This window comes from Telmatherina bonti, assembly GCF_933228915.1.
Source record: "Telmatherina bonti genome assembly, chromosome: 10".
NCBI classification, from domain to species: Eukaryota; Metazoa; Chordata; class Actinopteri; order Atheriniformes; family Telmatherinidae; genus Telmatherina; species Telmatherina bonti.
The window spans coordinates 634456-922813 of NC_136628.1; the positions used below are offsets into that span (position 1 = coordinate 634456).

Consider the following 288358-nt stretch of genomic DNA (forward strand, 5'->3'; position numbering starts at 1 on the left):
AGCTGAAGCTCAAGTTCATTGTTTTATTTTAAAAGATCAGTCATTTCTGATTAGTATGAGCAGTAATAAAGTGTACTAATGTAGATTGGTTTCACCTGGATCCCAGTCACCTGGTGTTAACAGATTATGTCCACTTTCAGACGACTTTGTACTGAATTGACATTTTACAAATAAAGCTAAATCAATAGAATTTATTTGAAATGAACAATGTGTGTTTATGCATGTGTTCTTTATTTTCAACATCTGAAAATTTCCTGGAAAAATGAAATCTTTAATGGGTCTGTGGTTACCTGCTGCTCCTCCTCCAGACTCCAACATGACGACTACCATGGTGATCACGCAGCCGCAGCCAGTCATGGTGTCCCAGGACTCGGACGAATGGAGTTCTGGGACGTTTGACTGCCTTGAAGACCTGCCGCGCTGTAAGTGACGTTGTGTTATACTTGGTTTGTAGGACACATCGGATTAGTTCTTTGATTTTGTAAACGATTCAGATTATTCGACCTAAACTTGACCTGAAACCTCATAATCATCTGAAAAGGATTTTAGTAAAAGAAAAAAGTTGAAAAAACTTGGATTTATTGAACAACTTCCTGGTTTCTTTAATCTTGGAACAGGATGTTTACCTTTCCTGTTCTGGTTTGTCTGAAGGTTGCTTTGCTTTCTGGTGCTGCCCCTGCTTCGCCTGTATGACCGCCAGAGACTACGGAGAACCTCTCTGTCTCCCCCTGCTGGACATCTTTGGTGGTGTTATCCCTCCCATCACCATGGCCATGAGGGTCTCCATGCGCGAACGTTACGGCATCAGAGTAAAACACATTTAGAAAACAATGGAACTTTGTGTGTATCATGTCTAATCAGTTTCATCACTTTTTGGTAAAAACTTTGCTGAAAACCATGGAAACAATCTGGTACTACATGTTTACACAGTTGCAGAAAAAAATACTAAAAAATACTTGTATTTCAGCTACATGTAACTTTATTTGTAGCTGGTATTAAAAATAAACAGGACATTTTGGTAAACAAGCATGGTCTAATATAAGATATGAAGTCTGATGGACTGCAGACAAAGCTCCAGTCCTCCCAGTGAACTGGAATCGTTGGAATGGTCATAAACCAGTGGATTATGTTGACCCATTTATACAGTATATATATATAGATGTGTATGTTTGTGTGTGTGTGTGTGTGTGTGTGTGTGTGTGTGTGTGTGTGTGTGTGTGTGTGTGTGTGCGTGTAGGGGTGTCCAATTCGCCTTCCACATCCAGCAGAATCTGGTCCCCAATGGGTCGGACCAGTACAACAACAGGATAACAACCTGTAAATAATGAAAACTCCACATTTTGAATCCATTATAATACATTTATCCAATGTCTCATTATGATCAGAGTATTTTTTTTAATCTATAAGTTTTTTACATGTGCACATTTCCACATGCGAATAGTAATCATGACCGCCTGCCTGTATGTTGGGTCAGAAAGGTAAAAATGTGAACATTTAAACATCACCGTGCTGTGGAGGCTGACACACATGCAAACACACCAATGCTCCTGCTTCCGGCCAGATGGCTTCTCGCTGTGAGGCAAGACCCTCGGGTTAGGGTTAAGCGAACGCGAAACAAACTCCATGCAACACACTTCATAAACACCAGAATAACACACAGATAAATCAATCTGCACATGAACTGCTAAATAATCACTGTCTATACCAAGGTGAAGGTGAATCTATACCTGCAGACCCCCTGTGTGGTTAACAGTAAGACCATCATGACATGTGGAGCCAACATTTCTGCGTGGTTAACAGTAACGCCGTGTTGACGTGTGGAGCCAACATGTCTGCGTGGTTAACAGTAACACAGTCACAACGTGTGGAGCTATCATGTCTGCATGGTTAACAGTAACACAGTCACAACGTGTGGAGCTATCATGTCTGCATGGTTAACAGTAACACAGTCACATCGTGTGGAGCTAACATGTCTGCGTGGTTAACAGTAACACAGTCACAACGTGTGGAGCTATCATGTCTGCATGGTTAACAGTAACACAGTCACAACGTGTGGAGCTATCATGTCTGCATGGTTAACAGTAACACAGTCACAACGTGTGGAGCTATCATGTCTGCATGGTTAACAGTAACACAGTCACAACGTGTGGAGCTATCATGTCTGCATGGTTAACAGTAACACAGTCACATCGTGTGGAGCTAACATGTCTGCGTGGTTAACAGTAACACAGTCACAACGTGTGGAGCTATCATGTCTGCATGGTTAACAGTAACACAGTCACAACGTGTGGAGCTATCATGTCTGCATGGTTAACAGTAACACAGTCACAACGTGTGGAGCTATCATGTCTGCATGGTTAACAGTAACACAGTCACAACGTGTGGAGCTATCATGTCTGCATGGTTAACAGTAACACAGTCACAACGTGTGGAGCTAACATGTCTGCGTGGTTAACAGTAACACAGTCACAACGTGTGGAGCTAACATGTCTGCATGGTTAACAGTAACGCAGTCACAACGTGTGGAGCTATCATGTCTGCATGGTTAACAGTAACACAGTCACAACGTGTGGAGCTAACATGTCTGCGTGGTTAACAGTAACACAGTCACAACGTGTGGAGCTATCATGTCTGCATGGTTAACAGTAACACAGTCACAACGTGTGGAGCTAACATGTCTGCGTGGTTAACAGTAACACAGTCACAACGTGTGGAGCTAACATGTCTGCATGGTTAACAGTAACACAGTCACAACGTGTGGAGCTATCATGTCTGCATGGTTAACAGTAACACAGTCACAACGTGTGGAGCTAACATGTCTGCGTGGTTAACAGTAACACAGTCACAACGTGTGGAGCTATCATGTCTGCATGGTTAACAGTAACACAGTCACAACGTGTGGAGCTAACATGTCTGCGTGGTTAACAGTAACGCCGTGTTGACGTGTGGAGCCAACATGTCTGCGTGGTTAACAGTAACACAGTCACAACGTGTGGAGCTAACATGTCTGCATGGTTAACAGTAACACAGTCACAACGTGTGGAGCTAACATGTCTGCATGGTTAACAGTAACACAGTCACAACGTGTGGAGCTAACATGTCTGCGTGGTTAACAGTAACACAGTCACAACGTGTGGAGCTATCATGTCTGCATGGTTAACAGTAACACAGTCACAACGTGTGGAGCTAACATGTCTGCGAGGTTAACAGTAACACAGTCACAACGTGTGGAGCTAACATGTCTGCGTGGTTAACAGTAACACAGTCACAACGTGTGGAGCTAACATGTCTGCGTGGTTAACAGTAACACAGTCACAACGTGTGGAGCTAACATGTCTGCATGGTTAACAGTAACACAGTCACAACGTGTGGAGCTAACATGTCTGCGTGGTTAACAGTAACACAGTCACAACGTGTGGAGCTAACATGTCTGCGTGGTTAACAGTAACACAGTCACAACGTGTGGAGCTAACATGTCTGCATGGTTAACAGTAACGCAGTCACAACGTGTGGAGCTAACATGTCTGCATGGTTAACAGTAACGCAGTCACAACGTGTGGAGCTAACATGTCTGCATGGTTAACAGTAACGCAGTCACAACGTGTGGAGCTAACATGTCTGCATGGTTAACAGTAACGCAGTCACAACGTGTGGAGCTAACATGTCTGCATGGTTAACAGTAACGCAGTCACAACGTGTGGAGCTAACATGTCTGCATGGTTAACAGTAACGCAGTCACAACGTGTGGAGCTAACATGTCTGCATGGTTAACAGTAACGCAGTCACAACGTGTGGAGCTAACATGTCTGCATGGTTAACAGTAACACAGTCACAACGTGTGGAGCTAACATGTCTGCATGGTTAACAGTAACACAGTCACAACGTGTGGAGCTAACATGTCTGCGTGGTTAACAGTAACACAGTCACAACGTGTGGAGCTAACATGTCTGCGTGGTTAACAGTAACGCAGTCACAACGTGTGGAGCTAACATGTCTGCATGGTTAACAGTAACACAGTCACAACGTGTGGAGCTATCATGTCTGCATGGTTAACAGTAACACAGTCACAACGTGTGGAGCTATCATGTCTGCATGGTTAACAGTAACGCAGTCACAACGTCTGGAGCTAACATGTCTGCGTGGTTAACAGTAACGCAGTCACAACGTCTGGAGCTAACATGTCTGCGTGGTTAACAGTAACACAGTCACAACGTGTGGAGGTAACATGTCTGCGTGGTTAACAGTAACACAGTCACAACGTGTGGAGCTAACATGTCTGCGTGGTTAACAGTAACACAGTCACAACGTCTGGAGCTAACATGTCTGCGTGGTTAACAGTAACGCAGTCACAACGTGTGGAGCTAACATGTCTGCATGGTTAACAGTAACACAGTCACAACGTGTGGAGCTATCATGTCTGCATGGTTAACAGTAACACAGTCACAACGTGTGGAGCTAACATGTCTGCATGGTTAACAGTAACGCAGTCACAACGTGTGGAGCTATCATGTCTGCATGGTTAACAGTAACACAGTCACAACGTGTGGAGCCAACATGTCTGCATGGTTAACAGTAACACAGTCACAACGTGTGGAGCTATCATGTCTGCATGGTTAACAGTAACACAGTCACAACGTGTGGAGCTAACATGTCTGCGTGGTTAACAGTAACACAGTCATAACGTGTGGAGCTAACATGTCTGCATGGTTAACAGTAACACAGTCACAACGTGTGGAGCTAACATGTCTGCGTGGTTAACAGTAACACAGTCACAACGTGTGGAGCTATCATGTCTGCGTGGTTAACAGTCACAACGTGTGGAGCTAACATGTCTGCGTGGTTAACAGTAACGCAGTCACAACGTGTGGAGCTAACATGTCTGCGTGGTTAACAGTCACAACGTGTGGAGCTAACATGTCTGCATGGTTAACATTAACACAGTCACAACGTGTGGAGCTATCATGTCTGCGTGGTTAACAGTAACGCAGTCACAACGTGTGGAGCTAACATGTCTGCGTGGTTAACAGTAACACAGTCACAACGTGTGGAGCTAACATGTCTGCATGTTTAACAGTAACACAGTCACAACGTGTGGAGCTATCATGTCTGCATGGTTAACATTAACACAGTCACAACGTGTGGAGCTATCATGTCTGCATGGTTAACAGTAACGCAGTCACAACGTGTGGAGCTAACATGTCTGCGTGGTTAACAGTAACACAGTCACAACGTGTGGAGATAACATGTCTGCGTGGTTAACAGTAACACAGTCACAACGTGTGGAGCTAACATGTCTGCGTGGTTAACAGTAACACAGTCACAACGTGTAGAGCTATCATGTCTGCGTGGTTAACAGTAACGCAGTCACAACGTGTGGAGCTATCATGTCTGCGTGGTTAACAGTAACGCAGTCACAACGTGTGGAGCTAACATGTCTGCATGGTTAACAGTAACGCAGTCACAACGTGTGGAGCTAACATGTCTGCGTGGTTAACAGTAACGCAGTCACAACGTGTGGAGCTAACATGTCTGCGTGGTTAACAGTAACGCAGTCACAACGTGTGGAGCTAACATGTCTGCATGGTTAACAGTAACACAGTCACAACGTGTGGAGCTAACATGTCTGCGTGGTTAACAGTAACGCAGTCACAACGTGTGGAGCTATCATGTCTGCGTGGTTAACAGTAACGCAGTCACAACGTGTAGAGCTATCATGTCTGCGTGGTTAACAGTAATGCAGTCACAACGTGTGGAGCTATCATGTCTGCATGGTTAACAGTAACGCATTCAGAACGTGTGGAGCTATCATGTCTGCGTGGTTAACAGTAACACAGTCACAACGTGTGGAGCTAACATGTCTGCATGGTTAACAGTAACGCATTCAGAACGTGTGGAGCTATCATGTCTGCGTGGTTAACAGTAACACAGTCACAACGTGTGGAGCTAACATGTCTGCGTGGTTAACAGTAACACAGTCACAACGTGTGGAGCTAACATGTCTGCATGGTTAACAGTAACGCAGTCACAACGTGTGGAGCTAACATGTCTGCATGGTTAACAGTAACGCAGTCACAACGTGTGGAGCTAACATGTCTGCATGGTTAACAGTAACGCAGTCACAACGTGTGGAGCTAACATGTCTGCATGGTTAACAGTAACACAGTCACAACGTGTGGAGCTAACATGTCTGCGTGGTTAACAGTAACACAGTCACAACGTGTGGAGCTAACATGTCTGCGTGGTTAACAGTAACACAGTCACAACGTGTGGAGCTAACATGTCTGCATGGTTAACAGTAACACAGTCACAACGTGTGGAGCTAACATGTCTGCATAGTTAACAGTAACGCAGTCACAACGTGTGGAGCTAACATGTCTGCATGGTTAACAGTCACAACGTGTAGAGCTAACATGTCTGCGTGGTTAACAGTCACAACGTGTGGAGCTAACATGTCTGCGTGGTTAACAGTAACGCAGTCACAACGTGTAGAGCTATCATGTCTGTGTGGTTAACAGTAACGCAGTCACAACGTGTGGAGCTATCATGTCTGTGTGGTTAACAGTAATGCAGTCACAACGTGTGGAGCTAACATGTCTGCATGGTTAACAGTAACGCAGTCACAACGTGTGGAGCTAACATGTCTGCGTGGTTAACAGTCACAACGTGTAGAGCTAACATGTCTGTGTGGTTAACAGTAACACAGTCACAACGTGTGGAGCTAACATGTCTGCATGGTTAACAGTAACACAGTCACAACGTGTGGAGCTAACATGTCTGCATGGTTAACAGTAACACAGTCACAACGTGTGGAGCTAACATGTCTGCATGGTTAACAGTAACGCAGTCACAACGTGTGGAGCTAACATGTCTGCGTGGTTAACAGTAACGCAGTCACAACGTGTAGAGCTATCATGTCTGTGTGGTTAACAGTAATGCAGTCACAACGTGTGGAGCTATCATGTCTGCATGGTTAACAGTAATGCAGTCACAACGTGTGGAGCTATCATGTCTGCATGGTTAACAGTCACAACGTGTGGAGCTAACATGTCAGCAAGGTTAACAGTAACACAGTCACAACGTGTGGAGCTAACATGTCTGCATGGTTAACAGTAACGCAGACACAACGTGTGGAGCTAACATGTCTGCGTGGTTAACAGTCACAACGTGTAGAGCTAACATGTCTGCGTGGTTAACAGTAACACAGTCACAACGTGTGGAGCTAACATGTCTGCGTGGTTAACAGTAACACAGTCACAACGTGTAGAGCTATCATGTCTGCGTGGTTAACAGTAACGCAGTCACAACGTGTGGAGCTATCATGTCTGCATGGTTAACAGTAATGCAGTCACAACGTGTAGAGCTAACAAGTCTGCGTGGTTAACAGTCACAACGTGTAGAGCTAACATGTCTGCGTGGTTAACAGTAACACAGTCACAACGTGTGGAGCTAACATGTCTGCGTGGTTAACAGTAACGCAGTCACAACGTGTGGAGCTATCATGTCTGCATGGTTAACAGTAATGCAGTCACAACGTGTAGAGCTATCATGTCTGCGTGGTTAACAGTAACGCAGTCACAACGTGTGGAGCTATCATGTCTGCATGGTTAACAGTAATGCAGTCACAACGTGTAGAGCTATCATGTCTGCGTGGTAAACAGTAATGCAGTCACAACGTGTGGAGCTAACATGTCTGCGTGGTAAACAGTAATGCAGTCACAACGTGTGGAGCTAACATGTCTGCGTGGTTAACAGTAACACAGTCACAACGTGTAGAGCTATCATGTCTGCGTGGTTAACAGTAACGCAGTCACAACGTGTGGAGCTATCATGTCTGCATGGTTAACAGTAATGCAGTCACAACGTGTAGAGCTATCATGTCTGCGTGGTAAACAGTAATGCAGTCACAACGTGTGGAGCTAACATGTCTGCGTGGTTAACAGTAACGCAGTCAGAACGTGTGGAGCTAACATGTCTGCGTGGTTAACAGTAACACAGTCACATTGTGTGGAGCTAAAATGTCTGCATGGTTAACAGTAACGCAGTCACAACGTGTGGAGCTAACATGTCTGCGTGGTTAACAGTAACACAGTCACAACGTGTAGAGCTATCATGTCTGCGTGGTTAACAGTAATGCAGTCACACCGTGTGGAGCTAACATGTCTGCGTGGTTAACAGTAACGCAGTCACAACGTGTGGAGCTAACATGTCTGCATGGTTAACAGTAACGCAGTCACAACGTGTGGAGCTAACATGTCTGCGTGGTTAACAGTAACACAGTCACAACGTGTGGAGCTAACATGTCTGCATGGTTAACAGTAACACAGTCACAACGTGTGGAGCTAACATGTCTGCATGGTTAACAGTAACGCAGTCACAACGTCTGGAGCTAACATGTCTGTGTGGTTAACAGTAACACAGTCACAACGTGTGGAGCTAACATGTCTGCGTGGTTAACAGTAACGCAGTCACAACGTCTGGAGCTAACATGTCTGCGTGGTTAACAGTAACGCAGTCACAACGTGTGGAGCTATCATGTCTGCGTGGTTAACAGTAACACAGTCACAACGTGTGGAGCTAACATGTCTGCATGGTTAACAGTAACACAGTCACAACGTGTGGAGCTAACATGTCTGCATGGTTAACAGTAACACAGTCACAACGTGTGGAGCTAACATGTCTGCATGGTTAACAGTAACGCAGTCACAACGTGTGGCGCTAACATGTCTGCGTGGTTAACAGTAACACAGTCACAACGTGTGGAGCTATCATGTCTGCGTGGTTAACAGTAACAGTCACAACGTGTGGAGCTAACATGTCTGCGTGGTTAACAGTAACACAGTCACAACGTGTGGAGCTAACATGTCTGCATGGTTAACAGTAACACAGTCACAACATGTGGAGCTAACATGTCTGCATGGTTAACAGTAACACAGTCACAACGTGTGGAGCTAACATGTCTGCGTGGTTAACAGTAACACAGTCACAACGTGTGGAGCTAACATGTCTGCGTGGTTAACAGTAACGCAGTCACAACGTGTGGAGCTAACATGTCTGCATGGTTAACAGTAACAGTCACAACGTGTGGAGCTAACATGTCTGCATGGTTAACAGTAACGCAGTCACAACGTGTGGAGCTAACATGTCTGCATGGTTAACAGTAACGCAGTCACAACGTGTGGAGCTAACATGTCTGCATGGTTAACAGTAACAGTCACAACGTGTGGAGCTAACATGTCTGCGTGGTTAACAGTAACAGTCACAACGTGTGGAGCTATCATGTCTGCGTGGTTAACAGTAACGCAGTCACAACGTGTGGAGCTAACATGTCTGCATGGTTAACAGTAACACAGTCACAACGTGTGGAGCTAACATGTCTGCGTGGTTAACAGTAACACAGTCACAACGTGTGGAGCTAACATGTCTGCGTGGTTAACAGTAACACAGTCACAACGTGTGGAGCTAACATGTCTGCATGGTTAACAGTAACGCAGTCACAACGTGTGGAGCTATCATGTCTGCATGGTTAACAGTAACAGTCACAACGTGTGGAGCTATCATGTCTGCATGGTTAACAGTAACACAGTCACAACGTGTGGAGCTAACATGTCTGCGTGGTTAACAGTAACGCAGTCACAACATGTGGAGCTATCATGTCTGCGTGGTTAACAGTAACACAGTCACAACGTGTGGAGCTATCATGTCTGCGTGGTTAACAGTAACGCAGTCACAACGTGTGGAGCTAACATGTCTGCGTGGTTAACAGTAACGCAGTCACATCGTGTGGAGCTAACATGTCCGCGTGGTTAACAGTAACGCAGTCACATCGTGTGGAGCTAACATGTCTGCGTGGTTAACAGTAACACAGTCACAACGTGTGGAGCTATCATGTCTGCGTGGTTAACAGTAACACAGTCACAACGTGTGGAGCTAACATGTCTGCGTGGTTAACAGTAACGCAGTCACAACGTGTGGAGCTATCATGTCTGCGTGGTTAACAGTAACACAGTCACAACGTGTGGAGCTATCATGTCTGCATGGTTATCAGTAACGCAGTCACAACGTGTGGAGCTAACATGTCTGCATGGTTAACAGTAACGCAGTCACAACGTGTGGAGCTAACATGTCTGCATGGTTATCAGTAACGCAGTCACAACGTGTGGAGCTATCATGTCTGCATGGTTAACAGTAACGCAGTCACAACGTGTGGAGCTAACATGTCTGCGTGGTTAACAGTAACGCAGTCACAACGTGTGGAGCTATCATGTCTGCATGGTTAACAGTAACGCAGTCACAACATGTGGAGCTAACATGTCTGCGTGGTTAACAGTAACGCAGTCACAACGTGTGGAGCTATCATGTCTGCATGGTTAACAGTAACACAGTCCCAACGTGTGGAGCTAACATGTCTGCGTGGTTAACAGTAACGCAGTCACAACGTGTGGAGCTATCATGTCTGCATGGTTAACAGTAACACAGTCACAACGTGTGGAGCTAACATGTCTGCGTGGTTAACAGTAACACAGTCCCAACGTGTGGAGCTAACATGTCTGCGTGGTTAACAGTAACGCAGTCACAACGTGTGGAGCTATCATGTCTGCATGGTTAACAGTAACACAGTCACAACGTGTGGAGCTAACATGTCTGCGTGGTTAACAGTAATGCAGTCACAACGTGTGGAGCTAACATGTCTGCATGGTTAACAGTAACGCAGTCACAACGTGTGGAGCTAACATGTCTGCGTGGTTAACAGTCACAACGTGTAGAGCTAACATGTCTGCGTGGTTAACAGTAACGCAGTCACAACGTGTGGAGCTATCATGTCTGCATGGTTAACAGTAACACAGTCCCAACGTGTGGAGCTAACATGTCTGCGTGGTTAACAGTAACGCAGTCACAACGTGTGGAGCTATCATGTCTGCATGGTTAACAGTAACACAGTCACAACGTGTGGAGCTAACATGTCTGCGTGGTTAACAGTAACACAGTCCCAACGTGTGGAGCTAACATGTCTGCGTGGTTAACAGTAACGCAGTCACAACGTGTGGAGCTATCATGTCTGCATGGTTAACAGTAACACAGTCACAACGTGTGGAGCTAACATGTCTGCGTGGTTAACAGTAACGCAGTCACAACGTGTGGAGCTAACATGTCTGCGTGGTTAACAGTAACGCAGTCACAACGTGTGGAGCTATCATGTCTGCGTGGTTAACAGTAACACAGTCACATTGTGTGGAGCTAACATGTCTGCATGGTTAACAGTAACGCAGTCACAACGTGTGGAGCTAACATGTCTGCATGGTTAACAGTAACGCAGTCACAACGTGTGGAGCTAACATGTCTGCGTGGTTAACAGTAACGCAGTCACAACGTGTGGAGCTAACATGTCTGCATGGTTAACAGTAACACAGTAACAACGTGTGGAGCTATCATGTCTGCGTGGTTAACAGTAACGCAGTCACAACGTGTGGAGCTAACATGTCTGCATGGTTAACAGTAACGCAGTCACAACGTGTGGAGCTATCATGTCTGCATGGTTAACAGTAACACAGTAACAACGTGTGGAGCTATCATGTCTGCGTGGTTAACAGTAACGCAGTCACAACGTGTGGAGCTATCATGTCTGCATGGTTAACAGTAACACAGTCATAACGTGTGGAGCTAACATGTCTGCATGGTTAACAGTAACACAGTCACAACGTGTGGAGCTAACATGTCTGCGTGGTTAACAGTAACACAGTCACAACGTGTGGAGCTATCATGTCTGCTTGGTTAACAGTAACACAGTCACAACGTGTGGAGCTATCATGTCTGCATGGTTAACAGTAACACAGTCACAACGTGTGGAGCTAACATGTCTGCGTGGTTAACAGTAACGCAGTCACAACGTGTGGAGCTATCATGTCTGCATGGTTAACAGTAACACAGTCACAACGTGTGGAGCTAACATGTCTGCGTGGTTAACAGTAACACAGTCACAACGTGTGGAGCTAACATGTCTGCGTGGTTAACAGTAACACAGTCACAACGTGTGGAGCTAACATGTCTGCGTGGTTAACAGTAACGCAGTCACAACGTGTGGAGCTAACATGTCTGCGTGGTTAACAGTAACACAGTCACAACGTGTGGAGCTAACATGTCTGCGTGGTTAACAGTAACACAGTCACAACGTCTGGAGCTATCATGTCTGCATGGTTAACAGTAACACAGTCACAACGTGTGGAGCTAACATGTCTGCGTGGTTAACAGTAACACAGTCACAACGTGTGGAGCTAACATGTCTGCATGGTTAACAGTAACACAGTCACAACGTGTGGAGCTATCATGTCTGCATGGTTAACAGTAACACAGTCACAACGTGTGGAGCTAACATGTCTGCATGGTTAACAGTAACACAGTCACAACGTGTGGAGCTAACATGTCTGCGTGGTTAACAGTAACACAGTCACAACGTGTGGAGCTAACATGTCTGCATGGTTAACAGTAACACAGTCACAACGTGTGGAGCTAACATGTCTGCATGGTTAACAGTAACACAGTCACAACGTGTGGAGCTAACATGTCTGCGTGGTTAACAGTAACACAGTCACAACGTGTGGAGCTAACATGTCTGCGTGGTTAACAGTAACACAGTCACAACGTGTGGAGCTATCATGTCTGCATGGTTAACAGTAACGCAGTCACAACGTGTGGAGCTATCATGTCTGCATGGTTAACAGTAACACAGTCACAACGTGTGGAGCTAACATGTCTGCGTGGTTAACAGTAACACAGTCACAACGTGTGGAGCTAACATGTCTGCATGGTTAACAGTAACACAGTCACAACGTGTGGAGCTAACATGTCTGCGTGGTTAACAGTAACACAGTCACAACGTGTGGAGCTAACATGTCTGCGTGGTTAACAGTAACACAGTCACAACGTGTGGAGCTAACATGTCTGCGTGGTTAACAGTAACGCAGTCACAACGTGTGGAGCTATCATGTCTGCATGGTTAACAGTAACACAGTCACAACGTGTGGAGCTAACATGTCTGCGTGGTTAACAGTAACACAGTCACAACGTGTGGAGCTATCATGTCTGCATGGTTAACAGTAACACAGTCACAACGTGTGGAGCTAACATGTCTGCGTGGTTAACAGTAACGCAGTCACAACGTGTGGAGCTAACATGTCTGCGTGGTTAACAGTAACGCAGTCACAACGTGTGGAGCTAACATGTCTGCGTGGTTAACAGTAACACAAGTCACAACGTGTGGAGATAACATGTCTGCATGGTTAACAGTAACGCAGTCACATAGTGTGGAGCTAACATGTCTGCATGGTTAACAGTAACACAGTCACAACGTGTGGAGCTAACATGTCTGCGTGGTTAACAGTAACACAGTCACAACGTGTGGAGCTAACATGTCTGCGTGGTTAACAGTAACACAGTCACAACATGTGGAGCTAACATGTCTGCATGGTTAACAGTAACGCAGTCACAACGTGTGGAGCTATCATGTCTGCATGGTTAACAGTAACACAGTCACAACGTGTGGAGCTAACATGTCTGCATGGTTAACAGTAACGCAGTCACAACGTGTGGAGCTATCATGTCTGCATGGTTAACAGTAACGCAGTCACAACGTGTGGAGCTAACATGTCTGCATGGTTAACAGTAACACAGTCACAACGTGTGGAGCTAACATGTCTACATGGTTAACAGTAACGCAGTCACAACGTGTGGAGCTATCATGTCTGCGTGGTTAACAGTAACGCAGTCACAACGTGTGGAGCTAACATGTCTGCGTGGTTAACAGTAACACAGTCACAACGTGTGGAGCTAACATGTCTGCGTGGTTAACAGTAACACAGTCACAACGTGTGGAGCTAACATGTCTGCATGGTTAACAGTAACACAGTCACATAGTGTGGAGCTAACATGTCTGCGTGGTAAACAGTAACGCAGTCACAACGTGTGGAGCTATCATGTCTGCGTGGTTAACAGTAACGCAGTCACAACGTGTGGAGCTAACATGTCTGCATGGTTAACAGTAACACAGTCTCAACGTGTGGAGCTATCATGTCTGCATGGTTAACAGTAACGCAGTCACAACGTGTGGAGCTAACATGTCTGCATGGTTAACAGTAACGCAGTCACAACGTGTGGAGCTAACATGTCTGCATGGTTAACAGTAACGCAGTCACAACGTGTGGAGCTAACATGTCTGCATGGTTAACAGTAACACAGTCACAACGTGTGGAGCTAACATGTCTGCGTGGTTAACAGTAACACAGTCACAACGTGTGGAGCTAACATGTCTGCGTGGTTAACAGTAACACAGTCACAACGTGTGGAGCTAACATGTCTGCATGGTTAACAGTAACACAGTCACAACGTGTGGAGCTAACATGTCTGCATAGTTAACAGTAACGCAGTCACAACGTGTGGAGCTAACATGTCTGCATGGTTAACAGTCACAACGTGTAGAGCTAACATGTCTGCGTGGTTAACAGTCACAACGTGTGGAGCTAACATGTCTGCGTGGTTAACAGTAACGCAGTCACAACGTGTAGAGCTATCATGTCTGTGTGGTTAACAGTAATGCAGTCACAACGTGTGGAGCTAACATGTCTGCATGGTTAACAGTAACGCAGTCACAACGTGTGGAGCTAACATGTCTGCGTGGTTAACAGTCACAACGTGTAGAGCTAACATGTCTGTGTGGTTAACAGTAACACAGTCACAACGTGTGGAGCTAACATGTCTGCATGGTTAACAGTAACACAGTCACAACGTGTGGAGCTAACATGTCTGCATGGTTAACAGTAACACAGTCACAACGTGTGGAGCTAACATGTCTGCATGGTTAACAGTAACGCAGTCACAACGTGTGGAGCTAACATGTCTGCGTGGTTAACAGTAACGCAGTCACAACGTGTAGAGCTATCATGTCTGTGTGGTTAACAGTAATGCAGTCACAACGTGTGGAGCTATCATGTCTGCATGGTTAACAGTAATGCAGTCACAACGTGTGGAGCTATCATGTCTGCATGGTTAACAGTCACAACGTGTGGAGCTAACATGTCAGCAAGGTTAACAGTAACACAGTCACAACGTGTGGAGCTAACATGTCTGCATGGTTAACAGTAACGCAGACACAACGTGTGGAGCTAACATGTCTGCGTGGTTAACAGTCACAACGTGTAGAGCTAACATGTCTGCGTGGTTAACAGTAACACAGTCACAACGTGTGGAGCTAACATGTCTGCGTGGTTAACAGTAACACAGTCACAACGTGTAGAGCTATCATGTCTGCGTGGTTAACAGTAACGCAGTCACAACGTGTGGAGCTATCATGTCTGCATGGTTAACAGTAATGCAGTCACAACGTGTAGAGCTAACAAGTCTGCGTGGTTAACAGTCACAACGTGTAGAGCTAACATGTCTGCGTGGTTAACAGTAACACAGTCACAACGTGTGGAGCTAACATGTCTGCGTGGTTAACAGTAACACAGTCACAACGTGTAGAGCTATCATGTCTGCGTGGTTAACAGTAACGCAGTCACAACGTGTGGAGCTATCATGTCTGCATGGTTAACAGTAATGCAGTCACAACGTGTAGAGCTATCATGTCTGCGTGGTAAACAGTAATGCAGTCACAACGTGTGGAGCTAACATGTCTGCGTGGTTAACAGTAACGCAGTCAGAACGTGTGGAGCTATCATGTCTGCGTGGTTAACAGTAACACAGTCACATTGTGTGGAGCTAAAATGTCTGCATGGTTAACAGTAACGCAGTCACAACGTGTGGAGCTAACATGTCTGCGTGGTTAACAGTAACACAGTCACAACGTGTAGAGCTATCATGTCTGCGTGGTTAACAGTAATGCAGTCACACCGTGTGGAGCTAACATGTCTGCGTGGTTAACAGTAACGCAGTCACAACGTGTGGAGCTAACATGTCTGCATGGTTAACAGTAACGCAGTCACAACGTGTGGAGCTAACATGTCTGCGTGGTTAACAGTAACACAGTCACAACGTGTGGAGCTAACATGTCTGCATGGTTAACAGTAACACAGTCACAACGTGTGGAGCTAACATGTCTGCATGGTTAACAGTAACGCAGTCACAACGTCTGGAGCTAACATGTCTGTGTGGTTAACAGTAACACAGTCACAACGTGTGGAGCTAACATGTCTGCGTGGTTAACAGTAACGCAGTCACAACGTCTGGAGCTAACATGTCTGCGTGGTTAACAGTAACGCAGTCACAACGTGTGGAGCTATCATGTCTGCGTGGTTAACAGTAACACAGTCACAACGTGTGGAGCTAACATGTCTGCATGGTTAACAGTAACACAGTCACAACGTGTGGAGCTAACATGTCTGCATGGTTAACAGTAACACAGTCACAACGTGTGGAGCTAACATGTCTGCATGGTTAACAGTAACGCAGTCACAACGTGTGGCGCTAACATGTCTGCGTGGTTAACAGTAACACAGTCACAACGTGTGGAGCTATCATGTCTGCGTGGTTAACAGTAACAGTCACAACGTGTGGAGCTAACATGTCTGCGTGGTTAACAGTAACACAGTCACAACGTGTGGAGCTAACATGTCTGCGTGGTTAACAGTAACACAGTCACAACGTGTGGAGCTAACATGTCTGCGTGGTTAACAGTAACACAGTCACAACGTGTGGAGCTAACATGTCTGCATGGTTAACAGTAACACAGTCACAACATGTGGAGCTAACATGTCTGCATGGTTAACAGTAACACAGTCACAACGTGTGGAGCTAACATGTCTGCGTGGTTAACAGTAACACAGTCACAACGTGTGGAGCTAACATGTCTGCGTGGTTAACAGTAACGCAGTCACAACGTGTGGAGCTAACATGTCTGCATGGTTAACAGTAACAGTCACAACGTGTGGAGCTAACATGTCTGCATGGTTAACAGTAACGCAGTCACAACGTGTGGAGCTAACATGTCTGCATGGTTAACAGTAACGCAGTCACAACGTGTGGAGCTAACATGTCTGCATGGTTAACAGTAACAGTCACAACGTGTGGAGCTAACATGTCTGCGTGGTTAACAGTAACAGTCACAACGTGTGGAGCTATCATGTCTGCGTGGTTAACAGTAACGCAGTCACAACGTGTGGAGCTAACATGTCTGCATGGTTAACAGTAACACAGTCACAACGTGTGGAGCTAACATGTCTGCGTGGTTAACAGTAACACAGTCACAACGTGTGGAGCTAACATGTCTGCGTGGTTAACAGTAACACAGTCACAACGTGTGGAGCTAACATGTCTGCATGGTTAACAGTAACGCAGTCACAACGTGTGGAGCTATCATGTCTGCATGGTTAACAGTAACAGTCACAACGTGTGGAGCTATCATGTCTGCATGGTTAACAGTAACACAGTCACAACGTGTGGAGCTAACATGTCTGCGTGGTTAACAGTAACGCAGTCACAACATGTGGAGCTAACATGTCTGCGTGGTTAACAGTAACACAGTCACAACGTGTGGAGCTAACATGTCTGCATGGTTAACAGTAACGCAGTCACAACGTGTGGAGCTAACATGTCTGCGTGGTTAACAGTAACACAGTCACAACGTGTGGAGCTATCATGTCTGCGTGGTTAACAGTAACACAGTCACAACGTGTGGAGCTAACATGTCTGCGTGGTTAACAGTAACGCAGTCACAACGTGTGGAGCTATCATGTCTGCGTGGTTAACAGTAACACAGTCACAACGTGTGGAGCTATCATGTCTGCATGGTTATCAGTAACGCAGTCACGTGTGGAGCTATCATGTCTGCATGGTTAACAGTAACGCAGTCACAACGTGTGGAGCTAACATGTCTGCATGGTTATCAGTAACGCAGTCACAACGTGTGGAGCTATCATGTCTGCATGGTTAACAGTAACGCAGTCACAACGTGTGGAGCTAACATGTCTGCGTGGTTAACAGTAACGCAGTCACAACGTGTGGAGCTAACATGTCTGCGTGGTTAACAGTAACGCAGTCACAACGTGTGGAGCTATCATGTCTGCATGGTTAACAGTAACACAGTCACAACGTGTGGAGCTAACATGTCTGCGTGGTTAACAGTAACGCAGTCACAACGTGTGGAGCTAACATGTCTGCGTGGTTAACAGTAACGCAGTCACAACGTGTGGAGCTATCATGTCTGCGTGGTTAACAGTAACACAGTCACATTGTGTGGAGCTAACATGTCTGCATGGTTAACAGTAACGCAGTCACAACGTGTGGAGCTAACATGTCTGCATGGTTAACAGTAACGCAGTCACAACGTGTGGAGCTAACATGTCTGCGTGGTTAACAGTAACGCAGTCACAACGTGTGGAGCTAACATGTCTGCATGGTTAACAGTAACGCAGTCACAACGTGTGGAGCTAACATGTCTGCATGGTTAACAGTAACACAGTAACAACGTGTGGAGCTATCATGTCTGCGTGGTTAACAGTAACGCAGTCACAACGTGTGGAGCTATCATGTCTGCATGGTTAACAGTAACACAGTCACAACGTGTGGAGCTAACATGTCTGCGTGGTTAACAGTAACGCAGTCACAACGTGTGGAGCTAACATGTCTGCGTGGTTAACAGTAACACAGTCACAACGTGTGGAGCTATCATGTCTGCATGGTTAACAGTAACACAGTCACAACGTGTGGAGCTATCATGTCTGCATGGTTAACAGTAACACAGTCACAACGTGTGGAGCTAACATGTCTGCGTGGTTAACAGTAACGCAGTCACAACGTGTGGAGCTATCATGTCTGCATGGTTAACAGTAACACAGTCACAACGTGTGGAGCTATCATGTCTGCGTGGTTAACAGTAACGCAGTCACAACGTGTGGAGCTAACATGTCTGCGTGGTTAACAGTAACACAGTCACAACGTGTGGAGCTAACATGTCTGCGTGGTTAACAGTAACACAGTCACAACGTGTGGAGCTAACATATCTGCGTGGTTAACAGTAACACAGTCACAACGTCTGGAGCTATCATGTCTGCATGGTTAACAGTAACACAGTCACAACGTGTGGAGCTAACATGTCTGCGTGGTTAACAGTAACACAGTCACAACGTGTGGAGCTAACATGTCTGCATGGTTAACAGTAACACAGTCACAACGTGTGGAGCTATCATGTCTGCATGGTTAACAGTAACACAGTCACAACGTGTGGAGCTAACATGTCTGCATGGTTAACAGTAACACAGTCACAACGTGTGGAGCTAACATGTCTGCGTGGTTAACAGTAACACAGTCACAACGTGTGGAGCTAACATGTCTGCATGGTTAACAGTAACACAGTCACAACGTGTGGAGCTAACATGTCTGCATGGTTAACAGTAACACAGTCACAACGTGTGGAGCTAACATGTCTGCGTGGTTAACAGTAACACAGTCACAACGTGTGGAGCTAACATGTCTGCGTGGTTAACAGTAACACAGTCACAACGTGTGGAGCTATCATGTCTGCATGGTTAACAGTAACGCAGTCACAACGTGTGGAGCTATCATGTCTGCGTGGTTAACAGTAACACAGTCACAACGTGTGGAGCTAACATGTCTGCGTGGTTAACAGTAACACAGTCACAACGTGTGGAGCTAACATGTCTGCATGGTTAACAGTAACACAGTCACAACGTGTGGAGCTAACATGTCTGCGTGGTTAACAGTAACACAGTCACAACGTGTGGAGCTAACATGTCTGCGTGGTTAACAGTAACACAGTCACAACGTGTGGAGCTAACATGTCTGCGTGGTTAACAGTAACGCAGTCACAACGTGTGGAGCTATCATGTCTGCATGGTTAACAGTAAAACAGTGACAACGTGTGGAGCTAACATGTCTGCGTGGTTAACAGTAACACAGTCACAACGTGTGGAGCTATCATGTCTGCATGGTTAACAGTAACACAGTCACAACGTGTGGAGCTAACATGTCTGCGTGGTTAACAGTAACGCAGTCACAACGTGTGGAGCTAACATGTCTGCGTGGTTAACAGTAACACAGTCACAACGTGTGGAGCTAACATGTCTGCGTGGTTAACAGTAACGCAGTCACAACGTGTGGAGCTAACATGTCTGCGTGGTTAACAGTAACACAGTCACAACGTGTGGAGCTAACATGTCTGCATGGTTAACAGTAACGCAGTCACATAGTGTGGAGCTAACATGTCTGCATGGTTAACAGTAACACAGTCACAACGTGTGGAGCTAACATGTCTGCATGGTTAACAGTAACACAGTCACAACGTGTGGAGCTAACATGTCTGCGTGGTTAACAGTAACACAGTCACAACGTGTGGAGCTAACATGTCTGCATGGTTAACAGTAACACAGTCACAACGTGTGGAGCTAACATGTCTGCGTGGTTAACAGTAACACAGTCACAACGTGTGGAGCTAACATGTCTGCATGGTTAACAGTAACACAGTCACAACGTGTGGAGCTAACATGTCTGCGTGGTAAACAGTAACGCAGTCACAACGTGTGGAGCTATCATGTCTGCGTGGTTAACAGTAACGCAGTCACAACGTGTGGAGCTAACATGTCTGCGTGGTTAACAGTAACGCAGTCACAACGTGTGGAGCTAACATGTCTGCATGGTTAACAGTAACACAGTCACAACGTGTGGAGCTAACATGTCTACATGGTTAACAGTAACGCAGTCACAACGTGTGGAGCTATCATGTCTGCGTGGTTAACAGTAACGCAGTCACAACGTGTGGAGCTAACATGTCTGCGTGGTTAACAGTAACACAGTCACAACGTGTGGAGCTAACATGTCTGCGTGGTTAACAGTAACACAGTCACAACGTGTGGAGCTAACATGTCTGCGTGGTTAACAGTAACACAGTCACAACGTGTGGAACTAACATGTCTGCGTGGTTAACAGTAACGCAGTCACAACGTGTGGAGCTAACATGTCTGCGTGGTTAACAGTAACACAGTCACAACGTGTGGAGATAACATGTCTGCATGGTTAACAGTAACGCAGTCACATAGTGTGGAGCTAACATGTCTGCATGGTTAACAGTAACACAGTCACAACGTGTGGAGCTAACATGTCTGCGTGGTTAACAGTAACACAGTCACAACGTGTGGAGCTAACATGTCTGCGTGGTAAACAGTAACGCAGTCACAACGTGTGGAGCTATCATGTCTGCGTGGTTAACAGTAACGCAGTCACAACGTGTGGAGCTAACATGTCTGCATGGTTAACAGTAACACAGTCACAACGTGTGGAGCTATCATGTCTGCATGGTTAACAGTAACGCAGTCACAACGTGTGGAGCTATCATGTCTGCGTGGTTAACAGTAACGCAGTCACAACGTGTGGAGCTAACATGTCTGCGTGGTTAACAGTAACACAGTCACAACGTGTGGAGCTAACATGTCTGCGTGGTTAACAGTAACACAGTCACAACGTGTGGAGCTATCATGTCTGCGTGGTTAACAGTAACGCAGTCACAACGTGTGGAGCTAACATGTCTGCGTGGTTAACAGTAACACAGTCACAACGTGTGGAGCTAACATGTCTGCGTGGTTAACAGTAACGCAGTCACAACGTGTGGAGCTAACATGTCTGCATGGTTAACAGTAACACAGTCACAACGTGTGGAGCTAACATGTCTGCGTGGTTAACAGTAACACAGTCACAACGTGTGGAGCTAACATGTCTGCGTGGTTAACAGTAACACAGTCACAACGTGTGGAGCTAACATGTCTGCGTGGTTAACAGTAACACAGTCACAACGTGTGGAGCTAACATGTCTGCATGGTTAACAGTAACACAGTCACAACGTGTGGAGCTATCATGTCTGCGTGGTTAACAGTAACGCAGTCACAACGTGTGGAGCTAACATGTCTGCGTGGTTAACAGTAACACAGTCACAACGTGTGGAGCTAACATGTCTGCGTGGTTAACAGTAACGCAGTCACAACGTGTGGAGATAAAATGTCTGCATGGTTAACAGTAACACAGTCACAACGTGTGGAGCTATCATGTCTGCGTGGTTAACAGTAACACAGTCACAACGTGTGGAGCTATCATGTCTGCATGGTTAACAGTAACGCAGTCACAACGTGTGGAGCTAACATGTCTGCATGGTTAACAGTAACGCAGTCACAACGTGTGGAGCTAACATGTCTGCATGGTTAACAGTAACGCAGTCACAACGTGTGGAGCTAACATGTCTGCGTGGTTAACAGTAACACAGTCACAACGTGTGGAGCTATCATGTCTGCGTGGTTAACAGTAACACAGTCACAACGTGTGGAGCTAACATGTCTGCGTGGTTAACAGTAACACAGTCACAACGTGTGGAGCTAACATGTCTGCGTGGTTAACAGTAACGCAGTCACAACGTGTGGAGCTAACATGTCTGCATGGTTAACAGTAACACAGTCACAACGTGTGGAGCTAACATGTCTGCATGGTTAACAGTAACACAGTCACAACGTGTGGAGCTAACATGTCTGCATGGTTAACAGTAACACAGTCACAACGTGTAGAGCTAACATGTCTGCATGGTTAACAGTAACAGTCACAACGTGTGGAGCTAACATGTCTGCATGGTTAACAGTAACACAGTCACAACGTGTGGAGCTAACATGTCTGCGTGGTTAACAGTAACACAGTCACAACGTGTGGAGCTATCATGTCTGCATGGTTAACAGTAACAGTCACAACGTGTGGAGCTAACATGTCTGCGTGGTTAACAGTAACGCAGTCACAACGTGTGGAGCTAACATGTCTGCGTGGTTAACAGTAACGCAGTCACAACGTGTGGAGCTAACATGTCTGCGTGGTTAACAGTAACGCAGTCACAACGTGTGGAGCTATCATGTCTGCATGGTTAACAGTAACAGTCACAACGTGTGGAGCTAACATGTCTGCGTGGTTAACAGTAACACAGTCACAACGTGTGGAGCTATCATGTCTGCATGGTTAACAGTAACACAGTCACAACGTGTGGAGCTATCATGTCTGCATGGTTAACAGTAACACAGTCACAACGTGTGGAGCTAACATGTCTGCGTGGTTAACAGTAACACAGTCACAACGTGTGGAGCTATCATGTCTGCATGGTTAACAGTAACAGTCACAACGTGTGGAGCTAACATGTCTGCGTGGTTAACAGTAACACAGTCACAACGTGTGGAGCTAACATGTCTGCGTGGTTAACAGTAACACAGTCACAACGTGTGGAGCTATCATGTCTGCATGGTTAACAGTAACACAGTCACAACGTGTGGAGCTAACATGTCTGCATGGTTAACAGTAACACAGTCACAACGTGTGGAGCTAACATGTCTGCGTGGTTAACAGTAACACAGTCACAACGTGTGGAGCTAACATGTCTGCATGGTTAACAGTAACGCAGTCACATCGTGTGGAGCTAACATGTCTGCGTGGTTAACAGTAACGCAGTCACAACGTGTGGAGCTAACATGTCTGCATGGTTAACAGTAACACAGTCACAACGTGTGGAGCTATCATGTCTGCATGGTTAACAAAAACACAGTCACAACGTGTGGAGCTAACATGTCTGCATGGTTAACAGTAACACAGTCACAACGTGTGGAGCTAACATGTCTGCATGGTTAACAGTAACGCAGTCACAACGTGTGGAGCTATCATGTCTGCGTGGTTAACAGTAACGCAGTCACATCGTGTGGAGCTAACATGTCTGCATGGTTAACAGTAACGCAGTCACATCGTGTGGAGCTAACATGTCTGCATGGTTAACAGTAATGCAGTCACAACGTGTGGAGCTATCATGTCTGCATGGTTAACAGTAACACAGTCACAACGTGTGGAGCTAACATGTCTGCATGGTTAACAGTAACGCAGTCACAACGTGTGGAGCTAACATGTCTGCGTGGTTAACAGTAACACAGTCACAACGTGTGGAGCTAACATGTCTGCATGGTTAACAGTAACGCAGTCACAACGTGTGGAGCTAACATGTCTGCATGGTTAACAGTAACACAGTCACAACGTGTGGAGCTAACATGTCTGCGTGGTTAACAGTAACGCAGTCACAACGTGTGGAGCTAACATGTCTGCATGGTTAACAGTAACGCAGTCACAACGTGTGGAGCTATCATGTCTGCATGGTTAACAGTAACACAGTCACAACGTGTGGAGCTAACATGTCTGCATGGTTAACAGTAACACAGTCACAACGTGTGGAGCTATCATGTCTGCATGGTTAACAGTAACGCAGTCACAACGTGTGGAGCTATCATGTCTGCATGGTTAACAGTAACGCAGTCACAACGTGTGGAGCTATCATGTCTGCATGGTTAACAGTAACGCAGTCACAACGTGTGGAGCTAACATGTCTGCATGGTTAACAGTAACACAGTCACAACGTGTGGAGCTAACATGTCTGCGTGGTTAACAGTAACACAGTCACAACGTGTGGAGCTATCATGTCTGCGTGGTTAACAGTAACAAAGTCACAACGTGTGGAGCTAACATGTCTGCGTGGTTAACAGTAACACAGTCACAACGTGTGGAGCTAACATGTCTGCGTGGTTAACAGTAACGCAGTCACAACGTGTGGAGCTAACATGTCTGCATGGTTAACAGTAACAGTCACAACGTGTGGAGCTAACATGTCTGCATGGTTAACAGTAACAGTCACAACGTGTGGAGCTAACATGTCTGCATGGTTAACAGTAACACAGTCACAACGTGTGGAGCTAACATGTCTGCGTGGTTAACAGTAACACAGTCACAACGTGTGGAGCTAACATGTCTGCGTGGTTAACAGTAACACAGTCACAACGTGTGGAGCTAACATGTCTGCGTGGTTAACAGTAACGCAGTCACAACGTGTGGAGCTAACATGTCTGCATGGTTAACAGTAACAGTCACAACGTGTGGAGCTAACATGTCTGCATGGTTAACAGTAACGCAGTCACAACGTGTGGAGCTAACATGTCTGCATGGTTAACAGTAACGCAGTCACAACGTGTGGAGCTAACATGTCTGCGTGGTTAACAGTAACGCAGTCACAACGTGTGGAGCTAACATGTCTGCGTGGTTAACAGTAACGCAGTCACAACGTGTGGAGCTATCATGTCTGCGTGGTTAACAGTAACACAGTCACAACGTGTGGAGCTAACATGTCTGCATGGTTAACAGTAACACAGTCACAACGTGTGGAGCTATCATGTCTGCGTGGTTAACAGTAACACAGTCACAACGTGTGGAGCTAACATGTCTGCATGGTTAACAGTAACGCAGTCACAACGTGTGGAGCTAACATGTCTGCGTGGTTAACAGTAACACAGTCACAACGTGTGGAGCTATCATGTCTGCGTGGTTAACAGTAACACAGTCACAACGTGTGGAGCTAACATGTCTGCGTGGTTAACAGTAACACAGTCACAACGTGTGGAGCTAACATGTCTGCGTGGTTAACAGTAACGCAGTCACAACGTGTGGAGCTAACATGTCTGCATGGTTAACAGTAACAGTCACAACGTGTGGAGCTAACATGTCTGCATGGTTAACAGTAACACAGTCACAACGTGTGGAGCTAACATGTCTGCATGGTTAACAGTAACACAGTCACAACGTGTGGAGCTATCATGTCTGCATGGTTAACAGTAACACAGTCACAACGTGTGGAGCTAACATGTCCGCGTGGTTAACAGTAACACAGTCACAACGTGTGGAGCTAACATGTCTGCATGGTTAACAGTAACACAGTCACAACGTGTGGAGCTATCATGTCTGCATGGTTAACAGTAACACAGTCACAACGTGTGGAGCTAACATGTCTGCGTGGTTAACAGTAACGCAGTCACAACGTGTGGAGCTAACATGTCTGCGTGGTTAACAGTAACACAGTCACAACGTGTGGAGCTAACATGTCTGCGTGGTTAACAGTAACGCAGTCACAACGTGTGGAGCTATCATGTCTGCGTGGTTAACAGTAACGCAGTCACAACGTGTGGAGCTAACATATCTGCGTGGTTAACAGTAACTCAGTCACAACGTGTGGAGCTATCATGTCTGCGTGGTTAACAGTAACGCAGTCACATCGTGTGGAGCTATCATGTCTGCATGGTTAACAGTAACGCAGTCACATCGTGTGGAGCTAACATGTCTGCATGGTTAACAGTAACACAGTCACAACGTGTGGAGCTAACATGTCTGCATGGTTAACAGTAACACAGTCACAACGTGTGGAGTTATCATGTCTGCATGGTTAACAGTAACACAGTCACAACGTGTGGAGCTATCATGTCTGCATGGTTAACAGTAACACAGTCACAACGTGTGGAGCTAACATGTCTGCGTGGTTAACAGTAACACAGTCACAACGTGTGGAGCTAACATGTCTGCGTGGTTAACAGTAACGCAGTCACAACGTGTGGAGCTATCATGTCTGCGTGGTTAACAGTAACGCAGTCACAACGTGTGGAGCTAACATGTCTGCGTGGTTAACAGTAACACAGTCACAACGTGTGGAGCTAACATGTCTGCATGTTTAACAGTAATGCAGTCACAACGTGTGGAGCTAACATGTCTGCATGGTTAACAGTAACACAGTCACAACATGTTGAGCTAACATGTCTGCGTGGTTAACAGTAACGCAGTCACAACGTGTGGAGCTAACATGTCTGCGTGGTTAACAGTAACACAGTCACAACGTGTGGAGCTAACATGTCTGCGTGGTTAACAGTAACGCAGTCACAACGTGTGGAGCTAACATGTCTGCGTGGTTAACAGTAACGCAGTCACAACGTGTGGAGCTAACATGTCTGCGTGGTTAACAGTAACACAGTCACAACGTGTGGAGCTAACATGTCTGCATGTTTAACAGTAACACAGTCACAACGTGTGGAGCTAACATGTCTGCATGTTTAACAGTAACACAGTCACAACGTGTGGAGCTAACATGTCTGCATGGTTAACAGTAACACAGTCACAACGTGTGGAGCTAACATGTCTGCATGGTTAACAGTAACACAGTCACAACGTGTGGAGTTATCATGTCTGCATGGTTAACAGTAACACAGTCACAACGTGTGGAGTTATCATGTCTGCATGGTTAACAGTAACACAGTCACAACGTGTGGAGCTATCATGTCTGCATGGTTAACAGTAACACAGTCACAACGTGTGGAGCTAACATGTCTGCGTGGTTAACAGTAACACAGTCACAACGTGTGGAGCTAACATGTCTGCGTGGTTAACAGTAACGCAGTCACAACGTGTGGAGCTATCATGTCTGCGTGGTTAACAGTAACGCAGTCACAACGTGTGGAGCTAACATGTCTGCGTGGTTAACAGTAACACAGTCACAACGTGTGGAGCTAACATGTCTGCATGTTTAACAGTAATGCAGTCACAACGTGTGGAGCTAACATGTCTGCATGGTTAACAGTAACACAGTCACAACATGTTGAGCTAACATGTCTGCGTGGTTAACAGTAACGCAGTCACAACGTGTGGAGCTAACATGTCTGCGTGGTTAACAGTAACACAGTCACAACGTGTGGAGCTAACATGTCTGCGTGGTTAACAGTAACGCAGTCACAACGTGTGGAGCTAACATGTCTGCGTGGTTAACAGTAACGCAGTCACAACGTGTGGAGCTAACATGTCTGCGTGGTTAACAGTAACACAGTCACAACGTGTGGAGCTAACATGTCTGCATGTTTAACAGTAACACAGTCACAACGTGTGGAGCTAACATGTCTGCGTGGTTAACAGTAACACAGTCACAACGTGTGGAGCTAACATGTCTGCATGTTTAACAGTAACACAGTCACAACGTGTGGAGCTAACATGTCTACGTGGTTAACAGTAACGCAGTCACAACGTGTGGAGCTAACATGTCTGCATGTTTAACAGTAATGCAGTCACAACGTGTGGACCTAACATGTCTGCGTGGTTAACAGTAACACAGTCACAACGTGTGGAGCTAACATGTCTGCATGGTTAACAGTAACACAGTCACAACGTGTGGAGCTATCATGTCTGCGTGGTTAACAGTAACACAGTCACAACGTGTGGAGCTAACATGTCTGCATGGTTAACAGTAACACAGTCACAACGTGTGGAGCTATCATGTCTGCATGGTTAACAGTAACACAGTCACAACGTGTGGAGCTAACATGTCTGCGTGGTTAACAGTAACACAGTCACAACGTGTGGAGCTATCATGTCTGCATGGTTAACAGTAACACAGTCACAACGTGTGGAGCTAACATGTCTGCATGGTTAACAGTAACACAGTCACAACGTGTGGAGCTAACATGTCTGCATGGTTAACAGTAACACAGTCACAACGTGTGGAGCTATCATGTCTGCATGGTTAACAGTAACACAGTCACAACGTGTGGAGCTAACATGTCTGCATGGTTAACAGTAACGCAGTAACAAACTGTGGAGCTAACATGCCTGCATGGTTAACAGTAACACAGTCACAACGTGTGGAGCTATCATGTCTGCGTGGTTAACAGTAACACAGTCACAACGTGTGGAGCTAACATGTCTGCGTGGTTAACAGTAACACAGTCACAACGTGTGGAGCTAACATGTCTGCATGGTTAACAGTAACACAGTCACAACGTGTGGAGCTAACATGTCTGCGTGGTTAACAGTAACACAGTCACAACGTGTGGAGCTAACATGTCTGCGTGGTTAACAGTAACACAGTCACAACGTGTGGAGCTAACATGTCTGCATGGTTAACAGTAACACAGTCACAACGTGTGGAGCTAACATGTCTGCGTGGTTAACAGTAACACAGTCACAACGTGTGGAGCTAACATGTCTGCGTGGTTAACAGTAACACAGTCACAACGTGTGGAGCTATCATGTCTGCGTGGTTAACAGTAACACAGTCACAACGTGTGGAGCTAACATGTCTGCGTGGTTAACAGTAACACAGTCACAACGTGTGGAGCTAACATGTCTGCGTGGTTAACAGTAACGCAGTCACAACGTGTGGAGCTATCATGTCTGCATGGTTAACAGTAACGCAGTAACAAACTGTGGAGCTAACATGTCTGCGTGGTTAACAGTAACGCAGTAACAAACTGTGGAGCTAACATGTCTGCATGTTTAACAGTAACACAGTCACAACGTGTGGAGCTAACATGTCTGCGTGGTTAACAGTAACACAGTCACAACGTGTGGAGCTAACATGTCTGCATGTTTAACAGTAACACAGTCACAACGTGTGGAGCTAACATGTCTGCATGTTTAACAGTAACACAGTCACAACGTGTGGAGCTATCATGTCTGCGTGGTTAACAGTAACACAGTCACAACGTGTGGAGCTAACATGTCTGCGTGGTTAACAGTAACACAGTCACAACGTGTGGAGCTATCATGTCTGCGTGGTTAACAGTAACACAGTCACAACGTGTGGAGCTATCATGTCTGCGTGGTTAACAGTAACACAGTCACAACGTGTGGAGCTATCATGTCTGCATGGTTAACAGTAACACAGTCACAACGTGTGGAGCTAACATGTCTGCATGGTTAACAGTAACGCAGTAACAAACTGTGGAGCTAACATGCCTGCATGGTTAACAGTAACACAGTCACAACGTGTGGAGCTATCATGTCTGCGTGGTTAACAGTAACACAGTCACAACGTGTGGAGCTATCATGTCTGCGTGGTTAACAGTAACACAGTCACAACGTGTGGAGCTAACATGTCTGCGTGGTTAACAGTAACGCAGTCACAACGTGTGGAGCTAACATGTCTGCGTGGTTAACAGTAACACAGTCACAACGTGTGGAGCTATCATGTCTGCGTGGTTAACAGTAACACAGTCACAACGTGTGGAGCTAACATGTCTGCATGGTTAACAGTAACACAGTCACAACGTGTGGAGCTATCATGTCTGCGTGGTTAACAGTAACACAGTCACAACGTGTGGAGCTAACATGTCTGCATGGTTAACAGTAACACAGTCACAACGTGTGGAGCTATCATGTCTGCGTGGTTAACAGTAACACAGTCACAACGTGTGGAGCTAACATGTCTGCGTGGTTAACAGTAACACAGTCACAACGTGTGGAGCTAACATGTCTGCGTGGTTAACAGTAACGCAGTCACAACGTGTGGAGCTATCATGTCTGCATGGTTAACAGTAACGCAGTCACAACGTGTGGAGCTAACATGTCTGCGTGGTTAACAGTAACGCAGTCACAACGTGTGGAGCTATCATGTCTGCATGGTTAACAGTAACGCAGTCACAACGTGTGGAGCTAACATGTCTGCATGGTTAACAGTAACACAGTCACAACGTGTGGAGCTAACATGTCTGCGTGGTTAACAGTAACGCAGTCACAACGTGTGGAGCTAACATGTCTGCGTGGTTAACAGTAACACAGTCACAACGTGTGGAGCTAACATGTCTGCGTGGTTAACAGTAACGCAGTCACAACGTGTGGAGCTATCATGTCTGCATGGTTAACAGTAACGCAGTCACAACGTGTGGAGCTAACATGTCTGCGTGGTTAACAGTAACACAGTCACAACGTGTGGAGCTAACATGTCTGCATGGTTAACAGTAACACAGTCACAACGTGTGCAGCTAACATGTCTGCGTGGTTAACAGTAACGCAGTCACAACGTGTGGAGCTAACATGTCCGCGTGGTTAACAGTAACGCAGTCACAACGTGTGGAACTAACATGTCCGTGTGGTTAACAGTAACGCAGTCACAACGTGTGGAGCTAACATGTCTGCGTGGTTAACAGTAACACAGTCACAACGTGTGGAGCTAACATGTCTGCATGGTTAACAGTAACACAGTCACAACGTGTGGAGCTATCATGTCTGCGTGGTTAACAGTAACACAGTCACAACGTGTGGAGCTAACATGTCTGCATGGTTAACAGTAACACAGTCACAACGTGTGGAGCTATCATGTCTGCGTGGTTAACAGTAACACAGTCACAACGTGTGGAGCTAACATGTCTGCGTGGTTAACAGTAACACAGTCACAACGTGTGGAGCTAACATGTCTGCATGGTTAACAGTAACGCAGTCACAACGTGTGGAGCTAACATGTCTGCATGGTTAACAGTAACGCAGTCACAACGTGTGGAGCTAACATGTCTGCATGGTTAACAGTAACGCAGTCACAACGTGTGGAGCTAACATGTCTGCGTGGTTAACAGTAACGCAGTCACAACGTGTGGAGCTATCATGTCTGCATGGTTAACAGTAACGCAGTCACAACGTGTGGAGCTAACATGTCTGCGTGGTTAACAGTAACGCAGTCACAACGTGTGGAGCTATCATGTCTGCATGGTTAACAGTAACGCAGTCACAACGTGTGGAGCTAACATGTCTGCATGGTTAACAGTAACACAGTCACAACGTGTGGAGCTAACATGTCTGCGTGGTTAACAGTAACGCAGTCACAACGTGTGGAGCTAACATGTCTGCGTGGTTAACAGTAACACAGTCACAACGTGTGGAGCTAACATGTCTGCGTGGTTAACAGTAACGCAGTCACAACGTGTGGAGCTATCATGTCTGCATGGTTAACAGTAACGCAGTCACAACGTGTGGAGCTAACATGTCTGCGTGGTTAACAGTAACACAGTCACAACGTGTGGAGCTAACATGTCTGCATGGTTAACAGTAACACAGTCACAACGTGTGCAGCTAACATGTCTGCGTGGTTAACAGTAACGCAGTCACAACGTGTGGAGCTAACATGTCTGCGTGGTTAACAGTAACACAGTCACAACGTGTGGAGCTAACATGTCTGCATGGTTAACAGTAACACAGTCACAACGTGTGGAGCTAACATGTCTGCGTGGTTAACAGTAACGCAGTCACAACGTGTGGAGCTAACATGTCTGCATGGTTAACAGTAACGCAGTCACAACGTGTGGAGCTAACATGTCTGCGTGGTTATCAGTAACGCAGTCACAACGTGTGGAGCTAACATGTCCGCGTGGTTAACAGTAACACAGTCACAACGTGTGGAGCTAACATGTCTGCATGGTTAACAGTAACACAGTCACAACGTGTGGAGCTAACATGTCTGCATGGTTAACAGTAACGCAGTCACAACGTGTGGAGCTAACATGTCTGCATGGTTAACAGTAACGCAGTCACAACGTGTGGAGCTATCATGTCTGCATGGTTAACAGTAACAGTCACAACGTGTGGAGCTATCATGTCTGCATGGTTAACAGTAACACAGTCACAACGTGTGGAGCTAACATGTCTGCATGGTTAACAGTAACACAGTCACAACGTGTGGAGCTAACATGTCTGCATGGTTAACAGTAACGCAGTCACAACGTGTGGAGCTAACATGTCTGCATGGTTAACAGTAACACAGTCACAACGTGTGGAGCTATCATGTCTGCATGGTTAACAGTAACGCAGTCACAACGTGTGGAGCTATCATGTCTGCGTGGTTAACAGTAACGCAGTCACAACGTGTGGAGCTATCATGTCTGCATGGTTAACAGTAACAGTCACAACGTGTGGAGCTATCATGTCTGCATGGTTAACAGTAACAGTCACAACGTGTGGAGCTATCATGTCTGCATGGTTAACAGTAACACAGTCACAACGTGTGGAGCTAACATGTCTGCATGGTTAACAGTAACGCAGTCACAACGTGTGGAGCTAACATGTCTGCGTGGTTAACAGTAACGCAGTCACAACGTGTGGAGCTATCATGTCTGCATGGTTAACAGTAACAGTCACAACGTGTGGAGCTATCATGTCTGCATGGTTAACAGTAACACAGTCACAACGTGTGGTTAACAGTAACGCAGTCACAACGTGTGGAGCTAACATGTCTGCGTGGTTAACAGTAACACAGTCACAACGTGTGGAGCTAACATGTCTGCGTGGTTAACAGTAACGCAGTCACAACGTGTGGAGCTATCATGTCTGCATGGTTAACAGTAACACAGTCACAACGTGTGGAGCTAACATGTCTGCGTGGTTAACAGTAACACAGTCACAACGTCTGGAGCTATCATGTCTGCATGGTTAACAGTAACACAGTCACAACGTGTGGAGCTAACATGTCTGCATGGTTAACAGTAACGCAGTCACAACGTGTGGAGCTAACATGTCTGCGTGGTTATCAGTAACGCAGTCACAACGTGTGGAGCTAACATGTCCGCGTGGTTAACAGTAACACAGTCACAACGTGTGGAGCTAACATGTCTGCATGGTTAACAGTAACGCAGTCCCAACGTGTGGAGCTAACATGTCTGCGTGGTTAACAGTAACGCAGTCACAACGTGTGGAGCTATCATGTCTGCATGGTTAACAGTAACAGTCACAACGTGTGGAGCTAACATGTCTGCATGGTTAACAGTAACACAGTCACAACGTGTGGAGCTATCATGTCTGCATGGTTAACAGTAACAGTCACAACGTGTGGAGCTATCATGTCTGCATGGTTAACAGTAACACAGTCACAACGTGTGGAGCTAACATGTCTGCATGGTTAACAGTAACACAGTCACAACGTGTGGAGCTAACATGTCTGCATGGTTAACAGTAACGCAGTCACAACGTGTGGAGCCAACATGTCTGCGTGGTTAACAGTAACACAGTCACAACGTGTGGAGCTATCATGTCTGCATGGTTAACAGTAACAGTCACAACGTGTGGAGCTATCATGTCTGCATGGTTAACAGTAACACAGTCACAACGTGTGGAGCTAACATGTCTGCATGGTTAACAGTAACACAGTCACAACGTGTGGAGCTAACATGTCTGCATGGTTAACAGTAACGCAGTCACAACGTGTGGAGCCAACATGTCTGCGTGGTTAACAGTAACACAGTCACAACGTGTGGAGCTATCATGTCTGCATGGTTAACAGTAACGCAGTCACAACGTGTGGAGCTATCATGTCTGCGTGGTTAACAGTAACGCAGTCACAACGTGTGGAGCTAACATGTCTGCATGGTTAACAGTAACAGTCACAACATGTGGAGCTATCATGTCTGCATGGTTAACAGTAACGCAGTCACAACGTGTGGAGCTATCATGTCTGCATGGTTAACAGTAACAGTCACAACATGTGGAGCTATCATGTCTGCATGGTTAACAGTAACACAGTCACAACGTGTGGAGCTAACATGTCTGCATGGTTAACAGTAACACAGTCACAACGTGTGGAGCTAACATGTCTGCGTGGTTAACAGTAACGCAGTCATAACGTGTGGAGCTAACATGTCTGCATGGTTAACAGTAACACAGTCACAACGTGTGGAGCTAACATGTCTGCATGGTTAACAGTAACACAGTCACAACGTGTGGAGCTAACATGTCTGCGTGGTTAACAGTAACGCAGTCATAACGTGTGGAGCTAACATGTCTGCATGGTTAACAGTAACACAGTCACAACGTGTGGAGCTAACATGTCTGCATGGTTAACAGTAACGCAGTCACAACGTGTGGAGCTAACATGTCTGCATGGTTAACAGTAACACAGTCCCAACGTGTGGAGCTAACATGTCTGCGTGGTTAACAGTAACGCAGTCACAACGTCTGGAGCTAACATGTCTGCGTGGTTAACAGTAACGCAGTCACGTCTGGAGCTAACATGTCTGCATGGTTAACAGTAACACAGTCACAACGTCTGGAGCTATCATGTCTGCGTGGTTAACAGTAACACAGTCACAACGTGTGGAGCTAACATGTCTGCGTGGTTAACAGTAACGCAGTCACAACGTGTGGAGCTATCATGTCTGCGTGGTTAACAGTAACACAGTCACAACGTGTGGAGCTAACATGTCTGCGTGGTTAACAGTAACACAGTCACAACGTGTGGAGCTAACATGTCTGCATGGTTAACAGTAACACAGTCACAACGTGTGGAGCTAACATGTCTGCGTGGTTAACAGTAACGCAGTCACAACGTGTGGAGCTAACATGTCTGCATGGTTAACAGTAACACAGTCACAACGTGTGGAGCTAACATGTCTGCGTGGTTAACAGTAACACAGTCACAACGTGTGGAGCTAACATGTCTGCGTGGTTAACAGTAACACAGTCACAACGTGTGGAGCTAACATGTCTGCATGGTTAACAGTAACACAGTCACAACGTGTGGAGCTAACATGTCTGCGTGGTTAACAGTAACACAGTCACAACGTGTGGAGCTAACATGTCTGCATGGTTAACAGTAACACAGTCACAACGTGTGGAGCTAACATGTCTGCGTGGTTAACAGTAACGCAGTCACAACGTGTGGAGCTAACATGTCTGCGTCGTTAACAGTAACACAGTCACAACGTGTGGAGCTAACATGTCTGCGTGGTTAACAGTAACACAGTCACAACGTGTGGAGCTAACATGTCTGCATGGTTAACAGTAACGCAGTCACAACGTGTGGAGCTATCATGTCTGCATGGTTAACAGTAACACAGTCACAACGTGTGGAGCTAACATGTCTGCGTGGTTGACTGTAACGCAGTCACAACGTGTGGAGCTAACATGTCTGCATGGTTAACAGTAACGCAGTCACAACGTGTGGAGCTAACATGTCTGCGTGGTTAACAGTAACGCAGTCACAACGTCTGGAGCTAACATGTCTGCGTGGTTAACAGTAACGCAGTCACAACGTGTGGAGCTAACATGTCTGCGTGGTTAACAGTAACACAGTCACAACGTGTGGAGCTAACATGTCTGCATGGTTAACAGTAACGCAGTCACAACGTGTGGAGCTAACATGTCTGCGTGGTTAACAGTAACACAGTCACAACGTGTGGAGCTATCATGTCTGCATGGTTAACAGTAACGCAGTCACAACGTGTGGAGCTAACATGTCCGCGTGGTTAACAGTAACGCAGTCACAACGTGTGGAGCTATCATGTCTGCATGGTTAACAGTAACGCAGTCACAACGTGTGGAGCTAACATGTCTGCGTGGTTAACAGTAACACAGTCACAACGTGTGGAGCTAACATGTCTGCGTGGTTAACAGTAACACAGTCACAACGTGTGGAGCTAACATGTCTGCATGGTTAACAGTAACACAGTCACAACGTGTGGAGCTAACATGTCTGCGTGGTTAACAGTAACGCAGTCACAACGTGTGGAGCTAACATGTCTGCATGGTTAACAGTAACGCAGTCACAACGTGTGGAGCTAACATGTCTGCGTGGTTATCAGTAACGCAGTCACAACGTGTGGAGCTAACATGTCCGCGTGGTTAACAGTAACACAGTCACAACGTGTGGAGCTAACATGTCTGCGTGGTTAACAGTAACGCAGTCCCAACGTGTGGAGCTAACATGTCTGCGTGGTTAACAGTAACGCAGTCACAACGTGTGGAGCTATCATGTCTGCATGGTTAACAGTAACAGTCACAACGTGTGGAGCTAACATGTCTGCATGGTTAACAGTAACACAGTCACAACGTGTGGAGCTATCATGTCTGCATGGTTAACAGTAACAGTCACAACGTGTGGAGCTATCATGTCTGCATGGTTAACAGTAACACAGTCACAACGTGTGGAGCTAACATGTCTGCATGGTTAACAGTAACGCAGTCACAACGTGTGGAGCCAACATGTCTGCGTGGTTAACAGTAACACAGTCACAACGTGTGGAGCTATCATGTCTGCATGGTTAACAGTAACAGTCACAACGTGTGGAGCTATCATGTCTGCATGGTTAACAGTAACACAGTCACAACGTGTGGAGCTAACATGTCTGCATGGTTAACAGTAACACAGTCACAACGTGTGGAGCTAACATGTCTGCATGGTTAACAGTAACGCAGTCACAACGTGTGGAGCCAACATGTCTGCGTGGTTAACAGTAACACAGTCACAACGTGTGGAGCTATCATGTCTGCATGGTTAACAGTAACGCAGTCACAACGTGTGGAGCTATCATGTCTGCGTGGTTAACAGTAACGCAGTCACAACGTGTGGAGCTATCATGTCTGCATGGTTAACAGTAACAGTCACAACATGTGGAGCTATCATGTCTGCATGGTTAACAGTAACACAGTCACAACGTGTGGAGCTAACATGTCTGCATGGTTAACAGTAACGCAGTCATAACGTGTGGAGCTAACATGTCTGCATGGTTAACAGTAACAGTCACAACATGTGGAGCTATCATGTCTGCATGGTTAACAGTAACGCAGTCACAACGTGTGGAGCTATCATGTCTGCATGGTTAACAGTAACAGTCACAACATGTGGAGCTATCATGTCTGCATGGTTAACAGTAACACAGTCACAACGTGTGGAGCTAACATGTCTGCATGGTTAACAGTAACACAGTCACAACGTGTGGAGCTAACATGTCTGCATGGTTAACAGTAACAGTCACAACATGTGGAGCTATCATGTCTGCATGGTTAACAGTAACGCAGTCACAACGTGTGGAGCTATCATGTCTGCATGGTTAACAGTAACAGTCACAACATGTGGAGCTATCATGTCTGCATGGTTAACAGTAACACAGTCACAACGTGTGGAGCTAACATGTCTGCATGGTTAACAGTAACACAGTCACAACGTGTGGAGCTAACATGTCTGCATGGTTAACAGTAACGCAGTCATAACGTGTGGAGCTAACATGTCTGCGTGGTTAACAGTAACGCAGTCACAACGTCTGGAGCTAACATGTCTGCATGGTTAACAGTAACGCAGTCACAACGTGTGGAGCTAACATGTCTGCATGGTTAACAGTAACGCAGTCACAACGTGTGGAGCTAACATGTCTGCGTGGTTAACAGTAACACAGTCACAACGTGTGGAGCTAACATGTCTGCGTGGTTAACAGTAACGCAGTCACAACGTCTGGAGCTAACATGTCTGCGTGGTTAACAGTAACGCAGTCACGTCTGGAGCTAACATGTCTGCATGGTTAACAGTAACACAGTCACAACGTCTGGAGCTATCATGTCTGCGTGGTTAACAGTAACACAGTCACAACGTGTGGAGCTAACATGTCTGCGTGGTTAACAGTAACGCAGTCACAACGTGTGGAGCTATCATGTCTGCGTGGTTAACAGTAACACAGTCACAACGTGTGGAGCTAACATGTCTGCGTGGTTAACAGTAACACAGTCACAACGTGTGGAGCTAACATGTCTGCATGGTTAACAGTAACACAGTCACAACGTGTGGAGCTAACATGTCTGCGTGGTTAACAGTAACGCAGTCACAACGTGTGGAGCTAACATGTCTGCATGGTTAACAGTAACACAGTCACAACGTGTGGAGCTAACATGTCTGCATGGTTAACAGTAACACAGTCACAACGTGTGGAGCTAACATGTCTGCGTGGTTAACAGTAACACAGTCACAACGTGTGGAGCTAACATGTCTGCGTGGTTAACAGTAACACAGTCACAACGTGTGGAGCTAACATGTCTGCATGGTTAACAGTAACACAGTCACAACGTGTGGAGCTAACATGTCTGCGTGGTTAACAGTAACGCAGTCACAACGTGTGGAGCTAACATGTCTGCGTCGTTAACAGTAACACAGTCACAACGTGTGGAGCTAACATGTCTGCGTGGTTAACAGTAACACAGTCACAACGTGTGGAGCTAACATGTCTGCGTGGTTAACAGTAACGCAGTCACAACGTGTGGAGCTATCATGTCTGCATGGTTAACAGTAACACAGTCACAACGTGTGGAGCTAACATGTCTGCGTGGTTAACAGTAACACAGTCACAACGTCTGGAGCTATCATGTCTGCATGGTTAACAGTAACACAGTCACAACGTGTGGAGCTAACATGTCTGCGTGGTTAACAGTAACGCAGTCACAACGTGTGGAGCTAACATGTCTGCGTGGTTAACAGTAACGCAGTCACAACGTGTGGAGCTAACATGTCTGCGTGGTTAACAGTAACACAGTCACAACGTCTGGAGCTAACATGTCTGCATGGTTAACAGTAACACAGTCACAACGTGTGGAGCTAACATGTCTGCGTGGTTAACAGTAACGCAGTCACAATGTGTGGAGCTAACATGTCTGCGTGTTTAACAGTAACGCAGTCACAACGTGTGGAGCTAACATGTCTGCGTGGTTGACTGTAACGCAGTCACAACGTGTGGAGCTAACATGTCTGCATGGTTAACAGTAACGCAGTCACAACGTGTGGAGCTAACATGTCTGCGTGGTTAACAGTAACGCAGTCACAACGTGTGGAGCTATCATGTCTGCATGGTTAACAGTAACACAGTCACAACGTGTGGAGCTAACATGTCTGCATGGTTAACAGTAACACAGTCACAACGTGTGGAGCTAACATGTCTGCGTGGTTAACAGTAACGCAGTCATAACGTGTGGAGCTATCATGTCTGCATGGTTAACAGTAACACAGTCACAACGTGTGGAGCTAACATGTCTGCGTGGTTAACAGTAACACAGTCACAACGTGTGGAGCTAACATGTCTGCGTGGTTAACAGTAACACAGTCACAACGTGTGGAGCTAACATGTCTGCGTGGTTAACAGTAACACAGTCACAACGTGTGCAGCTAACATGCTGCGTGGTTAACAGTAACGCAGTCACAACGTGTGGAGCTAACATGTCCGCGTGGTTAACAGTAACGCAGTCACAATGTGTGGAACTAACATGTCTGCGTGGTTAACAGTAACACAGTCACAACGTGTGGAGCTAACATGTCTGCGTGGTTAACAGTAACACAGTCACAACGTGTGCAGCTAACATGCTGCGTGGTTAACAGTAACGCAGTCACAACGTGTGGAGCTAACATGTCTGCGTGGTTAACAGTAACGCAGTCACAACGTGTGGAGCTAACATGTCTGCATGGTTAAGAGTAACGCAGTCACAACGTGTGGAGCTAACATGTCTGCATGGTTAACAGTAACGCAGTCACAACGTGTGGAACTAACATGTCTGCGTGGTTAACAGTAACACAGTCACAACGTGTGGAACTAACATGTCTGCATGGTTAACAGTAACGCAGTCACAACGTGTGGAGCTAACATGTCTGCGTGGTTAACAGTAACACAGTCACAACGTGTGGAGCTAACATGTCTGCGTGGTTAACAGTAACACAGTCACAACGTGTGGAGCTAACATGTCTGCATGGTTAACAGTAACACAGTCACAACGTGTGGAGCTAACATGTCTGCATGGTTAACAGTGACACAGTCACAACGTGTGGAGCTAACATGTCTGCGTGGTTAACAGTAACACAGTCACAACGTGTGGAGCTAACATGTCTGCATGGTTAACAGTAACACAGTCACAACGTGTGGAGCTAACATGTCTGCATGGTTAACAGTAACACAGTCACAACGTGTGGAGCTAACATGTCTGCGTGGTTAACAGTAACGCAGTCACAACGTGTGGAGCTAACATGTCTGCGTGGTTAACAGTAACACAGTCACAACGTGTGGAGCTAACATGTCTGCATGGTTAACAGTAACACAGTCACAACGTGTGGAGCTAACATGTCTGCGTGGTTAACAGTAACACAGTCACAACGTGTGGAGCTAACATGTCTGCGTGGTTAACAGTAACACAGTCACAACGTGTGGAGCTAACATGTCTGCGTGGTTAACAGTAACACAGTCACAACGTGTGGAGCTATCATGTCTGCATGGTTAACAGTAACACAGTCACAACGTGTGGAGCTAACATGTCTGCGTGGTTAACAGTAACACAGTCACAACGTGTGGAGCTAACATGTCTGCATGGTTAACAGTAACACAGTCACAACGTGTGGAGCTAACATGTCTGCATGGTTAACAGTAACACAGTCACAACATGTGGAGCTAACATGTCTGCGTGGTTAACAGTAACACAGTCACAACGTGTGGAGCTAACATGTCTGCGTGGTTAACAGTAACACAGTCACAACGTGTGGAGCTAACATGTCTGCATGGTTAACAGTAACACAGTCACAACGTGTGGAGCTAACATGTCTGCGTGGTTAACAGTAACACAGTCACAACGTGTGGAGCTATCATGTCTGCATGGTTAACAGTAACACAGTCACAACGTGTGGAGCTAACATGTCTGCGTGGTTAACAGTAACACAGTCACAACGTGTGGAGCTAACATGTCTGCATGGTTAACAGTAACACAGTCACAACGTGTGGAGCTAACATGTCTGCATGGTTAACAGTAACACAGTCACAACGTGTGGAGCTAACATGTCTGCATGGTTAACAGTAACACAGTCACAACGTGTGGAGCTAACATGTCTGCGTGGTTAACAGTAACACAGTCACAACGTGTGGAGCTAACATGTCTGCATGGTTAACAGTAACACAGTCACAACATGTGGAGCTAACATGTCTGCATGGTTAACAGTAACACAGTCACAACGTGTGGAGCTAACATGTCTGCATGGTTAACAGTAACACAGTCACAACGTGTGGAGCTAACATGTCTGCATGGTTAACAGTAACACAGTCACAACGTGTGGAGCTAACATGTCTGCGTGGTTAACAGTAACACAGTCACAACGTGTGGAGCTAACATGTCTGCGTGGTTAACAGTAACACAGTCACAACGTGTGCAGCTAACATGTCTGCGTGGTTAACAGTAACACAGTCACAACGTGTGGAGCTAACATGTCCGCGTGGTTAACAGTAACGCAGTAACAACGTGTGGAGCTATCATGTCTGCGTGGTTAACAGTAACGCAGTCACAACGTGTGGAGCTAACATGTCTGCGTGGTTAACAGTAACACAGTCACAACGTGTGGAGCTAACATGTCTGCGTGGTTAACAGTAACACAGTCACAACGTGTGGAGCTAACATGTCTGCGTGGTTAACAGTAACACAGTCACAACGTGTGGAGCTAACATGTCTGCGTGGTTAACAGTAACGCAGTCACAACGTGTGGAGCTAACATGTCTGCATGGTTAACAGTAACGCAGTCACAACGTGTGGAGCTAACATGTGTGCGTGGTTAACAGTAACACAGTCACAACGTGTGGAGCTATCATGTCTGCGTGGTTAACAGTAACGCAGTCACAACGTGTGGAGCTAACATGTCTGCGTGGTTAACAGTAACACAGTCACAACGTGTGGAGCTAACATGTCTGCGTGGTTAACAGTAACGCAGTCCCAACGTGTGGAGCTAACATGTCTGCGTGGTTAACAGTAACGCAGTCACAACGTGTGGAGCTATCATGTCTGCATGGTTAACAGTAACAGTCACAACGTGTGGAGCTATCATGTCTGCATGGTTAACAGTAACACAGTCACAACGTGTGGAGCTAACATGTCTGCATGGTTAACAGTAACACAGTCACAACGTGTGGAGCTAACATGTCCGCGTGGTTAACAGTAACACAGTCACAACGTGTGGAGCTAACATGTCTGCGTGGTTAACAGTAACACAGTCACAACGTGTGGAGCTAACATGTCTGCGTGGTTAACAGTAACACAGTCACAACGTGTGGAGCTATCATGTCTGCATGGTTAACAGTAACGCAGTCACAACGTGTGGAGCTAACATGTCTGCGTGGTTAACAGTAACGCAGTCACAACGTGTGGAGCTAACATGTCTGCGTGGTTAACAGTAACACAGTCACAACGTGTGGAGCTAACATGTCTGCATGGTTAACAGTAACACAGTCACAACGTGTGGAGCTATCATGTCTGCATGGTTAACAGTAACGCAGTCACAACGTGTGGAGCTAACATGTCTGCATGGTTAACAGTAACACAGTCACAACGTGTGGAGCTAACATGTCTGCGTGGTTAACAGTAACACAGTCACAACGTGTGGAGCTAACATGTCTGCGTGGTTAACAGTAACACAGTCACAACGTGTGGAGCTAACATGTCTGCGTGGTTAACAGTAACACAGTCACAACGTGTGGAGCTATCATGTCTGCATGGTTAACAGTAACACAGTCACAACGTGTGGAGCTATCATGTCTGCATGGTTAACAGTAACGCAGTCACAACGTGTGGAGCTATCATGTCTGCATGGTTAACAGTAACGCAGTCACAACGTGTGGAGCTAACATGTCTGCATGGTTAACAGTAACACAGTCACAACGTGTGGAGCTATCATGTCTGCATGGTTAACAGTAACACAGTCACAACGTGTGGAGCTATCATGTCTGCATGGTTAACAGTAACACAGTCACAACGTGTGGAGCTATCATGTCTGCATGGTTAACAGTAACACAGTCACAACGTGTGGAGATAACATGTCTGCATGGTTAAAAGTAACACAGTCACAACGTGTGGAGCTAACATGTCTGCATGGTTAACAGTAACACAGTCACAACGTGTGGAGGTAACATGTCTGCATGGTTAACAGTAACGCAGTCACAACGTGTGGAGCTAACATGTCTGCATGGTTAACAGTAACACAGTCACAACGTGTGGAGGTAACATGTCTGCATGGTTAACAGTAACACAGTCACAACGTGTGGAGCTATCATGTCTGCATGGTTAACAGTAACGCAGTCACAACGTGTGGAGCTATCATGTCTGCATGGTTAACAGTAACACAGTCACAACGTGTGGAGATAAGATGTCTGCATGGTTAACAGTAACACAGTCACAACGTGTGGAGCTAACATGTCTGCATGGTTAACAGTAACACAGTCACAACGTGTGGAGCTATCATGTCTGCGTGGTTAACAGTAACACAGTCACAACGTGTGGAGCTAACATGTCTGCATGGTTAACAGTAACGCAGTCACAACGTGTGGAGCTATCATGTCTGCGTGGTTAACAGTAACACAGTCACAACGTGTGGAGCTAACATGTCTGCATGGTTAACAGTAACGCAGTCAAAACGTGTGGAGCTAACATGTCTGCGTGGTTAACAGTAACACAGTCACAACGTGTGGAGCTATCATGTCTGCATGGTTAACAGTAACGCAGTCACAACGTGTGGAGCTAACATGTCTGCATGGTTAACAGTAACGCAGTCACAACGTGTGGAGCTAACATGTCTGCGTGGTTAACAGTAACACAGTCACAACGTGTGGAGCTATCATGTCTGCATGGTTAACAGTAACACAGTCACAACGTGTGGAGCTATCATGTCTGCGTGGTTAACAGTAACACAGTCACAACGTGTGGAGCTAACATGTCTGCGTGGTTAACAGTAACACAGTCACAACGTGTGGAGCTAACATGTCTGCATGGTTAACAGTAACGCAGTCAAAACGTGTGGAGCTAACATGTCTGCGTGGTTAACAGTAACACAGTCACAACGTGTGGAGCTATCATGTCTGCATGGTTAACAGTAACGCAGTCACAACGTGTGGAGCTAACATGTCTGCATGGTTAACAGTAACGCAGTCACAACGTGTGGAGCTAACATGTCTGCATGGTTAACAGTAACGCAGTCACAACGTGTGGAGCTAACATGTCTGCATGGTTAACAGTAACACAGTCACAACGTGTGGAGCTAACATGTCTGAGTGGTTAACAGTAACGCAGTCACAACGTGTGGAGCTAACATGTCTGCATGGTTAACAGTAACGCAGTCACAACGTGTGGAGCTAACATGTCTGCATGGTTAACAGTAACACAGTCACAACGTGTGGAGCTATCATGTCTGCGTGGTTAACAGTAATGCAGTCACAACGTGTGGAGCTAACATGTCTGCGTGGTTAACAGTAACGCAGTCCCAACGTGTGGAGCTAACATGTCTGCGTGGTTAACAGTAACGCAGTCCCAACGTGTGGAGCTAACATGTCTGCGTGGTTAACAGTAACGCAGTCACAACATGTGGAGCTATCATGTCTGCGTGGTTAACAGTAACACAGTCACAACGTGTGGAGCTATCATGTCTGCGTGGTTAACAGTAATGCAGTCACAACGTGTGGAGCTAACATGTCTGCGTGGTTAACAGTAACGCAGTCCCAACGTGTGGAGCTAACATGTCTGCGTGGTTAACAGTAACGCAGTCCCAACGTGTGGAGCTAACATGTCTGCATGGTTAACAGTAACGCAGTCACAACGTGTGGAGCTAACATGTCTGCATGGTTAACAGTAACGCAGTCACAACGTGTGGAGCTAACATGTCTGCATGGTTAACAGTAACGCAGTCACAACGTGTGGAGCTATCATGTCCGCGTGGTTAACAGTAACACAGTCACAACGTGTGGAGCTATCATATCTGCATGGTTAACAGTAACGCAGTCACAACGTGTGGAGCTATCATGTCCGCGTGGTTAACAGTAACGCAGTCACAATGTGTGGAGCAAACATGTCTGCGTGGTTAACAGTAACGCAGTCACAACGTGTGGAGCTAACATGTCTGCGTGGTTAACAGTAACGCAGTCACAACGTGTGGAGCTAACATGTCTGCATGGTTAACAGTAACGCAGTCACAACGTGTGGAGCTAACATGTCTGCGTGGTTAACAGTAACACAGTCACAATGTGTGGAGCTAACATGTCTGCGTGGTTAACAGTAACACAGTCACAACGTGTGGAGCTAACATGTCTGCGTGGTTAACAGTAACACAGTCACAACGTGTGGAGCTAACATGTCTGCGTGGTTAACAGTAACGCAGTCACAACGTGTGGAGCTAACATGTCTGCGTGGTTAACAGTAACACAGTCACAACGTGTGGAGCTAACATGTCTGCGTGGTTAACAGTAACGCAGTCACAACGTGTGGAGCTAACATGTCTGCGTGGTTAACAGTAACGCAGTCACAACGTGTGGAGCTAACATGTCTGCGTGGTTAACAGTAACGCAGTCACAACGTGTGGAACTAACATGTCTGCGTGGTTAACAGTAACACAGTCACAACGTGTGGAGCTAACATGTCTGCGTGGTTAACAGTAACAGTCACAACGTGTGGAGCTAACATGTCTGCATGGTTAACAGTAACGCAGTCACAACGTGTGGAGCTAACATGTCTGCGTGGTTAACAGTAACACAGTCACAACGTGTGGAGCTATCATGTCTGCATGGTTAACAGTAACGCAGTCACACCGTGTGGAGCTAACATGTCTGCGTGGTTAACAGTAACACAGTCACATTGTGTGGAGCTAACATGTCTGCATGGTTAACAGTAACACAGTCACAACGTGTGGAGCTAACATGTCTGCATGGTTAACAGTAACGCAGTCACAACGTCTGGAGCTAACATGTCTGCATGGTTAACAGTAACACAGTCACAACGTGTGGAGCTAACATGTCTGCATGGTTAACAGTAACGCAGTCACAACGTGTGGAGCTATCATGTCTGCATGGTTAACAGTAACGCAGTCACAACGTGTGGAGCTAACATGTCTGCGTGATTAACAGTAACGCAGTCACAACGTGTGGAGCTAACATGTCTGCATGGTTAACAGTAACGCAGTCACAACGTGTGGAGCTATCATGTCTGCATGGTTAACAGTAACGCAGTCACAACGTGTGGAGCTAACATGTCTGCGTGGTTAACAGTAACGCAGTCACAACGTGTGGAGCTAACATGTCTGCGTGGTTAACAGTAACGCAGTCACAACGTGTGGAGCTAACATGTCTGCATGGTTAACAGTAACACAGTCACAACGTGTGGAGCTAACATGTCTGCATGGTTAACAGTAACGCAGTCACAACGTGTGGAGCTATCATGTCTGCATGGTTAACAGTAACGCAGTCACGTGTGGAGCTATCATGTCTGCATGGTTAACAGTAACGCAGTCACAACGTGTGGAGCTAACATGTCTGCGTGGTTAACAGTAACGCAGTCACAACGTGTGGAGCTAACATGTCTGCATGGTTAACAGTAACACAGTCACAACGTGTGGAGCTATCATGTCTGCATGGTTAACAGTAACAGTCACAACGTGTGGAGCTATCATGTCTGCGTGGTTAACAGTAACACAGTCACAACGTGTGGAGCAAACATGTCTGCGTGGTTAACAGTAACACAGTCACAACGTGTGGAGCTAACATGTCTGCATGGTTAACAGTAACACAGTCACAACGTGTGGAGCTAACATGTCTGCGTGGTTAACAGTAACACAGTCACAACGTGTGGAGCTATCATGTCTGCATGGTTAACAGTAACACAGTCACAACGTGTGGAGCTAACATGTCTGCATGGTTAACAGTAACGCAGTCACAACGTGTGGAGCTATCATGTCTGCGTGGTTAACAGTAACGGAGTCACAACGTGTGGAGCTAACATGTCTGCATGGTTAACAATAACACAGTCACAACGTGTGGAGCTAACATGTCTGCATGGTTAACAGTAACACAGTCACAACGTGTGGAGCTAACATGTCTGCGTGGTTAACAGTAACGGAGTCACAACGTGTGGAGCTAACATGTCTGCATGGTTAACAGTAACGCAGTCATAACGTGTGGAGCTAACATGTCTGCATGGTTAACAGTAACACAGTCACAACGTGTGGAGCTAACATGTCTGCATGGTTAACAGTAACAGTCACAACATGTGGAGCTAACATGTCTGCATGGTTAACAGTAACGCAGTCACAACGTGTGGAGCTAACATGTCTGCGTGGTTAACAGTAACACAGTCACAACGTGTGGAGCTAACATGTCTGCATGGTTAACAGTAACGCAGTCATAACGTGTGGAGCTAACATGTCTGCATGGTTAACAGTAACACAGTCACAACGTGTGGAGCTAACATGTCTGCATGGTTAACAGTAACAGTCACAACATGTGGAGCTAACATGTCTGCATGGTTAACAGTAACGCAGTCACAACGTGTGGAGCTAACATGTCTGCGTGGTTAACAGTAACACAGTCACAACGTGTGGAGCTATCATGTCTGCGTGGTTAACAGTAACACAGTCACAACGTGTGGAGATAACATGTCTGCGTGGTTAACAGTAACGCAGTCACAACGTGTGGAGCTAACATGTCTGCGTGGTTAACAGTAACGCAGTCACAACGTGTGGAGCTAACATGTCTGCGTGGTTAACAGTAACACAGTCACAACGTGTGGAGCTAACATGTCTGCGTGGTTAAAAGTAACACAGTCACAACGTGTGGAGCTAACATGTCTGCGTGGTTAACAGTAACACAGTCACAACGTGTGGAGCTATCATGTCTGCATGGTTAACAAAAACACAGTCACAACGTGTGGAGCTAACATGTCTGCGTGGTTAACAGTAACACAGTCACAACGTGTGGAGCTATCATGTCTGCGTGGTTAACAGTAACACAGTCACAACGTGTGGAGCTAACATGTCTGCGTGGTTAACAGTAACACAGTCACAACGTGTGGAGCTATCATGTCTGCATGGTTAACAGTAACACAGTCACAACGTGTGGAGCTAACATGTCTGCATGGTTAACAGTAACGCAGTCACAACGTGTGGAGCTAACATGTCTGCATGGTTAACAGTAACACAGTCACAACGTGTGGAGCTAACATGTCTGCATGGTTAACAGTAACGCAGTCACAACGTGTGGAGCTAACATGTCTGCATGGTTAACAGTAACACAGTCACAACGTGTGGAGCTATCATGTCTGCGTGGTTAACAGTAACACAGTCACAACGTGTGGAGCTAACATGTCTGCATGGTTAACAGTAACACAGTCACAACGTGTGGAGCTATCATGTCTGCATGGTTAACAGTAACACAGTTACAACGTGTGGAGCTATCATGTCTGCATGGTTAACAGTAACGCAGTCACAACGTGTGGAGCTAACATGTCTGCATGGTTAACAGTAACGCAGTCACAACGTGTGGAGCTAACATGTCTGCATGGTTAACAGTAACGCAGTCACAACGTGTGGAGCTAACATGTCTGCATGTTTAACAATAATGCAGTCACAACGTGTGGAGCTAACATGTCTGCGTGGTTAACAGTAACACAGTCACAACGTGTGGAGCTAACATGTCTGAGTGGTTAACAGTAACACAGTCACAACGTGTGGAGCTAACATGTCTGCGTGGTTAACAGTAACGCAGTCACAACGTGTGGAGCTAACATGTCTGCATGGTTAACAGTAACAAAGTCACAACGTGTGGAGCTAACATGTCTGCATGGTTAACAGTAACACAGTCACAACGTGTGGAGCTATCATGTCTGCATGGTTAACAGTAACACAGTCACAACGTGTGGAGCTAACATGTCTGCGTGGTTAACAGTAACAGTCACAACGTGTGGAGATAACATGTCTGCGTGGTTAACAGTAACACAGTCACAACGTGTGGAGCTAACATGTCTGAGTGGTTAACAGTAACACAGTCACAACGTGTGGAGCTAACATGTCTGCGTGGTTAACAGTAACGCAGTCACAACGTGTGGAGCTAACATGTCTGCATGGTTAACAGTAACACAGTCACAACGTGTGGAGCTAACATGTCTGCATGGTTAACAGTAACACAGTCACAACGTGTGGAGCTAACATGTCTGCATGGTTAACAGTAACACAGTCACAACGTGTGGAGCTAACATGTCTGCGTGGTTAACAGTAACAGTCACAACGTGTGGAGCTAACATGTCTGCATGGTTAACAGTAACGCAGTCACAACGTGTGGAGCTAACATGTCTGCGTGGTTAACAGTAACACAGTCACAACGTGTGGAGCTATCATGTCTGCATGGTTAACAGTAACACAGTCACAACGTGTGGAGCTAACATGTCTGCATGGTTAACAGTAACGCAGTCACAACGTCTGGAGCTAACATGTCTGCATGGTTAACAGTAACACAGTCACAACGTGTGGAGCTAACATGTCTGCATGGTTAACAGTAACGCAGTCACAACGTGTGGAGCTATCATGTCTGCATGGTTAACAGTAACGCAGTCACAACGTGTGGAGCTAACATGTCTGCATGGTTAACAGTAACGCAGTCATAACGTGTGGAGCTAACATGTCTGCATGGTTAACAGTAACACAGTCACAACGTGTGGAGCTAACATGTCTGCATGGTTAACAGTAACAGTCACAACATGTGGAGCTAACATGTCTGCATGGTTAACAGTAACGCAGTCACAACGTGTGGAGCTAACATGTCTGCGTGGTTAACAGTAACACAGTCACAACGTGTGGAGCTATCATGTCTGCGTGGTTAACAGTAACACAGTCACAACGTGTGGAGATAACATGTCTGCGTGGTTAACAGTAACGCAGTCACAACGTGTGGAGCTAACATGTCTGCGTGGTTAACAGTAACGCAGTCACAACGTGTGGAGCTAACATGTCTGCGTGGTTAACAGTAACACAGTCACAACGTGTGGAGCTAACATGTCTGCGTGGTTAAAAGTAACACAGTCACAACGTGTGGAGCTAACATGTCTGCGTGGTTAACAGTAACACAGTCACAACGTGTGGAGCTATCATGTCTGCATGGTTAACAAAAACACAGTCACAACGTGTGGAGCTAACATGTCTGCGTGGTTAACAGTAACACAGTCACAACGTGTGGAGCTATCATGTCTGCGTGGTTAACAGTAACACAGTCACAACGTGTGGAGCTAACATGTCTGCGTGGTTAACAGTAACACAGTCACAACGTGTGGAGCTATCATGTCTGCGTGGTTAACAGTAACACAGTCACAACGTGTGGAGCTATCATGTCTGCGTGGTTAACAGTAACACAGTCACAACGTGTGGCGCTATCATGTCTGCATGGTTAACAGTAACACAGTCACAACGTGTGGAGCTAACATGTCTGCATGGTTAACAGTAACGCAGTCACAACGTGTGGAGCTAACATGTCTGCATGGTTAACAGTAACACAGTCACAACGTGTGGAGCTAACATGTCTGCATGGTTAACAGTAACGCAGTCACAACGTGTGGAGCTAACATGTCTGCATGGTTAACAGTAACGCAGTCACATCGTGTGGAGCTAACATGTCTGCATGGTTAACAGTAACACAGTCACAACGTGTGGAGCTAACATGTCTGCATGGTTAACAGTAACACAGTCACAACGTGTGGAGCTATCATGTCTGCATGGTTAACAGTAACACAGTTACAACGTGTGGAGCTAACATGTCTGCATGGTTAACAGTAACGCAGTCACAACGTGTGGAGCTAACATGTCTGCATGGTTAACAGTAACGCAGTCACAACGTGTGGAGCTAACATGTCTGCATGGTTAACAGTAATGCAGTCACAACGTGTGGAGCTAACATGTCTGCATGTTTAACAATAATGCAGTCACAACGTGTGGAGCTAACATGTCTGCGTGGTTAACAGTAACACAGTCACAACGTGTGGAGCTAACATGTCTGAGTGGTTAACAGTAACACAGTCACAACGTGTGGAGCTAACATGTCTGCGTGGTTAACAGTAACGCAGTCACAACGTGTGGAGCTAACATGTCTGCATGGTTAACAGTAACACAGTCACAACGTGTGGAGCTAACATGTCTGCATGGTTAACAGTAACACAGTCACAACGTGTGGAGCTATCATGTCTGCATGGTTAACAGTAACACAGTCACAACGTGTGGAGCTAACATGTCTGAGTGGTTAACAGTAACACAGTCACAACGTGTGGAGCTAACATGTCTGCGTGGTTAACAGTAACGCAGTCACAACGTGTGGAGCTAACATGTCTGGGTGGTTAACAGTAACGCAGTCACAACGTGTGGAGCTATCATGTCTGCATGGTTAACAGTAACGCAGTCACAACGTGTGGAGCTATCATGTCTGCATGGTTAACAGTAACACAGTCACAACGTGTGGAGCTAACATGTCTGCGTGGTTAACAGTAACGCAGTCACAACGTGTGGAGCTAACATGTCTGCATGGTTAACAGTAACGCAGTCACAATGTGTGGAGCTAACATGTCTGCATGGTTAACAGTAACGCAGTCACATCGTGTGGAGCTATCATGTCTGCATGGTTAACAGTAACGCAGTCACAACGTGTGGAGCTAACATGTCTGCGTGGTTAACAGTAACACAGTCACAACGTGTGGAGCTAACATGTCTGCATGGTTAACAGTAACGCAGTCACACCGTGTGGAGCTATCATGTCTGCATGGTTAACAGTAACACAGTCACAACGTGTGGAGCTATCATGTCTGCATGGTTAACAGTAACACAGTCACAACGTGTGGAGCTAACATGTCTGCATGGTTAACAGTAACACAGTCACAACGTGTGGAGCTAACATGTCTGCGTGGTTAACAGTAACACAGTCACAACGTGTGGAGCTAACATGTCTGCATGGTTAACAGTAACGCAGTCACAACGTGTGGAGCTAACATGTCTGCATGGTTAACAGTAACACAGTCACAACGTGTGGAGCTATCATGTCTGCATGGTTAACAGTAACGCAGTCACAACGTGTGGAGCTATCATGTCTGCATGGTTAACAGTAATGCAGTCACAACGTGTGGAGCTAACATGTCTGCATGGTTAACAGTAACACAGTCACAACGTGTGGAGCTAACATGTCTGCATGGTTAACAGTAACACAGTCACAACGTGTGGAGCTATCATGTCTGCATGGTTAACAGTAACACAGTCACAACGTGTGGAGCTAACATGTCTGCGTGGTTAACAGTAACACAGTCACAACGTGTGGAGCTAACATGTCTGCATGGTTAACAGTAACACAGTCACAACGTGTGGAGCTATCATGTCTGCATGGTTAACAGTAACAGTCACAACGTGTGGAGCTAACATGTCTGCATGGTTAACAGTAACACAGTCACAACGTGTGGAGCTAACATGTCTGCGTGGTTAACAGTAACGCAGTCACAACGTGTGGAGCTAACATGTCTGCGTGGTTAACAGTAACACAGTCACAACGTGTGGAGCTAACATGTCTGCATGGTTAACAGTAACACAGTCACAACGTGTGGAGCTAACATGTCTGCGTGGTTAACAGTAACGCAGTCACAGCGTGTGGAGCTAACATGTCGGCGTGGTTAACAGTAACGCAGTCACAACGTGTGGAGCTATCATGTCTGCATGGTTAACAGTAACGCAGTCACAACGTGTGGAGCTATCATGTCTGCATGGTTGACAGTAACACAGTCACAACGTGTGGAGCTAACATGTCTGCATGGTTAACAGTAACACAGTCACAACGTGTGGAGCTAACATGTCTGCATGGTTAACAGTAACACAGTCACAACGTGTGGAGCTATCATGTCTGCATGGTTAACAGTAACAGTCACAACGTGTGGAGCTAACATGTCTGCATGGTTAACAGTAACACAGTCACAACGTGTGGAGCTAACATGTCCGCGTGGTTAACAGTAACGCAGTCACAACGTGTGGAGCTAACATGTCTGCGTGGTTAACAGTAACACAGTCACAACGTGTGGAGCTAACATGTCTGCGTGGTTAACAGTAACACAGTCACAACGTGTGGAGCTAACATGTCTGCATGGTTAACAGTAACGCAGTCACACCGTGTGGAGCTATCATGTCTGCATGGTTAACAGTAACACAGTCACAACGTGTGGAGCTATCATGTCTGCATGGTTAACAGTAACACAGTCACAACGTGTGGAGCTAACATGTCTGCATGGGTAACAGTAACACAGTCACAACGTGTGGAGCTAACATGTCTGCGTGGTTAACAGTAACACAGTCCCAACGTGTGGAGCTAACATGTCTGCATGGTTAACAGTAACGCAGTCACAACGTGTGGAGCTAACATGTCTGCATGGTTAACAGTAACGCAGTCACAACGTGTGGAGCTATCATGTCTGCATGGTTAACAGTAACGCAGTCACAACGTGTGGAGCTATCATGTCTGCATGGTTAACAGTAATGCAGTCACAACGTGTGGAGCTAACATGTCTGCATGGTTAACAGTAACACAGTCACAACGTGTGGAGCTATCATGTCTGCATGGTTAACAGTAACACAGTCACAACGTGTGGAGCTAACATGTCTGCGTGGTTAACAGTAACACAGTCACAACGTGTGGAGCTAACATGTCTGCATGGTTAACAGTAACACAGTCACAACGTGTGGAGCTATCATGTCTGCGTGGTTAACAGTAACGCAGTCACAACGTGTGGAGCTAACATGTCGGCGTGGTTAACAGTAACGCAGTCACAACGTGTGGAGCTATCATGTCTGCATGGTTAACAGTAACGCAGTCACAACGTGTGGAGCTAACATGTCTGCATGGTTAACAGTAACACAGTCACAACGTGTGGAGCTATCATGTCTGCATGGTTAACAGTAACAGTCACAGCGTGTGGAGCTAACATGTCCGCGTGGTTAACAGTAACGCAGTCACAGCGTGTGGAGCTAACATGTCTGCGTGGTTAACAGTAACGCAGTCACAACGTGTGGAGCTAACATGTCCGCGTGGTTAACAGTAACGCAGTCACAGCGTGTGGAGCTAACATGTCTGCGTGGTTAACAGTAACGCAGTCACAACGTGTGGAGCTATCATGTCTGCATGGTTAACAGTAACGCAGTCACAACGTGTGGAGCTATCATGTCTGCATGGTTGACAGTAACACAGTCACAACGTGTGGAGCTAACATGTCTGCATGGTTAACAGTAACACAGTCACAACGTGTGGAGCTAACATGTCTGCATGGTTAACAGTAACACAGTCACAACGTGTGGAGCTATCATGTCTGCATGGTTAACAGTAACAGTCACAACGTGTGGAGCTAACATGTCTGCATGGTTAACAGTAACACAGTCACAACGTGTGGAGCTAACATGTCCGCGTGGTTAACAGTAACGCAGTCACAACGTGTGGAGCTAACATGTCTGCGTGGTTAACAGTAACACAGTCACAACGTGTGGAGCTAACATGTCTGCGTGGTTAACAGTAACACAGTCACAACGTGTGGAGCTAACATGTCTGCATGTTTAACAGTAACACAGTCACAACGTGTGGAGCTAACATGTCTGCGTGGTTAACAGTAACACAGTCACAACGTTTGGAGCTAACATGTCTGCGTGGTTAACAGTAACACAGTCACAACGTGTGGAGCTAACATGTCTGCGTGGTTAACAGTAACACAGTCACAACGTGTGGAGCTATCATGTCTGCGTGGTTAACAGTAACACAGTCACAACGTGTGGAGCTATCATGTCTGCGTGGTTAACAGTAACACAGTCACAACGTGTGGAGCTAACATGTCTGCGTGGTTAACAGTAACACAGTCACAACGTGTGGAGCTATCATGTCTGCGTGGTTAACAGTAACACAGTCACAACGTGTGGAGCTATCATGTCTGCGTGGTTAACAGTAACACAGTCACAACGTGTGGAGCTATCATGTCTGCATGGTTAACAGTAACACAGTCACAACGTGTGGAGATAACATGTCTGCATGGTTAACAGTAACACAGTCACAACGTGTGGAGCTAACATGTCTGCATGGTTAACAGTAACACAGTCACAACGTGTGGAGCTAACATGTCTGCGTGGTTAACAGTAACACAGTCACAACGTGTGGAGCTATCATGTCTGCATGGTTAACAGTAACACAGTCACAACGTGTGGAGCTATCATGTCTGCATGGTTAACAGTAACAGTCACAACGTGTGGAGCTAACATGTCTGCATGGTTAACAGTAACACAGTCACAACGTGTAGAGCTATCATGTCTGCATGGTTAACAGTAACACAGTCACAACGTGTGGAGCTAACATGTCTGCGTGGTTAACAGTAACACAGTCACAACGTGTGGAGCTAACATGTCTGCATGGTTAACAGTAACGCAGTCACAACGTGTGGAGCTAACATGTCTGCTTGGTTAACAGTAACGCAGTCACAACGTGTGGAGCTAACATGTCTGCGTGGTTAACAGTAACACAGTCACAACGTGTGGAGCTAACATGTCTGCGTGGTTAACAGTAACGCAGTCACAACGTGTGGAGCTAACATGTCCGCGTGGTTAACAGTAACACAGTCACAACGTGTGGAGCTAACATGTCTGCGTGGTTAACAGTAACACAGTCACAACGTGTGGAGCTATCATGTCTGCGTGGTTAACAGTAACACAGTCACAACGTGTGGAGCTATCATGTCTGCGTGGTTAACAGTAACACAGTCACAACGTGTGGAGCTAACATGTCTGCGTGGTTAACAGTAACGCAGTCACAACGTGTGGAGCTAACATGTCCGCGTGGTTAACAGTAACACAGTCACAACGTGTGGAGCTAACATGTCTGCGTGGTTAACAGTAACACAGTCACAACGTGTGGAGCTATCATGTCTGCGTGGTTAACAGTAACACAGTCACAACGTGTGGAGCTATCATGTCTGCGTGGTCAACAGTAACGCAGTCACAACGTGTGGAGCTATCATGTCTGCATGATCAACAGTAACGCAGTCACAACGTGTGGAGCTAACATGTCCGCGTGGTTAACAGTAACACAGTCACAACGTGTGGAGCTAACATGTCTGCGTGGTTAACAGTAACACAGTCACAACGTGTGGAGCTAACATGTCTGCGTGGTTAACAGTAACACAGTCACAACGTGTGGAGCTATCATGTCTGCATGATCAACAGTAACGCAGTCACAACGTGTGGAGCTAACATGTCCGCGTGGTTAACAGTAACACAGTCACAACGTGTGGAGCTATCATGTCTGCGTGGTTAACAGTAACACAGTCACAACGTGTGGAGCTATCATGTCTGCGTGGTTAACAGTAACACAGTAACAACGTGTGGAGCTAACATGTCTGCGTGGTTAACAGTAACACAGTCACAACGTGTGGAGCTATCATGTCTGCGTGGTTAACAGTAACACAGTCACAACGTGTGGAGCTATCATGTCTGCATGGTTAACAGTAACGCAGTCACAACGTGTGGAGCTAACATGTCTGCGTGGTTAACAGTAACGCAGTCACAACGTGGGGAGCTAACATGTCTGCGTGGTTAACAGTAACACAGTCACAACGTGTGGAGCTAACATGTCTGCATGGTTAACAGTAACGCAGTCACAACGTGTGGAGCTAACATGTCTGCATGGTTAACAGTAACGCAGTCACAACGTGTGGAGCTAACATGTCTGCATGGTTAACAGTAATGCATGGTTAACAGTAACGCAGTCACAACGTGTGGAGCTATCATGTCTGCATGGTTAACAGTAACGCAGTCACAACGTGTGGAGCTAACATGTCTGCGTGGTTAACAGTAACACAGTCACAACGTGTGGAGCTATCATGTCTGCGTGGTTAACAGTAACACAGTCACAACGTGTGGAGCTAACATGTCTGCATGGTTAACAAAAACACAGTCACAACGTGTGGAGCTATCATGTCCGCGTGGTTAACAGTAACGCAGTCACAACGTGTGGAGCTAACATGTCTGCGTGGTTAACAGTAACGCAGTCACAACGTGTGGAGCTATCATGTCCGCATGGTTAACAGTAATGCATGGTTAACAGTAACGCAGTCACAACGTGTGGAGCTATCATGTCTGCATGGTTAACAGTAACGCAGTCACAACGTGTGGAGCTAACATGTCTGCGTGGTTAACAGTAACACAGTCACAACGTGTGGAGCTATCATGTCTGCGTGGTTAACAGTAACGCAGTCACAACGTGTGGAGCTAACATGTCTGCATGGTTAACAAAAACACAGTCACAACGTGTGGAGCTAACATGTCTGCGTGGTTAACAGTAACACAGTCACAACGTGTGGAGCTAACATGTCTGCATGGTTAACAGTAACACAGTCACAACGTGTGGAGCTAACATGTCTGCGTGGTTAACAGTAACACAGTCACAACGTGTGGAGCTAACATGTCTGCGTGGTTAACAGTAACACAGTCACAACGTGTGGAGCTAACATGTCTGCGTGGTTAACAGTAACACAGTCACAACGTGTGGAGCTAACATGTCTGCATGGTTAACAGTAACGCAGTCACAACGTGTGGAGCTATCATGTCTGCATGGTTAACAGTAACACAGTCACAACGTGTGGAGCTATCATGTCTGCATGGTTAACAGTAACACAGTCACAACGTGTGGAGCTATCATGTCTGCATGGTTAACAGTAACACAGTCACAACGTGTGGAGCTAACATGTCTGCATGGTTAACAGTAACACAGTCACAACGTGTGGAGCTATCATGTCTGCGTGGTTAACAGTAACACAGTCACAACGTGTGGAGCTATCATGTCTGCGTGGTTAACAGTAACGCAGTCACAGCGTGTGGAGCTAACATGTCCGCGTGGTTAACAGTAACGCAGTCACAACGTGTGGAGCTATCATGTCTGCATGGTTAACAGTAACGCAGTCACAACGTGTGGAGCTAACATGTCTGCATGGTTAACAGTAACACAGTCACAACGTGTGGAGCTATCATGTCTGCATGGTTAACAGTAACACAGTCACAACGTGTGGAGCTATCATGTCTGCATGGTTAACAGTAACAGTCACAGCGTGTGGAGCTAACATGTCCGCGTGGTTAACAGTAACGCAGTCACAGCGTGTGGAGCTAACATGTCTGCGTGGTTAACAGTAACGCAGTCACAACGTGTGGAGCTAACATGTCCGCGTGGTTAACAGTAACGCAGTCACAGCGTGTGGAGCTAACATGTCCGCGTGGTTAACAGTAACACAGTCACAACGTGTGGAGCTATCATGTCTGCATGGTTAACAGTAACGCAGTCACAACGTGTGGAGCTATCATGTCTGCATGGTTGACAGTAACACAGTCACAACGTGTGGAGCTAACATGTCTGCATGGTTAACAGTAACACAGTCACAACGTGTGGAGCTATCATGTCTGCATGGTTAACAGTAACAGTCACAACGTGTGGAGCTAACATGTCTGCATGGTTAACAGTAACACAGTCACAACGTGTGGAGCTAACATGTCTGCGTGGTTAACAGTAACACAGTCACAACGTGTGGAGCTAACATGTCCGCGTGGTTAACAGTAACGCAGTCACAACGTGTGGAGCTAACATGTCTGCGTGGTTAACAGTAACACAGTCACAACGTGTGGAGCTAACATGTCTGCGTGGTTAACAGTAACACAGTCACAACGTGTGGAGCTAACATGTCTGCATGTTTAACAGTAACACAGTCACAACGTGTGGAGCTAACATGTCTGCGTGGTTAACAGTAACACAGTCACAACGTGTGGAGCTAACATGTCTGCGTGGTTAACAGTAACACAGTCACAACGTGTGGAGCTAACATGTCTGCGTGGTTAACAGTAACACAGTCACAACGTGTGGAGCTATCATGTCTGCGTGGTTAACAGTAACACAGTCACAACGTGTGGAGCTATCATGTCTGCGTGGTTAACAGTAACACAGTCACAACGTGTGGAGCTATCATGTCTGCGTGGTTAACAGTAACACAGTCACAACGTGTGGAGCTAACATGTCTGCATGGTTAACAGTAACACAGTCACAACGTGTGGAGCTAACATGTCTGCATGGTTAACAGTAACGCAGTCACATCGTGTGGAGCTATCATGTCTGCATGGTTAACAGTAACACAGTCACAACGTGTGGAGCTATCATGTCTGCGTGGTTAACAGTAACACAGTCACAACGTGTGGAGCTATCATGTCTGCATGGTTAACAGTAACGCAGTCACAACGTGTGGAGCTAACATGTCTGCATGGTTAACAGTAACACAGTCACAACGTGTGGAGCTAACATGTCTGCATGGTTAACAGTAACACAGTCACAACGTGTGGAGCTAACATGTCTGCGTGGTTAACAGTAACACAGTCACAACGTGTGGAGCTAACATGTCTGCGTGGTTAACAGTAACACAGTCACAACGTGTGGAGCTATCATGTCTGCATGGTTAACAGTAACACAGTCACAACGTGTGGAGCTATCATGTCTGCATGGTTAACAGTAACAGTCACAACGTGTGGAGCTATCATGTCTGCATGGTTAACAGTAACACAGTCACAACGTGTGGAGCTATCATGTCTGCATGGTTAACAGTAACACAGTCACAACGTGTGGAGCTAACATGTCTGCATGGTTAACAGTAACACAGTCACAACGTGTGGAGCTAACATGTCTGCATGGTTAACAGTAACGCAGTCACAACGTGTGGAGCTAACATGTCTGCTTGGTTAACAGTAACGCAGTCACAACGTGTGGAGCTAACATGTCTGCGTGGTTAACAGTAACACAGTCACAACGTGTGGAGCTAACATGTCTGCGTGGTTAACAGTAACGCAGTCACAACGTGTGGAGCTAACATGTCTGCATGGTTAACAGTAACACAGTCACAACGTGTGGAGCTAACATGTCTGCGTGGTTAACAGTAACACAGTCACAACGTGTGGAGCTATCATGTCTGCGTGGTTAACAGTAACACAGTCACAACGTGTGGAGCTATCATGTCTGCGTGGTTAACAGTAACACAGTCACAACGTGTGGAGCTATCATGTCTGCATGGTCAACAGTAACGCAGTCACAACGTGTGGAGCTAACATGTCCGCGTGGTTAACAGTAACGCAGTCACAACGTGTGGAGCTAACATGTCTGCGTGGTTAACAGTAACACAGTCACAACGTGTGGAGCTAACATGTCTGCGTGGTTAACAGTAACGCAGTCACAACGTGTGGAGCTATCATGTCTGCATGGTTAACAGTAACGCAGTCACAACGTGTGGAGCTAACATGTCTGCGTGGTTAACAGTAACACAGTCACAACGTGTGGAGCTATCATGTCTGCATGGTTAACAGTAACGCAGTCACAACGTGTGGAGCTAACATGTCTGCATGGTTAACAAAAACACAGTCACAACGTGTGGAGCTATCATGTCCGCGTGGTTAACAGTAACGCAGTCACAACGTGTGGAGCTAACATGTCTGCGTGGTTAACAGTAACGCAGTCACAACGTGTGGAGCTAACATGTCTGCATGGTTAACAGTAACACAGTCACAACGTGTGGAGCCAACATGTCTGCATGGTTAACAGTAACGCAGTCACAACGTGTGGAGCTAACATGTCTGCATGGTTAACAGTAACACAGTCACAACGTGTGGAGCTAACATGTCTGCGTGGTTAACAGTAACACAGTCATAACGTGTGGAGCTAACATGTCTGCATGGTTAACAGTAACACAGTCACAACGTGTGGAGCTAACATGTCTGCATGGTTAACAGTAACACAGTCACAACGTGTGGAGCTAACATGTCTGCGTGGTTAACAGTAACACAGTCACAACGTGTGGAGCTAACATGTCTGCGTGGTTAACAGTAACACAGTCACAACGTGTGGAGCTAACATGTCTGCATGGTTAACAGTAACACAGTCACAACGTGTGGAGCTATCATGTCTGCATGGTTAACAGTAACGCAGTCACAACGTGTGGAGCTATCATGTCTGCGTGGTTAACAGTAACGCAGTCACAACGTGTGGAGCTAACATGTCTGCGTGGTTAACAGTAACGCAGTCACAACGTGTGGAGCTATCATGTCTGCGTGGTTAACAGTAACGCAGTCACAACGTGTGGAGCTAACATGTCTGCATGGTTAACAGTAACGCAGTCACAACGTGTGGAGCTAACATGTCTGCATGGTTAACAGTAACGCAGTCACAACGTGTGGAGCTAACATGTCTGCATGGTTAACAGTAACACAGTCACAACGTGTGGAGCTATCATGTCTGCATGGTTAACAGTAACGCAGTCACAACGTGTGGAGCTAACATGTCTGCATGGTTAACAAAAACACAGTCACAACGTGTGGAGCTATCATGTCTGCATGGTTAACAGTAACACAGTCACAACGTGTGGAGCTATCATGTCTGCGTGGTTAACAGTAACACAGTCACAACGTGTGGAGCTATCATGTCTGCATGGTTAACAGTAACGCAGTCACAACGTGTGGAGCTAACATGTCTGCGTGGTTAACAGTAACACAGTCACAACGTGTGGAGCTATCATGTCTGCATGGTTAACAGTAACGCAGTCACAACGTGTGGAGCTATCATGTCTGCGTGGTTAACAGTAACGCAGTCACAACGTGTGGAGCTAACATGTCTGCGTGGTTAACAGTAACGCAGTCACAACGTGTGGAGCTAACATATCTGCGTGGTTAACAGTAACACAGTCACAACGTGTGGAGCTATCATGTCCGCGTGGTTAACAGTAACACAGTCACAACGTGTGGAGCTATCATGTCTGCGTGGTTAACAGTAACGCAGTCACAACGTGTGGAGCTAACATGTCTGCATGGTTAACAAAAACACAGTCACAACGTGTGGAGCTAACATGTCTGCATGGTTAACAGTAACACAGTCACAACGTGTGGAGCCAACATGTCTGCATGGTTAACAGTAACGCAGTCACAACGTGTGGAGCTAACATGTCTGCATGGTTAACAGTAACACAGTCACAACGTGTGGAGCTAACATGTCTGCATGGTTAACAGTAACACAGTCACAACGTGTGGAGCTAACATGTCTGCGTGGTTAACAGTAACACAGTCATAACGTGTGGAGCTAACATGTCTGCATGGTTAACAGTAACACAGTCACAACGTGTGGAGCTAACATGTCTGCATGGTTAACAGTAACGCAGTCACAACGTGTGGAGCTAACATGTCTGCATGGTTAACAGTAACGCAGTCACAACGTGTGGAGCTATCATGTCTGCGTGGTTAACAGTAACGCAGTCACAACGTGTGGAGCTAACATGTCTGCGTGGTTAACAGTAACACAGTCACAACGTGTGGAGCTAACATGTCTGCATGGTTAACAGTAACACAGTCACAACGTGTGGAGCTAACATGTCTGCATGGTTAACAGTAACACAGTCACAACGTGTGGAGCTATCATGTCTGCATGGTTAACAGTAACGCAGTCACAACGTGTGGAGCTATCATGTCTGCGTGGTTAACAGTAACGCAGTCACAACGTGTGGAGCTATCATGTCTGCGTGGTTAACAGTAACACAGTCACAACGTGTGGAGCTAAAATGTCTGCGTGGTTAACAGTAACGCAGTCACAACGTGTGGAGCTAACATGTCTGCGTGGTTAACAGTAACGCAGTCACAACGTGTGGAGCTAACATGTCTGCGTGGTTAACAGTAACACAGTCACAACGTGTGGAGCTATCATGTCTGCGTGGTTAACAGTAACGCAGTCACAACGTGTGGAGCTAACATGTCTGCGTGGTTAACAGTAACGCAGTCACAACGTGTGGAGCTATCATGTCTGCGTGGTTAACAGTAACACAGTCACAACGTGTGGAGCTAACATGTCTGCGTGGTTAACAGTAACGCAGTCACAACGTGTGGAGCTATCATGTCTGCGTGGTTAACAGTAACACAGTCACAACGTGTGGAGCTAACATGTCTGCGTGGTTAACAGTAACGCAGTCCCAACGTGTGGAGCTAACATGTCTGCGTGGTTAACAGTAACACAGTCACAACGTGTGGAGCTATCATGTCTGCGTGGTTAACAGTAACACAGTCACAACGTGTGGAGCTAACATGTCTGCATGGTTAACAGTAACACAGTCACAACGTGTGGAGCTAACATGTCTGCGTGGTTAACAGTAACACAGTCACAACGTGTGGAGCTAACATGTCTGCGTGGTTAACAGTAACACAGTCACAACGTGTGGAGCTAACATGTCTGCATGGTTAACAGTAACACAGTCACAACGTGTGGAGCTAACATGTCTGCGTGGTTAACAGTAACACAGTCACAACGTGTGGAGCTAACATGTCTGCATGGTTAACAGTAACACAGTCACAACGTGTGGAGCTAACATGTCTGCGTGGTTAACAGTAACACAGTCACAACGTGTGGAGCTAACATGTCTGCGTGGTTAACAGTAACGCAGTCACAACGTGTGGAGCTAACATGTCTGCATGGTTAACAGTAACGCAGTCACAACGTGTGGAGCTAACATGTCTGCGTGGTTAACAGTAACGCAGTCACAACGTGTGGAGCTAACATGTCTGCGTGGTTAACAGTAACACAGTCACAACGTGTGGAGCTAACATGTCTGCGTGGTTAACAGTAACGCAGTCACAACGTGTGGAGCTAACATGTCTGCGTGGTTAACAGTAACACAGTCACAACGTGTGGAGCTAACATGTCTGCATGGTTAACAGTAACACAGTCACAACGTGTGGAGCTAACATGTCTGCATGGTTAACAGTAACGCAGTCACAACGTGTGGAGCTATCATGTCTGCATGGTTAACAGTAACGCAGTCACAACGTGTGGAGCTATCATGTCTGCATGGTTAACAGTAACGCAGTCACAACGTGTGGAGCTATCATGTCCGCGTGGTTAACAGTAACAGTCACAACGTGTGGAGCTATCATGTCCGCGTGGTTAACAGTAACAGTCACAACGTGTGGAGCTATCATGTCTGCATGGTTAACAGTAACGCAGTCACAACGTGTGGAGCTAACATGTCTGCATGGTTAACAGTAACACAGTCACAACGTGTGGAGCTAACATGTCTGCATGGTTAACAGTAACGCAGTCACAACGTGTGGAGCTATCATGTCTGCGTGGTTAACAGTAACGCAGTCACAACGTGTGGAGCTAACATGTCTGCGTGGTTAACAGTAACACAGTCACAACGTGTGGAGCTAACATGTCTGCATGGTTAACAGTAACGCAGTCACAACGTGTGGAGCTATCATGTCTGCGTGGTTAACAGTAACGCAGTCACAACGTGTGGAGCTAACATGTCTGCGTGGTTAACAGTAACACAGTCACAACGTGTGGAGCTAACATGTCTGCATGGTTAACAGTAACACAGTCACAACGTGTGGAGCTAACATGTCTGCATGGTTAACAGTAACGCAGTCACAACGTGTGGAGCTATCATGTCTGCGTGGTTAACAGTAACGCAGTCACAACGTGTGGAGCTAACATGTCTGCGTGGTTAATAGTAACGCAGTCACAACGTGTGGAGCTAACATGTCTGTGTGGTTAACAGTAACACAGTCACAACGTGTGGAGCTAACATGTCTGCGTGGTTAACAGTAACACAGTCACAACGTGTGGAGCTATCATGTCTGCGTGGTTAACAGTAACAGTCACAACGTGTGGAGCTATCATGTCTGCGTGGTTAACAGTAACACAGTCACAACGTGTGGAGCTAACATGTCTGCGTGGTTAACAGTAACACAGTCACAACGTGTGGAGCTAACATGTCTGCATGGTTAACAGTAACGCAGTCACAACGTGTGGAGCTATCATGTCTGCGTGGTTAATAGTAACACAGTCACAACGTGTGGAGCTAACATGTCTGCATGGTTAACAGTAACGCAGTCACAACGTGTGGAGCTAACATGTCTGCGTGGTTAATAGTAACGCAGTCACAACGTGTGGAGCTATCATGTCTGCGTGGTTAACAGTAACACAGTCACAACGTGTGGAGCTAACATGTCTGCGTGGTTAACAGTAACGCAGTCACAACGTGTGGAGCTAACATGTCTGCGTGGTTAACAGTAACGCAGTCACAACGTGTGGAGCTATCATGTCTGCGTGGTTAACAGTAACGCAGTCACAACGTGTGGAGCTAACATGTCTGCGTGGTTAACAGTAACGCAGTCACAACGTGTGGAGCTAACATGTCTGCGTGGTTAACAGTAACGCAGTCACAACGTGTGGAGCTATCATGTCTGCGTGGTTAACAGTAACACAGTCACAACGTGTGGAGCTAACATGTCTGCGTGGTTAACAGTAACGCAGTCACAACGTGTGGAGCTAACATGTCTGCGTGGTTAACAGTAACACAGTCACAGCGTGTGGAGCTAACATGTCTGCATGGTTAACAGTAACGCAGTCACAACGTGTGGAGCTATCATGTCTGCATGGTTAACAGTAACACAGTCCAAACGTGTGGAGCTAACATGTCTGCATGGTTAACAGTAACGCAGTCACAACGTGTGGAGCTAACATGTCTGCATGGTTAACAGTAACGCAGTCACAACGTGTGGAGCTAACATGTCTGCATGGTTAAAAGTAACACAGTCACAACGTGTGGAGCTAACATGTCTGCATGTTTAATAGTAACGCAGTCACAACGTGTGGAGCTAACATGTCTGCATGGTTAACAGTAACGCAGTCACAACGTGTGGAGCTAACATGTCTGCGTGGTTAACAGTAACACAGTCACAACGTGTGGAGCTATCATGTCTGCATGGTTAACAGTAACACAGTCCAAACGTGTGGAGCTAACATGTCTGCATGGTTAACAGTAACACAGTCACAACGTGTGGAGCTAACATGTCTGCATGGTTAATAGTAACGTAGTCACAACGTGTGGAGCTAACATGTCTGCATGGTTAACAGTAACGCAGTCACAACGTGTGGAGCTAACATGTCTGCGTCGTTAACAGTAACACAGTCACAACGTGTGGAGCTATCATGTCTGCATGGTTAACAGTCACAACGTGTGGAGCTAACATGTCTGCATGGTTAACAGTAACACAGTCCAAACGTGTGGAGCTATCATGTCTGCATGGTTAACAGTAACGCAGTCACAACGTGTGGAGCTAACATGTCTGCATGGTTAACAGTAACGCAGTCACAACGTGTGGAGCTAACATGTCTGCGTGGTTAACAGTAACACAGTCACAACGTGTGGAGCTATCATGTCTGCGTGGTTAACAGTAACACAGTCACAACGTGTGGAGCTAACATGTCTGCATGGTTAACAGTAACGCAGTCACAACGTGTGGAGCCAACATGTCTGCATGGTTAACAGTAACACAGTCACAACGTGTGGAGCTATCATGTCTGCATGGTTAACAGTAACACAGTCACAACGTGTGGAGCTATCATGTCTGCATGGTTAACAGTAACACAGTCCAAACGTGTGGAGCTAACATGTCTGCATGGTTAACAGTAACGCAGTCACAACGTGTGGAGCTAACATGTCTGCATGGTTAATAGTAACGTAGTCACAACGTGTGGAGCTAACATGTCTGCATGGTTAACAGTAACGCAGTCACAACGTGTGGAGCTAACATGTCTGCGTGGTTAACAGTAACACAGTCACAACGTGTGGAGCTAACATGTCTGCATGGTTAACAGTAACACAGTCACAACGTGTGGAGCTAACATGTCTGCATGGTTAACAGTAACACAGTCACAACGTGTGGAGCTAACATGTCTGCGTGGTTAACAGTAACACAGTCACAACGTGTGGAGCTAACATGTCTGCATGGTTAACAGTAACACAGTCACAACGTGTGGAGCTAACATGTCTGCATGGTTAACAGTAACGCAGTCACAACGTGTGGAGCTAACATGTCTGCATGGTTAACAGTAACACAGTCACATCGTGTGGAGCTAACATGTCTGCATGGTTAACAGTAACACAGTCACAACGTGTGGAGCTATCATGTCTGCATGGTTAACAGTAACGCAGTCACAACGTGTGGAGCTAACATGTCTACATGGTTAACAGTAACACAGTCACAACGTGTGGAGCTAACATGTCTGCATGGTTAACAGTAACGCAGTCACAACGTGTGGAGCTATCATGTCTGCGTGGTTAACAGTAACGCAGTCACAACGTGTGGAGCTAACATGTCTGCATGGTTAACAGTAACACAGTCACAACGTGTGGAGCTAACGTGTCTGCGTGGTTAACAGTAACGCAGTCACAACGTGTGGAGCTAACATGTCTGCGTGGTTAACAGTAACGCAGTCACAACGTGTGGAGCTATCATGTCTGCGTGGTTAACAGTAACACAGTCACAACGTGTGGAGCTATCATGTCTGCGTGGTTAACAGTAACGCAGTCACAACGTGTGGAGCTAACATGTCTGCATGGTTAACAGTAACACAGTCACAACGTGTGGAGCTAACATGTCTGCGTGGTTAACAGTAACACAGTCACAACGTGTGGAGCTAACATGTCTGCATGGTTAACAGTAACACAGTCACAACGTGTGGAGCTATCATGTCTGCGTGGTTAACAGTAACGCAGTCACAACGTGTGGAGCTAACATGTCTGCATGGTTAACAGTAACACAGTCACAACGTGTGGAGCTAACATGTCTGCGTGGTTAACAGTAACACAGTCACAACGTGTGGAGCTAACATGTCTGCGTGGTTAACAGTAACACAGTCACAACGTGTGGAGCTAACATGTCTGCATGGTTAACAGTAACGCAGTCACAACGTGTGGAGCTATCATGTCTGCGTGGTTAACAGTAACGCAGTCACAACGTGTGGAGCTAACATGTCTGCGTGGTTAACAGTAACGCAGTCACAACGTGTGGAGCTATCATGTCTGCATGGTTAACAGTAACGCAGTCACAACGTGTGGAGCTAACATGTCTGCGTGGTTAACAGTAACGCAGTCACAACGTGTGGAGCTAACATGTCTGCGTGGTTAACAGTAACGCAGTCACAACGTGTGGAGCCAACATGTCTGCATGGTTAACAGTAACGCAGTCACAACGTGTGGAGCCAACATGTCTGCATGGTTAACAGTAACGCAGTCACAACGTGTGGAGCTAACATGTCTGCATGGTTAACAGTAACACAGTCACAACGTGTGGAGCTAACATGTCTGCGTGGTTAACAGTAACGCAGTCACAACGTGTGGAGCTAACATGTCTGCATGGTTAACAGTAACGCAGTCACAACGTGTGGAGCTAACATGTCTGCGTGGTTAACAGTAACGCAGTCACAACGTGTGGAGCTAACATGTCTGCATGGTTAACAGTAACGCAGTCACAACGTGTGGAGCTATCATGTCTGCGTGGTTAACAGTAACACAGTCACAACGTGTGGAGCTATCATGTCTGCGTGGTTAACAGTAACACAGTCACAACGTGTGGAGCTAACATGTCTGCATGGTTAACAGTAACGCAGTCACAACGTGTGGAGCTATCATGTCTGCATGGTTAACAGTAACACAGTCACAACGTGTGGAGCTAACATGTCTGCATGGTTAACAGTAACGCAGTCACAACGTGTGGAGCTAACATGTCTGCATGGTTAACAGTAACACAGTCACAACGTGTGGAGCTATCATGTCTGCGTGGTTAACAGTAACGCAGTCACAACGTGTGGAGCTAACATGTCTGCGTGGTTAACAGTAACGCAGTCACAACGTGTGGAGCTAACATGTCTGTGTTTGCTTTGCAGGGAAGCATGTGTATTGACTGTCTGTGTGCAAGCTGCTGCACATCCTGCACCTGGTGTCAGATGTCGAGAGAGATAAAGAAGAGAAAGCTTCCCATTGTTATGGTTAGTGCCAAGAACACATGACCTGGACGTCTTCAGCAGGACCCCCACATAATTCAGCCAGCCATGATGGAACTTCCAGACCGGAGACGTTTCATACTGCTGAATGGTTATTCTGTTGTCTTTGAAGGAAATCTTTAAATGAGGCTTATTCTCTTTTTAAACATGTTTATGACTTAAAATCTGATTTTTGTTTGGGAACTTTCTTTTCACCATTACACAGTAACTTAGTACTGGTTTATAATGGTATACACACATATATAGTGACTATCATACGAAGATCATAATAAATCATTTGTCTTTCATGAAGTAATGATTTGTTGTCAATAAAATAATTTATAAATAATCTAAAGAGGGTTTTCCATTTCATTCTAAACCACTTTATTCCAGCTATACTGGTCTATTCTACATTCGTTCAGTTTATAACTGGGTTCATTGAGCAAAGCAAACCAGTGGATTTGGTCAAATCCTCTCACTGGTTTGGCAAGAAGACAGGAGCACCTGCATCAGGACAAGAACCAGGAAGGTAAACCTCCATCAGGAGCAGAACCAGGAAAGAAAACCTCCATCAGGACAAGAAACAGGAAGGAAAACCTCCATCGGGACAAGAAACAGGAAGGAAAACCTCCATCAGAACCAGAACCAGGAAGGAAAACCTCCATCAGAACCAGAACCAGGAAGGAAAACCTCCACAAGGACCAGAACCAGGAAGGAAAACCTCCATCAGAACCAGAACCAGGAAGGAAAACCTCCATCAGAACCAGAACCAGGAAGGAAAACCTCCATCAGAACCAGAACCAGGAAGGAAAACCTCCACAAGGACCAGAAATAGGAAGGAAAACCTCCATCAGAACCAGAACCAGGAAGGAAAACCTCCATCAGGACAAGAACCAGAAAAGAAAACCTTGATCGGGACCAGAACCAGGAAGGAAAACCTCCATCGGGACCAGGACCAGGAAGGAAAACCTCCATCGGGACAAGGACCAGGAAGGAAAACCTCCATCAATACCAGGACCTGACCCAACAAGGTAAAACCTCCATCAGAACCAGGGCCAGAACCTGGAAGGAACACCTCCATCGGGACCAGAACCAGGAAGGAAAACCTCCACCAGGACCAGAACCAGGAAGGAAAACCTCCACCAGGACCAGAACCAGGAAGGAAAACCTCCACCAGGACCAGAACCAGGAAAAAACCTCCATCAGGACCAGAAACAGGAAGGAAAACCTCCATCAGGACAAGAACCAAGAAGGAAAACCTCCATCAAGACCAGGACCAGGAAGGAAAACCTCCATCAGGACCAGGACCAGGAAGGAAATCCTCCATCGGGACCAAGACCAGAAGGAAAACCTCCGTCAGAACCAGAGCCAGGAAGGAAAACCTCCATCGGGACCAAGACCAGAAGGAAAACCTCCGTCAGAACCAGAACCCGGATCAGGAGAGAAAACCTCCACCAGGACCAGAACCAGGAAGGAAAACCTCCGTCAGAACCAGGACCAGGAAGGAAAACCTCCATCGGGACCAGAACCAGGAAGGAAAACCTCCATCGGGACCAAGACCAGAAGGAAAACCTCCGTCAGAACCAGAACCAGGAAGGAAAACCTCCATCGGGACCAAGACCAGAAGGAAAACCTCCGTCAGAACCAGAACCCGGATCAGGAGAGAAAACCTCCACCAGGACCAGAACCAGGAAGGAAAACCTCCGTCAGAACCAGGACCAGGAAGGAAAACCTCCATCGGGACCAGAACCAGGAAGGAAAACCTCCATCGGGACCAGGACCAGGAAGGAAAACCTCCATCGGGACCAAGACCAGAAGGAAAACTTCCGTCAGAACCAGAACCAGGAAGGAAAACCTCCATCGGGACCATGAACCAGGAAGGAAAACCTCCGTCGGGACCAAGACCAGAAGGAAAACCTCCATCGGGACCATGAACAGGAAGGAAAACCTCCATCGGGACCAAGACCAGAAGGAAAACCTCCATCGGGACCATGAACAGGAAGGAAAACCTCCATCGGGACCAAGACCAGAACCAGGAAGGAAAACCTCCATCAGAACCAGAACCAGGAAGGAAAACCTCCATCAGGACAAGAAACAGGAAGGAAAACCTCCATCAGAACCAGAACCAGGAAGGAAAACCTCCATCAGAACCAGAACCAGGAAGGAAAACCTCCACAAGGACCAGAACCAGGAAGGAAAACCTCCATCAGAACCAGAACCAGGAAGGAAAACCTCCATCAGAACCAGAACCAGGAAGGAAAACCTCCATCAGAACCAGAACCAGGAAGGAAAACCTCCACAAGGACCAGAACAAGGAAGGAAAACCTCCATCAGAACCAGAACCAGGAAGGAAAACCTCCATCAGGACAAGAACCAGAAAAGAAAACCTTGATCGGGACCAGAACCAGGAAGGAAAACCTCCATCGGGACCAGGACCAGGAAGGAAAACCTCCATCGGGACAAGGACCAGGAAGGAAAACCTCCATCAATACCAGGACCTGACCCAACAAGGTAAAACCTCCATCAGAACCAGGGCCAGAACCTGGAAGGAACACCTCCATCGGGACCAGAACCAGGAAGGAAAACCTCCACCAGGACCAGAACCAGGAAGGAAAACCTCCACCAGGACCAGAACCAGGAAGGAAAACCTCCACCAGGACCAGAACCAGGAAAAAACCTCCATCAGGACCAGAAACAGGAAGGAAAACCTCCATCAGGACAAGAACCAAGAAGGAAAACCTCCATCAAGACCAGGACCAGGAAGGAAAACCTCCATCGGGACCAGGACCAGAAGGAAAACCTCCGTCAGAACCAGAGCCAGGAAGGAAAACCTCCATCGGGACCATGAACAGGAAGGAAAACCTCCGTCGGGACCAAGACCAGAAGGAAAACCTCCATCGGGACCATGAACAGGAAGGAAAACCTCCATCGGGACCAAGACCAGAAGGAAAACCTCCATCGGGACCATGAACAGGAAGGAAAACCTCCATCGGGACCAAGACCAGAACCAGGAAGGAAAACCTCCATCAGAACCAGAACCAGGAAGGAAAACCTCCATCAGGACAAGAAACAGGAAGGAAAACCTCCATCAGGACCAGAACAAGGAAGGAAAACCTCCATCAGGACCAGAACCAGGAAGGAAAACCTCCCTCTGAACCGGAACCAGAAAGGAAAACCTCCATCAGAACCGGAACCAGAAAGGAAAACCTCCATCAGGATTAGAACCCGGAAGGAAAACCTCCATCAAAACCAGGACCAGAACCAGAACCAGGAAGGAAAACCTCCATCAGAACCAGAACCAGGAAGGAAAACCTCCATCGGAACCAGAACCAGGAAGGAAAACCTCCATCAGGATCAGAACCCGGATGGAAAACCTCCATCAGGACCAGAACCAGGAAGGGAAACCTCCATTGGGACCATGAAAAGGAAGGAAAACCTCCATCAGGATCAGAACCCGGATGGAAAACCTCCATCAGGACCAGAACCAGGAAGAAACCTCCATTGGGACCATGAAAAGGAAGGAAAACCTCCATCAGAACCAGAACCAGGAAGGAAAACCTCCATCAGAACCAGAACCAGGAAGGAAAACCTCCACAAGGACCAGAACAAGGAAGGAAAACCTCCATCAGAACCAGAACCAGGAAGGAAAACCTCCATCAGGACAAGAACCAGAAAAGAAAACCTTGATCGGGACCAGAACCAGGAAGGAAAACCTCCATCGGGACCAGGACCAGGAAGGAAAACCTCCATCGGGACAAGGACCAGGAAGGAAAACCTCCATCAATACCAGGACCTGACCCAACAAGGTAAAACCTCCATCAGAACCATGGCCAGAACCTGGAAGGAACACCTCCATCGGGACCAGAACCAGGAAGGAAAACCTCCACCAGGACCAGAACCAGGAAGGAAAACCTCCACCAGGACCAGAACCAGGAAGGAAAACCTCCACCAGGACCAGAACCAGGAAAAAACCTCCATCAGGACCAGAAACAGGAAGGAAAACCTCCATCAGGACAAGAACCAAGAAGGAAAACCTCCATCAAGACCAGGACCAGGAAGGAAAACCTCCATCGGGACCAAGACCAGAAGGAAAACCTCCGTCAGAACCAGAGCCAGGAAGGAAAACCTCCATCGGGACCATGAACAGGAAGGAAAACCTCCGTCGGGACCAAGACCAGAAGGAAAACCTCCATCGGGACCATGAACAGGAAGGAAAACCTCCATCGGGACCAAGACCAGAAGGAAAACCTCCATCGGGACCATGAACAGGAAGGAAAACCTCCATCGGGACCAAGACCAGAACCAGGAAGGAAAACCTCCATCAGAACCAGAACCAGGAAGGAAAACCTCCATCAGGACAAGAAACAGGAAGGAAAACCTCCATCAGGACCAGAACAAGGAAGGAAAACCTCCATCAGGACCAGAACCAGGAAGGAAAACCTCCCTCTGAACCGGAACCAGAAAGGAAAACCTCCATCAGAACCGGAACCAGAAAGGAAAACCTCCATCAGGATTAGAACCCGGAAGGAAAACCTCCATCAAAACCAGGACCAGAACCAGAACCAGGAAGGAAAACCTCCATCAGAACCAGAACCAGGAAGGAAAACCTCCATCGGAACCAGAACCAGGAAGGAAAACCTCCATCAGGATCAGAACCCGGATGGAAAACCTCCATCAGGACCAGAACCAGGAAGGAAAACCTCCATTGGGACCATGAAAAGGAAGGAAAACCTCCATCAGGATCAGAACCCGGATGGAAAACCTCCATCAGGACCAGAACCAGGAAGAAACCTCCATTGGGACCATGAAAAGGAAGGAAAACCTCCATCAGGACCAGAACCAGGAAGGAAAACCTCCATCAGAACCAGAACCAGGAAGGAAAACCTCCATCAGAACCGGAACCAGAAAGGAAAACCTCCATCAGGATCAGAACCCGGAAGGAAAACCTCCATCAAAACCAGGACCAGAACCAGGAAGGAAAACCTCCATCAGGACCAGAACCAGGAAGGAACACCTCCATCAGGATCAGAACCCGGATGGAAAACCTCCATCAGGACGAGAACCAGGAAGGAAAACCTCCATCGGAACCAGAACCAGGAAGGAATACCTCCATCAGGATCAGAACCCGGATGGAAAACCTCCATCAGGACGAGAACCAGAACCAGGGAGGAAAACCTCCATCGGGACCAGGACCGGGAAGGAAAACCTCCATCAGGACGAGAACCAGAACCAGGAAGGAAAACCTCCATCAGGACAAGAAGCCGGAAGTAAAACCTCCATCAGGACCAGAACCAGGAAGGAACACCTCCATCAGAACCAGAACCAGGAAGGAAAACCTCCGTCAGAACCAGAACCAGGAAGGAAAACCTCCATCGGGACCAGAACCAGGAAGGAAAACCTCCATCGGGACCAGGACCAGGAAGGAAAACCTCCATCGGGACCAAGACCAGAAGGAAAACCTCCGTCAGAACCAGAACCCGGATCAGGAGAGAAAACCTCCACCAGGACCAGAACCAGGAAGGAAAACCTCCGTCAGAACCAGGACCAGGAAGGAAAACCTCCATCGGGACCAGAACCAGGAAGGAAAACCTCCATCGGGACCAGGACCAGGAAGGAAAACCTCCATCGGGACCAAGACCAGAAGGAAAACTTCCGTCAGAACCAGAACCAGGAAGGAAAACCTCCATCGGGACCATGAACCAGGAAGGAAAACCTCCGTCGGGACCAAGACCAGAAGGAAAACCTCCATCGGGACCATGAACAGGAAGGAAAACCTCCATCGGGACCAAGACCAGAAGGAAAACCTCCATCGGGACCATGAACAGGAAGGAAAACCTCCATCGGGACCAAGACCAGAACCAGGAAGGAAAACCTCCATCAGAACCAGAACCCGGAAGGAAAACCTCCATCAGGACCAGGACCAGGAAGGAAAACCACCATCAGGATCAGAACCAGGAAGGAAAACCTCCATCGGGACCAAGACCAGGAAGGAAAACCTCCATTGGGACCAAGACCAGGAAGGAAAACTTCCGTCAGAACCAGAACCAGGAAGGAAAACCTCCATCAGGACCAGAACCAGGAAGGAAAACCTCCATCAGGACCAGAACCAGGAAGGAAAAACTCCATCAGGACCAGAACAAGGAAGGAAAACCTCCATCAGGACCAGAACCAGGAAGGAAAACCTCCCTCTGAACCGGAACCAGAAAGGAAAACCTCCATCAGAACCGGAACCAGAAAGGAAAACCTCCATCAGGATTAGAACCCGGAAGGAAAACCTCCATCAAAACCAGGACCAGAACCAGAACCAGGAAGGAAAACCTCCATCAGAACCAGAACCAGGAAGGAAAACCTCCATCGGAACCAGAACCAGGAAGGAAAACCTCCATCAGGATCAGAACCCGGATGGAAAACCTCCATCAGGACCAGAACCAGGAAGGAAAACCTCCATTGGGACCATGAAAAGGAAGGAAAACCTCCATCAGGATCAGAACCCGGATGGAAAACCTCCATCAGGACCAGAACCAGGAAGAAACCTCCATTGGGACCATGAAAAGGAAGGAAAACCTCCATCAGGACCAGAACCAGGAAGGAAAACCTCCATCAGAACCAGAACCAGGAAGGAAAACCTCCATCAGAACCGGAACCAGAAAGGAAAACCTCCATCAGGATCAGAACCCGGAAGGAAAACCTCCATCAAAACCAGGACCAGAACCAGGAAGGAAAACCTCCATCAGGACCAGAACCAGGAAGGAACACCTCCATCAGGATCAGAACCCGGATGGAAAACCTCCATCAGGACGAGAACCAGGAAGGAAAACCTCCATTGGAACCAGAACCAGGAAGGAAAACCTCCATCAGGATCAGAACCCGGATGGAAAACCTCCATCAGGACGAGAACCAGAACCAGGGAGGAAAACCTCCATCGGGACCAGGACCGGGAAGGAAAACCTCCATCAGGACGAGAACCAGAACCAGGAAGGAAAACCTCCATCAGGACAAGAAGCCGGAAGTAAAACCTCCATCAGGACCAGAACCAGGAAGGAACACCTCCATCAGAACCAGAACCAGGAAGGAAAACCTCCATCGGGACCAGGACCAGGAAGGAAAACCTCCACTGGGACAAAGACCAGGAAGGAAAACCTCCATCAGAACCGGAACCAGAAAGGAAAACCTCCATCAAAACCAGGACCAGAACCAGGAAGGAAAACCTCCATCAGGACCAGAACCAGGAAGGAACACCTCCATCAGAACCAGAACCAGGAAGGAAAACCTCCATCGGAACCAGAACCAGGAAGGAAAACCTCCATCAGGATCAGAACCAGGATGGAAAACCTCCATCAAAACCAGGACCAGAACCAGGAAGGAAAACCTCCATCAGGACCAGAACCAGGATCAGGAAGGAAAAACCTCCACCAGGACCAGAACCAGGAAGGAAAACCTCCATCGGGACCAGGACCAGGAAGGAAAACCTCCGTCAGAACCAGAACCAGGAAGGAAAACCTCCATCAGAACCAGAACCAGAAAGGAAAACCTCCATCAGAACCAGGACCAGAACCAGGAAGGAAAACCTCCATCAGAACCAGGACCAGGAAGGAAAACCTCCATCGGGACCAGGACCAGGAAGGAAAACCTCCTTCAGAACCAGAACCAGGAAGGAAAACCTCCATCGGGACCAGGACCAGGAAGGAAAACCTCCGTCGGGACCAAGACCAGAATGAAAACCTCCATCGGGACCATGAACAGGAAGGAAAACCTCCATCGGGACCAAGACCAGAAGGAAAACCTCCATCGGGACCAGGACCAGAAGGAAAACCTCCGTCAGAACCAGAACCCGGATCAGGAGAGAAAACCACCATCAGGATCAGAACCAGGAAGGAAAACCTCCATCAGAACCAGAACCAGGAAGGAAAACCTCCATCAGAACCAGAACCAGGAAGGAAAACCTCCATCGGGACAAAGACCAGGAAGGAAAACCTCCATCGGGACCAGAACCAGGAAGGAAAACCTCCATCAGAACCAGAACCAGGAAGGAAAAAACTCCATCAGAACCAGGACCAGAACCAGGAAGAAAAAAACTCCATCAGAACCAGGACCAGAACCAGGAAGGAAAAACCTCCATCAGAACCAGAACCAGAAAGGAAAACCTCCATCGGGACCAGGAAGGAAAGCCTCCATCGGGACCAAGACCAGAAGGAAAACATCCGTCAGAACCAGAACCCGGATCAGGAAAGAAAACCTCAACCAGGACCAGAACCCGGAAGGAAAACCTCCATCAGGACCAGGACCAGGAAGGAAAACCACCATCAGGATCAGAACCAGGAAGGAAAACCTCCATCGGGACCAAGACCAGGAAGGAAAACCTCCATTGGGACCAAGACCAGGAAGGAAAACTTCCGTCAGAACCAGAACCAGGAAGGAAAACCTCCATCAGGACCAGAACCAGGAAGGAAAACCTCCATCAGGACCAGAACCAGGAAGGAAAAACTCCATCAGGACCAGAACAAGGAAGGAAAACCTCCATCAGGACCAGAACCAGGAAGGAAAACCTCCCTCTGAACCGGAACCAGAAAGGAAAACCTCCATCAGAACCGGAACCAGAAAGGAAAACCTCCATCAGGATTAGAACCCGGAAGGAAAACCTCCATCAAAACCAGGACCAGAACCAGAACCAGGAAGGAAAACCTCCATCAGAACCAGAACCAGGAAGGAAAACCTCCATCGGAACCAGAACCAGGAAGGAAAACCTCCATCAGGATCAGAACCCGGATGGAAAACCTCCATCAGGACCAGAACCAGGAAGAAACCTCCATTGGGACCATGAAAAGGAAGGAAAACCTCCATCAGGACCAGAACCAGGAAGGAAAACCTCCATCAGAACCAGAACCAGGAAGGAAAACCTCCATCAGAACCGGAACCAGAAAGGAAAACCTCCATCAGGATCAGAACCCGGAAGGAAAACCTCCATCAAAACCAGGACCAGAACCAGGAAGGAAAACCTCCATCAGGACCAGAACCAGGAAGGAACACCTCCATCAGGATCAGAACCCGGATGGAAAACCTCCATCAGGACGAGAACCAGGAAGGAAAACCTCCATCGGAACCAGAACCAGGAAGGAATACCTCCATCAGGATCAGAACCCGGATGGAAAACCTCCATCAGGACGAGAACCAGAACCAGGGAGGAAAACCTCCATCGGGACCAGGACCGGGAAGGAAAACCTCCATCAGGACGAGAACCAGAACCAGGAAGGAAAACCTCCATCAGGACAAGAAGCCGGAAGTAAAACCTCCATCAGGACCAGAACCAGGAAGGAACACCTCCATCAGAACCAGAACCAGGAAGGAAAACCTCCATCGGGACCAGGACCAGGAAGGAAAACCTCCACTGGGACAAAGACCAGGAAGGAAAACCTCCATCAGAACCGGAACCAGAAAGGAAAACCTCCATCAAAACCAGGACCAGAACCAGGAAGGAAAACCTCCATCAGGACCAGAACCAGGAAGGAACACCTCCATCAGAACCAGAACCAGGAAGGAAAACCTCCATCGGAACCAGAACCAGGAAGGAAAACCTCCATCAGGATCAGAACCCGGATGGAAAACCTCCATCAAAACCAGGACCAGAACCAGGAAGGAAAACCTCCATCAGGACCAGAACCAGGATCAGGAAGGAAAAACCTCCACCAGGACCAGAACCAGGAAGGAAAACCTCCATCGGGACCAGGACCAGGAAGGAAAACCTCCGTCAGAACCAGAACCAGGAAGGAAAACCTCCATCAGAACCAGAACCAGAAAGGAAAACCTCCATCAGAACCAGGACCAGAACCAGGAAGGAAAACCTCCATCAGAACCAGGACCAGGAAGGAAAACCTCCATCGGGACCAGGACCAGGAAGGAAAACCTCCGTCAGAACCAGAACCAGGAAGGAAAACCTCCATCGGGACCAGGACCAGGAAGGAAAACCTCCGTCGGGACCGAGACCAGAATGAAAACCTCCATCGGGACCATGAACAGGAAGGAAAACCTCCATCGGGACCAAGACCAGAAGGAAAACCTCCATCGGGACCAAGACCAGGAAGGAAAACCTCCATCGGGACCAAGACCAGAAGGAAAACCTCCATCGGGACCATGAACAGGAAGGAAAACCTCCATCGGGACCAAGACCAGAAGGAAAACCTCCGTCAGAACCAGAACCCGGATCAGGAGAGAAAACCACCATCAGGATCAGAACCAGGAAGGAAAACCTCCATCAGAACCAGAACCAGGAAGGAAAACCTCCATCAGAACCAGAACCAGGAAGGAAAACCTCCATCGGGACAAAGACCAGGAAGGAAAACCTCCATCGGGACCAGAACCAGGAAGGAAAACCTCCATCAGAACCAGAACCAGGAAGGAAAAAACTCCATCAGAACCAGGACCAGAACCAGGAAGAAAAAAACTCCATCAGAACCAGGACCAGAACCAGGAAGGAAAAACCTCCATCAGAACCAGAACCAGAAAGGAAAACCTCCATCGGGACCAGGAAGGAAAGCCTCCATCGGGACCAAGACCAGAAGGAAAACATCCGTCAGAACCAGAACCCGGATCAGGAAAGAAAACCTCAACCAGGACCAGAACCCGGAAGGAAAACCTCCATCAGGACCAGGACCAGGAAGGAAAACCACCATCAGGATCAGAACCAGGAAGGAAAACCTCCATCGGGACCAAGACCAGGAAGGAAAACCTCCATTGGGACCAAGACCAGGAAGGAAAACTTCCGTCAGAACCAGAACCAGGAAGGAAAACCTCCATCAGGACCAGAACCAGGAAGGAAAACCTCCGTCAGAACCAGAACCAGGAAGGAAAACCTCCATCAGGACCAGAACCAGGAAGGAAAACCTCCATCAGGACCAGAACCAGGAAGGAAAACCTCCATCAGGACCAGAACCAGGAAGGAAAACCTCCATCAGGACCAGAACCAGGAAGGAAAACCTCCGTCAGAACCAGAACCAGGAAGCAAAACCTCCACCAGGACCAGAACCAGGAAGGATAACCTCCACCAGGACCAGAACCAGGAAGGAAAACCTCCATCAGGACGAGAACCAGAACCAGGAAGGAAAACCTCCATCAGGACCAGGACCAGGAAGGAAAACCTCCATCGGGACCAAGACCAGGAAGGAAAACCTCCATCAGGACCAGAACCAGGAAGGAAAACCTCCATCAGGACCAGAACCAGGAAGAAAAAAACTCCATCAGAACCAGGACCAGAACCAGGAAGAAAAAAACTCCATCAGAACCAGGACCAGAACCAGGAAGAAAAAAACTCCATCAGGACCAGAACCAGGAAGGATAACCTCCACCAGGACCAGAACCAGGAAGGATAACCTCCACCAGGACCAGAACCAGGAAGGATAACCTCCATCAGGACCAGAACCAGGAAGAAAAAAACTCCATCAGAACCAGGACCGGAACCAGGAAGGAAAACCTGCATCAGGACCAGAACCAGGAAGAAAAAAACTCCATCAGAACCAGGACCGGAACCAGGAAGGATAACCTCCACCAGGACCAGAACCAGGAAGGAAAACCTCCATCGGGACCAGGACCAGGAAGGAAAACCTCCATCGGGACCAGGACCAGGAAGGAAAACCTCCACCAGAACCAGAACCAGGAAGGAAAAACCTCCATCAGAACCAGAACCAGGAAGGAAAACCTCCATCGGGACCAGGACCAGGAAGGAAAACCTCCATCGGGACCAGGATCAGGAAGGAAAACTTCAACCAGGACCAGAACCAGGAAGGAAAAACCTCCATCAGAACCAGAACCAGAAAGGAAAACCTCCATCGGGACCAAGACCAGAACCAGGAAGGAAAACCTCCATCGGGACCATGAACAGGAAGGAAAACCTCCATCGGGACCATGAACAGGAAGGAAAGCCTCCATCGGGACCAGGAAGGAAAGCCTCCATCGGGACCAAGACCAGAAGGAAAACATCCGTCAGAACCAGAACCCGGATCAGGAAAGAAAACCTCAACCAGGACCAGAACCCGGAAGGAAAACCTCCATCAGGACCAGGACCAGGAAGGAAAACCACCATCAGGATCAGAACCAGGAAGGAAAACCTCCATCGGGACCAAGACCAGGAAGGAAAACCTCCATTGGGACCAAGACCAGGAAGGAAAACCTCCATCAGGACCAGAACCAGGAAGGAAAACCTCCATCAGGACCAGAACCAGGATCAGGAAGGAAAAACTTCCACCAGGACCAGAACCAGGAAGGAAAACCTCCATCAGGACCAGAACCAGGAAGGAAAACCTCCATCAGGACCAGAACCAGGAAGGAAAACCTCCATCAGGACCAGAACCAGGAAGGAAAACCTCCATCAGGACCAGAACCAGGAAGGAAAACCTCCATCAGGACCAGAACCAGGAAGGAAAACCTCCCTCTGAACCGGAACCAGAAAGGAAAACCTCCATCAGAACCGGAACCAGAAAGGAAAACCTCCATCAGGATCAGAACCCGGAAGGAAAACCTCCATCAAAACCAGAACCAGGAAGGAAAACCTCCATCGGAACCAGAACCAGGAAGGAAAACCTCCATCAGAACCAGAACCAGGAAGGAAAACCTCCATCGGAACCAGAACCAGGAAGGAAAACCTCCATCAGGATCAGAACCCGGATGGAAAACCTCCATCAGAACCAGGACCAGAACCAGGAAGGAAAACCTCCATCAGGATCAGAACCCGGATGGAAAACCTCCATCAGGACGAGAACCAGAACCAGGACGGAAAACCTCCATCAGGATCAGAACCCGGAAGGAAAACCTCCATCAAAACCAGGACCAGAACCAGGAAGGAAAACCTCCATCAGAACCAGAACCAGGAAGGAAAACCTCCATCGGAACCAGAACCAGGAAGGAAAACCTCCATCTGGACCAGGACCAGGAAGGAAAACCTCCATCTGGATCAGGACCAGGAAGGAAAACCTCCATGAGGACCAGGACCAGGAAGGAAAACCTCCATCAGGACCAGAACCAGGAAGGAAAACCTCCATCTGGACCAGGACCAGGAAGGAAAACCTCCATCTGGACCAGGACCAGGAAGGAAAACCTCCATCAGGACCAGGACCAGGAAGGAAAACCTCCATCTGGACCAGGACCAGGAAGGAAAACCTCCATCTGGACCAGGACCAGGAAGGAAAACCTCCATCTGGACCAGGACCAGGAAGGAAAACCTCCATCTGGACCAGGACCAGGAAGGAAAACCTCCATCCGGACCAGGACCAGGAAGGAAAACCTCCATCTGGACCAGGACCAGGAAGGAAAACCTCCATCAGGACCAGAACCAGGAAGGAAAACCTCCATCTGGACCAGGACCAGGAAGGAAAACCTCCATCAGGACGAGAACCAGAACCAGGGAGGAAAACCTCCATCGGGACCAGGACCAGGAAGGAAAACCTCCATCAGGACGAGAACCAGAACCAGGGAGGAAAACCTCCATCGGGACCAGGACCAGGAAGGAAAACCTCCATCAGGACGAGAACCAGAACCTGGAAGGAAAACCTCCATCAGGACCAGAACCAGGAAGGAAAACCTCCATCAGAACCAGAACCAGAAAGGAAAACCTCCATCAGAACCACGACCAGAACCAGGAAGGAAAACCTCCATCAGAACCAGAACCAGGAAGGAAAACCTCCATTGGGACCAGGACCAGGAAGGAAAACCTCCACTGGGACAAAGACCAGGAAGGAAAACCTCCGTCAGAACCAGGACCAGGAAGGAAAACCTCCATCGGGACCGGGACCAGGACCAGGAAGGAAAACCTCCGTCAGAACCAGAACCAGGAAGGAAAACCTCCATCAGAACCAGAACCAGAAAGGAAAACCTCCATCAGAACCACGACCAGAACCAGGAAGGAAAACCTCCATCAGAACCAGGACCAGGAAGGAAAACCTCCATCGGGACCAGGACCAGGAAGGAAAACCTCCGTCAGAACCAGAACCAGGAAGGAAAACCTCCATCGGGACCAGGACCAGGAAGGAAAACCTCCGTCGGGACCAAGACCAGAATGAAAACCTCCATCGGGACCATGAACAGGAAGGAAAACCTCCATCGGGACCAAGACCAGAAGGAAAACCTCCATCGGGACCAAGACCAGAAGGAAAACCTCCATCGGGACCATGAACAGGAAGGAAAACCTCCATCGGGACCAAGACCAGAAGGAAAACCTCCGTCAGAACCAGAACCCGGATCAGGAGAGAAAACCACCATCAGGATCAGAACCAGGAAGGAAAACCTCCATCAGAACCAGAACCAGGAAGGAAAACCTCCATCAGAACCAGAACCAGGAAGGAAAACCTCCATCGGGACAAAGACCAGGAAGGAAAACCTCCATCGGGACCAGAACCAGGAAGGAAAACCTCCATCAGAACCAGAACCAGGAAGGAAAAAACTCCATCAGAACCAGGACCAGAACCAGGAAGGAAAAACCTCCATCAGAATCAGAACCAGAAAGGAAAACCTCCATCGGGACCAGGAAGGAAAGCCTCCATCTGGACCAAGACCAGAAGGAAAACATCCGTCAGAACCAGAACCCGGATCAGGAAAGAAAACCTCAACCAGGACCAGAACCCGGAAGGAAAACCTCCATCAGGACCAGGACCAGGAAGGAAAACCACCATCAGGATCAGAACCAGGAAGGAAAACCTCCATCGGGACCAAGACCAGGAAGGAAAACCTCCATTGGGACCAAGACCAGGAAGGAAAACTTCCGTCAGAACCAGAACCAGGAAGGAAAACCTCCATCAGGACCAGAACCAGGAAGGAAAACCTCCGTCAGAACCAGAACCAGGAAGGAAAACCTCCATCAGGACCAGAACCAGGAAGGAAAACCTCCATCAGGACCAGAACCAGGAAGGAAAACCTCCATCAGGACCAGAACCAGGAAGGAAAACCTCCATCAGGACCAGAACCAGGAAGGAAAACCTCCGTCAGAACCAGAACCAGGAAGGAAAACCTCCATCAGGACCAGAACCAGGAAGGAAAACCTCCGTCAGAACGAGAACCAGGAAGGAAAACCTCCATCAGGACCAGAACCAGGAAGGAAAACCTCCATCAGGACCAGAACCAGGAAGGAAAACCTCCATCAGGACCAGAACCAGGAAGGAAAACCTCCATCAGGACCAGAACCAGGAAGGAAAACCTCCGTCAGAACCAGAACCAGGAAGGAAAACCTCCATCAAGACCAGGACCAGGAAGGAAAACCTCCATCAGGACCAGAACCAGGAAGGAAAACCTCCGTCAGAACCAGAACCAGGAAGGAAAACCTCCATCAGGACCAGAACCAGGAAGGAAAACCTCCATCAGGACCAGAACCAGGAAGGAAAACCTCCATCAAGACCAGGACCAGGAAGGAAAACCTCCATCAAGACCAGGACCTGACCCAACAACGAAAAACCTCCATCAGAACCAGGGCCAGAACCAGAAAGGAAAACCTCCATCAGGACCAGGACCAATTCAATTCAATTCAATACTTTATTAGGTCCCCGTAGGGCAATTTGTGTGCAGCCAGTAGCATAAAAGTGCAATCAGTCAACAACAACAAACAATAAAAATAATAAAATAATAAAAGGCAAGTTAAATAACAGTGGAAACACGGTAAGATGAGAACATCACAGCACATGAAGCGACGCCAAAAGTAGCAAATTAACAACTATGATTCATTTAAAAATCCAATGGCTCTTGGGATGAAGGAGTTTCTGACTCTATTGGTTTTAAACTTAGGCACGCAATATCTCCTGCCTGAGCGCAATGGCTGAAACTGCCTGTGCAGAGGATGGGCAGGATCTGCAAGGATTTTCTTTGCCTTGCATACAGCCCTGCATTTGTAAAGATCCCACAAATCACTTAAACGACAGCCAGTAATTTTACTGCACTCTTTAACTATGCTTTGTAAACGGTTTCGATTTTTAAGATTTAACATGCCAAACCAGCAAAGAAAAGCAAAGGTAAGAGTTGACTCCACAAAACAGGAATAAAACATTTTCATAAAAACATTGTCGACGTTAAAAAATCTCAATTTACGAAGGAAGTGCATTTTCTGGTGAGCTTTACTACAGACAGCATCAACCTGGGTGTCGAATGTTAATTTACTGTCCAGTACTGTTCCCAAGTACTTGTACTGATGCACCACCTCAACTACCTGTCCATTTATCAGGGCAGGAGTGGATTTCCTAACATCTATCAACAATTCTTTTGTCTTTGACACATTTATGTGCAGGAAAGAAGACTGACACCACTCAAGAAAGTCAGTCAGGAAGGAAAACCTCCATCTGGACCAGGACCAGGAAGGAAAACCTCCATCTGGACCAGGACCAGGAAGGAAAACCTCCATCTGGACCAGGACCAGGAAGGAAAACCTCCATCTGGACCAGGACCAGGAAGGAAAACCTCCATCTGGACCAGGACCAGGAAGGAAAACCTCCATCCGGACCAGGACCAGGAAGGAAAACCTCCATCTGGACCAGGACCAGGAAGGAAAACCTCCATCTGGACCAGGACCAGGAAGGAAAACCTCCATCAGGACCATGACCAGGAAGGAAAACCTCCATCTGGACCAGGACCAGGAAGGAAAACCTCCATCTGGACCAGGACCAGGAAGGAAAACCTCCATCTGGACCAGGACCAGGAAGGAAAACCTCCATCTGGACCAGGACCAGGAAGGAAAACCTCCATCAGGACCATGACCAGGAAGGAAAACCTCCATCTGGACCAGGACCAGGAAGGAAAACCTCCATCTGGACCAGGACCAGGAAGGAAAACCACCATCAGGATCAGAACCAGGAAGGAAAACCTTCATCAATACCAGGACCTGACCCAACAAGGAAATACCTCCATCAGGACCAGGGCCAGAACCTGGAAGGAACACCTCCATCGGGACCATGAACAGGAAGGAACACCTCCATCGGGACCAGGAAGGAAAGCCTCCATCGGGACCAAGACCAGAAGGAAAACATCCGTCAGAACCAGAACCCGGATCAGGAAAGAAAACCTCAACCAGGACCAGAACCCGGAAGGAAAACCTCCATCAGGACCAGGACCAGGAAGGAAAACCACCATCAGGATCAGAACCAGGAAGGAAAACCTCCATCGGGACCAAGACCAGGAAGGAAAACCTCCATTGGGACCAAGACCAGGAAGGAAAACCTCCATCAGGACCAGAACCAGGAAGGAAAACCTCCATCAGGACCAGAACCAGGATCAGGAAGGAAAAACCTCCACCAGGACCAGAACCAGGAAGGAAAACCTCCATCAGGACCAGAACCAGGAAGGAAAACCTCCATCAGGACCAGAACCAGGAAGGAAAACCTCCATCAGGACCAGAACCGGGAAGGAAAACCTCCATCAGGACCAGAACCAGGAAGGAAAACCTCCATCAGGACCAGAACCAGGAAGGAAAACCTCCCTCTGAACCGGAACCAGAAAGGAAAACCTCCATCAGAACCGGAACCAGAAAGGAAAACCTCCATCAGGATCAGAACCCGGAAGGAAAACCTCCATCAAAACCAGGACCAGAACCAGGAAGGAAAACCTCCATCAGAACCAGAACCAGGAAGGAAAACCTCCATCGGAACCAGAACCAGGAAGGAAAACCTCCATCAGGATCAGAACCCGGATGGAAAACCTCCATCAGAACCAGGACCAGAACCAGGAAGGAAAACCTCCATCAGGATCAGAACCCGGATGGAAAACCTCCATCAGGACGAGAACCAGAACCAGGACGGAAAACCTCCATCAGGATCAGAACCCGGAAGGAAAACCTCCATCAAAACCAGGACCAGAACCAGGAAGGAAAACCTCCATCAGAACCAGAACCAGGAAGGAAAACCTCCATCGGAACCAGAACCAGGAAGGAAAACCTCCATCTGGACCAGGACCAGGAAGGAAAACCTCCATCTGGACCAGGACCAGGAAGGAAAACCTCCATGAGGACCAGGACCAGGAAGGAAAACCTCCATCAGGACCAGAACCAGGAAGGAAAACCTCCATCTGGACCAGGACCAGGAAGGAAAACCTCCATCTGGACCAGGACAAGGAAGGAAAACCTCCATCTGGACCAGGACCAGGAAGGAAAACCTCCATCCGGACCAGGACCAGGAAGGAAAACCTCCATCTGGACCAGGACCAGGAAGGAAAACCTCCATCAGGACCAGAACCAGGAAGGAAAACCTCCATCTGGACCAGGACCAGGAAGGAAAACCTCCATCAGGACGAGAACCAGAACCAGGGAGGAAAACCTCCATCGGGACCAGGACCAGGAAGGAAAACCTCCATCAGGACGAGAACCAGAACCAGGGAGGAAAACCTCCATCGGGACCAGGACCAGGAAGGAAAACCTCCATCAGGACGAGAACCAGAACCTGGAAGGAAAACCTCCATCAGGACAAGAAGCCGGAAGGAAAACCTCCATCAGAACCACGACCAGAACCAGGAAGGAAAACCTCCATCAGAACCAGAACCAGAAAGGAAAACCTCCATCAGAACCACGACCAGAACCAGGAAGGAAAACCTCCATTGGGACCAGGACCAGGAAGGAAAACCTCCATCAGGACGAGAACCAGAACCAGGGAGGAAAACCTCCATCGGGACCAGGACCAGGAAGGAAAACCTCCATCAGGACGAGAACCAGAACCTGGAAGGAAAACCTCCATCAGGACAAGAAGCCGGAAGGAAAACCTCCATCAGAACCACGACCAGAACCAGGAAGGAAAACCTCCATCAGAACCAGAACCAGAAAGGAAAACCTCCATCAGAACCACGACCAGAACCAGGAAGGAAAACCTCCATTGGGACCAGGACCAGGAAGGAAAACCTCCACTGGGACAAAGACCAGGAAGGAAAACCTCCGTCAGAACCAGGACCAGGAAGGAAAACCTCCATCGGGACCGGGACCAGGACCAGGAAGGAAAACCTCCGTCAGAACCAGAACCAGGAAGGAAAACCTCCATCAGAACCAGGACCAGGAAGGAAAACCTCCATCGGGACCAGGACCAGGAAGGAAAACCTCCGTCAGAACCAGAACCAGGAAGGAAAACCTCCATCGGGACCAGGACCAGGAAGGAAAACCTCCGTCGGGACCAAGACCAGAATGAAAACCTCCATCGGGACCAAGACCAGAAGGAAAACCTCCATCGGGACCAAGACCAGAAGGAAAACCTCCATCGGGACCATGAACAGGAAGGAAAACCTCCATCGGGACCAAGACCAGAAGGAAAACCTCCGTCAGAACCAGAACCCGGATCAGGAGAGAAAACCACCATCAGGATCAGAACCAGGAAGGAAAACCTCCATCAGAACCAGAACCAGGAAGGAAAACCTCCATCAGAACCAGAACCAGGAAGGAAAACCTCCATCGGGACAAAGACCAGGAAGGAAAACCTCCATCGGGACCAGAACCAGGAAGGAAAACCTCCATCAGAACCAGAACCAGGAAGGAAAAAACTCCATCAGAACCAGTACCAGAACCAGGAAGGAAAAACCTCCATCAGAATCAGAACCAGAAAGGAAAACCTCCATCGGGACCAGGAAGGAAAGCCTCCATCGGGACCAGGAAGGAAAGCCTCCATCGGGACCAGGAAGGAAAGCCTCCATCGGGACCAAGACCAGAAGGAAAACATCCGTCAGAACCAGAACCCGGATCAGGAAAGAAAACCTCAACCAGGACCAGAACCCGGAAGGAAAACCTCCATCAGGACCAGGACCAGGAAGGAAAACCACCATCAGGATCAGAACCAGGAAGGAAAACCTCCATCGGGACCAAGACCAGGAAGGAAAACCTCCATTGGGACCAAGACCAGGAAGGAAAACTTCCGTCAGAACCAGAACCAGGAAGGAAAACCTCCATCAGGACCAGAACCAGGAAGGAAAACCTCCGTCAGAACCAGAACCAGGAAGGAAAACCTCCATCAGGACCAGAACCAGGAAGGAAAACCTCCATCAGGACCAGAACCAGGAAGGAAAACCTCCATCAGGACCAGAACCAGGAAGGAAAACCTCCATCAGGACCAGAACCAGGAAGGAAAACCTCCATCAGGACCAGAACCAGGAAGGAAAACCTCCGTCAGAACCAGAACCAGGAAGGAAAACCTCCATCAGGACCAGAACCAGGAAGGAAAACCTCCGTCAGAACCAGAACCAGGAAGGAAAACCTCCATCAGGACCAGAACCAGGAAGGAAAACCTCCATCAGGACCAGAACCAGGAAGGAAAACCTCCATCAGGACCAGAACCAGGAAGGAAAACCTCCATCAGGACCAGAACCAGGAAGGAAAACCTCCGTCAGAACCAGAACCAGGAAGGAAAACCTCCATCAGGACCAGAACCAGGAAGGAAAACCTCCATCAGGACCAGAACCAGGAAGGAAAACCTCCATCAAGACCAGGACCAGGAAGGAAAACCTCCATCAAGACCAGGACCTGACCCAACAACGAAAAACCTCCATCAGAACCAGGGCCAGAACCAGAAAGGAAAACCTCCATCAGGACCAGGACCAATTCAATTCAATACTTTATTAGGTCCCCGTAGGGCAATTTGTGTGCAGCCAGTAGCATAAAAGTGCAATCAGTCAACAACAACAAACAATAAAAATAATAAAATAATAAAAGGCAAGTTAAATAACAGTGGAAACACGGTAAGATGAGAACATCACAGCACATGAAGCGACGCCAAAAGTAGCAAATTAACAACTATGATTCATTTAAAAATCCAATGGCTCTTGGGATGAAGGAGTTTCTGACTCTATTGGTTTTAAACTTAGGCACGCAATATCTCCTGCCTGAGCGCAATGGCTGAAACTGCCTGTGCAGAGGATGGGCAGGATCTGCAAGGATTTTCTTTGCCTTGCATACAGCCCTGCATTTGTAAAGATCCCACAAATCACTTAAACGACAGCCAGTAATTTTACTGCACTCTTTAACTATGCTTTGTAAACGGTTTCGATTTTTAAGATTTAACATGCCAAACCAGCAAAGAAAAGCAAAGGTAAGAGTTGACTCCACAAAACAGGAATAAAACATTTTCATAAAAACATTGTCGACGTTAAAAAATCTCAATTTACGAAGGAAGTGCATTTTCTGGTGAGCTTTACTACAGACAGCATCAACCTGGGTGTCGAATGTTAATTTACTGTCCAGTACTGTTCCCAAGTACTTGTACTGATGCACCACCTCAACTACCTGTCCATTTATCAGGGCAGGAGTGGATTTCCTAACATCTATCAACAATTCTTTTGTCTTTGACACATTTATGTGCAGGAAAGAAGACTGACACCACTCAAGAAAGTCAGTCAGGAAGGAAAACCTCCATCTGGACCAGGACCAGGAAGGAAAACCTCCATCTGGACCAGGACCAGGAAGGAAAACCTCCATCAGGACCAGGACCAGGAAGGAAAACCTCCATCTGGACACGGACCAGGAAGGAAAACCTCCATCTGGACCAGGACCAGGAAGGAAAACCTCCATCTGGACCAGGACCAGGAAGGAAAACCTCCATCTGGACCAGGACCAGGAAGGAAAACCTCCATCTGGACCAGGACCAGGAAGGAAAACCTCCATCAGGACCAGGACCAGGAAGGAAAACCTCCATCTGGACCAGGACCAGGAAGGAAAACCTCCATCTGGACCAGGACCAGGAAGGAAAACCTCCATCTGGACCAGGACCAGGAAGGAAAACCTCCATCAGGACCAGGACCAGGAAGGAAAACCTCCATCTGGACCAGGACCAGGAAGGAAAACCTCCATCGGGACCAGGACCAGGAAGGAAAACCTCCATCTGGACCAGGACCAGGAAGGAAAACCTCCATCTGGACCAGGACCAGGAAGGAAAACCTCCATCTGGACCAGGACCAGGAAGGAAAACCTCCATCTGGACCAGGACCAGGAAGGAAAACCTCCATCCGGACCAGGACCAGGAAGGAAAACCTCCATCTGGACCAGGACCAGGAAGGAAAACCTCCACTGGGACAAAGACCAGGAAGGAAAACCTCCGTCAGAACCAGGACCAGGAAGGAAAACCTCCATCGGGACCAGAACCAGGAAGGAAAACCTCCATCGGGACCAGGACCAGGAAGGAATACCTCCATCGGGACCAGAACCAGGAAGGAAAACCTCCATCGGGACCAGGACCAGGAAGGAAAACCTCCATCGGGACCAGGACCAGGAAGGAAAACCTCCATCTGGACCAGGACCAGGAAGGAAAACCTCCATTGGGACAAAGACCAGGAAGGAAAACCTCTGTCAGAACCAGAACCCGGATCAGGAAAGAAAACCTCCACCAGGACCAGAACCCGGAAGGAAAACCTTCATAAGAAACCAGGACAAGAACCAGGAAGGAAAACCTCCATCAGGACCAGGACCAGGAAGGAAAACCTTCATCAATACCAGGACCTGACCCAACAAGGAAAAACCTCCATCAGGACCAGGGCCAGAACCTGGAAGGAACACCTCCATCGGGACCAGAACCAGGAAGGAAAACCTCCACCAGGACCAGAACCAGGAAAAAAACCTCCATCAGGACTAGAATTAGGAAGGAAAACCTCCATCAGAACCACGACCAGAACCAGGAAAAAAACCTCCACCAGGACCAGAAACAGGAAGGAAAACCTCCATCAGAACCACGACCAGAACCAGGAAAAAAACCTCCACCAGGACCAGAAACAGGAAGGAAAACCTCCATCGGGACCAGGACCAGGAAGGAAAACCTCCATCGGGACCAGGACCAGGAAGGAAAACCTCCATCGGGACCAGGACCAGGAAGGAAAACCTCCATCGGGACCAGGACCAGGAAGGAAAAACCTCCATCGGGACCAGGACCAGGAAGGAAAACCTCCATCGGGACCAGGACCAGGAAGGAAAACCTCCACCAGAACCAGGATCAGGAAGGAAAACCTCCATCGGGACCATGAACAGGAAGGAAAACCTCCATCGGGACCAGGAAGGAAAGCCTCCATCGGGACCAAGACCAGAAGGAAAACATCCGTCAGAACCAGAACCCGGATCAGGAAAGAAAACCTCAACCAGGACCAGAACCCGGAAGGAAAACCTTCATAATAAACCAGGACAAGAACCAGGAAGGAAAACCTCCATCGGGACCAAGACCAGGAAGGAAAACCTCCACCGAAACCAGGATCAGGAAGGATAACCTCCACCAGGAAGGATAACCTCCACCAGGACCAGAACCAGGAAGGATAACCTCCACCAGGACCAGAACCAGGAAGGATAACCTCCATCAGGACCAGAACCAGGAAGGATAACCTCCACCAGGACCAGAACCAGGAAGGATAACCTCCACCAGGACCAGAACCAGGAAGGATAACCTCCACCAGGACCAGAACCAGGAAGGATAACCTCCACCAGGACCAGAACCAGGAAGGATAACCTCCACCAGGACCGGAACCAGGAAGGATAACCTCCATCAGGACCAGAACCAGGAAGGATAACCTCCATCGGGAAAAGGACCAGGAAGGAAAACCCTCCGTCAGAACCAGGACCAGAACCTTTAGAACCTGCTGCAGCATGAGAATGCAGTTCTGATGGGAGGCTCAGCGCAGATCCAGATGTTGGTCTCGGGGCTGCAGCTGCATGTTTAGAGAAAGCATTTATGGATGTAACGATGAAGAGGAGATGAATCTGTGAGGATCCTCCTCAGCAGAACCGACGCTGCAGCATTGAGGCCAGAACTTCTCTGGACCAGAACAAGCAGCATGTGACGGATTAGAAGACGTTAAACATCAGGAGAAGCCAGACGAGAATCTTCATGTCCTTCAGACGTCATGTAGACCACCTATCCTACTGTCAATTCAACAAGTGTTGCACTCAACACACCAAGACAAGAGGAGAGCCATAGACATCATATATACGTAGACGCCTGAATGAGCACTGGAGAACCAGCGTCGCCGAAGTATTGGATGGGTCTCTGCCATATTGGATGGGTCTCTGCCATATTGGATGGGTCTCTGCTTTCGAGTCTTGCTGCAGAGTAAACGTAGTTTCCCCACATAACTGTTTTCTGTGGAACAACACGTATATATTACACACAAAACACTCTTCTACATAACTGGTTTATAAATAATGTTACAGTGAATAATCTACTAAATGATAAATTTTACTCCTATGACATGTTTATGGAAAAATATGATATTGATGCTTCACAAAGAGAGTTTTACATGGTAGCATAATTACCTCCGCCAAGGAGGTTATGTTTTTACCGCTTTATCTGTTTGTTCAATTCAATTAAATTCAATTCAACTTTATTTATATAGCGTCAAATCACGGCAATGCCATCTCAAGACGCTTTACAGACAGAGGGGAAAACATAATGAAAGCCAATTCATAACAGCCTATATAAGGAAACCAACAGATTGAGTTGAGTCCAACTCAATCTCCAATCCTGAGCAAGCACACTGGCAACAGTGGGAAGGAAAAAACTCCCTTTTAACAGGAAGGAAACCTCCGGCAGAACCCGGCTCAGGACAGGCAGCCATCTGCCTCTGCTGTGTGGGGGGAAGAGGACAGAAAGACAACAGACAACAGGAACTGCTACTCCCGGCCAGGGAGACCTGCTGAGACAGGAGACATACATGTTAATGATGCAACACTGTTATGGGGGGGGGGGGGGGGGGTAAAAGAGAGAGATAAAGAGAAAGAAGCTCAGTGTATCAGGAAATGTCCCTCAGCAGTCTAAACCTAGAAGGAAAATTTAGCTCTGAGTTTTTCAGATCCAACGAGAATTAATTCATTCTTATCTGAGTTTAAGAGGAGAAAATTTCTAGACATCCAAGTCTTTATGTCTATGAGACAATTTTGTAGGCTATTGGGCTGATTTGTTTCATCTGGTTTAAAGGATAAGTATATCTGAGTATCATCTGCATAACAATGAAAGTTTATTCCATGCTGTCTAATAATTTTGCCTAAAGGGAGCATATATAGCGTGAAGAGTACTGGTCCAAGTACAGAACCTTGAGAAACTCCATGACTTACTGTAGTTTGGGAGGAGGACTTGTCATTTACATGAACAAACTGAAGTCTATCAGATAAATATGATTTAAACCAGCTTAACGCTGTACCTGTAATTCCAACCACCTGTTCTAGTCTCTGTAACAGAATGTTATGATCGACTGTATCAAATGCAGCACTAAGATCAAGCAAGATAAGTACGGACACAAGTCCTTTGTCTGAGGCCATAAGAAGGTCATTAGTAACTTTCACCAATGCTGTCTCAGTGCTATGATGAGCTCTAAATCCTGACTGAAACTCCTCGCATAAATTATTTCTGCTCAGGTGGGCATGTAGCTGAGCTGAAACTATTTGTGTTCAATATAACTTACAAAGTTATGGACGGATTTTCATGAAATTTTCAGGACTTGTTGGAAATGTGAAAAAGAACTGATTTAACTTTGGTGGTGATCCTGTCATGGTTGTTTCCCAGCAGTACCTGAAGGCATCCTCAATGGCTGATTTGCTGATGCATTCCACCTGTGCCTCTCCCTACTGAAGCAGCAAGCTCAGGACTGCTGATTGTCAGAGTTCCTCTGTCTGTCTCCAACCTCTATTATCAAGCACCTGCTCTCCTTACCTTTCTCCTTAGTCCAGAGTACCTGCCTGCCCCAGCATTTTCCCTTTTCCTTGTGAGTCTTCCTGGAAAATTGGAACTTCCTCTCGGACTTGAACTGTCCTCAGAGTCTCAGTCTGTGTGCCACTCAACTAACCTCCCCTGTCGTCTTCAGCCGCACCCGGTTTGGAAAAACCTTACAGGAAGATTCTTCAACTGGAATCGGTGTTTCAGCCTCTAGCTATTGTAAATAAAATCTTGAACCAGATCCTGAGGTTTTGTGATTCTTTTGGGTCCCATTTTCTGAGTCGTCACAGATCCGGATCACCGTTTGGATCCAGGAACTTTTTAAAGGCCATGGCAGAGGTCTGCCCTTTGTAACAAACCAAAGTGAGAAAAATCAAGTAAAAATTAAGTTATTGTGGTTGGGCCTACATTTTACAAATGCATTGGAGGCACATGGAGACCCATCCAAGATGGCGACGCGATGAGACAGCTTGTAGCAGCAGCGTGATACTACGCGGTGTCTCTGTATTGTAGTGTTTGGAGCAAACATAGCCGCAAAGGCTCATGGGTATTGAGTTGGTAACAATAGTTCTCTAATCATTGTTACCAAGTAAGTTCAAGTACTGTTAATGAATTACTTTCATTCATGGTTAGGTTCATGTTAGGTTTGGCTGTTTAGTCATGGTTTCACTTTTGGCACATGAGTCTTGGAGGTTGTAGCTGGACACACCTCCCCTCCCCTCTTGTGTGTGTGTGGTGGGAAACAAATGACTTGAAGCTAGAATCATTACTTGTGTTTTGGCTGTTCATTACAGTATATATGATGCCTATAAGGAGAGCCGCTTTAAAGAAAGCCACGCTACGTATCCTGCTACGTTGCCAAATCAGTAACATTCAGCTTCTTAGCAAGGAATGGTTATCCTAAATATTACACGAAGTAACGGCATTCTTATACAACAGTATGTGGTGAAAATACAATAATACCTCCAGAATGTGGGCATTTCTTTTTCATTATATATACGGAGCTACCGACGGAGCAGCTCTGTGGTGGAGTTCACTGCAGCTGAAATCAGCCAGAACTGGCAACTCTGACAGGGTCAGTTAGGGCCGTTAGGACAGCAGAGTTTCTGCAAGCAGCCTGCAGCTCTTGTTGTGGAGAGAACTGCAGCGTTGAGGATCATTATGACTTGTTTACATGCATTTTCAGAAAGCCAGAGGCTGCTTCACGAGCCGCATACAGGTGCTGGAAGGACGAGCCAACAGCAGATATGTGGACGTCCACCGTGTGCAGCAGCGTCATCGGCAGGAAATCATGCAATGAGAAATGGTCCACAAAGCTATATTTCTTTTACAATGCATTACTTTTTTATGTAATTAACATAAAGTCCGATGTCTGAAAAACATCCAGACTGCTGCTTTCATATTTAGCGTCCATTTTCCTTCCACTGTAACGCTGTTCCTGGTTCCTCATCAGGCGTAACTTCTCTCATTCCCAGTACTAGTTTACCAGTTACTGATCCAGCTGACTGGTATGAACCCAGCTGGCCTCCTGATCCAGATTTACACTCTTCTGCAGGGACCTCACGCGTAGTTCTGCTGTTGGACTTCATGCGTTTGGGTTCATCTCAGCAGGCAGAAGCAAACATCTTGGCAATAACAACTTAATATTTTAATCTGATTTAGTTCCAGACATTTTAAAAGAGAATATTTATTGTTACATGAATATATAGAAATAAATGTTTAACACTGAGGTTACAGAGGAAACCGCTGTCGCTTCCTCACATCTAAAGGTTAAATGAACCTGCAGAAAGGGTGAGGTAACCGTCTGGAAGCTGCTTCAGGGCAGCAGGCGGACGTGGCCCCTCCCATCCAGCGCCACCAGCCCAAGGTGCTGCAGGACCTTCAGCTTGGCGTCGCTCACGCTGACCTTCAGCTGCTTCATCCTCTGCAGGCTGAGCGACCCGCTGCACCCAGGAAAAGCAGAACAAAGTCCTGATGGGAACGATCCACGTGAGCAGGAATGGTCCGTTTCTGGACCGGCTTCCACCAACCTGCTCAGATGCTGCTGCAGCTGCTGGTAGGAAGCTCTCAGCTCGGCCAGCTTCACGTTGCAGCGAATGTCCAGGGGAACCGCTTCCAACATGGCGGCACTCAGCTCGCCGTCCTCGGCTCTTCCTGTGGGAGGGAAACTCATCAGGCTGACGTTGGCTCAGAATCTGACCCGGTTCCGTCCGATCTGATCCGGTTCCACGCAGACCACATCACACACTCACTTTCTGGTTGCTGCTGGTCAGCTGCCGTCGTCCCTGGAGACGTCTGAAAGACAAGATGGCCACCGCAGAGATCAGCTGACTGCGATCAGTTTTAGCTTTTACAGCTCAGGCGATGATGATGATGAAGAGACATGAAAGAACATCAAACCAAGAATTCTACCATTCAGTGGGATCCCAGTATGAGCTGGTACAGACCTCCTCTGTCTCCAGAGACCTCCTCTGTCTCCTCCTCTAACCTGTCTGTCTCCAGAGACCTCCTCTGTCTCCTCCTCTATCCTGTCTGTCTCCAGAGACCTCCTCTGTCTCCTCCTCTATCCTGTCTGTCTCCAGAGACCTCCTCTGTCTCCTCCTCTATCCTGTCTGTCTCCAGAGACCTCCTCTGTCTCCTCCTCTATCCTGTCTGTCTCCAGAGACCTCCTCTGTCTCCTCCTCTATCCTGTCTGTCTCCAGAGACCTCCTCTGTCTCCTCCTCTATCCTGTCTGTCTCCAGAGACCTCCTCTGTCTCCTCCTCTATCCTGTCTGTCTCCAGAGACCTCCTCTGTCTCCTCCTCTAACCTGTCTGTCTCCAGAGACCTCCTCTGTCTCCTCCTCTATCCTGTCTGTCTCCAGAGACCTCCTCTGTCTCCTCCTCTATCCTGTCTGTCTCCAGAGACCTCCTCTGTCTCCTCCTCTAACCTGTCTGTCTCCAGAGACCTCCTCTGTCTCCAGAGACCTCTGTAGCAGAGACCTCCTCTGTCTCCTCCTCTAACCTGTCTGTCTCCAGAGACCTCCTCTGTCTCCTCCTCTATCCTGTCTGTCTCCAGAGACCTCCTCTGTCTCCTCCTCTAACCTGTCTGTCTCCAGACCTCCTCTGTCTCCTCCTCTATCCTGTCTGTCTCCAGAGACCTCCTCTGTCTCCTCCTCTATCCTGTCTGTCTCCAGAGACCTCCTCTGTCTCCTCCTCTATCCTGTCTGTCTCCAGAGACCTCCTCTGTCTCCTCCTCTAACCTGTCTGTCTCCAGAGACCTCCTCTGTCTCCTCCTCTATCCTGTCTGTCTCCAGAGACCTCCTCTGTCTCCTCCTCTATCCTGTCTGTCTCCAGAGACCTCCTCTGTCTCCTCCTCTATCCTGTCTGTCTCCAGAGACCTCCTCTGTCTCCTCCTCTATCCTGTCTGTCTCCAGAGACCTCCTCTGTCTCCTCCTCTATCCTGTCTGTCTCCAGAGACCTCCTCTGTCTCCTCCTCTATCCTGTCTGTCTCCAGAGACCTCCTCTGTCTCCACCTCTATCCTGTCTGTCTCCAGAGACCTCCTCTGTCTCCTCCTCTATCCTGTCTGTCTCCAGAGACCTCCTCTGTCTCCTCCTCTAACCTGTCTGTCTCCAGACCTCCTCTGTCTCCTCCTCTATCCTGTCTGTCTCCAGAGACCTCCTCTGTCTCCTCCTCTATCCTGTCTGTCTCCAGAGACCTCCTCTGTCTCCTCCTCTATCCTGTCTGTCTCCAGAGACCTCCTCTGTCTCCTCCTCTAACCTGTCTGTCTCCAGAGACCTCCTCTGTCTCCTCCTCTATCCTGTCTGTCTCCAGAGACCTCCTCTGTCTCCACCTCTATCCTGTCTGTCTCCAGAGACCTCCTCTGTCTCCTCCTCTATCCTGTCTGTCTCCAGAGACCTCCTCTGTCTCCACCTCTATCCTGTCTGTCTCCAGAGACCTCCTCTGTCTCCTCCTCTATCCTGTCTGTCTCCAGAGACCTCCTCTGTCTCCAGAGACCTCCTCTGTCTCCAGAGACCTCCTCTGTCTCCTCCTCTAACCTGTCTGTCTCCAGAGACCTCCTCTGTCTCCTCCTCTAACCTGTCTGTCTCCAGAGACCTCCTCTGTCTCCTCCTCTATCCTGTCTGTCTCCAGAGACCTCCTCTGTCTCCTCCTCTATCCTGTCTGTCTCCAGAGACCTCCTCTGTCTCCTCCTCTAACCTGTCTGTCTCCAGAGACCTCCTCTGTCTCCTCCTCTATCCTGTCTGTCTCCAGAGACCTCCTCTGTCTCCTCCTCTAACCTGTCTGTCTCCAGAGACCTCCTCTGTCTCCTGCAGTCAGGTGAAGAAACAGCAGGAGAAGCTGAACAAGGTTGCAGATGGTGTCAGCCTGCTGAGACCAGTTTTCTCAGATTCTTCAGCACCTTTCTAACACCAGCTCGACTCAGAAGAGTTCCTGTGTTGTGGGAAACATCCTGCCTCATTCCAGCACCAAAAACATCCCAACCTTCTGAACCCAAATACTACAGACCAGCCAACATCTCACGTCATCAGAGTCTTTAAGAGACTGGATCTAAATAAGCAGGTGAGCACCGTTCAGGACACATTACAGTGGTTTTCTTCTAACAATCAAACAAACGAGGCAGAACGCTGTCAGAACATTTCATTTCAGTCAGCAGGTCCAGGGTTCTTCAGCAGGTCCAGGGTTCTTCAGCAGGACCAGGGTTCTTCAGCAGGTCCAGGGTTCTTCAGCAGGACCAGGGTTCTTCAGCAGGACCAGGGTTCTTCAGCAGGTCCAGGGTTCTTCAGCAGGACCAGGGTTCTTCAGCAGGTCCAGGTTTCTTCAGCAGGTCCAGGGTTCTTCAGCAGGTCCAGGGTTCTTCAGCAGGACCAGGGTTCTTCAGCAGGTCCAGGGTTCTTCAGCAGGACCAGGGTTCTTCAGCAGGACCAGGGTTCTTCAGCAGGTCCAGGGTTCTTCAGCAGGACCAGGGTTCTTCAGCAGGTCCAGGTTTCTTCAGCAGGTCCAGGGTTCTTCAGCAGGTCCAGGTTTCTTCAGCAGGACCAGGGTTCTTCAGCAGGTCCAGGGTTCTTCAGCAGGTCCAGGGTTCTTCAGCAGGTCCAGGGTTCTTCAGCAGGTCCAGGTTTCTTCAGCAGGTCCAGGGTTCTTCAGCAGGTCCAGGGTTCTTCAGCAGGACCAGGGTTCTTCAGCAGGTCCAGGGTTCTTCAGCAGGACCAGGGTTCTTCAGCAGGACCAGGGTTCTTCAGCAGGTCCAGGGTTCTTCAGCAGGACCAGGGTTCTTCAGCAGGACCAGGGTTCTTCAGCAGGTCCAGGGTTCTTCAGCAGGTCCAGGGTTCTTCAGCAGGTCCAGGGTTCTTCAGCAGGTCCAGGGTTCTTCAGCAGGACCAGGGTTCTTCAGCAGGTCCAGGGTTCTTCAGCAGGTCCAGGGTTCTTCAGCAGGACCAGGGTTCTTCAGCAGGACCAGGGTTCTTCAGCAGGTCCAGGGTTCTTCAGCAGGACCAGGGTTCTTCAGCAGGACCAGGGTTCTTCAGCAGGACCAGGGTTCTTCAGCAGGTCCAGGTTTCTTCAGCAGGTCCAGGGTTCTTCAGCAGGTCCAGGGTTCTTCAGCAGGACCAGGGTTCTTCAGCAGGTCCAGGGTTCTTCAGCAGGACCAGGGTTCTTCAGCAGGACCAGGGTTCTTCAGCAGATGCAGGTTTCTTCAGCAGGTCCAGGGTTCTTCAGCAGGACCAGGGTTCTTCAGCAGGTCCAGGTTTCTTCAGCAGGTCCAGGGTTCTTCAGCAGGTCCAGGTTTCTTCAGCAGGACCAGGGTTCTTCAGCAGGACCAGGGTTCTTCAGCAGGTCCAGGGTTCTTCAGCAGGTCCAGGGTTCTTCAGCAGGTCCAGGTTCTTCAGCAGGTCCAGGGTTCTTCAGCAGAAACCTGGACCTGAGTCTGGATAAAAAGATGTGGGGATGAAGGCGTCTCACCTCTGAACCCAGCAGCGCAGCAGCCTCCTGCTCCGACTCGGTCAGGGAAGCAGCCTGGAAACAGAGTGGAGAGTTTACAGAGACGGAACATGCAGGATGTCTAACATGTTCACAACAACGTCTCCGTTTAAACATCAGAGATGCACTTTATGTTGGGAATGAAATACATGTTGGTTTATTTATATTTACAGTCCTGACTTTTCTGGAACCGAGGTTGGATGTTCTGTTTACTTCCCTCCCAGTCCCTCCCAGATTCCTCCCAGATCCCTCCCAGATTCCTCCCAGATCCCTCCCAGATCCCTCCCAGTCCCTCCCAGATCCCTCCCAGATCCTCCCAGATCCTCCCAGTCCCTCCCAGATCCCTCCCAGATCCTCCCAGTCCCTCCCAGATCCCTCCCAGATCCTCCCAGATCCTCCCAGTCCCTCCCAGATCCCTCCCAGTCCCTCCCAGATCCTCCCAGTCCCTCCCAGATCCCTCCCAGATCCTCCCAGTCCCTCCCAGATCCCTCCCAGTCCCTCCCAGATCCTCCCAGTCCCTCCCAGATCCCTCCCAGTCCCTCCCAGATCCTCCCAGTCCCTCCCAGATCCCTCCCAGATCCCTCCCAGTCCCTCCCAGATCCCTCCCAGATCCTCCCAGTCCCTCCCAGATCCTCCCAGTCCCTCCCAGATCCCTCCCAGATCCTCCCAGTCCCTCCCAGATCCCTCCCAGATCCTCCCAGATCCTCCCAGTCCCTCCCAGATCCCTCCCAGTCCCTCCCAGATCCTCCCAGTCCCTCCCAGATCCCTCCCAGTCCCTCCCAGATCCCTCCCAGTCCCTCCCAGATCCTCCCAGTCCCTCCCAGATCCCTCCCAGTCCCTCCCAGATCCTCCCAGTCCCTCCCAGATCCCTCCCAGTCTGTGTGTGTGTGTGTGTGTGTGTAGGTGTGTGTGTAGGTGTGTGTAGGTGTGTGTGTGTGTGTGTGTGTGTTCAGGCGGAAACCTAACAGACTGCTACCTCCACACCAGAAGTGTCATGGCAGACTCTGACCACATCCGTGACGTTTCTGATGTGGTTCAGGATGGTATCCATGGAAACGTTGTGTGCGGTGGCGATCTCCTTCACCTCAGTACACAACGTGGAGTGTTTGGACTTGATTGCCTTCAGGTTTTCCAGCATTACTGCAACGTTCTCCTGCAGGGAAACATGCAGATTACCTCAGTCTGGGATCCAGTCAGTCTGGGATCCAGTCAGTCTGAGGTCCAGTCAGTCTGGGATCCAGTCAGTCTGGGATCCAGTCAGTCTGGGATCCAGTCAGTCTGAGGTCCAGTCAGTCTGAGGTCCAGTCAGTCTGGGATCCAGTCAGTCTGGGATCCAGTCCGTCTGAGGTCCAGTCAGTCTGAGATCCAGTCAGTCTGGGATCCAGTCAGTCTGAGGTCCAGTCAGTCTGGGATCCAGTCAGTCTGGGATCCAGTCAGTCTGAGGTCCAGTCAGTCTGAGGTCCAGTCAGTCTGAGATCCAGTCAGTCTGGGATCCAGTCAGTCTGAGGTCCAGTCAGTCTGGGATCCAGTCAGTCTGGGATCCAGTCAGTCTGAGGTCCAGTCAGTCTGAGGTCCAGTCAGTCTGGGGTCCAGTCAGTCTGAGGTCCAGTCAGTCTGGGATCCAGTCAGTCTGGGATCCAGTCAGTCTGGGATCCAGTCAGTCTAGGATCCAGTCAGTCTGGGATCCAGTCAGTCTGAGGTCCAGTCAGTCTAGGATCCAGTCAGTCTGGGATCCAGTCAGTCTGGGATCCAGTCAGTCTGAGGTCCAGTCAGTCTGGGATCCAGTCAGTCTGGGATCCAGTCAGTCTGAGGTCCAGTCAGTCTGGGATCCAGTCAGTCTGAGGTCCAGTCAGTCTGAGGTCCAGTCAGTCTAGGATCCAGTCAGTCTGGGATCCAGTCAGTCTAGGATCCAGTCAGTCTGGGATCCAGTCAGTCTAGGATCCAGTCAGTCTGGAATCCAGTCAGTCTGAGGTCCAGTCAGTCTGGGATCCAGTCAGTCTGAGGTCCAGTCAGTCTGAGGTCCAGTCAGTCTAGGATCCAGTCAGTCTGGGATCCAGTCAGTCTGAGGTCCAGTCAGTCTAGGATCCAGTCAGTCTGGGATCCAGTCAGTCTGGGATCCAGTCAGTCTGAGGTCCAGTCAGTCTGGGATCCAGTCAGTCTGAGGTCCAGTCAGTCTGGGATCCAGTCAGTCTGAGGTCCAGTCAGTCTAGGATCCAGTCAGTCTGAGGTCCAGTCAGTCTGGGATCCAGTCAGTCTGAGGTCCAGTCAGTCTGGGATCCAGTCAGTCTGGGATCCAGTCAGTCTGGGATCCAGTCAGTCTGGGATCCAGTCAGTCTGAGGTCCAGTCAGTCTGAGGTCCAGTCAGTCTGGGATCCAGTCAGTCTGAGGTCCAGTCAGTCTGAGGTCCAGTCAGTCTGGGATCCAGTCAGTCTGAGGTCCAGTCAGTCTGGGATCCAGTCAGTCTGAGGTCCAGTCAGTCTAGGATCCAGTCAGTCTGGGATCCAGTCAGTCTGAGGTCCAGTCAGTCTGGGATCCAGTCAGTCTGAGGTCCAGTCAGTCTGGGATCCAGTCAGTCTGGGATCCAGTCAGTCTGAGGTCCAGTCAGTCTGAGGTCCAGTCAGTCTGGGATCCAGTCAGTCTGAGGTCCAGTCAGTCTGAGGTCCAGTCAGTCTGAGGTCCAGTCAGTCTGGGATCCAGTCAGTCTGGGATCCAGTCAGTCTGAGGTCCAGTCAGTCTGAGGTCCAGTCAGTCTGGGATCCAGTCAGTCTGAGGTCCAGTCAGTCTGGGATCCAGTCAGTCTGGGATCCAGTCAGTCTGAGGTCCAGTCAGTCTGAGGTCCAGTCAGTCTGAGGTCCAGTCAGTCTGGGATCCAGTCAGTCTGGGATCCAGTCAGTCTGAGGTCCAGTCAGTCTGGGATCCAGTCAGTCTGGGATCCAGTCAGTCTGAGATCCAGTCAGTCTGGGATCCAGTCAGTCTGAGGTCCAGTCAGTCTGAGGTCCAGTCAGTCTGGGATCCAGTCAGTCTGAGGTCCAGTCAGTCTGGGATCCAGTCAGTCTGGGATCCAGTCAGTCTGGGATCCAGTCAGTCTGAGGTCCAGTCAGTCTGGGATCCAGTCAGTCTGAGGTCCAGTCAGTCTGAGGTCCAGTCAGTCTGGGATCCAGTCAGTCTGGGATCCAGTCAGTCTGAGATCCAGTCAGTCTAGGATCCAGTCAGTCTGAGGTCCAGTCAGTCTGGGATCCAGTCAGTCTGAGGTCCAGTCAGTCTGGGATCAAGTCAGTCTGAGGTCCAGTCAGTCTGAGGTCCAGTCAGTCTGAGGTCCAGTCAGTCTGAGGTCCAGTCAGTCTGAGGTCCAGTCAGTCTAGGATCCAGTCAGTCTGAGGTCCAGTCAGTCTGGGATCCAGTCAGTCTGAGGTCCAGTCAGTCTGGGATCCAGTCAGTCTGAGGTCCAGTCAGTCTAGGATCCAGTCAGTCTGAGGTCCAGTCAGTCTAGGATCCAGTCAGTCTGAGGTCCAGTCAGTCTGGGATCCAGTCAGTCTGAGGTCCAGTCAGTCTGGGATCCAGTCAGTCTGAGGTCCAGTCAGTCTGGGATCCAGTCAGTCTGAGGTCCAGTCAGTCTGGGATCCAGTCAGTCTGAGGTCCAGTCAGTCTGAGGTCCAGTCAGTCTAGGATCCAGTCAGTCTAGGATCCAGTCAGTCTGAGGTCCAGTCAGTCTGGGATCCAGTCAGTCTGAGGTCCAGTCAGTCTAGGATCCAGTCAGTCTGAGGTCCAGTCAGTCTGGGATCCAGTCAGTCTGAGGTCCAGTCAGTCTGGGATCCAGTCAGTCTGAGGTCCAGTCAGTCTGAGGTCCAGTCAGTCTGAGGTCCAGTCAGTCTGGGATCCAGTCAGTCTGAGGTCCAGTCAGTCTGGGATCCAGTCAGTCTGGGATCCAGTCAGTCTGAGGTCCAGTCAGTCTGAGGTCCAGTCAGTCTGGGATCCAGTCAGTCTGAGGTCCAGTCAGTCTGAGGTCCAGTCAGTCTGGGATCCAGTCAGTCTGGGATCCAGTCAGTCTGAGGTCCAGTCAGTCTGGGATCCAGTCAGTCTGGGATCCAGTCAGTCTGGGATCCAGTCAGTCTGAGGTCCAGTCAGTCTGAGGTCCAGTCAGTCTGAGGTCCAGTCAGTCTGGGATCCAGTCAGTCTGAGGTCCAGTCAGTCTGGGATCCAGTCAGTCTGAGGTCCAGTCAGTCTGAGGTCCAGTCAGTCTGAGGTCCAGTCAGTCTGAGGTCCAGTCAGTCTGGGATCCAGTCAGTCTGAGGTCCAGTCAGTCTGGGATCCAGTCAGTCTGGGATCCAGTCAGTCTGAGGTCCAGTCAGTCTAGGATCCAGTCAGTCTGAGGTCCAGTCAGTCTGGGATCCAGTCAGTCTGAGGTCCAGTCAGTCTGGGATCCAGTCAGTCTGAGGTCCAGTCAGTCTGAGGTCCAGTCAGTCTGAGGTCCAGTCAGTCTGAGGTCCAGTCAGTCTAGGATCCAGTCAGTCTAGGATCCAGTCAGTCTAGGATCCAGTCAGTCTGAGGTCCAGTCAGTCTAGGATCCAGTCAGTCTGAGGTCCAGTCAGTCTAGGATCCAGTCAGTCTGAGGTCCAGTCAGTCTGGGATCCAGTCAGTCTGAGGTCCAGTCAGTCTGGGATCCAGTCAGTCTGAGGTCCAGTCAGTCTGGGATCCAGTCAGTCTGAGGTCCAGTCAGTCTGGGATCCAGTCAGTCTGAGGTCCAGTCAGTCTGAGGTCCAGTCAGTCTAGGATCCAGTCAGTCTGAGGTCCAGTCAGTCTGGGATCCAGTCAGTCTGAGGTCCAGTCAGTCTAGGATCCAGTCAGTCTGAGGTCCAGTCAGTCTGGGATCCAGTCAGTCTGAGGTCCAGTCAGTCTGAGGTCCAGTCAGTCTAGGATCCAGTCAGTCTGAGGTCCAGTCAGTCTGGGATCCAGTCAGTCTGAGGTCCAGTCAGTCTGAGGTCCAGTCAGTCTGGGATCCAGTCAGTCTGAGGTCCAGTCAGTCTAGGATCCAGTCAGTCTGGGATCCAGTCAGTCTGAGGTCCAGTCAGTCTGGGATCCAGTCAGTCTGAGGTCCAGTCAGTCTGGGATCCAGTCAGTCTTAGGTCCAGTCAGTCTGAGGTCCAGTCAGTCTGGGATCCAGTCAGTCTGAGGTCCAGTCAGTCTGGGATCCAGTCAGTCTGAGGTCCAGTCAGTCTGGGATCCAGTCAGTCTGAGGTCCAGTCAGTCTGGGATCCAGTCAGTCTGAGGTCCAGTCAGTCTGAGGTCCAGTCAGTCTGGGATCCAGTCAGTCTGAGGTCCAGTCAGTCTGGGATCCAGTCAGTCTGAGGTCCAGTCAGTCTGGGATCCAGTCAGTCTGGGATCCAGTCAGTCTGAGGTCCAGTCAGTCTGGGATCCAGTCAGTCTGAGGTCCAGTCAGTCTAGGATCCAGTCAGTCTAGGATCCAGTCAGTCTGAGGTCCAGTCAGTCTGGGATCCAGTCAGTCTAGGATCCAGTCAGTCTGAGGTCCAGTCAGTCTGGGATCCAGTCAGTCTGAGGTCCAGTCAGTCTGAGGTCCAGTCAGTCTGGGATCCAGTCAGTCTGAGGTCCAGTCAGTCTGGGATCCAGTCAGTCTGAGGTCCAGTCAGTCTGGGATCCAGTCAGTCTGAGGTCCAGTCAGTCTAGGATCCAGTCAGTCTGGGATCCAGTCAGTCTGAGGTCCAGTCAGTCTGAGGTCCAGTCAGTCTAGGGTCCAGTCAGTCTGAGGTCCAGTCAGTCTGGGATCCAGTCAGTCTGAGGTCCAGTCAGTCTGAGGTCCAGTCAGTCTGAGGTCCAGTCAGTCTGGGATCCAGTCAGTCTGAGGTCCAGTCAGTCTGAGGTCCAGTCAGTCTGGGATCCAGTCAGTCTGAGGTCCAGTCAGTCTGAGGTCCAGTCAGTCTAGGATCCAGTCAGTCTGAGGTCCAGTCAGTCTGGGATCCAGTCAGTCTGAGGTCCAGTCAGTCTGAGGTCCAGTCAGTCTGGGATCCAGTCAGTCTGAGGTCCAGTCAGTCTGAGGTCCAGTCAGTCTAGGATCCAGTCAGTCTGAGGTCCAGTCAGTCTGGGATCCAGTCAGTCTGGGATCCAGTCAGTCTGAGGTCCAGTCAGTCTGAGGTCCAGTCAGTCTGGGATCCAGTCAGTTTGGGATCCAGTCAGTCTGAGGTCCAGTCAGTCTGGGATCCAGTCAGTCTGGGATCCAGTCAGTCTGAGGTCCAGTCAGTCTAGGATCCAGTCAGTCTGGGATCCAGTCAGTCAGGTCCAGTCAGTCTGGGATCCAGTCAGTCTGGGATCCAGTCAGTCTGGGGTCCAGTCAGTCTGAGGTCCAGTCAGTCTGGGATCCAGTCAGTCTGGGATCCAGTCAGTCTGGGATCCAGTCAGTCTGAGGTCCAGTCAGTCTGAGGTCCAGTCAGTCTGGGATCCAGTCAGTCTAGGATCCAGTCAGTCTGAGGTCCAGTCAGTCTGGGATCCAGTCAGTCCGGGATCCAGTCAGTCTGAGGTCCAGTCAGTCTGAGGTCCAGTCAGTCTGAGGTCCAGTCAGTCTGAGGACCAGTCAGTCTGGGATCCAGTCAGTCTGGGATCCAGTCAGTCTGGGATCCAGTCAGTCTGAGGTCCAGTCAGTCTGGGATCCAGTCAGTCTGGGATCCAGTCAGTCTGAGGTCCAGTCAGTCTGGGATCCAGTCAGTCTGGGATCCAGTCAGTCTGAGGTCCAGTCAGTCTGGGATCCAGTCAGTCTGAGGTCCAGTCAGTCTGAGGTCCAGTCAGTCTGAGGTCCAGTCAGTCTGGGATCCAGTCAGTCTGAGGTCCAGTCAGTCTGAGGTCCAGTCAGTCTGAGGTCCAGTCAGTCTGGGATCCAGTCAGTCTGGGATCCAGTCAGTCTGAGGTCCAGTCAGTCTGAGGTCCAGTCAGTCTGGGATCCAGTCAGTCTGAGGTCCAGTCAGTCTGGGATCCAGTCAGTCTGGGATCCAGTCAGTCTGAGGTCCAGTCAGTCTGAGGTCCAGTCAGTCTGAGGTCCAGTCAGTCTGGGATCCAGTCAGTCTGGGATCCAGTCAGTCTGAGGTCCAGTCAGTCTGGGATCCAGTCAGTCTGGGATCCAGTCAGTCTGAGATCCAGTCAGTCTGGGATCCAGTCAGTCTGAGGTCCAGTCAGTCTGAGGTCCAGTCAGTCTGGGATCCAGTCAGTCTGAGGTCCAGTCAGTCTGGGATCCAGTCAGTCTGGGATCCAGTCAGTCTGGGATCCAGTCAGTCTGAGGTCCAGTCAGTCTGGGATCCAGTCAGTCTGAGGTCCAGTCAGTCTGAGGTCCAGTCAGTCTGGGATCCAGTCAGTCTGGGATCCAGTCAGTCTGAGATCCAGTCAGTCTAGGATCCAGTCAGTCTGAGGTCCAGTCAGTCTGGGATCCAGTCAGTCTGAGGTCCAGTCAGTCTGGGATCAAGTCAGTCTGAGGTCCAGTCAGTCTGAGGTCCAGTCAGTCTGAGGTCCAGTCAGTCTGAGGTCCAGTCAGTCTAGGATCCAGTCAGTCTGAGGTCCAGTCAGTCTAGGATCCAGTCAGTCTGAGGTCCAGTCAGTCTAGGATCCAGTCAGTCTGAGGTCCAGTCAGTCTGGGATCCAGTCAGTCTGAGGTCCAGTCAGTCTGGGATCCAGTCAGTCTGAGGTCCAGTCAGTCTGGGATCCAGTCAGTCTGAGGTCCAGTCAGTCTGGGATCCAGTCAGTCTGAGGTCCAGTCAGTCTGAGGTCCAGTCAGTCTAGGATCCAGTCAGTCTGAGGTCCAGTCAGTCTGGGATCCAGTCAGTCTGAGGTCCAGTCAGTCTAGGATCCAGTCAGTCTGAGGTCCAGTCAGTCTGGGATCCAGTCAGTCTGAGGTCCAGTCAGTCTGGGGTCCAGTCAGTCTGAGGTCCAGTCAGTCTGAGGTCCAGTCAGTCTGAGGTCCAGTCAGTCTGAGGTCCAGTCAGTCTGGGATCCAGTCAGTCTGGGATCCAGTCAGTCTGAGGTCCAGTCAGTCTGAGGTCCAGTCAGTCTGAGGTCCAGTCAGTCTGGGATCCAGTCAGTCTGAGGTCCAGTCAGTCTGAGGTCCAGTCAGTCTGAGGTCCAGTCAGTCTGGGATCCAGTCAGTCTGAGGTCCAGTCAGTCTGGGATCCAGTCAGTCTGGGATCCAGTCAGTCTGGGATCCAGTCAGTCTGAGGTCCAGTCAGTCTGAGGTCCAGTCAGTCTGAGGTCCAGTCAGTCTGGGATCCAGTCAGTCTGAGGTCCAGTCAGTCTGGGATCCAGTCAGTCTGAGGTCCAGTCAGTCTGAGGTCCAGCCAGTCTGAGGTCCAGTCAGTCTGAGGTCCAGTCAGTCTGGGATCCAGTCAGTCTGAGGTCCAGTCAGTCTGGGATCCAGTCAGTCTGGGATCCAGTCAGTCTGAGGTCCAGTCAGTCTAGGATCCAGTCAGTCTGAGGTCCAGTCAGTCTGGGATCCAGTCAGTCTGAGGTCCAGTCAGTCTGGGATCCAGTCAGTCTGAGGTCCAGTCAGTCTGAGGTCCAGTCAGTCTGAGGTCCAGTCAGTCTGAGGTCCAGTCAGTCTAGGATCCAGTCAGTCTGAGGTCCAGTCAGTCTAGGATCCAGTCAGTCTGAGGTCCAGTCAGTCTAGGATCCAGTCAGTCTGAGGTCCAGTCAGTCTGGGATCCAGTCAGTCTGAGGTCCAGTCAGTCTGGGATCCAGTCAGTCTGAGGTCCAGTCAGTCTGGGATCCAGTCAGTCTGAGGTCCAGTCAGTCTGGGATCCAGTCAGTCTGAGGTCCAGTCAGTCTGAGGTCCAGTCAGTCTAGGATCCAGTCAGTCTGAGGTCCAGTCAGTCTGGGATCCAGTCAGTCTGAGGTCCAGTCAGTCTAGGATCCAGTCAGTCTGAGGTCCAGTCAGTCTGGGATCCAGTCAGTCTGAGGTCCAGTCAGTCTGAGGTCCAGTCAGTCTAGGATCCAGTCAGTCTGAGGTCCAGTCAGTCTGGGATCCAGTCAGTCTGAGGTCCAGTCAGTCTGAGGTCCAGTCAGTCTGGGATCCAGTCAGTCTGAGGTCCAGTCAGTCTTAGGTCCAGTCAGTCTGAGGTCCAGTCAGTCTGGGATCCAGTCAGTCTGAGGTCCAGTCAGTCTGGGATCCAGTCAGTCTGAGGTCCAGTCAGTCTGGGATCCAGTCAGTCTGAGGTCCAGTCAGTCTGGGATCCAGTCAGTCTGAGGTCCAGTCAGTCTGAGGTCCAGTCAGTCTGGGATCCAGTCAGTCTGAGGTCCAGTCAGTCTGGGATCCAGTCAGTCTGAGGTCCAGTCAGTCTGGGATCCAGTCAGTCTGAGGTCCAGTCAGTCTGGGATCCAGTCAGTCTGAGGTCCAGTCAGTCTAGGATCCAGTCAGTCTAGGATCCAGTCAGTCTGAGATCCAGTCAGTCTGGGATCCAGTCAGTCTGAGGTCCAGTCAGTCTAGGATCCAGTCAGTCTGAGGTCCAGTCAGTCTGGGATCCAGTCAGTCTGAGGTCCAGTCAGTCTGAGGTCCAGTCAGTCTGGGATCCAGTCAGTCTGAGGTCCAGTCAGTCTGGGATCCAGTCAGTCTGAGGTCCAGTCAGTCTGGGATCCAGTCAGTCTGAGGTCCAGTCAGTCTAGGATCCAGTCAGTCTGGGATCCAGTCAGTCTGAGGTCCAGTCAGTCTGAGGTCCAGTCAGTCTAGGGTCCAGTCAGTCTGAGGTCCAGTCAGTCTGGGATCCAGTCAGTCTGAGGTCCAGTCAGTCTGAGGTCCAGTCAGTCTGAGGTCCAGTCAGTCTGGGATCCAGTCAGTCTGAGGTCCAGTCAGTCTGAGGTCCAGTCAGTCTGGGATCCAGTCAGTCTGAGGTCCAGTCAGTCTGAGGTCCAGTCAGTCTGAGGTCCAGTCAGTCTAGGATCCAGTCAGTCTGAGGTCCAGTCAGTCTGGGATCCAGTCAGTCTGAGGTCCAGTCAGTCTGAGGTCCAGTCAGTCTGGGATCCAGTCAGTCTGAGGTCCAGTCAGTCTGAGGTCCAGTCAGTCTAGGATCCAGTCAGTCTGAGGTCCAGTCAGTCTGGGATCCAGTCAGTCTGGGATCCAGTCAGTCTGAGGTCCAGTCAGTCTGAGGTCCAGTCAGTCTGAGGTCCAGTCAGTCTGGGATCCAGTCAGTTTGGGATCCAGTCAGTCTGAGGTCCAGTCAGTCTGGGATCCAGTCAGTCTGGGATCCAGTCAGTCTGAGGTCCAGTCAGTCTGGGATCCAGTCAGTCTGGGATCCAGTCAGTCTGAGGTCCAGTCAGTCTGGGATCCAGTCAGTCTGGGATCCAGTCAGTCTGGGGTCCAGTCAGTCTGAGGTCCAGTCAGTCTGGGATCCAGTCAGTCTGGGATCCAGTCAGTCTGGGATCCAGTCAGTCTGAGGTCCAGTCAGTCTGAGGTCCAGTCAGTCTGGGATCCAGTCAGTCTAGGATCCAGTCAGTCTGAGGTCCAGTCAGTCTGGGATCCAGTCAGTCTGGGATCCAGTCAGTCTGAGGTCCAGTCAGTCTGAGGTCCAGTCAGTCTGAGGACCAGTCAGTCTGGGATCCAGTCAGTCTGGGATCCAGTCAGTCTGGGATCCAGTCAGTCTGAGGTCCAGTCAGTCTGGGATCCAGTCAGTCTGGGATCCAGTCAGTCTGAGGTCCAGTCAGTCTGGGATCCAGTCAGTCTGGGATCCAGTCAGTCTGAGGTCCAGTCAGTCTGGGATCCAGTCAGTCTGAGGTCCAGTCAGTCTGAGGTCCAGTCAGTCTGAGGTCCAGTCAGTCTGGGATCCAGTCAGTCTGAGGTCCAGTCAGTCTGAGGTCCAGTCAGTCTGAGGTCCAGTCAGTCTGGGATCCAGTCAGTCTGGGATCCAGTCAGTCTGAGGTCAAGTCAGTCTGAGGTCCAGTCAGTCTGGGATCCAGTCAGTCTGAGGTCCAGTCAGTCTGGGATCCAGTCAGTCTGGGATCCAGTCAGTCTGAGGTCCAGTCAGTCTGAGGTCCAGTCAGTCTGAGGTCCAGTCAGTCTGAGGTCCAGTCAGTCTGGGATCCAGTCAGTCTGGGATCCAGTCAGTCTGAGGTCCAGTCAGTCTGGGATCCAGTCAGTCTGGGATCCAGTCAGTCTGAGATCCAGTCAGTCTGGGATCCAGTCAGTCTGAGGTCCAGTCAGTCTGAGGTCCAGTCAGTCTGGGATCCAGTCAGTCTGAGGTCCAGTCAGTCTGGGATCCAGTCAGTCTGGGATCCAGTCAGTCTGGGATCCAGTCAGTCTGAGGTCCAGTCAGTCTGGGATCCAGTCAGTCTGAGGTCCAGTCAGTCTGAGGTCCAGTCAGTCTGGGATCCAGTCAGTCTGGGATCCAGTCAGTCTGAGATCCAGTCAGTCTAGGATCCAGTCAGTCTGAGGTCCAGTCAGTCTGGGATCCAGTCAGTCTGAGGTCCAGTCAGTCTGGGATCAAGTCAGTCTGAGGTCCAGTCAGTCTGGGATCAAGTCAGTCTGAGGTCCAGTCAGTCTGAGGTCCAGTCAGTCTGAGGTCCAGTCAGTCTGAGGTCCAGTCAGTCTAGGATCCAGTCAGTCTGAGGTCCAGTCAGTCTAGGATCCAGTCAGTCTGAGGTCCAGTCAGTCTAGGATCCAGTCAGTCTGAGGTCCAGTCAGTCTGGGATCCAGTCAGTCTGAGGTCCAGTCAGTCTGGGATCCAGTCAGTCTGAGGTCCAGTCAGTCTGGGATCCAGTCAGTCTGAGGTCCAGTCAGTCTGGGATCCAGTCAGTCTGAGGTCCAGTCAGTCTGAGGTCCAGTCAGTCTAGGATCCAGTCAGTCTGAGGTCCAGTCAGTCTGGGATCCAGTCAGTCTGAGGTCCAGTCAGTCTAGGATCCAGTCAGTCTGAGGTCCAGTCAGTCTGGGATCCAGTCAGTCTGAGGTCCAGTCAGTCTGGGATCCAGTCAGTCTGAGGTCCAGTCAGTCTGAGGTCCAGTCAGTCTGAGGTCCAGTCAGTCTGGGATCCAGTCAGTCTGAGGTCCAGTCAGTCTGGGATCCAGTCAGTCTGGGATCCAGTCAGTCTGAGGTCCAGTCAGTCTGAGGTCCAGTCAGTCTGGGATCCAGTCAGTCTGAGGTCCAGTCAGTCTGAGGTCCAGTCAGTCTGGGATCCAGTCAGTCTGGGATCCAGTCAGTCTGAGGTCCAGTCAGTCTGGGATCCAGTCAGTCTGGGATCCAGTCAGTCTGGGATCCAGTCAGTCTGAGGTCCAGTCAGTCTGAGGTCCAGTCAGTCTGAGGTCCAGTCAGTCTGAGGTCCAGTCAGTCTGGGATCCAGTCAGTCTGAGGTCCAGTCAGTCTGGGATCCAGTCAGTCTGAGGTCCAGTCAGTCTGAGGTCCAGTCAGTCTGAGGTCCAGTCAGTCTGAGGTCCAGTCAGTCTGGGATCCAGTCAGTCTGAGGTCCAGTCAGTCTGGGATCCAGTCAGTCTGGGATCCAGTCAGTCTGAGGTCCAGTCAGTCTAGGATCCAGTCAGTCTGAGGTCCAGTCAGTCTGGGATCCAGTCAGTCTGAGGTCCAGTCAGTCTGGGATCCAGTCAGTCTGAGGTCCAGTCAGTCTGAGGTCCAGTCAGTCTGAGGTCCAGTCAGTCTGAGGTCCAGTCAGTCTAGGATCCAGTCAGTCTGAGGTCCAGTCAGTCTAGGATCCAGTCAGTCTGAGGTCCAGTCAGTCTAGGATCCAGTCAGTCTGAGGTCCAGTCAGTCTGGGATCCAGTCAGTCTGAGGTCCAGTCAGTCTGGGATCCAGTCAGTCTGAGGTCCAGTCAGTCTGGGATCCAGTCAGTCTGAGGTCCAGTCAGTCTGGGATCCAGTCAGTCTGAGGTCCAGTCAGTCTGAGGTCCAGTCAGTCTAGGATCCAGTCAGTCTGAGGTCCAGTCAGTCTGGGATCCAGTCAGTCTGAGGTCCAGTCAGTCTAGGATCCAGTCAGTCTGAGGTCCAGTCAGTCTGGGATCCAGTCAGTCTGAGGTCCAGTCAGTCTGAGGTCCAGTCAGTCTAGGATCCAGTCAGTCTGAGGTCCAGTCAGTCTGGGATCCAGTCAGTCTGAGGTCCAGTCAGTCTGAGGTCCAGTCAGTCTGGGATCCAGTCAGTCTGAGGTCCAGTCAGTCTAGGATCCAGTCAGTCTGGGATCCAGTCAGTCTGAGGTCCAGTCAGTCTGGGATCCAGTCAGTCTGAGGTCCAGTCAGTCTGGGATCCAGTCAGTCTTAGGTCCAGTCAGTCTGAGGTCCAGTCAGTCTGGGATCCAGTCAGTCTGAGGTCCAGTCAGTCTGGGATCCAGTCAGTCTGAGGTCCAGTCAGTCTGGGATCCAGTCAGTCTGAGGTCCAGTCAGTCTGGGATCCAGTCAGTCTGAGGTCCAGTCAGTCTGAGGTCCAGTCAGTCTGGGATCCAGTCAGTCTGAGGTCCAGTCAGTCTGGGATCCAGTCAGTCTGAGGTCCAGTCAGTCTGGGATCCAGTCAGTCTGAGGTCCAGTCAGTCTGGGATCCAGTCAGTCTGAGGTCCAGTCAGTCTGGGATCCAGTCAGTCTGAGGTCCAGTCAGTCTGGGATCCAGTCAGTCTGAGGTCCAGTCAGTCTAGGATCCAGTCAGTCTGAGGTCCAGTCAGTCTGGGATCCAGTCAGTCTGAGGTCCAGTCAGTCTGAGGTCCAGTCAGTCTGGGATCCAGTCAGTCTGAGGTCCAGTCAGTCTGGGATCCAGTCAGTCTGAGGTCCAGTCAGTCTGGGATCCAGTCAGTCTGAGGTCCAGTCAGTCTAGGATCCAGTCAGTCTGGGATCCAGTCAGTCTGAGGTCCAGTCAGTCTGAGGTCCAGTCAGTCTAGGGTCCAGTCAGTCTGAGGTCCAGTCAGTCTGGGATCCAGTCAGTCTGAGGTCCAGTCAGTCTGAGGTCCAGTCAGTCTGAGGTCCAGTCAGTCTGGGATCCAGTCAGTCTGAGGTCCAGTCAGTCTGAGGTCCAGTCAGTCTGGGATCCAGTCAGTCTGAGGTCCAGTCAGTCTGAGGTCCAGTCAGTCTAGGATCCAGTCAGTCTGAGGTCCAGTCAGTCTGGGATCCAGTCAGTCTGAGGTCCAGTCAGTCTGAGGTCCAGTCAGTCTGGGATCCAGTCAGTCTGAGGTCCAGTCAGTCTGAGGTCCAGTCAGTCTAGGATCCAGTCAGTCTGAGGTCCAGTCAGTCTGGGATCCAGTCAGTCTGGGATCCAGTCAGTCTGAGGTCCAGTCAGTCTGAGGTCCAGTCAGTCTGAGGTCCAGTCAGTCTGGGATCCAGTCAGTTTGGGATCCAGTCAGTCTGAGGTCCAGTCAGTCTGGGATCCAGTCAGTCTGGGATCCAGTCAGTCTGAGGTCCAGTCAGTCTGGGATCCAGTCAGTCTGGGATCCAGTCAGTCTGAGGTCCAGTCAGTCTGGGATCCAGTCAGTCTGGGATCCAGTCAGTCTGGGGTCCAGTCAGTCTGGGATCCAGTCAGTCTGGGATCCAGTCAGTCTGGGATCCAGTCAGTCTGAGGTCCAGTCAGTCTGAGGTCCAGTCAGTCTGGGATCCAGTCAGTCTGGGATCCAGTCAGTCTGAGGTCCAGTCAGTCTGGGATCCAGTCAGTCTGGGATCCAGTCAGTCTGAGGTCCAGTCAGTCTGAGGTCCAGTCAGTCTGAGGTCCAGTCAGTCTGAGGACCAGTCAGTCTGGGATCCAGTCAGTCTGGGATCCAGTCAGTCTGGGATCCAGTCAGTCTGAGGTCCAGTCAGTCTGGGATCCAGTCAGTCTGGGATCCAGTCAGTCTGAGGTCCAGTCAGTCTGGGATCCAGTCAGTCTGGGATCCAGTCAGTCTGAGGTCCAGTCAGTCTGGGATCCAGTCAGTCTGGGATCCAGTCAGTCTGAGGTCCAGTCAGTCTGAGGTCCAGTCAGTCTGGGATCCAGTCAGTCTGGGATCCAGTCAGTCTGGGATCCAGTCAGTCTGAGGTCCAGTCAGTCTGAGGTCCAGTCAGTCTGGGATCCAGTCAGTCTGAGGTCCAGTCAGTCTGGGATCCAGTCAGTCTGAGGTCCAGTCAGTCTGGGATCCAGTCAGTCTGGGATCCAGTCAGTCTGGGATCCAGTCAGTCTGAGGTCCAGTCAGTCTGGGATCCAGTCAGTCTGGGATCCAGTCAGTCTGGGATCCAGTCAGTCTGGGATCCAGTCAGTCTGGGATCCAGTCAGTCTGAGGTCCAGTCAGTCTGAGGTCCAGTCAGTCTGGGATCCAGTCAGTCTGAGGTCCAGTCAGTCTAGGATCCAGTCAGTCTGAGGTCCAGTCAGTCTGGGATCCAGTCAGTCTGAGGTCCAGTCAGTCTGAGGACCAGTCAGTCTGGGATCCAGTCAGTCTGGGATCCAGTCAGTCTGGGATCCAGTCAGTCTGAGGTCCAGTCAGTCTGGGATCCAGTCAGTCTGGGATCCAGTCAGTCTGAGGTCCAGTCAGTCTGGGATCCAGTCAGTCTGGGATCCAGTCAGTCTGAGGTCCAGTCAGTCTGGGATCCAGTCAGTCTGGGATCCAGTCAGTCTGAGGTCCAGTCAGTCTGAGGTCCAGTCAGTCTGGGATCCAGTCAGTCTGGGATCCAGTCAGTCTGGGATCCAGTCAGTCTGGGATCCAGTCAGTCTGAGGTCCAGTCAGTCTGGGATCCAGTCAGTCTGGGATCCAGTCAGTCTGAGGTCCAGTCAGTCTGAGGTCCAGTCAGTCTGAGGTCCAGTCAGTCTGGGATCCAGTCAGTCTGAGGTCCAGTCAGTCTGGGATCCAGTCAGTCTGAGGTCCAGTCAGTCTGGGATCCAGTCAGTCTGAGGTCCAGTCAGTCTGAGGTCCAGTCAGTCTGGGATCCAGTCAGTCTGGGATCCAGTCAGTCTGAGGTCCAGTCAGTCTGAGGTCCAGTCAGTCTGGGATCCAGTCAGTCTGTGAACCAGACTGGTTCTGGCATAGACATCATATATACGTCGACGCCTCATTGAGCGCTGGAGAGTGAACCAGTGTCGCCGCCATATTGGATGGGTCTCTGCTGTCGAGTTTTGCTGCAGCATCAATGTAGTTTCCCCACAAAACTCTTTTTTGTGGAACAACGCATATATATTACACACTAAAAAAACACTTTTCTACATAATTGGTTGATAAATAATAACACAGTGAATAATCTCCTGAATGCAAGTGAATTGTTAGAATTATTACGATATTATTATTAGAATTATTCCTACACACCAAGAACCCAGTAGAGGCAACACAGGATTAAAAAGTAGAAGTAGGAAAAAAGCGTAGCTTCATATATGAGTAACGAAGCAGAGCGCTGGAGGATTTAATGTACTGCACAAAGGACAATCATGAGACAACAAGTGGGGAGAAGACATTACATTTAACAAAGAATGAATGAAGAATAAAATAAACCTAAATTAACACTAATACACATTTATATATATACACTTTTCAACACCAGTCTGAGACAAAGAGTCCCAGTGCTGTGCAAGTAAACACCTTTCAGGACCCATTCCAGTTTGCATATCGTAATGGATTTGGGGTTGAATATGCCATCATATACCTGCTCCAGAGAGCACACTCTCATCTGGACCATTCAGGCAGCACTCTGAGGGTCATGTTCTTTCATTTCTCAGTGCTTTTAATACCATTCAGCCTGCTTTGTTATGTGAGAAGCTCCATAAATTCCAGGTGGATACCTCCACAACCACCTGGATCTATGACTACCTCACAAACAGACCCCAGTTTGTGAGACTGAAAGGTTGTGTGTCTGAGATGGAGGTCAGCAGCACTGGTGCACCACAAGGAACTGTACTCTGGCCATTCCTCTTCACTCTGTACACCTCAGACCTCCACTACAACTCTGAGTCCTGTCATCTGCAGAAATACTCTGATGACTCTGCAGTTGTGGGGTGTTTCAGGGATGGACAAGAAGCAGAGTACAGAGAACTGGTCAGTCAGTTTGTTAAATGCTGCGGTGACAATCATCTCATATTAAATAGCAGCAAAACAAAAGAGATGATTGTTGACTTCAGGAGGAAGAAGAATAAACAAAGCACTGTTTCCATCCTGGGAGAGGAGGTGGAGGTGGTGGAGGAATACAAGTATCTTGGAGTTCAGCTGGACAACAAACTGGACTGGAAATGCAACACTGACTACATCTACAAGAAAGGTCAGAGCAGACTGTACTTCTTAAGGAAGCTGAGATGGTTTAACGTCTGCACCAAGATGTTGCATATCTTCTAGAAGTCTGTTGTGGAGAGTGCAGTCAGCTTTGCAGCATCTGCTGGATTATATATATATATATATATATATATATATATATATAACACTACTCACAAAAAGTTAGGGATATTTGGCTTTCAGGTGAAATTTATGAAAAATGCAATATGTTCATGCTACAGTGATATAATATCATAAAAGTAAGACATTTAAGTAGAAGGATGCACTACTGATTTCCTCATCTCAAAAAATTCATTCAACACAAAAGGTAACAACAATGGTAGTTACACCACAACAAAAAATGTGAACGTCTCAATATCTGGTCATGTGTCCTTGAGCATCAATTACAGCTTGACAACGACGTCTCATGCTGTTCACAAGGCAACTTATTGCCTGCTGAGGCATGGCATCCCACTCTTCTTGAAGGGCAGCCCTCAGGTCATTGAGGTTCTGGGGTGCAGGGTCTCGAGCCTCTACACGACGGCTCAGCTGATCCCACAGGTTTTCAATGGGATTCAGGTCAGCAGCCCTTGCATACCAGGAAATGTCCCTCAGCAGTCTAAACCTATCGCAGCATAACTAAGGGATAGTTAGATAGCTAGTGATCCCTAACTATTGGGCTGTGTCTCAATCAGCGCACTAACACTACTTCGCGCATGTTTCAGTGCGTTTACACTGACTTTTGTGCCAAAAACTCGTTGCACTGAAAGTACCCGGATGCTGCCCTAAACCCGCTCATAAATGCAGTGTGGAACGATGGACACTTCGCACTAAATCGACGCCATTTTGCTGACGTAGCGGAAGAGGATGGACTTTCCATCAGTTTACCAGGTAAATAATGGCGGAGTTTAACGCCGGTCCAGGCGGGGATTCATTTGTATAAATGTAAGTATTAAATTATCCCGTTATGATTGTGATGTATACTGCAACCTGACGACAGTTATGGATCTGACCATTTGTCAGACTCGGTAGTTAGCACCGTAGGTTAGCACACTGTTAGCAGTTTTTATCCGCTGTAGTGGACGTATACAGGTTATATGGGTTATAAATGATGAATGTTACAGGTTCTGTGTGTTCATTCATCCTTGAACGTCCAGATGAAGCATTGTGGTGTTTATAACGTAAACTATTAATACCGATATAGCGCCAGTTTTTAGAGAGCGGTCCGTTACTATGGTTACCACTGATGCCATAAATCTGCATCGTATCGTCAGATCTGAACTGCTGAGACTGAACGAGAAAATATAGATATAAAATAAACATAGTAGAGAATTTAGTTGGTTTGATTATTAGAGTGCAAAGTGTGTAACTTTCTTCTGCATGGCTCCACCTCGTCTGTCCCTGATTGAAAATCCATCGTGTGTGTGTGTGTGTGTGTGTGTGTGTGTGTTTAGTTTACGCTGTAGTTGGTGTCATGTAATATTTACTGGATGTTCCGTGTGTTTTGTTTATGGTAATAAATTAATCATTACAAAATACATAATTATATTAGAAAAATGTAAAGAGAAGTTCATTGTAGATCTTCATCATATAGAGACACACAATTTGTTTCCCATTCGCCAAATTATTTATTGTTTAGATATAAATGCAGTCATGATCTGGGGAGTAACACATCATTACCATCCTCTGCCTCTCATCAGCCTCAGACGGTTCCTGGAGATGCTGCTGGTTCTCCTGCTGGTTGTTCCCCAGCTGCCCTCCTGACATCTTCATCATCATCATCATCATCATCATCATCATCATCATCATCATCAGGCTCCAGAAGGTCACCGCTGCTCATGCAGATGTTGTGGAGGACGGTGGACGGACCTCCACCTGGTCTGAAAGACGGACCTCCACCTGGTCTCTAGGATCCTGAAAGACGGACCTCCACCTGGTCTCTAGGATCCTGAAAGACAGACCTCCACCTGGTCTCTAGGGTCCTGAAAGACAGACCTCCACCTGGTCTCTAGGGTCCTGAAAGACAGACCTCCACCTGGTCTCTAGGGTCCTGAAAGACAGACCTCCACCTGGTCTCTAGGATCCTGAAAGACAGACCTCCACCTGGTCTCTAGGATCCTGAAAGACAGACCTCCACCTGGTCTCTAGGATCCTGAAAGACGGACCTCCACCTGGTCTCTGGGATCCTGAAAGACGGACCTCCACCTGGTCTCTGGGATCCTGAAAGACGGACCTCCACCTGGTCTCTGGGATCCTGAAAGACAGACCTCCACCTGGTCTCTGGGATCCTGAAAGACAGACCTCCACCTGGTCTCTAGGGTCCTGAAAGACGGACCTCCACCTGGTCTCTAGGGTCCTGAAAGACGGACCTCCACCTGGTCTCTGGGGTCCTGAAAGACGGACCTCCACCTGGTCTCTGGGGTCCTGAAAGACGGACCTCCACCTGGTCTCTGGGGTCCTGAAAGACTGACCTCCACCTGGTCTCTGGGGTCCTGAAAGACTGACCTCCACCTGGTCTCTGGGGTCCTGAAAGACTGACCTCCACCTGGTCTCTAGGATCCTGAAAGACGGACCTCCACCTGGTCTCTAGGATCCTGAAAGACGGACCTCCACCTGGTCTCTAGGGTCCTGAAAGACGGACCTCCACCTGGTCTCTAGGATCCTGAAAGACGGACATCCACCTGGTCTCTAGGATCCTGAAAGACGGACCTCCACCTGGTCTCTAGGATCCTGAAAGACGGACCTCCACCTGGTCTCTGGGATCCTGAAAGACGGACCTCCACCTGGTCTCTGGGATCCTGAAAGACGGACCTCCACCTGGTCTCTGGGATCCTGAAAGACGGACCTCCACCTGGTCTCTGGGATCCTGAAAGACGGACCTCCACCTGGTCTCTGGGATCCTGAAAGACGGACCTCCACCTGGTCTCTGGGATCCTGAAAGACGGACCTCCACCTGGTCTCTGGGATCCTGAAAGACGGACCTCCACCTGGTCTCTGGGATCCTGAAAGACGGACCTCCACCTGGTCTCTGGGATCCTGAAAGACGGACCTCCACCTGGTCTCTGGGATCCTGAAAGACGGACCTCCACCTGGTCTCTGGGATCCTGAAAGACGGACCTCCACCTGGTCTCTGGGATCCTGAAAGACGGACCTCCACCTGGTCTCTGGGATCCTGAAAGACGGACCTCCACCTGGTCTCTGGGATCCTGAAAGACGGACCTCCACCTGGTCTCTGGGATCCTGAAAGACGGACCTCCACCTGGTCTCTGGGATCCTGAAAGACGGACCTCCACCTGGTCTCTGGGATCCTGAAAGACGGACCTCCACCTGGTCTCTGGGATCCTGAAAGACGGACCTCCACCTGGTCTCTGGGATCCTGAAAGACGGACCTCCACCTGGTCTCTGGGATCCTGAAAGACGGACCTCCACCTGGTCTCTGGGATCCTGAAAGACGGACCTCCACCTGGTCTCTGGGATCCTGAAAGACGGACCTCCACCTGGTCTCTGGGATCCTGAAAGACGGACCTCCACCTGGTCTCTGGGATCCTGAAAGACGGACCTCCACCTGGTCTCTGGGATCCTGAAAGACGGACCTCCACCTGGTCTCTAGGATCCTGAAAGACGGACCTCCACCTGGTCTCTAGGATCCTGAAAGACGGACCTCCACCTGGTCTCTAGGATCCTGAAAGACGGACCTCCACCTGGTCTCTAGGATCCTGAAAGACGGACCTCCACCTGGTCTCTAGGATCCTGAAAGACGGACCTCCACCTGGTCTCTAGGATCCTGAAAGACGGACCTCCACCTGGTCTCTAGGATCCTGAAAGACGGACCTCCACCTGGTCTCTAGGATCCTGAAAGACAGACCTCCACCTGGTCTCTAGGGTCCTGAAAGACGGACCTCCACCTGGTCTCTAGGGTCCTGAAAGACGGACCTCCACCTGGTCTCTAGGATCCTGAAAGACGGACCTCCACCTGGTCTCTAGGATCCTGAAAGACGGACCTCCACCTGGTCTCTAGGATCCTGAAAGACCTCCACCTGGTCTCTAGGATCCTGAAAGACGGACCTCCACCTGGTCTCTAGGATCCTGAAAGACGGACCTCCACCTGGTCTCTAGGATCCTGAAAGACCTCCACCTGGTCTCTAGGATCCTGAAAGACGGACCTCCACCTGGTCTCTAGGATCCTGAAAGACGGACCTCCACCTGGTCTCTAGGATCCTGAAAGACGGACCTCCACCTGGTCTCTAGGATCCTGAAAGACGGACCTCCACCTGGTCTCTGGGATCCTGAAAGACGGACCTCCACCTGGTCTCTGGGATCCTGAAAGACGGACCTCCACCTGGTCTCTAGGGTCCTGAAAGACGGACCTCCACCTGGTCTCTAGGATCCTGAAAGACGGACCTCCACCTGGTCTCTAGGGTCCTGAAAGACGGACCTCCACCTGGTCTCTAGGATCCTGAAAGACGGACCTCCACCTGGTCTCTAGGATCCTGAAAGACGGACCTCCACCTGGTCTCTGGGATCCTGAAAGACGGACCTCCACCTGGTCTCTGGGATCCTGAAAGACGGACCTCCACCTGGTCTCTAGGGTCCTGAAAGACGGACCTCCACCTGGTCTCTAGGATCCTGAAAGACGGACCTCCACCTGGTCTCTAGGATCCTGAAAGACGGACCTCCACCTGGTCTCTAGGATCCTGAAAGACGGACCTCCACCTGGTCTCTAGGGTCCTGAAAGACGGACCTCCACCTGGTCTCTAGGATCCTGAAAGACCTCCACCTGGTCTCTAGGATCCTGAAAGACCTCCACCTGGTCTCTAGGATCCTGAAAGACAGACCTCCACCTGGTCTCTAGGATCCTGAAAGACAGACCTCCACCTGGTCTCTAGGGTCCTGAAAGACGGACCTCCACCTGGTCTCTAGGATCCTGAAAGACGGACCTCCACCTGGTCTCTAGGATCCTGAAAGACGGACCTCCACCTGGTCTCTAGGGTCCTGAAAGACAGACCTCCACCTGGTCTCTAGGATCCTGAAAGACGGACCTCCACCTGGTCTCTAGGGTCCTGAAAGACGGACCTCCACCTGGTCTCTAGGATCCTGAAAGACGGACCTCCACCTGGTCTCTAGGATCCTGAAAGACCTCCACCTGGTCTCTAGGATCCTGAAAGACAGACCTCCACCTGGTCTCTAGGATCCTGAAAGACCTCCACCTGGTCTCTAGGATCCTGAAAGACGGACCTCCACCTGGTCTCTAGGATCCTGAAAGACCTCCACCTGGTCTCTAGGATCCTGAAAGACGGACCTCCACCTGGTCTCTAGGATCCTGAAAGACGGACCTCCACCTGGTCTCTGGGATCCTGAAAGACGGACCTCCACCTGGTCTCTAGGGTCCTGAAAGACGGACCTCCACCTGGTCTCTAGGATCCTGAAAGACGGACCTCCACCTGGTCTCTAGGATCCTGAAAGACCTCCACCTGGTCTCTAGGATCCTGAAAGACAGACCTCCACCTGGTCTCTAGGGTCCTGAAAGACGGACCTCCACCTGGTCTCTAGGATCCTGAAAGACAGACCTCCACCTGGTCTCTAGGATCCTGAAAGACCTCCACCTGGTCTCTGGGATCCTGAAAGACAGACCTCCACCTGGTCTCTAGGATCCTGAAAGACGGACCTCCACCTGGTCTCTAGGATCCTGAAAGACGGACCTCCACCTGGTCTCTAGGATCCTGAAAGACGGACCTCCACCTGGTCTCTAGGATCCTGAAAGACGGACCTCCACCTGGTCTCTAGGATCCTGAAAGACGGACCTCCACCTGGTCTCTAGGATCCTGAAAGACGGACCTCCACCTGGTCTCTAGGATCCTGAAAGACCTCCACCTGGTCTCTAGGATCCTGAAAGACTGACCTCCACCTGGTCTCTAGGATCCTGAAAGACGGACCTCCACCTGGTCTCTAGGGTCCTGAAAGACGGACCTCCACCTGGTCTCTGGGATCCTGAAAGACGGACCTCCACCTGGTCTCTAGGATCCTGAAAGACCTCCACCTGGTCTCTAGGATCCTGAAAGACGGACCTCCACCTGGTCTCTAGGATCCTGAAAGACGGACCTCCACCTGGTCTCTGGGATCCTGAAAGACGGACCTCCACCTGGTCTCTAGGATCCTGAAAGACCTCCACCTGGTCTCTAGGATCCTGAAAGACGGACCTCCACCTGGTCTCTAGGATCCTGAAAGACCTCCACCTGGTCTCTAGGATCCTGAAAGACAGACCTCCACCTGGTCTCTAGGGTCCTGAAAGACGGACCTCCACCTGGTCTCTAGGATCCTGAAAGACGGACCTCCACCTGGTCTCTAGGATCCTGAAAGACGGACCTCCACCTGGTCTCTGGGATCCTGAAAGACGGACCTCCACCTGGTCTCTAGGATCCTGAAAGACGGACCTCCACCTGGTCTCTAGGATCCTGAAAGACGGACCTCCACCTGGTCTCTAGGGTCCTGAAAGACCTCTCCACACACACCTGGCTTCTGACAGGCAGCAGGTGAAGCGAGCTTGCAGGTGGATTCAGACAGCATCAGAGTAAACACCAGTTAAAACACGTGTTTCATGTAAAGGACATTTTTATACTGACAATATCTTTGCATATTTAAAAGCTGTTTTATTGTTTTGATTTAAACTTTATGATACTAATAAGCGTGTGGGAGACATGCAGAGACACATGACAGTCTGATGTTGCTTTATATAGTTAACAACTGAGATAGATCCCTCTAGTGTAGGCCATAATATATGATGATATGATACATAAAGTTATGTTTGCTGGATTTGTTCATTTATTTATTACAACTTCCTAAAAAGAATTTAGTGGGACGAACCGTCTCTGAAACGATGAGCCAACAATGAAGCGGGACTGGCAACAGGTCCTCTGGGTACGTATGCAGGCGGGTCATACACGTTAGAAATAAATACATATACGTACCAACTCATGTTCAGCCAATCAGAGGAGGATCCTTCGTCACCTTTAATACGATGGAGTTTCATGAGAAGCAAATTCATTCTTGTTCAATTCAAAACGCTTTGTTTTACTTTTGGCGGCAGAAGAGTTGTGAAATGCGAGTTGGTCACTACCGGTTAGTGCTCTACGTCCATGTTCCATCTGGGACAGTACTTACCCACCGTAGTGCGCACTATGGTGGGTTGGTGCTATGCACTATGCACTAACGAATTGAGACAGACGTCAGCTCCTATAGGCGGCGTGATACAATGCGGCGTCTACGTATATATGATGTCTGTGGGTTCTGGCAGCAGCTCCACAGAAACCAGGAACAAACTGTGTCGTCACCTCATATCCATTATCTGCAGCGCTGTTGATGAAGTCCAGCTTCAGTCTCCTCTCGATGTAGTCCAGGTCTGCCTCGGACTTCAGGAACTGTGAAACCAACAAGAAACACATGAAGAGGAGTTCCTGCTTCTGCAGGAAAGACTTTTCTAAGTTCAGCAGGTTAAAACAAAACCACGTGGTGACCCGGAACTTCTGAGCTTATAGATCTGTTTCCTCACAAACACAACGAGGGGAGAAAGTCGTGGTGATAAAACATCTTCTTCTTCACAGGGTTTCGCTCTGGAATCAGAAAACAAGCCGCTTTTCTCACCATCGCTTCGAGCCTTTCCACCGCTGCCTCCATGTTGAATCTTCCTTCTCTGTTTGACCGGGGCCGCTGATTGGTTAAGGCTCATACACAGAGAAAGCTGATTGGTTAAGGCTCATACACAGAGAAAGCTGATTGGTTATCCTGCTGCTGCGTTCAATGACAAATGGATATTCGGCTACTCGTTGCTCCGACCAGGTTTATGTCTTGTCCCAGTGTTCTGACGGAGGAAGGTGAAGATTTTCGGGGGGGGGGGGGGCTGCAGAGCTCCGAATGAATTGAAACTTCAACAAAAACTAATGTTTCTCCTGAAAGAAATGTTTAAAGACCCTGAGTGATGAAAACAGATTCAAATGCATTTCTACATCAGTTATTAAAAATGTAACTAAAAAAAGTAGAATAAAGAATACACAAGTTTTCATGTTTATTGTTTGTTGCTCTGAAAACATATTTACCATTAGTATCGAGTTTGAAATCTGGAATATTGTCTGGCAGATTATTGATACACCCATCCAGCTCAGTTTAATCTCATTATTATTAACTTTTTGGGGACTAATAAAGTATTTTTCATTCATTCATTTACTGATCACATCAGATTCAGTTCAGCTCCCGGGGATCAATACCTCATCAACCACATGTTGTTATGCAAATTAGAGCCCTGAAGACTTTCTTGGAAGAAGTTCACCGCCTTTCAGATGCTTGTAGTTCCAGATAATATGAACATAGCAAATGTTGTTCCAGTTTCTAAAAAAGAGCAATAAGCTTCTGATGGCCAATAACCTTTCCTCAGTTTCCTAAAATTCTGCAGAAGCTTTTTGTAAAACATTTAAAATCTTTTGTCAAGAATAATATGGATTTTGTCAAACCGGACTACAACCGATGCTATCATCAATATGCCCGAGGAGTCAGTTCTGCTTTGGATAAAATAAAAATTTCAGTCGATATATTTATTGATCTAAGGCGATCTTTTAATACTATTGACACAGTTAATATTAAAAAACTTGAAACCTATGGGATTCGTGGAACTGTTGTCTCTTGGGTCAAAAGTTATTTCAAATCAAAATGTATTTATTTTGCACTTTTCATACATGAAGCAGCACAAACCAGTAAACAATTCGACACATAATCATTCACACACATTTACTGAAGACACCCCATCCCATGTTGCATGGCAAAACTCTGAAGTAATCTTCTTTCTCTTTAACCAATAATAATAAATAATAATAATAATAATATTAAAAGAATAAACATCCAGCTTGGCAGTCTGTGAGGAAATGATTTCTGGGGGATCCTTTCACACACACGGCCCAGACCTGCACTACAGCCAAATGGCTGCAATGCAAGGGCCAACCTGTCAAAGGCCATCTCCATGGCAACGACCCAGCAGGCTGAGTAGGCATAGCCCCCAGCGTGGAGGACCCCCATGAGGAAAACACTGGAGTAATAAAGCTTAACAGATCAAACAGGACGAAGACCTACAAGGAACCAGCTAAGAACACAAAAAAAAGAAAACAAGTAAATAAAAGTAAACATAAGAATAAAATATTTTATTGATAGTGATAAAATCAGGTAAAAATAAAGAACAAAAATAAAACAACAAAAATAGATAAATAATCCTTACATAGACTAAAAACCAGATAAGATCATCTAAAAGCTAAACTGAAAAGGTCTTTTTAAAAACATCAACAGTCTCTGCAGCCATAAGGTTCTCCTGCAGGCGGTTCCACAGACGGGACCATGATGATGGAACGTGGCCTCGCCGTATGTTTTGGTTCTTACTTCAGGAACATGTAAGGGGCCGGTACCAGAGGACCTCAGGGTCCGCCAGGGCACATATCTTAAAAGGATGTCAGATAAATAAAAAGGCCCAAGACCATTTAAGACATTTAAAAATCACTAAGAGAATCTTAAATGCAGCCATTTTAAAACTGGTGTAACGTGTTCCCGCCCCCCCTGGTCTCCTCGTCAGAACTCACGCCGCCAAGTTCTGCAGTAACTGCAGGCTGGAAATGGACTTTTTAGGAAGACCGGAGAGGAAGGCATTACAATAATCTAATCTACTAGAAATAAAAGCATCTCTGTGCCAATTCTCCTAAACTAACCTATCTTAAACTAACCTGGACAAACTAAACTATGCTTAACTAACTAAACTATCCTAAACTATCACAAACTAACCAAGACTAACTAAAATATCCTAAAATAAACGTACCTAAACTAAACTAACTAACCTGAACTAACTAAAGTAACCAGGTGTTGCTGTTCTGGCTGCTGCACCAAATGAAGATGAATGAATGATTTCACATCAACCTGGAAATATTCTGCTGATCAGATTCTTCCAGGTTGGAGGATTTATGTCCCTTCTGGGCTGCCGTACGGAGGGTCAGACCGGCGCCGAAGCCTCAGTGATACTTCCTCACCTGTTCACACCGCCGGCCGGACACAGATTCGGGTCAGAAATAAAAAGAGAAGCAGGAGATTGAAACTAATTTTTCTAAAGCAGAAGAAACGGTAACATCCTCTAAGTTACGGCGCCCTGGCCTTTGTGGGCGGAGTCACAACCTTAAATACATTCAGGCGGACCCGACCCGTGATGGTCCGTACGCAGCGACGGCGCTGGAGGAGGTCAACAGTTTGGCTCACACACACATTTACACACACTTTATTCAGCAGTGAGTCACTGATGGGGGGGGGGGGGGGGGGGGGGGGGGCTGCAGGAGGGTGAACACATGAATGTCTGTTAGTGATGTCCGGCTGCCGTCGCCATGGCGCCGGCTCAGGGGATGACTTCAGCAGGAAGTTCCAGCTTCTCGCACTGCGTCAGCTTCAGAGACAGATGCTGCGCCACCTCGTTGGGGTCCGTGTGGAGACCGGCCGGGACGCCCTGCTCGCCACGCCGTTCAGACGCCACGTCGTCCACGTCGCAGACGGACAGCATGGAGGACGGAGAGCAGAGAGAGAATTACGTCAGCGTGACGAGATCAGGGTGAAACGTTCACAACGTTTCAGCGTCTTTCCTTCCAACGGCCCGATGCGGGGAACATGGAGTCATCCCAGCAGACACGACACACACACCTCCTGCCATAATCTCCTCACGTCTCGGCTTACACACACACACACACACACACACACACAGTCTCCATGTTTCCACACTCTTCCTGCTACTATCTACCTGCTGTCCTCACTGCAGCACCTCCACCTCAGCTGCATCCCAAACGTCTTCTTGGCTTTATTCCAGCCATAGAGGATCATTATTTTCCTGCTTTTCTCATCACTTGTTGATCTTTGGCTGCTCCTGATTGGACGTTACCGTCAGTTTAAGCTCTCTGATTGGAGGAAAGTCTGACAGGAAGTGTCTTCATCATCATGTCCAGGTGGAAATAGAGGTCTCTTAGCAACATGGTGATGATGGTGATGAAGATGTGATAAATAATGGTGGATTTACCATCTAGAGTCTCTGAATAAACACTACATGTTGTGTCTGGATTGTAAAGAAATGCTGGAAAACCTCCATAGACCATCTGGAGGGTCACATGACCAGTTTACCCCCCAGACTCTGCCGTAGTGGAGAGACGGCTGCAGATCCAGCAGCGTTTTAAGGGTTAAATGTCGTTCAGGAGAACTGTGTTGCTGCTCACCTTCAGCTCCGATATTTTACTCTCCCGCGTGCTGAACTCTCGCAGCAGGAAATCCTTCCCGGCCTGGAGGCACAAGCAGAGGCATGAGGGCGATGGCTGCCGTCAGGGAGCACGCCGCGGCGAGACTCAGCGGGTCCAGCAGTCCAGAGACCACCTACCTCATGGTAAAGCCGGGTGTCATTGATCCTGATCAACACGCCGTCCACACGCAGAAAGAAGCGCATCAACAGGAAGAAGCTGGTTGGCATCACCCTCTGATGGACAGACAACCGTCGTTAGCGCCGTGTGTCCACGCAGCGCCGTCCTCCACATCTTAGTGGTTTCCCTGCTACAACACTCCTGACTAATCCATGGCTAAAGAGCAGACTAAAGCTTTAAACATCAACCTGTGTGTCAGGTGTGTTGCAGCAGGGAAACCACTAAGACGCGCAGGACCAGAGTCCTGAAACATAAACAATGACAACGGTCGTCACGGAAACAAAACACTCACAATTTTGACGCTTATCTGGGAGACTCCGTGGTCATGTAGCTCGTCTTCAAACAGCAACACCTCGTCGAAAAACATGATGTGTTCTCGAGCTTTCAGCTTCTCTATGTCGATGCGCTCCGCCGTCTCCGTCACCTTCAGCAGGTAGAAGGTCGTCATGGTGATGATGATGATGATGCATGACCTCAACTGCAGAACCCACCTTGATCTGCCGACCTTCTCCTATCAGCGTTCCTCTGTAGTCGGTGGTGTACGTCCAGTCAAACGGTCTCAGCACCTCTTTAGAGTGTTCAGAGTCCGCTCTGAAACGATAAACATGGCGAACGCCGTTACGCCTCGCTACGCCTCGTTACGCCTCCACTACGCCTCGTTATGCCTCCGCTACGCCTCGTTACGCCTCGTTACGCCTTCGCTACGCCTCCACTACGCCTCGTTATGCCTCCACTACGCCTCGTTATGCCTCCACTACGCCTCGTTACGCCTCCGCTACGCCTCGTTATGCCTCCGCTACGCCTCGTTATGCCTCCGCTACGCCTCGTTATGCCTCCGCTACGCCTCGTTATGCCTCCGCTACGCCTCCACTACGCCTCGTTATGCCTCCGCTACGCCTCCACTACGCCTCGTTATGCCTCCGCTACGCCTCGTTATGCCTCCGCTACGCCTCCACTACGCCTCGTTATGCCTCCGCTACGCCTCCGTTACGCCTCGTTACGCCTCCGCTACGCCTCCGCTACGCCTCCGCTACGCCTCGTTATGCCTCCGCTACGCCTCCACTACGCCTCGTTATGCCTCCGCTACGCCTCCGTTACGCCTCGTTATGCCTCCGCTACGCCTCCACTACGCCTCGTTATGCCTCCGCTACGCCTCGTTATGCCTCCGCTACGCCTCCACTACGCCTCGTTATGCCTCCGCTACGCCTCCGCTACGCCTCGTTATGCCTCCGCTACGCCTCCGCTACGCCTCGTTATGCCTCCGCTACGCCTCGTTATGCCTCCGCTACGTCTCGTTATGCCTCCGCTACGCCTCGTTATGCCTCCGCTACGCCTCCGTTACGCCTCGTTATGCCTCCGCTACGCCTCCGTTACGCCTCGTTATGCCTCCGCTACGCCTCGTTATGCCTCCGCTACGCCTCGTTATGCCTCCGCTACGCCTCGTTACGCCTCCGCTACGCCTCCGTTACGCCTCCGCTACGCCTCCGTTACGCCTCGTTATGCCTCCGCTACGCCTCGTTATGCCTCCGCTACGCCTCGTTACGCCTCCGCTACGCCTCGTTACGCCTCCGCTACGCCTCCGTTACGCCTCGTTATGCCTCCGCTACGCCTCGTTATGCCTCCGCTACGCCTCGTTATGCCTCCGCTACGCCTCCGTTACGCCTCGTTATGCCTCCGCTACGTCTCGTTATGTCTCCGCTACGCCTCGTTATGTCTCCGCTACGCCTCGTTATGCCTCCGCTACGCCTCGTTATGTCTCCGCTACGCCTCGTTATGTCTCCGCTACGCCTCGTTATGCCTCCGCTACGCCTCGTTTTGCCTCAGCTACGCCTCGTTATGCCTCCGCTACGCCTCGTTATGCCTCCGTTACGCCTCGTTACGCCACCGCTACGCCTCGTTACGCCTCCGTTACGCCACCGCTACGCATCGTGACGCCACCGCTACACCTCGTTACGCCACCGCTACGCCTCGTTATGCCACCGTTATGCCTCATTATGCCACGGCTACGCCTCATTATGCCACGGCTACGCCTCGTTACGCCTCCGCTACGCCTCGTTACGGCACCGCTACGCCTCGTTATGCCACCGTTATGCCTCGTTATGCCACGGCTACGCCTCATTATGCCACGGCTACGCCTCGTTACGCCTCCGCTACGCCTCGTTACGCCACCGCTACGCCTCGTTATGCCACCGTTATGCCTCGTTATGCCACGGCTACGCCTCATTATGCCACGGCTACGCCTCGTTACGCCTCCGCTACACCTCGTTACGGCACCGCTACGCCTTGTTACGCCTCCGTTATGCCTCCGCTACGCCTCGTTACGCCACCGCTACGCCTCGTTACGCCTCCGTTACGCCACCGCTACGCATCGTGACGCCACCGCTACGCATCGTGACGCCACCGCTACGCATCGTGACGCCACCGCTACGCCTCGTTACGCCACCGCTACGCCTCGTTACGCCACCGCTACGCCTCGTTACGCCACCGCTACGCCTCGTTACGCCTCCGCTACGCCTCGTTATGCCACCGTTATGCCTCATTACGCCACCGCTACGCCTCATTACGCCTCCGTTACGCCACCGCTACGCATCGTGACGCCACTGCTCCACCTCGTTACGCCACCGCTACGCCTCGTTACGCCACCGCTACGCCTCGTTACGCCACCGCTACTCCTCGTTACGCCACCGCTACACCTCGTTACGCCACCGCTACGCCTCGTTACGCCTCGTTACGCCTCCGCTACGCCTCGTTATGCCACCGTTACGCCTCATTACGCCACGGCTACGCCTTGTTACGCCTCCGCTACGCCTCGTTACGGCACCGCTACGCCTTGTTACACCTCCGTTATGCCTCCGCTACGCCTCGTTATGCCACCGTTATGCCTCATTACGCCACGGCTACGCCTTGTTACGCCTCTGCTACGCCTCGTTACGGCACCGCTACGCCTTGTTACACCTCCGTTACGCCACCGCTACGCATCGTGACGCCTCCGCTACGCCTCGTTATGCCTCTGGAACAATAAAACTGACGTGTAAAGACCAATGCAGCATGGCCTTGCCTGCTCTCCTGCCATTCCTGAGCACACGCCACTTTGACCGTGTCCTCCATGTTGTTGACCCTCTTCAGAGCATCGATGGCGTTGAATTCGATGCCGTAACCGTCTGTGTGTTGGATGCGAAGGACATTGTCTCCAAACAGCATCTCTGGCAGAGCAGGCATGTTCATCTCCTCGCCTAGCCTGGAGAGGAAAATGGCGGGTCTGCATCAGTCACCTCGCCATGCCACGCAGGCCTCCGATTGGCTCGTTTCATTCACCGTGTGACTTCCTGACATCTCACCTCTCGATGTCTTTAGACTTCATGATGTGGTTTTTGGCAGCCGTCACCTTCCACGGACCAAAAGTAAAGTCCTGCTTGCTGCTCTTGAAGCCGTGCGACATCATGGTGGACAACAGACTCGTCATCTGGGACAGGATCGGTCACCATTCAGTTATTCAAACACACACACACAGTCAGGTTGCGGGGATGGCAACGTGCACGAAGACGACCCGCTCATCAGTTTAACGTCCACCAGCTGGTCCCTGTCACTGTACTGGACTGAACCACTCAGGAACCAGATCCAGCTTCTCACAAAGACTTTATGTATCTTAAAAAGACAACAATAAATACTTCATCTAAAAGAACCCATGGAGTACATATAGCCAGTAGAGTACATATAGCCAGTAGAATATATATAGCCAGTAGAGTACATATAGCAAGTAGAGTACATATAGTCAGTAGAGTACATATAGCCAGTACAGTACATATAGTCAGTAGAGTACATATAGTCAGTACAGTACATACAGTCAGTAGAGTACATATAGCCAGTAGAGTACATATAGTCAGTACAGTACATATATAGCTAGTAGAGTACATATAGCTAGTAGAGTACATATAGTCAGTAGAGTACATATAGCCAGTAGAGTACATACAGTCAGTAGAGTACATATAGCCAGTAGAGTACATATAGTCAGTACAGTACATATATAGCTAGTAGAGTACATATAGCTAGTAGAGTACATATAGTCAGTAGAGTACATATAGCCAGTACAGTACATATAGCCAGTAGAGTACATATAGCAAGTAGAGTACATATAGTCAGTAGAGTACATATAGCCAGTACAGTACATATAGTCAGTAGAGTACATATAGTCAGTACAGTACATACAGTCAGTAGAGTACATATAGCCAGTAGAGTACATATAGTCAGTACAGTACATATATAGCTAGTAGAGTACATATAGCTAGTAGAGTACATATAGTCAGTAGAGTACATATAGCCAGTAGAGTACATATAGTCAGTAGAGTACATATAGCCAGTAGAGTACATATAGTCAGTAGAGTACATATAGTCAGTAGAGTACATATAGTCAGTAGAGTACATATATAGCTAGTAGAGTACATATAGTCAGTAGAGTACATATAGCCAGTAGAGTACATATAGTCAGTAGAGTACATATAGTCAGTACAGTACATATAGTCAGTAGAGTACATATAGCCAGTAGAGTACATATATAGCTAGTAGAGTACATATAGTCAGTAGAGTACATATAGCCAGTAGAGTACATATAGTCAGTAGAGTACATATAGTCAGTACAGTACATATAGTCAGTACAGTACATATAGTCAGTAGAGTACATATATAGCTAGTAGAGTACATATAGTCAGTAGAGTACATATAGCCAGTAGAGTACATATAGTCAGTAGAGTACATATAGTCAGTACAGTACATATAGTCAGTAGAGTACATATAGTCAGTACAGTACATATAGTCAGTAGAGTACATATAGCCAGTACAGTACATATAGTCAGTACAGTACATATATAGCCAGTAGAGTACATATAGTCAGTAGAGTACATATAGTCAGTAGAGTACGTATAGTCAGTACAGTACATATAGTCAGTAGAGTACATATAGTCAGTAGAGTACATATAGTCAGTACAGTACATATAGTCAGTACAGTACATATAGCCAGTAGAGTACATATAGTCAGTAGAGTACATATAGCCAGTAGAGTACATATAGTCAGTACAGTACATATAGCCAGTACAGTACATATAGCCAGTACAGTACATATAGCCAGTAGAGTACATATAGCCAGTACAGTACATATAGTCAGTACAGTACATATAGTCAGTAGAGTACATATAGCCAGTAGAGTACATATAGTCAGTACAGTACATATAGCCAGTACAGTACATATAGTCAGTACAATACATATAGTCAGTACAGTACATATAGTCAGTACAGTACATATAGCCAGTAGAGTACATATAGTCAGTAGAGTACATATAGCCAGTAGAGTACATATAGTCAGTAGAGTACATATAGTCAGTAGAGTACATATAGTCAGTACAGTACATATAGCCAGTACAGTACATATAGTCAGTACAGTACATATAGTCAGTAGAGTACATATAGTCAGTACAGTACATATAGCCAGTACAGTACATATAGTCAGTACAGTACATATAGTCAGTAGAGTACATATAGTCAGTACAGTACATAAAGCCAGTACAGTACATATAGCCAGTAGAGTACATATAGCCAGTACAGTACATATAGTCAGTAGAGTACATATAGTCAGTAGAGTACATATAGTCAGTACAGTACATATAGTCAGTAGAGTACATATAGTCAGTAGAGTGCATATAGCCAGTAGAGTACATATAGCCAGTACAGTACATATAGTCAGTACAGTACATATAGTCAGTAGAGTACATATAGCCAGTACAGTACATATAGTCAGTACAGTACATATAGTCAGTAGAGTACATATAGCCAACAGAATACTTATAGTACATATTACTACATACTACATACACTACCATCTGAACCAGGTTTAAACCCAGTAAAATTTCCCAGCATGGAGAATTAAAATGAACACGTTTTAATCTGCAAACCTTGCCGGACCTGGTCGGATTAAAACCCAGTCTGGAACATGGAGACTGGTTTCAGGACTATGGTTCTGGTTCTGGCCTCAGGACTACGGTTCTGGTTCTGGCCTCAGGACCAAGGTTCTGGTTCTGGCTTCAGGACTACGGTTCTGCTTCTGGCCTCAGGACCAAGGTTCTTGTTGTGGCTTCAGGACTACGGTTCTGGTTCTGGCCTCAGGACTACGGTTCTGGTTCTGGCTTCAGGACTACGGTTCTGGTTCTGGCCTCAGGACTACGGTTCTGGTTCTGGCTTCAGGACTACGGTTCTGGTTCTGGTTCTGGCCTTAGGACTACGGTTCTGGTTCTGGCCTCAGGACCAAGGTTCTGGTTCTGGCTTCAGGACTACGGTTCTGGTTCTGGTTCTGGCCTCAGGACTACGGTTCTGGTTCTTGCTTCAGGACTACGATTCTGGTTCTGGTTCTGGCCTTAGGACTACGGTTCTGGTTCTGGCCTCAGGACTACGGTTCTGGTTCTGGCATCAGGACTACGGTTCTGGTTCTGGTTCTGGCCTCAGGACTACGGTTCTGGTTCTGGCTTCAGGACTACGGTTCTGGTTCTGGTTCTGGCCTTAGGACTACGGTTCTGGTTCTGGCCTCAGGACTACGGTTCTGGTTCTGGCTTCAGGACTACGGTTCTGGTTCTGGTTCTGGCCTCAGGACTACGGTTCTGGTTCTGGCTTCAGGACTACGGTTCTGGCTTCAGGACTACGGTTCTGGTTCTGGTTCTGGCCTTAGGACTACGGTTCTGGTTCTGGCCTCAGGACCAAGGTTCTGGTTCTGGCCTTAGGACTACGGTTCTGGTTCTGGCCTTAGGACTACGGTTCTGGTTCTGGCCTCAGGACTACGGTTCTGCTTCTGGCTTCAGGACTACGGTTCTGGTTCTGGCCTCAGGACTACGGTTCTGGTTCTGGCCTCAGGACCAAGGTTCTGGTTCTGGCCTTAGGACTACGGTTCTGGTTCTGGCTTCAGGACTACGGTTCTGGTTCTGGCCTCAGGACCAAGGTTCTGGTTCTGGCTTCAGGACTACGGTTCTGGTTCTGGCCTCAGGACCAAGGTTCTGGTTCTGGCCTTAGGACTACGGTTCTGGTTCTGGCCTCAGGACTACGATTCTGGTTCTGGCCTCAGGACTACGGTTCTGGTTCTGGTTCTGGCCTCAGGGCTACGGTTCTGGTTCTGGTTCTGGCCTCAGGACGATGTTTCTGGATCTGGCTTCAGGACTACGGTTCTGGTTCTGGCTTCAGGACTACGGTTCTGGTTCTGGTTCTGGCCTTAGGACTACAGTTCTGGTTCTGGCCTCAGGACTACGGTTCTGGTTCTGGCCTCAGGACCAAGGTTCTGGTTCTGGCCTCAGGACCAAGGTTCTGGTTCTGGCCTTAGGACTACGGTTCTGGATCTGGCTTCAGGACTACGGTTCTGGTTCTGGTTCTGGCCTCAGGACTACGGTTCTGGTTCTGGCTTCAGGACTACGGTTCTGGATCTGGCTTCAGGACTACGGTTCTGGTTCTGGTTCTGGCCTCAGGACTACGATTCTGGTTCTGGCCTCAGGACTACGGTTCTGGTTCTGGCCTCAGGACCAAGGTTCTGGTTCTGGCCTTAGGACTACGGTTCTGGTTCTGGCTTCAGGACTACGGTTCTGGTTCTGGCCTCAGGACCAAGGTTCTGGTTCTGGCCTTAGGACTACGGTTCTGGATCTGGCTTCAGGACTACGGTTCTGGTTCTGGTTCTGGCCTCAGGACTACGGTTCTGGTTCTGGCCTCAGGACTACGGTTCTGGTTCTGGCTTCAGGACTACGGTTCTGGATCTGGCTTCAGGACTACGGTTCTGGTTCTGGTTCTGGCCTCAGGACTACGGTTCTGGTTCTGGCCTCAGGACTACGGTTCTGGTTCTGGCTTCAGGACTACGGTTCTGGTTCTGGCTTCAGGACTACGGTTCTGGTTTTGGCCTCAGGACTACGATTCTGGTTCTGGCCTCAGGACTACGGTTCTGGTCTTGGCCTCAGGACTACGATTCTGGTTCTGGCTTCAGGACTACAGTTTTGGTTCTGGCCTCAGGACTACGATTCTGGTTCTGGCCTCAGGACTACGGTTCTGGTTTTGGCCTCAGGACTACGATTCTGGTTCTGGCCTCAGGACTACGATTCTGCTTCTGGCTTCAGGACTACGGTTCTGGTCTTGGCCTCAGGACTACGATTCTGGTTCTGGCTTCAGGACTACAGTTTTGGTTCTGGCCTCAGGACTACGATTCTGGTTCTGGCTTCAGGACTACGGTTCTGGTTCTGGTTCTGGCCTCAGGACTACGGTTCTGCTTCTGGCTTCAGGACTACGGTTCTGCTTCTGGCCTCAGGACTACGGTTCTGCTTCTGGCTTCAGGACTACGATTCTGGTCCTGGCCTCAGGACTACGGTTCTGGTTCTGGCTTCAGGACTACGATTCTGGTTCTGGCCTCAGGACTACGGTTCTGGTTCTGGCTTCAGGACTACGATTCTGGTTCTGGCCTCAGGACTACGGTTCTGGTTCTGGCCTCAGAACTACGGTTCTGGTTCTGGCCTCAGGACTACGGTTCTGGTTCTGGCCTCAGGACTACGGTTCTGGTTCTGGCTTCAGGACTACGGTTCTGGTTCTGGCTTCAGGACTACGATTCTGGTTCTGGCCTCAGGACTACGGTTCTGGTTCTGGCCTCAGGACTACGGTTCTGGTTCTGGCTTCAGGACTACGATTCTGGTTCTGGCCTCAGGACTACGGTTCTGGATCTGGCTTCAGGACTACGGTTCTGGTTCTGGCTTCAGGACTACGGTTCTGGTTCTGGCTTCAGGACTACGGTTCTGCTTCTGGCCTCAGGACTACGATTCTGGTTCTGGCCTCAGGACTACGATTCTGGTCTTGGCCTCAGGACTACGATTCTGGTCTTGGCCTCAGGACTACGATTCTGGTTCTGGCCTCAGGACTACGGTTCTGGTTCTGGCCTCAGGACTACGGTTCTGGTTCTGGCCTCAGGACTACGGTTCTGCTTCTGGCCTCAGGACTACGGTTCTGGTTCTGGCCTCAGGACTACGGTTCTGGTTCTGGCCTCAGGACTACGGTTCTGGTTCTGGCCTCAGGACTACGGTTCTGCTTCTGGCCTCAGGACTACGGTTCTGGTTCTGGCTTCAGGACTACGGTTCTGGTTTTGGCCTCAGGACTACGATTCTGGTTCTGGCCTCAGGACTACGGTTCTGGTCTTGGCCTCAGGACTACGATTCTGGTTCTGGCTTCAGGACTACGGTTCTGGTTCTGGCTTCAGGACTACGGTTCTGGTTTTGGCCTCAGGACTACGATTCTGGTTCTGGCCTCAGGACTACGATTCTGGTTCTGGCCTCAGGACTACGGTTCTGGTCTTGGCCTCAGGACTACGATTCTGGTTCTGGCTTCAGGACTACGGTTCTGGTTCTGGCTTCAGGACTACGGTTCTGGTCTTGGCCTCAGGACTACGATTCTGGTTCTGGCCTCAGGACTACGGTTCTGGTCTTGGCCTCAGGACTACGGTTCTGGTTCTGGTTCTGGCCTCAGGACTACGGTTCTGCTTCTGGCCTCAGGACTACGGTTCTGCTTCTGGCCTCAGGACTACGGTTCTGCTTCTGGCCTCAGGACTACGGTTCTGGTTCTGGCTTCAGGACTACGGTTCTGGTTCTGGCTTCAGGACTACGGTTCTGGTTCTGGCCTCAGGACTACGGTTCTGGTTCTGGCCTCAGGACTACGGTTCTGGTTTTGGCCTCAGGACTACGATTCTGGTTCTGGCCTCAGGACTACGGTTCTGGTTCTGGCTTCAGGACTACGGTTCTGGTTCTGGCTTCAGGACTACGGTTCTGGTTCTGGCCTCAGGACTACGATTCTGGTTCTGGCCTCAGGACTACGGTTCTGGTTCTGGCTTCAGGACTACGGTTCTGGTTCTGGCTTCAGGACTACGGTTCTGGTTCTGGCCTCAGGACTACAGTTCTGGTTCTGGCCTCAGGACTACGGTTCTGGTTCTGGCTTCAGGACTACGGTTCTGGTTCTGGCCTCAGGACTACGGTTCTCGTTCTGGCTTCAGGACTACAGTTCTGGTTCTGGCCTCAGGACTACGGTTCTGGTTCTGGCTTCAGGACTACGATTCTCGTTCTGGCTTCAGGACTACAGTTCTGGTTCTGGCCTCAGGACTACGGTTCTGGTTCTGGCTTCAGGACTACGATTCTCGTTCTGGCTTCAGGACTACGGTTCTGGTCTTGGCCTCAGGACTACGATTCTGGTCTTGGCCTCAGGACTACGATTCTGGTCTTGGCCTCAGGACTACGATTCTGGTTCTGGCCTCAGGACTACGGTTCTGGTTCTGGCTTCAGGACTACGATTCTCGTTCTGGCTTCAGGACTACAGTTCTGGTTCTGGCCTCAGGACTACGGTTCTGGTTCTGGCTTCAGGACTACGATTCTCGTTCTGGCTTCAGGACTACGGTTCTGGTCTTGGCCTCAGGACTACGATTCTGGTCTTGGCCTCAGGACTACGATTCTGGTCTTGGCCTCAGGACTACGATTCTGGTTCTGGCCTCAGGACTACGATTCTGGTTCTGGCTTCAGGACTACGGTTCTGCTTCTGGCCTCAGGACTACGGTTCTGGTTCTGGCTTCAGGACTACGGTTCTGCTTCTGGCCTCAGGACTACGGTTCTGGTTCTGGCTTCAGGACTACGGTTCTGGTTCTGGCTTCAGGACTACGGTTCTGGTTTTGGCCTCAGGACTACGGTTCTGGTTCTGGCTTCAGGACTACGATTCTGGTTCTGGCCTCAGGACTACGGTTCTGGTTCTGGCCTCAGGACTACGGTTCTGCTTCTGGCTTCAGGACTAGATTCTGGTTCTGGCCTCAGGACTACGGTTCTGGTTCTGGCTTCAGGACTACGGTTCTGGTTCTGGCCTCAGGACTACGGTTCTGGTTCTGGCTTCAGGACTACGATTCTGGTTCTGGCCTCAGGACTACGGTTCTGGTTCTGGCCTCAGAACTACGGTTCTGCTTCTGGCTTCAGGACTACGGTTCTGGATCTGGCTTCAGGACTACGGTTCTGGTTCTGGTTCTGGCCTCAGGACTACGGTTCTGGTTCTGGCTTCAGGACTACGGTTCTGGTTCTGGCTTCAGGACTACGGTTCTGGTTCTGGTTCTGGCCTCAGGACTACGGTTCTGGTCTTGGCCTCAGGACTACGATTCTGGATCTGGCTTCAGGACTACGGTTCTGGTTCTGGTTCTGGCCTCAGGACTACGGTTCTGGTTCTGGCTTTAGGACTACGGTTCTGGTTCTGGTTCTGGCTTCAGGACTACGGTTCTGGTTCTGGTTCTGGCTTCAGGACTACGGTTCTGGTTCTGGTTCTGGCCTCAGGACTACGGTTCTGCTTCTGGCTTCAGGACTACGATTCTGGTTCTGGCCTCAGGACTACGGTTCTGGTTCTGGCCTCAGGACTACGGTTCTGGTTCTGGCTTCAGGACTACGGTTCTGGATCTGGCTTCAGGACTACGGTTCTGGTTCTGGTTCTGGCCTCAGGACTACGATTCTGGTTCTGGCCTCAGGACTACGGTTCTGGTTCTGGCCTCAGGACTACGATTCTGGTTCTGGCCTCAGGACTACGGTTCTGGTTCTGGCTTCAGGACTACGATTCTGGTTCTGGCCTCAGGACTACGATTCTGGTTCTGGCCTCAGGACTACGGTTCTGGTTCTGGCTTCAGGACTACGGTTCTGGTTCTGGTTCTGGCCTCAGGACTACGATTCTGGTTCTGGCTTCAGGACTACGGTTCTGGTTCTGGCCTCAGGACTACGGTTCTGGTTCTGGCTTCAGGACTACGGTTCTGGTTCTGGCATCAGGACTACGGTTCTGGTTCTGGCTTCAGGACTACGGTTCTGGTCTTGGCCTCAGGACTACGATTCTGGTTCTGGCCTCAGGACTACGGTTCTGGTCTTGGCCTCAGGACTACGGTTCTGGTCTTGGCCTCAGGACTACGGTTCTGGTCTTGGCCTCAGGACTACGGTTCTGGTCTTGGCCTCAGGACTACGGTTCTGGTCTTGGCCTCAGGACTACGGTTCTGGTTCTGGCTTCAGGACTACGGTTCTGGTTCTGGCTTCAGGACTACGGTTCTGGTTCTGGCCTCAGGACTACGGTTCTGGTTCTGGCCTCAGGACTACGATTCTGGTTCTGGCCTCAGGACTACGGTTCTGGTTCTGGCTTCAGGACTACAGTTTTGGTTCTGGCCTCAGGACTACGGTTCTGGTTCTGGCCTCAGGACTACGGTTCTGGTTCTGGCTTCAGGACTACAGTTTTGGTTCTGGCCTCAGGACTACGGTTCTGGTTCTGGCCTCAGGACTACGATTCTGGTTCTGGCCTCAGGACTACGGTTCTGGTTTTGGCCTCAGGACTACGATTCTGGTTCTGGCCTCAGGACTACGATTCTGCTTCTGGCCTCAGGACTACGGTTCTGGTCTTGGCCTCAGGACTACGATTCTGGTTCTGGCTTCAGGACTACAGTTTTGGTTCTGGCCTCAGGACTACGATTCTGGTCTTGGCCTCAGGACTACGGTTCTGCTTCTGGCTTCAGGACTAAGGTTCTGCTTCTGGCCTCAGGACTACGGTTCTGCTTCTGGCCTCAGGACTACGGTTCTGGTTCTGGCCTCAGGACTACGGTTCTGGTTCTGGCTTCAGGACTACGATTCTGCTTCTGGCCTCAGGACTACGGTTCTGGTTCTGGCTTCAGGACTACGATTCTGGTTCTGGCTTCAGGACTACGATTCTGGTTCTGGCCTCAGGACTACGGTTCTGGTTCTGGCCTCAGGACTACGGTTCTGGTTCTGGTTCTGGCCTCAGGACTACGGTTCTGCTTCTGGCTTCAGGACTACAGTTCTGGTTCTGGCCTCAGGACTACGGTTCTGGTTCTGGCCTCAGGACTACGGTTCTGCTTCTGGCCTCAGGACTACGGTTCTGGTTCTGGCCTCAGGACTACAGTTCTGGTTCTGGCCTCAGGACTACGGTTCTGGTTCTGGTTCTGGCCTCAGGACTACAGTTCTGGTTCTGGCCTCAGGACTACGGTTCTGTTTCTGGCTTCAGGACTACGGTTCTGGTTCTGGCCTCAGGACAACGGTTCTGGTTCTGGCCTCAGGACTACAGTTCTGGTTCTGGCCTCAGGACTACGGTTCTGGTTCTGGTTCTGGCCTCAGGACTACGGTTCTGCTTCTGGCTTCAGGACTACAGTTCTGTTTCTGGCTTCAGGACTACGGTTCTGGTTCTGGTTCTGGCCTCAGGACTACGGTTCTGCTTCTGGCTTCAGGACTACAGTTCTGTTTCTGGCTTCAGGACTACAGTTCTGGTTCTGGCCTCAGGACTACGGTTCTGGTTCTGGCCTCAGGACTACAGTTCTGGTTCTGGCCTCAGGACTACAGTTCTGGTTCTGGCCTCAGGACTACGGTTCTGGTTCTGGTTCTGGCCTCAGGACTACGGTTCTGCTTCTGGCTTCAGGACTACAGTTCTGTTTCTGGCTTCAGGACTACGGTTCTGGTTCTGGTTCTATTGGCGGAACTGTAAACAAACAGCATTAATCGGTTGGTTTCTGACCGGAAGAAACTTTCTGGACTCCAGAAATAAAGCTGACATGAGAACCAGCTGCTGTTATATACAGAATAACTGTGATTTAAATAATAACTGTGATGTAAAGAATAACCATGATTTAAATAATAACTACGATGTAAATGATAACCATGACTTAAATAATAACTATGATTTAAATAATAACTGTGATATAAATAATAACTATAATAATAATAATAATAATAATAACAAAGAAAATTACCTCCGTGTCTCTGCTGTCTACGATGCTTCCTGAGTCCGTCTCTAAAACATGTCCGGCTACCTCTCAGGCTCTCATTCAGTAGTTCCACATTCTGGACAACCTCCTCTTTTCCCGCCATATGGGCTGCGTCTCATTCAGGTTCTGCACTCTTCCTAGTCGGAGGCATACATCATAGTATTGCCAAGTGCTGTCCCAGTTCCAGTCCCAGTCCCCCCAGTCCTCCCAGTCCTTCCTTCGTTTGGCTCCAGATTAGCTTAAAACGAAGGAAACAAGGGATGCATCCTAAGCGCCCTCTAATGGGCAGCAGAGTGTAGGTACCACACCCGCCAGACCGTTTATTTATGTATTTATATGTATAACTCACACATATTTGTCCCAGCAGACAAGCTGGGAGGACAGCGTGTCCAATAATACAATGCCACTTTATTTATAAGGCAGTTCTAAAACAACAAAGTTGACCAAAGTGCCACAATGTGGGGGGTTAAAAACAACAACAACAACAACAAAAAAACCAGAGTAAATAACATACACAAGGACATTTTTTTTTTTTTTTTAAAATTACAGTAATCTAAAAACAGTAAACAATAAAAGCAATCAAAACAATAACCACAAATGAATTTCATTCTGGTCATCCACAGATGTCTTCGTCCCCTTTCATTAAAGAAAAGGCTGAATTTATTACAGTCACTCGGATAACTGGAGACTGGAATAAGGAACAATAATTAAACATGTGCTAAATTATGAAAGATTAATTTTCCTTTGTGTGTAAATGAGCAACATGAGGCGGTTTAGACGAGCTCTCCTCTGGCTGACAGCTCATCCTGTCAAGCTGACGTTAACTTCAGTGGAAAATAATCCTTGTTAGACACATTTACAGTCGTCCTCATATGTATTCATACCCTCCCATTAAAGAAGGAGAAACACTGCTGCCTGGGAAATAAGATAAAACTGACTAAAGTCATAATAAATACAAGTTTGATGAAAATCATGACATTATTTTCTAATTCTGGTTCAACAGAAAAAAAATTTAAAAAGCAAACAAACATGATAAAATAATAAATGTTCCATCAGTCATAAACTAATATTTAGTAGAAGAATCCTGTGATGTTTCCAGTCCAGTCAGGTGTTTTCTGTTCCTCCCAGTCAGACTTCTGCACCTGTTGACAGGTATTTTGTCCCACTGTTCATCAGAAAAATGCTCTAATTAGTCCAGGACACATTTGTTTGTTTGTTTCTTTAACTCAATTAAATGACAGCATCTTATATCTGGTAATTACACTCATAGACATCATATATTCACAAACACCATATAGCATCACGCTGCCGATACGAGCTGACGTCTCATCGCGCCGCCATCTTGGATGGGTCTCCGTGCACCTCCAATGCATTTATCTGTAAGGTGTAGGTCCAACCACGACAATAACTTCACCAGTTTCTACCTGATTTTTCTCACAGTTTGGTTTGTTACAAAGGGCAGAGATATTGTTATGATACAGATCACTGTAAAACATTAAAAAATATGCAAAAATATTTTTACCATACTATTGTAACTAGAATTTTTGCTGTTATTACAAAACAGCAAGTGTGAATGCGATAATGTGTAATTACTCATGTATAATGCAAAAAAGCTGAAGAATGAAATTAGTGGCAGCACATTCCAGCAGCTAGCAGATGTGCAGCATTTTTTCCAGTCTGATAAAGTATGAAAGAAATCCAAAGAAAACATTTTTTGAAGTGATGAAGATTTTAGAGAGAGAGAGAGAGGAACAATTTCTTGAACAATAAAATCAGGAAGGAGGTTAAAAGTTGTATTGTGCAGAAATTTTCAGTGAAATGTTATTTTTTGGATTCAAATCTACAACATCCAGCACGAAGGCCCATTCTCAGAACCACTAGGCCACCACTCTGCCCAGATATACATGTGTGGAAAAAGGTCAAACTTTTTCATTGGAAAGAGGATGTTCAAGGCAGAACTAATCAAGAGTTTTGCTGTTGGCATAGAAATGCCTTTTCAGAACTTCCATCAGCGTGTAAACAGCAGATTGGCTAAAAGGGAAAGGTTGAACTAAACTGCTGTGAAAAAAATAAAGATAGTTATAAATAGTGGAAAAGCACATATATCAGAATGAGGTGAAGTAGCACAACAGACGTAAAAGGTTGAAACCATGCTTTTCTGAGCATAAGTGTAACCATTAGGAGAAGAAGCGCTGCTATTTTAAATGATGCCGTTTCCAGATTTTAACCTATGACCCGGCAAACCACAGCCCTTTCATTGAACCACTACACCACCAGAAGACATGGCAGCACCCTAGCAGTCATTTTTTTGCCATTGACCTGTTAGTCAACTGAAAAGAACGATAGACTGAAAAGCACGCAGTTTCTTTTCATTTCTGGTCTTAGAGTGCCATCTAGAGGCAATGTAAAGGAACACTTTTCTTTTTTAGGTGCCATTAATAGGTGCTATTAAGAGGTACTGAGCTGACTTGATATAACAGGCCCTCCTTTTTCTTTTTTTTTTTTTTTCTAAAGGCCTTAGCGGATGTAACAGGTATGTTAAAATACTTTATATTTCACCAATTTCAGTATTACGGGCCTCGGCTATGGAACAGCCTGCCTGAGGGCCTCAGGGCTGCAGAGACTGTTGATGTTTTTAAAAATAAAAATAAAATAAAAAAAACGCTCAAGACCCACCTTTTTAGTTTAGCTTTTAACTAAGTTTTAACATTCTCATATTAGCCTACATTTCTTCTTCTTTTAGTTAATTTTATTTATTTATATATTTTATTTATTTATTTACATATTAGTATAAATTTTATACGTGTTTATAAATTTTACTTTTAGTTATCACTCCAGCTCTCTCCACATTGGGGTCCTCTCCACTGAGGGCTGCCCCTCCTCTGACTGCCTGAGTGTTGCTGTGGGGGGCTGTCCCTGCCTGGTGGTCCAGCGCTGCAGCCCTACAGTTGTGTCGTGGGTCCTGTCTGCCTGGACTCTGGTGGCTCCCACGGTGATAGCCTGGGTGGTCGTGGGCGGGCGTAGCCCTTTGTGTAGATGCACCCTGAGGATATTGTTTCCTTATCTGGTGCACATGTACCTGGCCATTCATCTTCCTTTAACTGTTATAGGGGCTAATAGGGCACGGGAGAGGGTGGGTGTGTATTTTATATAAATTATTTTATTTCGTGAAACACATAGTATTGTATTGTTTTGTTAAGACATGTACTACAGTAGTACTACTAACAGTCATGTAACTACAGTAGTACTACTTAACAGTCATGTACTACCGTAGTACTACTTAACAGTCATGTACTACCGTAGTACTACTAACAGTACTACAGCAGACTAAATGTACGGCTGGTCAGTATTTATGAAGACCAGGCCTGATGCTGGGAAAACATGTTTCACAGAGGAAAAGTGTAATAGTACTACAATGATAATAATAATAGTAATAGTAGTACTACAATAATAATAATAATAAAAATAGTAATAGTAATACTACAATAATAATAATAGTAATAGTAGTACTACAATAATAATAATAATAAAAATAGTAATAGTAATACTACAATAATAATAATAGTAATAGTAGTACTACAATAATAATAATAGTAATAGTAGTACTACAATAATAATAAAAAATAGTAATAGTAATACTACAATAATTCTGCATATTAATGAATGAAGACGGTATTTCTGTAAATAAACTCTTCAGTGGATGTTAGTCAGTCATCCAATATGTTTCCACTCATTTTGTCTTTGTGATAAATAGGACAAGAAAATGAAGATTTACATAATATAACTATGATTATATTTTATTTTATAAATATTTTGAAGAGTACATTAAAATAAATCATTCAAAATTATAAATGTCACTAATTAACAAAAAAGTATCACTGCAAATTTATAGAGGTAAAATACTGTATTTAGAAAACGATTGCATTGATTCATTATTAATTCATGCATGAAAGGGTTAATTAACTTTCAGTTTCTGTATTTACTTTTCAGTGTCATTTTAATGTCCAGCAATGAGGCTTGAAGTTCATAAAAGTGTCTCCATGGTGCTTTGAATTTGGTGGACTTGATTTGTTAGAACTTGCTGTGTTTGTTGTTTGTCATTTCTGTGCTATAAAACTATTAATCTATAGATGTATTTATAGATCTACATGTAGATATCAGCCATGTTTTTGTCCCATATTTACATGTCAATCTGACAGCAAGTCATTCAGGGAGTTCCACCACTGAAAACCCTGATCTGGAGTCTGATGCCCCCCCCCCCCCAGACCAGACAGCTTTGCTTGTAAATAAACTGGTTTGTTTACATGTTGTTGTAAACATGTTGTTGTTTACATCGGAACGTCGTGCTGGTGATCAGACGTGTGTCCATCACCAGGACCCCCATAAAGCGTCGTGGCCCCCGTTCTTCAGACACACACGCGCACGCGCAGTCTCCTTCTCGTGAACGCCCCTCCGGATGGGTCCCGCTGCTGTTCTTGCGGGCAGTGCGTGCGGGGATCCGGTGCGTGCGGACTGAACGTTTTCCTGCAACTTTGCGCAGAAGTTTGTTGCGCTTGTTGGAGATTTGTGAAGACTCGATGCGGAGCACAGAGAGGTCTCTCTGCGTCCTCATTCAGACTTCCAGAAGCTTTCCTGGGACGCAGCTGGGACACTAAGTTCTCCAACCATCCGCAGACATGAAGGAAAAGTGTAAAAACGCCGCTAAAAGCAGGAGGGAGAAGGAGAACGGAGAGTTTTACGAGCTGGCCAGGCTGCTGCCTCTGCCGGCGGCCATCACCTCCCAGCTGGACAAAGCCTCCATCATCCGGCTGACCTGCAGCTACCTGAAGATGAGGGCCGTTTTCCCGCAAGGTGAGTCCGCACAAAACCCCGCGGAGGACGCGGAAAGTCCGCAAAAAGAGCCAGACCCGATGTGAGAAACGATCCTTTTCTTCTGTCGGAAAAACCAAAAGAAAAATCATGTTTAAAAAAAAAAAAATACAGAAGTTATTCAGGAAATTATTCTGCTTATTCTGTGGCCAGAAAACAAAAGAGGAACTAAATGATGTGGAGCTGAAATGATTAAACTGATGAAATATTTCCTGGAGCTTCCTGCACTTTTACAGCAATTATTACTGGTTATGAAAAAACAACGCAGCTGATTCAGAAATGTTAACAAAACAAATATTTACAGAACAATCAGCGCTTTTCTAGTCCAGCTGAAAAATGATTTTTAATCCAGTTTGTGTGAACTGAACAGATATGACAGATTATTATTATTATTATTATTATTATTATTATTATTATTGTTGTTGTTGTTGTTTTTTGTTATTATTATTATTATCATTGTTGTTTTTTGTTATTATTATTATTGTTTTTTGCAGACGTGACAAAGTGAATATCAGGTTCGTGTTGATCCAGTTTCAGTCCTTCTTTCATGGCAAACAGATCGAGTTGTTTTTCCCGTCCGGACCATCAGAACTTGGAGTCCAGTTTTCAGATTAAAGCCTCCATCAGTCTGAGTGTGTGTGAGTGTGTGTGAGTGTGTATGTGTGTGTGTGTGTGTGTGTGTGTGTGAGTGAATATGTTTTCTGAATGTTATTTATTTTATTCAAACCTGTCACCCGAAAAGTGCTGTGGAAAAATAATTACAACAAATTATTATTATTATGATGATGGTGATTATTATCGTCATTATTATTAATTATTGTTATTATTATTATGATTATTAAGATTATTATTGTTATTAATTATTATTATTATGTTGTTGCTGTAAGAAGCAGCAGGGAAACAATCAGGAAGTTGAATCATCTCAATGTCAGTTTTTATTCCGTTTTGACAGAAAAGCAGGAATGTCAGGAATTCTTCACAAGCTGCCGTTTCTTCCCAAAATCAGGAAATATTAAAAAGAATATTTTCATAGAAACGTTGTGGGTAGAAAAATTAAATGAAAAAAATATAAGATTATTAATAATAATAGTAATAGCCTTACTACTACTACTACTTATAATAAAAATGATGATGATAATAATAATAATAATAATAATAATAATAATAAAAAAATGAATAAATGAAAGTGGTTTTATTAGAAATAAAAAGTGGACTTTTCGATTTGTTTCTTTTGCTTGAATTAGATGTTTCCGATTAATTTTCCTGTTTCAGTGGGAATAAAAACTGCAGAAAGAAACAACCAAAAAACTAAGAAACAGTTTAGAAATTAGGGGGAAAAAAACTGAGCTAATCTAAAATACAGTAATTTGTCACTGAATGTAAATAATGAACGGAAATCTTTAATCTCATCTGTTTCTGCTCATTTTTACAGGGAGCCTGCAAATTAATAATATAATATAAATGTGATTTTTTTTTTTTTTTTTTTTTTTGTCTCTAAGATCTGCAGACAAATAGATAAACCAGTACATTTCTTTTAAATAAAGATCTGAATTTCCTTATCTGAAAATATTCCAGTTGTTCCATATTAAATATCTCATTTCAGAGCGAGTTCAGAGGATCTGTGTCTCTGCTGCAGATGATGATATTCACTGTTTTACAGCTTTGCTGAGGTGATCCTCACTCTTCTGTCCTCCACACTTCAGAACGGTTAAGCTGGATTTTCCTGCTGTGGATCAGCTGATGATGATGATGATGATGATGATGATGATGATGGCCTGAAAGTCAGTGGCCTTGAGTTAAATGCACTCTGTTCAAACTGTTTCTTAAATCTAACATAAAAAAATTAAGGCAACATTTTCCAAGCAATTTTAGAAGTTTAGTGAACAAACTGTTTTTTTGAGTTGGGATTATCTAAAAATATGCATTCCTCTGTATGCTAAAAAATGAAGTTGAGTCTATCAGAAACTCCCAATAAATTAGTTAGAATCAACTTAAAAGCTTTTGACATATTAAGCTATAAAATGAGTTACCTGAGGAGGAAGGTGTGTTCCTGCTACACTCCTCAGCCTCCCTCACTGTAAAAAAGAAAAAGCTGAGTGAACTTAAAATTTTAAGGCAACAAACTTCAATAAAATTTTATGTTGAACAGCTAAACTAAATATTTAAAGTTTTGCTTTTGAGTTTGCTCAACTCTAAATTAGGATTTTTTACAACTCAATTATAAGTTCCACTAAATTATAATTTTATATTGTAATAACTTTTAGTTCTGGTAACTGTTCCACAAGTTGTACTAATTTAAAAAAACTACATGGTTAAAACTTTTAATCCTTACTTGGTCTAACTCTTTCATAAGTTGTAAGTTTCACAAAATCCACTTGAATTTGATTAAGTTAGTATAGCAGAATAATTTAAGAGTAATTTAAAATTGCACACCGCTAATGTAACATAACTTCATAATTTAATTTCAATCACTTCTAATCAAATGCATAAATAATTACAGATGCAACATACATCCTCAAAACCTTAGTTTTATTTAAACTAGCAGCATTGAATCAAATAAAAAGGCAAATAAAAAACAGCTTGTGCTTTTATCGATATAAGAAAAATAAAAGACAACTTGTGCTCAGTTGGACAGTCCTATGCAGTCGTGAAAGATGTGATTTCAAAGCCCTGATGGTTCTGAAAGGTCAGCAGTCCCTGTGTTTGCAAAGCCGCGTTGAACCTCTGTGGTGTGGCCGATAATGTTTCAGCTGATCAGCTTCCATGGCGTTGGTAAACCCGCGGAACATGAACTGCATTCATTTCAGTCTGAAAAACAAAGATGACAATATGCAGGGAATTAGTAAGGCAGTCAGCAGAAATGTTATACGTTACACATAACATTTTATAAATTTAATGACAATGCAAAGACTAGACTAGACCCTTGAGCTAAAAATACTACACATTCAGTGTTTTTATTTTTAATCAATTTTGCTGCAGTAAACATTAATTGAAAATAACATATATATTATTTAAGGTTATCAACCTATATCTTTACCTAAACCCAACACCTACATCAGTTTAGGTTAAGAAAGTCAGCAGTCAGAATAAAACAGGGCAGTCAATTAAATGTATTTCAATGTTTTTAAACAAAATATCCAAGCCTGGGAACTCACAGTGGGTCATAGTACAAATATTTACACCTTTTTTTTTATCAAAAGCAATAAATTCAGAGCAGGCCTAAATTATGACCAACACAATATTTCAAATAGGTAGATTGGCCTTTCATTACACTATAAGAATTTTATCAATTCTGACATGACTTACATCTTATCATTTTAATATGTAAATGGTAGTACCATGAAGTGTTTTATTGAACTCGGCATGATGTAAATGTTACTACAAAAAAGTGTTACACAAACTGCTCCATGTTGTCCTGATACTTAGTACATGAAATATCAGCTAATGTGTTAGCATTAAAACCCTGATAGCTACTCCTTTAGCTGCAGCTAGTAGGCTAGCATGAATTAACTGAATACTAACCAGTAGAAGCTAACACGTCTTGTCCTGTTTGAACGGTACTAACCAGTAGAAGCTAACACGTCTTGTCCTGTTTGAACGGTACTAACCAGCAGAAGCTAACATGTCTTGTCCTGTTTGAACGGTACTAACCAGTAGAAGCTAACACGTCTTGTCCTGTTTGAACGGTACTAACCAGCAGAAGCTAACACGTCTTGTCCTGTTTGAACGGTACTAACCAGCAGAAGCTAACATGTCTTGTCCTGTTTGAACGGTACTAACCAGCAGAAGATAACACGTCTTGTCCTGTTTGAACGGTACTAACCAGCAGAAGCTAACATGTCTTGTCCTGTTTGAACGGTACTAACCAGTAGGAGCTAACACGTCTTGTCCTGTTTGAACGGTACTAACCAGCAGAAGCTAACATGTCTTGTCCTGTTTGAACGGTACTAACCAGCAGAAGATAACACGTCTTGTCCTGTTTGAACGGTACTAACCAGCAGAAGCTAACATGTCTTGTCCTGTTTGAACGGTACTAACCAGTAGGAGCTAACACGTCTTGTCCTGTTTGAACGGTACTAACCAGTAGAAGATAACACGTCTTGTCCTGTTTGAACGGTACTAACCAGTAGAAGATAACACGTCTTGTCCTGTTTGAACGGTACTAACCAGTAGAAGCTAACACGTCTTGTCCTGTTTGAACGGTACTAACCAGTAGAAGCTAACACGTCTTGTCCTGTTTGAACGGTACTAACCAGTAGAAGATAACACGTCTTGTCCTGTTTGAACGGTACTAACCAGTAGAAGATAACACGTCTTGTCCTGTTTGAACGGTACTAACCAGTAGGAGCTAACACGTCTTGTCCTGTTTGAACGGTACTAACCAGTAGAAGATAACACGTCTTGTCCTGTTTGAACGGTACTAACCAGTAGAAGCTAACACGTCTTGTCCTGTTTGAACGGTACTAACCAGCAGAAGCTAACATGTCTTGTCCTGTTTGAACGGTACTAACCAGCAGAAGATAACACGTCTTGTCCTGTTTGAACGGTACTAACCAGCAGAAGATAACACGTCTTGTCCTGTTTGAACGGTACTAACCAGCAGGAGCTAACACGTCTTGTCCTGTTTGAACGGTACTAACCAGTAGAAGATAACACGTCTTGTCCTGTTTGAACGGTACTAACCAGTAGAAGATAACACGTCTTGTCCTGTTTGAACGGTACTAACCAGTAGAAGATAACACGTCTTGTCCTGTTTGAACGGTACTAACCAGTAGAAGATAACACGTCTTGTCCTGTTTGAACGGTACTAACCAGTAGAAGCTAACACGTCTTGTCCTGTTTGAACGGTACTAACCAGTAGAAGATAACACGTCTTGTCCTGTTTGAACGGTACTAACCAGTAGAAGATAACACGTCTTGTCCTGTTTGAACGGTACTAACCAGTAGAAGATAACACGTCTTGTCCTGTTTGAACGGTACTAACCAGCAGAAGCTAACACGTCTTGTCCTGTTTGAACGGTACTAACCAGTAGAAGATAACACGTCTTGTCCTGTTTGAACGGTACTAACCAGTAGAAGATAACACGTCTTGTCCTGTTTGAACGGTACTAACCAGTAGAAGATAACACGTCTTGTCCTGTTTGAACGGTACTAACCAGTAGAAGATAACACGTCTTGTCCTGTTTGAACGGTACTAACCAGTAGAAGATAACACGTCTTGTCCTGTTTGAACGGTACTAACCAGTAGAAGAAAACACGTTCCGCCAAACTTTGCCGTGCTACTACTCCTGCGCTGTTCAGGTCACTTCTATCATTCAGATCTTAAACTGTGCAGCTCATTCAGGACATGTGTGCTACGATTTTTTTTTATTTTAAATCTTTGTGGTTTTTGATATTTAAAATTTTGTAAAAATAAATTCAGCCTTGTGATTGGATGAAAGTCCTTCCAACCAAACGACTGGACCTTGCAAAAATTCAGCACAGCGATTTGTCAACAGCTTTTCGGAGCTCTGCACCAGTTTGCAGTGTCCGGTTCAACAATTTCCCGTCCCCAGTGTCTTTCCTTCAAAATCTTTGAAATGCTACTACTCCTACACCATTTGTCTCACTTCAACCATTCAAGTATCAAACTTTTCAGCCCATTCAGGAGACATGTTCTACAACTTTTGGTCTTTGTAACATGTAAACTTTTTAAGTTATTCAAGTTTTTGTCAATTTTTAAAATCCGTTCCTGTGATTGGACAGCTTCAGCTGCAAGATGTGCGGTTATTATGTGGACTTCCTGCACAAAAAGTCAATGTTTGTGCAATATCTGAAGACAGATTTATACAGAAGTGGAAGGAGGTGATAAGTTGTACTGTGTGGTAATATTTGGTGAGATGTTACTGTTTGGATTCAAATCTACAACATCCAGTGCAAAGGCCCATTCTCATAACCACTAGGCTACCATTTTGCCCTGATATAGATATGTGGAAAAAGGTAAAACCCTTTCTATTGAAAAGAGGATGTTCAAGGTACTGGTAGAACTATTAAAGAGTCTAGCTATTGGCATAAAAATGCCTTTTTAGAACTTCCACCAGCGTGTAACCAGCAGGATTGCTAAAAGGGAAAGGTTGAATTAAACTGCTGTGAAGAAGAAAAAGGAGCCATTGATATTTTGGTCAACTGAAAAGCACCATAGACTGAAAAGCGGGGAGTTTCTTTTAAATCCTGGTCTTGGAGTGTCATCTAGTGGCGATGAGGTAAATGTTCATTTTAGATGCCATCAATAGGTACTACTGAGAGGTACAGAGCTGACTTGATATAACAGGCCCTACTTTAAAAAAAAAAGGGAAAAAAAGCCTTAGCTGATACTAACTATGCTGATTCAGTTGGTAACAAGCAGACTTTGCTGGTTGCACTACACACAAAAAAGTAAATCACAACAAAGGGAAAGGTTGAACTAAACTGCTGTTGGTTAACGCAGCACCGTGGACTGAAAAGCGCGGAGTTTCTTTTCATTTCTGGTCTTAGATTGCCATCTAGTGGCCATGTATAGGAACACTTTTCTTTTTTAGGTGCTATGAATAGATACTATTAAGAGATACTGAGCTGACTTGACATTTTTTCAAAGAAAATGGGAGTCAGGACCACAATGTACCAGACACTGAGAACTGGTGAAGACCTTTGCACTAGCTAAAAAGTTTGACTTGACAATAGGTTTCAAATATAACTATAAATTTAAAGTCACAGTAAAAATTTGTGTGTGGTTGTTAAAATCATTGTACACAACCACTTAAATCTGCATCTGTGTGTTTTTTTTTTTTTTAATTACCTTAATTCTCAAATTATAACATTCTCCCTTTTTTTACATAAATAATGATGTTGCAGTTTGCATTGTACTACTCAAGTATTCCGTGCCTCCTCTTAGAACATAACTTCTAGTCTGTGCAGCACACAGCTTGTGGTAATTGAACAACATCATCAATCAAAGGGCTCTGCATGAGATTCATAATATTCAAATGCTGACCATTGAGAAGCTTTGTGTTAAATGTTGGATGAGAATCTGGGCCTTGTACACCACTATACACGCAGTGCACCCTGATAAAGCAGTCCGCGGCTCATTATGCAAAAAAAATAAAACAATTGCTGAGTTGAATTTCTGTTTTCTCCAATCACAATACAGAATTGAAAAATTGACAAAAACCTAAATAACCGAAAAAGTTTAAGTGTGAAAAAGCCAAACATATCTCCGGAAGAATTTAATATTTGAATGGATAAAGTGCCAACATGACAAAATAGAAGCACTGGGTTGACTTGAAGTTACAAGGTTACGCCCACTTTAAAAAAAAAAAAACAGTGCAAAGTCTCTGAGCCGAAATTCATTTTCTAAAACGCTTAATCCAATTCAGGGTCACGGGGAAGCTGGAGCCTATCCCAGCAGGCTTTGGGTGAAAGGCAGGGTACAACCTGGACAGCTCGCCACTCCATTGCAACTGAGCCGAAACTAACTATGCTAATTTATATAGTAACAAACAGACCCTGCTGGTTGAAGAACTCATCTGGGAACAATCATCTAACTTGACACATTGTGAATGAAAACAGGTTCAATAAAAGTAAAATTCCACCATGAATTTATGTAAAACTTGTTGGATTTTGAGAAGCACAAGCCAGATTTACGTTGAGAAACTGCTCTATGTGTACAGGACTGTTGTAAAACTCTGTCTAACAAGTGACAAAATGGAAGTTGTCAGTATTTATATGCCTGCCATGTACCGGCCACTGGAAATTGGTGCAGAGCTCTGAAGCCTGTTGAAGCAATTTCCAGCTCATTATGCAAAAACTGACCAATAGCTGAGCTGCATTTTTTTCAGTGTCCAATCCGCATTTGGTTTGAAGGGCTTTGAGCCAATCAATAGCCTGAAATTATTTTGACAAAATGCTAAATATCTCAAAATCTACAAAAGTTTGCCATGGTAAGTCATAGCTTCATTCTCATGAATGTACCAAAGAGTTTAATATTTGATAGGCTGAAATGGCACAAACGCGATGAATTGCATTCACACTGATTAAGTTGTTCCTAAAATGCTTCAAATAAAAGACTTATCTTTCCTGGAAAATGTTGGAAACTCTACTCCTCCTATTCCTTTTGCCTCACTTCAACCATTCAAATGTCAAACTTTTCAGCTCATTTAGGAGAGATCTGCTATGACATGTAAAAATTTTCAAGTTGTCAGGTTTTTGTCAAATTTTCAAATCCTTTCCTGTGATTGGATAAATCAGGAAATGCAGCTCAGCGATTGGTCAATTTTGAGCACCGGTACACAAGAACGCATTGGTATACAAGGGATGGGGTGATGCCAGATGGTGCACATAGAGTACTACATACTGTTCCATCAAAGTGTTTAGATTTCACTATAAGCGGTGTAGTTAAAATATGGGTTGTCTGCACATATGTCATAACAATGTGCAATGCCTGTTTTGAAGAGTTGTACAAATAAAACAATGCGTTTATTCAAGTTGAAAACATAAACTCTGGGCAATTACAGTTACATATTAAATTTTTATTGTTAAAATGCTTCAAATAGAAAAATGTTGTTTTTCCTGCAAAATGTTTGAAATGGCTACACGGTGGCGCAGTGGTTAGCACTGTGGCCTTGCAGCAAGGAGGTCACTGGTTCAATCCTTGGCTGGGAAGGGTTTTGGTCAGTGGCCTTTCTGTATGGAGTTTGCATGTTCTCCTTGTGTATGCGTGGGTTCTCTCCAGGTACTCCAGCTTCCTCCCACCATCCAAAGACATGCATGTTAGGTTAATTGGTTACTCTTAAGTTGCCCTAGGAATGAGTGTGAGCATGAGTGGTTGTGTGTCTCTGTGTGGCCCTGCAATGGACCGGCGAGCTGTCCAGGGTGTACCCTGCCTGTTGCCCAAAGCCAGCTGGGATAGGCTCCAGCTTCCCCGCAACCCTGAATTGGAATAAGTGGTTTGGAAAATGAATGAATGTTTGAAATGCTGCGCCTTTGGTTTAACTTTAAGTATCAAACTCTTCAGCCAATTCAGGAGATTTGTGATATGACTTTTGTTCATTTGAACTTTTCCAAGTTATTCAAGTTTTTGTCCATTTTTCAAATCCGGGGAACAGCTGTCAACATCAAGCTTACTGGTACATACACTGCTACATTAGTAGATGTAAGAGTGAAGAAGTCATCCAAGTTATCATCTTTGTACTGAAGACTTATATTTGTGTCAATGGAAAGATGCTCCTTAATGGCTTCAACCAACTCTACCACAGTAGAGGGTATTCCACTATTGGGTGTCACTTTCTTGGCTTCATGATCAATGAGGACTCGGAATCTTACAGGTTGCTCCATATCTTTGAAGACAGAAAACATGCTTATGATTCTCAGCACATGAGACAGATGTGATGCTTTAACCTCACCATGTGCTTTCTTGCAACGATATAGGTTGACAGAGGACACACATCACTTAGAGTCTGTTGTTCAACAAGAAAGGTATGAACAGTTTCCTACAGTTAGCACTGTAGGTTTGAAAGGATATGCAAAGTGATGGCAAAATTATGTTAAATAAATATAGTTTTACAGACAGGTGGGCCTTTGTGACCGGATGACTCTCTTTTTCTGGAATACTTTAACAGTTGATAAGCATTTCCCATATCCCCTCCTTGAATATACCTAACTATCCCCCATTGAACATAATAAATAATTTGTCACAACAGCAAAATGTCTTGCAAAAGCTATGTGTTAATCTTTCCACTTTGGGAACTCACCTAATGTGCACATAAATGACACACAGCTTTGTAAGATAAGCCAAGTTTCCACTCCCAGTTTAAACTGTCTTCTGAAAATAATAAGAATGAAATCAAATAAAAAAACAAGTAAATAGACAATATCTTGCAATAAGGGATGCACTTTTTTCCTTTTTTGTTAAGCTGTGAGACTTGTTGAAGCAGTTGTACCATCTTAAATAATTAATTTGCAATTAATTACAATCAACCAAAAGATCATGTTTCCTTTGTTTTGATAACGACTGAACTCAGTTCGGCTTTTAACTCCCCCACTCCCTCTTATCAATTCTCTGGAAGAATGTTGGATTGTGTACAGGTAGTGACTGCTTTCAATAACTCAAACCACGACAATGTAGGATTATCAAAAACAAAATCAGCTAAAATCACCTAAAAAGAACAGCTTTGTCAAATCACAGAATGTGTCGAGATCTGAGATTCTGAGATGAAAAGAAGGGATGTGCAGCCACGTCCTGCGCGTTGACCTTTACAACGTTCCATCAGTCCATTTGCAGACCTGAAATCAGGATTCAGTCAAGTGAAAGCTTACGTCACATCAGACGTCTCATGTACAGCCAGCCTGTCGTCATTACATGATCACATGTGGGTGCAACGGGCCTGTAGTCATGGAAACCTGCAGGAAGCAACTGCAGATCCAAGTCAAACATTTCCAGTTGCCAAATAGTTCCACAAATAACCAGGTTGGTGCAGGTTACATGTTCCTGAAGATTATCACTGGGTCCATGATGGATCTGCATCAGTTTGGTCTGATCACTTTGTGGAAATTGATGTTTACACCGAATATTAAAAGAGCTGTTTTGGGGACTAATATATTGGAATTCTGCATAATGCATATACAGTATGATGAGAGTTAACTTTTAGAATTATTTGTACACACAGATTTTTATCTTAATAATAGTTATTGATAGTTATTGATGCAAACTGGCAGTAAAATTATTCTAAACTTTAAAAAAATGTGTTTATGAAATTAATTGATTTTCTTAAACCTGCTTTATGTGCTATTATATATCCATTTATTTTATTTTATTAATGTAATTTAATTATAAATCATTAATTTATTCAGTATTGATTTGTATTTTATTTTATTCCAGTCATTTGTTATACATACTGTTTATATTATAATGGGTAAAATGTTAAGGGGGTATATGTTTGTCTCCTTATACAGGAGGATGGTTGTGACCTGCCAGCTGATGATGGTGAATGAACTGATGAGCCGCCTTGTTGTGTCTGCAGGTCTGGGAGAAAGATGGGGTCAGTCGACAAGGGTCAGTCCTCTGGACAGCCTGGCTAGAGATCTGGGCTCCCACCTCCTGCAGGTTCGTTCTCTGCAGTGTGTGCACTCTCTCTCCTCTGGTTTCCGTTAGAGTGGCTGACTTTACCATCATGAGCTGAACCATACGCAAGACGTTTCATCGTTGTAACTAGAGTGCTTCGTGTTTGTTCATCCAATAATTATAGATGCACCAACAAACCCACATCACCTTTAGCGAGCTGTGACAGTCGTCATGGATGAAGAAACACTTGGAGAGTTTAGTTGTGGACTCACACAATCTTATTAATCCTTTCTCATTGATAAGTTGGGAATTACAGAACAGAGCTGGACAATGGTGTGGTGATTAGCACCGTAGCATCACAGTAAAAAGGTCGAGTCATCCTGCAGAGTGATGGACCTGCAGAGTGATGGACCTGCAGAGTGATGGACCTGCAGGGTGATGGACCTGCAGGGTGATGGACCTGCAGAGTGATGGACCTGCAGGGTGATGGACCTGCAGGGTGATGCACCTGCAGAGTGATGGACCTGCAGGGTGATGGACCTGCAGGGTGATGGACCTGCAGGGTGATGCACCTGCAGAGTGATGGACCTGCAGGGTGATGGACCTGCAGGGTGATGGACCTGCAGAGTGATGGACCTGCAGGGTGATGCACCTGCAGAGTGATGGACCTGCAGGGTGATGGACCTGCAGAGTGATGGACCTGCAGAGTGATGGACCTGCAGGGTGATGGAGCTGCAGAGTGATGGACCTGCAGAGTGATGGACCTGCAGAGTGATGGACCTGCAGGGTGATGGACCTGCAGGGTGATGGACCTGCAGAGTGATGGACCTGCAGGGTGATGGAGCTGCAGAGTGATGGACCTGCAGAGTGATGGACCTGCAGGGTGATGGACCTCTAGAATGATGGACCTGCAGGGTGATGGACCTCTAGAATGATGGACCTGCAGGGTGATGGACCTCTAGAATGATGGACCTGCAGGGTGATGGACCTGCAGAATGATGGACCTTCAGGGTGATGGACCTGCAGGGTGATGGACCTGCAGAATGATGGACCTTCAGGGTGATGGACCTGCAGGGTGATGGACCTGCAGAATGATGGACCTTCAGGGTGATGGACCTGCAGGGTAATGGACCTGCAGAATGATGGACCTGAAGAATGATGGACCTGCAGAATGATGGACCTTCAGGGTGATGGACCTGCAGAATGATGGACCTTCAGGGTGATGGACCTGCAGGGTGATGGACCTGCAGAATGATGGACCTGCAGAATGATGGACCTTCAGGGTGATGGACCTGCAGAATGATGGACCTTCAGGGTGATGGACCTGCAGGGTGGTGGACCTGCAGAATGATGGACCTTCAGGGTGATGGGTCTGCAGGGTGATGGACCTGCAGAATGATGGAACTTCAGGGTGATGGACCTGCAGAATGATGGTACTGCAGAATGATGGACCTGCAGGGTGATGGACCTGCAGGGTGATGGACCTGCAGAATGATGGAACTTCAGGGTGATGGACCTGCAGAGTGATGGACCTGCAGAATGATGGACCTGCAGAATGATGGACCTGCAGGGTGATGGACCTGCAGAATGATGGACCTGCAGAATGATGGACCTGCAGGGTGATGGACCTGCAGAATGATGGACCTGCAGAATGATGGACCTGCAGGGTGATGGACCTGCAGGGTGATGGACCTGCAGAATGATGGAACTTCAGGGTGATGGACCTGCAGAGTGATGGACCTGCAGAATGATGGACCTTCAGGGTGATGGACCTGCAGGGTGATGGACCTGCAGAATGATGGACCTGCAGGGTGATGGACCTGCAGAATGATGGACCTGCAGAATGATGGACCTTCAGGGTGATGGACCTGCAGGGTGATGGACCTGCAGAATGATGGAACTTCAGGGTGATGGACCTGCAGAATGATGGTACTGCAGAATGATGGACCTGCAGGGTGATGGACCTGCAGGGTGATGGACCTGCAGAATGATGGAACTTCAGGGTGATGGACCTGCAGAGTGATGGACCTGCAGAATGATGGACCTGCAGGGTGATGGACCTGCAGGGTGATGGACCTGCAGAATGATGGAACTGCAGAATGATGGAACTTCAGGGTGATGGACCTGCAGAATGATGGGCCTTCAGGGTGATGGACCGGCAGGATGATGGACCTGCAGGGTGATGGACCTGCAGAGTGATGGACCTGCAGAGTGATGGACCTGCAGGGTGATGGACCTGCAGGGTAATGGACCTTCAGGGTGATGGACCTGCAGGGTAATGGACCTTCAGGGTGATGGACCTGCAGGGTGATGGACCTGCAGAGTGATGGACCTGCAGAGTGATGGACCTGCAGGGTAATGGACCTGCAGAGTGATGGACCTGCAGAATGATGGACCTGCAGAATGATGGACCTTCAGGGTGATGGACCTGCAGAATGATGGACCTGCAGAATGATGGACCTTCAGGGTGATGGACCTGCAGAGTGATGGACCTGCAGGGTGATGGACCTGCAGGGTAATGGACCTGCAGAGTGATGGACCTGCAGAATGATGGACCTGCAGAATGATGGACCTTCAGGGTGATGGACCTGCAGAATGATGGACCTGCAGAATGATGGACCTTCAGGGTGATGGACCTGCAGAATGATGGGCCTTCAGGGTGATGGACCTGCAGGGTAATGGACCTTCAGGGTGATGGACCTGCAGGGTGATGGACCTGCAGAGTGATGGACCTGCAGAGTGATGGACCTGCAGGGTGATGGACCTGCAGGGTAATGGACCTGCAGAATGATGGACCTTCAGGATGATGGACCTGCAGGGTAATGGACCTTCAGGGTGATGGACCTGCTGGTTAATCGACCTGCAGGGTGATGGACCTGCAGAATGATGGACCTTCAGGGTGATGGACCTGCAGAATGATGGGCCTTCAGGGTGATGGACCTGCAGGGTGATGGACCTGCAGGGTGATGGACCTGCAGGGTGATGGACCTGCAGAGTGATGGACCTGCAGAGTGATGGACCTGCAGGGTGATGGACCTGCAGGGTAATGGACCTGCAGAATGATGGACCTTCAGGATGATGGACCTGCAGGGTAATGGACCTTCAGGGTGATGGACCTGCAGAATGATGGACCTTCAGGATGATGGACCTGCAGGGTAATGGACCTTCAGGGTGATGGACCTGCTGGTTAATCGACCTGCAGGGTGATGGACCTGCAGGGTGATGGACCTGCAGAATGATGGACCTTCAGGGTGATGGACCGGCAGAATGATGGACCTTTCAGGGTGATGGACCTGCAGAATGATGGACCTGCAGAATGATGGACCTGCAGAATGATGGACCTGCAGAATGATGGACCTTCAGGGTGATGGACCTGCAGGGTGATGGACCTGCAGGGTAATGGACCTGCAGGGTGATGGACCTGCAGAATGATGTACCTTCAGGATGATGTACCTTCAGGATGATGGACCTGCAGGGTGATGGACCTGCAGGGTAATGGACCTGCAGGGTGATGGACCTGCAGAATGATGTACCTTCAGGATGATGTACCTTCAGGATGATGGACCTGCAGGGTGATGGACCTGCAGGGTAATGGACCTGCAGGGTGATGGACCTGCAGAATGATGTACCTTCAGGATGATGGACCTGCAGTTTATGACAGAGAACTGAAAACTCATCAGCTCACAGTTCAGAGAACAGAAGAGTTTTTTCAAAATAAAAGTATCTTGCTCTGACTTAAGATATTTTGCACACGGACATCACTTTCTCCGTTACTCTCAGAAATACAACCAATGGAAAAAAACTGTATGGCTGCAGAGTGGAAACCTCGTCACTCCAACCATCCGGCGACTTGGTCAGCACATCTGTCACCTGCAGGAATGCATGACTCCTCTCCACATCCATCCCTAGTTCCTCCAACAGCTCCAACATGCTGGATGAGCAAGATGTTCTTATGGTCGTTTCTTCCTTCATCCCAGAAATATTCCCACCAGCGTGGAAACGACGTTCTCTGCATCTCCTTGCTTTGTTTCCACATCTCCTTCTGGTGACAATAACTGCAGCCATGTGCTGAATTACACACAGAGACTGTTTTTACATCCTTTTGAAATGTGTTAAATAGGAAATATGTTAAATTCAACACAAGAATACTATGAAAATAGTGCATATTTATCGCGACAGACTTATTAGCTGGATAGAAACACGCTATTTTACACCTTTAACAGACGCAACCATCAATGCGTGCTGTTAGTAAATGAGCTTTTACATTATTGTGTGTGCAATGACCTTGCAAGTTTTAGTGCAGGTAAACCTTTAGTAGATCCTGGCCTTGGTGACAACATATGAACCAGTCCGAGGTGAGTTAACATCAGTTATTCCTCATCCTCAGGTCAGTTAGGAAACCAAATCATGATCAGCCTGATTATAAACTATTGCTAGTGGTCAGATGCTCCTGCTGCCTCTGAAGTTGTACTGAGGTCACAGAGGTTTCAGGATACTGTACGTGTTTCTGGGAGGACTGGAACGGAGGTCGAAGCTTTACTAACTCTTGTTTACTCTTCTTTCTCAGACTTTAGATGGATTTGTCTTTGTTGTTGCCTCTGATGGAAAAATAATTTACATCTCAGAAACAGCGTCAGTGCACCTTGGCTTGTCCCAGGTAAGACCTCAACCCCTCTTATTCTATCTAAACAAATGATTTGGAGTAAATTAAAATAAGGTTTGTCATGTTGATTAGAAGAAAGGTGTGTATTGCAGGTGGAGCTAACAGGGAACAGTATATTTGAGTACATCCACCCGTCAGACCATGATGAGATGACAGCAGTGTTGTGTTTCCGCCAGCCACCACGTCATCATTTCTCTCCAGGTAAACCCTCCCCACTTCAGCTGTTAACTGTTAAACAACAGACATTTATTGGTTTGATCGAGACATGATGACATGTGGACATAAGAGTTCACAGTAATGAACATTGTTCTATTTCACCAACACTGCATATCCAGAAAACATTTTGTCTGTCGGGTGAAACACATGAGCACCTAAAATTTACTCTTCCATAAGTTTCTTCTGCATTTTCATACTGCTTTGTACCAGAACACAGTATATTCTTGGTGATAAACTCCTCTGAATGAACCTGTTTTCTTATTGAGGTAATTTTCTTGGATTGAGGGCTGATAGCTGGACTTTAGTTCAGAATGTCCTTACTGATCATTTTATTTGGTTAATAAATGAGTTGTAAACATTCATCAGAGATTTTTTATTAAAATAAAATATCACACAGTTGTTGCACTTCCATGATGACAATGTCCCGTTCCACCACATCACCATGAGAATCTCACGTTCCACCACATCATGAGAATCTCCCGTTCCACCACATCACCATGAGAATCTCCCGTTCCACCACATCACCATGAGAATCTCACGTTCCACCACATCATGAGAATCTCCCGTTGCACCACATCACCATGAGAATCTCCCGTTCCACCACATCACCATGAGAATCTCCCGTTCCACCTCATCACCATGAGAATCTCACGTTCCACCACATCATGAGAATCTCCCGTTCCACCACATCACCATGAGAATCTCCCGTTCCACCTCATCATGATGAGAATCTCCCGTTCCACCTCATCATGAGAATCTCCCGTTCCACCACATCACCATGAGAATCTCCCGTTCCACCACATCATGAGAATCTCCCGTTCCACCACATCACCATGAGAATCTCCCGTTCCACCACATCACCATGAGAATCTCCCGTTCCACCTCATCATGATGAGAATCTCTCATTCCACCTTATCATGATGAGAATCTCCCGTTCCACCTCATAACCATGAGAATTTCCCGTTCTACCTTATCATGTTTAGAATCTCCCATTCCACCTTATCATGATGAGAATCTGCCGTTCCACCTCATCACCATGAGAATCTCCCGTTCCACCTTATCATGATGAGAATCTCCCATTCCACCTTATCATGATGAGAATCTCCCGTTCCATCCCATCACCATGAGAATTTCCCGTTCCACCGCATCACCATGAGAATCTCCCGTTCCACCTCATCATGATGAGAATCTCCCGTTCCACCTCATCACCATGAGAATCTCCCGTTCCACCTCATCATGATGAGAATCTGCCGTTCCACCACATCATGATGAGAATCTGCCGTTCCACCACATCATAACAATCTCACGTTAAACCATTTCATCGTGAGAATCTCACAGCAGAGGCAGATGGCTGCCTGTCCTGAGCCGGGTTCTGCCGGAGGTTTCCTTCCTGTTAAAAGGGAGTTTTTTCCTTCCCACTGTTGCCAGTGTGCTTGCTCAGGATGGGAGATTGAGTTGGACTCAACTCAATCTGTTGGTTTCCTTATGTAGGCTGTTATGAATTGGCCTTCATTATGTTTTCCCCTCTGTCTGTAAAGCGTCTTGAGATGGCATTGCCGTGATTTGACGCTATATAAATAAAGTTGAATTGAATTGAATTGAATCTCCCGTTCCACCACATCATGAGAATCTGCCGTTCCACCACATCACCATGAGAATCTGCCGTTCCACCACATCACCATGAGAATCTGCCGTTCCACCTCATCACCATGAGAATCTCCCGTTCCACCTCATCACCATGAGAATCTCCCGTTCCACCACATCATGAAAATCTCCCGTTCCTCCACATCCTGAGAATCTCCTGTTAAATCACATCATTGTCAGAATCTCCCGTTCCACCTCATCATGATGAGAATCTCCTGTTCCGCCTCATCATGAGAATCTCCAATTCCACCACATCACAATGAGAATCTCCCATTCTAGATCATCATGATGAGAATCTCCCGTTCCACCTTATCATGATGAGAATCTCCCATTCCACCTCATCACCATGAGAATTTCCCATTCCACCTTATCATGATGAGAATCTCCCGTTCCACCTCATCACCATGAGAATCTCCCGTTCCACCTCATCATAATGAGAATCTCCCGTTCCACCACATTCTGAGAATCTCCCGTTCCACCACATCATGATGAGAATCTCCCGTTCCACCACATCACCATGAGAATCTCCCGTTCCACCTCATCACCATGAGAATCCCCCGTTCCACCTCATCATGATGAGAATCTCCCATACCACCACATAACCATGAGTATCTCCCATTCCACGTTATCATGATGAGAATCTCCCGTTCCACCTCATCATGATGAGAATCTCCCGTTCCACCTCATCACCATGAGAATCTCCCGTTCCACCTCATCATGATGAGAATCTCCCGTTCCGCCTCATCATGAGAACCTCCCGTCCCACCTCATCACAATGAGAATCTCCCGTTCCACCACGTCATGATGAGAATCTCCCGTTCCACCTCATCATGATGAGAATCTCCCATTGATGAGAATCTCCCGTTCCACCTCATCATGATGAGAATCTCCCGTTCCACCACATTCTGAGAATCTCCCGTTCCACCACATCATGATGAGAATCTCCCGTTCCATCTCATCACCATGAGAATATCCCGTTCCACCTCATCACCATGAGAATCTCCCATTCCACCTCATCATGATGAGAATCTCCCGTTCCGCCTCATCATGAGAATATCCCATTCCACCTCATCACCATGAGAATCTCCCATTCCACCTCATCATGATGAGAATCTCCCGTTCCGCCTCATCATGAGAATCTCCCGTTCCACCTCATCACAATGAGAATCTCCCGTTCCACCTCATCACCATGAGAATCTCCCGTTCCACCACATCATGATGAGAATCTCCCGTTCCACCTCATCATGATGAGAATCTCCCGTTCCACCTCATCACCATGAGAATCTCCCGTTCCATGTCATCACCATGAGAATCTCCCATTCTACTTTATCATGTTTAGAATCTCCCGTTCCACCACATCATGATGAGAATCTCCCATTCCACCTCATCACCATGAGAATCTCCCATTCTACCTTATCATGTTTAGAATCTCCCGTTCCACCACATCATGATGAGAATCTCATTCCACCACATGACCATGAAAGTCTCCCGTTCCACCTCATCACCATGAGAATCTCCCATTCCACCTCATCAACATGAAAATCTCCCGTTCCACAACATCACCATGAGAATCTCGTTCCACCACATAACCATGAAAATTTCCTGTTCCACCTTATCATAATGAGAATCTCCCGTTCCACCTCATCACCATGAGAATCTTCCGTTCCACCTTATCATGATGAGAATCTCCCGTCCCACCACATCAGAATGAGAACCTCCCGTTCCACCTCATCACCATGAGAATCTCCCGTTCCACCTCATCATGATGAGAATCTCCTGTAAAACCACATCATCGTGAGAATCTCCTGTTCCACCACATCATGAGAATCTCCCGTTCCACCACATCATGATGAGAATCTCCCGTTCCACCACATCATCATGACAATCTTCCGTTCCACCTTATCATGATGAGAATCTCCCGTTCCGCCTCATCATGAGAATCTCCCGTCCCACCTCATCACAATGAGAATCTCCCGTTCCACCACATCACCATGAGAATCTGCCGTTCCACCTCATCACCATGAGAATCTCCCGTTCCACCTCATCACCATGAGAATCTCCCGTTCCACCACATCACCATGAGAATCTGCCGTTCCACCTCATCACCATGAGAATCTCCCGTTCCACCTCATCACCATGAGAATCTCCCGTTCCTCCACATCCTGAGAATCTCCTGTTAAATCACATCATTGTCAGAATCTCCCGTTCCACCTCATCATGATGAGAATCTCCTGTTCCGCCTCATCATGAGAATCTCCAATTCCACCACATCACAATGAGAATCTCCCATTCTAGATCATCATGATGAGAATCTCCCGTTCCACCTTATCATGATGAGAATCTCCCATTCCACCTCATCACCATGAGAATTTCCCATTCCACCTTATCATGATGAGAATCTCCCGTTCCACCTCATCACCATGAGAATCTCCCGTTCCACCTCATCATAATGAGAATCTCCCGTTCCACCACATTCTGAGAATCTCCCGTTCCACCACATCATGATGAGAATCTCCCGTTCCACCACATCACCATGAGAATCTCCCGTTCCACCTCATCACCATGAGAATCCCCCGTTCCACCTCATCATGATGAGAATCTCCCATACCACCACATAACCATGAGTATCTCCCATTCCACGTTATCATGATGAGAATCTCCCGTTCCACCTCATCATGATGAGAATCTCCCGTTCCACCTCATCACCATGAGAATCTCCCGTTCCACCTCATCATGATGAGAATCTCCCGTTCCGCCTCATCATGAGAACCTCCCGTCCCACCTCATCACAATGAGAATCTCCCGTTCCACCACGTCATGATGAGAATCTCCCGTTCCACCTCATCATGATGAGAATCTCCCATTGATGAGAATCTCCCGTTCCACCTCATCATGATGAGAATCTCCCGTTCCACCACATTCTGAGAATCTCCCGTTCCACCACATCATGATGAGAATCTCCCGTTCCATCTCATCACCATGAGAATATCCCGTTCCACCTCATCACCATGAGAATCTCCCGTTCCACCACATCATGATGAGAATCTCCCGTTCCATCTCATCACCATGAGAATCTCCCGTTCCACCTCATCATAATGAGAATCTCCCATTCCACCTCATCATGATGAGAATCTCCCGTTCCGCCTCATCATGAGAATCTCCCGTTCCACCTCATCACAATGAGAATCTCCCGTTCCACCTCATCACCATGAGAATCTCCCGTTCCACCACATCATGATGAGAATCTCCCGTTCCACCTCATCATGATGAGAATCTCCCGTTCCACCTCATCACCATGAGAATCTCCCGTTCCATGTCATCACCATGAGAATCTCCCATTCTACTTTATCATGTTTAGAATCTCCCGTTCCACCACATCATGATGAGAATCTCCCATTCCACCTCATCACCATGAGAATCTCCCATTCTACCTTATCATGTTTAGAATCTCCCGTTCCACCACATCATGATGAGAATCTCATTCCACCACATGACCATGAAAGTCTCCCGTTCCACCTCATCACCATGAGAATCTCCCATTCCACCTCATCAACATGAAAATCTCCCGTTCCACAACATCACCATGAGAATCTCGTTCCACCACATAACCATGAAAATTTCCTGTTCCACCTTATCATAATGAGAATCTTCCGTTCCACCTTATCATGATGAGAATCTCCCGTCCCACCACATCAGAATGAGAACCTCCCGTTCCACCTCATCACCATGAGAATCTCCCGTTCCACCTCATCAGAATGAGAACCTCCCGTTCCACCACATCATCATAACAATCTTCCGTTCCACCTTATCATGATGAGAATCTCCCGTTCCGCCTCATCATGAGAATCTCCCGTCCCACCTCATCACAATGAGAATCTCCCGTTCCACCTCATCATGATGAGAATCTCCCGTTTCATCACATCACCATGAGAATCTCCCGTTCCACCTCATCATGATGAGAATTTCCCGTTTCATTAGATCACCATGAGAATCTCCTGTTCCACCACATCATGTTGAGGATCTCCCGTTCCACCTTATCATGGTGAGAATCTTCCGTTCCACCTCATCACCATGAGAATCTCCCATTCCACGTTATCAACATGAAAATCTCCCGTTCCACAACATCACCATGAGAATCTCGTTCCACCACATAACCATGAAAATTTCCTGTTCCACCTTATCATAATGAGAATCTCCCATTCCACCTCATCACCATGAGAATCTTCCGTTCCACCTTATCATGATGAGAATCTCCCGTCCCACCACATCAGAATGAGAACCTCCCGTTCCACCTCATCACCATGAGAATCTCCCGTTCCACCTCATCATGATGAGAATCTCCTGTAAAACCACATCATCGTGAGAATCTCCTGTTCCACCACATCATGAGAATCTCCCGTTCCACCACATCATGATGAGAATCTCCCGTTCCACCACATCACCATGACAATCTTCCGTTACACCTTATCATGATGAGAATCTCCCGTTCCGCCTCATCATGAGAATCTCCCGTCCCACCTCATCATGATGAGAATCTCCCGTTTCATCACATCACCATGAGAATCTCCCGTTCCACCTCATCATGATGAGAATTTCCCGTTTCATCAGATCACCATGAGAATCTCCTGTTCCACCACATCATGTTGAGGATCTCCCGTTCCACCTTATCATGGTGAGAATCTTCCGTTCCACCTCATCACCATGAGAATCTCCCATTCCACGTTATCAACATGAAAATCTCCCGTTCCACAACATCACCATGAGAATCTCATTCCACCACATAACCATGAAAGTCTCCCGTTCCACCTTATCATGATTAGAATCTCCTGTTATACCTCATCATGATGAGGATCTCCCGTTCCACCTTATCATGATGAGAATCTTCCGTTCCACCTTATCACCATGAGAATCTCCCATTCCACCTTATCATGATTAGAATCTCCCATTCCACCACATCACCATGAGAATTTCCCGTTCCACCTTATCATGATGAGAATCTTCCGTCCCACCACATCACCGTGAGAATCTCCCGTTCCACCTTATCATGATGAGAATCTACCGTTCCACCACGTCATGATGACAATCTCCCGTTCCACAACATCACCATGAGAATCTCCCATTCCACCACATAACCATGAGAATCTCCCGTTCCACCTCATCACCATGAGCATCTCCCGTTCCACCTCATCACCATGAAAATATCCCGTTCCACCTCATCATGATGAGAATCTCCCGTTGATGAGAATCTCCCGTTCCACCTCATCATAATGAGAATCTCCCGTTCCACCTCATCACCATGAGAATCTCCCGTTCCACCTCATCACCATGAGAATATCCCGTTCCACCTCATCATGATGAGAATCTCCCGTTGATGAGAATCTCCCGTTCCACCTCATCATAATGAGAATCTCCCGTTCCACCTCATCACCATGAGAATCTCCCGTTCCACCTCATCACAATGAGAATATCCCGTTCCACCTCATCATGATGAGAATCTCCCGTTGATGAGAATCTCCCGTTCCACCTCATCATAATGAGAATCTCCCGTTCCACCACATTATGAAATTCTCCCATTCCACCACATTCTGAGAATCTCCTGTTAAACCACATCATCGTGAGAATCTCCTGTTCCACCTTATCATGATGAGAATCTCCCGTTCCACCTCATCACCATGAGAATCTCCCATTCCACGTTATCAACATGAAAATCTCCCGTTCCACAACATCACCATGAGAATCTCGTTCCACCACATAACCATGAAAATTTCCTGTTCCACCTTATCATAATGAGAATCTCCCATTCCACCTCATCACCATGAGAATCTTCCGTTCCACCTTATCATGATGAGAATCTCCCGTCCCACCACATCAGAATGAGAACCTCCCGTTCCACCTCATCACCATGAGAATCTCCCGTTCCACCTCATCATGATGAGAATCTCCTGTAAAACCACATCATCGTGAGAATCTCCTGTTCCACCACATCATGAGAATCTCCCGTTCCACCACATCATGATGAGAATCTCCCGTTCCACCACATCACCATGACAATCTTCCGTTACACCTTATCATGATGAGAATCTCCCGTTCCGCCTCATCATGAGAATCTCCCGTCCCACCTCATCATGATGAGAATCTCCCGTTTCATCACATCACCATGAGAATCTCCCGTTCCACCTCATCATGATGAGAATTTCCCGTTTCATCAGATCACCATGAGAATCTCCTGTTCCACCACATCATGTTGAGGATCTCCCGTTCCACCTTATCATGGTGAGAATCTTCCGTTCCACCTCATCACCATGAGAATCTCCCATTCCACGTTATCAACATGAAAATCTCCCGTTCCACAACATCACCATGAGAATCTCATTCCACCACATAACCATGAAAGTCTCCCGTTCCACCTTATCATGATTAGAATCTCCTGTTATACCTCATCATGATGAGGATCTCCCGTTCCACCTTATCATGATGAGAATCTTCCGTTCCACCACATCACCATGAGAATTTCCCGTTCCACCTTATCATGATGAGAATCTTCCGTCCCACCACATCACCGTGAGAATCTCCCGTTCCACCTTATCATGATGAGAATCTACCGTTCCACCACGTCATGATGACAATCTCCCGTTCCACAACATCACCATGAGAATCTCCCATTCCACCACATAACCATGAGAATCTCCCGTTCCACCTCATCACCATGAGCATCTCCCGTTCCACCTCATCACCATGAAAATATCCCGTTCCACCTCATCATGATGAGAATCTCCCGTTGATGAGAATCTCCCGTTCCACCTCATCATAATGAGAATCTCCCGTTCCACCTCATCACCATGAGAATCTCCCGTTCCACCTCATCACCATGAGAATATCCCGTTCCACCTCATCATGATGAGAATCTCCCGTTGATGAGAATCTCCCGTTCCACCTCATCATAATGAGAATCTCCCGTTCCACCTCATCACCATGAGAATCTCCCGTTCCACCTCATCACAATGAGAATATCCCGTTCCACCTCATCATGATGAGAATCTCCCGTTGATGAGAATCTCCCGTTCCACCTCATCATAATGAGAATCTCCCGTTCCACCACATTATGAAATTCTCCCATTCCACCACATTCTGAGAATCTCCTGTTAAACCACATCATCGTGAGAATCTCCTGTTCCACCTTATCATGATGAGAATCTCCCGTTCCACCACATCACCATGAGAATCTCCCGTTCCACCTCATCACCATGAGAATCTCCCGTTCCACCTCATCACCATGAGAATATCCCGTTCCACCTCATCATGATGAGAATCTCCCGTTGATAAGAATCTCCCGTTCCACCTCATCATAATGAGAATCTCCCGTTCCACTACATCATGATGAGAATCTCCCGTTAAACCACATCATCGTGAGAATCTCCCGTTCCACCTCATCATGATGAGAATCTCCCGTTCCACCACATCATGAAAATCTCCCGTTCCTCCACATCCTGAGAATTTCCTGTTAAACCACATCACCATGAGAATCTCCCGTTCCACCTAATCATCATGAGAATCTCCCGTTCGACCTCATCATGTTGAGGATCTCCCATTCCACCTTATCATGATGAGAATCTCCCGTTCTACCTCATCAACATGAGAATCTCCCATTCCACCACCTTATCATGATAAGAATCTCCCCTTCCACCACGTCATGATGAGAATCTCCCGTTCCACCTTATCATGATGAGAATCTCCCGTTCCGCCTCATCATGAGAATCTCCCGTCCCACCTCATCACAATGAGAATCTCCCGTTCCACCACGTCATGATGAGAATCTCCCGTTCCACCTCATCATGATGAGAATCTCCCGTTCCACCTCATCACCATGAGAATCTCCCGTTCCACCTCATCACCATGAGAATATCCCGTTCCACCTCATCATGATGAGAATCTCCCGTTGATGAGAATCTCCCGTTCCACCTCATCATAATGAGAATCTCCCGTTCCACCTCATCACCATGAGAATCTCCCGTTCCACCTCATCACAATGAGAATATCCCGTTCCACCTCATCATGATGAGAATCTCCCGTTGATGAGAATCTCCCGTTCCACCTCATCATAATGAGAATCTCCCGTTCCACCACATTATGAAATTCTCCCATTCCACCACATTCTGAGAATCTCCTGTTAAACCACATCATCGTGAGAATCTCCTGTTCCACCTTATCATGATGAGAATCTCCCGTTCCACCACATCACCATGAGAATCTCCCGTTCCACCTCATCACCATGAGAATCTCCCGTTCCACCTCATCACCATGAGAATATCCCGTTCCACCTCATCATGATGAGAATCTCCCGTTGATAAGAATCTCCCGTTCCACCTCATCATAATGAGAATCTCCCGTTCCACTACATCATGATGAGAATCTCCCGTTAAACCACATCATTTTGAGAATCTCCCGTTCCACCTCATCATGATGAGAATCTCCCGTTCCACCTCATCATGATCAGAATCTCCCGTTCCACCACATCATGAAAATCTCCCGTTCCTCCACATCCTGAGAATTTCCTGTTAAACCACATCACCATGAGAATCTCCCGTTCCACCTAATCATCATGAGAATCTCCCGTTCGACCTCATCATGTTGAGGATCTCCCATTCCACCTTATCATGATGAGAATCTCCCGTTCTACCTCATCAACATGAGAATCTCCCATTCCACCACCTTATCATGATAAGAATCTCCCCTTCCACCACGTCATGATGAGAATCTCCCGTTCCACCTTATCATGATGAGAATCTCCCGTTCCGCCTCATCATGAGAATCTCCCGTCCCACCTCATCACAATGAGAATCTCCCGTTCCACCACGTCATGATGAGAATCTCCCGTTCCACCTCATCATGATGAGAATCTCCCGTTTCATCACATCACCATGAGAATCTCCCGTTCCACCTCATCATGATGAGAATCTCCCGTTGATGAGAATCTCCCGTTCCACCTCATCACCATGAGAAGCTCCCATTCCACGTTATCAACATGAAAATCTCCCGTTCCACAACATCAATCTCCCATTCCACCACATCACCATGAGAATTTCCCGTTCCACCTTATCACCGTGAGAATCTCCCATTCCACCTTATCATGATGAGAATCTCCCGTTCCACAACGTCATGATGACAATCTCCCGTTCCACCTCATCACCACGAGAATATCCCGTTCCACCACATAACCATGAGAATCTTCCATTCCACCTTGTCATGATCAGAATCTCCCATTCCACGTCATCATGATCAGAATCTCCCATTCCACGTCATCATGATCAGAATCTCCCATTCCACCAGATCATGATAAGAATCTCCAGTTCCATAATATGACCATGAGAATCTCCCGTTCCACTGCATCACCATGAGAATCTCCTGTTCCACCTTCTCATGATGAGAATCTCCCGTTCCACCGCATCACTATGAGACTCTCCCGTTCCACCTCATCATGATGAGAATCTCTCGTTCCACCTCATCATGATGAGAATCTCCCGTTCCACCACATCATGAAATTCTCCCGTTCCACCACATTCTGAGAATCTCCCGTTCCACCTCATCATGATGAGATTCTCCCGTTCCACCACATCATGAAATTCTACCGTTCCACCACATTCTGAGAATCTCCCCTTAAACCACATCATCGTGAGAATCTCCCGTTCCACCACATGATGATGAGAATCTCCCGTTCCACCTCATCACCATGAGAATCTTCCGTTCCACCTTATCATGATGAGAATCTCCCGTCCCACCTCATCACCATGAGACTTTCCCGTTCCACCGCATCACCATGAGAATCTCCCGTTCCACCTCATCATGATGAGAATCTCCCGTTCCACCGCATCCCCATGAGAATCTCCCGTTCCACCACATCACCATGAGAATCTCCCGTTCCACCTCATCACCATGAGAATCTTCCGTTCCACCTCATCACCATGAGACTTTCCCGTTCCACCGCAAAACCATGAGAATCTCCCGTTCCACCTCATCATGATGAGAATCTCCCGTTCTACCGCATCACCATGAGAATCTCCCATTCCACCAGATCATGATGAGAATCTCCCGTTCCGCCTCATCATGATGAGAATCTCCCGTTCTACCTCATCACCATGAGAATCTCCCATTCCACCACCTTATCATGATAAGAATCTCCCCTTCCACCACATCATGATGAGAATCTCCCGTTCCACCTCATCATGATGAGAATCTCCCGTTTCCTCAGATCTCCATGAGAATCTCCTGTTCCACCACATCATGTTGAGGATCTCCCGTTCCACCTCATCATGTTGAGAATCTTCCGTTCCACCACATCATGATGAGAATCTCCCGTTCCACCACATCACCATGAGAATCTCCCGTTCCACCTCATCACCATGAGAATCTCCCGTTCCACCTCATCACAATGAGAATCTCCTGTTACACCACATCATGATGATAATCTCCCGTTCCACCACATCACCATGAGAATCTCCCGTTCCACCTCATCACCATGAGAATCTCCCGTTCCGCCTCATCACAATGAGAATCTCCCGTTCCACCTCATCACAATGAGAATCTCCCGTTACACCACATCATGATGAGAATCTCCCGTTACACCTCATCATCATCATGACAATCTCCCATTCCAACTCATCATGATGAGCATCTCCCGTTCCACCACATCACCATGAGAATCTCCCGTTCCACCTTATCATGATGAGAATATCCCATTCCACCTCATCACCATGAGAATATCCCGTTCCACCTCATCATGATGAGAATATCCCGTTCCACCACAGAACCAATGAGAATATCCCGTTCCACCTCATCACCATGAGAATATCCCGTTCCACCTTATCATGATGAGAATCTCCCGTTCGACCTCATCACCATGAGAATCTCCCATTCCACCTTGTCATGATGAGAATCTCCCGTTCCACCACATCAACATGAGAATCTCCCGTTCCACCTCATCATGATGAGAATCTCCCATTCCACCTCATCACCATGAGAATATCCCGTTCCACCTCATCATGATGAGAATCTCCCATTGATGAGAATCTCCCGTTCCGCCTCATCATGAGAATCTCCCGTCCCACCTCATCACAATGAGAATCTCCCGTTCCACCTCATCACAATGAGAATCTCCCGTTCCACCTCATCACCATGAGAATCTCCCGTTCCACCTCATCATAATGAGAATCTCCCATTCCACCACATTCTGAGGATCTCCCGTTCCACCACATCATGATGAGAATCTCCCGTTCCACCACATCACCATGAGAATCTCCCATTCCACGTTATCATGATGAGAATCTCCCGTTCCACCTCATCATGATGAGAATCTCCCGTTCCACCTCATCACCATGAGAATCTCCCGTTCCACCTCATCATGATGAGAATCTCCAGTTCCAACACCTCATGAAAATCTCCCGTTCCTCCACATGCTGAGAATCTCCTGTAAAACCACATCATCGTGAGAATCTCCCGTTCCGCCACATCATGATGAGAATCTCCCGTTCCACCACATCACCATGAGAATCTCCCGTTCCACCTCATCACCATGAGAATATCCCGTTGCAACTCATCATGATGAGAATCTCCCATTGATGAGAATCTCCCGTTCCACCTCATCATGATGAGAATGTCCCGTTGCACCACATTCTGAGAATCTCCCGTTCCACCACATCATGATGAGAATCTCCCGTTCCATCTCATCACCATGAGAATATCCCGTTCCACCTCATCACCATGAGAATCTCCCATTCCACCTCATCATGATGAGAATCTCCCGTTCCACCTCATCACCATGAGAATCTCCCGTTCCACCTCATCATGATGAGAATCTCCCGTTCCGCCTCATCATGAGAATCTCCCGTTCCACCTCATCACAATGAGAATCTCCCGTTCCACCTCATCACCATGAGAATCTCCCGTTCCACCACATCATGATGAAAATCTCCCGTTCCACCTCATCATGATGAGAATCTCCCGTTCCACCTCATCACCATGAGAATCTCCCATTCCACCTCATCATGATGAGAATCTCCCGTTCCACCTCATCACCATGAGAATCTCCCATTCTACTTTATCATGTTTAGAATCTCCCGTTCCACCACATCATGATGAGAATCTCCCGTTCCACCTCATCACCATGAGAATCTCCCATTCTACCTTATCATGTTTAGAATCTCCCGTTCCACCACATCATGATGAGAATCTCATTCCACCACATGACCATGAAAGTCTCCCTTTCCACCTCATCACCATGAGAATCTCCCATTCCACCTCATCAACATGAAAATCTCCCGTTCCACAACATCACCATGAGAATCTCGTTCCACCACATAACCATGAAAATTTCCTGTTCCACGTTATCATAATGAGAATCTCCCATTCCACCTCATCACCATGAGAATCTTCCGTTCCACCTTATCATGATGAGAATCTCCCGTCCCACCACATCAGAATGAGAACCTCCCGTTCCACCTCATCACCATGAGAATCTCCCGTTCCACCTCATCATGATGAGAATCTCCTGTCAAACCACATCATCGTGAGAATCTCCTGTTCCACCACATCATGAGAATCTCCCGTTCCACCTTATCATGGTGAGAATCTTCCGTTCCACCTCATCACCATGAGAATCTCCCATTCCACGTTATCAACATGAAAATCTCCCGTTCCACAACATCACCATGAGAATCTCATTCCACCACATAACCATGAAAGTCTCCCGTTCCACCTTATCGTGATTAGAATCTCCTGTTATACCTCATCATGATGAGAATCTTCCGTTCCACCTTATCACCATGAGAATCTCCCATTCCACCTTATCATGATTAGAATCTCCCATTCCACCACATCACCATGAGAATTTCCCGTTCCACCTTATCATGATGAGAATCTACCGTTCCACCACGTCATGATGACAATCTCCCGTTCCACAACATCACCATGAGAATCTCCCGTTCCACCACATAACCATGAGAATCTCCCGTTCCACCTCATCACCATGAGAATCTCCCGTTCCACCTCATCACCATGAGAATATCCCGTTCCACCTCATCATGATGAGAATCTCCCGTTGATGAGAATCTCCCGTTCCACCTCATCATAATGAGAATCTCCCGTTCCACCACATCATGAAATTCTCCCATTCCACCACATTCTGAGAATCTCCCGTTCCACATCATCGTGAGAATCTCCCGTTCCACCGCATCACCATGAGAATCTCCCATTCCACCATATCATGATGAGAATCTCCCATTCTGCCTCATCATGATGAGAATCTCCCGTTCTACCTCATCACCATGAGAATCTCCCATTCCACCACCTTATCATGATAAGAATCTCCCGTTCCACCACGTCATGATGAGAATCTCCCGTTCCACCTCATCATGATGAGAATCTCCCATTCATCACATCGCCATGAGAATCTCCCGTTCCACCTCATCATGATGAGAATCTCCCGTTTCCTCAGATCTCCATGAGAATCTCCTGTTCCACCACATCATGTTGAGGATCTCCCGTTCCACCTCATCATGTTGAGAATCTTCCGTTCCACCACATCATGATGAGAATCTCCAGTTCCACCTCATCACCATGAGAATCTCCTGTTCCACCTCATTATGATGAGAATCTCCCGTTCCACCACATCACCATGAGAATCTCCCGTTCCACCTCATCACCATGAGAATCTCCCGTTCCACCTCATCACAATGAGAATCTCCTGTTACACCACATCATGATGATAATCTCCCGTTCCACGTCATCATGATCAGAATCTCCCATTCCACCAGATCATGATAAGAATCTCCAGTTCCATAATATGACCATGAGAATCTCCCGTTCCACTGCATCACCATGAGAATCTCCTGTTCCACCACATCATGAAATTCTCCCGTTCCACCACATTCTGAGAATCTCCCGTTCCACCTCATCATGATGAGATTCTCCCGTTCCACCACATCATGAAATTCTACCGTTCCACCACATTCTGAGAATCTCCCCTTAAACCACATCATCGTGAGAATCTCCCGTTCCACCACATCATGAGAATCTCCCGTTCCACCACATCATGATGAGAATCTCCCGTTCCACCTCATCACCATGACAATCTTCCGTTCCACCTTATCATGATGAGAATCTCCCGTCCCACCTCATCACCATGAGACTTTCCCGTTCCACCGCATCACCATGAGAATCTCCCGTTCCACCTCATCATGATGAGAATCTCCCGTTCCACCGCATCCCCATGAGAATCTCCCGTTCCACCACATCACCATGAGAATCTCCCGTTCCACCACATCATGATGAGAATCTCCCGTTCCACCTCATCACCATGAGAATCTTCCGTTCCACCTTATCATGATGAGAATCTCCTGTTCCACCTCATCACCATGAGACTTTCCCGTTCCACCTCATCACCATGAGAATCTCCCGTTCCACCTCATCATGATGAGAATCTCCCGTTCCACCGCATCACCATGAGAATCTCCCATTCCACCAGATCATGATGAGAATCTCCCGTTCCACCTCATCATGATGAGAATCTCCCGTTCTACCTCATCACCATGAGAATCTCCCATTCCACCACCTTATCATGATAAGAATCTCCCCTTCCACCACGTCATGATGAGAATCTCCCGTTCCACCTCATCATGATGAGAATCTCCCATTTCATCACATCACCATGAGAATCTCCCGTTCCACCTCATCATGATGAGAATCTCCCGTTTCCTCAGATCTCCATGAGAATCTCCTGTTCCACCACATCATGTTGAGGATCTCCTGTTCCACCTCATCATGTTGAGAATCTTCCGTTCCACCACATCATGATGAGAATCTCCAGTTCCACCTCATCACCATGAGAATCTCCTGTTCCACCTCATTATGATGAGAATCTCCCGTTCCACCACATCACCATGAGAATCTCCCGTTCCACCACATCACCATGAGAATCTCCCGTTCCGCCTCATCACAATGAGAATCTCCCGTTCCACCTCATCACAATGAGAATCTCCCGTTACACCACATCATGATGAGAATCTCCCGTTACACCTCATCATCATCATGAGAATCTCCCATTCCAACTCATCATGATGAGCATCTCCCGTTCCACCACATCACCATGAGAATCTCCCGTTCCACCTTATCATGATGAGAATCTCCCGTTCCACCACATCACCATGAGAATCTCCCGTTCCATCACATCACCATGAGAATCTCCCATTCCACCTTATCATGATTAGAATCTCCCATTCCACCACATCACAATGAGAATCTCCCGTTCCACTTCATCATGTTGAGGATCTCCCGTTCCACCTTATCATGATGAGAATCTCCCGTTCTACCTCATCACCATGAGAATCTCCCGTTCCACCACATCATGATGAGAATCTCCCGTTCCACCACATCACCATGAGAATCTCCCGTCCCACCTCATCACAATGAGAATCTCCCGTTCCACCACGTCATGATGAGAATCTCCCGTTCCACCTCATCATGATGAGAATCTCCCGTTCCACCTCATCACCATGAGAATATCCCGTTCCACCTCATCATGATGAGAATCTCCCATTGATGATATTCTCCCGTTCCACCTCATCATGATGAGAATCTCCCGTTCCATCTCATCACCATGAGAATATCCCGTTCCACCTCATCACCATGAGAATCTCCAGTCCCACCTCATCACAATGAGAATCTCCCGTTCCACTTCATCATGTTGAGGATCTCCCGTTCCACCTTATCATGATGAGAATCTCCCGTTCTACCTCATCACCATGAGAATCTCCCGTTCCACCACATCATGATGAGAATCTCCAGTCCCACCTCATCACAATGAGAATCTCCCGTTCCACCTCATCACCATGAGAATCTCCCGTTCCACCACATCATGATGAGAATCTCCCGTTCCACCTCATCACCATGAGAATCTCCCGTTCCACCACATCATGATGAGAATCTCCAGTCCCACCTCATCACAATGAGAATCTCCCGTTCCACTTCATCATGTTGAGGATCTCCCGTTCCACCTTATCATGATGAGAATCTCCCGTTCTACCTCATCACCATGAGAATCTCCCGTTCCACCACATCATGATGAGAATCTCCCATTCCACCACATCACCATGAGAATCTCCCGTTCCACCTTATCATGATGAGAATCTCCCGTTCCGCCTCATCATGAGAATCTCCCGTCCCACCTCATCACAATGAGAATCTCCCGTTCCACCACGTCAGGATGAGAATCTCCCGTTCCACCTCATCATGATGAGAATCTCCCGTTCCACCTCATCACCATGAGACTATCCCGTTCCACCTCATCATGATGAGAATCTCCCATTGATGAGAATCTCCTGTTCCACCTCATCATGATGAGAATCTCCCGTTCCTCCACATTCTGAGAATCTCCCGTTCCACCACATCATGATGAGAATCTCCCGTTCCATCTCATCACCATGAGAATATCCCGTTCCACCTCATCACCATGAGAATCTCCCATTCCACCTCATCATGATGAGAATCTCCCCGTTCCACCTCATCATGATGAGAATCTCCCGTTCCACCACATCATGATGAGAGTCTCCCGTTCCACCACATCATGAGAATCTCCCGTTCCACCACATCATGATGAGAATCTCCGTTCCACCACATCACCATGAGAATCTCCCGTTCCACCTCATCACCATGAGAATCTCCCGTTCCACCTCATCATGATGAGAATCTCCCGTTCCACCACATCATGAGAATCTCCCGTTCCACCACATCATGATGAGAATCTCCCGTTCCACCTCATCACCATGAGAATCTCCCGTTCCACCTCATCATGATGAGAATCTCCCATTGATGAGAATCTCCCGTTCCACCTCATCATGATGAGAATCTCCCGTTCCATCTCATCACCATGAGAATATCCCGTTCCACCTCATCACCATGAGAATCTCCAGTCCCACCTCATCACAATGAGAATCTCCCGTTCCACTTCATCATGTTGAGGATCTCCCGTTCCACCTTATCATGATGAGAATCTCCCGTTCTACCTCATCACCATGAGAATCTCCCGTTCCATCACATCACCATGAGAATCTCCCGTTCCACCGCATCACCATGAGAATCTCCAGTCCCACGTCATCACAATGAGAATCTCCCGTTCCACCTCATCACCATGAGAATCTCCCGTTCCACCACATCATGATGAGAATCTCCCGTTCCACCTCATCACCATGAGAATCTCCCGTTCCACCACATCATGATGAGAATCTCCCGTTCCACCTCATCACCATGAGAATCTCCCGTTCCACCTTATCATGATGAGAATCTCCCGTTCCACCTCATCACAATGAGAATCTCCCGTTCCACTTCATCATGTTGAGGATCTCCCGTTCCACCTTATCATGATGAGAATCTCCCGTTCCACCACATCACCATGAGAATCTCCCGTTCCATCACATCACCATGAGAATCTCCCGTTCCACCGCATCACCATGAGAATCTCCAGTCCCACGTCATCACAATGAGAATCTCCCGTTCCACCTCATCACCATGAGAATCTCCCGTTCCACCACATCATGATGAGAATCTCCCGTTCCACCTCATCACCATGAGAATCTCCCGTTCCACCACATCATGATGAGAATCTCCCGTTCCACCTCATCACCATGAGAATCTCCCGTTCCACCTTATCATGATGAGAATCTCCCGTTCCACCTCATCATGAGAATCTCCCGTCCCACCTCATCACAATGAGAATCTCCCGTTCCACCACGTCATGATGAGAATCTCCCTTTCCACCACATCACCATGAGAATCTCCCTTTCCACCTTACCATGATGAGAATCTCCCGTTCCACCTCATCATGAGAATCTCCCGTCCCACCTCATCACAATGAGAATCTCCCGTTCCACCACGTCATGATGAGAATCTCCCGTTCCACCTCATCATGATGAGAATCTCCCGTTCCACCTCATCACCATGAGAATATCCCGTTCCACCTCCTGATGATGAGAATCTCCCATTGATGAGAATCTCCCGTTCCACCTCATCATGATGAGAATCTCCCGTTCCACCTCATCACCATGAGAATATCCCGTTCCACCTCATCATGATGAGAATCTCCCATTGATGAGAATCTCCCGTTCCACCTCATCATGATGAGAATCTCCCGTTCCATCTCATCACCATGAGAATATCCCGTTCCACCTCATCACCATGAGAATCTCCAGTCCCACCTCATCATGTTGAGGATCTCCCGTTCCACCTTATCATGATGAGAATCTCCCGTTCTACCTCATCACCATGAGATTCTCCCGTTCCACCTTATCATGATGAGAATCTCCCGTTCGGCCTCATCACAATGAGAATCTCCCGTTCCACCTCATCACAATGAGAATCTCCAGTCCCACCTCATCACAATGAGAATCTCCCGTTCCACTTCATCATGTTGAGGATCTCCCGTTCCACCTTATCATGATGAGAATCTCCCGTTCTACCTCATCACCATGAGAATCTCCCGTTCCACCACATCATGATGAGAATCTCCCGTTCCACCACATCACCATGAGAATCTCCCGTTCCACCTTATCATGATGAGAATCTCCCGTTCCGCCTCATCACAATGAGAATCTCCCGTTCCACCTCATCACAATGAGAATCTCCCGTTACACCACATCATGATGAGAATCTCCCGTTCCACCTTATCATGATGAGAATCTCCCGTTCTACCTCATCACCATGAGAATCTCCCGTTCCACCACATCATGATGAGAATCTCCCGTTCCACCACATCACCATGAGAATCTCCCGTTCCACCTTATCATGATGAGAATCTCCCGTTCCGCCTCATCACAATGAGAATCTCCCGTTCCACCTCATCACAACGAGAATCTCCCGTTACACCACATCATGATGAGAATCTCCCGTTACACCTCATCATCATCATGAGAATCTCCCATTCCAACTCATCATGATGAGCATCTCCCATTCCACCACAGCATGAGAATCTCCCGTTCCATCACATCACCATGAGAATCTCCTGTTCAACCGCATCACAATGAGAATCTCCCGTTCCACCTCATCACCATGAGAATCTCCCGTTCCACCACATCATGATGAGAATCTCCCGTTCCACCTCATCACCATGAGAATCTCCCGTTCCACCACATCATGATGAGAATCTCCAGTCCCACCTCATCACAATGAGAATCTCCCGTTCCACTTCATCATGTTGAGGATCTCCCGTTCCACCTTATCATGATGAGAATCTCCCGTTCTACCTCATCACCATGAGAATCTCCCGTTCCACCACATCATGATGAGAATCTCCCATTCCACCACATCACCATGAGAATCTCCCGTTCCACCTTATCATGATGAGAATCTCCCGTTCCGCCTCATCATGAGAATCTCCCGTCCCACCTCATCACAATGAGAATCTCCCGTTCCACCACGTCATGATGAGAATCTCCCGTTCCACCTCATCATGATGAGAATCTCCCGTTCCACCTCATCACCATGAGACTATCCCGTTCCACCTCATCATGATGAGAATCTCCCATTGATGAGAATCTCCTGTTCCACCTCATCATGATGAGAATCTCCCGTTCCTCCACATTCTGAGAATCTCCCGTTCCACCACATCATGATGAGAATCTCCCGTTCCATCTCATCACCATGAGAATATCCCGTTCCACCTCATCACCATGAGAATCTCCCATTCCACCTCATCATGATGAGAATCTCCCGTTCCACCTCATCATGATGAGAATCTCCCGTTCCACCACATCATGATGAGAGTCTCCCGTTCCACCACATCATGAGAATCTCCCGTTCCACCACATCATGATGAGAATCTCCCGTTCCACCACATCACCATGAGAATCTCCCGTTCCACCTCATCACCATGAGAATCTCCCGTTCCACCTCATCATGATGAGAATCTCCCGTTCCACCACATCATGATGAGAATCTCCCGTTCCACCACATCATGAGAATCTCCCGTTCCACCACATCATGATGAGAATCTCCCGTTCCACCTCATCACCATGAGAATCTCCCGTTCCACCTCATCATGATGAGAATCTCCCATTGATGAGAATCTCCCGTTCCACCTCATCATGATGAGAATCTCCCGTTCCATCTCATCACCATGAGAATATCCCGTTCCACCTCATCACCATGAGAATCTCCAGTCCCACCTCATCACAATGAGAATCTCCCGTTCCACTTCATCATGTTGAGGATCTCCCGTTCCACCTTATCATGATGAGAATCTCCCGTTCTACCTCATCACCATGAGAATCTCCCGTTCCATCACATCACCACGAGAATCTCCCGTTCCACCGCATCACCATGAGAATCTCCAGTCCCACGTCATCACAATGAGAATCTCCCGTTCCACCTCATCACCATGAGAATCTCCCGTTCCACCACATCATGATGAGAATCTCCCGTTCCACCTCATCACCATGAGAATCTCCCGTTCCACCACATCATGATGAGAATCTCCCGTTCCACCTCATCACCATGAGAATCTCCCGTTCCACCTTATCATGATGAGAATCTCCCGTTCCACCTCATCACAATGAGAATCTCCCGTTCCACTTCATCATGTTGAGGATCTCCCGTTCCACCTTATCATGATGAGAATCTCCCGTTCCACCACATCACCATGAGAATCTCCCGTTCCATCACATCACCATGAGAATCTCCCGTTCCACCGCATCACCATGAGAATCTCCAGTCCCACGTCATCACAATGAGAATCTCCCGTTCCACCTCATCACCATGAGAATCTCCCGTTCCACCACATCATGATGAGAATCTCCCGTTCCACCTCATCACCATGAGAATCTCCCGTTCCACCACATCATGATGAGAATCTCCCGTTCCACCTCATCACCATGAGAATCTCCCGTTCCACCTTATCATGATGAGAATCTCCCGTTCCACCTCATCATGAGAATCTCCCGTCCCACCTCATCACAATGAGAATCTCCCGTTCCACCACGTCATGATGAGAATCTCCCTTTCCACCACATCACCATGAGAATCTCCCTTTCCACCTTACCATGATGAGAATCTCCCGTTCCACCTCATCATGAGAATCTCCCGTCCCACCTCATCACAATGAGAATCTCCCGTTCCACCACGTCATGATGAGAATCTCCCGTTCCACCTCATCATGATGAGAATCTCCCGTTCCACCTCATCACCATGAGAATATCCCGTTCCACCTCCTGATGATGAGAATCTCCCATTGATGAGAATCTCCCGTTCCACCTCATCATGATGAGAATCTCCCGTTCCACCTCATCACCATGAGAATATCCCGTTCCACCTCATCATGATGAGAATCTCCCATTGATGAGAATCTCCCGTTCCACCTCATCATGATGAGAATCTCCCGTTCCATCTCATCACCATGAGAATATCCCGTTCCACCTCATCACCATGAGAATCTCCAGTCCCACCTCATCATGTTGAGGATCTCCCGTTCCACCTTATCATGATGAGAATCTCCCGTTCTACGTCATCACCATGAGATTCTCCCGTTCCACCTTATCATGATGAGAATCTCCCGTTCGGCCTCATCACAATGAGAATCTCCCGTTCCACCTCATCACAATGAGAATCTCCAGTCCCACCTCATCACAATGAGAATCTCCCGTTCCACTTCATCATGTTGAGGATCTCCCGTTCCACCTTATCATGATGAGAATCTCCCGTTCTACCTCATCACCATGAGAATCTCCCGTTCCACCACATCATGATGAGAATCTCCCGTTCCACCACATCACCATGAGAATCTCCCGTTCCACCTTATCATGATGAGAATCTCCCGTTCCGCCTCATCACAATGAGAATCTCCCGTTCCACCTCATCACAATGAGAATCTCCCGTTACACCACATCATGATGAGAATCTCCCGTTCCACCTTATCATGATGAGAATCTCCCGTTCTACCTCATCACCATGAGAATCTCCCGTTCCACCACATCATGATGAGAATCTCCCGTTCCACCACATCACCATGAGAATCTCCCGTTCCACCTTATCATGATGAGAATCTCCCGTTCCGCCTCATCACAATGAGAATCTCCCGTTCCACCTCATCACAACGAGAATCTCCCGTTACACCACATCATGATGAGAATCTCCCGTTACACCTCATCATCATCATGAGAATCTCCCATTCCAACTCATCATGATGAGCATCTCCCATTCCACCACAGCATGAGAATCTCCCGTTCCATCACATCACCATGAGAATCTCCTGTTCAACCGCATCACAATGAGAGTCTCCAGTCCCACCTCATCACAATGAGAATCTCCCGTTCCACTTCATCATGTTGAGGATCTCCCGTTCCACCTTATCATGATGAGAATCTCCCGTTCTACCTCATCACCATGAGAATCTCCCGTTCCACCACATCATGATGAGAATCTCCCGTTCCACTTCATCATGTTGAGGATCTCCCGTTCCACCTTATCATGATGAGAATCTCCCGTTCTACCTCATCACCATGAGAATCTCCCGTTCCACCTTATCATGATGAGAATCTCCCGTTCTACCTCATCACCATGAGAATCTCCCGTTCCACCACATCATGATGAGAATCTCCCGTTCCACTTCATCATGTTGAGGATCTCCCGTTCCACCTTATCATGATGAGAATCTCCCGTTCTACCTCATCACCATGAGAATCTCCCGTTCCACCTTATCATGATGAGAATCTCCCGTTCCGCCTCATCACAATGAGAATCTCCCGTTCCACCTCATCACAATGAGAATCTCCAGTCCCACCTCATCACAATGAGAATCTCCCGTTCCACTTCATCATGTTGAGGATCTCCCGTTCCACCTTATCATGATGAGAATCTCCCGTTCTACCTCATCACCATGAGAATCTCCCGTTCCACCACATCATGATGAGAATCTCCCGTTCCACCACATCACCATGAGAATCTCCCGTTCCACCTTATCATGATGAGAATCTCCCGTTCCGCCTCATCACAATGAGAATCTCCCGTTCCACCTCATCACAATGAGAATCTCCCGTTACACCACATCATGATGAGAATCTCCCGTTACACCTCATCATCATCATGAGAATCTCCCATTCCAACTCATCATGATGAGCATCTCCCATTCCACCACAGCATGAGAATCTCCCGTTCCATCACATCACCATGAGAATCTCCTGTTCAACCGCATCACCATGAGAGTCTCCAGTCCCACCTCATCACAATGAGAATCTCCCGTTCCACTTCATCATGTTGAGGATCTCCCGTTCCACCTTATCATGATGAGAATCTCCCGTTCTACCTCATCACCATGAGAATCTCCCGTTCCACCACATCATGATGAGAATCTCCCGTTCCACCACATCACCATGAGAATCTCCCGTTCCACCTTATCATGATGAGAATCTCCCGTTCCGCCTCATCACAATGAGAATCTCCCGTTCCACCACCTTATCATGATAAGAATCTCCCCTTCCACCACCTTATCATGATAAGAATCTCCCCTTCCACCACGTCATGATTATAATCTCCCGTTCCACCTCATCATGATGAGAATCTCCCATTTCATCACATCACCATGAGAATCTCCCGTTCCACCTCATCATGATGAGAATCTCCCGTTTCCTCAGATCTCCATGAGAATCTCCTGTTCCACCACATCATGTTGAGGATCTCCCATTCCACCTCATCATGTTGAGAATCTTCCGTTCCACCACATCATCACAATGAGAATCTCCAGTTCCACCTCATCACCATGAGAATCTCCTGTTCCACCTCATTATGATGAGAATCTCCCGTTCCACCACATCACCATGAGAATCTCCCGTTCCACCTCATCACCATGAGAATCTCCCGTTCCACCTCATCACAATGAGAATCTCCCGTTACACCACATCATGATGATAATCTCCCGTTCCACCACATCACCATGAGAATCTCCCGTTCCACCTCATCACAATGAGAATCTCCCGTTCCACCTCATCACAATGAGAATCTCCCGTTACACCACATCATGATGAGAATCTCCCGTTACACCTCATCATCATCATGAGAATCTCCCATTCCAACTCATCATGATGAGCATCTCCCGTTCCACCACATCACCATGAGAATCTCCCGTTCCACCTTATCATGATGAAAATCTCCCGTTCCACCACATCACCATGAGAATCTCCCGTTCCATCACATCACCATGAGAATCTCCCGTTCCACCGCATCACCATGAGAATCTCCAGTCCCACCTCATCACAATGAGAATCTCCCGTTCCACCTCATCACCATGAGAATCTCCCGTTCCACCACATCATGATGAGAATCTCCCGTTCCACCTCATCACCATGAGAATCTCCCGTTCCACCACATCATGATGAGAATCTCCCGTTCCACCTCATCACCATGAGAATCTCCCGTTCCACCTCATCATGATGAGAATCTCCCGTTCCACCTCATCATGATGAGAATCTCCCGTTCCACCTCATCATGAGAATCTCCCGTCCCACCTCATCACAATGAGAATCTCCCGTTCCACCACGTCATGATGAGAATCTCCCTTTCCACCACATCACCATGAGAATCTCCCGTTCCACCTTATCATGATGAGAATCTCCCGTTCCACCTCATCATGAGAATCTCCCGTCCCACCTCATCACAATGAGAATCTCCCGTTCCACCACGTCATGATGAGAATCTCCCGTTCCACCTCATCATGATGAGAATCTCCCGTTCCACCTCATCACCATGAGAATATCCCGTTCCACCTCATCATGATGAGAATCTCCCATTGATGAGAATCTCCCGTTCCACCTCATCATGATGAGAATCTCCCGTTCCATCTCATCATGTTGAGGATCTCCCGTTCCACCTTATCATGATGAGAATCTCCCGTTCTACCTCATCACCATGAGAATCTCCCGTTCCACCTTATCATGATGAGAATCTCCCGTTCCTCCTCATCACAATGAGAATCTCCCGTTCCACCTCATCACAATGAGAATCTCCAGTCCCACCTCATCACAATGAGAATCTCCCGTTCCACTTCATCATGTTGAGGATCTCCCGTTCCACCTTATCATGATGAGAATCTCCCGTTCTACCTCATCACCATGAGAATCTCCCGTTCCACCACATCATGATGAGAATCTCCCCTTCCACCACATCACCATGAGAATCTCCCGTTCCACCTTATCATGATGAGAATCTCCCGTTCCGCCTCATCACAATGAGAATCTCCCGTTCCACCTCATCACAATGAGAATCTCCCGTTACACCACATCATGATGAGAATCTCCCGTTACACCTCATCATCATCATGAGAATCTCCCATTCCAACTCATCATGATGAGCATCTCCCATTCCACCACAGCATGAGAATCTCCCGTTCCATCACATCACCATGAGAATCTCCTGTTCAACCGCATCACCATGAGAGTCTCCAGTCCCACCTCATCACAATGAGAATCTCCCGTTCCACTTCATCATGTTGAGGATCTCCCGTTCCACCTTATCATGATGAGAATCTCCCGTTCTACCTCATCACCATGAGAATCTCCCGTTCCACCACATCATGATGAGAATCTCCCGTTCCACCACATCACCATGAGAATCTCCCGTTCCACCTTATCATGATGAGAATCTCCCGTTCCGCCTCATCATGAGAATCTCCCGTCCCACCTCATCACAATGAGAATCTCCCGTTCCACCACGTCATGATGAGAATCTCCGTCCCACCTCATCACCATGAGACTTTCCCGTTCCACCGCATCACCATGAGAATCTCCCGTTCCACCTCATCATGATGAGAATCTCCCGTTCCACCGCATCCCCATGAGAATCTCCCGTTCCACCACATCACCATGAGAATCTTCCGTTCCACCTTATCATGATGAGAATCTCCTGTTCCACCTCATCACCATGAGACTTTCCCGTTCCACCGCATCACCATGAGAATCTCCCGTTCCACCACATCATGATGAGAATCTCCCGTTCCACCTCATCACCATGAGAATCTCCCGTTCCACCACATCATGATGAGAATCTCCCGTTCCACCTCATCACCATGAGAATCTCCCGTTCCACCTTATCATGATGAGAATCTCCCGTTCCACCTCATCATGAGAATCTCCCGTCCCACCTCATCACAATGAGAATCTCCCGTTCCACCACGTCATGATGAGAATCTCCCTTTCCACCACATCACCATGAGAATCTCCCGTTCCACCTTATCATGATGAGAATCTCCCGTTCCACCTCATCATGAGAATCTCCCGTCCCACCTCATCACAATGAGAATCTCCCGTTCCACCACGTCATGATGAGAATCTCCTGTTCCACCTCATCATGATGAGAATATCCCGTTCCACCTCATCATGATGAGAATCTCCCATTGATGAGAATCTCCCGTTCCACCTCATCATGATGAGAATCTCCCGTTCCATCTCATCACCATGAGAATATCCCGTTCCACCTCATCACCATGAGAATCTCCAGTCCCACCTCATCACAATGAGAATCTCCCGTTCCACTTCATCATGTTGAGGATCTCCCGTTCCACCTTATCATGATGAGAATCTCCCGTTCTACCTCATCACCATGAGAATCTCCCGTTCCACCACATCATGATGAGAATCTCCCGTTCCACCACATCACCATGAGAATCTCCCGTTCCACCTTATCATGATGAGAATCTCCCGTTCCGCCTCATCACAATGAGAATCTCCCGTTCCACCTCATCACAATGAGATTCTCCCGTTACACCACATCATGATGAGAATCTCCCGTTACACCTCATCATCATCATGAGAATCTCCCATTCCAACTCATCATGATGAGCATCTCCCATTCCACCACAGCATGAGAATCTCCCGTTCCATCACATCACCATGAGAATCTCCTGTTCAACCGCATCACCATGAGAGTCTCCAGTCCCACCTCATCACAATGAGAATCTCCCGTTCCACTTCATCATGTTGAGGATCTCCCGTTCCACCTTATCATGATGAGAATCTCCCGTTCTACCTCATCACCATGAGAATCTCCCGTTCCACCACATCATGATGAGAATCTCCCGTTCCACCACATCACCATGAGAATCTCCCGTTCCACCTTATCATGATGAGAATCTCCCGTTCCGCCTCATCACAATGAGAATCTCCCGTTCCACCACCTTATCATGATAAGAATCTCCCCTTCCACCACGTCATGATGAGAATCTCCCGTTCCACCTCATCATGATGAGAATCTCCCATTTCATCACATCACCATGAGAATCTCCCGTTCCACCTCATCATGATGAGAATCTCCTGTTCCACCACATCATGTTGAGGATCTCCCGTTCCACCTCATCATGTTGAGAATCTTCCGTTCCACCACATCATCACAATGAGAATCTCCAGTTCCACCTCATCACCATGAGAATCTCCTGTTCCACCTCATTATGATGAGAATCTCCCGTTCCACCTCATTATGATGAGAATCTCCCGTTCCACCTCATCACCATGAGAATCTCCCGTTCCACCTCATCACAATGAGAATCTCCCGTTACACCACATCATGATGATAATCTCCCGTTCCACCACATCACCATGAGAATCTCCCGTTCCACCTCATCACAATGAGAATCTCCCGTTCCACCTCATCACAATGAGAATCTCCCGTTACACCACATCATGATGAGCATCTCCCGTTCCACCACATCACCATGAGAATCTCCCGTTCCACCTTATCATGATGAAAATCTCCCGTTCCACCACATCACCATGAGAATCTCCCGTTCCATCACATCACCATGAGAATCTCCCGTTCCACCGCATCACCATGAGAATCTCCAGTCCCACCTCATCACAATGAGAATCTCCCGTTCCACCTCATCACCATGAGAATCTCCCGTTCCACCACATCATGATGAGAATCTCCCGTTCCACCTCATCACCATGAGAATCTCCCGTTCCACCACATCATGATGAGAATCTCCCGTTCCACCTCATCACCATGAGAATCTCCCGTTCCACCTTATCATGATGAGAATCTCCCGTTCCACCTCATCATGAGAATCTCCCGTCCCACCTCATCACAATGAGAATCTCCCGTTCCACCACGTCATGATGAGAATCTCCCTTTCCACCACATCACCATGAGAATTTCCCGTTCCACCTTATCATGATGAGAATCTCCCGTTCCACCTCATCATGAGAATCTCCCGTCCCACCTCATCACAATGAGAATCTCCCGTTCCACCACGTCATGATGAGAATCTCCCGTTCCACCTCATCATGATGAGAATCTCCCGTTCCACCTCATCACCATGAGAATATCCCGTTCCACCTCATCATGATGAGAATCTCCCATTGATGAGAATCTCCCGTTCCACCACATCATGATGAGAATCTCGCGTTCCACCTCATCACCATGAGAATCTCCCGTTCCACCACATCATGATGAGAATCTCCCGTTCCACCTCATCACCATGAGAATCTCCCGTTCCACCTTATCATGATGAGAATCTCCCGTTCCACCTCATCATGAGAATCTCCCGTCCCACCTCATCACAATGAGAATCTCCCGTTCCACCACGTCATGATGAGAATCTCCCTTTCCACCACATCACCATGAGAATCTCCCGTTCCACCTTATCATGATGAGAATCTCCCGTTCCACCTCATCATGAGAATCTCCCGTCCCACCTCATCACAATGAGAATCTCCCGTTCCACCACGTCATGATGAGAATCTCCTGTTCCACCTCATCATGATGAGAATCTCCCGTTCCACCTCATCACCATGAGAATATCCCGTTCCACCTCATCATGATGAGAATCTCCCATTGATGAGAATCTCCCGTTCCACCTCATCATGATGAGAATCTCCCGTTCCATCTCATCACCATGAGAATATCCCGTTCCACCTCATCACCATGAGAATCTCCAGTCCCACCTCATCACAATGAGAATCTCCCGTTCCACTTCATCATGTTGAGGATCTCCCGTTCCACCTTATCATGATGAGAATCTCCCGTTCTACCTCATCACCATGAGAATCTCCCGTTCCACCACATCATGATGAGAATCTCCCGTTCCACCACATCACCATGAGAATCTCCCGTTCCACCTTATCATGATGAGAATCTCCCGTTCCGCCTCATCACAATGAGAATCTCCCGTTCCACCTCATCACAATGAGATTCTCCCGTTACACCACATCATGATGAGAATCTCCCGTTACACCTCATCATCATCATGAGAATCTCCCATTCCAACTCATCATGATGAGCATCTCCCATTCCACCACACCATGAGAATCTCCCGTTCCACCTTATCATGATGAGAATCTCCCGTTCCGCCTCATCACAATGAGAATCTCCCGTTCCACCACCTTATCATGATAAGAATCTCCCCTTCCACCACGTCATGATGAGAATCTCCCGTTCCACCTCATCATGATGAGAATCTCCCATTTCATCACATCACCATGAGAATCTCCCGTTCCACCTCATCATGATGAGAATCTCCTGTTCCACCACATCATGTTGAGGATCTCCCGTTCCACCTCATCATGTTGAGAATCTTCCGTTCCACCACATCATCACAATGAGAATCTCCTGTTCCACCTCATTATGATGAGAATCTCCCGTTCCACCACATCACCATGAGAATCTCCCGTTCCACCTCATCACCATGAGAATCTCCCGTTCCACCTCATCACAATGAGAATCTCCCGTTACACCACATCATGATGATAATCTCCCGTTCCACCACATCACCATGAGAATCTCCCGTTCCACCTCATCACAATGAGAATCTCCCGTTCCACCTCATCACAATGAGAATCTCCCGTTACACCACATCATGATGAGCATCTCCCGTTCCACCACATCACCATGAGAATCTCCCGTTCCACCTTATCATGATGAAAATCTCCCGTTCCACCACATCACCATGAGAATCTCCCGTTCCATCACATCACCATGAGAATCTCCCGTTCCACCGCATCACCATGAGAATCTCCAGTCCCACCTCATCACAATGAGAATCTCCCGTTCCACCTCATCACCATGAGAATCTCCCGTTCCACCACATCATGATGAGAATCTCCCGTTCCACCTCATCACCATGAGAATCTCCCGTTCCACCACATCATGATGAGAATCTCCCGTTCCACCTCATCACCATGAGAATCTCCCGTTCCACCTTATCATGATGAGAATCTCCCGTTCCACCTCATCATGAGAATCTCCCGTCCCACCTCATCACAATGAGAATCTCCCGTTCCACCACGTCATGATGAGAATCTCCCTTTCCACCACATCACCATGAGAATTTCCCGTTCCACCTTATCATGATGAGAATCTCCCATTCCACCTCATCATGAGAATCTCCCGTCCCACCTCATCACAATGAGAATCTCCCGTTCCACCACGTCATGATGAGAATCTCCCGTTCCACCTCATCATGATGAGAATCTCCCGTTCCACCTCATCACCATGAGAATATCCCGTTCCACCTCATCATGATGAGAATCTCCCATTGATGAGAATCTCCCGTTCCACCTCATCATGATGAGAATCTCCCGTTCCATCTCATCACCATGAGAATATCCCGTTCCACCTCATCACCATGAGAATCTCCAGTCCCACCTCATCACAATGAGAATCTCCCGTTCCACTTCATCATGTTGAGGATCTCCCGTTCCACCTTATCATGATGAGAATCTCCCGTTCTACCTCATCACCATGAGATTCTCCCGTTCCACCTTATCATGATGAGAATCTCCCGTTCGGCCTCATCACAATGAGAATCTCCCGTTCCACCTCATCACAATGAGAATCTCCAGTCCCACCTCATCACAATGAGAATCTCCCGTTCCACTTCATCATGTTGAGGATCTCCCGTTCCACCTTATCATGATGAGAATCTCCCGTTCTACCTCATCACCATGAGAATCTCCCGTTCCACCACATCATGATGAGAATCTCCCGTTCCACCACATCACCATGAGAATTTCCCGTTCCACCTTATCATGATGAGAATCTCCCGTTCCACCTCATCATGAGAATCTCCCGTCCCACCTCATCACAATGAGAATCTCCCGTTCCACCACGTCATGATGAGAATCTCCCGTTCCACCTCATCATGATGAGAATCTCCCGTTCCACCTCATCACCATGAGAATATCCCGTTCCACCTCATCATGATGAGAATCTCCCATTGATGAGAATCTCCCGTTCCACCACATCATGATGAGAATCTCGCGTTCCACCTCATCACCATGAGAATCTCCCGTTCCACCACATCATGATGAGAATCTCCCGTTCCACCTCATCACCATGAGAATCTCCCGTTCCACCTTATCATGATGAGAATCTCCCGTTCCACCTCATCATGAGAATCTCCCGTCCCACCTCATCACAATGAGAATCTCCCGTTCCACCACGTCATGATGAGAATCTCCCTTTCCACCACATCACCATGAGAATCTCCCGTTCCACCTTATCATGATGAGAATCTCCCGTTCCACCTCATCATGAGAATCTCCCGTCCCACCTCATCACAATGAGAATCTCCCGTTCCACCACGTCATGATGAGAATCTCCTGTTCCACCTCATCATGATGAGAATCTCCCGTTCCACCTCATCACCATGAGAATATCCCGTTCCACCTCATCATGATGAGAATCTCCCATTGATGAGAATCTCCCGTTCCACCTCATCATGATGAGAATCTCCCGTTCCATCTCATCACCATGAGAATATCCCGTTCCACCTCATCACCATGAGAATCTCCAGTCCCACCTCATCACAATGAGAATCTCCCGTTCCACTTCATCATGTTGAGGATCTCCCGTTCCACCTTATCATGATGAGAATCTCCCGTTCTACCTCATCACCATGAGAATCTCCCGTTCCACCACATCATGATGAGAATCTCCCGTTCCACCACATCACCATGAGAATCTCCCGTTCCACCTTATCATGATGAGAATCTCCCGTTCCGCCTCATCACAATGAGAATCTCCCGTTCCACCTCATCACAATGAGATTCTCCCGTTACACCACATCATGATGAGAATCTCCCGTTACACCTCATCATCATCATGAGAATCTCCCATTCCAACTCATCATGATGAGCATCTCCCATTCCACCACACCATGAGAATCTCCCGTTCCACCTTATCATGATGAGAATCTCCCGTTCCGCCTCATCACAATGAGAATCTCCCGTTCCACCACCTTATCATGATAAGAATCTCCCCTTCCACCACGTCATGATGAGAATCTCCCGTTCCACCTCATCATGATGAGAATCTCCCATTTCATCACATCACCATGAGAATCTCCCGTTCCACCTCATCATGATGAGAATCTCCTGTTCCACCACATCATGTTGAGGATCTCCCGTTCCACCTCATCATGTTGAGAATCTTCCGTTCCACCACATCATCACAATGAGAATCTCCTGTTCCACCTCATTATGATGAGAATCTCCCGTTCCACCACATCACCATGAGAATCTCCCGTTCCACCTCATCACCATGAGAATCTCCCGTTCCACCTCATCACAATGAGAATCTCCCGTTACACCACATCATGATGATAATCTCCCGTTCCACCACATCACCATGAGAATCTCCCGTTCCACCTCATCACAATGAGAATCTCCCGTTCCACCTCATCACAATGAGAATCTCCCGTTACACCACATCATGATGAGCATCTCCCGTTCCACCACATCACCATGAGAATCTCCCGTTCCACCTTATCATGATGAAAATCTCCCGTTCCACCACATCACCATGAGAATCTCCCGTTCCATCACATCACCATGAGAATCTCCCGTTCCACCGCATCACCATGAGAATCTCCAGTCCCACCTCATCACAATGAGAATCTCCCGTTCCACCTCATCACCATGAGAATCTCCCGTTCCACCACATCATGATGAGAATCTCCCGTTCCACCTCATCACCATGAGAATCTCCCGTTCCACCACATCATGATGAGAATCTCCCGTTCCACCTCATCACCATGAGAATCTCCCGTTCCACCTTATCATGATGAGAATCTCCCGTTCCACCTCATCATGAGAATCTCCCGTCCCACCTCATCACAATGAGAATCTCCCGTTCCACCACGTCATGATGAGAATCTCCCTTTCCACCACATCACCATGAGAATTTCCCGTTCCACCTTATCATGATGAGAATCTCCCGTTCCACCTCATCATGAGAATCTCCCGTCCCACCTCATCACAATGAGAATCTCCCGTTCCACCACGTCATGATGAGAATCTCCCGTTCCACCTCATCATGATGAGAATCTCCCGTTCCACCTCATCACCATGAGAATATCCCGTTCCACCTCATCATGATGAGAATCTCCCATTGATGAGAATCTCCCGTTCCACCTCATCATGATGAGAATCTCCCGTTCCATCTCATCACCATGAGAATATCCCGTTCCACCTCATCACCATGAGAATCTCCAGTCCCACCTCATCACAATGAGAATCTCCCGTTCCACTTCATCATGTTGAGGATCTCCCGTTCCACCTCATCATGATGAGAATCTCCCGTTCTACCTCATCACCATGAGATTCTCCCGTTCCACCTTATCATGATGAGAATCTCCCGTTCGGCCTCATCACAATGAGAATCTCCCGTTCCACCTCATCACAATGAGAATCTCCAGTCCCACCTCATCACAATGAGAATCTCCCGTTCCACTTCATCATGTTGAGGATCTCCCGTTCCACCTTATCATGATGAGAATCTCCCGTTCTACCTCATCACCATGAGAATCTCCCGTTCCACCACATCATGATGAGAATCTCCCGTTCCACCACATCACCATGAGAATCTCCCGTTCCACCTTATCATGATGAGAATCTCCCGTTCCGCCTCATCACAATGAGAATCTCCCGTTCCACCTCATCACAATGAGAATCTCCCGTTACACCACATCATGATGAGAATCTCCCGTTCCACCTTATCATGATGAGAATCTCCCGTTCTACCTCATCACCATGAGAATCTCCCGTTCCACCACATCATGATGAGAATCTCCCGTTCCACCACATCACCATGAGAATCTCCCGTTCCACCTTATCATGATGAGAATCTCCCGTTCCGCCTCATCACAATGAGAATCTCCCGTTCCACCTCATCACAATGAGAATCTCCCGTTACACCACATCATGATGAGAATCTCCCGTTACACCTCATCATCATCATGAGAATCTCCCATTCCAACTCATCATGATGAGCATCTCCCATTCCACCACAGCATGAGAATCTCCCGTTCCATCACATCACCATGAGAATCTCCTGTTCAACCGCATCACAATGAGAGTCTCCAGTCCCACCTCATCACAATGAGAATCTCCCGTTCCACTTCATCATGTTGAGGATCTCCCGTTCCACCTTATCATGATGAGAATCTCCCGTTCTACCTCATCACCATGAGAATCTCCCGTTCCACCACATCATGATGAGAATCTCCCGTTCCACTTCATCATGTTGAGGATCTCCCGTTCCACCTTATCATGATGAGAATCTCCCGTTCTACCTCATCACCATGAGAATCTCCCGTTCCACCTTATCATGATGAGAATCTCCCGTTCCGCCTCATCACAATGAGAATCTCCCGTTCCACCTCATCACAATGAGAATCTCCAGTCCCACCTCATCACAATGAGAATCTCCCGTTCCACTTCATCATGTTGAGGATCTCCCGTTCCACCTTATCATGATGAGAATCTCCCGTTCTACCTCATCACCATGAGAATCTCCCGTTCCACCACATCATGATGAGAATCTCCCGTTCCACCACATCACCATGAGAATCTCCCGTTCCACCTTATCATGATGAGAATCTCCCGTTCCGCCTCATCACAATGAGAATCTCCCGTTCCACCACCTTATCATGATAAGAATCTCCCCTTCCACCACCTTATCATGATAAGAATCTCCCCTTCCACCACGTCATGATGAGAATCTCCCGTTCCACCTCATCATCATGAGAATCTCCCATTTCATCACATCACCATGAGAATCTCCCGTTCCACCTCATCATGATGAGAATCTCCCATTGATGAGAATCTCCCGTTCCACCTCATCATGATGAGAATCTCCCGTTCCATCTCATCACCATGAGAATATCCCGTTCCACCTCATCACCATGAGAATCTCCAGTCCCACCTCATCACAATGAGAATCTCCCGTTCCACTTCATCATGTTGAGGATCTCCCGTTCCACCTTATCATGATGAGAATCTCCCGTTCTACCTCATCACCATGAGAATCTCCCGTTCCACCACATCATGATGAGAATCTCCCGTTCCACCACATCACCATGAGAATCTCCCGTTCCACCTTATCATGATGAGAATCTCCCGTTCCGCCTCATCACAATGAGAATCTCCCGTTCCACCTCATCACAATGAGATTCTCCCGTTACACCACATCATGATGAGAATCTCCCGTTACACCTCATCATCATCATGAGAATCTCCCATTCCAACTCATCATGATGAGCATCTCCCATTCCACCACACCATGAGGATCTCCCGTTCCACCTTATCATGATGAGAATCTCCCGTTCTACCTCATCACCATGAGAATCTCCCGTTCCACCTTATCATGATGAGAATCTCCCGTTCCGCCTCATCACAATGAGAATCTCCCGTTCCACCTCATCACAATGAGAATCTCCAGTCCCACCTCATCACAATGAGAATCTCCCGTTCCACTTCATCATGTTGAGGATCTCCCGTTCCACCTTATCATGATGAGAATCTCCCGTTCTACCTCATCACCATGAGAATCTCCCGTTCCACCACATCATGATGAGAATCTCCCGTTCCACCACATCACCATGAGAATCTCCCGTTCCACCTTATCATGATGAGAATCTCCCGTTCCGCCTCATCACAATGAGAATCTCCCGTTCCACCACCTTATCATGATAAGAATCTCCCCTTCCACCACCTTATCATGATAAGAATCTCCCCTTCCACCACGTCATGATGAGAATCTCCCGTTCCACCTCATCATCATGAGAATCTCCCATTTCATCACATCACCATGAGAATCTCCCGTTCCACCTCATCATGATGAGAATCTCCCATTGATGAGAATCTCCCGTTCCACCTCATCATGATGAGAATCTCCCGTTCCATCTCATCACCATGAGAATATCCCGTTCCACCTCATCACCATGAGAATCTCCAGTCCCACCTCATCACAATGAGAATCTCCCGTTCCACTTCATCATGTTGAGGATCTCCCGTTCCACCTTATCATGATGAGAATCTCCCGTTCTACCTCATCACCATGAGAATCTCCCGTTCCACCACATCATGATGAGAATCTCCCGTTCCACCACATCACCATGAGAATCTCCCGTTCCACCTTATCATGATGAGAATCTCCCGTTCCGCCTCATCACAATGAGAATCTCCCGTTCCACCTCATCACAATGAGATTCTCCCGTTACACCACATCATGATGAGAATCTCCCGTTACACCTCATCATCATCATGAGAATCTCCCATTCCAACTCATCATGATGAGCATCTCCCATTCCACCACACCATGAGAATCTCCCGTTCCACCTTATCATGATGAGAATCTCCCGTTCCGCCTCATCACAATGAGAATCTCCCGTTCCACCACCTTATCATGATAAGAATCTCCCCTTCCACCACGTCATGATGAGAATCTCCCGTTCCACCTCATCATGATGAGAATCTCCCATTTCATCACATCACCATGAGAATCTCCCGTTCCACCTCATCATGATGAGAATCTCCTGTTCCACCACATCATGTTGAGGATCTCCCGTTCCACCTCATCATGTTGAGAATCTTCCGTTCCACCACATCATCACAATGAGAATCTCCTGTTCCACCTCATTATGATGAGAATCTCCCGTTCCACCACATCACCATGAGAATCTCCCGTTCCACCTCATCACCATGAGAATCTCCCGTTCCACCTCATCACAATGAGAATCTCCCGTTACACCACATCATGATGATAATCTCCCGTTCCACCACATCACCATGAGAATCTCCCGTTCCACCTCATCACAATGAGAATCTCCCGTTCCACCTCATCACAATGAGAATCTCCCGTTACACCACATCATGATGAGCATCTCCCGTTCCACCACATCACCATGAGAATCTCCCGTTCCACCTTATCATGATGAAAATCTCCCGTTCCACCACATCACCATGAGAATCTCCCGTTCCATCACATCACCATGAGAATCTCCCGTTCCACCGCATCACCATGAGAATCTCCAGTCCCACCTCATCACAATGAGAATCTCCCGTTCCACCTCATCACCATGAGAATCTCCCGTTCCACCACATCATGATGAGAATCTCCCGTTCCACCTCATCACCATGAGAATCTCCCGTTCCACCACATCATGATGAGAATCTCCCGTTCCACCTCATCACCATGAGAATCTCCTGTTCAACCGCATCACAATGAGAGTCTCCAGTCCCACCTCATCACAATGAGAATCTCCCGTTCCACTTCATCATGTTGAGGATCTCCCGTTCCACCTTATCATGATGAGAATCTCCCGTTCTACCTCATCACCATGAGAATCTCCCGTTCCACCACATCATGATGAGAATCTCCCGTTCCACTTCATCATGTTGAGGATCTCCCGTTCCACCTTATCATGATGAGAATCTCCCGTTCTACCTCATCACCATGAGAATCTCCCGTTCCACCTTATCATGATGAGAATCTCCCGTTCCGCCTCATCACAATGAGAATCTCCCGTTCCACCTCATCACAATGAGAATCTCCAGTCCCACCTCATCACAATGAGAATCTCCCGTTCCACTTCATCATGTTGAGGATCTCCCGTTCCACCTTATCATGATGAGAATCTCCCGTTCTACCTCATCACCATGAGAATCTCCCGTTCCACCACATCATGATGAGAATCTCCCGTTCCACCACATCACCATGAGAATCTCCCGTTCCACCTTATCATGATGAGAATCTCCCGTTCCGCCTCATCACAATGAGAATCTCCCGTTCCACCACCTTATCATGATAAGAATCTCCCCTTCCACCACCTTATCATGATAAGAATCTCCCCTTCCACCACGTCATGATGAGAATCTCCCGTTCCACCTCATCATCATGAGAATCTCCCATTTCATCACATCACCATGAGAATCTCCCGTTCCACCTCATCATGATGAGAATCTCCCATTGATGAGAATCTCCCGTTCCACCTCATCATGATGAGAATCTCCCGTTCCATCTCATCACCATGAGAATATCCCGTTCCACCTCATCACCATGAGAATCTCCAGTCCCACCTCATCACAATGAGAATCTCCCGTTCCACTTCATCATGTTGAGGATCTCCCGTTCCACCTTATCATGATGAGAATCTCCCGTTCTACCTCATCACCATGAGAATCTCCCGTTCCACCACATCATGATGAGAATCTCCCGTTCCACCACATCACCATGAGAATCTCCCGTTCCACCTTATCATGATGAGAATCTCCCGTTCCGCCTCATCACAATGAGAATCTCCCGTTCCACCTCATCACAATGAGATTCTCCCGTTACACCACATCATGATGAGAATCTCCCGTTACACCTCATCATCATCATGAGAATCTCCCATTCCAACTCATCATGATGAGCATCTCCCATTCCACCACACCATGAGAATCTCCCGTTCCACCTTATCATGATGAGAATCTCCCGTTCCGCCTCATCACAATGAGAATCTCCCGTTCCACCACCTTATCATGATAAGAATCTCCCCTTCCACCACGTCATGATGAGAATCTCCCGTTCCACCTCATCATGATGAGAATCTCCCATTTCATCACATCACCATGAGAATCTCCCGTTCCACCTCATCATGATGAGAATCTCCTGTTCCACCACATCATGTTGAGGATCTCCCGTTCCACCTCATCATGTTGAGAATCTTCCGTTCCACCACATCATCACAATGAGAATCTCCTGTTCCACCTCATTATGATGAGAATCTCCCGTTCCACCACATCACCATGAGAATCTCCCGTTCCACCTCATCACCATGAGAATCTCCCGTTCCACCTCATCACAATGAGAATCTCCCGTTACACCACATCATGATGATAATCTCCCGTTCCACCACATCACCATGAGAATCTCCCGTTCCACCTCATCACAATGAGAATCTCCCGTTCCACCTCATCACAATGAGAATCTCCCGTTACACCACATCATGATGAGCATCTCCCGTTCCACCACATCACCATGAGAATCTCCCGTTCCACCTTATCATGATGAAAATCTCCCGTTCCACCACATCACCATGAGAATCTCCCGTTCCATCACATCACCATGAGAATCTCCCGTTCCACCGCATCACCATGAGAATCTCCAGTCCCACCTCATCACAATGAGAATCTCCCGTTCCACCTCATCACCATGAGAATCTCCCGTTCCACCACATCATGATGAGAATCTCCCGTTCCACCTCATCACCATGAGAATCTCCCGTTCCACCACATCATGATGAGAATCTCCCGTTCCACCTCATCACCATGAGAATCTCCCGTTCCACCTTATCATGATGAGAATCTCCCGTTCCACCTCATCATGAGAATCTCCCGTCCCACCTCATCACAATGAGAATCTCCCGTTCCACCACGTCATGATGAGAATCTCCCTTTCCACCACATCACCATGAGAATTTCCCGTTCCACCTTATCATGATGAGAATCTCCCGTTCCACCTCATCATGAGAATCTCCCGTCCCACCTCATCACAATGAGAATCTCCCGTTCCACCACGTCATGATGAGAATCTCCCGTTCCACCTCATCATGATGAGAATCTCCCGTTCCACCTCATCACCATGAGAATATCCCGTTCCACCTCATCATGATGAGAATCTCCCATTGATGAGAATCTCCCGTTCCACCTCATCATGATGAGAATCTCCCGTTCCATCTCATCACCATGAGAATATCCCGTTCCACCTCATCACCATGAGAATCTCCAGTCCCACCTCATCACAATGAGAATCTCCCGTTCCACTTCATCATGTTGAGGATCTCCCGTTCCACCTTATCATGATGAGAATCTCCCGTTCTACCTCATCACCATGAGATTCTCCCGTTCCACCTTATCATGATGAGAATCTCCCGTTCGGCCTCATCACAATGAGAATCTCCCGTTCCACCTCATCACAATGAGAATCTCCAGTCCCACCTCATCACAATGAGAATCTCCCGTTCCACTTCATCATGTTGAGGATCTCCCGTTCCACCTTATCATGATGAGAATCTCCCGTTCTACCTCATCACCATGAGAATCTCCCGTTCCACCACATCATGATGAGAATCTCCCGTTCCACCACATCACCATGAGAATCTCCCGTTCCACCTTATCATGATGAGAATCTCCCGTTCCGCCTCATCACAATGAGAATCTCCCGTTCCACCTCATCACAATGAGAATCTCCCGTTACACCACATCATGATGAGAATCTCCCGTTCCACCTTATCATGATGAGAATCTCCCGTTCTACCTCATCACCATGAGAATCTCCCGTTCCACCACATCATGATGAGAATCTCCCGTTCCACCACATCACCATGAGAATCTCCCGTTCCACCTTATCATGATGAGAATCTCCCGTTCCGCCTCATCACAATGAGAATCTCCCGTTCCACCTCATCACAATGAGAATCTCCCGTTACACCACATCATGATGAGAATCTCCCGTTACACCTCATCATCATCATGAGAATCTCCCATTCCAACTCATCATGATGAGCATCTCCCATTCCACCACAGCATGAGAATCTCCCGTTCCATCACATCACCATGAGAATCTCCTGTTCAACCGCATCACAATGAGAGTCTCCAGTCCCACCTCATCACAATGAGAATCTCCCGTTCCACTTCATCATGTTGAGGATCTCCCGTTCCACCTTATCATGATGAGAATCTCCCGTTCTACCTCATCACCATGAGAATCTCCCGTTCCACCACATCATGATGAGAATCTCCCGTTCCACTTCATCATGTTGAGGATCTCCCGTTCCACCTTATCATGATGAGAATCTCCCGTTCTACCTCATCACCATGAGAATCTCCCGTTCCACCTTATCATGATGAGAATCTCCCGTTCCGCCTCATCACAATGAGAATCTCCCGTTCCACCTCATCACAATGAGAATCTCCAGTCCCACCTCATCACAATGAGAATCTCCCGTTCCACTTCATCATGTTGAGGATCTCCCGTTCCACCTTATCATGATGAGAATCTCCCGTTCTACCTCATCACCATGAGAATCTCCCGTTCCACCACATCATGATGAGAATCTCCCGTTCCACCACATCACCATGAGAATCTCCCGTTCCACCTTATCATGATGAGAATCTCCCGTTCCGCCTCATCACAATGAGAATCTCCCGTTCCACCACCTTATCATGATAAGAATCTCCCCTTCCACCACCTTATCATGATAAGAATCTCCCCTTCCACCACGTCATGATGAGAATCTCCCGTTCCACCTCATCATCATGAGAATCTCCCATTTCATCACATCACCATGAGAATCTCCCGTTCCACCTCATCATGATGAGAATCTCCCGTTTCCTCAGATCTCCATGAGAATCTCCTGTTCCACCACATCATGTTGAGGATCTCCCGTTCCACCTCATCATGATGAGAATCTCCCGTTTCCTCAGATCTCCATGAGAATCTCCCGTTCCACCTCATCATGATGAGAATCTCCCATTTCATCACATCACCATGAGAATCTCCCGTTCCACCTCATCATGATGAGAATCTCCCGTTTCCTCAGATCTCCATGAGAATCTCCCGTTCCACCTCATCATGTTGAGAATCTTCCGTTCCACCACATCATGATGAGAATCTCCAGTTCCACCTCATCACCATGAGAATCTCCTGTTCCACCTCATTATGATGAGAATCTCCCGTTCCACCACATCACCATGAGAATCTCCCGTTCCACCTCATCACCATGAGAATCTCCCGTTCCACCTCATCACAATGAGAATCTCCCGTTACACCACATCATGATGAGAATCTCCCGTTACACCTCATCATCATCATGAGAATCTCCCATTCCAACTCATCATGATGAGCATCTCCCGTTCCACCACATCACCATGAGAATCTCCCGTTCCACCTTATCATGATGAAAATCTCCCGTTCCACCACATCACCATGAGAATCTCCCGTTCCATCACATCACCATGAGAATCTCCCGTTCCACCGCATCACCATGAGAATCTCCAGTCCCACCTCATCACAATGAGAATCTCCCGTTCCACCTCATCACCATGAGAATCTCCCGTTCCACCACATCATGATGAGAATCTCCCGTTCCACCTCATAACCATGAGAATCTCCCGTTCCACCTTATCATGATGAGAATCTCCCGTTCCACCTCATCATGAGAATCTCCCGTCCCACCTCATCACAATGAGAATCTCCCGTTCCACCACGTCATGATGAGAATCTCCCTTTCCACCACATCACCATGAGAATCTCCCGTTCCACCTTATCATGATGAGAATCTCCCGTTCCACCTCATCATGAGAATCTCCCGTCCCACCTCATCACAATGAGAATCTCCCGTTCCACCACGTCATGATGAGAATCTCCCGTTCCACCTCATCATGATGAGAATCTCCCGTTCCACCTCATCACCATGAGAATCTCCCGTTCCACCTCATCATGATGAGAATCTCCCGTTCCATCTCATCACCATGAGAATATCCCGTTCCACCTCATCACCATGAGAATCTCCAGTCCCACCTCATCACAATGAGAATCTCCCGTTCCACTTCATCATGTTGAGGATCTCCCGTTCCACCTTATCATGATGAGAATCTCCCGTTCTACCTCATCACCATGAGAATCTCCCGTTCCACCTTATCATGATGAGAATCTCCCGTTCCGCCTCATCACAATGAGAATCTCCCGTTCCACCTCATCACAATGAGAATCTCCAGTCCCACCTCATCACAATGAGAATCTCCCGTTCCACTTCATCATGTTGAGGATCTCCCGTTCCACCTTATCATGATGAGAATCTCCCGTTCTACCTCATCACCATGAGAATCTCCCGTTCCACCACATCATGATGAGAATCTCCCGTTCCACCACATCACCATGAGAATCTCCCGTTCCACCTTATCATGATGAGAATCTCCCGTTCCGCCTCATCACAATGAGAATCTCCCGTTCCACCTCATCACAATGAGAATCTCCCGTTACACCACATCATGATGAGAATCTCCCGTTACACCTCATCATCATCATGAGAATCTCCCATTCCAACTCATCATGATGAGCATCTCCCATTCCACCACAGCATGAGAATCTCCCGTTCCATCACATCACCATGAGAATCTCCTGTTCAACCGCATCACCATGAGAGTCTCCAGTCCCACCTCATCACAATGAGAATCTCCCGTTCCACTTCATCATGTTGAGGATCTCCCGTTCCACCTTATCATGATGAGAATCTCCCGTTCTACCTCATCACGAGAATCTCCCGTTCCACCACATCATGATGAGAATCTCCCGTTCTACCTCATCACGAGAATCTCCCGTTCCACCACATCATGATGAGAATCTCCCGTTCCACCACATCACCATGAGAATCTCCCGTTCCACCTTATCATGATGAGAATCTCCCGTTCCGCCTCATCATGAGAATCTCCCGTCCCACCTCATCACAATGAGAATCTCCCGTTCCACCACGTCATGATGAGAATCTCCCGTTCCACCTCATCATGATGAGAATCTCCCGTTCCACCTCATCACCATGAGAATATCCCGTTCCACCTCATCACCATGAGAATCTCCCATTCCACCTCATCATGATGAGAATCTCCCGTTCCACCTCATCATGATGAGAATCTCCCGTTCCACCACATCATGATGAGAATCTCCCGTTCCACCACATCATGATGAGAATCTCCCGTTCCACCTCATCATGATGAGAATCTCCCGTTCCACCACATTCTGAGAATCTCCCGTTCCACCACATCATGATGAGAATCTCCTGTTCCACCACATCACCATGAGAATCTCCCGTTCCACCTCATCACCATGAGAATCCCCCGTTCCACCTCATCATGATGAGAATCTCCCATACCACCACATAACCATGAGTATCTCCCGTTCCACTTTATCATGATGAGAATCTCCCGTTCCACCTCATCACCATGAGAATCTCCCGTTCCACCTCATCACCATGAGAATCTCCCATTCTACCTTATCATGTTTAGAATCTCCCGTTCCACCACATCATGATGAGAATCTCATTCCACCACATGACCATGAAAGTCTCCGTTCCACCTCATCATCATGAGAATCTCCCATTCCACCTCATCATGATGAGCATCTCCCGTTCCACCACACCATGAGAATCTCCCGTTCCACCACATCACCATGAGAATCTCCCGTTCCACCTCATCACCAATGAGAATCTCCCGTTCCACCTCATCACAATGAAATTCTCCCGTTCCACCTCATCATGAGAATCTCCCTTTCCACCACATCATGATGAGAGTCTCCCGTTCCACTACATCATGATGAGAATCTCCCGTTAAACCACATCATCGTGAGAATCTCCCGTTCCACCTCATCATGATGAGAATCTCCCGTTCCACCACATCATGAAAATCTCCCGTTCCTCCACATCCTGAGAATCTCCTGTTAAACCACATCACCATGAGAATCTCCCATTCAACCTCATCATCGTGAGAATCTCCCGTCCCACCACATCATGAGAATCTCCCGTTCCACCACGTCATGAGAATCTCCCGTTCCACCACATCACCATGAGAATCTCCCGTTCCACCAGATCATGATGAGAATCTCCCGTTCCGCCTCATCATGAGAATCTCCCGTCCCACCTCATCACAATGAGAATCTCCCGTTCGACCTCATCATGTTGAGGATCTCCCGTTCCACCTTATCATGATGAGAATCTCCCATTCTACCTCATCACCATGAGAATCTCCCATTCCACCACCTTATCATGATAAGAATCTCCAATTCCACCACGTCATGATGAGAATCTCCCGTTCCACCTCATCATTTTTAATTCAGAGAACCGGAGCTGCAAATCCTTTAATATTTAGATTTGATCTTTTAAAATTTTTTAATAACAAAACAAAGAGTAGAACTTGGGAGGCAACCTTGAAGACTTCCACAAGCTATTTGAAATTATTTGGAGACTATGCTATTTGTAGTAATTTTTGCAATTTGCTCTGACCAAATTAGAGAAACATAATTGATGAAATTAGGACCAAATCCAGGAGGATTTTGAATGGTAGTCCTGGTTTAACCGGTAGCCGGTGCAGCTGCTCTATAGGACTTAGGTAATGCGGTGAAACCAGGGAATTTTCGTCGGGATGTGAGTCGCTGAATTCTGGAATATCTGAAGATTATGGAGATTTCTTGGGCGGTAGACCAAAGAAGAATTCAGGAACAGATAGCAGACATCCAGAGGGAAAGCCAGGTGAGTCAGAGTCACAGCACTGAGGAAGGGACATCCATTGATTCCACTCCTGCTCTCGCTTGTCTTTTGCTCCTGTTTCCTCCCCTCCCTCCCACTCTGGCCTGCAACTTTGTCCTGTCTGACTCTGAGCCTCTTTTTACATCTCTTTGCTCTTTACTCAATTTTGCATCATGGATCTGATCGGCTGGTCTATCAACCCAATTGATCAAATTTTCTCAACCCAAAAATCAGGCAGAGGGGAGCCCGCATGTCCTGAGGGGATGCTTCCGGATGGTTAAGTTCAGGACTCATGGGCCAGGTGGAGAACGATGTGTCTGGCGGTTCTGTCCTCTGAGGACGTGGAGGATGTTCACATCTTTGGATTATTGGTGATCGGGATTCTGCTGATTGGTGCTGGTGGAGTCCTGATCTACCTGAACACCCGTGAGATTCTGGCAACAACTGGCAGGCTGCCAGAATTCTGTAACGGTATGTGCTAGACCGGACTCAATCACAAGCAGGATACCAGTCTGGCCCAGACTGGTCATCTTGCTTCGGTCCCAGAGCTGGTCCACAGAATCGACTACAACATGGAGAAAATGTCTGCATGGATGGGTGGAAATTGACCCCCCCATTTGGCTGTTTGGAGCTGCCAGCCTGAGACCTGCTATGGACTCAAGGCCAAGGGCAAATTGTTTTCCTCGGCTGGAACCCAAACAACAATCATTTCTGGATTCGGCTTCCCAGCGACCTTGGGCCTGCGCAACCCCCCCCCGAGAACGGAAGAAGACATGTTCATAGACGCTCTGTCCCTCCTCCTCAACCACCCCCAGTCCCCTCCCACATGACTCACAGCCTCCCTGGACTTTGTGTGTCTTGTTTTAGTGTGTGCTTCAGTGTATGAGGTTTTTTTCTATGTATGCCTGGAGTTACATGACCTTTTTTCTCCTCGACCCCCCCTATGATCCTGATGTATCTCTGTTCTTATCGTGTAAGGCAGCGCTGGTAAACTAGCTGCACGGCCTAAGCTTAGCTCGGTTCTGTATTACTCTTTAGTCATGAATGTTGCATGTCCGTATGTCTGACCTTGGACGAGCTGGCTTGAACTCTGAATTTCCTCTCGGGGATGAATAAAGTAACTTTGGTTTGATTGATCTTTGATACATGAACAATGCTGGACAAAGAGCGAATATGCAGCTTGTGCTGGTTGCACCTGTGGATGGTTTGTATTCAGGTGATTGACAGGAGTGGGTGTGTCTGGAGCAGAAACTGGTGCTGGCATTCCAGTATGGGAGGCGACGAGGCTGTGAAGGTAGTACGGGGGGTGGAGACGAGAGATGCTGCATAGACATGCAGAATGAGTGACATGACTGGATTTTATGTCAGATAAACAGGAAGTTTATCTGATATACAACAGGAAGTATGAGATGAGGAAGGGAGGGTTGCACTGGGTTTGCTGGAGAGGTAGATCATGATCCAAGAAACTGTGAAAATGGATTTATGGAAAACATTGCCAAGGAGTCGAAGATAGATGATGAAGAGAAGAAGCCCAGGACTGAACCGTGGGGAACACCTGATGTCACAGTGGGATAAATAATGCTGGATTTTAGATCAGCTTCACAGGGTTTTAGTTTCACATCATTACAAAGTGAGTAAAACCTGGACCGAATGCAAGTAACAATGTTTTTGTGATCTTGGACAGACGATGAAATTGAGCGCTCCTTCTTCTTGAGGATGAAGTGTGTTCTTGCAAAGAGAAATGCGGGATTGACATGTGGAGGATATAAGGTGAGTCTGAATCCTGTTCACAGAACCATGTGCTGTTTACCTGATCATACCTTTCAGCACTAACAGTTAGAGACGTTATGATCTACAGGACAAAGTTCACCTTCTGTATGAGCTGAATAACAAAAAGAATTAAAGTTAAACAAGCAAAAACTGCAAATATGTCAGCTGCATGCTGCGAACAACGTGTGAAGATTATTTACAGGAGAACATACGTTTTTCATTGGTTTCTAACACGTGTTTATTTACAATTACTGATCAGTTAAAACAGGAAAATAATTCTATTTTATTTATGAGACATATTGATATGTAGAGTACATGTGTTGTGTTTTAGCTAGTCATATATTCATGTTTACATTAGGCAAGGCAAGTTTATTTATAAAGCACATTTTATGTACAAAACAGTTCAAAATGCTTTACATAAAGACATAGCTGCTGTATTAAAGAGAAGATGACACAAAGATCACAATAACTAGTAAATTAGATTAAATTAGATTTACATTACCGATATATATATTTACATTTATATATTCAAATATCTGCGATGGACTGGCGAGCTGTCCAGGGTGTACCCTGCCTGTTGCCCAAAGCCGGCTGGGATAGGCTCCAGCTTCCCCGCGACCCTGAATTGGAATAAGCGGTTTTGAAAATGAATGAATGAATATTCAAATATTTCTATTCATAGGACAGTTTTTAATCGGGTCTATCAGGATTAATGCAAGAGATCGATCTGTGGAATTAATGCGTCAAATCGCTGGTTGTGGCGTGTTGTCATGGCGACCTGAATCCACCAGAACCCCCTGCATCCTCGCTCTGTCTGAAGGTTCGGATGTCTTTCACGTCCTACGTTTAGATACGGTGGCTCAGAGGACAAAAACTCATTTATGTCCCAAACACATCAACAAATCACATTCAGCAAATATATTAACAGTTTGAGAATAAATTTATTTTTTTTAAAATGCATTCGCTTATTTGAAAACAAAAGTATATTTTAAGAAACAAATTTACAAAATAATCTCTTGTAGAAGTTCTGATGTATGTTCTGCCAGTGGAAAAACTGCGACTCTATAAGCAGTAAGACGAGTTCAGACACACATGAACAAAGATTTACAGCCTGGATCCGACATGCGGGACATCACAATGACCAAACCGCACACGTCAAACAAGCCAATAACAATAAATATATGAAAAAACATGAATGAATCTCAACTTTGAAAAACATTTAACAGCAGTGGAGACAGCTTACCCAGCGGGACGCTGAAGACAGAATGAGTCTTCCTCACAGCATTCCTGTTACTCCAGAGTTCAGCTTCCAAACCAGGCAACAATAAAAACCATTAAACTGATCCGCTTTTAGCAAACACGCAACACTCCAGCAGATCTTAAAAAGATTAACCTCTATTGAACCTTTCCAGAGGTGACATCAGTGTGAAGCTCAAACCATAAGCACACCCTGGTATGGATCGGCCTTCTGCCCGGCAGCTGGTTTCTGATGAGAAGGAACGTCCTGAACGCAGCAGCAGCCGGCAACTTTATTCATACTGAACTTTCCAAACAACAAGGTTGACCACAGTGATGCCATGTGCAAAAGTAAAAGAACTATTAAAATAAATAGATTATGAAGAACTTTGATGATGAAGAAATGTTTTCAATACTGTTGAATAAAGTAAAATAATTCAAATAAACTAAAATCATCTTAAAGATCTCTAAGATCTTTATTGTTTCTCTAACAGAGACCGTGTTGCACCAGACTCAGTTGGCGTGTACGGTCCTGGGAGGGGACAGACAGCAAGACGCAACCGAACAACAGAAATAATTCTTTTTTTTTTTTTTTTCTTAACTTGTCCTGTCCAGCATCTCAGCAACAATCTGCGTGCCATATTTTTGCCAGACAGATTTGCTCTGTCAAGGGAGACATCTCATGTAAATAGCTGCCCTTGATAATCTGAATATTTTTATTATTATGATAATTATTTTATTTTATTTTATTTATTTATTTAATATTTTTTTTTCCTTTTATCATTTTGCAATCATCGTCAGTCTTGATATGGCCGAGCTGGACCTGGCAGGGAAAGAGGAAATAAAAGAGGAAATGAAAGGAGGAAAAAGAGAGAAAAGAAAGGCGTGTCTAAGCTGCTAAAGTTACAGTATTTGCAAAACAATGTCAAGTACTGAAAAAATACAACAAGACATCAGTAGGATAGTGACAATATTCAAAAACAGACAAAAAAAATGAAAAATAAAAGTAAAAAAAGTAAATGAATGAATAAAATAACAATTCCAATACCAACCGTTATTAAACATACCTACAGAGAGTCATCAGCAACATTTAGTAGGAAGCAGATGGGAAGATGAGCGCATGTGGGCGTGCACGTGTGACTGTTCAACCTGTGATCATGCAATCAAAGATCAGCTGAGTGCTTGTAGGGGAGCACGACCACGACCCGAGGTGTAGGGGAGGAAGCCAAGGCCCCCAGGGCCCGGCAAGCCCACCGCGCACAGAGCCCGGGCAGGCAAAGCAGAGAGAGCCTCCGTCCCCCGAGCCCAGAGCAGTGGAAGCCTCCAGGCAGGCGCCACCCGGCGCCACGAGGCAGGGGCACCGGGTAGCACAGGGCGACGGCACGCCGGCCCGGCGGGCGCTGAAGCGCGGGCCGCACAGAGAGCCGGCAGCCCACAGGCCCCAGGACCACCCGTTCCCCCCGGCAGAGCCCCGGCCAAGACCCAGCGGGCCCCGCCCACCCAGAGCAAAACCATCGCGGGCCGGCGCCACCACGATACCAGGGGCGGGATCCCCAAGGACAAGGACACGTCCGTAGACCCTCCCCCCAACAACCCGAGCATTGGCCGATTAATTTTTGATGGAAGCAGATGTGATCTGGAGACTTGTGTTCCAACAGGAGATTTTTGTAGTGATTAATACTTAGACTTCTTTTGGACTTCCAGTTTAATAGGATAGTTTTTTTTTTGCTTTACATCGGGCCACAAGGATAGTGTGTGTGTTGTTGGGGTCCATGTTGATGTCACTAAGGTCTCCCAGTAAGCAAAGCTTGGGGCATGCAGGAATGCTGCATCTGAACCATGTTGATAATTCCCCACAAACCTTATTCCAGACATTTTGAACAGGTGGACAGAGCCATAGAGCATGTAAATAATTATCTACTGCGTTACATGTGCACTGTGTGCAGATCTCTGAGTGATTTAGACCCATCTTGAACATTCTTTGTCCTGTGTAATGTGTTCTATGAAGGATTTTGTATTGGATGAGTTGTAGATTTGAACTGTCTGTCATATTAAAAGCATTTAGACATATTTGCAGCCAAGAAGGTTGACTGAGACTGATAGATAGGTCTGCCTCCCATTTGGAAGTTGGCAAGGAATTTCAATCATCTATTTTTGACATCGACCTGTATATTTTTTAAAGTAACTTTGGGCTACGAAGTTCCATAAATTCTGCTACTGTGGGAGGAAGTTCCAAGTCTATTTGATGAAGCGGGAATTTCCTAAGTATAATGGATTTGAGTTGCTGATATTCTAGAAATCTGCTGCTATTAATTCCATATTGTGATGATAGAGTGTCAAAAGATAAAATTCTTCTGTTATGGATAATATGCTCTAAATAATTAATTCCTTTATTAATCCATTGTTTAAAGTTGATCATATTTTTGTTTAAAAGAATGTCAGGGTTGTTCCAGATAGGTGTGAGTTTACATGGGATTATTTATGAATTGGTTCTTTTAAGAAATTCCCCACCAAGCTGTCAGAGAGGTGCTGATGTTGACGCTTTTGAAGCACTTTAACTTTTTTACACTGAAGCTGAAGAATGGAAGATTAGAGATTTCCACAATGTCACAGAACGTTTGTTCTAAGTCTATCCATGGTTCATCTAATGGACTCGGTTTAAGCCATTTTAAGATATATTGCAGCCTATTGGCTAAGAAATAATGTTGAAAGTTAGGCAAGTCTAAGCCTCCCTGATCTTTAGGTTTTTGTAATGTTTTTAAACTAATCCGGGGTGGTTTATTCTTCCAGAGAAATTGGGAAGTGTATGATTCTAGTGATTTGAACCAGGTGGAGGGAGGTTTCATAGGAATCATGGAGAACAGATAATTGATTTTGGGTAGAACCATCATTTTTATCGTAGCAACTCTCCCCATAAGTGAAATGGGGAGTGACTTCCAGCGAGTGAGATCATCTTCTATTGTCTTCAGAAGGTTAGTGTAATTACATTTTATCAGTTCTGAGAGCCTGGGGGGAATATTTATGCCTAAGTATCTAATGTTACCTGATTGTAAATTAATGTTGGATGGATTTTGAAACCTACAGTTAATTGGTAGGACTGTGCTCTTAGACCAATTAATAGAGTAGTCAGATAGTGATGAGAATTTATTAATTAGTGAGATTGTTTCAGATAATGATGTTTGTGAGTTTTGGAGGAATAGTAAAGTATCATCGGCATAAAGGCTTATTTTATGAATTATATTTTTGGACTGGATGCCCTTTATAATTTGATTCTGTCGAATTGCAGCAGCTAGTGGTTCAATAAATACAGCAAAAAGTGAGGGAGAGAGTGGACAACCTTTGAAGATTAAAACTTGGAGAGGTTTGATCGTTCGTCCTGACTCTCGCATTAGGGGAGCTGTAGAAGATTTTGATCCAGTCAAGAAAGGAAGGTCCAAAGCCAAATCTATTTAAAGTAGCTAGTAAGAATTTCCAATTCACTCTATCAAAAGCCTTCTCTGCATCCAGAGAAACTATAGTTGTTTCCAGGTTATTGATGGTAGAGTAATCTATTATATTGATTAGCCTGCGCATGTTAACAGAGGAATATCTGCCTTTTATAAAGCCTGTCTGATCAGGGTGTATAATGAGTGGAGTTACTTTCTCTAACCTTGCAGCTAAAGCTTTGCAGATTATTTTAAGGTCTGCATTTATCAGTGATATGGGTCTGTAGCTAGATGGAAGTGTGGAGTCTTTGCCTGGTTTTAACAGTACAATTATGCTGGCAGAACTCATGTTTTGGGGTAAGTAGCCATTTTCCTTTATTTGTGTCACCATTTAGAAAAACGTAGGGGCCAGTGTTGTCCAGAATACTTGATAGAACTCTGCTGGGAAGCCATCCGGTCCTGGGGCTTTTTTACATGGCATATGTTTGAGGGCTTCATGTAGCTTCTCTGCTGTAAGGGGGGAATCTAAGGCTGTAACGTGTTCCTGCTGTAGTCCTGGGAGGTCTATATTATTAAGAAACTGATTTATGTCATTATCTGATGGATCTAATCGGGATGTATACAGATTTTTATGGAAGTCTCTAAAAATGTTATTTATTGTGTCAGGGTCATGTAAGATATTACCTGCTGGATCTTTAACAGATGAAATAGTTGCTCTTTCTTTGTTTGTTTTTAGTTGACTGGCTAAAGATTTTCCAGATTTGTTGCTGTGTTCAAACCTCTCCAAGCGTAACCTTTGCACCAGAAACTCCGTTCTTTCATTGATTATTTTGTTTAATTCAAGTTTCGCCTCCCTTATTTGATACAACGTTTGTTCATTTGGTAAAGCACTGTAGGCATCCTCTAATGATTTAATTCTTAATTCTAGTTCTGATATTTTTGAGTTATCCTTCTTTTTTTTATATGATGCAAAAGAGATCATTTTTCCTCTCATTACCGCCTTACCTGCTTCCCACAGAACACATGCTGAAACTCCTGGTTTATCATTATTTTCTAGGTAAACAGCCCATTCTTTTGTGAAATAGCTGATAAAGTCGGGGTCTTTAAGCAGTGCTGTATTGAATCTCCAGCTTTTAGCAGGTGGTGTGATTCTCGTATTTCTTACAGTGAAGGAAACTGGTGCATGATCGCTGACTGTAACGGGGTGGATCTGGGTTTCTGAAATCATACACACCAACAAGCTGCTAACCAGGAAATAATCTAGCCTAGAATATGAGTGGTGAACTGAGGAAAAACAAGTGTATTCCTTGATATTAGGATGAAAAGACCGCCATATATCGCAAAGACCAAGTTCCTCCATATATTGTTTAACAGTGTCTGTAGACTGCCAGGTTCTATTGTTTTCTGAATTATTCGTCCTGTCTACGGGACCCATTACCACATTAAAATCTCCTCCTATGATATAAGTGTGTTGTCTGAGTGTTCTGAGACAGTTTTAAAAAAGGAATGAAAGAAGGAGGAATCATCCACATTTGGCCCATATATGTTAGCTAAGCATAACTTCATATTTTGAATAGTTAATGTCACTATAATAAATCTTCCCTCTGGATCTGTGGTTCTGTTGATTTCTGTGAATGTCACTTTTCTATTTATCAAAATGGCAGCCCCTCTCTGTCTGGAGTTATAGCAGGCGGAGTAAACATGAGGAAACTGGGATGTAGAGAGAGCATCCACTGAAGTATTTGTCATATGAATCTCCTGTAAGAACACAATGTCTGCCTGTAGATCATTTAGCCTGTTAAAGATTGTTAGTCTCTTCTCTCTGGTCCCAGCTCCGTGTGATAAACCTAAGTACTGTCATGCTTGTGGTGACAGGGTAGGTGTTAGATGCTTCCACTTGATGTGAATAAGTGTGTGCGCAGGTGTAAGTATGTATGCCTTGTGTTGTGTGACTGTATTGAATGTTACTAAATATGTTTGAAATAATAACAGTGAGAGTGTTGGGTTATGTATGTAAGTGTTATCTAATGAACTGTGTAGTTTTGCATCTGTGCTATTTAGTTCTGTGAGGTGGCAGCTAGAAAAGAAAGAAAGAAGAGAGTATGGAAGAAGAGAGAAAAAGATGAGCCAGAAGTTGACCAAAAGAGGAAAGTGGGTGAAAAGGAAAAACAAACCCATAAGGAGATCTGTTTTGTGAAAGAGACTGGCAGTGTTGTTAACTATTGTGAGCAAACATTAAACTCTGATTAAATCCCAGTGAGACTTATTAGCCTTAATATCACCAGTGCAAAGCGTGTAGAGTGTGGATACATATCTGAGGTTAGTAGAGCCAGGGAGTGGTGTTATGGTCACGATGTAGCTGGCCACTGACATAGAGCTTGTCCACCGAGATGACCGCGCGGGCTCCTCCGTCCAGGAATTTCCTCCTGATGGGGAACAAGATCTTACGACGCTCCAGGATCTCTCTGGGGAACTGATGCTGATATTAGTCCCACGGAGCTGTCTCCCACAGCGCTTCACCTCTTCTTTTTCTTTATGTAGCACGAATTTAGCAACTATTGGTCTTGGTCTGCCCTCCGATGTTTTCCTTCCCATGCGATGAACACGGTGAAAGGAGATGGCTTTTACCTTTTCCTCTGGAAGCTTCAGGTGGGATCGGATGAATTCTTTCATGGTTACCTCTGGGTCTTCCTCTGGCTGCTCAGCGAGCCCTGAAATAACTAAGTTATCTCTCATGCTACGGGCCTGGATATCTAAGAATAATTCTTTCATTTTTTTATTTTCCTCCGTTAGTCGGCATACTCCATCCATGAGAGTCTTAACAGAGTCTCTAAGCGCGTTGTTCTCCGTAGCTGAAGCTTCTACCTGCTGCTGGCTGTATTCTAGACTGTGCTTTAACGACTGGAACTCCCGGTGTAGAACTTCCAGCAGGGAAAGCCTGGCGTCTAGGCTGGATAACTTCCCGTCGATGGAGATTAGGATATCCGTCGTAACACTACCTGTTGGAGAACCTGGCAAGGTTACTTCGGGGGAATCCGCTGGGCGAACTCTTTTGGAGGTGGAACCGGTTTTGGACGCCATCGCCGCGGTGTTGCTGGTTTTCCCCGTTACGATCCGCTGGAAGCTTTCTTCGATTACCTCTATCGGGCTGATGAGATCTTCTTCGTTGTTATCCAGAGTGACCGGGTTGGTGTGATTGGAGTTTTTAACTGTTTTAAATTATTCGTTTAATTTCTTACCGTTAGCCTGGTAATAAAGGTTTTGTTTACTTCAGTAGTGCGCCATGTTGATCCTGCCAAATCTCGCCGAGTCTCGCGTGACCGCATTCTCTCTCTCGTCTCTCCTATCTCAGCAGAAATAATTCAAACAGAATAACCGGAAAGAATTAAACTGTATGAATAAAACATTAGAATCTAACATTAGAATCCAACATTAAAATCCAACATTAGCATCCAACATTTGAATCCAACATTAGAATCCAACATTAGCATCCAACATTAAAATCCAACATTAGCATCCAACATTAGCATCCAACATTAGCATCCAATAATAGCATCCAACATTAGAATCCAACATTAGAATCCAACATTAGCATCCAACATTAAAATCCAACATTAGCATCCAACATTTGAATCCAACATTAGAATCCAACATTAGCATCCAACATTAGAATCCAACATTAGCATCCAACATTAGCATCCAACATTAGCATCCAATAATAGCATCCAACATTAGAATCCAACATTAGAATCCAACATTAGCATCCAACATTAGAATCCAACATTAGCATCCAATATTAGCATCCAATATTAGAATCCAACATTAGAATCCAACATTAGCATCCACATTAGCATCCAACATTAAAATCCAACATTAGAATCCAACATTTGAATCCAACATTAGAATCCAACATTAGCATCCAACATTAGAATCCAACATTAGCATCCAATAATAGCATCCAACATTAGAATCCAACATTAGAATCCAACATTAGCATCCAACATTAGCATCCAACATTAGCATCCAACATTAGCATCCAATAATAGCATCCAACATTAGAATCCAACATGAGAATCCAACATTAGAATCCAACATTAGCATCCAATATTAGCATCCAATATTAGAATCCAACATTAGAATCCAACATTAGCATCCACATTAGCATCCAACATTAAAATCCAACATTAGCATCCAACATTTGAATCCAACATTAGAATCCAACATTAGCATCCAACATTAGAATCCAATATTAGCATCCAACATTAGAATCCAACATTAGAATCCAACATTAGCATCCAACATTAGCATCCAACATTAGCATCCAACATTAGAATCCAACATTAGCATCCAATAATAGCATCCAACATTAGAATCCAACATTAGAATCCAACATTAGCATCCAACATTAGCATCCAACATTAGCATCCAACATTAGCATCCAACATTAGAATCCAACATTAGCATCCAACATTAGCATCCAACATTAGCATCCAACATTAGAATCCAACATTAGCATCCAATATTAGCATCCAACATTAGCATCCAACATTAGAATCCAACATTAGCATCCAACATTAGAATCCAACATTAGCATCCAATAATAGCATCCAACATTAGAATCCAACATTAGAATCCAACATTAGCATCCAACATTAGCATCCAACATTAGCATCCAACATTAGCATCCAACATTAGCATCCAACATTAGAATCCAACATTAGCATCCAATATTAGCATCCAACATTAGCATCCAACATTAGAATCCAATATTAGCATCCAATATTAGAATCCAACATTAGAATCCAACATTATAAAGACAGATGAAATGTACGGTTGAATGAACACTGCTGGGAGACTGAAGGCGAAATCATCCTGGAGACACCTGGTTCCCACCTGCACTGGTGCTCCATGTCGGGGTCATGTGATCAGTGTGTCTGAAGGTACCTGAGGTCATGTGATCACACACACACACACACACACACACACACACACACACACACACACACACACACACACACACACACACACACACACACTAACTGGATCCCAGGGAGTATAAATCCATGACTCTGCTGTGAGAAGTGTTGGAACATTCAGGAGTTTTTGTTTCCATCAGAGATGAATGTCGGTGTTTTCAATGCAGCTGCTGCTAGCCTTTCACCGCTTCACCTCCTTTTCAACGCTGCCAGGAAGGTCTTTATGTTTCACTGATCACGCAGATTTTTCTCCGCAGGTTTTTTACCTGAAAGGAAGAGAGCAGAGCAGGAACTCACCTGGACTTTAACTTCTTCCTGTTCTTAGCTTCAGATGCTTCTCTTTGGCTCAGTTTTTAACATGAACCCCCTGAAACGATGTAGAATCCACTGGGAAAGAGAGGCTAGGTGTGCTCATCCATGCTGTATGTTGCTTGTTTGACGGGAGTCGCTCCTCATCGTTGTTCCCCAGGTGATCCACTGCAGCGGCTACCTGAAGCTTCGCCACTACGTGATGGACATGACGACGTATGAACCCTGCTGTCAGACCGTGGGCCTGGTAGCCGTGGGACACTCCTTGCCTCCCAGTGGGACGACAGAGATCAAACTCCACAGCAACATGTTCATGTTTCGGGCCAGTCTGGATTTGAAACTCATCTTTTTGGACGTCAGGTAGGAGATGTTTGTCCGAGTGGAGAAATCTGACCACAGAGCAGGTTTCCACTCAGAACATTGTAAATGAGCTTTGGTCCAGAGAAGACGGCGTGTTTCTGGATCCTCTTCACATATGATGGAGCTTTAACCTGCATGTGTGGATTTCAGCCTGAACTGGGTTCACACTGGTTTCTGGAAGCTTCCTGAGTCCATGCACTGGTTTCCAGTAGAGAATCGTGTCTTAATGCAGTGCTGCCTGAAGACCCCAGCATCCAGTTTGACCTTCAGCCTGGTCCCATGCACACAGAGATTCCTCTTGACGGTTTGATTCTTACCCATCATTTTACTACGAGGAACATTTTTCTGTTCCACAAGTTTTGGACCCAGTTTGTCTCAGACTGGAGAACGTCTGAAAAGCTGCTTTTACGTCTCAGACGGACATACAAAGAGCTTTCCAGCCTTTGTTGCTCCGTTTTCTACCTTTTACCGACGGGTCGCAGCCATCAGATTCTAAGTAAGCTCACGTTTTCCACAAACTGGCGAAGCGTCTCAGTTTCAGCAGGTTTACGTTGAGTCCACATCGCTGCTCCGAGCTTCTGACTGGTTTTGGAATTGGGGTTGTATTTCTGTATTTTTACAAAGTTCTATTGAAGGCTGTTTTTGTGGCGACATCACAGGTTTCAGGCTGGGTGAAGCTGAAGCGGTTGTCCTTCAGCCAGAGCCACCGTGGGACGTCAGACATGCGATGTTCATGTGTTTTACTCAGTACTGCTGCAGGAACTAACTGTCTGTCCTGCCTGCTGGAGACAGGGTGGCCGAGCTGACGGGATACGAGCCTCAGGACCTGATCGAGAAGACGCTCTACCACCATGTTCACTCCTGTGACATTTTCCATCTTCGATATTCTCACCATTTATGTAAGTAGTAAGCTGTGATGTAATGATCAGAGTTCTGTTTGCTTTAGAAGGCCTGGAGGGATTTAGGGGAGGGATCCATGTCCGCTTTGCTGCTTATCCTTCATGACCACAGATCACTTAGACTGCTGTGGGAAGGAAGATTATTATGAAGGAATCTTTTCCGCCAGAAGGTCTCAGAGACGTAGCAGCTGGAGAATCAGGAAGTAACCTCTCCGTGAAGCTCCTCAGGAGAATCAGAAGCGTGCAAACTGTGTCTGGATAGGATGCTTTTACAGGAGCAGTTTCCATGACTCTTCCTGATCTTTGTGCAGTGCTGGTGAAGGGCCAGGTCACCACCAGGTACTACCGCCTGCTGTCGAAGCGCGGCGGCTGGGTGTGGGTGCAGAGCTACGCCACCGTCGTGCACAACAGCCGTTCTTCCAGACCTCACTGCATCGTCAGCGTGAACTACGTCCTCACGTGAGTCAGTCTGGAATCCCCTTTTCACCCAGGAGTTAGTCTGATCCCTTAAGGCCGTGTCTGCCTGCATGCAGGGACACCGAGCGCAGAGAGCTGCTGCTGTCCGAGGAGCAGACCCGAGCGGCGGCGTCCAGCCTTCCTGCCTCCCAGGAGGAGCAGAAAGCGCTGCGGAGCAAAGCCGCGAAGATGAAGAGCCGAACCCGAGCAGCTCCTTACCCTCAGGTGGCTCAAATGGAGAATCCTCTTCAGTCTGCGACGTGTTGGAATAACTTAGAGTTTGTTAAAAGATGGAACTGAGTCAGAATAGCATGCTGAAGCTTTTTTCCCTCAAAAATCTCACCTTCATAATATTTCATTCAAAACACAAGAAACAAAACGTGAACATCCTAAAATGTAAAACAAGGGGAGAAATGTGGACTCGTCATCAGTTCATGTGCTGTTATGGTGTCTGGACCCACTGCAGATGTTCCCTCCGGCTGCATGTTGCACACCTGTCCAGGTGTTCCTGCCTCCAGACCCCCCCACCCTCAAATACACCAAGCAGTTAAAAACTGAACAGCAATAATAAAATGTAGAGTTTGTGTATTTTTTATGACTTATAATCTGAATAATAGCAGAACAGACATGATCCAAACATTTCCAGGAAAATCAGAAAAATAATCTGAAATCATTTTAATGTTTTGTGTTTATAACATCTTTTCATTTTAAACATTTATAATCCTCTGAAGTACATTTTAAGATATTTTTAATATAACTGGTGATGTTATGGGGACTCAAATAGGTCAGCATGGTGCGTGAATGTTTTCCTGATGCCAAGGTGAGGAAAGTTAACAGATGTTTACAGATGTTTACTGCAGCTGCTGTGTGTTTGCTGGTTGCAGCAGCCGGAGTCCAGCCTCTTCCATCCACATCATTCCAGCTTTTCCCCCTGGAAGGAACCGGGAAAGGACAGAACCGGGCACCTGATGGACCCCTGGAGGGAGAAAAACTCGACTTTCACCTCTGAAAAAAGCCAGGTGTCCTGCAGTCCTGCTTCCAGTTTGACCCTCCAACACGCCTACAGTCCCCCCCATCTGGACCCTCATCGTCTCCACTCAGTCACGTCTCCGATGTCTCCACGGCTCCTCGGCTTCCTGCAGGGTACAGGACCTGCTGGACGCACCGCTGCATCTCCCAAACCTCCAGGTACACACCGGTCCACGTAGACAAGGGTCCAGGTACATGAAGGTCCAGGTACAAGAGGGTTCATGTACACTCGGGTCCAGGTACACGCGGGTCCAGGTACACTCGGGTCCAGGTACACGCGGGTCCAGGTACACTCGGGTCCAGGTACACTCGGGTCCAGGTACACGCGGGTCCAGGTACACGCGGGTCCAGGTACACTCGGGTCCAGGTACACTCGGGTCCAGGTACACTCGGGTCCAGGTACACGCGGGTCCCGGTACACGCGGGTCCAGGTACACGCGGGTCCAGGTACACTCGGGTCCAGGTACACGCGGGTCCAGGTACACGCGGGTCCAGGTACACTCGGGTCCCGGTACACGCGGGTCCAGTTACGCAAGGGTCCAGGTACACTCGGGTCCACGTACACGTGGATTCAGGTACACACCGGTCCAAGTAGACGTGGGACCAGGTACACAAGTGTCCAGGTACACAAGTGTCCAGATACACAAGCGTCCAGATACACAAGTGTCCAGGTACACAAGTGTCCAGGTACACAAGTGTCCAGGTACACAAGTGTCCAGATACACAAGCGTCCAGATACACAAGTGTCCAGGTACACAAGTGTCCAGGTACACAAGTGTCCAGGTACACAAGTGTCCAGGTACACAAGTGTCCAGATACACAAGTGTCCAGGTACACAAGTGTCCAGGTACACAAGTGTCCAGATACACAAGTGTCCAGATACACAAGTGTCCAGGTACACAAGTGTCCAGGTACACAAGTGTCCAGGTACACAAGTGTCCAGATACACGCGGGTCTAAATACACACCGGTCCAAGTAGACGTGGGTTCAGGTAGACTAGGGTCCAGGTACACACGGGTCCAGGTACACACCAGTCCAAGTAGATGCGGGTCCAGGTACACACCAGTCCAAGTAGATGCGGGTCCAGGTACACACCAGTCCAAGTAGATGCGGGTCCAGGTACACACCAGTCCAAGTAGATGCGGGTCCAGGTACACACCAGTCCAAGTAGATGCGGGTCCAGGTACACACCAGTCCAAGTAGATGTGGGTCCAGGTACACACCAGTCCAAGTAGACATGGGTAGACATGCGGGTTCAGGTAGATGCGGGTCCAGGTACACACCGGTCCAAGTAGATGCGGGTCCAGGTACACACCAGTCCAAGTAGATGCGGGTCCAGGTACACACCAGTCCAAGTAGATGTGGGTCCAGGTACACACCAGTCCAAGTAGACATGGGTAGACATGCGGGTTCAGGTAGATGCGGGTCCAGGTACACACCAGTCCAAGTAGACATGGGTAGACATGCGGGTTCAGGTAGATGCGGGTCCAGGTACACACCAGTCCAAGTAGATGCGGGTCCAGGTACACACCGGTCCAAGTAGATGCGGGTCCAGGTACACACCGGTCCAAGTAGATGCGGGTCCAGGTACACACCGGTCCAAGTAGATGCGGGTCCAGGTACACACCAGTCCAAGTAGACATGGGTAGACATGCGGGTTCAGGTAGATGCGGGTCCAGGTACACACCGGTCCAAGTAGATGCGGGTCCAGGTACACACCGGTCCAAGTAGATGCGGGTCCAGGTACACACCAGTCCAAGTAGATGTGGGTCCAGGTACACACCAGTCCAAGTAGACATGGGTAGACATGCGGGTTCAGGTAGATGCGGGTCCAGGTACACACCGGTCCAGGTACTGCAGACTCAGTGCTGCTTTCCTCCAACTCGGAGGCCCAAATCAACTGTCTGTCAGTTTATCATCCATCCATCCGTCTCTTGATCCACCCGTTCATCTATCTATCTACCCATACATCCATCCATCCATTCGTCATCCATCCATCTTCATGCCGCTTATCCGGGGTCGGGTCGTGGGGGCAGCAGCCTAAGCAGGGAATCCCAGACTTCCCTCTCCCCAGCCACATTTCCCAGCTCTCCTGAGGTGTTCCTAGGTCAGCTGAGAGATATAATCCCTCCAGCTTGTGTTCTCCCATCAGACTCCAACCAGCCGGTGGACTCGTGTCTTTCCTCTGGAGCCATCCCTTTCCTGCTTCCTCGTTCCGGCTCCTCAGACGCCGTTCAGAGTCGTTCAGCCGGGACAAACTTTGGTTGGAAAAAGAGGAAAACGTAGCAGAAAGCAAAGCTCTGCAGGTCACATGATGCCATGACAGACTGTTTCGCTCCTGCTGAGCTCCAACATCTATTTTCTGGGGAGGCCAGCGCCGCCACGCATCAGGCTCTATACTCTGACCCCAGAAATCCTCCATCATCACTCGCATTAAGTTGTTTGGGTAAAAAGTTGCCAGTAAGAAAAGATCTGCGACACTTCCACTCACATCTGTTCCAAAAACAGCTGAACTTGTGTTTATTGGTTGATCCTGATGTTTCCATGTGTTCACAGTGTAATATGAGTCATGTTGAAAATAATTTTCTGTCAGACAAAAATCTTAGCAGTACCAGTCAACTCTTCTTCAGTTATTTTTTATTTGCTTTAAGAGTTCAGGAATATTTAAAAGCCGCAGACAGCTTGTCATTTTTATTGTGCATTTTTAAAGATGAAGCTTTGACTGAATTTATTAGAAATGATGTAAAAAATAAGCAAAAACTGTTTTGCATTAAGTTCAGGCTCATTTCTAAAGCAAGTTTATTACACATTTGGTAATGCAGCTGTTTGGAGACGGCATCATACGGTTCACAGAGTCAGCTGTTGGTTCAGAGATCTCTGACAAGACTTCTGGCATGGTCTCAGTTCTGGTGTCAATCGGAGATGTTTTTCCCTCCAGGTGCGGGACTGGACGCTGGCTGCAGGATTGATTGTCCCGGTGGCGGTCGCTACAGGCTGCTTCACTGTCACGCTCAACCTCCTCACATCAAGAAAGGGGATCTGTTAATCCAGGACACAAGAGCAAAACCAGAAGCTGCTGAGGGACTTAAAGGTGACCAGAGCCTGGTCTGCTCTTTGTCTGGTGGTTTGGACAAAGGTAAGCAGGACATCTGGCTGCTGAGGAGGAGGCGGAGACTCGGTCTGATGGAGACTCCCTGCAGATATGATGACGGTCACCAACAACACCTGCCTGCTGAGAAGGTTGGGAAAATGTTGACTGGTGCGGTGACAGGAGCGAGACCTTCACAACAAGCGCCACGCGCGACCTTAAACTTTCATCAGCCGTCAGGAAAACACGGCTCAACGAAAATCAACAGCTGCAATTACCACGGCAACCGTCCTGTGGTCACATCGTCCCCTCAGAGCCAAACAGAGAGCCCCCCATACACATCCGTCATCATCACCAGCGAGAGGTGACCGGCCAGGTGGTCCCTTGTCTCTCCGTCTGGAACGTCACCTGGAACCTTACAGCTGCTCTGAAACCAGCTTTGTGCAAAAAGAGAAAATTTTGCTTCAATTATTGAGTTATGAGACACGAACAGATAATCTGATCAGAGTGGCACCAGCGTTGTTGGACACATCGTTGTCCTGAGAGTCCTGGGTCTGCGCCGTCAGGATGAGCCAACAGCACTGCTGGTGTCGCTGCATGCATGTGTCACCACGGCGACGTAGGGGTCGCTGCTCCGTGTCTCGCCCTGTTTGCTTCAGCATCAACCCTGCAGCTCGCATCACAACGTCCAGGCAAGACGGCCAACACACCACAGTGCAGTGGGAATGTTTTCCATCGCCGAGGCGAGGAGAGAATTTCTGCAGGGACGAGGTTTTATCCTGGACTCTAAATGCTGTTGGACCGGAACGAAGCCAGTCGGACTTGTTATGCTGGGAGGAGTACAGACCCAGTTACGGGTTATTCTGACACTGTGGCAGTGGGCATGACCCACAGCATAGTCCTGGTTTTCTACCAAATAAAAGGCTTCAAAACACCAAGTGGTCCAGTTCAGTTACTTCACACTGGAATTATTTAGTTTATTAATGCAGCTTCAGAGGCTAAAAGTGACATGAAATAAAATCTAATTACGAATGTCTCAACCAGTCTGACAACAGCAAACACAGTGAGGAGCCGTACTCAAAATAAAAAAACTTCAAACAGCAGCAATAACAAAAATATTATTCTTCTGATAGTTTTACCTTTTACGGTTTATAAATATTAAGCTCCTTTAAATCTTTCAGTTCAATACTTGAATGGAAATTTACATAGAAGTTAGAAACCATTTGGAGCGTCGAACTCTTTCCGAAGGTCAAAGGTCACCGGTCAACTTCCATCCAGGATGTAAAAGTATAAAAAACCATCTGGCTGCCATGTGAGTGAAGCAGAAGCTAAACGTCAGAGAACCATCAGATCTTTCCAGGAAAGCTCTGGAAATGGCCGGAGCCTTTCGGGTGGGGACCAACACACCGCGGTGGGGCCGAAGCAATGGGACCAGTCTGGTCCACAGGAAAACAACTTTACTCACCGCTGACGGAAGAAAGAGAAGAAGAAATAAGTCAAGACATTTTTTCGTTTAAATGGAAAAAAAAACCAAAACAAAAAAAAAAGAAAAAACCTTTGTTTGACTTGTTTTTGTTTACTAAATGAAAAAAAAAGCATCAAACATAAACATCAGTCCAGGTAAACATCAATCCAGGTAAACATCAGTCCAGGTGGACATCACTCCAGGTGGACATCAGTCCAGGTAAACATCAGTCCAGGTGGACATCAGTCCAGGTAAACATCAGTCCAGGTGGACATCAGTCCAGGTGGACATCAATCCAGGTAAACATAGGTCCAGGTGGACATCAGTCCAGGTAAACAACAGTTCGGGTAAACATCAGTCCAGGTAAACATCAATCCAGGTAAACATCAGTCCAGGTAAACAACAGTTCGGGTAAACATCAGTCCAGGTGGACATCAGTCCAGATAAACATCAGTCCAGGTAAACAACAGTCCAGGTGGACATCAGTTCGGGTAAACATCAGTCCAGGTGGACATCAGTCCAGATAAACATCAGTTCAGATAAACATCAGTCCAGGTGGACATCAGTTCGGGTAAACATCAGTCCAGGTGGATATCAGTCCAGATAAACATCAGTTCAGATAAACATCAGTCCAGGTGGACATCAATCCAGGTAAACATAGGTCCAGGTGGACATCAGTCCAGGTAAACAACAGTTCGGGTAAACAACAGTCCAGGTGGACATCAGTCCAGGTAAACAACAGTTCGGGTAAACATCAGTCCAGGTGGACATCAGTCCAGATAAACATCAGTCCAGGTAAACAACAGTCCAGGTGGACATCAGTTCAGATAAACATCAGTCCAGGTGGACATCAGTCCAGGTAAACAACAGTCCAGGTGGACATCAGTCCAGGTAAACAACAGTCCAGGTGGACATCAGTCCAGATAAACATCAGTTCAGGTAAACAACAGTCCAGGTGGACATCAGTCCAGGTAAACATCAGTCCAGGTGGACATCAGTTCAGATAAACATCAGTCCAGGTGGACATCAGTCCAGGTAAACAACAGTCCAGGTGGACATCAGTCCAGATAAACATCAGTTCAGGTAAACAACAGTCCAGGTGGACATCAGTCCAGATAAACATCAGTTCAGGTAAACAACAGTCCAGGTGGACATCAGTCCAGATAAACATCAGTTCAGGTAAACAACAGTCCAGGTGGACATCAGTTCAGATAAACATCAGTTCAGGTAAACAACAGTCCAGGTGGACATCAGTCCAGATAAACATCAGTCCAGGTAAACATCAGTCCAGGTGGACATCAGTCCAGATAAACATCAGTTCAGGTAAACAACAGTCCAGGTGGACATCAGTCCAGATAAACATCAGTCCAGGTGGACATCAGTCCAGGTAAACATCAGTCCAGGTGGACATCAGTCCAGATAAACATCAGTCCAGATAAACATCAGTCCAGATAAACATCAGTTCAGGTAAACATCAGTCCAGGTGGACATCAGTCCAGGTAAACATCAGTCCAGATAAACATCAGTCCAGATAAACATCAGTTCAGGTAAACATCAGTTCAGGTAAACATCAGTCCAGGTGGACATCAGTCCAGGTGGACATCAGTCCAGATAAACATCACTCCAGATAAACAACAGTCCAGGTGGACATCAGTCCAGGTGGACATCAGTCCAGATGGACATCAGTCCAGATAAACATCAGTTCAGGTGGACATCAGTCCAGATAAACATCAGTCCAGATAAACAACAGTCCAGATAAACAACAGTCCAGGTGGACATCAGTTCAGGTGGACATCAGTCCAGATAAACATCAGTCCAGATAAACATCAATCCAGGTGGACATCAGTCCAGATAAACATCAGTCCAGGTGGACATCAGTTCAGGTGGACATCAGTCCAGATAAACATCAGTCCAGATAAACATCAATCCAGGTGGACATCAGTCCAGATGGACATCAGTCCAGATAAACATCAGTCCAGATAAACATCAGTCCAGGTGGACATCAGTTCAGGTAAACAACAGTCCAGGTGGACATCAGTCCAGATAACATCAGTTCAGGTAAACAACAGTCCAGGTGGACATCAGTCCAGGTGGACATCAGTCCAGGTGGACATCAGTCCAGATAAACATCAGTCCAGGTGGACATCAGTCCAGATAAACATCAGTTCAGGTAAACAACAATCCAGGTGGACATCAGTCCCGGTGGACATCAGTCCAGGTGGACATCAGTCCCGGTGGACATCAGTCCAGGTAAACATCAGTCCAGGTGGACATCAGTCCAGATAAACATCAGTCCAGGTAAACAACAGTCCAGGTAAACAACAGTCCAGGTAAACATCAGTTCAGATAACATCAGTTCAGGTAAACAACAGTCCAGGTGGACATCAGTCCAGGTGGACATCAGTCCAGATAAACATCAGTCCAGGTGGACATCAGTCCAGATAAACATCAGTTCAGGTAAACAACATTCCAGGTGGACATCAGTCCCGGTGGACATCAGTCCAGGTGGACATCAGTCCCGGTGGACATCAGTCCAGATAAACATCAGTCCAGGTAAACATCAGTCCAGGTGGACATCAGTCCAGATAAACATCAGTCCAGGTAAACAACAGTCCAGGTAAACAACAGTCCAGGAGAACATCAATCCAGGTGGACATCAGTCCAGATAAACATCAGTCCAGGTAAACATCAATCCAGGTGGACATCAGTCCAGATAAACATCAGTCCAGGTAAACATCAGTCCAGGTGGACATCAGTCCAGGTAAACATCAGTTCAGGTAAACAACAGTCCAGGTGGACATCAGTCCAGATAAACAACAGTCCAGGTGGACATCAGTCCAGATAAACATCAGTCCAGGTGGACATCAGTCCAGGTAAACAACAGTCCAGGTGGAAATCAGTCCAGGTAAACATCAGTCCAGGTAAACATCAGTCCAGGTGGACATCAGTCCAGATAAACATCAGTTCAGGTAAATAACAGTCCAGGTGGACATCAGTTCAGGTAAACAACAGTCCAGGTGGACATCAGCTCAGGTAAACAACAGTCCCGGTGGACATCAGTCCAGATGGACATCAGTCCAGGTGGACATCAGTCCAGATAAACATCAGTCCAGGTAAACAACAGTCCAGGTGGACATCAGTCCAGGTAAACATCAGTTCAGGTAAATAACAGTCCAGGTGGACATCAGTCCAGATGGATATCAGTGCAGGTGGACATCAATCCAGGTGGACATCAGTCCAGGTGGACATCAGTCCAGGTAAACATCAGTCCAGGTAAACATCAGTTCAGGTAAACAACAGTGCAGGTGGACATCAGTCCAGATGGACATCAGTCCAGATAAACATCAGTCCAGGTGGACATCAGTCCAGGTAAACATCAGTCCAGGTGGACATCAGTCCAGGTGGACATCAGTCCAGATAAACATCAGTTCAGGTAAACAACAGTCCAGGTGGACATCAGTCCAGATAAACATCAGTCCAGGTGGACATCAGTCCAGGTAAACATCAGTCCAGGTGAACATCAGTCCAGATAAACATCAGTCCAGGTAAACATCAGTCCAGGTGGACATCAGTCCAGATAAACATCAGTTCAGGTAAACATCAGTCCAGGTGGACATCAGTCCAGGTAAACATCAGTTCAGGTAAACATCAGTCCAGGTAAACATCAGTTCAGGTAAACATCAGTCCAGGTGGACATCAGTCCAGATAAACATCAGTCCAGATAAACATCACTTCAGGTAAACAACAGTCCAGGTGGACATTAGTCCAGGTGGACATCAGTCCAGATGGACATCAGTCCAGATAAACATCAGTCCAGGTGGACATCAGTCCAGATAAACATCAGTTCAGGTAAACAACAGTCCAGGTGGACATCAGTTCAGATAAACATCAGTCCAGGTGGACATAAGTCCAGGTAAACATCAGTCCAGGTGGACATCAGTCCAGATAAACATCAGTTCAGGTAAACAACAGTCCAGGTGGACATCAGTCCAGATAAACATCAGTTCAGGTAAACAACAGTCCAGGTGGACATCAGTCCAGATAAACATCAGTTCAGGTAAACAACAGTCCAGGTGGACATCAGTTCAGATAAACATCAGTCCAGGTGGACATCAGTCCAGGTAAACATCAGTCCAGGTGGACATCAGTCGAGGTAAACAACAGTCCAGGTGGACATCAGTCCAGATAAACAACAGTCCAGGTGGACATCAGTCCAGATAAACATCAGTCCAGGTGGACATCAGTCCAGGTAAACAACAGTCCAGGTGGAAATCAGTCCAGGTAAACATCAGTCCAGGTAAACATCAGTCCAGGTGGACATCAGTCCAGATAAACATCAGTTCAGGGGAAATAACAGTCCAGGTGGACATCAGTTCAGGTAAACAACAGTCCAGGTGGACATCAGCTCAGGTAAACAACAGTCCAGGTGGACATCAGTCCAGATGGATATCAGTGCAGGTGGACATCAATCCAGGTGGACATCAGTCCAGGTGGACATCAGTCCAGGTAAACATCAGTTCAGGTAAACATCAGTCCAGGTGGACATCAGTCCAGATGGACATCAGTCCAGATAAACATCAGTCCAGGTGGACATCAGTCCAGGTAAACATCAGTCCAGGTGGACATCAGTCCAGGTGGACATCAGTCCAGATAAACATCAGTTCAGGTAAACAACAGTCCAGGTGGACATCAGTCCAGATAAACATCAGTCCAGGTGGACATCAGTCCAGGTAAACATCAGTCCAGGTGGACATCAGTCCAGATAAACATCAGTCCAGGTAAACATCAGTCCAGGTGGACATCAGTCCAGATAAACATCAGTTCAGGTAAACATCAGTCCAGGTGGACATCAGTCCAGGTGGACATCAGTCCAGGTAAACATCAGTGCAGATAAACATCAGTTCAGGTAAATAACAGTCCAGGTGGACATCAGTTCAGGTAAACAACAGTCCAGGTGGATATCAGTCCAGATAAACAACAGTCCAGGTGGACATCAGTCCAGATAAACATCAGTCCAGGTGGACATCAGTCCAGGTAAACAACAGTCCAGGTGGAAATCAGTCCAGGTAAACATCAGTCCAGGTAAACATCAGTCCAGGTGGACATCAGTCCAGATAAATATCAGTTCAGGTAAATAACAGTCCAGGTGGACATCAGTTCAGGTAAACAACAGTCCAGGTGGACATCAGTCCAGATGGACATCAGTCCAGGTGGACATCAGTCCAGATAAACATCAGTCCAGGTGGACATCAGTCCAGATAAACATCAGTCCAGGGGGACATCAGTCCAGGTAAACATCAGTCCAGGTGGACATCAGTCCAGATAAACATCAGTCCAGATAAACATCAGTTCAGGTAAACATCAGTCCAGGTGGACATCAGTCCAGATAAACATCAGTACAGGTGGACATCAGTTCAGGTAAACAACAGTCCAGGTGGACATCAGTCCAGATGGACATCAGTCCAGATAACATCAGTTCAGGTAAACAACAGTCCAGGTGGACATCAGTCCAGATAAACATCAGTCCAGGTGGACATCAGTCCAGATAAACATCAGTTCAGGTAAACAACATTCCAGGTGGACATCAGTCCCGGTGGACATCAGTCCCGGTGGACATCAGTCCAGATAAACATCAGTCCAGGTAAACAACAGTCCAGGTGGACATCAGTCCAGATAAACATCAGTCCAGGTAAACAACAGTCCAGGTAAACAACAGTCCAGGTGAACATCAATCCAGGTGGACATCAGTCCAGGTGGACATCAGTCCAGATAAACATCAGTCCAGGTAAACATCAGTCCAGGTGGACATCAGTGCAGATAAACATCAGTTCAGGTAAATAACAGTCCAGGTGGACATCAGTTCAGGTAAACAACAGTCCAGGTGGACATCAGTCCAGATAAACAACAGTCCAGGTGGACATCAGTCCAGATAAACATCAGTCCAGGTGGACATCAGTCCAGGTAAACAACAGTCCAGGTGGAAATCAGTCCAGGTGAACATCAGTCCAGGTAAACATCAGTCCAGGTGGACATCAGTCCAGATGGACATCAGTTCAGGTAAATAACAGTCCAGGTGGACATCAGTTCAGGTAAACAACAGTCCAGGTGGACATCAGCTCAGGTAAACATCAGTCCAGGTAAACATCAGTCCAGGTGGACATCAGTCCAGATAAACATCAGTTCAGGTAAACATCAGTCCAGGTGGACATCAGTCCAGATAAACATCAGTCCAGGTGGACATCAGTTCAGGTAAACAACAGTCCAGGTGGACATCAGTCCAGATGGACATCAGTCCAGATAACATCAGTTCAGGTAAACAACAGTCCAGGTGGACATCAGTCCAGGTGGACATCAGTCCAGATAAACATCAGTCCAGGTGGACATCAGTCCAGATAAACATCAGTTCAGGTAAACAACATTCCAGGTGGACATCAGTCCCGGTGGACATCAGTCCAGATAAACATCAGTCCAGGTAAACAACAGTCCAGGTGGACATCAGTCCAGATAAACATCAGTCCAGGTAAACAACAGTCCAGGTAAACAACAGTCCAGGTGAACATCAATCCAGGTGGACATCAGTCCAGATAAACATCAGTCCAGGTAAACATCAGTCCAGGTGGACATCAGTGCAGATAAACATCAGTTCAGGTAAATAACAGTCCAGGTGGACATCAGTTCAGGTAAACAACAGTCCAGGTGGACATCAGTCCAGATAAACAACAGTCCAGGTGGACATCAGTCCAGATAAACATCAGTCCAGGTGGACATCAGTCCAGGTAAACAACAGTCCAGGTGGAAATCAGTCCAGGTGAACATCAGTCCAGGTAAACATCAGTCCAGGTGGACATCAGTCCAGAAAAACATCAGTTCAGGTAAATAACAGTCCAGGTGGACATCAGTTCAGGTAAACAACAGTCCAGGTGGACATCAGCTCAGGTAAACAACAGTCCCGGTGGACATCAGTCCAGATGGACATCAGTCCCGGTGGACATCAGTCCAGATAAACATCAGTTCAGGTAAACAACAGTCCAGGTGGACATCAGTCCAGATAAACATCAGTCCAGGGGGACATCAGTCCAGGTAAACATCAGTCCAGGTGGACATCAGTCCAGATAAACATCAGTCCAGATAACATCAGTTCAGGTAAACAACAGTCCAGGTGGACATCAGTCCAGGTGGACATCAGTCCAGATAAACATCAGTTCAGGTAAACATCAGTCCAGGTGGACATCAGTCCAGGTAAACATCAGTGCAGATAAACATCAGTCCAGATAAACATCAGTCCAGGTGGACATCAGTCCAGATAAACATCAGTTCAGGTAAACATCAGTCCAGGTGGACATCAGTCCAGGTAAACATCAGTCCAGGGGGACATCAGTCCAGGTAAACATCAGTCCAGGTGGACATCAGTCCAGATAAACATCAGTCCAGATAAACATCAGTTCAGGTAAACATCAGTCCAGGTGGACATCAGTCCAGGTAAACATCAGTTCAGGTAAACATCAGTCCAGGTGGACATCAGTCCAGGTAAACATCAGTTCAGGTAAACATCAGTCCAGGTGGACATCAGTCCAGGTGGACATCAGTCCAGATAAACATCAGTCCAGATAAACAACAGTCCAGGTGGACATCAGTCCAGATGGACATCAGTCCAGATAAACATCAGTTCAGGGGGACATCAGTCCAGGTAAACATCAGTCCAGGTGGACATCAGTCCAGATAAACATCAGTCCAGATAAACATCAGTTCAGGTAAACATCAGTCCAGGTGGACATCAGTCCAGATAAACATCAGTTCAGGTAAACATCAGTTCAGGTAAACAACAGTCCAGGTGGACATCAGTCCAGATGGACATCAGTCCAGATAACATCAGTTCAGGTAAACAACAGTCCAGGTGGACATCAGTCCAGATAAACATCAGTCCAGGTAAACATCAGTTCAGGTAAACAACAGTCCAGGTGGACATCAGTCCAGATGGACATCAGTCCAGATAACATCAGTTCAGGTAAACAACAGTCCAGGTGGACATCAGTCCAGATAAACATCAGTCCAGGTGGACATCAGTCCAGATAAACATCAGTTCAGGTAAACAACATTCCAGGTGGACATCAGTCCCGGTGGACATCAGTCCCGGTGGACATCAGTCCAGATAAACATCAGTCCAGGTAAACAACAGTCCAGGTGGACATCAGTCCAGATAAACATCAGTCCAGGTAAACAACAGTCCAGGTAAACAACAGTCCAGGTGAACATCAATCCAGGTGGACATCAGTCCAGGTGGACATCAGTCCAGATAAACATCAGTCCAGGTAAACATCAGTCCAGGTGGACATCAGTGCAGATAAACATCAGTTCAGGTAAATAACAGTCCAGGTGGACATCAGTTCAGGTAAACAACAGTCCAGGTGGACATCAGTCCAGATAAACAACAGTCCAGGTGGACATCAGTCCAGATAAACATCAGTCCAGGTGGACATTGGTCCAGGTAAACAACAGTCCAGGTGGAAATCAGTCCAGGTGAACATCAGTCCAGGTAAACATCAGTCCAGGAGGACATCAGTCCAGATAAACATCAGTTCAGGTAAATAACAGTCCAGGTGGACATCAGTTCAGGTAAACAACAGTCCAGGTGGACATCAGCTCAGGTAAACATCAGTCCAGGGGGACATCAGTCCAGGTAAACATCAGTCCAGGTGGACATCATTCCAGATAAACATCAGTCCAGATAAACATCAGTTCAGGTAAACATCAGTCCAGGTGGACATCAGTCCAGATAAACATCAGTCCAGGTGGACATCAGTTCAGGTAAACAACAGTCCAGGTGGACATCAGTCCAGATGGACATCAGTCCAGATAACATCAGTTCAGGTAAACAACAGTCCAGGTGGACATCAGTCCAGGTGGACATCAGTCCAGATAAACATCAGTCCAGGTGGACATCAGTCCAGAAAAACATCAGTTCAGGTAAACAACATTCCAGGTGGACATCAGTCCCGGTGGACATCAGTCCAGATAAACATCAGTCCAGGTAAACAACAGTCCAGGTGGACATCAGTCCAGATAAACATCAGTCCAGGTAAACAACAGTCCAGGTAAACAACAGTCCAGGTGAACATCAATCCAGGTGGACATCAGTCCAGATAAACATCAGTCCAGGTAAACATCAGTCCAGGTGGACATCAGTTCAGGTAAACAACAGTCCAGGTGGACATCAGTCCAGATAAACAACAGTCCAGGTGGACATCAGTCCAGATAAACATCAGTCCAGGTGGACATCAGACCAGGTAAACAACAGTCCAGGTGGAAATCAGTCCAGGTGAACATCAGTCCAGGTAAACAACAGTCCAGGTGGACATCAGTCCAGATAAACATCAGTTCAGGTAAATAACAGTCCAGGTGGACATCAGTTCAGGTAAACAACAGTCCAGGTGGACATCAGCTCAGGTAAACAACAGTCCCGGTGGACATCAGTCCAGATGGACATCAGTCCCGGTGGACATCAGTCCAGATAAACATCAGTTCAGGTAAACAACAGTCCAGGTGGACATCAGTCCAGATAAACATCAGTCCAGGGGGACATCAGTCCAGGTAAACATCAGTCCAGGTGGACATCAGTCCAGATAAACATCAGTCCAGATAAACATCAGTTCAGGTAAACATCAGTCCAGGTGGACATCAGTCCAGGTAAACATCAGTCCAGATAAACATCAGTCCAGATAAACATCAGTCCAGGTGGACATCAGTCCAGATAAACATCAGTTCAGGTAAACATCAGTCCAGGGGGACATCAGTCCAGGTAAACATCAGTCCAGGTGGACATCAGTCCAGATAAACATCAGTCCAGATAAACATCAGTTCAGGTAAACATCAGTCCAGGTGGACATCAGTCCAGGTAAACATCAGTTCAGGTAAACATCAGTCCAGGTGGACATCAGTCCAGATAAACATCAGTCCAGATAAACAACAGTCCAGGTGGACATCAGTCCAGATGGACATCAGTCCAGATAAACATCAGTTCAGGTAAACAACAGTCCAGGTGGACATCAGTCAAGGTGGACATCAGTCCAGATAAACATCAGTCAAAGTGGACATCAGTCCAGGTGGACATCAGTTCAGGTGGACATCAGTCCAGATAAACATCAGTCCAGATAAACATCAATCCAGGTGGACATCAGTCCAGATAAACATCAGTCCAGGTGGACATCAGTTCAGGTAAACAACAGTCCAGGTGGACATCAGTCCAGATGGACATCAGTCCAGATAACATCAGTTCAGGAAAACAACAGTCCAGGTGGACATCAGTCCAGATAAACATCAGTCCAGGTGGACATCAGTCCAGATAAACATCAGTTCAGGTAAACAACATTCCAGGTGGACATCAGTCCCGGTGGACATCAGTCCCGGTGGACATCAGTCCAGGTGGACATCAGTCCCGGTGGACATCAGTCCAGATAAACATCAGTCCAGGTAAACAACAGTCCAGGTGGACATCAGTCCAGATAAACATCAGTCCAGGTAAACAACAGTCCAGGTAAACAACAGTCCAGGTGAACATCAATCCAGGTGGACATCAGTCCAGGTGGACATCAGTCCAGATAAACATCAGTCCAGGTAAACATCAGTCCAGGTGGACATCAGTGCAGATAAACATCAGTTCAGGTAAATAACAGTCCAGGTGGACATCAGTTCAGGAAAACAACAGTCCAGGTGGACATCAGTCCAGATAAACAACAGTCCAGGTGGACATCAGTCCAGGTAAACAACAGTCCAGGTGGACATCAGTCCAGATAAACAACAGTCCAGGTGGACATCAGTCCAGATAAACATCGGTCCAGGTGGACATCAGTCCAGGTAAACAACAGTCCAGGTGGAAATCAGTCCAGGTAAACATCAGTCCAGGTAAACATCAGTCCAGGTGGACATCAGTCCAGATAAACATCAGTTCAGGGAAATAACAGTCCAGGTGGACATCTGTTCAGGTAAACAACAGTCCAGGTGGACATCAGCTCAGGTAAACAACAGTCCCGGTGGACATCAGTCCAGATGGACATCAGTCCCGGTGGACATCAGTCCAGATGGACATCAGTCCAGGTGGACATCAGTCCAGATGGATATCAGTGCAGGTGGACATCAATCCAGGTGGACATCAGTCCAGGTGGACATCAGTCCAGGTAAACATCAGTTCAGGTAAACAACAGTCCAGGTGGACATCAGTCCAGGTAAACATCAGTCCAGATAAACATCAGTCCAGATAAACATCAGTCCAGGTGGACATCAGTCCAGATAAACATCAGTTCAGGTAAACATCAGTCCAGGTGGACATCAGTCCAGGTAAACATCAGTCCAGGGGGACATCAGTCCAGGTAAACATCAGTCAAGGTGGACATCAGTCCAGATAAACATCAGTCCAGATAAACATCAGTTCAGGTAAACATCAGTCCAGGTGGACATCAGTCCAGGTAAACATCAGTTCAGGTAAACATCAGTCCAGATGGACATCAGTCCAGGTGGACATCAGTCCAGGTAAACATCAGTTCAGGTAAACATCAGTCCAGGTAAACATCAGTTCAGGTAAACATCAGTCCAGGTGGACATCAGTCCAGATAAACATCAGTCCAGATAAACATCACTTCAGGTAAACAACAGTCCAGGTGGACATCAGTCCAGATGGACATCAGTCCAGATAAACATCAGTCCAGGTGGACATCAGTCCAGGTGGACATCAGTCCAGATAAACATCAGTCCAGGTAAACATCAGTCCAGATAAACATCACTTCAGGTAAACAACAGTCCAGGTGGACATCAGTCCAGGTGGACATCAGTCCAGATGGACATCAGTCGAGGTGGACATCAGTTGAGGTAAACAACAGTCCAGGTGGACATCAGTCCAGGTGGACATCAGTCCAGATAAACATCAGTCCAGGTGGACATCAGTCCAGGTGGACATCAGTCCAGATAAACATCAGTCCAGGTGGACATCAGTCCAGGTAAACATCAGTCAAGGTGGACATCAGTCCAGGTGGACATCAGTTCAGGTGGACATCAGTCCAGATAAACATCAGTCCAGATAAACATCAATCCAGGTGGACATCAGTCCAGATAAACATCAGTCCAGGTGGACATCAGTCCAGGTGAACATCAATCCAGGTGGACATCAGTCCAGGTGGACATCAGTCCAGATAAACATCAGTCCAGGTAAACATCAGTCCAGCTGGACATCAGTGCAGATAAACATCAGTTCAGGTAAATAACAGTCCAGGTGGACATCAGTTCAGGTAAACAACAGTCCAGGTGGACATCAGTCCAGATAAACAACAGTCCAGGTGGACATCAGTCCAGATAAACATCAGTCCAGGTGGACATCAGTCCAGGTAAACAACAGTCCAGGTGGAAATCAGTCCAGGTAAACATCAGTCCAGGTAAACATCAGTCCAGGTGGACATCAGTCCAGATAAACATCAGTTCAGGTAAATAACAGTCCAGGTGGACATCAGTTCAGGTAAACAACAGTCCAGGTGGACATCAGCTCAGGTAAACAACAGTCCCGGTGGACATCAGTCCAGATGGACATCAGTCCCGGTGGACATCAGTCCAGATAAACATCAGTTCAGGTAAACAACAGTCCAGGTGGACATCAGTCCAGATAAACATCAGTCCAGGGGGACATCAGTCCAGGTAAACATGAGTCCAGGTGGAAATCAGTCCAGGTAAACATCAGTCCAGGTAAACATCAGTCCAGATAAACATCAGTCCAGATAAACATCAGTTCAGGTAAACAACATTCCAGGTGGACATCAGTCCAGATAAACATCAGTCCAGGTAAACATCAGTCGAGGTGGACATCAGTCCAGGTAAACAACAGTCCAGGTGGACATCAGTCCAGGTGGACATCAGTCCAGATAAACATCAGTCCAGGTGGACATCAGTCCAGATAAACATCAGTCCAGGTGGACATCAGTCCAGATAAACATCAGTTCAGGTGGACATCAGTCCAGGTGGACATCAGTCCAGATAAATATCAGTTCAGGTAAACAACAGTCCAGGTGGACATCAGTCCAGATAAACATCAGTTCAGGTAAACATCAGTCCAGGTGGACATCAGTCCAGATAAACATCAGTTCAGGTGGACATCAGTCCAGATAAACATCAGTCCAGATAAACATCAGTCCAGGTGGACATCAGTCCAGATAAACATCAGTCCAGGTGGATATCAGTCCAGATAAACATGAGTTCAGGTAAACAACAGTCCAGGTGGACATCAGTCCAGATAAACATCAGTCCAGGTGGACATCAGTCCAGGTAAACATCAGTCCAGATAAACAACAGTCCAGGTGGACATCAGTCCAGATGGACATCAGTCCAGATAAACATCAGTCCAGATAAACATCAGTTCAGGTAAACAACAGTCCAGGTGGACATCAGTCCAGACAAACATCAGTCCAGGTGGACATCAGTCCAGATAAACGTCAGTTCAGGTAAACAACAGTCCAGGTGGACATCAGTCCAGATAAACGTCAGTTCAGGTAAACAACAGTCCAGGTGGACATCAGTCCAGGTAAACATCAGTCCAGGTGGACATCAGTCCAGATATACATCAGTTCAGGTAAACAACAGTCCAGGTGGACATCAGTCCAGGTGGACATCAGTCCAGGTAAACAACAGTCCAGGTGGACATCAGTCCAGGTGGACATCAGTCCAGATAAACATCAGTTCAGGTAAACAACAGTCCAGGTGGACATCAGTCCAGGTAAACATCAGTCCAGGTGGACATCAGTCCAGGTAAAACACAGTCCAGGTAAACAACAGTCCAGGTGGACATCAGTCCAGGTAAACATCAGTCCAGGTGGACATCAGTCCAGGTAAACATCAGTCCAGGTGGACATCAGTCCAGGTGGACATCAGTCCAGATAAACATCAGTTCAGGTAAACAACAGTCCAGGTGGACATCAGTCCAGGTACAAATCAGTCCAGGTGGACATCAGTCCAGATAAACATCAGTCCAGGTAAACATCAGTCCAGGTGGACATCAGTCCAGGTAAACATCAGTCCAGGTGGACATCAGTCCAGATAAACATCAGTTCAGGTAAACATCAGTCCAGATGGACATCAGTCCAGGTGGACATCAGTCCAGGTAAACATCAGTTCAGGTAAACATCAGTCCAGGTAAACATCAGTTCAGGTAAACATCAGTCCAGGTGGACATCAGTCCAGATAAACATCAGTCCAGATAAACATCACTTCAGGTAAACAACAGTCCAGGTGGACATCAGTCCAGATGGACATCAGTCCAGATAAACATCAGTCCAGGTGGACATCAGTCCAGGTGGACATCAGTCCAGATAAACATCAGTCCAGGTAAACATCAGTCCAGATAAACATCACTTCAGGTAAACAACAGTCCAGGTGGACATCAGTCCAGGTGGACATCAGTCCAGATGGACATCAGTCGAGGTGGACATCAGTTGAGGTAAACAACAGTCCAGGTGGACATCAGTCCAGGTGGACATCAGTCCAGATAAACATCAGTCCAGGTGGACATCAGTCCAGGTGGACATCAGTCCAGATAAACATCAGTCCAGGTGGACATCAGTCCAGGTAAACATCAGTCAAGGTGGACATCAGTCCAGGTGGACATCAGTTCAGGTGGACATCAGTCCAGATAAACATCAGTCCAGATAAACATCAATCCAGGTGGACATCAGTCCAGATAAACATCAGTCCAGGTGGACATCAGTCCAGGTGAACATCAATCCAGGTGGACATCAGTCCAGGTGGACATCAGTCCAGATAAACATCAGTCCAGGTAAACATCAGTCCAGGTGGACATCAGTGCAGATAAACATCAGTTCAGGTAAATAACAGTCCAGGTGGACATCAGTTCAGGTAAACAACAGTCCAGGTGGACATCAGTCCAGATAAACAACAGTCCAGGTGGACATCAGTCCAGATAAACATCAGTCCAGGTGGACATCAGTCCAGGTAAACAACAGTCCAGGTGGAAATCAGTCCAGGTAAACATCAGTCCAGGTAAACATCAGTCCAGGTGGACATCAGTCCAGATAAACATCAGTTCAGGTAAATAACAGTCCAGGTGGACATCAGTTCAGGTAAACAACAGTCCAGGTGGACATCAGCTCAGGTAAACAACAGTCCCGGTGGACATCAGTCCAGATGGACATCAGTCCCGGTGGACATCAGTCCAGATAAACATCAGTTCAGGTAAACAACAGTCCAGGTGGACATCAGTCCAGATAAACATCAGTCCAGGTAAACATCAGTCCAGGTGGACATCAGTCCAGGTAAACATCAGTCCAGGTGGACATCAGTCCAGATAAACATCAGTTCAGGTAAACATCAGTCCAGATGGACATCAGTCCAGGTGGACATCAGTCCAGGTAAACATCAGTTCAGGTAAACATCAGTCCAGGTAAACATCAGTTCAGGTAAACATCAGTCCAGGTGGACATCAGTCCAGATAAACATCAGTCCAGATAAACATCACTTCAGGTAAACAACAGTCCAGGTGGACATCAGTCCAGATGGACATCAGTCCAGATAAACATCAGTCCAGGTGGACATCAGTCCAGGTGGACATCAGTCCAGATAAACATCAGTCCAGGTAAACATCAGTCCAGATAAACATCACTTCAGGTAAACAACAGTCCAGGTGGACATCAGTCCAGGTGGACATCAGTCCAGATGGACATCAGTCGAGGTGGACATCAGTTGAGGTAAACAACAGTCCAGGTGGACATCAGTCCAGGTGGACATCAGTCCAGATAAACATCAGTCCAGGTGGACATCAGTCCAGGTGGACATCAGTCCAGATAAACATCAGTCCAGGTGGACATCAGTCCAGGTAAACATCAGTCAAGGTGGACATCAGTCCAGGTGGACATCAGTTCAGGTGGACATCAGTCCAGATAAACATCAGTCCAGATAAACATCAATCCAGGTGGACATCAGTCCAGATAAACATCAGTCCAGGTGGACATCAGTCCAGGTGAACATCAATCCAGGTGGACATCAGTCCAGGTGGACATCAGTCCAGATAAACATCAGTCCAGGTAAACATCAGTCCAGGTGGACATCAGTGCAGATAAACATCAGTTCAGGTAAATAACAGTCCAGGTGGACATCAGTTCAGGTAAACAACAGTCCAGGTGGACATCAGTCCAGATAAACAACAGTCCAGGTGGACATCAGTCCAGATAAACATCAGTCCAGGTGGACATCAGTCCAGGTAAACAACAGTCCAGGTGGAAATCAGTCCAGGTAAACATCAGTCCAGGTAAACATCAGTCCAGGTGGACATCAGTCCAGATAAACATCAGTTCAGGTAAATAACAGTCCAGGTGGACATCAGTTCAGGTAAACAACAGTCCAGGTGGACATCAGCTCAGGTAAACAACAGTCCCGGTGGACATCAGTCCAGATGGACATCAGTCCCGGTGGACATCAGTCCAGATAAACATCAGTTCAGGTAAACAACAGTCCAGGTGGACATCAGTCCAGATAAACATCAGTCCAGGGGGACATCAGTCCAGGTAAACATGAGTCCAGGTGGAAATCAGTCCAGGTAAACATCAGTCCAGGTAAACATCAGTCCAGATAAACATCAGTTCAGGTAAACAACATTCCAGGTGGACATCAGTCCAGATAAACATCAGTCCAGGTAAACATCAGTCGAGGTGGACATCAGTCCAGGTAAACAACAGTCCAGGTGGACATCAGTCCAGGTGGACATCAGTCCAGATAAACATCAGTCCAGGTGGACATCAGTCCAGATAAACATCAGTCCAGGTGGACATCAGTCCAGATAAACATCAGTTCAGGTGGACATCAGTCCAGGTGGACATCAGTCCAGATAAATATCAGTTCAGGTAAACAACAGTCCAGGTGGACATCAGTCCAGATAAACATCAGTTCAGGTAAACATCAGTCCAGGTGGACATCAGTCCAGATAAACATCAGTTCAGGTGGACATCAGTCCAGATAAACATCAGTCCAGATAAACATCAGTCCAGGTGGACATCAGTCCAGATAAACATCAGTCCAGGTGGATATCAGTCCAGATAAACATGAGTTCAGGTAAACAACAGTCCAGGTGGACATCAGTCCAGATAAACATCAGTCCAGGTGGACATCAGTCCAGGTAAACATCAGTCCAGATAAACAACAGTCCAGGTGGACATCAGTCCAGATGGACATCAGTCCAGATAAACATCAGTCCAGATAAACATCAGTTCAGGTAAACAACAGTCCAGGTGGACATCAGTCCAGACAAACATCAGTCCAGGTGGACATCAGTCCAGATAAACGTCAGTTCAGGTAAACAACAGTCCAGGTGGACATCAGTCCAGATAAACGTCAGTTCAGGTAAACAACAGTCCAGGTGGACATCAGTCCAGGTAAATATCAGTCCAGGTGGACATCAGTCCAGATATACATCAGTTCAGGTAAACAACAGTCCAGGTGGACATCAGTCCAGGTGGACATCAGTCCAGGTAAACAACAGTCCAGGTGGACATCAGTCCAGGTGGACATCAGTCCAGATAAACATCAGTTCAGGTAAACAACAGTCCAGGTGGACATCAGTCCAGGTAAACATCAGTCCAGGTGGACATCAGTCCAGGTAAAACACAGTCCAGGTAAACAACAGTCCAGGTGGACATCAGTCCAGGTAAACATCAGTCCAGGTGGACATTAGTCAAGATAACATCAGTTCAGGTAAACAACAGTCCAGGTGGACATAAGTCCAGACAAACATCAGTCCAGGTGGACATCAGTCCAGATAAACATCAGTTCAGGTAAACAACAGTCCAGGTGGACATCAGTCCAGATAAACATCAGTCCAGGTAAACATCAGTCCAGGTGGACATCAGTCCAGATAAACATCAGTCCAGGTGGACATCAGTCCAGGTGGACATCAGTCCAGGTAAACAACAGTCCAGGTGGACATCAGTCCAGGTAAACAACAGTCCAGGTGGACATCAGTCCAGATAAACATCAGTTCAGGTAAACAACAGTCCAGGTGGACATCAGTCCAGATGGACATCAGTCCAGGTGGACATCAGTCCAGATAAACATCAGTTCAGGTAAACATCAGTTCAGGTAAACAACAGTCCAGGTGGACATCAGTCCAGGTAAACATCAGTCCAGGTGGACATTAGTCCAGATAAACGTCAGTTCAGGTAAACATCAGTCAAGGTGGACATCAGTCCATATAAACATCAGTTCAGCTAAACAACAGTCCAGGTGGACATCAGTCCAGGTAAACATCAGTCAAGGTGGACATCAGTCCAGGTAAAAAACAGTCCAGGTGGACATCAGTCCAGGTAAACATCAGTCAAGGTGGACATCAGTCCAGGTAAACAACAGTCCAGGTAAACAACAGTCCAGGTGGACATCAGTCCAGGTAAACATCAGTCCAGGTGGACATCAGTCCAGGTAAACATCAGTCAAGGTGGACATCAGTCCAGGTAAACAACAGTCCAGGTGGACATCAGTCCAGGTAAACAACAGTCCAGGTAAACAACAGTCCAGGTGGACATCAGTCCAGGTAAACATCAGTCCAGGTGGACATCAGTCCAGGTAAACAACAGTCCAGGTGGACATCAGTCCAGGTAAACATCAGTCCAGGTAAAAAACAGTCCAGGTGGACATCAGTCCAGGTAAACAACAGTCCAGGTGGACATCAGTCCAGATAAACAACAGTCCAGGTAAACATCAGTTCAGGTAAACATCAGTCCAGATAAACATCAGTCCAGGTGGACATCAATCCAGATAAACGTCAGTTCAGGTAAACAACAGTCCAGGTGGACATCAGTCCAGGTAAACATCAGTCCAGGTGGACATCAGTCCAGATATACATCAGTTCAGGTAAACAACAGTCCAGGTGGACATCAGTCCAGGTGGACATCAGTCCAGGTAAACAACAGTCCAGGTGGACATCAGTCCAGGTGGACATCAGTCCAGATAAACATCAGTTCAGGTAAACAACAGTCCAGGTGGACATCAGTCCAGATGGACATCAGTCCAGGTGGACATCAGTCCAGATAAACATCAGTTCAGGTAAACAACAGTCCAGGTGGACATCAGTCCAGGTAAACATCAGTCCAGGTGGACATCAGTCCAGGTAAACATCAGTCCAGATAAACATCAGTTCAGGTGGACATCAGTCCAGGTGGACATCAGTCCAGATAAACATCAGTTCAGGTAAACAACAGTCCAGGTGGACATCAGTCCAGATAAACATCAGTCCAGGTGGACATCAGTCCAGATAAACATCAGTCCAGGTGGATATCAGTCCAGATAAACATGAGTTCAGGTAAACAACAGTCCAGGTGGACATCAGTCCAGGTAAGCATCAGTCCAGGTAAGCATCAGTCCAGATAAACATCAGTCCAGATAAACATAAGTCCAGGTGGACATCAGTCCAGATAAACATCAGTTCAGGTAAACAACAGTCCAGGTGGACATCAGTCCAGATGGACATCAGTCCAGATAAACATCAGTCCAGGTGGACATCAGTCCAGGTAAACATCAGTCCAGATAAACAACAGTCCAGATGGACATCAGTCCAGATAAACATCAGTTCAGGTAAACATCAGTCCAGGTGGACATCAGTCCAGACAAACATCAGTCCAGGTGGACATCAGTCCAGATAAACGTCAGTTCAGGTAAACAACAGTCCAGGTGGACATCAGTCCAGATAAACATCAGTCCAGGTGGACATCAGTCCAGATAAACATCAGTTCAGGTGGACATCAGTCCAGGTGGACATCAGTCCAGATAAACATCAGTTCAGGTAAACAACAGTCCAGGTGGACATCAGTCCAGATAAACATCAGTTCAGGTAAACATCAGTCCAGGTGGACATCAGTCCAGATAAACATCAGTTCAGGTGGACATCAGTCCAGATGAACATCAGTCCAGATAAACATCAGTCCAGGTGGACATCAGTCCAGATAAACATCAGTCCAGGTGGATATCAGTCCAGATAAACATGAGTTCAGGTAAACAACAGTCCAGGTGGACATCAGTCCAGATAAACATCAGTCCAGGTGGACATCAGTCCAGGTAAACATCAGTCCAGGTGGACATCAGTCCAGATATACATCAGTTCAGGTAAACAACAGTCCAGGTGGACATCAGTCCAGGTGGACATCAGTCCAGGTAAACAACAGTCCAGGTGGACATCAGTCCAGGTGGACATCAGTCCAGATAAACAACAGTTCAGGTAAACAACAGTCCAGGTGGACATCAGTCCAGATGGACATCAGTCCAGGTGGACATCAGTCCAGATAAACATCAGTTCAGGTAAACAACAGTCCAGGTGGACATCAGTCCAGGTAAACATCAGTCCAGGTGGACATCAGTCCAGGTAAACATCAGTCCAGATAAACATCAGTTCAGGTGGACATCAGTCCAGGTGGACATCAGTCCAGATAAACATCAGTTCAGGTAAACAACAGTCCAGGTGGAAATCAGTCCAGATAAACATCAGTCCAGGTGGACATCAGTCCAGATAAACATCAGTCCAGGTGGATATCAGTCCAGATAAACATGAGTTCAGGTAAACAACAGTCCAGGTGGACATCAGTCCAGGTAAGCATCAGTCCAGGTAAGCATCAGTCCAGATAAACATCAGTCCAGATAAACATCAGTCCAGGTGGACATCAGTCCAGATAAACATCAGTTCAGGTAAACAACAGTCCAGGTGGACATCAGTCCAGATGGACATCAGTCCAGATAAACATCAGTCCAGGTGGACATCAGTCCAGGTAAACATCAGTCCAGATAAACAACAGTCCAGATGGACATCAGTCCAGATAAACATCAGTTCAGGTAAACAACAGTCCAGGTGGACATCAGTCCAGACAAACATCAGTCCAGGTGGACATCAGTCCAGATAAACGTCAGTTCAGGTAAACAACAGTCCAGGTGGACATCAGTCCAGATAAACATCAGTCCAGGTGGACATCAGTCCAGATAAACATCAGTTCAGGTGGACATCAGTCCAGGTGGACATCAGTCCAGATAAACATCAGTTCAGGTAAACAACAGTCCAGGTGGACATCAGTCCAGATAAACATCAGTTCAGGTAAACATCAGTCCAGGTGGACATCAGTCCAGATAAACATCAGTTCAGGTGGACATCAGTCCAGATAAACATCAGTCCAGATAAACATCAGTCCAGGTGGACATCAGTCCAGATAAACATCAGTTCAGGTGGACATCAGTCCAGATAAACATCAGTCCAGATAAACATCAGTCCAGGTGGACATCAGTCCAGATAAACATCAGTCCAGGTGGACATCAGTCCAGGTAAACATCAGTCCAGATAAACAACAGTCCAGGTGGACATCAGTCCAGATGGACATCAGTCCAGATAAACATCAGTCCAGATAAACATCAGTTCAGGTAAACAACAGTCCAGGTGGACATCAGTCCAGACAAACATCAGTCCAGGTGGACATCAGTCCAGGTAAACGTCAGTTCAGGTAAACAACAGTCCAGGTGGACATCAGTCCAGATAAACGTCAGTTCAGGTAAACAACAGTCCAGGTGGACATCAGTCCAGGTAAACATCAGTCCAGGTGGACATCAGTCCAGATATACATCAGTTTAGGTAAACAACAGTCCAGGTGGACATCAGTCCAGGTAAACAACAGTCCAGGTGGACATCAGTCCAGGTGGACATCAGTCCAGATAAACATCAGTTCAGGTAAACAACAGTCCAGGTGGACATCAGTCCAGGTAAACATCAGTCCAGGTGGACATCAGTCCAGGTGGACATCAGTCCAGGTGGACATTAGTCAAGATAACATCAGTTCAGGTAAACAACAGTCCAGGTGGACATAAGTCCAGGTGGACATCAGTCCAGATAAACATCAGTTCAGGTAAACAACAGTCCAGGTGGACATCAGTCCAGGTAAACAACAGTCCAGGTAAACAACAGTCCAGGTAAACATCAGTCCAGGTAAACATCAGTCCAGGTGGACATTAGTCAAGATAACATCAGTTCAGGTAAACAACAGTCCAGGTGGACATAAGTCCAGGTGGACATCAGTCCAGATAAACATCAGTCCAGGTAAACATCAGTCCAGGTGGACATCAGTCCAGATAAACATCAGTCCAGGTGGACATCAGTCCAGGTGGACATCAGTCCAGGTAAACAACAGTCCAGGTGGACATCAGTCCAGGTAAACAACAGTCCAGGTGGACATCAGTCCAGATAAACATCAGTTCAGGTAAACAACAGTCCAGGTGGACATCAGTCCAGATGGACATCAGTCCAGGTGGACATCAGTCCAGATAAACATCAGTTCAGGTAAACATCAGTTCAGGTAAACAACAGTCCAGGTGGACATTAGTCCAGATAAACGTCAGTTCAGGTAAACAACAGTCCAGGTGGACATCAGTCATGGTAAACATCAGTCAAGGTGGACATCAGTCCAGATAAACATCAGTTCAGGTAAACAACAGTCCAGGTGGACATCAGTCCAGGTAAACATCAGTCAAGGTGGACATCAGTCCAGGTAAAAAACAGTCCAGGTGGACATCAGTCCAGGTAAACATCAGTCAAGGTGGACATCAGTCCAGGTGGACATCAGTCCAGGTAAACAACAGTCCAGGTGGACATCAGTCCAGGTAAACATCAGTCCAGGTGGACATCAGTCCAGGTAAACATCAGTCAAGGTGGACATCAGTCCAGGTAAACAACAGTCCAGGTGGACATCAGTCCAGGTAAACATCAGTCAAGGTGGACATCAGTCCAGGTAAACAACAGTCCAGGTAAACAACAGTCCAGGTGGACATCAGTCCAGGTAAACATCAGTCCAGGTGGACATCAGTCCAGGTAAACAACAGTCCAGGTGGACATCAGTCCAGGTAAACATCAGTCCAGGTAAACAACAGTCCAGGTGGACATCAGTCCAGGTAAACAACAGTCCAGGTGGACATCAGTCCAGATAAACATCAGTCCAGGTGGACATCAGTTCAGGTAAACATCAGTCCAGGTGGACATCAGTCCAGATAAACAACAGTCCAGGTAAACAACAGTCCAGGTAAACATCAGTTCAGGTAAACATCAGTCCAGATAAACATCAGTCCAGATAAACATCAGTCCAGGTGGACATCAGTCCAGATAAACATCAGTCCAGATAAACATCAGTCCAGATAAACATCAGTTCAGGTAAACAACAGTCCAGGTGGACATCAGTCCAGACAAACATCAGTCCAGGTGGACATCAGTCCAGATAAACGTCAGTTCAGGTAAACAACAGTCCAGGTGGACATCAGTCCAGATAAACGTCAGTTCAGGTAAACAACAGTCCAGGTGGACATCAGTCCAGGTAAACATCAGTCCAGGTGGACATCAGTCCAGATATACATCAGTTCAGGTAAACAACAGTCCAGGTGGACATCAGTCCAGGTAAACAACAGTCCAGGTGGACATCAGTCCAGATAAACATCAGTTCAGGTAAACAACAGTCCAGGTGGACATCAGTCCAGATGGACATCAGTCCAGGTGGACATCAGTCCAGATAAACATCAGTTCAGGTAAACAACAGTCCAGGTGGACATCAGTCCAGGTAAACATCAGTCCAGGTGGACATCAGTCCAGGTAAACATCAGTCCAGATAAACATCAGTTCAGGTGGACATCAGTCCAGGTGGACATCAGTCCAGATAAACATCAGTTCAGGTAAACAACAGTCCAGGTGGACATCAGTCCAGATAAACATCAGTCCAGGTGGACATCAGTCCAGATAAACATCAGTTCAGGTGGACATCAGTCCAGATGGACATCAGTTCAGATAAACATCAGTCCAGGTGGACATCAGTCCAGATAAACATCAGTCCAGGTGGATATCAGTCCAGATAAACATGAGTTCAGGTAAACAACAGTCCAGGTAAACATCAGTCCAGGTAAGCATCAGTCCAGGTAAGCATCAGTCCAGATAAACATCAGTCCAGATAAACATCAGTCCAGATGGACATCAGTCCAGATAAACATCAGTTCAGGTAAACAACAGTCCAGGTGGACATCAGTCCAGATAAACATCAGTTCAGGTAAAAAACAGTCCAGGTGGACATCAGTCCAGATAAACGTCAGTTCAGGTAAACAACAGTCCAGGTGGACATCAGTCCAGATAAACATCAGTCCAGGTGGACATCAGTCCAGATGGACATCAGTCCAGGTGGACATCAGTCCAGATAAACATCAGTTCAGGTAAACAACAGTCCAGGTGGACATCAGTCCAGGTAAACATCAGTCCAGGTGGACATCAGTCCAGGTAAACATCAGTCCAGATAAACATCAGTTCAGGTGGACATCAGTCCAGGTGGACATCAGTCCAGATAAACATCAGTTCAGGTAAACAACAGTCCAGGTGGACATCAGTCCAGATAAACATCAGTCCAGGTGGACATCAGTCCAGATAAACATCAGTCCAGGTGGATATCAGTCCAGATAAACATGAGTTCAGGTAAACAACAGTCCAGGTGGACATCAGTCCAGGTAAGCATCAGTCCAGGTAAGCATCAGTCCAGATAAACATCAGTCCAGATAAACATCAGTCCAGGTGGACATCAGTCCAGATAAACATCAGTTCAGGTAAACAACAGTCCAGGTGGACATCAGTCCAGATGGACATCAGTCCAGATAAACATCAGTCCAGGTGGACATCAGTCCAGGTAAACATCAGTCCAGATAAACAACAGTCCAGATGGACATCAGTCCAGATAAACATCAGTTCAGGTAAACAACAGTCCAGGTGGACATCAGTCCAGACAAACATCAGTCCAGGTGGACATCAGTCCAGATAAACGTCAGTTCAGGTAAACAACAGTCCAGGTGGACATCAGTCCAGATAAACATCAGTTCAGGTAAACATCAGTCCAGGTGGACATCAGTCCAGATAAACATCAGTTCAGGTGGACATCAGTCCAGATAAACATCAGTCCAGATAAACATCAGTCCAGGTGGACATCAGTCCAGATAAACATCAGTTCAGGTAGACATCAGTCCAGATAAACATCAGTCCAGATAAACATCAGTCCAGGTGGACATCAGTCCAGATAAACATCAGTCCAGGTGGACATCAGTCCAGGTAAACATCAGTCCAGATAAACAACAGTCCAGGTGGACATCAGTCCAGATGGACATCAGTCCAGATAAACATCAGTCCAGATAAACATCAGTTCAGGTAAACAACAGTCCAGGTGGACATCAGTCCAGACAAACATCAGTCCAGGTGGACATCAGTCCAGATAAACGTCAGTTCAGGTAAACAACAGTCCAGGTGGACATCAGTCCAGATAAACGTCAGTTCAGGTAAACAACAGTCCAGGTGGACATCAGTCCAGGTAAACATCAGTCCAGGTGGACATCAGTCCAGATATACATCAGTTTAGGTAAACTACAGTCCAGGTGGACATCAGTCCAGGTGGACATCAGTCCAGGTAAACAACAGTCCAGGTGGACATCAGTCCAGGTGGACATCAGTCCAGATAAACATCAGTTCAGGTAAACAACAGTCCAGGTGGACATCAGTCCAGGTAAACATCAGTCCAGGTGGACATCAGTCCAGGTAAAACACAGTCCAGGTAAACAACAGTCCAGGTGGACATCAGTCCAGGTAAACATCAGTCCAGGTGGACATTAGTCAAGATAACATCAGTTCAGGTAAACAACAGTCCAGGTGGACATCAGTCCAGGTAAACAACAGTCCAGGTGGACATCAGTCCAGATAAACATCAGTTCAGGTAAACAACAGTCCAGGTGGACATCAGTCCAGATGGACATCAGTCCAGGTGGACATCAGTCCAGATAAACATCAGTTCAGGTAAACATCAGTTCAGGTAAACAACAGTCCAGGTGGACATTAGTCCAGATAAACGTCAGTTCAGGTAAACAACAGTCCAGGTGGACATCAGTCATGGTAAACATCAGTCAAGGTGGACATCAGTCCAGATAAACATCAGTTCAGGTAAACAACAGTCCAGGTGGACATCAGTCCAGGTAAACATCAGTCAAGGTGGACATCAGTCCAGGTAAAAAACAGTCCAGGTGGACATCAGTCCAGGTAAACATCAGTCAAGGTGGACATCAGTCCAGGTAAACAACAGTCCAGGTAAACAACAGTCCAGGTGGACATCAGTCCAGGTAAACATCAGTCCAGGTGGACATCAGTCCAGGTAAACATCAGTCAAGGTGGACATCAGTCCAGGTAAACAACAGTCCAGGTGGACATCAGTCCAGGTAAACATCAGTCAAGGTGGACATCAGTCCAGGTGAACAACAGTCCAGGTAAACAACAGTCCAGGTGGACATCAGTCCAGGTAAACATCAGTCCAGGTGGACATCAGTCCAGGTAAACAACAGTCCAGGTGGACATCAGTCCAGGTAAACATCAGTTCAGGTAAACAACAGTCCAGGTGGACATCAGTCATGGTAAACATCAGTCAAGGTGGACATCAGTCCAGATAAACATCAGTTCAGGTAAACAACAGTCCAGGTGGACATCAGTCCAGGTAAACATCAGTCAAGGTGGACATCAGTCCAGGTAAAAAACAGTCCAGGTGGACATCAGTCCAGGTAAACATCAGTCAAGGTGGACATCAGTCCAGGTAAACAACAGTCCAGGTAAACAACAGTCCAGGTGGACATCAGTCCAGGTGGACATCAGTCCAGGTGGACATCAGTCCAGGTGGACATCAGTCAAGGTAAACATCAGTCAAGGTGGACATCAGTCCAGGTAAACAACAGTCCAGGTGGACATCAGTCCAGGTAAACATCAGTCAAGGTGGACATCAGTCCAGGTGAACAACAGTCCAGGTAAACAACAGTCCAGGTGGACATCAGTCCAGGTAAACATCAGTCCAGGTGGACATCAGTCCAGGTAAACAACAGTCCAGGTGGACATCAGTCCAGGTAAACATCAGTCCAGGTAAACAACAGTCCAGGTGGACATCAGTCCAGGTAAACAACAGTCCAGGTGGACATCAGTCCAGATAAACATCAGTCCAGGTGGACATCAGTTCAGGTAAACATCAGTCCAGGTGGACATCAGTCCAGATAAACAACAGTCCAGGTAAACAACAGTCCAGGTAAACATCAGTTCAGGTAAACATCAGTCCAGATAAACATCAGTCCAGATAAACATCAGTCCAGGTGGACATCAGTCCAGATGGACATCAGTCCAGATAAACATCAGTCCAGATAAACATCAGTCCAGATAAACATCAGTCCAGGTGGACATCAGTTCAGGTAAACATCAGTCCAGGTGGACATCAGTCCAGATAAACAACAGTCCAGGTAAACAACAGTCCAGGTAAACATCAGTTCAGGTAAACATCAGTCCAGATAAACATCAGTCCAGGTGGACATCAGTCCAGATGGACATCAGTCCAGATAAACATCAGTCCAGATAAACATCAGTTCAGGTAAACAACAGTCCAGGTGGACATCAGTCCAGACAAACATCAGTCCAGGTGGACATCAGTCCAGATAAACGTCAGTTCAGGTAAACAACAGTCCAGGTGGACATCAGTCCAGATAAACGTCAGTTCAGGTAAACAACAGTCCAGGTGGACATCAGTCCAGGTAAACATCAGTCCAGGTGGACATCAGTCCAGATATACATCAGTTCAGGTAAACAACAGTCCAGGTGGACATCAGTCCAGGTGGACATCAGTCCAGGTAAACAACAGTCCAGGTGGACATCAGTCCAGATAAACATCAGTTCAGGTAAACAACAGTCCAGGTGGACATCAGTCCAGATGGACATCAGTCCAGGTGGACATCAGTCCAGATAAACATCAGTTCAGGTAAACAACAGTCCAGGTGGACATCAGTCCAGGTAAAACACAGTCCAGGTAAACAACAGTCCAGGTGGACATCAGTCCAGGTAAACATCAGTCCAGGTGGACATTAGTCAAGATAACATCAGTTCAGGTAAACAACAGTCCAGGTGGACATCAGTCCAGACAAACATCAGTCCAGGTGGACATCAGTCCAGATAAACATCAGTTCAGGTAAACAACAGTCCATGTGGACATCATTCCAGATAAACATCAGTCCAGGTAAACATCAGTCCAGGTGGACATCAGTCCAGATAAACATCAGTCCAGGTGGACATCAGTCCAGGTAAACAACAGTCCAGGTGGACATCAGTCCAGGTAAACAACAGTCCAGGTGGACATCAGTCCAGATAAACATCAGTTCAGGTAAACAACAGTCCAGGTGGACATCAGTCCAGATGGACATCAGTCCAGGTGGACATCAGTCCAGATAAACATCAGTTCAGGTAAACATCAGTTCAGGTAAACAACAGTCCAGGTGGACATCAGTCCAGGTAAACATCAGTCCAGGTGGAAATTAGTTCAGATAAACGTCAGTTCAGGTAAACAACAGTCCAGGTGGACATCAGTCCAGGTAAACATCAGTCAAGGTGGACATCAGTCCAGGTAAACAACAGTCCAGGTGGACATCAGTCCAGGTAAACATCAGTCAAGGTGGACATCAGTCCAGGTAAACAACAGTCCAGGTAAACAACAGTCCAGGTGGACATCAGTCCAGGTAAACATCAGTCCAGGTGGACATCAGTCCAGGTAAACATCAGTCAAGGTGGACATCAGTCCAGGTAAACAACAGTCCAGGTGGACATCAGTCCAGGTAAACATCAGTCAAGGTGGACATCAGTCCAGGTAAACAACAGTCCAGGTAAACAACATTCCAGGTGGACATCAGTCCAGGTAAACATCAGTCCAGGTGGACATCAGTCCAGGTAAACAACAGTCCAGGTGGACATCAGTCCAGGTAAACATCAGTCCAGGTAAACAACAGTCCAGGTAAACAACAGTCCAGATGGACATCAGTCCAGGTAAACAACAGTCCACGTGGACATCAGTCCAGATAAACATCAGTCCAGGTGGACATCAGTTCAGGTAAACATCAGTCCAGATGGACATCAGTCCAGATAAACAACAGTCCAGGTAAACAACAGTCCAGGTAAACATCAGTTCAGGTAAAAATCAGTCCAGATAAACATCAGTCCAGATAAACATCAGTCCAGGTGGACATCAGTCCAGATAAACATCAGTTCAGGTAAACATCAGTCCAGATAAACATCAGTTCAGGTAAACAACAGTCCAGGTGGACATCAGTCCAGATGAACATCAGTCCAGATAAACATCAGTCCAGGTGGACATCAGTCCAGATAAACATCAGTCCAGGTGGACATCAGTCCAGATAAACATCAGTTCAGGTAAACAACAGTCCAGGTAAACATCAGTTCAGGTAAACATCAGTCCAGATAAACATCAGTGCAGATAAACATCAGTCCAGGTGGACATCAGTCCAGGTAAACATCAGTCAAGGTGGACATCAGTCCAGGTAAACAACAGTCCAGGTGGACATCAGTCCAGGTAAACAACAGTCCAGGTGGAAATCAGTCCAGATGGACATCAGTCCAGGTGGACATCAGTTCAGGTAAACATCAGTCCAGATAAACATCAGTCCAGGTGGACATCAGTCCAGGTAAACAACAGTCCAGGTGGACATCAGTCCAGGTGGACATCAGTCCAGGTAAACAACAGTCCAGGTGGACATCAGTCCAGGTGGACATCAGTCCAGATAAACATCAGTTCAGGTAAACAACAGTCCAGGTGGACATCAGTCCAGGTAAAACACAGTCCAGGTAAACAACAGTCCAGGTGGACATCAGTCCAGGTAAACATCAGTCCAGGTGGACATTAGTCAAGATAACATCAGTTCAGGTAAACAACAGTCCAGGTGGACATAAGTCCAGACAAACATCAGTCCAGGTGGACATCAGTCCAGATAAACATCAGTTCAGGTAAACAACAGTCCAGGTGGACATCAGTCCAGATAAACATCAGTCCAGGTAAACATCAGTCCAGGTGGACATCAGTCCAGATAAACATCAGTCCAGGTGGACATCAGTCCAGGTAAACAACAGTCCAGGTGGACATCAGTCCAGGTAAACAACAGTCCAGGTGGACATCAGTCCAGATAAACATCAGTTCAGGTAAACAACAGTCCAGGTGGACATCAGTCCAGATGGACATCAGTCCAGGTGGACATCAGTCCAGATAAACATCAGTTCAGGTAAACATCAGTTCAGGTGGACATCAGTCCAGGTAAAAATCAGTCAAGGTGGACATCAGTCCAGGTGAACAACAGTCCAGGTGGACATCAGTCCAGGTAAACATCAGTCAAGGTGGACATCAGTCCAGGTAAACAACAGTCCAGGTGGACATCAGTCCAGGTGGACATCAGTCCAGGTAAACATCAGTCCAGGTGGACATCAGTCCAGGTAAACAACAGTCCAGGTGGACATCAGTCCAGGTAAACATCAGTCCAGGTAAACAACAGTCCAGGTGGACATCAGTCCAGGTAAACAACAGTCCAGGTGGACATCAGTCCAGATAAACATCAGTCTAGGTGGACATCAGTTCAGGTAAACATCAGTCCAGGTGGACATCAGTCCAGATAAACAACAGTCCAGGTGGACATCAGTCCAGATGGACATCAGTCCAGATAAACATCAGTCCAGATAAACATCAGTTCAGGTAAACAACAGTCCAGGTGGACATCAGTCCAGACAAACATCAGTCCAGGTGGACATCAGTCCAGATAAACGTCAGTTCAGGTAAACAACAGTCCAGGTGGACATCAGTCCAGGTAAACATCAGTTCAGGTAAACATCAGTCCAGATAAACATCAGTCCAGATAAACATCAGTCCAGGTGGACATCAGTCCAGATGGACATCAGTCCAGATAAACATCAGTCCAGATAAACATCAGTTCAGGTAAACAACAGTCCAGGTGGACATCAGTCCAGACAAACATCAGTCCAGGTGGACATCAGTCCAGATAAACGTCAGTTCAGGTAAACAACAGTCCAGGTGGACATCAGTCCAGATAAACGTCAGTTCAGGTAAACAACAGTCCAGGTGGACATCAGTCCAGGTAAACATCAGTCCAGGTGGACATCAGTCCAGATATACATCAGTTCAGGTAAACAACAGTCCAGGTGGACATCAGTCCAGGTGGACATCAGTCCAGGTAAACAACAGTCCAGGTGGACATCAGTCCAGATAAACATCAGTTCAGGTAAACAACAGTCCAGGTGGACATCAGTCCAGGTGGACATCAGTCCAGATAAACATCAGTTCAGGTAAACAACAGTCCAGGTGGACATCAGTCCAGGTAAAACACAGTCCAGGTAAACAACAGTCCAGGTGGACATCAGTCCAGGTAAACATCAGTCCAGGTGGACATTAGTCAAGATAACATCAGTTCAGGTAAACAACAGTCCAGGTGGACATCAGTCCAGACAAACATCAGTCCAGGTGGACATCAGTCCAGATAAACATCAGTTCAGGTAAACAACAGTCCATGTGGACATCAGTCCAGATAAACATCAGTCCAGGTAAACATCAGTCCGGGTGGAAATCAGTCCAGATAAACATCAGTCCAGGTGGACATCAGTCCAGGTAAACAACAGTCCAGGTGGACATCAGTCCAGGTAAACAACAGTCCAGGTGGACATCAGTCCAGATAAACATCAGTTCAGGTAAACAACAGTCCAGGTGGACATCAGTCCAGATGGACATCACTCCAGGTGGACATCAGTCCAGATAAACATCAGTTCAGGTAAACATCAGTTCAGGTAAACAACAGTCCAGGTGGACATCAGTCCAGGTAAACATCAGTCCAGGTAGAAATTAGTTCAGATAAACGTCAGTTCAGGTAAACAACAGTCCAGGTGGACATCAGTCCAGGTAAACATCAGTCAAGGTGGACATCAGTCCAGGTAAACAACAGTCCAGGTGGACATCAGTCCAGGTAAACATCAGTCAAGGTGGACATCAGTCCAGGTAAACAACAGTCCAGGTAAACAACAGTCCAGGTGGACATCAGTCCAGGTAAACATCAGTCCAGGTGGACATCAGTCCAGGTAAACATCAGTCAAGGTGGACATCAGTCCAGGTAAACAACAGTCCAGGTGGACATCAGTCCAGGTAAACATCAGTCAAGGTGGACATCAGTCCAGGTAAACAACAGTCCAGGTAAACAACATTCCAGGTGGACATCAGTCCAGGTAAACATCAGTCCAGGTGGACATCAGTCCAGGTAAACAACAGTCCAGGTGGACATCAGTCCAGGTAAACATCAGTCCAGGTAAACAACAGTCCAGGTAAACAACAGTCCAGATGGACATCAGTCCAGGTAAACAACAGTCCAGGTGGACATCAGTCCAGATAAACATCAGTCCAGGTGGACATCAGTTCAGGTAAACATCAGTCCAGGTGGACATCAGTCCAGATAAACAACAGTCCAGGTAAACAACAGTCCAGGTAAACATCAGTTCAGGTAAACATCAGTCCAGATAAACATCAGTCCAGATAAACATCAGTCCAGATAAACATCAGTTCAGGTAAACATCAGTCCAGATAAACATCAGTTCAGGTAAACAACAGTCCAGGTGGACATCAGTCCAGATAAACATCAGTCCAGATAAACATCAGTCCAGGTGGACATCAGTCCAGATAAACATCAGTCCAGGTGGACATCAGTCCAGATAAACATCAGTTCAGGTGAACAACAGTCCAGGTAAACATCAGTTCAGGTAAACATCAGTCCAGATAAACATCAGTCCAGATAAACATCAGTCCAGGTGGACATCAGTCCAGGTAAACATCAGTCAAGGTGGACATCAGTCCAGGTAAACAACAGTCCAGGTGGACATCAGTCCAGGTAAACAACAGTCCAGATAAACATCAGTCCAGGTGGACATCAGTCCAGATAAACATCAGTTCAGGTAAACAACAGTCCAGGTAAACATCAGTTCAGGTAAACATCAGTCCAGATAAACATCAGTCCAGATAAACATCAGTCCAGGTGGACATCAGTCCAGATAAACATCAGTTCAGGTAAACATCAGTCCAGATAAACATCAGTTCAGGTAAACAACAGTCCAGGTGGACATCAGTCAAGATAAACATCAGTCCAGATAAACATCAGTCCAGGTGGACATCAGTCCAGGTAAACATCAGTCAAGGTGGACATCAGTCCAGGTAAACAACAGTCCAGGTGGACATCAGTCCAGGTAAGCATCAGTCAAGGTGGACATCACTCCAGGTAAACAACAGTCCAGGTAAACAACAGTCCAGGTGGACATCAGTCCAGGTAAACATTAGTCCAGGTAAACAACAGTCCAGGTGGACATCAGTCCAGGTGGACATCAGTCCAGATAAACATCAGTTCAGGTAAACAACAGTCCAGGTGGACATCAGTACAGATGGACATCAGTCCAGGTGGACATCAGTCCAGATAAAAATCAGTTCAGGTAAACAACAGTCCAGGTAAACATCACTACAGGTGGACCTCAGTCCAGATAAACATCAGTCCAGGTAAACATCAGTCAAGGTGGACATCAGTCCAGGTAAACAACAGTCCAGGTAAACAACAGTCCAGGTGGACATCAGTCCAGGTAAACATCAGTCCAGGTGGACATCAGTCCAGGTAAACATCAGTCAAGGTGGACATCAGTCCAGGTAAACAACAGTCCAGGTGGACATCAGTCCAGGTAAACATCAGTCAAGGTGGACATCAGTCCAGGTAAACAACAGTCCAGGTAAACAACATTCCAGGTGGACATCAGTCCAGGTAAACATCAGTCCAGGTGGACATCAGTCCAGGTAAACAACAGTCCAGGTGGACATCAGTCCAGGTAAACATCAGTCCAGGTAAACAACAGTCCAGGTAAACAACAGTCCAGATGGACATCAGTCCAGGTAAACAACAGTCCAGGTGGACATCAGTCCAGATAAACATCAGTCCAGGTGGACATCAGTTCAGGTAAACATCAGTCCAGGTGGACATCAGTCCAGATAAACAACAGTCCAGGTAAACATCAGTCCAGGTAAACATCAGTTCAGGTAAACATCAGTCCAGATAAACATCAGTCCAGATAAACATCAGTTCAGGTAAACATCAGTCCAGATAAACATCAGTTCAGGTAAACAACAGTCCAGGTGGACATCAGTCCAGATAAACATCAGTCCAGATAAACATCAGTCCAGGTGGACATCAGTCCAGATAAACATCAGTCCAGGTGGACATCAGTCCAGATAAACATCAGTTCAGGTGAACAACAGTCCAGGTAAACATCAGTTCAGGTAAACATCAGTCCAGATAAACATCAGTCCAGATAAACATCAGTCCAGGTGGACATCAGTCCAGGTAAACATCAGTCAAGGTGGACATCAGTCCAGGTAAACAACAGTCCAGGTGGAAATCAGTCCAGGTAAACAACAGTCCAGGTGGAAATCAGTCCAGATGGACATCAGTCCAGGTGGACATCAGTTCAGGTAAACATCAGTCCAGATAAACATCAGTCCAGGTGGACATCAGTCCAGATAAACATCAGTTCAGGTAAACAACAGTCCAGGTAAACATCAGTTCAGGTAAACATCAGTCCAGATAAACATCAGTCCAGATAAACATCAGTCCAGGTGGACATCAGTCCAGATAAACATCAGTTCAGGTAAACATCAGTCCAGATAAACATCAGTTCAGGTAAACAACAGTCCGGGTGGACATCAGTCAAGATAAACATCAGTCCAGATAAACATCAGTCCAGGTGGACATCAGTCCAGGTAAACATCAGTCAAGGTGGACATCAGTCCAGGTAAACAACAGTCCAGGTGGACATCAGTCCAGGTAAGCATCAGTCAAGGTGGACATCACTCCAGGTAAACAACAGTCCAGGTAAACAACAGTCCAGGTGGACATCAGTCCAGGTAAACATTAGTCCAGGTAAACAACAGTCCAGGTGGACATCAGTCCAGGTGGACATCAGTCCAGATAAACATCAGTTCAGATAAACAACAGTCCAGGTGGACATCAGTACAGATGGACATCAGTCCAGGTGGACATCAGTCCAGATAAACATCAGTTCAGGTAAACAACAGTCCAGGTGGACATCAGTCCAGATGGACATCAGTCCAGATAAACATCAGTTCAGGTAAACAACAGTTCAGGTAAACAACAGTTCAGGTAAACAACAGTCCAGGTGGACATCAGTCCAGGTAAACATCAGTCAAGGTGGACATCAGTCCAGGTAAACAACAGTCCAGGTGGACATCAGTCCAGATGGACATCAGTCCAGATAAACATCAGTCCAGGTGGACATCAGTTCAGGTAAACAACAGTCCAGATGGACATCAGTCCAGATAAAAACCAGTCCAGGTGGACATCAGTCCAGATAAACATCAGCCCAGATGGACATCAGTCCAGATAAAAACCAGTCCAGGTGGACATCAGTCCAGATAAACATCAGCCCAGATGGACATCAGTCCAGATAAAAACCAGTCCAGGTGGACATCAGTCCAGATAAACGTCAGTTCAGGTAAACAACAGTCCAGGTGGACATCAGTCCAGATAAACATCAGTCCAGGTGGACATCAGTTCAGGTAAACAACAGTCCAGGTGGACATCAGTCCAGATAAACATCAGCCCAGATGGACATCAGTCCAGATAAAAACCAGCCCAGATGGCCATCAGTCCAGATAAAAACCAGTCCAGATGGACATCAGCCCAGATGGACATCAGTCCAGATAAACATCAGTTCAGGTAAACAATAGTCCAGGTGGACATCAGTCCAGATGGACATCAGTCCAGGTGGACATCAGTCCAGATAAACAACAGTCCAGGTGGACATCAGTTCAGGTAAACATCAGTCCAGATAAACGTCAGTTCAGGTGGACATCAGTCCAGATAAACAACAGTCCAGGTGGATATCAGTCCAGATAAAAACCAGTCCAGGTGGACATCAGTCCAGATGGACATCAGCCCAGATGGACATCAGTCCAGATAAACATCAGTCCAGATAAACATCAGCCCAGATGGACATCAGTCCAGATAAAAACCAGTCCAGGTGGACATCAGTCCAGATGGACATCAGCCCAGATGGACATCAGTCCAGATAAACATCAGTCCAGATAAACATCAGTTCAGGTAAATAATAGTCCAGGTGGACATCAGTCCAGATAAACATCAGTCCAGGTGGACATCAGTCCAGATAAACAACAGTCCAGGTGGACATCAGTCCAGGTGGACATCAGTCCAGACAAACATCATTCCAGGTGGACATCAGTCCAGATAAACGTCAGTTCAGGTAAACAACAGTCCAGGTGGACATCAGTCCAGATAAACATCAGTCAAGGTAAACAACAGTCCAGGTGGACATCAGTCCAGGTAAACATCAGTTCAGGTGGACATCAGTCCAGATAAACATCAGTCCAGGTAAACAACAGTCCAGGTGGACATCAGTCCAGGTAAACATCAGTCCAGATAAACATCAGTCAAGGTAAACAACAGTCCAGGTGGACATCAGTCCAGACAAACATCAGTCCAGGTGGACAACAGTCCAGATAAACGTCAGTTCAGGTAAACAACAGTCCAGGTGGACATCAGTCCAGATAAACATCAGTCCAAGTGGACATCAGTCCAGGTAAACATCAGTCCAGGTGGACATCAGTCCAGATGGACATCAGTCCAGGTGGACATCAGTCCAGATAAACATCAGTCCAGGTAAACATCACTACAGGTGGACCTCAGTCCAGATAAACATCAGTCCAGGTAAACATCACTCCAGGTGGACATCAGTCCAGATATACATCAGTTCAGGTAAACAAGAGTCCAGGTGGACATCAGTCCAGATATGCATCAGTTCAGGTAAATAACAGTCCAGGTGGACATAAGTCCAGATGGACATCAGTCCAGATAAACATCAGTTCAGGTAAACAACAGTCCAGGTGGACATCAGTCCAGATGGACATCAGTCCAGATAAACATCAGTTCAGGTGGACATGAGTCCAGGTAAACATCAGTCCAGGTAAACAACAGTCCAGGTGGACATCAGTCCAGGTAAACATCAGTCCAGATAAACATCAGTCCAGGTAAACAACAGTCCAGGTGGACATCAGTCCAGGTCGACATCAGTCCAGGTGGACATCAGTCCAGACAAACATCAGTCCAGATAAACTTCAGTTCAGGTAAACAACAGTCCAGGTGGAAATCAGTCCAGATAAACATCAGTCCAGGTGGACATCACTCCAGGTGGACATCACTCCAGGTGGACATCAGTCCAGATATACATCAGTTCAGGTAAACAACAGTCCAGGTGGACATCAGTCCAGGTAAACATCACTCCAGGTGGACATCAGTCCAGATAAACATCAGTTCAGGTAAACAACAGTCCAGGTGGACATCAGTCCAGGTAAACATCAGTCCAGGTGGACATCAGTCCAGGTAAACAACAGTCCAGGTAAACAACAGTCCAGGTAAACATCAGTCCAGGTGGACATCAGTCCAGATAACATCAGTTCAGGTAAACAACAGTCCAGGTGGACATCAGTCCAGATAAACATCAGTCCAGGTGGACATCACTCCAGGTAAACAACAGTCCAGGTAGACATCAGTCCAGATGGACATCAGTCCAGATAAACATCAGTCCAGGTGGACATCAGTCCAGATAAACATCAGTTCAGGTAAACAACAGTCCAGGTGGACATCAGTCCAGATAAACATCAGCCCAGGTAAACATCAGTCCAGATAAACATCAGTCAAGGTAAACAACAGTCCAGGTGGACATCAGTCCAGATAAACAACAGTCCAGGTGGACATCAGTCCAGACAAACATCAGTCCAGGTGGACATCGGTCCAGGTAAACATCAGTCCAGGTAAACATCAGTCCAGGTGGACATCAGTCCAGATAAACGTCAGTTCAGGTAAACAACAGTCCAGGTGGACATCAGTCCAGGTAAACATCAGTCCAGGTGGACATCAGTCCAGATAAACATCAGTCCAGGTAAACATCACTCCAGGTGGACATCAGTCCAGATATACATCAGTTCAGGTAAACAACAGTCCAGGTGGACATCAGTCCAGGTAAACATCACTCCAGGTGGACATCAGTCCAGATGGACATCAGTCCAGATAAAAATCAGTTCAGGTAAACAACAGTCCAGGTGGACATCAGTCCAGGTAAACATCAGTCCAGGTGGACATCAGTCCAGGTAAACAACAGTCCAGGTAAACAACAGTCCAGGTGGACATCAGTCCAGGTAAACATCAGTCCAGGTGGACATCAGTCCAGATAAACATACGTCCAGGTAAACATCACTCCAGGTGGACATCAGTCCAGATATACATCAGTTCAGGTAAACAACAGTCCAGGTGGACATCAGTCCAGGTAAACATCAGTCCAGGTGGACATCAGTCCAGGTAAACAACAGTCCAGGTAAACAACAGTCCAGGTGGACATCAGTCCAGGTAAACATAAGTCCAGGTGGACATTAGTCCAGATAACATCAGTTCAGGTAAACAACAGTCCAGGTGGACATCAGTCCAGATAAACATCAGTCCAGGTGGACATCACTCCAGGTAAACAACAGTCCAGGTGGACATCAGTCCAGATGGACATCAGTCCAGATAAACATCAGTCCAGGTGGACATCAGTCCAGATAAACATCAGTTCAGGTAAACAACAGTCCAGGTGGACATCAGTCCAGATAAACATCAGTCCAGGTAAACAACAGTCCAGGCGGACATCAGTGCAGGTAAACATCAGTCCAGATAAACATCAGTCAAGGTAAACAACAGTCCAGGTGGACATCAGTCCAGATAAACAACAGTCCAGGTTGACATCAGTCAAGGCAAACATCAGTCCAGGTAAACATCAGTCCAGGTGGACATCAGTCCAGGTAAACATCAGTCCAGGTGGACATCAGTCCAGATAAACGTCAGTTCAGGTAAACAACAGTCCAGGTGGACATCAGTCCAGATAAACATCAGTCCAGGTGGACATCAGTCCAGGTAAACAACAGTCCAGGTAAACATCAGTCCAGGTGGACATCAGTCCAGGTAAACAACAGTCCAGGTAAACAACAGTCCAGGTGGAATTCAGTCCAGGTAAACATCAGTCCAGGTGGACATTAGTCCAGATAACATCAGTTCAGGGAAACAACAGTCCAGGTGGACATCAGTCCAGATAAACATCAGTCCAGGTGGACATCACTCCAGGTAAACAACAGTCCAGGTGGACATCAGTCCAGATAAACATCAGTTCAGGTAAACAACAGTCCAGGTGGACATCAGTCCAGATGGACATCAGTCCAGATAAACATCAGTCCAGGTGGACATCAGTCCAGATAAACATCAGTCCAGGTGGACATCAGTCCAGATAAACATCAGTTCAGGAAAACAACAGTCCAGGTGGACATCAGTCCAGGTAAACATCAGTCCAGGTGGACATCAGTCCAGATAAACATCAGTCCAGGTGGACATCAGTCCAGGTAAACATCAGTCCAGATATACATCAGTTCAGGTAAACATCAGTCCAGATAAACATCAGTCCAGATAAACATCAGTCCAGGTGGACATCAGTCCAGATAAACATCGGTCCAGGTAAACATCACTCCAGGTGGACATCAGTCCAGATATACATCAGTTCAGGTAAACATCACTCCAGGTGGACATCAGTCCAGATGGACATCAGTCCAGATAAAAATCAGTTCAGGTAAACAACAGTCCAGGTGGACATCAGTCCAGGTAAACATCAGTCCAGGTGGACATCAGTCCAGGTAAACAACAGTCCAGGTAAACAACAGTCCAGGTGGACATCAGTCCAGGTAAACATCAGTCCAGGTGGACATTAGTCCTGATAACATCAGTTCAGGTAAACAACAGTCCAGGTGGACATCAGTCCAGATAAACATCAGTCCAGGTGGACATCAGTCCAGGTGGACATCAGTCCAGATAAACATCAGTCCAGGTGGACATCAGTCCAGATAAACATCAGTTCAGGTAAACAACAGTCCAGGTGGACATCAGTCCAGGTAAACATCAGTCCAGGTGGACATCAGTCCAGGTGGACATCAGTCCAGGTAAACATCAGTTCAGGTAAACCACAGTCCAGGTGGACATCAGTCCAGATGGACATCAGTCCAGATAAACATCAGTCCAGGTGGACATCAGTCCAGATAAACATCAGTCCAGGTGGACATCAGTCCAAATAAAAAACAGTCCAGGTGGACATCAGTCCAGATAAACATCAGTCCAGGTGGACATCAGTCCAGATGGACATCAGTCCAGATAAACATCAGTCCAGGTTGACATCAGTCCAGGTAAACATCAGTCCAGATAAACAACGGTCCAGGTGGACATCAGTCCAGATGGACATCACTCCAGATAAACATCAGTCCAGATGGACATCAGTCCAGATAAACATCAGTTCAGGTAAACAACAGTCCAGGTGGACATCAGTCCAGGTGGAAATTAGTTCAGATAAACGTCAGTTCAGGTAAACAACAGTCCAGGTGGACATCAGTCCAGGTAAACATCAGTCAAGGTGGACATCAGTCCAGGTAAACAACAGTCCAGGTGGACATCAGTCCAGGTAAACATCAGTCAAGGTGGACATCAGTCCAGGTAAACAACAGTCCAGGTAAACAACAGTCCAGGTGGACATCAGTCCAGGTAAACATCAGTCCAGGTGGACATCAGTCCAGGTAAACATCAGTCAAGGTGGACATCAGTCCAGGTAAACAACAGTCCAGGTGGACATCAGTCCAGGTAAACATCAGTCAAGGTGGACATCAGTCCAGGTAAACAACAGTCCAGGTAAACAACATTCCAGGTGGACATCAGTCCAGGTAAACATCAGTCCAGGTGGACATCAGTCCAGGTAAACAACAGTCCAGGTGGACATCAGTCCAGGTAAACATCAGTCCAGGTAAACAACAGTCCAGGTAAACAACAGTCCAGATGGACATCAGTCCAGGTAAACAACAGTCCAGGTGGACATCAGTCCAGATAAACATCAGTCCAGGTGGACATCAGTTCAGGTAAACATCAGTCCAGGTGGACATCAGTCCAGATAAACAACAGTCCAGGTAAACAACAGTCCAGGTAAACATCAGTTCAGGTAAACATCAGTCCAGATAAACATCAGTCCAGATAAACATCAGTTCAGGTAAACATCAGTCCAGATAAACATCAGTTCAGGTAAACAACAGTCCAGGTGGACATCAGTCCAGATAAACATCAGTCCAGATAAACATCAGTCCAGGTGGACATCAGTCCAGATAAACATCAGTCCAGGTGGACATCAGTCCAGATAAACATCAGTTCAGGTAAACAACAGTCCAGGTAAACATCAGTTCAGGTAAACATCAGTCCAGATAAACATCAGTCCAGATAAACATCAGTCCAGGTGGACATCAGTCCAGGTAAACATCAGTCAAGGTGGACATCAGTCCAGGTAAACAACAGTCCAGGTGGACATCAGTCCAGGTAAACAACAGTCCAGGTGGAAATCAGTCCAGATGGACATCAGTCCAGGTGGACATCAGTTCAGGTAAACATCAGTCCAGATAAACATCAGTCCAGGTGGACATCAGTCCAGATAAACATCAGTTCAGGTAAACAACAGTCCAGGTAAACATCAGTTCAGGTAAACATCAGTCCAGATAAACATCAGTCCAGATAAACATCAGTCCAGGTGGACATCAGTCCAGATAAACATCAGTTCAGGTAAACATCAGTCCAGATAAACATCAGTTCAGGTAAACAACAGTCCAGGTGGACATCAGTCAAGATAAACATCAGTCCAGATAAACATCAGTCCAGGTGGACATCAGTCCAGGTAAACATCAGTCCAGGTAAACAACAGTCCAGGTGGACATCAGTCCAGGTAAACATCAGTCCAGGTAAACAACAGTCCAGGTGGACATCAGTCCAGGTGGACATCAGTCCAGATAAACATCAGTTCAGGGAAACAACAGTCCAGGTGGACATCAGTACAGATGGACATCAGTCCAGGTGGACATCAGTCCAGATAAACATCAGTTCAGGTAAACAACAGTCCAGGTGGACATCAGTACAGATGGACATCAGTCCAGGTGGACATCAGTCCAGATAAACATCAGTTCAGGTAAACAACAGTCCAGATGGACATCAGTCCAGATAAACATCAGTTCAGGTAAACAACAGTTCAGGTAAACAACAGTTCAGGTAAACAACAGTCCAGGTGGACATCAGTCCAGGTAAACATCAGTCAAGGTGGACATCAGTCCAGGTAAACAACAGTCCAGGTGGACATCAGTCCAGATGGACATCAGTCCAGATAAACATCAGTCCAGGTGGACATCAGTTCAGGTAAACAACAGTCCAGATGGACATCAGTCCAGATAAAAACCAGTCCAGGTGGACATCAGTCCAGATAAACATCAGCCCAGATGGACATCAGTCCAGATAAAAACCAGTCCAGGTGGACATCAGTCCAGATAAACATCAGCCCAGATGGACATCAGTCCAGATAAAAACCAGTCCAGGTGGACATCAGTCCAGATAAACGTCAGTTCAGGTAAACAACAGTCCAGGTGGACATCAGTCCAGATAAACATCAGTCCAGGTGGACATCAGTTCAGGTAAACAACAGTCCAGGTGGACATCAGTCCAGATAAACATCAGCCCAGATGGACATCAGTCCAGATAAAAACCAGCCCAGATGGCCATCAGTCCAGATAAAAACCAGTCCAGATGGACATCAGCCCAGATGGACATCAGTCCAGATAAACATCAGTTCAGGTAAACAATAGTCCAGGTGGACATCAGTCCAGATGGACATCAGTCCAGGTGGACATCAGTCCAGATAAACAACAGTCCAGGTGGACATCAGTTCAGGTAAACATCAGTCCAGATAAACGTCAGTTCAGGTGGACATCAGTCCAGATAAACAACAGTCCAGGTGGATATCAGTCCAGATAAACATCAGCCCAGATGGACATCAGTCCAGATAAAAACCAGTCCAGGTGGACATCAGTCCAGATGGACATCAGCCCAGATGGACATCAGTCCAGATAAACATCAGTCCAGATAAACATCAGTTCAGGTAAATAATAGTCCAGGTGGACATCAGTCCAGATAAACATCAGTCCAGGTGGACATCAGTCCAGATAAACAACAGTCCAGGTGGACATCAGTCCAGGTGGACATCAGTCCAGACAAACATCATTCCAGGTGGACATCAGTCCAGATAAACGTCAGTTCAGGTAAACAACAGTCCAGGTGGACATCAGTCCAGATAAACATCAGTCAAGGTAAACAACAGTCCAGGTGGACATCAGTCCAGATAAACATCAGTCAAGGTAAACAACAGTCCAGGTGGACATCAGTCCAGATAAACATCAGTCAAGGTAAACAACAGTCCAGGTGGACATCAGTCCAGATAAACATCAGTCAAGGTAAACATCAGTCCAGGTAAACATCAGTTCAGGTGGACATCAGTCCAGATAAACATCAGTCCAGGTAAACAACAGTCCAGGTGGACATCAGTCCAGGTAAACATCAGTCCAGATAAACATCAGTCAAGGTAAACAACAGTCCAGGTGGACATCAGTCCAGACAAACATCAGTCCAGGTGGACATCAGTCCAGATAAACGTCAGTTCAGGTAAACAACAGTCCAGGTGGACATCAGTCCAGATAAACATCAGTCCAGGTGGACATCAGTCCAGGTAAACATCAGTCCAGGTGGACATCAGTCCAGATGGACATCAGTCCAGGTGGACATCAGTCCAGATAAACATCAGTCCAGGTAAACATCACTACAGGTGGACCTCAGTCCAGATAAACATCAGTCCAGGTAAACATCACTCCAGGTGGACATCAGTCCAGATATACATCAGTTCAGGTAAACAAGAGTCCAGGTGGACATCAGTCCAGATATGCATCAGTTCAGGTAAAAAACAGTCCAGGTGGACATAAGTCCAGATGGACATCAGTCCAGGTGGACATCAGTCCAGATAAACATCAGTTCAGGTAAACAACAGTCCAGGTGGACATCAGTCCAGATGGACATCAGTCCAGATAAACATCAGTTCAGGTGGACATGAGTCCAGGTAAACATCAGTCCAGGTAAACAACAGTCCAGGTGGACATCAGTCCAGGTAAACATCAGTCCAGATAAACATCAGTCCAGGTAAACAACAGTCCAGGTGGACATCAGTCCAGGTCGACATCAGTCCAGGTGGACATCAGTCCAGACAAACATCAGTCCAGATAAACTTCAGTTCAGGTAAACAACAGTCCAGGTGGAAATCAGTCCAGATAAACATCAGTCCAGGTGGACATCACTCCAGGTGGACATCACTCCAGGTGGACATCAGTCCAGATATACATCAGTTCAGGTAAACAACAGTCCAGGTGGACATCAGTCCAGGTAAACATCACTCCAGGTGGACATCAGTCCAGATAAACATCAGTTCAGGTAAACAACAGTCCAGGTGGACATCAGTCCAGGTAAACATCAGTCCAGGTGGACATCAGTCCAGGTAAACAACAGTCCAGGTAAACAACAGTCCAGGTAAACATCAGTCCAGGTGGACATCAGTCCAGATAACATCAGTTCAGGTAAACAACAGTCCAGGTGGACATCAGTCCAGATAAACATCAGTCCAGGTGGACATCACTCCAGGTAAACAACAGTCCAGGTAGACATCAGTCCAGATGGACATCAGTCCAGATAAACATCAGTCCAGGTGGACATCAGTCCAGATAAACATCAGTTCAGGTAAACAACAGTCCAGGTGGACATCAGTCCAGATAAACATCAGCCCAGGTAAACATCAGTCCAGATAAACATCAGTCAAGGTAAACAACAGTCCAGGTGGACATCAGTCCAGATAAACAACAGTCCAGGTGGACATCAGTCCAGACAAACATCAGTCCAGGTGGACATCGGTCCAGGTAAACATCAGTCCAGGTAAACATCAGTCCAGGTGGACATCAGTCCAGATAAACGTCAGTTCAGGTAAACAACAGTCCAGGTGGACATCAGTCCAGGTAAACATCAGTCCAGGTGGACATCAGTCCAGATAAACATCAGTCCAGGTAAACATCACTCCAGGTGGACATCAGTCCAGATATACATCAGTTCAGGTAAACAACAGTCCAGGTGGACATCAGTCCAGGTAAACATCACTCCAGGTGGACATCAGTCCAGATGGACATCAGTCCAGATAAAAATCAGTTCAGGTAAACAACAGTCCAGGTGGACATCAGTCCAGGTAAACATCAGTCCAGGTGGACATCAGTCCAGGTAAACAACAGTCCAGGTAAACAACAGTCCAGGTGGACATCAGTCCAGGTAAACATCAGTCCAGGTAAACATCAGTCCAGGTGGACATCAGTCCAGATAAACATACGTCCAGGTAAACATCACTCCAGGTGGACATCAGTCCAGATATACATCAGTTCAGGTAAACAACAGTCCAGGTGGACATCAGTCCAGGTAAACATCAGTCCAGGTGGACATCAGTCCAGGTAAACAACAGTCCAGGTAAACAACAGTCCAGGTGGACATCAGTCCAGGTAAACATAAGTCCAGGTGGACATTAGTCCAGATAACATCAGTTCAGGTAAACAACAGTCCAGGTGGACATCAGTCCAGATAAACATCAGTCCAGGTGGACATCACTCCAGGTAAACAACAGTCCAGGTGGACATCAGTCCAGATGGACATCAGTCCAGATAAACATCAGTCCAGGTGGACATCAGTCCAGATAAACATCAGTTCAGGTAAACAACAGTCCAGGTGGACATCAGTCCAGATAAACATCAGTCCAGGTAAACAACAGTCCAGGCGGACATCAGTGCAGGTAAACATCAGTCCAGATAAACATCAGTCAAGGTAAACAACAGTCCAGGTGGACATCAGTCCAGATAAACAACAGTCCAGGTTGACATCAGTCAAGGCAAACATCAGTCCAGGTAAACATCAGTCCAGGTGGACATCAGTCCAGGTAAACATCAGTCCAGGTGGACATCAGTCCAGATAAACGTCAGTTCAGGTAAACAACAGTCCAGGTGGACATCAGTCCAGATAAACATCAGTCCAGGTGGACATCAGTCCAGGTAAACAACAGTCCAGGTAAACATCAGTCCAGGTGGACATCAGTCCAGGTAAACAACAGTCCAGGTAAACAACAGTCCAGGTGGACATCAGTCCAGGTAAACATCAGTCCAGGTGGACATTAGTCCAGATAACATCAGTTCAGGGAAACAACAGTCCAGGTGGACATCAGTCCAGATAAACATCAGTCCAGGTGGACATCACTCCAGGTAAACAACAGTCCAGGTGGACATCAGTCCAGATAAACATCAGTTCAGGTAAACAACAGTCCAGGTGGACATCAGTCCAGATGGACATCAGTCCAGATAAACATCAGTCCAGGTGGACATCAGTCCAGATAAACATCAGTCCAGGTGGACATCAGTCCAGATAAACATCAGTTCAGGAAAACAACAGTCCAGGTGGACATCAGTCCAGGTAAACATCAGTCCAGGTGGACATCAGTCCAGATAAACATCAGTCCAGGTGGACATCAGTCCAGGTAAACATCAGTCCAGATATACATCAGTTCAGGTAAACATCAGTCCAGATAAACATCAGTCCAGATAAACATCAGTCCAGGTGGACATCAGTCCAGATAAACATCGGTCCAGGTAAACATCACTCCAGGTGGACATCAGTCCAGATATACATCAGTTCAGGTAAACATCACTCCAGGTGGACATCAGTCCAGATGGACATCAGTCCAGATAAAAATCAGTTCAGGTAAACAACAGTCCAGGTGGACATCAGTCCAGGTAAACATCAGTCCAGGTGGACATCAGTCCAGGTAAACAACAGTCCAGGTAAACAACAGTCCAGGTGGACATCAGTCCAGGTAAACATCAGTCCAGGTGGACATTAGTCCTGATAACATCAGTTCAGGTAAACAACAGTCCAGGTGGACATCAGTCCAGATAAACATCAGTCCAGGTGGACATCAGTCCAGGTGGACATCAGTCCAGATAAACATCAGTCCAGGTGGACATCAGTCCAGATAAACATCAGTTCAGGTAAACAACAGTCCAGGTGGACATCAGTCCAGGTAAACATCAGTCCAGGTGGACATCAGTCCAGGTGGACATCAGTCCAGGTAAACATCAGTTCAGGTAAACCACAATCCAGGTGGACATCAGTCCAGATGGACATCAGTCCAGATAAACATCAGTCCAGGTGGACATCAGTCCAGATAAACATCAGTCCAGGTGGACATCAGTCCAAATAAAAAACAGTCCAGGTGGACATCAGTCCAGATAAACATCAGTCCAGGTGGACATCAGTCCAGATGGACATCAGTCCAGATAAACATCAGTCCAGGTTGACATCAGTCCAGGTAAACATCAGTCCAGATAAACAACGGTCCAGGTGGACATCAGTCCAGATGGACATCACTCCAGATAAACATCAGTCCAGATGGACATCAGTCCAGATAAACATCAGTTCAGGTAAACAACAGTCCAGGTGGACATCAGTCCAGGTGGACATCAGTCCAGATAAACGTCAGTTCACGTAAACAACAGTCCAGGTGGAAATCAGTCCAGACAAACATCAGTCCAGGTGGACATCAGTCCAGATAAACGTCAGTTCAGGTGGACATCAGTCCAGATAAACATCAGTCCAGGTAAACATCACTCCAGGTGGACATCAGTCCAGATATACATCAGTTCAGGAAAACAACAGTCCAGGTGGACATCAGTCCAGGTGGACATCAGTCCAGGTAAACAACAGTCCAGGTGGACATCAGTCCAGATAAACATCAGTTCAGGTAAACAACAGTCCAGGTGGACATCAGTCCAGATAAACATCAGTCCAGGTGGACATCAGTCCAGATAAACATCACTCCAGGTGGACATCAGTCCAGATGGACATCAGTCCAGGTGGACATCAGTCCAGATAAACATCAGTCCAGGTGGACATCAGTCCAGGTAAACATCAGTCCAGATAAACGTCAGTTCAGGTAAACAACAGTCCAGGTGGACATCAGTCCAGATAAACATCAGTCCAGGTGGACATCAGTCCAGGTAAACATCAGTCCAGGTGGACATCAGTCCAGATAAACATCAGTCCAGGTAAACATCAGTCCAGGTGGACATCAGTCCAGATAAACATCAGTTCAGGTAAACAACAGTCCAGGTGGACATCAGTCCAGGTAAACATCAGTCCAGGTGGACATCAGTCCAGGTAAACAACAGTCCAGGTAAACAACAGTCCAGGTGGACATCAGTCCAGGTAAACATCAGTCCAGGTGGACATTAGTCAAGATAACATCAGTTCAGGTAAACAACAGTCCAGTTGGACATCAGTCCAGACAAACATCAGTCCAGGTGGACATCAGTCCAGATGGACATCAGTCCAGATAAACATCAGTCCAGGTGGACATCAGTCCAGATAAACATCAGTCCAGGTGGACATCAGTACAGATAAACATCAGTTCAGGAAAACAAAAGTCCAGTTGGACATCAGTCCAGACAAACATCAGTCCAGGTGGACATCAGTCCAGATAAACGTCAGTTCAGGTAAACAACAGTCCAGGTGGACATCAGTCCAGATGGACATCAGTCCATATAAACATCAGTCCAGGTGGACATCAGTCCAGATAAACATCAGTCCAGGTGGACATCAGTCCAGATAAACGTCACTTCAGGTAAACAACAGTCCAGGTGGACATCAGTCCAGATGGACATCAGTCCATATAAACATCAGTCCAGGTGGACATCAGTCCAGATAAACATCAGTCCAGGTGGACATCAGTCCAGATAAACATCAGTTCAGGAAAACAACAGTCCAGGTGGACATCAGTCCAGGTAAACATCAGTCCAGGTGGACATCAGTCCAGATAAACATCAGTCCAGGTGGACATCAGTCTAGGTAAACATCAGTCCAGATAAACATCACTCCAGGTGGACATTAGTACAGATGGACATCAGTTCAGGTAAACATCAGTCCAGGTGGACATCAGTCTAGGTAAACATCAGTCCAGGTAAACATCACTCCAGGTGGACATCAGTCCAGATATACATCAGTTCAGGTAAACATCACTCCAGGAGGACATCAGTACAGATGGACATCAGTCCAGATAAAAATCAGTTCAGGTAAACAACAGTCCAGGTGGACATCAGTCCAGGTAAACATCAGTCCAGGTGGACATCAGTCCAGGTAAACAACAGTCCAGGTAAACAACAGTCCAGGTGGACATCAGTCCAGGTAAACATCAGTCCAGGTGGACATTAGTCCTGATAACATCAGTTCAGGTAAACAACAGTCCAGGTGGACATCAGTCCAGATAAACATCAGTCCAGGTGGACATCAGTCCAGGTGGACATCAGTTCAGGTAAACAACAGTCCAGGTGGACATCAGTCCAGGTAAACATCAGTCCAGGTGGACATCAGTCCAGGTAAACATCAGTCCAGGTGGACATCAGTCCAGGTGGACATCAGTCCAGATAAACATCAGTCCAGATAAACATCAGTTCAGGTAAACAACAGTCCAGGTGGACATCAGTCCAGGTAAACATCAGTCCAGGTGGAGATCAGTCCAGGTGGACATCAGTCCAGATAAACATCAGTCCAGATAAACATCAGTTCAGGTAAACAACAGTCCAGGTGGACATCAGTCCAGATAAACATCAGTCCAGGTGGACATCAGTCCAGATAAACATCAGTTCAGGAAAACAACAGTCCAGGTGGACATCAGTCCAGGTAAACATCAGTCCAGGTGGACATCAGTCCAGATAAACATCAGTCCAGGTGGACATCAGTCTAGGTAAACATCAGTCCAGATAAACATCACTCCAGGTGGACATCAGTACAGATGGACATCAGTTCAGGTAAACATCAGTCCAGGTGGACATCAGTCTAGGTAAACATCAGTCCAGGTAAACATCACTCCAGGTGGACATCAGTCCAGATATACATCAGTTCAGGTAAACATCACTCCAGGAGGACATCAGTACAGATGGACATCAGTCCAGATAAAAATCAGTTCAGGTAAACAACAGTCCAGGTGGACATCAGTCCAGGTAAACATCAGTCCAGGTGGACATCAGTCCAGGTAAACAACAGTCCAGGTAAACAACAGTCCAGGTGGACATCAGTCCAGGTAAACATCAGTCCAGGTGGACATTAGTCCTGATAACATCAGTTCAGGTAAACAACAGTCCAGGTGGACATCAGTCCAGATAAACATCAGTCCAGGTGGACATCAGTCCAGGTGGACATCAGTTCAGGTAAACAACAGTCCAGGTGGACATCAGTCCAGGTAAACATCAGTCCAGGTGGACATCAGTCCAGGTAAACATCAGTCCAGGTGGACATCAGTCCAGGTGGACATCGGTCCAGATAAACATCAGTCCAGATAAACATCAGTTCAGGTAAACAACAGTCCAGGTGGACATCAGTCCAGGTAAACATCAGTCCAGGTGGAGATCAGTCCAGGTGGACATCAGTCCAGATAAACATCAGTCCAGATAAACATCAGTTCAGGTAAACAACAGTCCAGGTGGACATCAGTCCAGGTAAACATCAGTCCAGGTGGACATCAGTCCAGATAAACATCAGTCCAGGTGGACATCAGTCCAGGTAAACATCAGTTCAGGTAAACCACAGTCCAGGTGGACATCAGTCCAGATGGACATCAGTCCAGATAAACATCAGTCCAGGTGGACATCAGTCCAGATAAACATCAGTCCAGGTGGACATCAGTCCAAATAAAAAACAGTCCAGGTGGACATCAGTCCAGATAAACATCAGTCCAGGTGGACATCAGTCCAGGTAAACATCAGTCCAGATATACATCAGTTCAGGTAAACATCAGTCCAGATAAACATCAGTCCAGATAAACATCAGTCCAGGTGGACATCAGTCCAGATAAACATCAGTCCAGGTGGACATCAGTCCAGATAAACATCAGTTCAGGAAAACAACAATCCAGGTGGACATCAGTCCAGATAAACATCAGTCCAGGTGGACATCAGTCCAGGTAAACATCAGTCCAGATATACATCAGTTCAGGTAAACATCAGTCCAGATAAACATCAGTCCAGATAAACATCAGTCCAGGTGGACATCAGTCCAGATAAACATCAGTCCAGGTAAACATCACTCCAGGTGGACATCAGTCCAGATATACATCAGTTCAGGTAAACATCACTCCAGGTGGACATCAGTCCAGATGGACATCAGTCCAGATAAAAATCAGTTCAGGTAAACAACAGTCCAGGTGGACATCAGTCCAGGTAAACATCAGTCCAGGTGGACATCAGTCCAGGTAAACAACAGTCCAGGTAAACAACAGTTCAGGTAAACATCACTCCAGGTGGACATCAGTCCAGATGGACATCAGTCCAGATAAAAATCAGTTCAGGTAAACAACAGTCCAGGTGGACATCAGTCCAGGTAAACATCAGTCCAGGTGGACATCAGTCCAGGTAAACAACAGTCCAGGTAAACAACAGTCCAGGTGGACATCAGTCCAGGTAAACATCAGTCCAGGTGGACATTAGTCCTGATAACATCAGTTCAGGTAAACAACAGTCCAGGTGGACATCAGTCCAGATAAACATCAGTCCAGGTGGACATCAGTCCAGATAAACATCACTCCAGGTGGACATCAGTCCAGATGGACATCAGTCCAGGTGGACATCAGTCCAGATAAACATCAGTCCAGGTGGACATCAGTCCAGGTAAACATCAGTCCAGATAAACGTCAGTTCAGGTAAACAACAGTCCAGGTGGACATCAGTCCAGATAAACATCAGTCCAGGTGGACATCAGTCCAGGTAAACATCAGTCCAGGTGGACATCAGTCCAGATGAACATCAGTCCAGGTAAACATCAGTCCAGGTGGACATCAGTCCAGATAAACATCAGTTCAGGTAAACAACAGTCCAGGTGGACATCAGTCCAGGTAAACATCAGTCCAGGTGGACATCAGTCCAGGTAAACAACAGTCCAGGTAAACAACAGTCCAGGTGGACATCAGTCCAGGTAAACATCAGTCCAGGTGGACATTAGTCAAGATAACATCAGTTAAGGTAAACAACAGTCCAGTTGGACATCAGTCCAGACAAACATCAGTCCAGGTGGACATCAGTCCAGATAAACAACAGTCCAGGTGGATATCAGTCCAGATAAACATCAGCCCAGATGGACATCAGTCCAGATAAAAACCAGTCCAGGTGGACATCAGTCCAGATGGACATCAGCCCAGATGGACATCAGTCCAGATAAACATCAGTCCAGATAAACATCAGTTCAGGTAAATAATAGTCCAGGTGGACATCAGTCCAGATAAACATCAGTCCAGGTGGACATCAGTCCAGATAAACAACAGTCCAGGTGGACATCAGTCCAGGTGGACATCAGTCCAGACAAACATCATTCCAGGTGGACATCAGTCCAGATAAACGTCAGTTCAGGTAAACAACAGTCCAGGTGGACATCAGTCCAGATAAACATCAGTCAAGGTAAACAACAGTCCAGGTGGACATCAGTCCAGGTAAACATCAGTTCAGGTGGACATCAGTCCAGATAAACATCAGTCCAGGTAAACAACAGTCCAGGTGGACATCAGTCCAGGTAATCATCAGTCCAGATACACATCAGTCAAGGTAAACAACAGTCCAGGTGGACATCAGTCCAGACAAACATCAGTCCAGGTGGACATCAGTCCAGATAAACGTCAGTTCAGGTAAACAACAGTCCAGGTGGACATCAGTCCAGATAAACATCAGTCCAGGTGGACATCAGTCCAGGTAAACATCAGTCCAGGTGGACATCAGTCCAGATGGACATCAGTCCAGGTGGACATCAGTCCAGATAAACATCAGTCCAGGTAAACATCACTACAGGTGGACCTCAGTCCAGATAAACATCAGTCCAGGTAAACATCACTCCAGGTGGACATCAGTCCAGATATACATCAGTTCAGGTAAACAAGAGTCCAGGTGGACATCAGTCCAGATATGCATCAGTTCAGGTAAATAACAGTCCAGGTGGACATAAGTCCAGATGGACATCAGTCCAGGTGGACATCAGTCCAGATAAACATCAGTTCAGGTAAACAACAGTCCAGGTGGACATCAGTCCAGATGGACATCAGTCCAGATAAACATCAGTTCAGGTGGACATGAGTCCAGGTAAACATCAGTCCAGGTAAACAACAGTCCAGGTGGACATCAGTCCAGGTAAACATCAGTCCAGATAAACATCAGTCCAGGTAAACAACAGTCCAGGTGGACATCAGTCCAGGTCGACATCAGTCCAGGTGGACATCAGTCCAGACAAACATCAGTCCAGATAAACTTCAGTTCAGGTAAACAACAGTCCAGGTGGAAATCAGTCCAGATAAACATCAGTCCAGGTGGACATCACTCCAGGTGGACATCACTCCAGGTGGACATCAGTCCAGATATACATCAGTTCAGGTAAACAACAGTCCAGGTGGACATCAGTCCAGGTAAACATCACTCCAGGTGGACATCAGTCCAGATAAACATCAGTTCAGGTAAACAACAGTCCAGGTGGACATCAGTCCAGGTAAACATCAGTCCAGGTGGACATCAGTCCAGGTAAACAACAGTCCAGGTAAACAACAGTCCAGGTAAACATCAGTCCAGGTGGACATCAGTCCAGATAACATCAGTTCAGGTAAACAACAGTCCAGGTGGACATCAGTCCAGATAAACATCAGTCCAGGTGGACATCACTCCAGGTAAACAACAGTCCAGGTAGACATCAGTCCAGATGGACATCAGTCCAGATAAACATCAGTCCAGGTGGACATCAGTCCAGATAAACATCAGTTCAGGTAAACAACAGTCCAGGTGGACATCAGTCCAGATAAACATCAGCCCAGGTAAACATCAGTCCAGATAAACATCAGTCAAGGTAAACAACAGTCCAGGTGGACATCAGTCCAGATAAACAACAGTCCAGGTGGACATCAGTCCAGACAAACATCAGTCCAGGTGGACATCGGTCCAGGTAAACATCAGTCCAGGTAAACATCAGTCCAGGTGGACATCAGTCCAGATAAACGTCAGTTCAGGTAAACAACAGTCCAGGTGGACATCAGTCCAGGTAAACATCAGTCCAGGTGGACATCAGTCCAGATAAACATCAGTCCAGGTAAACATCACTCCAGGTGGACATCAGTCCAGATATACATCAGTTCAGGTAAACAACAGTCCAGGTGGACATCAGTCCAGGTAAACATCACTCCAGGTGGACATCAGTCCAGATGGACATCAGTCCAGATAAAAATCAGTTCAGGTAAACAACAGTCCAGGTGGAGATCAGTCCAGGTAAACATCAGTCCAGGTGGACATCAGTCCAGGTAAACAACAGTCCAGGTAAACAACAGTCCAGGTGGACATCAGTCCAGGTAAACATCAGTCCAGGTAAACATCAGTCCAGGTGGACATCAGTCCAGATAAACATACGTCCAGGTAAACATCACTCCAGGTGGACATCAGTCCAGATATACATCAGTTCAGGTAAACAACAGTCCAGGTGGACATCAGTCCAGGTAAACATCAGTCCAGGTGGACATCAGTCCAGGTAAACAACAGTCCAGGTAAACAACAGTCCAGGTGGACATCAGTCCAGGTAAACATAAGTCCAGGTGGACATTAGTCCAGATAACATCAGTTCAGGTAAACAACAGTCCAGGTGGACATCAGTCCAGATAAACATCAGTCCAGGTGGACATCACTCCAGGTAAACAACAGTCCAGGTGGACATCAGTCCAGATGGACATCAGTCCAGATAAACATCAGTCCAGGTGGACATCAGTCCAGATAAACATCAGTTCAGGTAAACAACAGTCCAGGTGGACATCAGTCCAGATAAACATCAGTCCAGGTAAACAACAGTCCAGGCGGACATCAGTGCAGGTAAACATCAGTCCAGATAAACATCAGTCAAGGTAAACAACAGTCCAGGTGGACATCAGTCCAGATAAACAACAGTCCAGGTTGACATCAGTCAAGGCAAACATCAGTCCAGGTAAACATCAGTCCAGGTGGACATCAGTCCAGGTAAACATCAGTCCAGGTGGACATCAGTCCAGATAAACGTCAGTTCAGGTAAACAACAGTCCAGGTGGACATCAGTCCAGATAAACATCAGTCCAGGTGGACATCAGTCCAGGTAAACAACAGTCCAGGTAAACATCAGTCCAGGTGGACATCAGTCCAGGTAAACAACAGTCCAGGTAAACAACAGTCCAGGTGGACATCAGTCCAGGTAAACATCAGTCCAGGTGGACATTAGTCCAGATAACATCAGTTCAGGGAAACAACAGTCCAGGTGGACATCAGTCCAGATAAACATCAGTCCAGGTGGACATCACTCCAGGTAAACAACAGTCCAGGTGGACATCAGTCCAGATAAACATCAGTTCAGGTAAACAACAGTCCAGGTGGACATCAGTCCAGATGGACATCAGTCCAGATAAACATCAGTCCAGGTGGACATCAGTCCAGATAAACATCAGTCCAGGTGGACATCAGTCCAGATAAACATCAGTTCAGGAAAACAACAGTCCAGGTGGACATCAGTCCAGGTAAACATCAGTCCAGGTGGACATCAGTCCAGATAAACATCAGTCCAGGTGGACATCAGTCCAGGTAAACATCAGTCCATATATACATCAGTTCAGGTAAACATCAGTCGAGATAAACATCAGTCCAGATAAACATCAGTCCAGGTGGACATCAGTCCAGATAAACATCGGTCCAGGTAAACATCACTCCAGGTGGACATCAGTCCAGATATACATCAGTTCAGGTAAACATCACTCCAGGTGGACATCAGTCCAGATGGACATCAGTCCAGATAAAAATCAGTTCAGGTAAACAACAGTCCAGGTGGACATCAGTCCAGGTAAACATCAGTCCAGGTGGACATCAGTCCAGGTAAACAACAGTCCAGGTAAATAACAGTCCAGGTGGACATCAGTCCAGGTAAACATCAGTCCAGGTGGACATTAGTCCTGATAACATCAGTTCAGGTAAACAACAGTCCAGGTGGACATCAGTCCAGATAAACATCAGTCCAGGTGGACATCAGTCCAGGTGGACATCAGTCCAGATAAACATCAGTCCAGGTGGACATCAGTCCAGATAAACATCAGTTCAGGTAAACAACAGTCCAGGTGGACATCAGTCCAGGTAAACATCAGTCCAGGTGGACATCAGTCCAGGTGGACATCAGTCCAGGTAAACATCAGTTCAGGTAAACCACAGTCCAGGTGGACATCAGTCCAGATGGACATCAGTCCAGATAAACATCAGTCCAGGTGGACATCAGTCCAGATAAACATCAGTCCAGGTGGACATCAGTCCAAATAAAAAACAGTCCAGGTGGACATCAGTCCAGATAAACATCAGTCCAGGTGGACATCAGTCCAGATGGACATCAGTCCAGATAAACATCAGTCCAGGTTGACATCAGTCCAGGTAAACATCAGTCCAGATAAACAACGGTCCAGGTGGACATCAGTCCAGATGGACATCACTCCAGATAAACATCAGTCCAGATGGACATCAGTCCAGATAAACATCAGTTCAGGTAAACAACAGTCCAGGTGGACATCAGTCCAGGTGGACATCAGTCCAGATAAACGTCAGTTCACGTAAACAACAGTCCAGGTGGAAATCAGTCCAGACAAACATCAGTCCAGGTGGACATCAGTCCAGATAAACGTCAGTTCAGGTGGACATCAGTCCAGATAAACATCAGTCCAGGTAAACATCACTCCAGGTGGACATCAGTCCAGATATACATCAGTTCAGGAAAACAACAGTCCAGGTGGACATCAGTCCAGGTGGACATCAGTCCAGGTAAACAACAGTCCAGGTGGACATCAGTCCAGATAAACATCACTCCAGGTGGACATCAGTCCAGATGGACATCAGTCCAGGTGGACATCAGTCCAGATAAACATCAGTCCAGGTGGACATCAGTCCAGGTAAACATCAGTCCAGATAAACGTCAGTTCAGGTAAACAACAGTCCAGGTGGACATCAGTCCAGATAAACATCAGTCCAGGTGGACATCAGTCCAGGTAAACATCAGTCCAGGTGGACATCAGTCCAGATAAACATCAGTCCAGGTAAACATCAGTCCAGGTGGACATCAGTCCAGATAAACATCAGTTCAGGTAAACAACAGTCCAGGTGGACATCAGTCCAGGTAAACATCAGTCCAGGTGGACATCAGTCCAGGTAAACAACAGTCCAGGTAAACAACAGTCCAGGTGGACATCAGTCCAGGTAAACATCAGTCCAGGTGGACATTAGTCAAGATAACATCAGTTCAGGTAAACAACAGTCCAGTTGGACATCAGTCCAGACAAACATCAGTCCAGGTGGACATCAGTCCAGATGGACATCAGTCCAGATAAACATCAGTCCAGGTGGACATCAGTCCAGATAAACATCAGTCCAGGTGGACATCAGTACAGATTAACATCAGTTCAGGAAAACAACAGTCCAGTTGGACATCAGTCCAGACAAACATCAGTCCAGGTGGACATCAGTCCAGATAAACGTCAGTTCAGGTAAACAACAGTCCAGGTGGACATCAGTCCAGATGGACATCAGTCCATATAAACATCAGTCCAGGTGGACATCAGTCCAGATAAACATCAGTCCAGGTGGACATCAGTCCAGATAAACGTCAGTTCAGGTAAACAACAGTCCAGGTGGACATCAGTCCAGATGGACATCAGTCCATATAAACATCAGTCCAGGTGGACATCAGTCCAGATAAACATCAGTCCAGGTGGACATCAGTCCAGATAAACATCAGTTCAGGAAAACAACAGTCCAGGTGGACATCAGTCCAGGTAAACATCAGTCCAGGTGGACATCAGTCCAGATAAACATCAGTCCAGGTGGACATCAGTCTAGGTAAACATCAGTCCAGATAAACATCACTCCAGGTGGACATCAGTACAGATGGACATCAGTTCAGGTAAACATCAGTCCAGGTGGACATCAGTCTAGGTAAACATCAGTCCAGGTAAACATCACTCCAGGTGGACATCAGTCCAGATATACATCAGTTCAGGTAAACATCACTCCAGGAGGACATCAGTACAGATGGACATCAGTCCAGATAAAAATCAGTTCAGGTAAACAACAGTCCAGGTGGACATCAGTCCAGGTAAACATCAGTCCAGGTGGACATCAGTCCAGGTAAACAACAGTCCAGGTAAACAACA

General features: G+C 47.3%; 4 protein-coding genes across 5 annotated transcripts; 2 read left to right on the plus strand and 2 right to left on the minus strand.

The window, feature by feature from the left end:
* Positions 1 to 316: 316 nt before the first annotated feature.
* On the plus strand, positions 317 to 69089 carry ponzr2 (plac8 onzin related protein 2; the record flags this gene model as incomplete). Its single annotated transcript, XM_079247961.1, has 3 exons — positions 317 to 422; positions 652 to 809; positions 68967 to 69089. 3 exons carry the CDS (start codon positions 317 to 319, stop codon positions 69087 to 69089), a joined length of 387 nt encoding a protein of 128 aa, XP_079104087.1.
* Positions 69090 to 96418: 27329 nt separating this feature from the next.
* On the minus strand, positions 96419 to 125481 carry ska2 (spindle and kinetochore associated complex subunit 2). The gene is made up of 7 exons (XM_079247883.1): positions 125429 to 125481; positions 125119 to 125205; positions 101618 to 101794; positions 100624 to 100677; positions 96919 to 96961; positions 96697 to 96820; positions 96419 to 96609 (listed from the first exon to the last, which is right to left on the minus strand). Exons 1-7 carry the CDS (start codon positions 125459 to 125461, stop codon positions 96483 to 96485), a joined length of 645 nt encoding a protein of 214 aa, XP_079104009.1. The 5' UTR covers positions 125462 to 125481; the 3' UTR covers positions 96419 to 96482.
* A 1412-nt stretch (positions 125482 to 126893) lies between these two features.
* Positions 126894 to 143110, minus strand: tiprl (TIP41, TOR signaling pathway regulator-like). Of its 2 annotated transcripts, XM_079247073.1 has the most exons (8): positions 143060 to 143110; positions 132597 to 132721; positions 132317 to 132496; positions 129750 to 129849; positions 129551 to 129682; positions 129219 to 129314; positions 129061 to 129123; positions 126894 to 128306 (listed from the first exon to the last, which is right to left on the minus strand). In XM_079247073.1, the coding sequence occupies exons 2-8, from the start codon at positions 132719 to 132721 to the stop codon at positions 128199 to 128201; spliced, it is 804 nt and encodes a 267-aa protein (XP_079103199.1). In that variant the 5' UTR covers positions 143060 to 143110; the 3' UTR covers positions 126894 to 128198. The 2 variants fall into 2 exon arrangements, with proteins under 2 accessions (XP_079103199.1, XP_079103200.1); XM_079247074.1 differs by lacking the exon at positions 132317 to 132496.
* A 4640-nt stretch (positions 143111 to 147750) lies between these two features.
* Positions 147751 to 229033, plus strand: sim2 (SIM bHLH transcription factor 2; the record flags this gene model as incomplete). The annotated part of the gene is made up of 12 exons (XM_079247962.1): positions 147751 to 147925; positions 158977 to 159059; positions 163585 to 163674; positions 163773 to 163881; positions 212802 to 212887; positions 222994 to 223193; positions 223986 to 224092; positions 224404 to 224551; positions 224626 to 224773; positions 225487 to 225736; positions 227730 to 227840; positions 228516 to 229033. The coding sequence occupies 12 exons, from the start codon at positions 147751 to 147753 to the stop codon at positions 229031 to 229033; spliced, it is 2025 nt and encodes a 674-aa protein (XP_079104088.1).
* Positions 229034 to 288358: the final 59325 nt, after the last annotated feature.

Coding starts and splice junctions, on each gene's coding strand:
- tiprl (XM_079247073.1), bottom strand. CDS start 132,721: ATGACGAGTCTGTTGTCCACCATGATGTCGCACGGCTTCAAGAGCAGC. Junction 129,315..129,550: donor CCCAGATAAGCGTCAAAATT/GTGAGTGTTTTG, acceptor TCTGTCCATCAG/AGGGTGATGCCAACCAGCTT. Junction 129,124..129,218: donor ACACCCGGCTTTACCATGAG/GTAGGTGGTCTC, acceptor TTGTGCCTCCAG/GCCGGGAAGGATTTCCTGCT.
- ska2 (XM_079247883.1), bottom strand. CDS start 125,461: ATGGAGGCAGCGGTGGAAAGGCTCGAAGCGATG. Junction 125,206..125,428: donor TGGAAAGGCTCGAAGCGATG/GTGAGAAAAGCG, acceptor TTGGTTTCACAG/TTCCTGAAGTCCGAGGCAGA. Junction 100,678..101,617: donor ATGACACTTCTGGTGTGGAG/GTAGCAGTCTGT, acceptor CTCTGTTTCCAG/GCTGCTTCCCTGACCGAGTC.